Genomic DNA, 234,744 nt, shown 5'->3' with positions numbered 1-234,744 from the left:
GGCTGCAGTCCATGGGGTTGCAAAGAGTCAGACACAACTGAGTGACTAACACTTTCACTTTCAGGCTCCCAGTGCCTGGTGAGACTCCTGACTGGAGTCAAGCCAGTTTGATTAAACTCTACCCAACAGCCTCTTAGTTAGACTAAGTTAGTCTAAGATGGTTCTCCGGCCATCAGCTATTTGTGTCAACTTGAGTCAGCCAAATTCTCTGGGCTTCAGCTGTAAAATTAAAGTCTTATAGACTATGACTGTATTTATTTTTATTAGTTTCATTTAAAACATTTTTGTTTTTGTTGTGCAGTCGCTAAGCTGTGTCCAACTCTTTGTGACCCCATGAACTGCAGCACACCAGGTTTCCCTGTCCGTCACTATCTCCTGGAGTTTGCTCAAATTCAATTCTATCGAGTCGGTGATGCCATCCAATCATCTCATCCTCTGTCGTCCCCTTCTCTTCCTGCCCTCAATCTTTCCCAGCATCAGGGTCTTTTCCAATGAGTTGGCATTTCATATCAGGTGGCCAAAATATTGGAGCTTCAGCTTCAGCATCAGTTCTTCCAGTGAATATTTAGGGTTGATTCCTTTAGGATTGACTGGTTTGATCTCCTTGCTGTCCAATAAAACATTTTTATTGAAGTATAGCTGATTTTCTATATTGTGTTAATTTCTGCTGTACAGCAAAGTGACTCAGAGATATAGATATATATATATATTCTTTTCCATATTCTTTTCCATTATGCCTTTTCACAGGATATTGAATACCGTTCCCTGTGCTATACAGTAGGACTTTGTTTTTCTATCCATCCCGTATATAATCGTTTGTATCTGTTAATCCCAGACTCCAAGTTCTTCCCTCCCACCTCCCATCCTTTCAGCAACCACAAGTCTGCTCTCTATTATTTAGATTGAAAGTGAGGTTGCTCAGTCGTGTCCGACTCTTGTGACCCCATGGACTGTAGCCTACCAGGCTTCTCAGTCCATGGGATTTTCCAGGCTGGAAAAATTCCAGTACTGGAGTGGATAGCCATTTCCTTCTCCAGGGGATCTTTCTGACCCAGGGATCGAACCCAGGTCTCCCGCATTGTAGGCAGACATTTTACCCTCTGAGCTACCAGGAAATCATTATTTAGATTAGTGTCACCCATTTGGTATGGAGCAAAGGTAAGTCACTGTGGGATCCCTTGTCCTTTGCCATTAATAGATTTACACACATGAAACTTGATTAGAAATAACATCAAGAGCAACTTGGGTGATTAATTAAAGCTTCTAATACTAAAAGGGGAGGGAGCATCATGGTTGCCAGATGACTATCAGACATCCTTTTTGGCAGAGGGGTAGGACTGGCTTGGGGCTTTTTTTAGCTGCAGTTGGAAGAGCCATTCTGTGGCTTTCTTCCTTATCTTTGAATCCTGTGGAGCTCCACCCAAACCATCCTCTTGGGAGTGTAGAGACACTCCTACTTCCTCCCTAATCCCAAAGTTTTCAGACTAGAGCAATGGAACTAATTTCTTGTTCTATAAGAGCAGGCCTGGGATTTCCCTGGTCCAGTGGTTAAGAATCCACCTTCCAATGCAGGGGACTCAGGTTCGATCCCCAGTCCAGGAACTAAAATCCCATGTGCTATTGGGCTACTGAGCTCACATGCCTCAACTAAAGGACCCCTGGGCCATAACTACAGAGCTCATGTGCTCTGGAGCCTGGGCACCACAATTAAAGATCCTGTGTGCTGCAAGTAAGAGCCGTCACAGCCGAAAATAAATAAATAGATATTAAAAAGAAAGAAAAAGAGCAGCTCTAACCATCGTCTTATCATGTGTGTATATATGTGTCTGCTTACTGTTTGAAAGTATCAATTAATGCAGCCTTCCCCATGGTATGGAATTCTTCCCCATTTGCTGCTGAGAGCCTGTCCCTGCCCTGGGTAGAGACAGGCGTCAACGACTTCTGAAACAGCAAACCAAGATTGCAAATACTTAGTCATTAAGTCTACCTGTAAAACAGATTCAAATGCCTCTTTGTGCAGCAAGTTCCCTATCACTACTGTGGGCCTGTGGGCTTCGCTGGTGGCTCAGACAGTAAAGAATCTGGTAGACTCAGGTTCGATCCCTGGGTCGGGAAGGTCCCCTGGAGGAGGGCATGGCTACCCACTCGAGTATTCTTACCTGGAGAATTCCACAGAGAGAGGAGCCTGGCAGGCTACGTTGATGGGGTCACAAAGACTTGAACACAGCTGAGTGACTAACACTTTCACTTTATTTCACAGTGAAAATAAAGGCTCCCTGAAAAAGAGGAGGAGGGGCAAGGATAATGAGGACAGAAGATTGTAAGTCTGAGAAACGTCAGTCCTCTTCCAGAGGAAGCCTCACTGCTCACCAGCACCAGTGGGTGTCCAAGTCAGCGCCCGGTCGCCTTCCCTGAGCTCTTGCAGTTGTCAGTGATCAGCACACACCCACCCACCTTTCAGCCAGTGATGCTTGCCTCTTCCCTGACCGCCTCATGCGGACAACTCCCTCCCTGTTCAACAGCCCTGGACCCTTGTTGGCCACCCAGAAGCGGTACTTAGAGGTGAAGTGGGTCTCTGGATACGTCGAGGGATGGTGGGTTGAGAAGGCATTCAGTGGCCCCTGACCCAGGTGAGAAAATCTGGAACAGTTTGAAATCCTCCACTGAGGCAGCATAATGGTGGAACACGTGGTTCTTATTACACACACAGTTCCTTGGACTTTTCTCTATTTTCTTTGCCACCATCCTCATTCAATCTATCATCATTGTTTACAACTGGTCTCCCTGAGGCTACTGTTGTCTCCCTTCAACCCACAAAGCAGCTGGAGTGATTAAAACATTATCACAGACAGAGAAAACAAACTTATGGTTACCAAAAGGGAAAGGGCGGGGCGGGGGTGGAGAGGCGTGGAGAGGGGTAAATGAGGAATTTGAGATATACACTTCTATGTATAAAACTTCCCAGGTGGTGCTAGCGGTAAAGAATCTGCCTGCAAATGCAGGAGATGCAAGAGACACGGGTTTGATTCCTGAAGTCAGGAAGATCCCCCTGGAGAAGGAAATGGCACCCCACTCCAGTATTCGTGACTGGAGTCAAAAATCCCATGGACAGAGGAGCCTGGCAGGCTACAGTCCATGGGGTCACAGAGAGTCGGACACAACCGAGCAACTGACCACAGCACATGTCTAAAACATAACCAGCAAGGAGCTACTGTATAGCACAGGGAACTCTATTTAGTATCTTTTAAAAACCTATGATGGAAAAGAATCTGAAATGCTGAATCACTTTGCTGTACACCTAATTATAAATCAACTATATTTTAATTTTTAAAAAGTTTACAAAAACACCACATTATACCAATCATTTCTGTCTTTAATGGCTTCTCACTGCACTAAGACTAAAGCTCAAGAACCTTCCACTGCCTACAAGGCACCATGCGGTCTGGGCCCTGGCCTCCTCTTCAGCCTCACCTAAGCCCCATCCCCCTTGCTCATCTTGTCCTAGCCATATTGGGTCTATGAACCAGTTTAGAACAAGCTAAATTCTTTCCTTCCCCAGGACCTGGCACTAAGTGTTCTTACTAGCTGGAAAGTTCTTCTCCTGGATGTTTGCATGACTACTCATTCTCACTGGTCAGATCTCAGCTCAGTTGCTCCTTCTTGCTCTAAGATACTTGTTTCTTCTAGTCTCTATCTCCTCACTCTGTTCATTTCCTTCATCGCATTATCACAATCTAAAATCTTATGCATTTATTGATATTTATTATACATTTCTTTCTTCAGAACCCAAGCTCAGCAAGTTCAGGAGCAATCTATCTTGTTTTATCCAAGTGTCTAGCTCACTGCCTGGCACATATCAAATAGTCAATAAATATTTGTTGAATAAAAGATGTGCTAAAACAACACATTTACATGCATTTGCACACATAATATCACTCATACTGTGCTTAGCTTTGCAGGTGGCTCAGCGGTAAAGAACCCACTTGCCAATGCAGGAGACATGGCCTCAATCCTCAGTCATGAAGATCCCCTAAAAAAGGAAATAGCAATCCACTCCAGTATTCTTGGGAAATCCCATGGACAGAGGAGCCTGGTGGGTTACTGTCCAAAGAGTTGCAGAAGAGTTAGACACGACTTAGTGACTAAACAACAACAACATAAAATACAGTGCTTATTATACCCCAGGCATTGTTCTAAGAATGTTCTACCTGTTAACTCATTCAGTTCTCACATAACTCTGAATAGGTGTTATTATTATCTCCAGTTTACAGCAGAGTCAACAGGCTGATTACTGAAGTCCCCTAAGTTCACACATTGAGTTAGGTAAAGCTGGGATTGAAGCCTAGCAGACTTTCTCCAGAGTCTGTGCTTTTAACCCATATGCTGTAAAACCTCGGAACAAAGAATAACATATTTAGCACATTTTTAGTTTTCTCATGTGGAGACACTCTTAGCCGCCCACTCAATATCCACCACCACCTCCTGCACCCTTGACTCTTGCCAACAGAACCCCGCTTTAGTCCAGCAAGGCAGTATGGCCAGCCCCAGCACTAAGCCAGTCCTGGTAACTCCACTCCATTCGCTCTGTGCTCATGTACTCAGCCTCTTTTTGCATATGGGGGTGGCATGTGACCTGGTTCTGCCCAGTGAGAGACCAGGAGGAGTCGACTGGGGGACATCCTCTTATAAAAGAGACTGGTGGGAGCTAAGAACTTACAGACACCATTTTTCTTCTTGCTGAATATATGGATTTGTTTCCAGAGCTGCGGCTCCCATTTTGGGGCCATGAAACAATGAGCAAGAGGATCAGAGGCCAATGAGATCAGGACAGCAGACTTAAAGCACAGCAAGAGCATGAGTCTGATGACATCATGGAGCTGCTGGATAAAGCTGAGAATTACCTACTTCATACATCCAGTTATAAGAGATAATTAAATATCCGTAGGCAGCTGTTTTGCTTTTTTTTTTAAATAAACAGCTGTATTAAGGTATAATTTAATTTCAGCACCATACAATTCACCCATGTTAAGCATAATATTCTAGTTACACAGTTGTGCAACCACTACCGCAATCCAGCTTTAGAATGCTCCCATCACCCCCAGAAGATTCCTCGTGCCTGTCTACAGCCAATCTTCATTCTTACCCACAGTTCTGGGAAACCACTAGTTTGTTTTTTGGTCTCTATAGATTTGCCTTTTCTGGACATTTCATAAAATGACATATGGATGTACAGATGGTACAGAAACCCACACCCAGGTGACAGTAAAGTGAAGGAAAAAGGATGGACACCAATATGGTGTAATAGAAAGAGCCCTCAATATCAGGATGCCTCGTTCTGGCTCCAGCCCCTCTCCTAATCAAATATGTGCCTTGCGTAAGTTTTAAAATATCTCTGAGCTGCTTTTTCTCATCCATGAAATGAAGGGATTCCAGTGAGTGGTTTTTGAACTCTCTTCCAAATCTTAGTTTCTAAACTATTTTCTTGAGAAATGTAGTTGAATTATTTCAGATAAAGCTGTATCATTCAATAAAAACTGACAGCTCCACTCTTCTATGAATGAGTTAATCATGGTAAGTTCTATAAAAGTTAATCATGGTCAGGTGGATAATTCTGTAGCTGGGAGAACTGAAGGTGTTATGAAATATCTATCAAGAAAGAGATCTGTGTTGGGCAGGAATGTAATTGTATGCAGGAGGGAATGAGTGAATTGTTACAAAAGGATCATGTTGGATTGGACCACTTGTTGGAGAGAAGGGTGAAGGATGCTTAGAACATGTTCTATTCATGGTACATTTGAATGCCTAGAAATGAACGTTTCTATTGTAAAAGGGACATTGTGAATTAGAATGTTGTCTCTTAATTATAGATAAATAGGATCATGTTTATCTTTAAAAAAGTCTGTTTGTTACTGTTTTTAAAGAAGTGGTGGTGAGATTGTAGTTGTAGATAAAAAGCCTTCTGGGGTAATGGGACTCTTCTGTACCATAATTGTAATAATGGTAACACGAATCTACACAGGCATCAAAATTCATGGAAATATACACGCTGCAAAAAGGCAATTGTGCTGCGTGTTCATTTAAAGAGTAAAATTCAAAAGAGCCTTTACCTTTTAGAGATACATATTGAAGTATACAGTATCCAGTATTTGCTTGAAAATAATGTGGGAGGGAGGCGAGCGGTAAGCTACAGATAAAAGAAGATTGGCTGTGAGTTGATAATTTTTGAAACTAGGCGTATTGTACTCTCCAGGGGTTCAGTATGCTCTCTTCTCCCTTTCTGTGTCTGTTCAAAGATTTTCATCATAAAAAGTAAAAATAAAAAAGCATCGGTGAGCAAGAATAAATTTTCTTCCTGTTTGCATGTTTAAAATAAGCTAATTTTAATTTCCTGACTGATGACTCTCTCTAAGGGAAGATGTGGTCTATACAGGTAAAGTAGTGTCAAAAATATATCATCTCTTTATATAATCTATGCTCATTTCATGATGTGAGAATGGATATTTTTATGTATATGATCCAGCTGGGCTGAATACATTTAAAAAATTACCTTTATATTAAATCAGAATTAATAACTACCATTTATTGAGACTCTTGAGAGTCCCTTGGACAGCAAGGAGTTCAAACCCGGCAATCCTAAAGGAAATCAACCCTGAATATTCATTGGAAGGACTGATGCTGAAGCTGAAGTTCCAATGCTTTGGCCACCTGATGCAAAGAGCTGACTCATTGAAAATGACTCTGATGCTGGGAAAGATTGAAGGCAGGTGGAGAAGGGGATGACAGAGGATGAGATAGTTAGATGGTATCACTGACTCCACGGACATGAGTTTGAGCAAATTCTGGGAGATTGTGAAGGACAGGAAAGCCTGGTGTGCTGTGGTCCATGGGGCCACAGAGAGTTGGACATAACTTAACAACTGAACAACAACAATTTATTGAGCACCTGAACATCCCAGGTGGCACAGTGGTAAAGAACCCACCTGCCAATACAGGAGCCATAAGAGACGTGAGTTTGATTCCCGAGTTGGGAAGATCCCCTGGAGAAGGAAATGGCAACCCATTCCAGTATTCTAGCCTGGGAAATCCCATGGACAGAAGAGCCTGGCGAGCTACAGTCCATGGGGTGGTAAAGAGCTGGACATGACTGAGTGACTGAGCACACTTGCATGCAAGCATTGAATACCTGTCTATTATAGTCATCAAAATAATCTTCAAATAAAATACCTTGAATTTTTACTCCTCCCCCAGAAGATACTGTTCCCGCTTCATGAAGGAGAGAGCTAAAGTCTAGCAGGACTTGGTTGCATGTCTCGCAAGTGAGGTTGGGATGCAAATCCACATCTACTTCTAGAGAATGTGCTGACTTCCTGGGCAGTCAGATTTCCCGACTGGATGCTGTTCCAAGCAGGATGATTTGTACAGGTTCTGTGTGTCCATCCTCCACTTCTGCATGCTTCTGATCTAGCATCTCACATCTGGGACTTTCTTCAGAGAGTTTCAGACTCCCAAGGGTTTGCTCTGCTGAAGCCCAGAGAGCCAACAGTGTGCAGAGTTTATTACATCCCCATAAACTGGCCCAAAGGCAGCGATTCTGTGCACTGGAATACCAAAGTTCACCTTCCTTGCTTGGACGGAGACAAACTCCGAGGAATAATGAACATATCTGAGCTCCCCTGGGGATCAGGTGTGAGCAGAAGCATGGTCTGAAATCAGGTCCTTGCTCAGCATCTTCCACATCCCTGGCCCGCTTCCCCCACTCCCTCATTGGCCTCTTCCGAAAGGGTTTCCCTAGTAAATCACTTGTTCATGAACTGTTGTGTCAAGAGCTGTTTCTTGTGAACCCAACCAAGGACAACTTGTTTTTCCTATTTAGATGCAGAGTTTTTTGCTAATAATTTCACCTAGGAAACATTTATGAGACAATGATGTGTTTTCATAAGTTAGGTTCATAAAGTTAAGTTCTTTTGTTAGAAAAAAAGATAGTAAAACTATTTTTTATTTTTTAAAAAAATGTATTTATTTATTTAGCTGTTCTGGGTCTTAGTTGCTGCATGTGGGATCTAATTTCCTGACAAGGGATAGAACCCAAGCCCCCTGCATTGGGAGTGGAGTCGTAGCCACTGGACACCCAAGGAAGTTGCCATATATATATTTCTGTCTGCAGTTCCTGCAGTGACTAGAAATAGACAGGTCAAAGATAAAATATATTACCTGCTGTGAAGATCATGTGCATTCCTGTGCGCTGAGTCACTTCAGTCATGCCAGACTCTATTCGACTCCATGGACTGTAGCCCGCCAGGCTCCTCTGTCCCTGGGATTCTTCAGGCAAGAATACTGGAGTGGGTTGCCATGTTCTCCTCCAGGGGTTCTTCCTGACCAAGGGATCAAACCCATGTCTCTGATGTCTCCTGCATTGGCAAGGGTGTTCTTAACCACTTGTGCCATCTGTGAAGTCCTATGAAGATTGTTTTGACCCATAATGAGAGGCTAAAAATACGTGCTTTTTTTGCCGAAGCATCCACACAAGTGATCTAGCAGCACAGCCGAATCAGAATGGGCTTCTGGACGATCATCCAAATACCATCTGCTGAACCAGCACAGCTTTAGCCCCTAAAGTTGGGGTGAGGGTTGGGAAGAGGGCCTGTTAGTGTGGGTTGAAAAGAAAAGACAGAATGGTTTGAGTAGACTCAAAATTCCATCCTTGGGACTTCCCTAGGGGTCCGGTAGCTGTGACGCTATACTCCCAATGCTGAGGGCCCAGGTTCAATCCCTGGTCAGGGAACTAGATCCCACATGCGACAGCTAAGAGTTTGCATGCCTCAACTAAAGAACCCATATACCACAACTAATACCCAGCGCAGCCAAATATATGAATAAATATTTAAAACAAAATCAAAAACCTCATCCTCAAGACCTCCAAGTACAACAAGCACAATGCTTTCCAGTAAGCTCCTTGTTGGAAAGCAGGAACTGCATTTATGGAGAATAGAGCTCAGCTGAGTCCCATCTCCAATGAGAAGGGGCTTTCCATTGGTAAAAGAGTCTCCTGCTGTGGTGTGGTGCAGGAGCACACTGTGGCGATTAATAAGAATGTGATTTCGCATCTCAATTGTGTGAATTCATAGACTGGCTCCTTCACACCTTTGAGGCTCTGTTTCTTATTCTGTACAATGAGACAATAATAATAAAGACCTCATATTGCTGTTGAGGGAATTGTATTAGGTCCATAAGCCCCCAGAACGTGATGAGAGCTTAGTAAGTGATTCTTACATTGGCAGAGCTGCAAATGTTCTTCTTTGAGTGTCTTTATTGAAGACATTGTGGTTGGAGAGACTGCAATGCACACCCATGTATGCTGGGGGCAGGGACCATGGGCATCCTTTTAGAAAGAAATGCAGCAAATCAAGCACCTCCCAGACAAACTCCACCTGGGCTTCCACAGCAGTTTGTTCTTATCTATGTTACAGTGTTTGACTGCGGTATATTCTGATTTTTCTGTTAATGTGTCTCTCCATTACCAGGAAGAGAGGTTTTGGAGGGGTAGGCATCGTTTGCATCGCTGTGTCCCCAACATTTAGCAGCTGTAGCAGTAGGTGCTCAGTAAATATTTGTTGTTCAGTGAAAACAGAGCCTGATCCCAGTAACTGGGCTGTGGGTAGAATTATTCTGACTCAAACCAAAGAAGAAAAGAATTTATACAAAGATGTCCAATGTAAGAAAGGAAGGAAGGAAGAAAAAGAAAGAAAGGAAGGAAAAAATGAAGGAAGGAAAGAAGGAAAAAGGAAAGAAAGAAAAAGAAAATATGTGATTCCACGATAGGAATTTTTAAGCAATTTAAAGCATATCTAATCAATTCTGATATTATAATATATATATATATCCATTAAAACTTAGAAAGTCTCTGTAACAACATGGAAAAAATGATGAATTACGGGGTTTTTTTTTTTTCATTTTTTTTTTAGGGGCCATGTAGCATGAGGAGAAGGGGATGACAGAGGGCAAGATGGTTGGATGGCATCACCAACTCAGTGGACATGAGTTTGAGCAAGCTCCAGGAGATGGTGAAGGACAAGGAAGCCTGGTGTGCGGCAGTCCATGGGGTCACAAAGAGTCAGACATGACTGAATGAGCAAATGGGGCTCATGGGATCTTAGTTCCCCAACCAGGGATCGAACCCAGGCCATCTACAGTGGAGGCAAGGAGTCTTAACCACTGGACTGCCAAGTAAGTCCCTAATTATGATGAATTGTTCAGTAAAAAGAAAAACATGCTTTTATCTTAATGATGACATTAACTCTGTAAAAGTTACATAAATGCATACAGACAAGGACTGGCAGGGAAATATGTAGACATATGAAAACAGGCTATTTTATGGTCATGATGACATCATGGGTGAATTTTTAAATTTTTTAGTTTTTCATTAGTCTTCCTATAATATTTGTGTGTATGTGTGTGTGTGAGGTCAAATAATGTTCTTAAATAAAGAGAGTAGCTAATCTTTCACCGCAGAACTCTCAGTTTTCCCAGAACAGTGGCTTCTTCAGGTCTCTTTCAGGCCAGGAGTCTGGGATTTTCCAGCTCCTAGCTCTGCACTCTGAGACTCCCAGGACAGCTTCAGAAGCAATTGTTCGTACATATTGTCTGTGCTGTCAAAACCCTGTGGAAAAAGAGAGTTACAATAAGGCAGAATCAATACAAGTGGTGAAAGGGATGACCCCCACCTCTGAAGTACTCTCTAAATATTTCCTGAATATTTGCTAATATGCCCATCACTCCCCTAAGTGCTGGGGATACAAAGGATGAACAGAGAACAGGATGAAGTTCTTGTCTCAAAGGAGATCAAAGCCCAACAGGAAAGGGAGACAGCAAATAAACAGCTATAGTGTAATACGGTAATCTCTATGGCAGAGCGTGGACTAGGTGTGTGGGAAGTTTCCTTAGGGGAAAGCATAGGAATGGCTTCAGACTAGCTGAAATCAAGGAGGGCTCATGTAAGGATGCGGAGAAGGCAATGGCACCCCGCTCCAGTACTCTTGCCTGGAAAATCCCATGGATAGAGGAGCCTGGTAGGCTGCAGTCCATGGGGTTGCTAGAGTTGGACATGACTGAGCGACTTCACTTTCACTTTTCACTTTCACGCATTGGAGAAGGAAATGGCAACCCATTCCAGTGTTCTTGCCTGGAGAATCCCAGGGATGGCGGAGCCTGGTGGGCTGCCGTCTATGGGGTCACACGGAGTCGGACACGACTGAAGTGACTTAGCAGCAACAGCAGCAGCATGTAAAGATGTAGAGAAATGTCATGGACTCCAAGAAGGAAGTGTATCCTGGATCCTTAGGACTCAGGAAGCCCATTTTCTAGATCTGAAATACCTTAGGAACCAGAGCAGCTTGCAGTCTCGCCATTTCTTTCTCTTTCTCCATCTCTATCTCTTTCATTTCTTTGAGGATAATGGGGTCTTTTGTCTCCACTTCCCTTGGTGCATCTATTCCTTGCTCTGGACTCACCTCATTACTTGGTTTTCACAAGGTTCACCATGGATGACGCACATGTCTGACTCTTTGCGACCTCATGGACTGTAGCCTGCCAGCTTCTTCTGGTCCATGGGGATTCTCCAGGCCAGAATACTGGAGTGGGTTTCCATGCCCTCCTCCAGGGGATTTTTCCAACCCAGGGATCAAACCCAGGTCTCCCGCATTGCAGGAGGATTCTCTACCATCTGAGCCACCAGGGAACCCCGAAAATACTGGAGTGGGTAGCCTATTCCTTCTCCAGGGGATCTTCCTGCCCCCTGAACTGGGGTCTTGAACTGGGGTCTCCTGCATTGCAGGTGAACTCTTTACCAGCTGAGCTACCAGGGAAACCCCTATGGCTTCCCTCAAATGGTACCAAGCTCTAGACTTTGTGTGACCTTCAGATCTAACACTTACAGGTAATTAGAGTCATTGGACTCCAATTTCAAATTCCTAAGAAAAAGAATGTAGTAGGTGAATGTTGAATCAGGGCCAAATGCAGTAGAGGGCAGGGTCACGTAGCCTACTGTCTACTCAGGAAGGGCCACGGTCCCGCCTCGCTAGAAAGGGGTGTCTGGAAGCAAAGTGACCAATGCATATCTTTTGTTGGAAAGCAAGAGACCTAAGATTTAGACTAGGGATGCTGTCATCAAGAAGGTGTTTTTGAATTGAATTTTGGGGTGACAGTGAGGGGTTAAACTAGAGTAGGATGTAGATTTCAAATATAATTAGGAGGAAGAATCAATAAATGCAATTGGATGACAGAAGGAGGGTTGTAAGGTGAATCTCAGTCTATCTCATCATTGCTTTAGCTCATCCTATCTATTAAGGAAACTTTTCAACTTCACTGTCCTTGGGAATACCAGAATTTTTTCTATAGACAAAACCAGGGAACTTCCACCTACATCAGCAATAATACATTGTATTAACAACCAACTTCAACTGGAGAAGGACATGGCAACCCCCTCCAGTATTCTTGCCTGGGAAATCCCATGGACGGAGGAGCCTGGCAGGCTGCAGTCCATGGGGTCGCACAGAGGTGGACGTGACTGATTGACTGAGCACACAAGCACGTCAACTGCAATAAAAGCAGTTACAGGAAACGGCCTGATTCCTCAGAGGAACTGGAGAATTCCACCCATTGTCAAAGCTTTTTGCTGTATTCCAAATCCACACGCATGTGCACACACACATTAACATATATTCTAAACACATTCATGAAATGATGCAGAGCATCTTTGTCTGGCTATATTTGTTTTATTTGTTTTGCATAATGTATAGAATAAATTCACCACGCTATTTGTTGGAGAGAATTACAGCCAGCATATGTGGTATGTTATACTCTGTATATATGTAAATACAGCCCATTTATAAACACAATGATTGTGTGCATATGCATGTTTAAAATTAGATTTTTTTAAACAGAGGATCCATCAGTTTACAAACTATTATTTTGCACGTTGGTCCTTTCCATTCCCACTCTTGTCAGCCTAATTCAGGACATTCAGCTCATCCTAAGGTACTGCAGCAGCCCCAATGGACCATTCTATCCATGACCACCAGACTCAGCATCTTAAAGCATCACTTGCATGATAACACTCCTCGTTCACAGACCTTCCATGCTTCCCTGTTATGTACTAAAGTCCAAAGTCTACATCCTAGCACGAAACACCAAGGGAATTTAGTACTCGCCAACTGCCCAAGCTTCTCTGCTTCTCTCCCATGCATCAGCTAAATTGAACTACTTTACTATGAGATTCCTAAATACACATGAATCTTTTCGATCAGGATATAATTCTGCTTCGGCCTGGAGTGATTACTTTTCTTTCCTCTTCTCCAATGATCATGCTAATTCTATTTCTTCCACTGCATCTTTGCTAATAAACTCAGTAAGAAGTGATTGTAGGGATTTCCCTGGTGGTCCAGTGGTCAGGAATTCACCTTCCAAGGGCTTCCCTGGTGGTCCAGGGGTTGGGAGTCCACCTGCCAATGCAGGAGACACGGGTTCTATCCCTGATCGGGGAAGATCCCATTTGCTGCAGGGCAGCTAGGCCCGTGTACTGCAACTACTGAAGCCCTCGCCCCTAGAGCCTGTGTTCTGTAGCAAGAGAGGCCCCTACTTGATGCAGCTAGAGGAAGCCCACAGGCAACAACAAGGACCCAGTGCAGCCAAAATAATAATATCAATAATAATACTAAAATAAATTAACTTTAAAAAGGAACCCACCTTCCAAACCAGGGGACTCAGGTTTGAAACCTGATTGAGAAACCAAGATCCTATGTGCCAGGGCAGGGGGTTTGGGGGGATGTGGGGGAGTGTGGAGGTGGGGTGGGGTGATGGTGGTTGGAGCCCTAAGCCCACGTGCAACAACCAGAGAGAAGCCCACTCCTCACAGCAAAGACCTGATGCAGCCTAAATAACTAAATAATTGTTTTAAAAAGAAGTGATCGTGCCGTCTTCTGCATCTCCAAAATATTTCACATGGACGTTTTTCCCTACCACGGTTGTATCTGAGTAGATATCTCATCTCTCCTTCTAGAAGGTACTACCTGTGTTCTTTCTCCATCTCTGCACACACTGTGATTTACACCTATCTCCTCCACGCGCCCCCCCACACCTGGCACCCCGCCTGCCTAACCCTCACCTGTATCAGTCAGTTGCTTCAAACAACAGAACCCAAGCTTGGCTTTCCTTAAGGAATTTGTTGGCAGGGACTCATGGAATAACAGGAAGCTAGAGGACCAAGATTGGAATGCAGACATGCGCAGGGAACCAAGGAGGACCAAGGCCCAAAAGTACAGCTGTTTGGCTACAGGATTCTGCCATCGCGGCTGCTGGGCACTATTGCCATTAGCCAGCACAGTGGGTGCCATCGCCCACACTGGCTGCAGATGAGTTCTATCCAGTTTGCTCCTCTGCCACCAGATTCAATATTGTGGGCAGGGAGTCTAGCAGGCTGAACCCAGGGCTTGTGCTCCTGCCTCGGCTTCCAAGAAGGAAAGAAGTCTAAATGGAGCCTCTTACCTGGAGGAGACAAAGCTCTAAAGACCCAAAAGTGCACACACAATAAAGATTTTCTCTCAAATAAGAGAGCTAGGCAAGGTTATACCCCACAAAACACAAAGGTCAACCACAACTTCTATTTCCCCTTCAATCCATGACTTTGAAGTCACCCCCCTCTGTATAAACTTCTCTCTCCTCCTTCCAGGAGAGTCTAGGGACTCCCTCTCAGCTTGCAGAACACCCTGGAATTTCTCTATTACAGCGCCACATTGCACTTAATAAAGTTTTTTTTTTTTCTATTTGAAAATTCATTTCTTGAAAAAGTAAAAGTATAAAGCAAAAACAAAAGCTCACTCATCGTCTCATTCTTAACATTTTGGATTGAGTATTTTGATTTTTTCTTCTGTTATACACATATTTTACTTATCATTTACAGAGTTTGGATCACACTTGCCACATGACATATTTATGTTCATCTCTCACCTCTAGCGGATTGTGAAGTCCATGAAGGCAGAGATGATGGTGTTTCCTAGTAGTACCTAGACAGTGTTTGGCACCTGCTTGGCTAATGCTTGTTAAATAAACTGAAAAGTTTCTCAAGGACAGAAGCCATGACCTGTAAAACTTTATAATCACTATAAGACCTATTATACTATCTTGCACAGAGTGAATATTTTAACTTAATAGTTTTGAATTAAATCATTTTTCATATGTCAATCTTAAATTTAGAAATATATATATATATAAATATATATACATATGTATATTTTTTCCCCTTGGCTTTACAAATTTAGGAATAAGACCAAGCGTGTGAATTACAGTAGCAAGTAATGAAACCAGCCTTTGTCTCTTCTTCCTCCTCAGCAAATCACCAGGAATATTGAAGCCCCCAAATTTCTTTCTCCATCCTCCTGGTAGGACCAGACAACTGTGAAGTTCTACTTAAACAGCCATTTGTTCTGACATTCTATAGCTGGTCTTTCCCATGGTCCATGTAGGGCATTAAAGATGGCAGCAGGGACTTCCCTGGAGGTCCAGTGATTAAGACTCTGTGCTCCTAATGTAGGGGGCCCAGGTTCGATTCCTGGTCAGGGAATGAGATCCCACATGAGACAGCAAAGATCCTGTACTGTAACTAAGACCTGGTGTTGCCACGCACACACACACAAGGCAGGAAACTTACTATCACTCTGACACTGAAAAGTAGGAGCTATTTCTCTGCTGCTCTGTATGCTGGGCCAGGCTTGTGGCTGTTTTGACCAAAAGAATATAGCGGAAGTGACGCTGTCCCAGTTTCCTCTTGGAACCCAGCCTCCACATTGTGAGGGAGCCTGAGCTTGGACACTTGCCAAGGTCCTTCTGGAAGAGAACTGAGGCCCCTGGTGGCCAGCCCAGGCTGAGCGCTCTGCTGACAGTTAGCTATGGGAGGAGGCTGGCTTGAGAGTAACCCTCCTCCCAGTCAAGCCGTCCCAGCAGATGCTACATGGAGCAAGGATGAACTGTTCCAGCTTTAATTCTGTTACTGTCATTCAGTCACTCAGTTGTGTCTGGCTCTTTGTGATTCCGTGGACTGCAGCACACCAGGCTTCCCTGTCCTTCACTATCTCCCGGAGTTTGCTCAAACTCATGTCCACTGAGTCGGTGATGCCATTCAACCATCTCATCCTCTGTCGTCCCCTTCTCCTCCCACCTTCAGTCTTTCCCAGGATCAGGGTCTTTTCCAATCAGTCAGCTTTTTGATTTAGGGGGCCAAGTTTTGGAGCTTTAGCTTCAGCATCAGTCCTTCCAATAAATATTCAAGGTTAATTTTCTTTAGGATTGACTGGTTTGATCTACTTGCCATCCAAGTGACTCTGAAGAGTCTTCTCTAGCACCACAGTTCAAAAGCATCAATTCTTTGGCGCTCAACCTTCTTTATGGTCCAACTCTCGCATCCATACATGACTACTGGAAAAACCATAGCTTTGACTATGCTTAATCCTGACTTGATATCAAAATGGTGAGCAAATAAATGGTTCATGTTTTAAGCCACTAACTTCTGGAATAGTTTGTGACACAGCAACGTATAACTGATACAACCCCCACAGTTGATCCTGCTTCTCTCCTAGAGATAGAAGGGAGATCACTTGCCTCTGCGGCAACAGCAAGAAATTTGCTATTCCCATTTCTAATTCTTTCCTGAGTTGTATCAGGGAAATCAGAAGCTGAAGTGGCACTTTTAAGTATCTCGTTTTTTAAAAAACAATATTTATATATTTGGCTGTGTTGGGTCTTAGTTTCTGCATGTGGAATCTTTAGTTGTGTCATGCAAGCTCTTAGTGTGGTATGTGGGGTCTAGTCTCCTGACCAGGGATTGAACCCTGGGAGCCCAGCACTGGGAGTGTGGAGTCTTAGCCACTGGACCACCAGGAAAGTCCTTAAGTGTCTCATTGTGAAGAATTATTCAACAACTGACCAGTGCTTCAAGAGAAACCTAGGGCCCTCAGCTTTGCCTCCCCCAGAGTCATCTTGCTAAACCTCCAAGGCATTGCTCAAGAAAGCCAGAGTGGCCTTGATGACCCCTTCTTGTTTAGAAGTCCTCATTATGGTTTCTAGGAGCCCAACTAGCAGTCCTCCAGATCATCTCTGTTTTTTCTTCCAAAAGATTCATCTGTGAAATTCTCTGTGAAATTAGGATTCCACTTAGCCCTGGTAGATAGGCCCAGCCCCCTCTGATGTCCACACCTTAGTTATATTTGCATAACATCCAAAGTGCCTTACTAATCCCAAGCAAGCTACTCAAATTCTCAGTAGCTCATTGTAGAGACTCAGTATCTTTCTTTCCCTTGGTTTTTGTGATCCCCTATTTCAACTTCTTTTGCCTGATGCTTTGGCTGTCTGTGTTGGATGTCACTCCAGCATGTTAAATCCAGAGCTCTCTTCTGCTTCAGCAGCCCCCATGGTGTAATTTCCTCTTTTAATTCTGAAAGGCTGAGGTAGGATATCAGGGCATCCTGGGGTTGGGGAGAACCCCAGGGGAATGATTTCGATTACTCCTCTGCTTTCAGGTGGGATTAGACGCACAAATAATTCAGCACATAAAAATAACAGGAAGTATATATCTCATTACAAGATATCTGAGACTCTCTCGTAATCCACAATCTTTTACCCTAATCTAAAGCCTCCAGGGTTGGGACTGAAGCACTTATTAAAAAATGGACTGGGTCCTCTGCAAACTTGGGTCTCTACCAACACTAGGGGAGGCACACATTCATCTGAAATAGGGGAGGGAGGGCTTCCCTGGTGGTCCAGTGGTTGAGAACCCGCCTGCCTATGCAGGGGACGTGGGTTCCATCCCCGGTCCAGGAAGATTTCAGATGCCATGGGGCAAGTAAGCCCATGGACACAACTACTGAAGCTTGTGTGCCTAGAGCCCACGCTCTGCAACAAAAGAAGTCACCGCAATGAGAAGCCCAAGCACTGCAACTGGAGAGTAGAACCCACTCACAGCAGCTAGAGAAAGCCCGTACACAGCAACAAAGATCCAGCACAGCCAAAAATAAATAACTTTTTAAAAGAGTAAAATAGGGGAGCGGTGGTGTTAAGGGTCTTGCTTAAACTAGTTCCACTAAGAATCCTTTTAGGTAAAGCAATCAGTCATACAGATGGGGACATTTTTAAGAGTAAAAGGATTTGCTTTTGATAATTATGTCATGGCAACAGTTACAAACTGGGACTGTCCCAAACTCAGATGTATGGTCACCCTGTTTGGGAGGTCCTAAGAACATGTGGGACCGGAGGAGGAGTGAGGCAGGACAGATGTAAGAAGGAAAAAGTGTTCTAACACCCATCTTCCGTGTCCTTTGGAGTTTTTAGGCATTAAAATTGTCCAAGGAGCTTTAAAATAAAAAAAATCAAACCCCAGACTCCAGCCTAGACCAATTGAGCCAGAAACTGCTTGTGAAGACCAGGCATGAACAGGCCTTGAACATTCCCAGGTGATTTTAATGCACAGGCAAGCTTGAGAAGCCTGCTGGGGACCTTTGAGAAGAGCTTCAGTTCATACCTGTGAAGTTGACACAATGTTTGGGTTATGCTGAGTTGCAAAGAACAGAAGACCCCAGTAATCAATAAGGAGGTTGCTCATTTAAATAAAAGTCTAAGGTAGGTTGAATCTAGGCTTGGTTAAGTCAATGGCTCAATGATATCATCAAAGTCTTACATTCTTGAAACTTCGTGCATTTTGTCACTTAGTAATGTCTGGGAACAACAAGGGGAGGTTGGGGAAACGTGTTCATTGGGACACAGGTTCTTTGTGTCTTAGTGAACAGCAAGGTTTTGACTTAGCAGGCACCCAGCGATTGTTGATTGAATAAATGTTAGTTCTTCCCATTAAAAAAAAAATCTTATAACCTTCTGCCTTTTCCCCTCTGTCATCCTAATCTGTGGGTTTATTTCTGGGGTAGTTACCTGAAGTCATGAGATGGCTTCCACAGTCCTAGACATTAAACTCAGCCGTGGAGTCCTGAAGGACTGTTTCATCCCTGTGTCTTTCTAAGATCTAAAAGACTTTCCTAGAAGCTCCCCAGCAGACTCGTCCCCTGTTGCATTAGCTGACCTGGGTCATTTGCCCAAAAACAATCCCTGGCAAAGAGAATAAAGTCATCATGATTGGCTCGGATAGTTCAGGGCTTTTACCACTGAACTGGGGGAAAGTCTTCTTCCAGGGAGGGACACGGCAAAGCAGAGTTCTGCGGCAAGTAAGGAAGAGTGTACAGGAACCAATAGTGTCTGCAGCAGCTAACTGTGCCCCAAGTCAGAACAACTGCAGCAAACCCAGTCAAGTGGGCTCGTGGATAGGAACACCCACCCTCCTTGGAGGGTTTTGTGCATCACATTGAGATAGTGTAAGTTGAAGGGCTGTACATTATGTACTATTCTAAAAGCATGTATTTTTATTTTTTATTATTTTTAAATTGAAGTATAGCTGATTTACCATGTTGTGTTAGTTTCGGGTGTACAGCAAAGGGACTCAGTTATACATACATAATTATATATATTATATGTTCTTTTTCAATTCCCTTATAGGTTATTATAGAATACTGAATATAGTTCCCTGTGCTATGCAGTAGGTCCTTGTTGCTTACTTATTTTTTATCTGGTAGTGTCTATCTGTTAATCCCAGACTCCTAACTTATCCCTCTCCCCTCCTTTCCCTTTTGGTAATCACAAGTTTGTTTTCTATGCCTGTGCGTCTATTTCTGTTTTGTAACGAAGTTCATTTGCATCGTTTTTTTTAGATTCTACATATAAGTGATATGATTTTTTTCTAGAATTTCATTTTACAGAAGGAAAAATGAAAGTGTTAGTCGTTCCGTTGTGTCCGACTCCATGTAACTCTATGGACCGTAGCCCACCAGGCTCCTCTGTCCACGGCATTTCCCAGGCAAGAACACCGGAGTGGATTGCCGTTCCCTTCGCCAGGGGATCCTCCCAACTCAGGAATCGAACTTGGGTCTCCTGCACTGTAGGCAGGTTTTTTACCTCTTTACTGTTGGAGCCAGAAGGAAAATAAAGGCACAGGAAAATGGGATGCTCTCATCAAGCTTACCCAGGCAGTCGAAGCCATCTGAAGTGCTGGCTGGCGTGCTCCACAGGTGATGGTTCTGCCGGCACTTCCCACCATCCGGTTTCTTGTGGCTCAGCCAGGGAGTCTTCCAGGAAAGGGGTTAGAAGGAAAGTGAAGTCGCTCATGTGTGTCCGACTCTTTGTAACTCTGTGGACTGTAACCTACCAGGCTCCTCTGTCCATGGGATTTTCCAGGCAAGAGTACTGGAGTGGGTTGCCATTTCCTTCTCCAGGGTATCTTCCCGACCCAGGTATCGAACCCGGGTCTCCCATGTTTCAGGCAGACGCTTTACCATCTGAGCCACCAGTGATGTGGCTAAGAAGGAGGTATGATGTAAATATAAAGCAGAAATTGAGTGGACTCTTGCTGGAGGAATACTATTTATGATGTGTGGGGGAGAATGGAGGAAATACTTGGAATGGTCAGGAAACAAAGAAACACTTAAATGGGGGTGAAATATTATAAAAACCCAAATGGAGACCCAGAGAAGATGCATGATGCGGAAAGAAGCCCTGGCAGGAGACATTGGAGAAATTGAACGCTGTTGTTTAATGTCTGTCAGGCTTGCACAGCGTTCAGTGCTCGTGGTGCTACAAGATGGTTGGTTTGTTTTTTTTTTTTTTCTGTGATTCCTAGAAGTTGATCTGTCAAAACACAGATGTTGCATTAGGCTGCTTTGTCATTAGTAGGGCAGCCCAGCTGGCACTCCTGGTAAAGAAACTGCCTGCCAATGCAGGAGACATAAGAGACAGGGGTTCAATCCCTGGGTGGGGAAGATCCCCTGGAGGAGAGCATGGCAACCCACTCTAGTGTTCTTGCCTGGAGAATCCCATGGACAGAGGAGCCTGGCGGCCTACAGTCTATGGGGTCACAAAGAGTCAGACACGACTGAAGCGACTTAGCACACAGGCAAGCACACATGGTACCTTGTCTTAAAGACTTCACTTGCAGAGTCTTTGCAGAGGAGAGGAGACTGAGGTGTGCGTGAAATTGAGATTCTATTTTTCTCAGATCATTTTAGAAATACTTAACTTAGTTCTTTGAAAATGTGTGTATTGCTTCTCTTCCCCCAACTCCATGCCTTCTTTAAAAACTTTGCTCCAGCCTAAGTAGTTTCTTCATGTCCTTGGTGTGGGTGTAATAACATGTTTGAGAATTTTGAAATGCAGACCGTGAAACAAAATATTCTGTGGTTAAGCCACAGTGCCGGAGGGGTAGTGTCATTGAGAACATTGCTGACCAAATAACCTTATATACCAGTATTTACTTTCTGGTGGTATCTTGTTCTGCCACCTCTAGATGCTAATTTATATTTGGAATAGTAAACCAGGGCCAACAATACAGAGGAAATAGCCAAAGTTAAGGACCTTAATGCATTCTTGGTTAATATGTCCTAATAAGCAGGGCGACTCGAGTAAAATTACAAAGATGATCATGTCCTTTTGGGGGCTATCTAGCTTCTCTTCTGCGTGTCTCTGTTCCCCGCTGCCTTTCATTCCTACTGATGGAATAATAAGCGTTCTCCAACACTAGCCTCCCAGAATCCTCTGGGATGAATTCTTCCCACTGGTCTCCACTCCCCCAGCCCTCACTCTAGTTCATAAATTATCACAAGCACCGCCACCTCTCTCCTTGCAACTCTCAGGCTATTCCAGCTCAGCATGGTTTATCCACACTCGGTGTTAGGACGGGGTGGTTGGGTAAATCAATTTACTTCAAGGCATAAATGACCAAAGATATTTGCCGTTTATTTATTTATAATATTTATGTGGCTGCTCTGGGTCTTAGTCATAGCACATGGGATCTTTAGTTGAGGCTTGCTGGATCTAGTCCCTGACCAGAATTGAACTTGGACCCCCTACATTAGGAGTGCAGGGTCGTAGCCACTGGACCACCAGGGAAGTCCTGATGTTTACCTTTTCAATGAGATGCTTTTAACCCAAATGGATCTGTAATTGGTAAAACTCTAGGCAGTGACAAAGAGCAATGAAAGTGAAGACTTTGCAAACAGTGACAAAGGGTGGTGAAGGAAGTCTGGGGACATCTTTGCTGTCACCCACTTAGGCCACAACAAACAAGCTACTTAACTAATCAGCAAGAGGGTCGCACCTCCTCAGCTAGGAGAGAAGTAGAAGGGGAAACAGGAGATGTTCTTATCAAGCCATGGGATGCTTCCCCCTTTGCCTTGGGTGTTCCCTACCCTTTTTATGTCACTGGTCATGATTGTCTCTGGCCTACGTCCTTAGTCAATCCAGCTGGGCTTATAATTGTACAAACTGTGATAAAAGAAACACATATCCCAGGATACCTTTCCTTAAAAGCAGTTCTTCTAAGATATCAGACTTTGGACCAGTATGTTCACAAGGACCTATAAGCAGAATTTTCAAGGAAGCAAACCCACGAGACAATGATAACGCTATATGTATGGGCTCTCATTCTTTGGTCCCTGGGGATTCCCTCATACAAAGACTCCAAAAGAAATGTACAGATTCTTTAGTTAAGCCTGATGAACTTCTTGTGTTAAATGTCAAAAGCAGTTAAGGAATCAACCCTGAACAGAACAGTGAACTAGCAGGCTTTGCTACTGACCGTCCCTCTCATAATAGTGAGCTGGCCAAAAAGTTTACTTGGGTTTTTCCATAAGATTTCAAAGAAAAACCCAAGTGAAAATTTTGGCCAACCCAATATATGCATATAAACACTCCATTTCTTAGTTTTCCCACAAAAATAAAACTTTGTGCTTGATTGTCTGCAATAGCAAAAGGTTGGGGAAAAAAATCTAATGTCTATTAAAAAAGGAAGTTGTGAAATAAACAATAGAATGTCTACACAATGAGGTATTAGGCAGCTATCAAAAAGGACAAGGAGGCTATTTTCCAGCACCGGAATAACTCCCATAGAGATTGAACATATAAAGGTGTTACCCGCTGGGTAAGAAGGAGCCATACAGTGACATACTTCTTCATATTGTTGAATTTGCATAAATAAATCAGAATTAGACGGTTACTCAGACTTCCACTGTGGCTCAGTTGGTAAAGAACCTGCATGCAATGCAGGAGACGCAGGCTCAGTCCCCCGGTGGGGATGATCCCCTGGAGAAGGAAATGGCAGTCCACTCCAGTATTTTTGCCTGGAAAATCCCATGGACAGAGGAGCCTGATGGCCTATAGCCCATGGTGTTGCCAAGAGCTGGACACGACTCAGCAGCTAAACCACCTGATGGTTACTTGTACAGAGAAAATGGGAGGGGAATCGAAATAATGGGAACTGGGGTGACAGGCAGACTCTTCACCATTTTCTGTTGTTGGGATTTTTGAGCCATGAAACTGGATTACCTGTTCCAAAGCTTCTGTGATTAGAATCTGAATTATTTCCAAACTGGTTTGTTGAGAGCATTTGTTATACTATTCTCCAGAGAAGTAGGTTGAACTTGGACAATATTCTCCATTGGATGGAGGAGAAAACAGAGCCTCCAGGTGATCTGGCTAAGAGCCCTCCTCTGCCATTGTTTGATCTTGAGCCAACCGCTTAGCTTTTCTAACCGATCTATGACCTTGCAATAACAATAGAATTGAAATAGTGACCTAATTAAAATGAAAACTTCTGCACAACAAAGGAAACTATAAGCAAGGTGAAAAGACAGCCTACGGAATGGGAGAAAATAATAGCAAATGAAGCAACTGACAAACAACTAATTTCAAAAATATACAAGCAACTCCTGCAGCTCAATTCCAGAAAAATAAACGACCCAATCAAAAAATGGGCCAAAGAACTAAATAGACATTTCTCCAAAGAAGACATACAGATGGCTAACAAACACATGAAAAGATGCTCAACATCACTCATCATCAGAGAAATGCAAATCAAAACCACAATGAGGTACCATTTCACGCCAGTCAGAATGGCTGCGATCCAAAAGCCTACAAGCAATAAATGCTGGAGAGGGTGTGGAGAAAAGGGAACCCTCTTACACTGTTGGTGGGAATGCAAACTAGTACAGCCACTATGGAGAACAGTGTGGAGATTCCTTAAAAAACTGGAAATAGAACTGCCTTATGACCCAGCAATCCCACTGCTGGGCATACTAACCAAGGAAACCAGAATTGAAAGAGACACGTGTACCCCAATGTTCATCGCAGCACTGTTTATAATAGCCAGGACATGGAAGCAACCTAGATGCCCATCAGCAGACGAATGGATAAGAAAGCTGTGGTACATATATACAATGGACTGTAACTCAGCCATTAAAAAGAATACATTTGAATCAGTTCTAACGAGGTGGATGAAACTGGAGCCTATTATACAGAGTGAAGTAAGTCAGAAAGAAAAACACCAATACAGTATACTAACGCATATATATGGAATTTAGAAAGATGGTAACGATAACCCTGTATGCGAGACAGCAAAAGAGACACAGATGTATAGAACAGTCTTTTGGACTCTGTGGGAGAGGGAGAGGGTGGGATAATTGGGGAGAATGGCATTGAAACATGTATAATACCGTATAAGAAACGAATCGCCAGTCCAGGTTCGATGCAGGATACAGGATGCTTGGGGCTGGTGCACTGGGACAACCCAGGGGGATGGTATGGGTTCAGGAGGGGGAACATGTGTACACCCGTGTGGATTCATGTTGATGTATGGCAAAACCAATACAATATTTTAAAGTAATCAGCCTCCAATTAAAATAAATAAATTTAAATTAAAAAAAAAATGAAATGGTGAGTGTGGAGTGGCAGACAAGGCCTCAGTGAAAGTTAGCTGCTGTTCTATGGCTGGTCAGTGTCTGAGATCCTTGAACCCAGGTCTCCTGATTCCTAGTCCAGTGTGCACTTCACCAGAAGCTCTGTAGGAAAGTGGCTGCTCTTTTTCTCTTTTAAGATTTTAAAAAACATGGACCTTTTAAAAGTCTTTATTGAATTTGTCACAATATTGCTTCTGTTTTGATTTTTTTGGCCCTGAGGCACGTTGGATCTTAGCTCCCTGACCAGGCATAGAATCCACATACCCTACACTGGAAGGCCAAGTCCCAACCACTGGACCACTGGGGAAGTCCCCATGGCTGTTCTTTACTGTTCAAATATTTCAAGATTTCTTGGAAGGAAGGTATCTTCTAAGAGGTAAGAATCATTTGGTATTAATAAAGGAATGCCTCTGAAAAGGATAGATTTTTCCATCCTAAAAGTTGTTCTGTTTTCTGGTTGTTGTAATGCTTTAAGCATTGATGGATGAATTAATATGTCTGAGGTTTGATTAAAAACACTGTAGGGCTAGAGGAAGTAGGTGGGGAGCGTAGATGAAACAAACTGGCTGTAAGTTAAAAACTGTTGAAGCTAGATGATGTGTACATGGCGGTTTAGGTACTATTTTGCCTACTTTTAGATATGTTTAACATTTTCCGTAATAAAAGGTAAATATATATACATACACACACATATATAGTAGCAGAATAAAGATGGCTACAAATTCTCTGATACTGCCTCTTTTTGAGCGATGGGGTCTATGTCTCCTCCCCTTAAGCTGGTGGCTGTTTTAATCAACAGAATACAGTAGAAGGGACCCTCCCTGTTAGTTTACTGACTGTGGCTTTAAGACTGGCAGCTTCTAGCCACTGTCTCTTGGGACACAAGCCTGGCTCCTGGAATTGCCATGTACGATGTCTGACTTTCCTGCTGAGACACCACAAGGAGCGGTCTTGAGACCACATGGAGAGGGGAAGGGGCTCAGCTTTCCAACTGGTGCCACTGAGGAGCCCAGCTCCTTGGGAATGAAGCTATCTTTGTCCCCACCAGCCCAGCCCTGGGACCAATTGGATACCGCTGAGTGACTTAGTTCTTGCACCTCATAAAATGCACCTTTTTGCATTCTCATAAAGCAGGAGAATTGCCCAGTCAAACATGCTCAGTCAAAATTCCTGCCTCACAGAGAGTGAGCATAGTGGGATGACTGATGTTTTAAGCACCAAAATTTATGGTTGTTTGTTACCCAGCAGTAGAGGGACAACACACACATGGACATACCTACTTTTTTATATTATTATTTTTTATTGAAGTATAGCTGACTTGTTGTTGTTGTTGTTGAGCTGCTAACTCATGTCTGACTCTTTATGACCCTATGGACTGTAGCCCACCAGACTCCTCTGTCCATAGGATTTTCCAGGCAAGAATACTGGAGCAGGTTGCCAGTACCTTCTCCAGGGGATCTTCCCAACCCAGGAATCGAACCCGCATTTCCTGCATTGGCAGGGAGAGTCTTCACCACTGAGCCACCAAGGAAGCCTCAATATCATTCTATTTATTGCTATGCAGCAAAGTGATTCAGTTATTCTTTTTTTAATGTTCTTTTCTCAGACATACTTACTTTAAAAACTAAGTGCGAGACATTTAAACATCTGGCTACCTAAAATGTTGCATCATGATCAAACTAAGGTATAAAATTATGAAGAGCTTGGTTCTCAGTGTGACAAATTTATTTAAGTATTTGAAATTCAGGACGGTATTATAAAAGCAGACTGGGTCTTTTCAGTAAGTAAATTGTAATGAAAGGTTGTGAAAGACTTTCAGAGTCTGAGAAGTTCTACTAGTCTTCATTTGGTACCAGTTTTGCTGACAAAGGGACAAAAAATGTTCAAAAGTTCTTAGGAAAAAAAAACACAAACAGCTAACAGATAGATGCAGCCATATCTCAATTAAATGTGATTTAGTGGTCACTTTTCATAGTTTTCAGTGTCATCCTTTCATTTGGTAATATGCATGTTTCACCAAGTAGACAAATTAATCATAATCTTTTGAGCATCCATTGATTTTTAAATCCAGTTTATTCATCATCTGCTTGTGCAAATTGCACTTAGGTTGACTTAAGTGGTAATTTCAGTTGACGGAGACAGCTCCAATTTGTTCAGATTCATACATGACATAGAAACAACAAAACCAAAAAAAATAGAACTTCCTGTGTCCCAGTGCTTTCTATAGAGCTTTTTCCAGCTCTTGGATTGGGCAGATCAAACCCCAGCTTTTCAGGAACATCCCTCTCGCTTACCCTATTGCAGAACAGCATCCCAGGTTACTAACTGAGCCCTGGCTCTCTTTTACTGTGGTCACTCTGAGGGCATTATATTTTACATTGGACTGTTGCTGTCTTTCTCCCCCATGTACAAGACCCTTTGGACCTAAAACATTGATTGGCATCTAGTAGATATGTAACAAATATTTGTTTAAGTGAATATTTTTATCCCAATTGATTTATGGTGAGAAACCACCCAAATGTATCGAAATATGGGAACAATTACATAAGTTACATTGGGGTTGGCCAAAAAGTTCGTTCAGGTTTTTACTGTAAGCCGTTAAATCGGAACAAAGTTTTTGGCCAACCCAATAGTATAGCCATGTGTTAGAATAATGTGCGAATTATGATGTGGTGCTAAGTTCCGAAGCAGTACACCGTGGGAGGACTTCAAAATTATGCCAGGTCTGCAGGAGGAGACCACTGGCCTCCTGACATGCAGTTTCTCTTCTCTGGGAAGAATGATTAATAGTCATTAGCTTGCTCTGAAAGAAGGCAGTTAGGCACCTGCTGCCTGAGGGAAGGACAGAGTATTTTCTGTGGCTGAGCCAAGTTCGCTGTCGGGTTCTTCTTTGTGCAAATCATTCTCAGGAGGAAGTGCTCTTGTTTGCATGAGAAGCCCAGGACCTTCTGAGAGGAAGTGACCGTCCCTGAAACTCACAGTTAAACGAGTCTGTTGGGTCAGGCTGGAAGGGCCCTAAGGCTTGCAGTTGGCATAGGCAGAAGGTCTTTTGAGAAAATTACCTTGAGGGTAGAAAGAGATAGGACGGGTGTGTATCCTATTGTGTCCTGAGCTGGCACACGTCAGTGACCATTCTAGGCCCATGAACGTGAAAGTAAGGGAGTGTGCCAGGGCACAGGGTCTTGGAGGCAGGCCCGTGCCAAGGATGTGGTTCTGAGAATGCTGACCTCACCAAATGGTCCATCTAGTGGCCAACTTCTCAGCCATGCTTAACACTGCAATGTGGTTAAATACAGGCTGTAGTCTCTGGGACCCTAAGGAGATTCACTCTATCTCCCCTGGGCCCTGGATGACATCAGAGTCACCCCCACCTGACCCCAGTAAGCAGGAAGACACCCCTGGAGTGACAAGTGTGCGAGGAAGCCAGACTGGACTTCCTGTGAACCTTGGTAAGAAATTCAAGTACTTCTCTTTGGGAAACCAGGGGATGGAGGGATTGTGTTCCATCTTATACTATGAAGTCAGATATCTTCATTACAGGTTCTACTGGGTTAAAGGGTAGACCCCCCTCCCAACATTCGTGTCCACCTGAGACTGTGACTTTAAAGTCAGAATGTGACTTTATTTGGAAATAGGGTATTTGCAAAAGTAATTAGTTAGGATGAGGTCATATTGGACTATGTTGGAGCCTAAATCCAGTGACTGGTGTTCTTATAAGAAGGCCATGTGAACATACAAAGAGGCAGACATGCAAGGAAGAAGGCCATGTGAAGACAGAGGCAGGGTCTGGTACTTTGTTCCAACAATCCTAGGAAATTAATACACATGCATTTATAGAATGATCTTAATTTTGAAAAAAATGATAGATAAGTACCTGTATGTGTATTCACAGGGGAAGGCATACAAAAAAAGTGGGATCTTACACAAGGAACCTGTAGCAAAATGTTAGCTGTGGTTATTTTTAGTGGTATGAAAATGATCAACTTTTATTTCCTTCTTTTTTCTCCTTCAATTTTTCTATAACCAGCAGTTATTGCTTTAATAATCAGAACTAAATTAACTGCTCCTCTAATGGATGCTTCTGGCACATTAACACCCAAATCTGTAAATCGGATTGCTTTAAATCCCACTTTTAAAAGTACTTAGAGGGACTTCCCTGGTGGCCCAGTGGCCAAGGCTCTGTGCTCCCAATGCAGGAGCCTGGGGGTCACTCTCTGGTCAGGGGACTAGATCCTACACGCCACACAAAGATTGAAGACCCACATGCCAAGACCTGGTGCGCCCAACTAAGTAAATAAATAAATATTAAAAATAAAAAGTACTTATACTAGCTTAATCAGTATTGCCCTCCAAATGTATTTGTCTTTCTAAACACAGCTATGGTTTGCTTTTGTTTAGTTTTTTATTTCTTTGTTTTATTTTCTGTCAAAAGATAATCCTCTTCAAGTTACAAAACTCCACAGGCCTGTGAGGTTTATTTCTCAATTCTTCCTTCTAACCATGTTGATGTTTAAAATTAGCTGGTGTTTCTAGTCTCGTGAGGAATAAATGAAAGAACCTTGATAATGATAATGATCAGCCTGACTCTGTGCTGGGCATTATTCTGTGCGTTTACACATTGACCTGGGCTAGAACCCTCTTCATCTCCAAAATGGCCAGTGTGAATAACCAGTGATGCGATTACCCTATGAAGTCCTATTGTGTGTGCGGGTGTATGTGTGTGCGTGCGAGCACTCGGTCGCTTGTTGTGTCTGACTCTTTGCAACCCTATGGATTGTGGCCCGCCAGGCTTCTCTGTCCATGGGATTCTCCAGGCACGAATATGGGAGTGGATTGCCGTGCCCTCCTCCTAGGGGATCATCCCAAACCAGGGATCTACCCTGAGTCTCTTGCATTTCAGGCAGTTTCTTTACCACTGAACCACCGGGGAAGCCCCATGAAGTCCTATTACTATCCCCCATTTTACAAATGAGGAAACCAAGGCACAGAGCAATTCAAGAATCTGCCCAAGTTCACACAAGGAAGTGAGGGACAGAGCTGCGATCTGAACCCAAACTCCAGAATCCATGCTCGTCTAAATACTAAACAATACATTTGCACTACATCTGGTAGAAGAATATGGAAGAGTAGAGATACTATAAGTGAAGTACAACTTTTTGCTAAGTAATTAGGTGCCTTAGATGTTATTTTTTTAGAATTTGTCTTGATGTGGACCATTCTTTTTTTTTTAAGTCTTTATTGAATTTGTTACAATATTGCTTCTGTTTCATGTTTTGGTTTTGTGGCCATGAGGCATGTGGGATTTTACCTCCCCAGCCAGGGATCAGACCTGCACCCCTGCATTGGAAGACGAAGTCTTAAACCCTGAACTGCCAGGGAAGTGCCTTTTAGGTGTTATTTAAAATCTGTTTTATATCCTACAAATAAGCGCGATCCAGAGTAAAACAGATATAATATGTTCCCTTAAAGTCCTGGAAAAATGAGTCTGAAATTGAGCCGTTAGGCAAGGACATGGTTAGAAAATCAAAAGGCTGTGGAGACCAGCTGACCCCAGGGCACAGGGTAAACCGATCCCTGACTTAAAACTTTTCACGGCCTCTGTGCCCTCAGGGTCAAGTTTAACAGTCCTTTCCCAGACTCCAAGACTGTTCACCTTTCCAGTCTTACAGGTTTTCTTTCTGCTTCTGGGACATTCTTTTCTGCTACTTCCAAGTTTTTCTCTACACAAGCTGTTCCCTCTGCCTGAAGAGCCCTCCCTTCTTCCCCATGTTTGCCAAGAAAGTTCAAGGTTAAACTCCACTTTTCAGAGAGGTATTTCTTGACCCTGGTCCCCACCCCTCCACTCCACTCTACCACCCCTGCTCTGGACCCTCTGTGAGTTTTGGTCCCTCAGTTACACACACCAAGGGCTTGCTTTGCTCATGTTCGTAACACTCATGGCTCCAGTGCAACCTCTGTCTTCTCCATTCTGCTGGAGGGCCCTTATTCAGCTTGCTTAATGCCATGTCCCCAGCATCAACACACAGGGAGTCATCTGGAAATATTTGTAAACTGAATTCCTGACAATCACACAGACTAAAAGAAACAGAAGACTGCCCCCCACACACACATAAGCTTTGGGCTTGAAAAGTTTACCACTAATGAAAGCAATCGACAAGCATTCACAAGTGCGTGTGTGCTAAGTTGCTTCAGTTGTGTCCGACTCTTTGTGACCCTATGGACTATAGCCCTCCAGGCTCCTCTGTCCACGGGATTCTCTAGGCAAGATTATTGGAGTAGGTTGCCATGCCCTACTCAGGGGGATCTTCCTGACCCAAGGATCCATCCAGCGTCTCTTATGTTTCCTGCATTGGCGTGTGTGTTAGTTGCTCAGTCGTATCCTACTCTTTGCGACCCCATGGACTGCAGCCCTCCAAGGCTCCTCTGTCCATGGGATTTTCCAGGTTTTTTACCACTAGCACCACCTGGGAAGCTCACATCAATCATAAGACTGCAAAATTAACAGAATGGGGTTAAGGCCACGGCTGAGGTTGTCCTATTTATTTACCCCTAAAGCTGATGGTTAAATTCATCAAATAGGATTTTGAGAAGATGTCTTGCCTGTATTAAATTAACTATGCTATGTTCTAAATTGCACATAAGAATTTACATTTCTCAGATCTCATCTTGTACTGAAAGATCCAGCTTCCATCTGATACTAAGATATGCTCCACATTAGGAAGATAAATAAGCAGACCTGGAACTAACAAATGATTAGATATCATAAGGGGCTAATTTTTTTTTTCCTGCTGGAGAAATTAGTCATGACATATATAAATATTAACTATAGGTATTTATATCAGGAAACCGAAAGTGTTAGTCGCTCAGTTCAGTTCAGTTCAGTTGCTCAGTCATGTCCGACTCTTTGTGACCCCGTGAACCGCAGCACGCCAGGCTTCCCTGTCCATTACCAACTCCTGGAGTCCACCCAAACCCATGTCCATTGAGTCAGTGATGTCATCCAACCATCTCATCCTCTGTCGTCCCCTTCTCCTCCTGCCCTCGATCTTTCCCAGCATCAGGATCTTTTCAAATGAGTCAGCCCTTCGCATCAGGTGACCAAAGTACTGGAGTTTCAGCTTCAACATCAGTCCTTCCAGTGAACACCCAGGACTGATCTCCTTTAGGATGGATGGTTGGATCTCCTTGCAGTCCAAGGGACTCTCAAGAGTCTTCTCCAACCCCACAGTTCAAAAGCATCAATTCTTCTGCGCTCAGCTTTCTTTATAGTCCAACTTTCACATCCATACATGACGACAGGAAAAACCATAGCCTTGACTAGACAGATCTTTGTTGGCAAAGTAATGTCTCTGCTTTTGAATATGCTATCTAGGTTGGTCATAACTTTCCTTCCAAGGAGTAAGCATCTTTTAATTTCATGGCTGCAATCACCATTTGCACTGTTTTGGAGCCCCAAAAAATAAAGTCAGCCACTATTTCCATGGTTTCCCCATCTATTTGCCATAAAGTGATGGGACCATTTGCCATGATCTTTGTTTTCTGAATGTTGAGCTTTAAGCCAACTTTTTCACTCTCCTCTTTCACTTTCATCAAGAGGCTCTTGAGTTCTTCTTCACTTTCTGCCATAAGGATGGTGTCATCTGCATATCTGACGTTATTGATATGTCTCCCGGCAATCTTGATTCCAGCTCGTGCTTCATCCAGCCCAGCGTTTCTCATGACGTACTCTGCATAGAAGTTAAATAAGCAGGGTGACAATATACAGCCTTGACGTATTCCTATTCCTATTTGGAACCAATCTGTTGTTCCATGTCCAGTTCTAACTGTTGCTTCCTGACGCTCAGTCATATCCAACTCTTTGCAACCCCATGGACTATAGCCCACCAGGCTCCTCTGTCCATGAAATTCTCCAGGCAAGAATACTGGAGTAGGTAGTCATTCCTTTCTCCAGGAGATCCTCTTGATCCAGGCAGAGATCGAACCCAGGTCTTCTGCATTGCAGGCAGATTCATTACCATCTGAGTCACCAGAGAGAGGTAACCAAAAAGCAAGACAACTGATTTTTTATGATACTTATAAATTATTTTGTTAGTTTATATAACTCAGAGATCAGCTGCCTGGGTACACCCCAGATATTCCAGAATTGTGGGAGGTACTCTGTTAGATAATATTTAAATAAAAATTTTCAACTACATAGGGTATCAGATGGTGATGAGTTGCCAAATTCTATGGAGGAAGTTAAGCAGGAGAGAGGACTAGGGAGTGAGGGGACAGAGGAGTATTAAGGATCCTGGATAAAGCCTCCCCAAGAAGGTGGCTTTCGAGAAAAGACTTGAAGTTGGTGCGGGAAGGGTGGAGGTAGGACAGAGAGGGTGCAACCTTTCCAGCAAGTTCAAAGGCCCCCATGTCTGGTGAGTTCAGGAACCCAGAGGCTGATCTGCTTGGAGCAGAGCCAGCAAAGTGGAGAGAAGTAGAAGGTGGAGACTGAGCAGCTTGGGGTAGGAAATAAATGGTATGTAAGGTCTTGGCTTTTAACCTGATGAAGTGGGAAGACACTGGAGGGTGTGGCAAGAGGTGTCATATAATCTGACAACTTGTTGAGTAGAGATTGAAGGGTCAAGCGTGAAAGCTCAGTGAATAATCTGGAGGCTTCTACAGAAAAGCAGACCAGAGAAAATGGTGACCTGGATCAGGGAGCTGGCAGTGGGTGAAGAAAAGAGGTCAGCTTATAAATATATTTTGAAGATGGAACCACTTGTCTGATTACTTCCTTTTCAGTGTTGATACAACAGCCACATTTTTTTTCAGAAAACTTGTGCCAATTAGTACTTCCTACGGGCAATTTATAACTTCAGATATGCAGATGACACCATCCTTATGGCAGAAAGTGAAGAAGAACTCAAGAGCCTCTTGATGAAAGTGAAAGAGGAGAGTGAAAAGGTTGGCTTAAAGCTCAACATTCAGAAAACTAAGATCGTGGCAAATGGTCCCATCACTTCATGGCAAATAGATGGGGAAACCGTGGAAACAGTGTCAGACTTTATTTTTCTGGGCTCCAAAATCACTGCAGATGGTGATTGCAGCCATGAAATTAAAAGACGCTTACTCCTTGGAAGGAAAGTTGTGATCAACCTAGATAGCATATTCAAAAGCAGAGACATTACTTTGCCAACAAAGATCCATCTAGTCAAGGCTATGGTTTTTCCAGTGGTCGTGTATGGATGTGAAAGTTGGACTATAAAGAAAGCTGAGCGCAGAAGAATTGATGCTTTTGAACTGTGGTGTTGGAGAAGACTCTTGAGAGTCCCTTGGACTGCAAGGAGATCCAACCGTCCATCCTAAAGGAGATCAGTCCTGGGTGTTCACTGGAAGGACTGATATTGAAGCTGAAACTCCAGTACTTTGGTCACCTGATGCGAAGGGCTGACTCATTTGAAAAGACCCTGATGCTGGGGAAGATCGAGGGCAGGAGGAGAAGGGGACAGCAGAGGATGAGATGGTTGGATGGCATCACCAACTCAATGACATGAGTTTGGGTAAACTCTGGGAGTTGGTGATGAACAGGGAGGCCTGGCATGCTGTGGTTCATGGGGTCACAAAGAGTCGGACACGACTGAGCAACTGAACTGAACTGAGCTGAACTGATGGGCAATTTAATGGGATTCCTTCGTAGCTCAGTTGGTAAAGAATCTACCGACCATACAGGAAACTCAGGTTTGATTCCTGGGTCAGGAGATACTCGACATTCTTGCCAGGGAAACCCCATGGACAGAGGAACTGGCGAGCTTTAGTCTATGGGATCACAAGAGTTGGACACGGCTTAGCAACTAAACCACTTTCTCTATACCTTCACCAACAGTGAATTAATGTATTGCTTAAAATTTTAGAAGTGAAAGTTAATTCACATTATTTATTTTTGGAGGGAGTCAGTTATTTCATGAAATGACCAAACTACAAGAAATGCCTTGGAGTTGAGAACCCCTCCCTTAGTAGGCAAGAGCTGTGGGCTGTATACCTTCAGCCTATTGGGATGACTAAACTGCTGAGCTGACCTCGTGTTACACGCGGACCCATCTCTGCTCTCGCAAAGCACATTAGAAAAGCGACAAGGTCAAATCGCACAACCGGAAGTGGCTCACCATCTGGACGTTCTACTTTGCCCTCCCACAATGAAAGGACTCTAGCTTCTTGTCGATTTGCTGTTGCTGTTGACACTGAGAAATAGTTCTTTGTTTTACTTAGGATGAAATGATTCAAAGCACTTTTCTAAGGCTCAGTCTTTAAAGACTTGTTGAATTTCCCACATGACAGTCCAACCCGGTGACCAGCAGAGCCTGCGCCTAGCAACTGTCCTTCAGCCCTTGATTTCTGGGTTTGCACTCATCCACTCTGGGGTGTGCACATTGCCATTTCATTTCTCACTTTGTTCTGCTGCGATAATTGCACGTTTGGGAAAAGGCAGCTAAAATATCACCGAGAAAATAAGAGAAGAAAAAGGTGACTTGTTGGAGTGCTTCCGTTAATTTAAGGCTTTATTCTGGTTTGCTTTCTGTCTGGCTTCCTATTTTAGGTATTTACTCCTCAGGGCTGGAGTAATTGCATTTCTGGGCTTTCTTCTTCAGAGTTGGCTTAGTAAGATTTTTCCAACACCTCAAAGGTTTTGTTTTGTTCCAATATATTCGGTTCCTTTGGACTGTTTGCCCTGAATGTCTTTCATCACTTCTCTGTCCCCTCCACCCCTTTGCAGATTTTCTATTGTTCGCACACTAGTTTCTTCTTGCACCTGGAATTGTTTGCTGAGACATCTCCATCTGCAAGCAAATTGAAAAGAGGTTGTTTCAGTAGGAGTGTCGCCTGCTCTTTCTCAGCGTGTGCTTGCATTTCTGTGACAGTTTGGGCGATGAACTAATTTCCCAGTGTTTGGCAGTACACCAGGATTGTTGACGCATCCATCACCCACCCCCCCCAAACACATACACACCAGGAGAAAGGGTTCTGATTAAATCTCCCCCAAAGTCCCTCCCATTTGTCACTCACTTCCACCTGACTCTCCTGCTGCCCTTTGGTGGGAATTTTGGTTTTACATGAGAAAGAATTATTTTCTAGGTTAGATTTTTCCAAGGTAGCAACTTAACTGTGGTGGTTATCCTTTTTAAGAAGGGATGTCTTATTTTGGAACTGAGAAAGAAGCAGGGGGAATTCCATGAAAAATAACAGTGAAAGAAGAGAAGGTTGAAAATACACTGCCACCTAAATTTCCATTTAAACTGAGAAACAGTTCGCACGATACCATCAAAACGCGAGGCCTCCTTAGACGTGGGAGTCTGATCACCAGTTAGTCTTCCTCGTTGCTTGGTTGGAGTTTATCTTTGAACGCCTGGTTCTATGGAAGCAGTTGTCAAGGAAACCTGGACTTCAAGGCACTTCCTGAGTTCTTTCCGTGGGTCCCGCCTCTGAGAGCTCGGGTGTGCCGTGGGGGCTTCTGTCTGCAGCTTATTATAGTTTTATCTCGATTAATACAAACAATCACTTGGTGACTCAAGGCAATTTTTTTTGCATCTCTTGATGAGGCATTGAAAACAATGAAACTGTCATTTTGTTCACCAGCTGGATTTTAATGGATGTTCCACCTAACAGTTAGTCACTAATACTGTGTACAATGCACCATCCTCGAAGACTTTCATATGTGGATTTAGGATGGTGTCCTAATCAAAAGATGAGTCATGAAAACTACCCAGATTTTTAATTCTGTGAAGATGAAAATTGTGATCTAAACATTATTCATAGTCTCCATTTCCCTACTGATAGGGATATAAGACTCATGGATTAAGAGAATCTTCATCTGTTGATTGTGATTCTTGAAATGTTTCTTTCAGCACAGCTTTTAGATTTTCCTTTGCTTAAGCCCTTGTGCCATAATGTGAGGATTTTTAAATAGATAATTTTTTGTTTGTTTAGTTTAGGGAAAATCCATAATACTCTATTATTTGGCTCTATTCAGAACTTAGCTATTCCCTAAAGTCATCTTCTAAATGAAATGAGGAACTTGGAAAAATGATTTTGTTTCCAATATAGTAAGAAATCAGCAGATCATCTTTCCTAGCTGAGTCCATTGGGCTGCTATCACACAATAACTTACAAACGACAGGAATTTATTTCTTATATTTCTGGAGGCTAGAGGTCTGAGATCAGGCTACTCACAGGGTTGGGTGATGAGCTATCTCCCTGTGTCTTCACGTGTGGAAGGGACGAAGGAACCCATTCAAGAGGGCTCCAATCTCATGACTTAAGCACCTTCTAAAGGCCTCATCTCTTAATACTATATTAGTATTATAGTAATATAGTATACTATATGTGCTCAGTTGCTCAATCATGTCTGACTCCTTGCAACCCCATGGACTCAGCCCTCCAGGCTCCTCAACCTGGAGGAGCCCCAGCCCTCCAGGCTCCTCTGTCCATGGGATTTTTCAGGCAAGAATACTGGACTGGGTTGCCATTTTCTCCCCCAGGGCATCTTCCCAACTCAGGGATCAAACCCAGGTTTCCTGAATTGCAGGCAAATTATCATCTGAGCCATCCGGGAAGCCCCATACAATATATATATATATATATATATATTAGAATATATATACTATATGTAATATAGTATACTATGTGTGTGTATATAGTAGTATAGTATACTATAATATGAGCTTCTCTGAGGCTCAGAGGTAGAGAATCTGCCTTCCAATGTAGGAGATGTCGGTTTGATCCCTGATTCGGAAAGATCCCTTGGAGAAGGAAATGGCAACCCACTTCAGTATTTTTGCCTGCGTAATCCATAGGGTTGCAAAGAGTCAGACATGTCTTAGTGACTAAAAAGAACCCAAATATTATAAATAGTAATATAGTATATCATCTTTGAGGGTCAAGATGTCAAAATATGAATTTTGGAGGTGGAACAGAAATATTCAGACCATAGCACTAGCTCAGCAGCTTTGTACTATTCATAATACCTGTGATCTAGTAAGTTCGGGTCAAAATTAGATGGCTAATGTTCATTCATTCCCTCATTCATTCATTCATCTAGCCATCCAACATTTACTTTGAGGAAGCCTCTATAACTAACAGTGTAACTTCAGTGAAAGGCCATGTGGCATAGCAGATTGATGACTCATCTGAGCTAAGGCTGTGTATAGATGTACTATAACCAGGTCTCATATACAGTGATAAAGGGCTTGGGTTTTTTTCTTGTAGCAAATGAAAGCCATTGCAAGACTGCAATCAGAGGGATAATGAGTGGCTGACGGCAACATGGAGGATAAATCAGGCGGAAGAGTGGTGGCAGGTGAGATTTGAGGAGTGTGTTGAGTGGCCCAGGCAAGCCTGAGCTGATGATATGGGAGAAAACGAGCTCTAGAGATGTTTATGAGGAAGACTTGTAAAGATCTGATCGATTATCCCAGAGGCACTAGGTGGGGTGACTTTGACTCCCAAGCAGGAGAGGACGGATGTCAGAGGTAGGAAGATAGAATTGTGGGTTTGGGAGGTGCTGAGTGCGGGCTGCCTGAAGGGAAGTTCGAGAAAGCTCTGCAAAAGCTGAGCCAGGAGTTCAGGACACCTGAAGTACATCCTACTGCCAACAAAACATCCTCACTTTTGTTTTTGGGTCTCTTTGTTATTCTCACTTTTCCAAGCCCACTGTGACAATCTGTTAACAGCTCTTCTCCTGGCCTCAGCTCTGGTCTCTGCTCCATGAAATTCTCTCTTCATCCTGCCCCCAGAGGGATCCAAATGAAATGCTAATCCACCATTTCCTGATTAATTCCTTAAATGACATTTTCATGTCATTTCCTGATTAACGCTTTTCAGTGGCTCACTCCTCCCCACTGTGGGATGAAGCTCGAGCTCTTGGGCATAGCCCTCAAGCCCTCTCTGTGTGGCCCTTGCTGACATGATGAAGGATGTCCAACCTTGCACATTTTGCTCCAGCCCTACCAGCCCCTGGCAGTTCCCTGACCTCTCCCCGTGCTGTTTTATGCTCCTGCTATCATCTCTTGCTGGTAGGGTTGAAGAAGCAGGAGCAAATGGACTAATGAATGAGGCAAGAACCTGGAAGACATAGAAAACAAGTGATCAGAGACACAGGTAGACAGGCAGGAGAGCTCGCTGGGATTTCAGGAGAGGTTGTAGAAATTGTAGGGGATGTAGATGAAAGCGTGGGCGACCCAAGGGACTGGAAGTTGAGTGCAGGGGACACACTGGATCTGGGCTGCTTCTGCCAAACACAGAGTTCCTCTAATGGGCAATCTTGGCTCCGGGACTTTCCAGTGACCTGATGGAGATTTTCTCAGAACTGTGCTGCTGTCAGGACCTGCCTTCCCTGTCTCCTTTCACAGGTGTCACACTGGCATCATGGCTCAAAACCTCTCCTTGATGACTCCCACTCCCTTTATCTTTACAGGCATTTCCCTCAGTAAATCTCTAGTACATCTAATTCCATCTTTGTGTCTGGCTCGTCAAGGGTCCAAAATGATGTAACAGTTTGTAAGTTACCCAAATGCAGGGGCAGGGGCAGGGGATAAAAGGATCAAGGGAGGGACCTCGCTGGTTGTCCAGTGGTTAAGCCTTCACCTTCCAATGCAGGGGGTGCTGATCTCCAGCTAAGATCTCACATGCTTTGTGGCCAAAAATTCAAAACATAAAACAGAAGCAATATTGTAACAAATTCAATAAAGACTTTAAAAATGGTTCACATGAAAAAAAGTCTTAAAATAAATGGACCAAGGGACTTGATCTGATGTGGTGGAAGAATAGATGTGAGAGCATGGGGGTTGCCAGGGTAGACGGTAAGGATCAGAGAGGAGGGTGTGTGTGTGTGTGTGTGCACTCCATCTCTAAGTCATGTCCAACTCTTTTTGACCCCATGGATGGTAGCCCACCAGGCTCCTCTGTCCATAGGATTTCCCAGGCAAGAATAAGTGAATGGGTTGCCATTTCCTCCTCCAGGGGATCTTCCTGATCCGGGGACTGAACCCACATCTCCTGGGTCTCCGGCACTGGCAGGCAGACTCTTTACCACGGAACCACCTGGGAAGCCCAGAGAGGAGGATATGAAAACTTAGTCAATCAGGAGGCGAGGCGTAACAAAGTACCAAGAATGGGCATGAAGAATAGGGTGGGTGAAGTGGAGTAGAAGCGAAGGTCAATGATATTGGACAAAACTATAAGGCAAGAATATTAGTTTTCATTGATTTCACTCAAAACAGCTAAAAGACCGCCCTTCTCAACTTTCTCTGCAGTTGGCACAGCAAAGAATATATGTAAGCAGAAGTCCTCAGAGGGGAGGGGGACCTGGGAAAAACTGAAGTGAGCAGCCATCCGGAAGGTGCGCCCATTTGCCGTTTTGTTTCTCTTTTCTTCTTTTAGCCTTTCGGTCAGTTTGAACCCTGAGGCCACTTGAAGGATAGAAACCAAGGCTAAGAACAGAAAGACTGAGTCCCCAGTAACATGGATTCACCCTTCTCACCCTGTTCCACCTAATTTCTAGACTTGTTTTATGTGGACGAACTCCATATTATTTAAGCCACTTACTTGAGGATTTTAGGTACAGCTAAACTTATGCTTCCCAGATGGTGCTAGTGGTAAAGAACTTGCTTACCAATGCAGGAGACATAAGAGTCTTGGGTTCGATCCCTGGGTTGGGAAGATTCCCTGAAGAAGGGCATGGCAATCCACTCCAGTATTCTTGCCTGGAGAAACCCACTCCAGTATTCTTGACTGGAGTCTAGCAGCCTTCAGTCCATGGGGTTGCAAAGAGTTGGACATGACTGAAGTGACTTAGCGTGCACACAAACATATAGAGATGCTGTTCACACAGACATAATAGGAACTTCTGCTGAACATGGTGTAGAGAGAAAGTACGTAAATAAGATGGCAAAGCACTTTGTGTATAAGAGGGCGTGACTTGGAGGTCACAGATGAGAGGAGCAAGAGGGAGGTGGCAGTTATGAGAATGTGTGAATGTTGGGGGAATCAAGCGAGCAGAGTTTTTGCATGAGAGTGGAGAACTAATGGGTTGGAAACATCAGTGGAAGGCAGCCAGTGGGAGAATGTTTATGTCTCCTGCCTGGCCCCATTGATTGTGGGGTGAAGCAGAGGAATAGCTTCTAGGCTAGAAGGCTGAAGTGGAAGAGTTTGTTTCCAGTGGGAGTTTTGGAAAATAATTGAAATGGACAGGGGAGCTCTATCAAGTGAAGGGAAGAGTCAGAGGAAATAAATCAGAAAATGAGATTGAGGTAAAGAGAGAGAAGACGATGGGGGGAAGTGTGGAGTGCTGCCTCTGGGGGCAAAGTGTCCGAGGATTAGAAAGAATAGAAGCACAGAGAGAAAGGCTTGCAGTGTTTCAGCCACTGATTGAGGCTTAGTGGTTGATGGCAGCACGGCCCCATGAGCTAGAACTGGAGCCTGAAAAGGTTCTGCATTTTTGCTGCTGTTCGGGAACACATTTGTGCAGGTAGCAAGGATGAGTCTAGTCACAAATGTTGATTCTGACTCCAGTATCATATAGGTGGCGTGCTGTATGCTAAGTTGCTTTGATCATGTCTTACTCTTCGTGACCCCATGGACTGTAGCCTGCCAGCCTCCTCTGTCCATGGGATGCTCCAGGCAAGAATACTGGAGTGGGTTGCCATGCCCTCCTCCAGGGGATCTTCCCGACCCAGAGATGGAACCCACGTCTCTGATGTCTCCTGCGTTGGCAGGAAGGTTCTTTACCACTAGTGCCACCTGGGAAGCCCGTGCATGTGGAATCTCAGTCCAAAAACGGAGGCGAGATTCTCGGTGAAGCCAGGATTGGGAAGTTGCCTGAAGTTGAGGTATCTGAGAATTAGGGTTTTTACCAGGCTCTTTGGAGAGAGGTACAGTTTCTCCCTTACTTGGTATTTCCTTAGGCACCCCGGTAGTCAAAAGAAAATCAAGGAAAAATCACAAATCTAAGAATTTGGGGGTGGAGGCCACAAGCGGAGAACTACTTGGCTCCGTGTATTACATGAAGGAACCAATGTCGGATGTGATCAGCATTTCTGAAGTTCAAGAGTACTGCAGCCATATTTCCTCTTTCCTTGTCTCTTTTCCTCTCCTAAAAATGAGGCATGAACAATAGGACTAAATTTTCTGAACCCTAAAGACAACAAAAGCTCTGAACATAAGTGTATTTTTGTTAATAAGCCAGAATTCTTGAAATTAGACCTCCCCCCGACCCCCGCTTTAAATGTAGGCTCTCTAGGACATACTTGCTTTCTGGAAAAATATTTATTTATTTTTGGCTCCTCTGAGCACAGGCTTTCTTTAGTTGTGGAGAGTGGGATCTACTCTCTAGTTGCAGTCATGGGTTTCTCATGATGGTGGCTTCTCTTCCTGCAGAGCTTGGGCTTTAGGTAAACAGGCTTCAGTAACTGCAGCACATGGGCTCAGTATTTGTGGCATACGGGCTTAGTTGCCCCATGGCCTGTGGGATCTTCCAGACCAGGGATCGAACTGGTGTCCTCTGCATTGCAGGCAGATTCTTTTTATAAATTTATTTATTTTTTAATTAAAGGATAATTGCTTCACAGAATGTTGTTGTTTTCTGTCAAACCTCATGAATCAGCCATAGGTATACATATGTCCCCGCCCTCTGCAGAGCAGATCTTAACCGCTGGACCACCAGGGAAGCTCCCATATTCACGTTCTATAACTAAGTTAATTCTGTTTTTAGGATTTCGTGACACTCACCCCATCTGGAGAGAATTAGGAAATATGTGGAATGTTGCAAAGATAGGGCTAGGGGGTGACTAAGCCAGATATTGCCCCAAAGTGCCTTAGTCATCACAGGTCCTAACGCAATCCATGCACAACCTCCTCCCTGCAGAGAACACCCACTTCTTAACCTCCTCTCTTTATAGCACCTATCAGGCCCAGGATGTCCCAATAGGCCAGCTCCCAAGACGTAACATGTTTGGATTCCAGGGAAAATGAATAGACTTTGGAGGTTTCTGTTTTTGGCTTTCTGTCTTCAATGACTTTGGACGCTTTCTTCCAACTGGTTAAGATTATGAATGAATGTGAATGTGAAAGTCAGTCGTGTCGAACTCTGCAACCCCATGGACTGTATAGTCCACGGACTTCTCCAGGCCAGAATACTGGAGTGGGTGAAAGTGAAGCCACTCAGTCGTGTCCGACTGCAACTCCATGGACTGTAGCTTACCAGGCTCCTCTGACATGATATTCTCCAGGCAAGAATACTGGAGTGGGTTGCCATTTCCTTCTCCAGGAGATCTTCCCGATCCAGGGATTGAACCTGGGTCTCCTGTATTGTAGGCAGGTGCTTTACTGTCTGAGCTACCAGGGAACTTCAGGGAAGTTCCCTTCTCTAGGGGATCTTCCAAACCCAGGGATCGAACCCAGGTCTCCTGCACTGCAGGCAGATTCTTTACCAGCCGAGCCACAAGGGAAGGTTAAGATTAAATGTGCTTTTCTAAGGTTCTTTTAAGAAAAACCAGAAACCTGCACTTCCTATTCCTGTTGCTGCTGGTTCCCACATTCCAGGAGATTCTCCCTGTCTCTCCAGCTTGTTGTCTTGGGATGCTATTCCCAGGCCTGGAGGAGCCAGGATGGAAGCACAGCGGTGGATGATGAGGAAACGTGGTGGGGAAGCTGGGATGTGATGGAAACTGGGGCCTCACAGTGTCATTTCCCTTTGTCCACTGTCATGGGCAGGGCAGTCCTCGAAGCTCTCAGGGGCTTCTTCCCACCCCCGAGTCAGTTTGTGAACCCAGGGGAAACGCATTCAGTGAATACTAAGGGATGTCCATCGAGGGCCTGGGAGGGAAGAGGGGGTACAATCAAATAGGGTCATCTGAAGAGAGTGTGAAAACGATGGCGTAGCTGGATTCTCCAGGAAACAGATGCTAGGGTGGAGTTAGGGTGTAACTGACTTACGGGGGTAATGTCTGTGGAAGATGAAGGGGAAGGAAACAGGAATGGACAGGGAAACTCTGTGCTCTTTGATGCTGATCTGATCCCTGTGAAAGAACACAGAGGAGGAAGCAGGACTGGGCAGGGAAGCCTCAGAGCACCATTCAGATCTGACAGAGTCTTAACTGATTCAGCAGGGACGGTGAGCAAAGACTGCCAGTTAGTGGAGTCCCTCTTGTTGGGCAAAACGGCCAGGCTTACCCACGATGCTCAGTCACTGTCTGGGGCTGTTCAGGAAGATGGAAACAACAGCAACAATTCTGATCCCGAAGTCCTAGGGCTATTGGTTAGCTGCAGCCTTGCAGCTCAATGGCTAATTCTTTTTTTTTTGGCTGCACTGGGTCTTAGTTGCAGCACGTGGGATCTTTGATCTTCATTTCAGAATGCGGGATCTAGTTTCCCGACCAGGAATGGAACCTGGAACCCCGGCACTGAAAGTGCGCAATCTTAGCCACTCGACCACCAGGGAAGTCCTGGCAAATTCTTTCTTGAAAAAAGATTTAAGAGACACACCTCTATGGCTGTCATCCGGGCTACTCGAAAAAGCATGGGGCATGGGGTTGTTAAGCCACTGGAAGCAACAGTCGGAGCTAGTGAGATAGGGGCACCACTAGCCCCCTTAGCTCCGAGGACAGAGAGATGACCGTGACCATCAGTTCAAGGATGCAGCAAGGATGGAGGGAATTGGGGCACCGAAGCCTGGACCTCACTCACCGCCCCCTATCCTGCTGGTGCTCCCATTCTCCAGTCCCAGCCAGCTTGCTGATATCACGTGTGCCCGTCAGCCTCCTCAAGAAGAGAGCGGGGTGGAGGGGCCAAGTGCATCCAGCATCCAAGGACAACTTCCGAGGAGCAACTACAGAGGGAGAGGTAACCCAGCCTTGGAGAAGGCAGGAGTCAGGACGTGCTGTTGCCTTGCTGTGCTTCTGCCCACCTGTGTGCTTCCCGTGATAGCTGGCCAGGTTCTAGACCACGGGTCTCCAACCCTCAGCAGCTGCAGTTCCCAAAGCAAGGTCCTCAGTGGCAGATGACCGATTAATTCCTTGGGTGGTTGGATGGCATCATCGACTCAATGGACAGGAATTTGAGCAAACTCTGGGAGATGGTGAAGGACAGGGAAGCCTGGTGTGCTGCAGTCCACGGGGTCACAAAGAGTCAGACACGACTGATCAACTGAACAACAATTCCTTGGAAGTGGAGGAAGGAAGGGAGGGAGAGAGATAGAGACAGAGATAAAAGAGAGAGAGAGATGGGGAGAGAGAGAAGGAGGAGCAGGAGAAAGAGGATGGTGATGATCATAGTGTTGGGGAAGAGGAGGAAGAAGGGGAGGAAGACAGAGAGAGAGACTGAGAGCCGCCCTCTCACACACATCACACATCTTGTTCTATCAGGACTTTCCTGTATGAGGCATTGAGGGAACCAGAATCTGAAGTCAGTGACACGCCCTAGACTACTTATAAACCTGTGTCTGTGGTCCAGACTCCCCAAATCAGTCCATCTTTCAGAGGTCTGGCGGCTTCTAGGAGGACCCTGTGGCCATCAGCACATGCGTCCCCTTAGGTCTTATCAACTCCTACAGAGGGCTCCTCTCTGTTATCAGCTCACTCTCTCCAGCTGCCTGTAGGCATTTATTTTGTGATGTTATTTCACAGACATTCACAGCCACAGGAAACATTAGTTCTGCTTCCGAGGAGTGGACAATACTAGGCAAATTACTTTTGGCAGTGAGCAGTTAAGATAATTTTTTAATGATACAAACAGGCCTCAGCCAATGGTGTTTGACACAGGCCTGCTGGAGTTGAACCCGGAGTGGACAGATGGTTTCTCTCCTAACTTAGTTTGATTGAGTGAGACATTTGATTTGAGCTTCTATTAAAGGGAAATAATGTATTTAATTGTTTGATGATGCTTGGCCTATTTTCAGTGAAAGCATGTAACTCTTTTTGTCTATAATTCCAAGCACCTTCCCCCACCCCCATTTAATCATCAAGGGTCAAATCCTTAAGTGAAGGCTTAGGACTTCCTAAATTACTTTTTTTCCTACACATTTAGAAAAGTGATTGTGAAAGATATCCAAGCCAGTGACAGTATTGGGATCATGGGATGGGAGATGGGGAAGATTCCTCCTTTCCATAAGAACTTGTTTCCTTCTTGAGTCAGAAATAATTGGTGCAAGCTGTGTGGAGAACAATGTGGAGGTTCCTTTAAAAACTAAAAACAGAACTATCATATGACCCAGCAATCCTACTCCTGGACATATACTGGGAGAAAACCATGATTCCAAAAGATATATGCAGCCCAGTGTTCATTGCAGCACTATTTACAGTACTCTTGCCTGGAAAATCCCATGGACGGAGGAGCCTGGTGGGCTACAGTTCATGGGGTTGCTATGAGTCGGACACGACTGAGCGACTTCACTTTCACTTTCACTTTTCACTTTCATGCATTGGAGAAGGAAATGGCAACCCACGCCAGTGTTCTTGCCTGGAGAATCCCAGGGACGGGGGAGCCTGGTGGGCTGCCGTCTATGGGGTCACACAGAGTCGGACACGACTGAAGTGACTTAGCAGCAGCAGCAGCAGCAGCAGCAGGACATGGAAGCAACCTAAATATCCACTGACAAAGGGATGGATAAAGAAGATGGGGCATATATATATATATGGAATGGAATATATATATATATGTGCATATATACACACACACTGAAATATTATCTTCAGCCATAAAAAGGAATGAAATCGTACAATTTGCAGAGATGTGGACGGACCCAGAGGCTGTCATACAGTCTGAAGTAAGTCCAAAAGAGAAAAGCAAATATCTTAGGTTAACGGATATGTATAGACTCTAGACGGAGAAGGCAATGGCACCCCACTCCAGTACTCCTGCCTGGAAAATCCCATGGACGGAGGAGCCTGGTAGGCTGCAGTCCATGGGGTCGCTGAGGGTCGGACACGACTGAGCGACTTCACTTTCACTTTTCACTTTCACGCATTGGAGAAGGAAATAGCAACCCACTCCAGTGTTCTTGCCTGGAGAATCCCAGGGATGGGGGAGCCTGGTGGGCTGCCATCTATGGGGTCACACAGAGTCGGACACGACTGAAGTGACTTAGCAGCTGCAGCATAGACTCTAGAAAAAGTGGTACAAGAAAGTGAAAGAAAGAAAAGAAAGTGAAGTTGCTCAGTTGTGTCTGACTCTTTGAGAGCCCATGGACTCCTCAGGCTCCTCAGTCCATGGAATTTTCCAGGCAAGAGTACTGGAGTGGGTTGCCATTTCCTTCTCCAGGGGACCTTCCCGACCCAGGGATTGAACCCGGGTCTCCCGAATTGCAGGCAGACACTTTACCGTCTGAGCCACCAGGAAAGCCCTCTAAATTCCATATATATGCATTAATATACTGTATTGGTATTGAATGTATTTGCAAAGCAGAGAGATTGGGATGTAGAGGACAGACTTACAGACACCAAGAGGGCAAGGAGGGTGGGATGAATTGGGAGTTTGGGGTTGACATATATATATACACTACTATGAATTGTCTTCTAACTGATTTTGAGAAATGGACTATTTCCTGCCGTATTGGTGAACAAGGATGTCACAGTCACCAGCAATTGCAGCTACCACAGATGGTGAGCTGGTGCGCCCTGGGGGAAACTCAGGAAGGAAAGAATACCTGCCGTTTAGCAGCCATCAGACTACAGCCACTCCCCACAGTGAGCCCTGAGGAAGCTCAGGATGTGAAAACAGGATACTGCCCACCTCCCCCAGCATAGCTGAGGGGAACAAAGGAATGACTTCAGGGAGCCCAGGCTCCTGCATTTTCCCATACATAGAAAAGTGCTAAATTTCTTAAGTTGAGCTATCTGGTTTTCTTTCATTAATAATCTTTTGCTTTCAGACTTGAATAATCTTCGAGTATTAGTACTCGAATAAACTTCTATGTAACCTAGCTCATTCCTTCACCTCTTTTCTCTCAGGGTTACTTGAAATGCCATCTCTCCCAGGCTTGAAGTGCTAAAAATTCCCACTGAAGAAAACATAACTTTCTTGCCTGGGAAATCCCACAGACAGAGGAGCCTGGTGAGCTACACTCTTTGGGGTTGCAAACAGTCAGATACAACTTAGCAACTAAATAGCAACAGGAAGTGACCTAAATGCCCACTGACAGAGGAATGGATAAAGAAGACGTGGTTCTGCTAAGTCACTTCAGTCATGTCCAGCTCTGCGATGCTATGGACTGTAGCCTGACAGGCTTCTCTGTCCATCGGATTCTCCAGGCAGGAATACTGGAGTGAGTTGCCATTAATAGAATATTACTCAATAAAAAGAATGAAATAATGCCATTTGCAGCAACATGAATGGACCTAGAGACTGTCCCACTGAGTGAAGTAAGTCAGACAGAGAAGGAGAAATATCCTATGACGTCCTTTGTATGTGGAGTCTAAAAAGAAATGATACAAATGAAATTACTTACAAAACAGAAAGACACTCACAGACTTAAGGAATGAATTTATGGTTGCTGGGATGGAGGGAAGGATGAAGGGAAAGGAAAGTTCGGGATTGACATGTATACACTGCTGTATTTAAAATGGATAAACAAGAAGGACCTACTACATAGCACAGGCAACTCTGCTCAATGTTACGGCAGTCTGGATGGGGGAGGGGTGTTTGGGGGAGGATGGAAGCATGTATATGTGTGGCTGAGACCTTTCGCCGTACTCGAAACTATCACAGCATTGTCAACTGGCTATACCCCAATACAAAATAAAAAGTTTGAAAAGCAAAAAATAAAATATAAACTCTCAGCTTGGAGGTTGTGAATATTTTTTTAAGTCCACAGTTCACTTTTGTAGGTTGGATTGCTGCATCCCATCTGTATTCACAAACAGTGACAGCTGGACCAGCAATGTTGAGGTCTTGGTACATGGTAAGCTCTCTGCTGGGAGCTTAGGATACTGGTATGCACACCACAAACTTGAGATTGCTTGCCTGGGGTTTCACCTTTAACAAGGTAAAGAACGGAATGAGTTACAAACCTAAGAGCAATACTAAATAGATTCTTTCTGCTTTGCATTGCATTGCATGGCATGGCATGGCATTGCATTCATCCATTCATTCATCCAGTCATTCAGTAACATTTATGGAACTCCTCCCACCTCAGGCCCTGTTCTGTCTGCTGGGAAAACACTGGTGATTAAGTCTGGCATGATCTGCATGGTTCTTAAATGGGAGATGTGAATTCTTTGCCTATTATTTTACAGCCGCAGCTGTAATACATTCAGAAAACTGAGCCAAATGTGGTCAGAATTATGTGGAATTTGGGGAAATACATTTCTTTCTAATGAAGTTTTCCTCCTCCCTCCCCCCTCTTTTTCTGTCCATTGTTTTTTGAAAGGTGGTGTGCTGAGCAAAATTTCAGTAATCTGAGGTGTCATTTGCAGACTCGTTTGCTAAGATTTAGGGCTTCCCAGGTGAAGCCAATGGTAAAGAACTGGTCTGCCAATGCAGGAGACACAAGAGGCACGGGTTCCATCCCAGGGTCACGAAGATCCATCCCCTGGAGAAGGGAACAGCAACCTACTATAGTATTCTTGCCTATAGAATCCCGTGGACAGAGGAGCCTGGTGGGTTACAGTCCACAGACTTGCAAAGAGTTGGACACAACTAAAGCGACTTAACATGTAGCATGCACATTGCTAAGGTTCTATGGTACCTTGTGGTCTGTCATACCTGATGTTCTTCCCTTTGACTTTCTTTCTAATGCAAAAGAAATTTTAGAAATGCACTACAATCATTGGCCTAGAACTTGTAATAAAGGATATTCTTTTCAGTTAGAAATAACCCTTCAGTACTATATACCCACAAGCCAGAAACATTCTCCTATTTAGAGCTGAAAAGACAAGCAAAATGGGAGTAGCAAAAAAATAGATACATATGCATACTTTCAAAGAGTAATTATATTTTTACACCTCCTCAAGCTGTCCTATTTTCTCTCTCTCTCTCTGATGTGGCAGTGTTCAAGTTAAAGCAAATGGGAAAACAACAGACCGACTGTTACAACAGAAGACATTGTAAAAATCAGATTAACCAAGACAAGTTGGTTGGAAGGTTTAAACGATCTCTGAGCAGCCCCATTCTAACATGGAGTGGGGAGCTTTGGCAGCCAAATTCCCATGGCATACGATGGGTTGGTGACCTTATTCTGAAGCATGTTATTGTTTCCAAGTGTTGTAAAGCTGCAATTTCCTGGACACAGCAATGCTCATTTTAAGGGCATCTCTTCGATGGGAACTTCAAACAATTCAAAGGGAAACAAAGCCAAACAAAAAAACCCCAAGATGGTGCATAAATATCTAGCCATCGCAATGATGCCTCATGAATATCTCCATCAGCTGTTCACATGGGTTTGGAAAGAGGGTCGGTTTTCTGAGTGATGCTGTCTTTGAGACTTGTCCCTTCTTTCCTTTTTTAGGGATACACAACTAGGATGGCTTCTGGCCACATCTTCTGCTTGGGTAAAGCTGAACCGAGTACTTCCTAAGCTTGCTTGCAATCGATTCCGTAGTTTCTGGCCTAAGAACAGATGCAGCAATCATTATTCTATTAATAGCTCTTACATATTATGTATGGAGAAGCAGCGATTTTGCATATTTTTCCTTAGGCTGTTTGTCTCCCAGCTGACAATGCAGGCTTCCCTGGGTTGTATAAATGTAGGCCAAGGAGTCAAGTAATGTTTAAACAAAACCACATGAAAATGGCCTGTCCATTTCAGTGCCTTTAAATGGATTCAGGCCCCTGGCTTCAAAATGAGCAAGCAGGTGGTGGAAAAGGCTCCAAAGTATCCTTGTTTAAAAATCTCCCACATCAAGGCAAAAGCAAGGACTTCACTTTTTAAAAATATATTTGTTTATTTGACTGCACTGGGTCTTAGCTGTGGCACGTGGGATCTAGTTTCAGCAAGTGGGATCGAGCTCCCCAAGCAGGGATCAAACCCAGACCCCCTGCACTGGGAATGTGGATTCCTAGCCACTGAACCACCAGGGAAGTCCCAGGATCTTCACGTTTAGAATAGTGCTTTGAAACCATCCAGGCCAAAGTATATATAGGGCTTCCCTGGTGGCTTAGACAGTAAAGAATCTGCCTGCAATGCGGGAGAGCCGTGTTTGATTCCCTGGATCGGGAAGATCCCTTGGAGAAGGAAATGGCAACCCACTCCAGTATTCTTGCTTGGAAAATCCCATGGACAGAGGAGCGTGGTGGGCTACACATTCTATGGCATTGCAAAGAGTCAGAAAGGACTGAGCAACTAACACTAAAGACAAAGTATCCACTTGGAGATCATTTTTCCCGTCTCACCTCAGTTGAACATATTGTAACAAGGTGACTCTCAGAATTCTGATCCTGTGTGTTGCAAATGGCTCCCTCTAGCAGGAGGTGAAGAGAACAGTGCAAACAGCTGAGCTCCTCGCTCAGCACACCTGGAACAAACACTCTATGCCTTCAGGAGCGCTTAAGTGCCTTTTAGTCCACAGAAGGGATTTGAGGGAGCCCCTCTGGTTCTCAAGGAGCTGTGTGTGCGTTCAATGGACGGTTCCTCCGGGACCAGGAAGGAGCTGAAGTGGGTCTTCCCATCCTCCCCGTCAGGTGTGAGAAACCTGCTTACTGGAACCAGAACGTCATCACCCACATTGCTCATTCACTCTTGCTTTGAGACTCTGGATATCCCAGTGAGCAGCCCAGGTCATCTCCCACCAGTGATCACAAGGACCACACCGTGGGCCTGGTGTGGGCACCCACCCTCACACACGGTGTCGTCACATTGAGAAGGCTGGGACGTGGGGCCCCGTGCTGCAGTGCTGCCATGCTTGCTCCTGGACACACCTCTCCTCGAGCAACAAAATACAAAGAAACTGTATGGGACTGAAAATAACTGTATGCATGCATAGTTGGGGCAAATTTTGGCAAAGAGACCAAAAAACCTAACTGCTACCTTAGAGGAGCTTGGAGCAAAAACAGAGTTGTCAGGAGAAAAGCAAGTTATGGCACATTTCCCCTGCACACTGCATCACCCGAGTGGTAGGCAAACCACCTAAGCCACTCCTCCGCCAGACCCCTGGGCACATCCCTACCCTCACCCCATATAAGGAACAAGCTAGCCCCTCCTAGCGGGGAACGAGCAAGTCAGGGAACCTGTTGTTTGTTCTCCCAACCCTCCACTGCCCCCCCCACCCCCCTGCCACACACACTCACACTGCAGCAGGGCCCCAGTAAAGCCTTGCCTGAATTTCTTATCTGGCCTCTAGTCAATTTCCATTGATTAGGGAAGGTGAAGAACCCTGGTCCCAGGAGAGGAGTGCTGTCCACACGTAGCTCCTCTCTTTCCACAAGCTATGAGCACAGGCTTAAGCGAAATATGGTGTTAAAAACACAACTACACCCCATCCAGTGGGAACCGGTGGTTTTGGCCAAGGCCCGCAGGGTGGGGGTGTGGGGACGGAGGAGTGGTGCCCAGCAGTTGGCGCTTTTATTAGAAAAGCAACTTGGGAGATTTTCTTTCAGTGACGGGAAGGGAGGAAAGGGGGGTGGAGAGGGGATGCCGAGGTAGTGCACCCCGAGTTGTAGGGATCTGGACAGATGGTTGCAGGCAGAGTCTCTTTCCGCCTGTAACTGTGGTTCAGGAAGGGCCCTTCCTAGTCCGACTGGCCCTGTGAGGAAGGGCACGTTGTGGGGCCAAAGCCTGCACAGGCCAGCCAGCTCCGGTGCTGTCAGCCGCTCTTTTCATTTTGAATCCTGTGAGGAGGCAGGAGGCAGCTGGCTGATCCTCCGCATGGGGAGTCAGAGGTGTTGTGGTGGGGGTGGGGAATGGAAGTGGGGGTGAGGGGTGGAGGGTGGGGGAAGGGGGAGGAGAAGAAAAAGGCTGAGGTCGTGGAGCCCACAGGAAGCTGCTCACTGGCTTTGTGTCTCATGGGCATTCCAGGACGAGCACGTACCTTCCTCCTGTGATGGTGCAAACTTAGAACCAGGAACATTCATGGGGCGGTGGAGAGTGGGGGATGGGAAGGTGGATGCCACAGCTCCCCAGGGAGAACAAGAGGATTTCCCCCCAACCCCCAACATCGAGGATGGGTAAAGACAGGTCTGTGGGGCTCATACTCTGACCTAAAAATGGGGAAATTTTAAAAAGGATTATAAAGTTTCTTCCTTCCCTGTTTTTCACATGAGCAGCCACAGAGAACACATCTGGCTTTCAGTCTCCTGTGTAATTGGAGACAGGATTGAAATGGATAAATGAACCTCCCAGGTAATCCCCAAGCTCATTCTTTTCCATTAGCTTCAACCTCTCCCCTGCACAAATCTATCCCAGCTCCTGATGAGGAGAAAAATGAGCTACAGAAGCATAAAGGACATTGCAAGCCAGACCTGTCCTCTGATGGGAGTGTGAAGGCTCAGGAAGGAATGCAGAGGTGCAGAGAGAACTGCTTGGGGCTGGAGAGAGCCAGCCTGTGGGGCCTTCTGTCTGCAGAGAGGACAGACTTACAGAACTGGACAGGATAACCCATGGATAACCCAATCCCCCAATCCAGTTGGTTCCTATACAGTGGAGGGAGCAGGGTGGACACGGAAGTGCTGAGAGGTTAGAATTGCAGGGAAAGCAAAACTTTTCTTTTACCCTCTTACTGTCAGGGCAGAATTAGGTTGACATAAGACGGATTGCAGTGCTGGAGAAGACTCTTGAGAGTCCCTTGGACAGCAAGGAGGTCACACCAGTCAATCCTAAAGGAAATCGACCCTGAATGTTCATTGGAAGGACTGATGCGGAAGCTGAAGCTCCAATACTTTAGCCATGTGATGCAAAGGGCCAACTCATTGGAAAAGACCCTGATCCTGGGAAAGATTGAGGGCAAGAGGAGATGGGGCGACAGAGGATGAGATATTTGGATGGCATGCCATGATGGTATCTTCATGGACATGAACCGATGGACATGAATTTGAGCAAACTCTGGGAGATCGTGGAGGAAGAGTCTGGTGTGCAGCAGTTGGTGCGTGTGTGCTCCGTCGTGTTTGACCACCAGGTTACTCTGTCCAAGGGATTTTCCAGGCAAGAATCCTGGGGTGGGTTGCCGTTTCTTTCTCCAGGGGATATTCCTAACCCAGGAATCGAAGCTGTGTTTCTTGTGTCTCCTGCATTGGCAGGCAGATTCTTTACCAACTGTGCCACCTGGCCATGCCATGTGCTGCAATCCTTGGGGTCGCACAGAGTCAGACACGACTTAAACAACTGAACAAAAACAAAGATGGATTCGCAGGAGAAAAGCATACAGCTTTTTTATTGTTACATGGACTTGGGAGCTTTCACAGAAAAAATGAAGACCCCCCCCCCCCCGCCACCATTCTAAATGGATAAATAACAAGGTCCGGCTATATAGCACAGGGAGCTATATCCAATCACCTGGGATAGACATGATGGAAAAGATATTTAAAAAAGAATGTATATGTGTGTGGCTGTCACTATACTGTACAATGGAGATCCGCACATTGTAAATCAACTGTACTTACATAAATAAATTTAAAACAAGACCCCCAAAATGGTTGGGTCTAAGTGGTCATATACTGCTGCTGCTAAGTCGCTTCAGTCATGTCTGACTCTGTGCGATCCCATAGACAGCAGCCCATCAGGCTCTGCTATCCCTGGGATTCTCCAGGCAAGAACACTGGGGTGGGTTGCCATTTCCTTCTCCATTGCGTGAAAGTGAAAAGTGAAAGTGAAGTTGCTCAGTTGCGTCTTGACTGGTAGCGACCCCATGGACTGAAGCCTACCAGGCTCCTCCTCCATGCGATTTTCTAGGCAAGAGTACTGGAGTGGCTTGCCATTAGTTGAACTAATTTCCCTGGTGGCTCAGATGGTAAAGAATTCGCCTGTAATGCAGGAGACCTGGGTTCGATCCCTGGTTTGTGAAGATACCTTGGAGGAGGGCATGGCAACCCACTCCAGTATTCTTGCCTGGAAAATCCCCATGGACAGAGGAGCCTGGCGGGCTACGGTCCATGGGGTTACAAAGAGTCGGACACAACTGAGCGACTCAGCACAGCACTAGGTTGAACAAAGAGTAGTAACTGTGAAAAGGTAACTAAAATATATGGGGCTGCTCAAGGAAGATAAGGGCTGTTTGAACAAGGTTTGTCTGTACTGATTTCTCTTGGCACCTTCTCCCTGTCTGTGGAGATAAGAACGTTTCTTTCCTCTTGGTACAGAGAGGGCGTCTTGCACACTGGAGTTTTGTCTTCTGCTTTCAGGAAGGAAAAAGGAAGTCAGGGCGCCTTCTTGCATTTGCTGTTTTTAAAGTATCTCTAACTCAAAATAATCTTATGTCAAACTAGCTTGTTTGGGCATATTCTAGTACCTTTTACCATCCAGCTAGTTAGTAGCAAAACAAGAACTGGAAGTTGGTCCTCCTCACTTCTGGTCTGTGGTTATTTGCACATGTTTCCTCCTCACTACAAGCACTCACCAGGGTGACTGTTTCCTTGGTGGTCTAGGAAGCACCAGGCCCTATTCTCGAGGCCTCTGGGTTTTCTCTGATACATAGTATTACTCTTATTTTGTGGATGAGGACTCAGGTTCAGAGCGGCTCTGTGGATTAGTGAATGGCAACTTCATGTTTGTGTGTGCTAAATTGCTTCAGTCATGCCGGACTCTTCCTGACAGAGTTAATAACACTGTATCCAACCAGTCCATCCTAAAGGAAATCAGTCCTGAATATTCATTGGAAGGACTGATGCTGAAGCTGAAACTCCAATATTTTGGCCACCTGATGGAAAGAGCTGACTCATTTGAAAAGACCCTGATGCTGGGAAAGATTGAAGGCGGGAGGAGAAAGGGATGACAGAGGATGAGATGGTTGGATGGCATCACCAACTCAATGGACATGAGTTTGGGTAAACTCCGGGAGTAGGTGATGGACAGGGAGGCCTGGCGTGCTGGAGTCCATGGGGGTCACAAAGAGTCGGACACGACTGAGCAACAGAACTGACTGATTGTATATTTGAAAGTTTGTAAGAGGGGAGATCTTTAAAATTCTCATCACAGGAAATAAATTATTTAACTATGTGTGGTAATGGTTGTTAACTAGACTTACTATGGTGGTCATTCTGCAGTACATAAAAATATCAAATCACAGTGTTCTACACCTGAAACTAATATAATGTTATATGTCAGTTTCATCTCGGGAAAAAAAAAGTGAATTCAAGCTCAGGTCTCTGAAAGTGAAAGTCTTAGTCGCTTAGTCGTGTCTGACTCTTTGCAACTCCATGGCTTGTAGTCTGCTGGACTTCTCTTTCCATGGAATTCTCCAGCAAGAATACCGGAGTGGGTTGTCATTTCCTTCTCCAGGGGATCTTTCCGACCCAAGGATCGAACCTGGGTCTCCTGCATTACAGGCAGATTCTTTACCATCTAAGCCACTAGGGAATCCCACTTTCTGGTCTCTGAGTCCAGTGTTATTTCAACTACTCTACTAAGCTGGAGTCTTTGGCAGTACTTTCTTTTATTATTTTTCATGGGTTATACTTATTTTTACTGCTTCACTATGTGTTGGGAATAAGTGAGACACGTACACTTTTTTATTTTTACTGAGAACATTCTTTCCTTTTGGCCTCAGTCTGTGGTTTCCCACTCAGACTCAATTATTTCCCCTCAATTTTGACCTCCTAGGTTCTGGAAAGGCTTGAGAGGTGCTTGCAATCTGAACACAGGCATATTTCTGTCTCTGCTGCTGCTAGTGAATGTTAGGGCTGGGTGGGACCTGAGACAGAGTCTCATTTCATCCCTTCTCCTTACGGATGAGGAAACTGCATCCTTAGATGCTGCAGAGACCTGCAGGGAAGGTGAGTATGGAAGACTCTGGCGTGCTCTAACCTTCATCCACTCCATCAACAGTCCTTGGTGGAGGGGAGAAGGGGAGGGTGGGATGAATTGGGAGAGTAGAACTGACAGATATACACTGCTGCTGCTGCTGCTAAGTCGCTTCAGTCATGTCCGACTCTGTGTGACCCCATAGATGGCAGCCCACCAGGCTCCTCTGTCCCTGGGATTCTTCAGGCAAGAACACTGGAGTGGGTTGCCAATTCCTTCTCTAATATATATACTACCATGTGTAAAGTAGATAGCTAGTGGGAAGCTTCTGTATAGCATGGGGAACTCAGCTTGGTGCTCTATGATGACCAGAAGGGTGGGATGGGGGTAGGTGGGAGGGAGATTTAAGAGGGAGGGGCTATATGTATACATATAACTGATTCACTGCATAGTACAGCAGAAACTAACGCAAGGTTGTAAAGCAATTATCCTCTAATAAAAAAAAATAATAAAATGTGTAATTTGGGGTTGATTAAAAAAGAAAAAAAAAAAAACCATTGCAGTCCTTATCTCATTCCTGGGTAAAGATGTGGCACCCAGGACTTCCCCAGGGGTCCAGCAGGCAAGACTTCTCGATTCCAATACAGGGGCTGCAGTTCAATCCCTGGGTGGGGAACTAAGAAAGAGCCCACATTCCATGAAGCACAACCAAAATAGATTAAAAAAAGAAAAAAGAAAAAAAACGTGGCACTCAAGTTCGGAGGAGTGTAAATCCAGAGGTTCTGGATTTACTTGGATTAGCTGTGAAACAGCTTCCTTTTGTGAGAAGATTACAAAGATTCCAAGTGTAATCTTTTCTATTAATAGACAAGCAAATAAGTTTAGTACTTTGAGGGGTCAAAAGTTCACAGAAATATGGCCAATCAGGGTTATTTTAGTTCAGGTGGATATAGATTCGTCTTGGACTATATCTACATTCTACCAACACTGCATTCAAGGTCTTAGCAACATATCTTTAGGGTACAAAGCAGCTGAACAATGCCTCGTTAGAGTCCTTAGGAATGAAATCCAGTCTGGCCCCCACCGAGAGCTGGCCTCCCACTCAACTGCAGGCAGGCTAGGACGTTGACAGCTGATGGCCAGGGCACTGCTTTGGGGCAAAAGATGGGCAGAGAGTGAGGAGCATGGCATGGGGCAGAGCTGAGAGGCAGGGCTGGAGTGAGAGTTGAGTCCATCTGCCCGCCTCGGCAGGGCTGTGGGGAGGAAGGGATGCTTCATGATGTTTTGATGACATGTAGGAGTTGGGTTCCCACGTGTCAGCTCGAAGCAGTACAAGCAGAGGTGTTGGTGACTGTGAAGTGACACCACTGGGGCAGCAGGGGTCCCCAAACTCTGGGATCTAATGCCTGATGACCTGAGGTAGAGCTGATGCAATAAAGTGCACAATAATTGTAATGCATTTGAATCATTCCGAAACCACCCCCCCAAAAACACACACCACCCCCCAAGTCTGTGAAAAAACCGTCTTTCACAAAACCAGTCCCCGGTGCCAAAGGTTGGGGACTGCTGCTCTACAGTCCAAATAAAACCTGCTGATTTTCCCTCTGGTTATGCGTAAGACTGATGGGATAGGAGAGGTCCCGTCTTAGGGGCTGTTGTTAGCCCAGAGCCCAAATCAAATGTGCATTATGTGGTCGTCACAAAGCATAAGGCACCCTTGAGGGACATTCAAACTGGGTTTAAGTATCAGGTCAGGAACACCAACGAATTCATAATCATTTATTGTGAATCACTTATAGTTTACACATTATTAATGGCAAAAATAACACCGTTAAACACCTGCTGGATGAAGAACTTTATTATGACAATTCCTTACCGGCGTCACTTCTTTTCAAAAATGTAAATTTAAATCCTACATCTTCCCTATCTTTGCAGCACTATCTTCGAAGTGCTCTGATGCCAAACTATAAGGCTCTCTTTTGCTCTAACATCTAACACAAAGGGCACGCTGTCCCATTAATTCGACATGCTCTTTACAAGGCAACTTAACACACAGATTTTTTTAAAATCCAGAGGCTACATAATGATCACTTTATGTCTTGCTGCAAAATCAATGAAGGCCGCATGCAGGTGAAACATTTGTAGACACTGAGTTCTAGATAACTGTTGGTTATTCAGATCTGATGACCTGGTGTGGAAAATTAATATGCTTATTTAGCAGGAGTAGGTAAAGTACATGCACCAGTGGCTAGGATCAATTAGAATATAAATTAGGTGTCTAAACATTTAAATGAGAGCTTCCTTTGAGCTTCACTTGATGTCTGGCACTTCTGAGTTCTACACCTTAAACCGACAATAGCAAAGAGAACAAAATCAAACACTTAAAACAGGCACTGATTATAGGGTCAGCTGGACGGACAGCTCAGGACACAAAACTAGCTGAGCAGTGAACAGACCCCTTGAAGCAAAGAAAGCGGAACATTAACAAGCTGGAAACAGGGCAAAAAAATAAGAGAGCCATTTCCTGTATTCTCATTTTTTAACATTTTCAATTTTCTTACTTTAAAACAACAACACACACACACAATAATTACAAAGCAGAAACATTCTTTCCTTACTACTTAGACTCTCTCTCTTGTCTTCCACCCTGCCTCTCTGCTCCTTCAGATAGTCTGTTTAAAAATAAGGTTGGGTTTAAAACAGAAAACAAAGGCTCTCCTGAATCACACTGAAAGAATATGAAATTCCTTCATCCTGTCAGGGTTAACATCACGTACAAGTACCAGCACATGACGATGTATGTTTGAATGACATGTTGTAGCTACAGCGATTAAATCACATGTCCGCGTTCTAGTGTTAAAGCATAGTTACACTGACTTTTAAAAAATTCTTTTCATTGATAGTTTGTATCTTGACATTATTTTGAGACCAACGAAAAAAACCCCCAAACTGCGTGGATTCTGTTCTCTCCCCAGCTTGCGCCCCCTCCCACGATCCAATGAACAAGATAAGTGTAGTAACAAAGGCCATGAACGGAGGCGTCGTTGACAGCGGGCGAAGATGGAGGATCCAGAGTCAGGCGCTCCCGTCTCCAGTCCGGGCTTTCCGGGCTTCGATCATCTGCTTGGTTGCCCGTTTGCGGTCAGTGGCTAGCCCCAGCCAACACATGAAGTCAATGAACCAGGTGGTTGGGTTGAAATTTAAGCCAAATTCACTCGCAGAGTAGTCAAAGGGAAAGGTGTGATGGTAGTTATGGAAACCTTCACCTGGAAGACAAAGAAGGCTTGAAATAACACTATCGGCACCTCTCTGCAGAGCTTTGAAATGCCACGAGATTGCAAGACCCTGTGTTAGGCTCCATGGGGTACAAAAAACTTACGGAAGGTCCCCTATGTACAAACCTGCAAAGACGTGTTGTATGCCATCTGTTGTACTGTGCATGCATTTCAAGGTACTGGACTGTAAGATTAGAGATGCTTTATTTTTTGTTTGCTTTTTATGTATGTATTATCTATGTGAAAAGTATTAGAGACCTATTACAGTTCAGTATTATATAGCCAATTGTGTTAGATGGCTACCTAGGCTAACTTTGTTGGATTTCTGAACAAACCGGACTTCCGAACTTGGTCTCAGAATCGAACGTGTTCGTATGTAGGGGACTTACTGTACTTGCCGTCTGCCCTTAGGCAGCATTCACTGAATTGGCTAGACAAATGATAGGAACAGAAAAATAACAATAAAGTTATCAGCATAAAGTCTCAAGATGAATTTTCCCATGAACTGGTGACATGCTCCCATGACTTTAGAGCTGTACTTCGGAAGCTAAATGCCGAATAGCTGATAACAGATCATCATTTTGATGTATGTTCATGAAAGAAAAATAGCCTCTGTCGACTGAAGGGATTAAAGGAAGACTTCTTGGGAAAGCTCGGAAGAGATAAATGATAATCGTTCCCGTAAGTAAGTGAATTAAGGAGTTGGATCTTTAAATATCCAAAATCTGCCTATATATTACTCTTCCCTTCGCAGTGAGTAACTTTTCCTCCCTTACTGCCCCTCCCCCGGGGTGTTTTCAGGAGGAGTCTCACATCTTTTTTCATTTTTCTCAAACAGCTTTATTGAGATGTAATTCACCACACAATTCACCCATTTAAAGTATCCAAGTTAATGGCTCTCAGTATATTTGCAGAGTTGTGCAGGCATCCCCACAACGATCTTTACATCTTTACAACGTTTTCACTACCTAAAAAGAAACCCCACTCCCCAAGGATGGATGGATGTTGAGCCCCATCCATCCCCCCATCCTTCCAGTCCTACTTTCTTCCTCTGTGATGGTTAATTTTGCATGTTAACCTGACTGGCCAAGGAGTGCGCAGATTAACCCTTATTTCTGGGTGTCTGTGAAGGTGTTTCTGGATGAGATTAGCATTTGAAGCAATGGAGTCAGTAAAGTAGATGGTCCTCCTCCATGTGAGTTGGCATCAGCCAGTCCCTTAAGAAGGAAATGGCAATCCACTCCAGTATTATTGCCTGGAAAATCCCACGGCAGAGGAGCTTGGTAGGCTACAGTCCATGGGGTCGAAAAAAGTCGGACATGACTGAGCGAATTCACTTTCTTTCAGTCCCTTAAAGGCTTGGAGGAGGAATTGCCCCCTATTTTCCAGACACACTGATTGAATGTCTATTTCATCTTCTCCTACCCTCAGACTGGGATCTGCATCATCAGCTCCCCTAGTTCTCAGGCCTTTGTACTCAGATTTAATTATACCACTGGCTTTCCAGGGTCTCCCGCTTTCGGATGGCAGACAGTGGGACTCAGCCTCTGTAATCTCACCAGCCAGTTCCTCATCCTAAATCTCTCCTCCTTTCCCTGCCCTGTTCCCGTAAATACACACAGAAACAGAATATATCTACCTTTATATAGATTTAGAAATCCTACTGTTTCTATATGGATATATATTGGGTTGGCCAAAAAGTTCAGTCAGGTTTCCATATGATCTTACAGAATATACCCAATATATAGGTAGAGAGAGACTTATTATAAGCAATATTATATATATATATATGTGTGTATATACATATATATATAATTGCATATATATATTCCAGTATCCTTGCCTGGGAAATTCCACAGACAGAGGAGCTAAGAGTTGGAGACAACTTAGCAACTAAACTACCATGTGTGTATATATATATATATATAATCTCTGACTCTTTGTGACCCCAGGACCATAGCCCGCCAGGCTCCCCTGTCCATGGGATTTCCCAGGCAAGGATACTGGAGTGGGTTGCCATTTTCTTCTTATATATACACACACACATATATACTGTCACAAAGAGTCGGACTTGACTGAGCAAATTTTACGTTCACTTGCCTGGAGAATCTTTACTAATACAGTCTCCATAGATTGGCTTATTCTGAACATTTTATGTAAATGAAATCAAATAATATGCAGTCTTTTGCAACTAGCTTCTTTCACTCAGTATACTGTTTTCAAGGTTGTAGCAGGTATCAGTACTTCATCTGTTTTTATTGCTGAAGAGAATTCTATGGTATGGGATATACATACCACATTGCATTCATCCATTCATCAGGTGAGTGACATCTGGTATATTTCTACTGTATAGCTATCATGAATAATGCTGCTATGAACACTCATATACAAGTTTTTATGTGGACATACACTATCTTTTCTCTAGGGTATAAATTTAGGAGTGGAGTTGCTGTATCCTATAGTAACTATTTTTAACCATTTGAGGAACCACCAGATTCCTCCTTTACTTCTTAAGTGGCTACTGGTCATCATACAGTTCTTCTATTGACCACATTTGGAAGATTCTGCTGTATGATGAGTCCATCAGATGGATCAGTCTGTGGTCTGTGATTTTCTTTTTAATTTAGGTCTTTTCTACCCTGTCCCTCCACGCTCATCATTCTTGGACTAGAGTTGTAGAGTTTCCCCGTATTTTTCAGAAACAGGCACTGTTCAAAGAACTGTGAACATATTCCCCGGTCTCCCATATGGCTGATGTAATAAGAGTCTTCTAATGACCTTTATCAGGAAAGCTGACTGAGAGTTCAGTGTAGACCTTGAGAGCCTTCAAGCCAACACCCAGTTTTTCAGGACCTGTGTCATAGCCACATTCCTTGGTTTCCTGGCCCACCATCCCCTATGTAAGGTGGTAACAGATGCATGGTGCCCACTCTCGTCCACTGTCAGAGTCACCACTGGATGTGGCTTCCCTCACCACAATTCTTACTGAAGACAAAGAGTGAGATGAAGAGAAAACAATAGGAGGGATCAGGAAGCTCACACTTTTCTCTCTGCTTATCAAGTTATTCCCAAAGCTAAATCTGGTGTTTATTCAACTTACATTGCTCTTGTCAACACAAGATCCCTAGGGTCTTAATGAATGGGTGACCCTTACACCATGATGGCAGAAATTCATTGCAGAATGATGCAGAGACTGTTTATACTTAACAGCAGGAAACTTCCTTCCTGGGTTTGGTCTTGAGCTCAAGCTCAGCTTATACAGAAGCCCGAAATGCTTCTATCAAGACACAGCTGTGCTTAGTCGCTCAGTCATGTCCAACTCTTTGCAACGCCAAGGACTGCAGCCCGCCAGGCTCCTCTGTCCATGGGGATTCTCCAGGCAAGAATACTGGAGTGGTTTGCCATGCCCTCTTCCAGAGGATCTTCCCAACCCAGGGACCGAACCCAGGTCTCCCGCATTGCAGGCAGATTCTTTACAAACTGAGCCACCAGGGAAGCCCAAGAATACTCGAGTGGGTAGCCTACCCCTTCTCCAGGGGATCTTCCCAATCCAGGAATTGAACCCGGGTCTCCTGCATTGCAGGAGGATTCTTTACCAGCTAAGCTACCAGGGAAGTCCTGGTAACATTTATTAATCACTTATTGTGTGCCAATCACAGGGCTGCATTCTTCAAAGGGTTTTAATGCTTATAATCCTCACATCACTCAGCTAGCTGCTGTGATTAACCCTACTTTAAAATGAGGATGGAAGTGCACAGAAGGGACAAGTTACTTGCCTAAGACCATTAGGCTAGTAAGGAAAACAACATCCCTGAAGGTTTGTTTCCTGCTAAGCCCTGCTGCAAACACTAGGTAACCTAACCCTGTGGTGACCCCGGGTGAAGGTCAACGCTACTCTTATCTCCACTTTACAGATGAGAACACAAGGTGGGGAGGAGCCAGATAACTTGCCCAGAGATTGAGCAGAGGAACCAAGCCTCAACTAAGCCTGTCAGACTGACTCTTAACCATTTTGCGGACCCATGAGATTGTCAAGGTCCCGTTTCTCTCCATCCCTCTGTTTGAGGGCCTTTTTAAATGGTCAGCCAAATGCTGGACAGCTGAGGCTAAGAGTGGTCAGGCAGTTTGAGAGCGACATCAACTGCGACTCCTCCTTTAGTAGGGAAATGGCTAGCGTAAAAATAAATAGCTGCTAATTACTGATTACCTACTATGTGCCAGGTACCATACTAAGCAGATGACATACAGTATCTTATTTAATTCTCGTAACACCCTTGAAAGTGTGAGTCCCTCAGTCGGATCTGACTCTTTGCGACCCCATGGACTGTAGCCCCCCAAGCTCCTCTGTCTATGGGGATTCTCTAGGCAAGAACACTGGAGTGGGTTGCTATTTCCTTCCTTCTCCAGGACATCTTCCCAACCCAGGGATCAAACCCGTAACACCCTTATGAAGCAGGTATTCCTGTTTCCATTTCACAAATAATAAAGCTGTAAACCAGAGAGTAAGAGGCTTGTCCACGAGCCAGGATTCTAACGCCAAAGCCCAAGTTCATTCCAGTCCTCTCCACTCCCTTGCCTCTCCTGACACGTCCCACAAAACCCCCGAGAAGCCAAGAAGGTCTGAACACCCACTGTCCCCAGGGGTTCCCACCCGACACTCACCAATGGCACCCAGGGTGACGAGCGGGTTCTGCCGAGGGCTGATGTGCTTGTCATAGGGCCGGTTTCCGTACATGTGGGCAACACTGTTCACCAGCCAGGTGACGTTGAGTGAGATGGTGTAGCGGAGGATGGAGGCCAGGAAGTAGGAGTTCCACAGGCTTTCTCCCCAGATGTACCAGGGCACCAGCGTGGGGACTACGAAGCACATGAGCACCACGGTGATCTTGTAATACCTGGAAAGAGGAGGGGGTCACGCTGCCACGGGGCACCTGTTGACGGTGGTGGGGGGGAGTGAGCAAGCTGCAGGGGGAGTCAGGAATGATGCCAGGCTCTTGGAGCCTGATGTGTGTCTCTGTGTGGGGGTCACAAACCCATCCACCTACCAGGGCTAGGCAGGTAATACCAACTTGAGAATTAGGGAAGGCAGAAGTTATAGGAAGTGGTAGGACCTGCTGCAAACTTCAGAATTTCAAGTATTAAACAATTGGTACAGGTGAAACCCACGCATCTCAGAGCGTGTGTCCTACAAGCCACAGTTTGATGGCTTCTATTTCTTTCACCAGTCAGTCAACCCGACAAACAGTTGTGTTTTTTTCAACCATAATTTCAAGAAATATCTAATATTCTTTGAATACTTTGCAGGCATGTGAATCTGTTTTAATGTAGCTTGGGAAAAAGGTAAACAACCCTTCCTTAAATGTTCTTGAAAGGTCGTTGAATGAAAAAAGACGCCGGAATTCTTGGCCCCCAGAGGAGAATTCAATCTGGGGCCAGAGACGAGGCTTGATCGCTCAGAGCTTTTGAGTAATAAGGTTTTATTAAAGTATAAAGGAGGTAGAGAAAGCTTCTGACATAGGCATCAGAAGCGGGCAGAAAGAGTACCCCCCTGCTAGTCTTCAGCTGGATGTTATATAGTGACTAGCCGTCTGTTAATGTAAGAAAGGAATGCCTTAGAACTCAGAATGGCACCAGGCCCCTCAGCCATAAGATGCATTTTGGGATAATCTTGGCACCAAATGGTTCATCCTGGGCCATAAAATGATGAACTTGAATCTTGAAGAAGGGCAGATCACCATACAAATAGTTTCGTTTACATAGATTAGGGGAACACTATCTGAATATAACATACCGGTTTGTCAAGTAGGTTCTGAGCCAAGAGGCTGAACCGACTTGAAGACAGAGTCTGGGGTAAATGCATAGCACGTTAGCATAGCTTAAGACAAACATTTCCATAAGAGAAATGCATTGGTCATCTCTAGGTTTGAGAATAGTTAACTTCAGGTGAAACCAGGTGTCATTATGGCAACACAGTATTTTAAGAGAAACCTCCTTTTAAATTTGTATAGAGAAGGAAAAAATATCGCTAGTTTGTTTCCTCCTGCCGCTTAAGAGAGAGAAAAATGTCTGACACTTGCAGGCTATTTCCTCCTTTAGGAGACCCCTGGCCTTCCTGCCTGTTACCCTCTCACTCTCTGTCCATCCGCAATTACGTTCCAAACCAGCATAAAAATAAACAAATATATGAACAAACATGGCCACGTATAAAGCAAAGATTAAAAATAAACCATCAATAGTTTGCTTGCTGGACTTGAGTACCCAGCAAGTGTTTCCTGAGCACCTCCTGTATACCAGGCCCCAAGGGCTAGTGGTACCAAGACAAATTTGACAAGGGTCCCTGCTCCGGTCGTGTGAAACCTTTGGCTGTGTGGCACAGGCTCTTAGCAGGGGCATGAAGGGGCTGTGAAATGAAAATGTTCAAAGCTGCCTGTTTCAGAACTTCCCTGGATGTCCAGTGGTTAAGACTCCACGCTTCCACTGCAGGGGCCACAGGTTCGATCCTTGGTCAAGGAACTAAGATCCCACAGGCTGTGCAGTTTGGCTAAAAAATAAACCAACCCCTGCCCCACTCCAAAACAACAAAACAAAACAAAGCTGCCTGGTCACAGCCGTTTTCTCCTCGGTTTTCCTTCGGCTGACCCAGCTCGTGGGAGGCCTCTGTTAAAAGGCGCATGTATGAACCTGGATGGGGCGCAGCTTGAGGAAATGAGATGTGGGAGGTGAAGAAATCTGACGTGAGTCCAGGTCTGACTTCACGGAAAACAAGCCTCTCTTTGTTCTTCCAGTCTCTGTGTACACAGTGAGATGGTTCCCCAAACAGAGCATGAGGCAAGGGCTTATATGCGGGTAGTTCATTTGGGGAAGTGACCTCGAGTAACAGGAGTGGGCAGCTGGGAAGAGGGAAATGAAAGGAGGGGAGAGTCAAGCTGTGGGTGCCCACTGCTGCGGGACCTCCATGGGACACATGATAGCTCAGAATTCTCTCTAGGAATGAAAAGGGGACTATTTTCCCGTTGGCTCCAGTTCCTCTTTGGTCAAGGGGTCTACGTGGGATGTCAGCTCTCTCACACTTCCAGGTTTGCTTGGGTCTGAATGGCTGAGTGTAGTCACGGGCATCTCAGGTGGGGGCGGCAGAGAAGCCAGGGCAGGAAGTAGGCAGTATGGCTGGGCACGTTGCCGGTGAGTTACACTTGTGCCACAGGTAGCTACAGGAGTGAAAAGGTGGGCTGGGAGTGTGAGGTGGGCACAAGAGGTGTCCAACACAAGCAGGAATTACAATACCACATGCGGTTCTTGTGAGGAGCAAATACTAATGCCAGCATGGGGAGCTCAGCTCGGGGCTCTGTGATGACCTAGAGGGGTGGGATGGGAGTGAGATGGGAGGGAGGTTCAAGAGGGAGGGGATATATGTGTACACATAGCTGGTTCACTTTGCTGTATAGCAGAAACCAGTGTGAACACTCAGATGGGAGTTATCTGATAGGAAAAGAAAGGAGATAGGAGAAGCCTTCTAAAATCATCAAGGGAGAAAGAAAAAGAAAGGGGTGAAGAAAGAGAGAAGGGGCGGTATGAATCTGAGAATGACCCACAGAAGAGTAGCTCTCCTTTATAGATCCGAAACCAGAGACTCACACGTTTAAGCCAAAATCACAAAAGTCAAAGCACTCAGCTCACCTTACAGTAACTCGGGAGGCGTGTCCTGGAGCTTTAAGATGACAGCTTGTAAGTGTTCACAGAGAGACAGGGAGGAAGTCACTCACATTTCCAAGAAAAGACCAAACCTGTTAGACTGGCTGTTAATCTTAAATGTTGCCAAAAATGTAGCATATTTGGCAGCTCAGAGAATGACCTAGAAGCTTATGCTCAGATATCACTCATTAAACTGGAGGTAGGATGTAAGATATAGTTCGGGCCAAGGCAGAAAAGGAGAGACGACCTCAATGGAGGTAGGTTACCTGTATTCAGGCAAGGAGGGGCAACAGTCGACCTACCAACCAGGCTGAGCGTGCGAGGGATCAGGGAGGCTTCATATTTAAAGGGAGGTTTGTGGAAGCGATAAGGGAAGCGTTAGTCAGGCGGGGCATTTTGGGTAATCTTTAGTTGAGATGGCATTTGTAGTTGAACAGGGGGTGGGAGATTTTGGGCAGGGGGTGATAAGTCCCCTGGGCAGGGGGCAGTAATTCCCGGGCAGATGTAGGCGGTGGGAGGTTTCTGGGCAGGGGGTGATAAGTCCCAGGTAGATGCAACCGGCCCGGAGCATCAGGACAGGACTTAAAGTTCAGTTTTGTTTTCCCCAAAGTTAGATGATTCAGCAAGAGCCTTTGAGACCGTTGTTTTCTTTTCCAGGCCCACAATAGATGTTGGAAACCTTTCAGTTCCCATCTCACAGTTGCTCATGACACCACTATCAAAGTGGGGAGATGGTTTTCAGCATTTAGCCCAAGATATGCAGTCCACTGGGCTTTCCAGGTAGCGTTAGTGGTAAAAACAGCAACAACAAAAAACTCACCTGCCAATGCAGGAGGCTTTAAGAGGTGCAGTTTCGATCCCTGGGTGGGGCAGAACCCCTAGTGGAGGGCATGGCAACCCACTCCAGTATTCTTGCTTGGAGAATCCCACGGACAGAGGAGCCTGGTGGGCTACAGTCCATGGAGTTGCAGAGTCAGACACAACTGAAGTGACCAAGTACGCACGTGCAGTCCATTTTCACACATCAAATGCCATCACGCCACAACACTACCATCCAAGGAGGCTTTGATTACAGGACACAGATATTGACACAGGCCCTAACCTTTCAATGCTTTGAAGAATATCCTTATTCCAATAAACTGGATCACAATAAGAATTGAAACATTAAAGGCCTTGAGACCAAAAGTTTTTTCTATGGAGAAGAATCAGGGATTCTCATATATATATATATATCATATATATATATATATATATCATATATATATATATATATATATATGGGTGTGATAAACATCTTAAAACTCTCATTTTTCTTCAGATGAAAATGAAATTGCTGTTCTCTGCAAGCATTTCTTGTTCCTTGAGTAACTCTTGCACAGCAGTCCGGTGCTGCTGGGGTGTGAGATCTTGAGAGTGAAATCTATTAGAGCATGAAAGAAGGGGAAATGACCTGCTGACTTCCAAACAGAGTCAGCTCAGGAAATGTGAAAAGAAGCAAATATAATGGATGAGAGAGAAATTACAGTTCTCAAATATATCGTAATGATGAGGGATGAGCCGTCACTGGCATCTTGATTAAACATGTTTGCTTCTGTGATTCCACTTACGGCCAAGTCAGAAATTCATCTTCCCTGCAATTTTCACATCTTGTAGGGGACCAGGCAAAATCATCTGGGTGCTTACAACAAACATTTATTCTGAGGACAGATGTTCTGCCCTGGCAGCTGGTTAAATGAACGGACCATTCCCTCCTTCATCTCCTCTGTTATCGACCACCAGGAGGTGGAATATGTGATTGTTTGGAGGCAGATCTGAAGACAGAAGCCCATTGATGGGTTTCAGAAAATCTTCCAGACTCTCTGAATTAAGTTGAAAAGAGGCTTCACCGCTGTACCCTGGAGCCTGCTTCTCAGATGCTTCAGTGTCTTTAAATGAGAGTGTTTCATGATGGCTGCATTTGAAGTATTTTCAGAAAGTTTTAATCACTCCAGATTTGTTTTGACCCTCAGTTAGTCTTGACATCACTTTCTCTGTGCTACTTCACAATAAGCATTCCCTTAGAAGAAAACCTTTAACTAGACTCTTTCACTTTAGAAGAAAACCTTTAACTAGACTACCTAGATGCATAATTCCCATATTCTGGATAATTCCTCCCATGGAGGAACCAAAGACAGCAACCAGCCTCTCCACGAAAGCATCTCTGTTGGAAACTTGCAGCGTGTGGGAAAAAAGACATATTTTTATTTTCTCTCCGACTACAGCTTTATTTGCTTTTGAGGTCTGAATGTGGAGGCTAGTTGCATCCATCTACTTGATTTTAATTTGTCTTTGTACAAACAGCTTGCATGAGCTCACTAAGCAGCGTTTCAAAAGATAAACACCATCACTGCAGAATTTTAACACAAAAGAGCATTAACCCTACCTCATTAACAATGAAGGACTTGAAGAAAAATGCCCAGACATATTGATTGCTAAGACCATGGAAGGAAGGTTAAAAGGACTTTTCCCTTTTCAAAGCTTTGATTCCATCATAATGAGCGCAGGATGAATTCTTTGAGGTTAGGCTTTGTCTTGATCTAATTCACATCATTTGTAGTTCCTTGAACACAAAATGCTGGTTAACACAGCAGGTGCCCAATAAGTAGCTGAATTGTTGACTTGCATGACAGGAATCCACCTCTTTGGCCAAAAAAAATTAAGTCAGTTCACCCTCAGTTGTTTGATATTTAGGGTTTCTCCAGTCTCCTTTAGAAATTTAAGTTGATTAGACACTATGTCAATCTGTGTCTCTCTTGAGGATTTTTCGTCTCTGTCCTTCCTTCCCCCAACTCTACTCCCTCCCTTCCTAATTAGTTACCAATCATTCTCAATAAATTATAAGAATAACAGATTAACTCCTGATGGTAACAGAATACGATGACTAAGATGAACAATTACAATTATTTACAAAATAACTTTAAAACAAAGTCACTGCACATCTACTTTCTCTCTTAAGACTGCACCCTTAAAACTGCATTCCACCTCGACTCTTGCTATCTGAGATAAACTGAACATCACAGGGGAAGACATAACCATTTTCTTTAATCTGGGACCCATGAAATTATATGCAAACTTTTTTTTTGTATTCCCATGTTTCTGGGGTTCAAGGTCCACAGCTTTCATCAAATTCTCAAAGAGATATTCAATTCCCAAAAGAATGAAAGCCCAATATGTTAGGTTACTACTTTTTGCTTTGATCATGCTGTTGTTATTTAAGTCTTATTTTCTCTGTTTCCTTTAGGATCTGGCCTAAGATTTAAGTAAGAAAAATTTAATTCATTTTAAAGAGTGGTCCTTTGATGTATTAAAAAAATGTTTTTAAGAGTGGTCCTTTAAAATACGAGATTGTCCTCCCTTCTCTATTTAACAGTAAAATTTTTTATAGAATTGGTGACAGTAGATAGCACTCTGTGTGTGTGTGTGTGCTCACACGTGGATCTTGTGCTGAAAGGACAATAGCCAAGTTACAAGACTACAATCCTCTTGCCCCACCCAAGGGAGCAAGGTTGATTCCCAAACTCTATCAATGATAAGTTACTCACCAGTAGCTGGTTTCTGCACAAGAAAGAAGCCACTGGAGTAATTTTGGCTATTTGCATGATCAATATCAACTGCTACAGACGAACTGATTTAGGTGGGCTGACTAAGTTCCTTGTTGCGTGCAAAAAAGAACAGGCTGACAAAACACGGTTTTTTCCATTCCACATGGAAGAAGTATCACCCTTGCGCACAATGCATGCTTTCTAGCCCGCGGTTTCCATTCCTAAACTCAAGCTGAACCATCCTTCCAAAGGTCTCCGGGCCTTCAGAACTCAGCTGAAGTCTGATTTGCTGCAGAAAGCCTATCCTGGGACTTCCCTGGCGGTCCAGGGGTTAAGAGACCACCTTCCAGTGCAGGGAATGTCGGTTTGATCCCTGTTTGAGGAACTAAGATCCCACAAGCGGTGGGGTAACCAAGCCCGCTAGCCACAACTAAGACCCAATGCAGCCAAAAGTAAATAAATACAAAAAAGAAAGAAAGCCTATTCTGGTAAATCTCCTCCCAACTCTGCTGATTGCATTTTCCAATACCCCTCAGTACAATTGTGCTGTCAAGACTCAAGAAGACAACTACTTTAGACAGCTGAGTTTTCTTGCTAGCTGAAGGTATAAATGTTTAATTACCCCTACTTTCTTTTAAATTGTTTGTGGCAAAGGATAAGATGGAGTTCCATCAGATGGAATCTGAATCAAAATGGAAATTTCTACATGAAAGGGGCCAAAAGACACACATTTCCAGTTATAATTATTAAGTCCTGGGTCTATAATGTGCATGGTGACTATAGTTAATAAAACTGTGTTACATACCTGTGTTGTATGCTCGAAAGTACCTAGGGGAATGGATCTTAGAATTTCTCATCATGAGACAAAGATTTGTAACTATGTATGGTGAGGCATGTTAACTGGACTTACTGTGGTGATCATTCTGTAGTATCTACAAATACTGAAGCATGTTGTTGTTCACCTGAAACTAATATAATGTTATGTCAATTATACCTCATTAAAGATGGGTATTTCTGGACTTCCCTGGTGGCAGAGTGGATTAAAAATCCACCTGCCAATGCAGGGGACATGGGTTCGATCCCTGGTCCAGGAAGATTCCACATGCTGTGTTGTGGACAAACCCGTGGAGCACCTAAGCTCATGGAGAACCTGAGCCTGTGCACCATGACTGCTGAGCCTGAGCCCTAGAGCCCGTGCTCCAAAATGAGAGAAGCCACCTCAATGAGCAGCCAGAATACTGCAATGAAGAGTAACCCCCAGCCAGGACACAGAAGCAACCTAGATGTCCATCAGCAGACAAATGGATAAGAAAGCTGTGGTACATAGACACAATGGAGTATTACTCAGCCATTAAAAAGAATACATTTGAATCAGTTCTAATGAGGTGGATGAAACTGGAGCCTATTGTACAGAGTGAAGTAAGTCAGAAAGAAAAACACCAATACCGTATACTAACGCATATATATGGAATTTAGAAAGATGGTAATGATAACCCTATATGTGAGACAGCAAAAGAGACACAGATGTATAGAACAGTCTTTTGAACTCTGTGGGAGAAGGCGAAGGTGGGATGATCTGAGAGAATAGCACTGAAACATGTATATTATCATGTGTGAAAAAGACCGCCAGTTCAGGTTCGATGCATGAGACCAGGTGCTCAGGGCTGGTGCACTGGGATGACCCAGAGCGATGGGATGGGGACGGAGGCAGGAGGGAGGTTCAGAATGGGGAACACATGCACACCCATGGCTGATTCATGTCAATGTATGGCAAAAACCACTACAATATTGTAAAGTAATTAGCCTCCAATTAAAATAAATAAATTAAAAAAAAAGAGTAATCCCTGTTTGCCACAACTAGAGAAAGCCTGAGCAAAGCCACCAAGACCCAGTGCAACCAAAAATAAATTAAACAATAAAAAATTTTAATGGGAATTTCTATATGCCAAATAAATAGTATGTGGAAATCTGTGCCCATTTTTTGGTCCTTCTTAATCAATGAAAGTTGCTCAGTCATGTCTGACTCTTTGCGACCCCATGGACTGTAGCCCGCTAGGCTCCTCTGTCCATGGGATTCTCCAGGCAAGAATACTGGAGTGGGTAGCTGTTCCCTTCTCCAGGGGATCTTCCCAACCCAGGGATCGAACCTAGGTCTCCCTGAATGCAGGCAGGTTCTTTACCATCAATTTTTTGAAATAACTTGACCTTCTATGATGGTGATGAGTATTTTGGCCTGGGTTTCTCAAAAGGCAAGTCTTAAGCCAAAGCTTCTATGAATTACTCTATATGGAGAGCTCAGTCCCGGGAAGACAGAATGTGGGTGGCAGGGAAGGTCAGGGGGCTGACCTGAGCTGGCCACTGCTTGACCCCTCAACCTGGTGGCTGAGATGGGTGACGAGACTTGGAACAATCCCTCTGGGAGGAAGAGGGGGGAAGAGTGCATCTACCAGCTGCCCTACATTGCCCACATCCCCACTACCACCACACAGAAACTTCTGGATTGTCAACATGGGTGCTGAGAGGTGTCACGGGCTCCAGCACCAAGAGAGACGCCCCAGTGCAGGAGGCTCGGGCATAAGGATAGCGCTGTCAGGATGAACTTGCCGGAAACCAGCTGGAGCGCAGAGAACTGCCGAGAATGAGGGGCCTCAGCCTCAGGAAAGAGGAGGTCCAGACGTCTGTAATGTTGCCAAACAGGTGTCTCATACAATGAGCGTGAGCCTTAGACTCTGTTTTTCCCACAGGGTCTGTTAAGGTATGAAGAGCTCTTGGCCTCAAGTAACTGACTTACTATATGACTCAGTCATTATAAGAACTGAGTTCTTATATTGACTTATTAAATTTTGCTGATTCCACCTTTATTTTCAGGTACACTGAAAAGCTGCCATTTCCGTTTGTCAGTTTTCCTACCTGCAGCAGCTTCCCTGTCTCCTTCTAACTTGCTCCTCTTAATCTGCGAAGGGTCTGAAAACCCTAGAGAGTTGAAGTTGTATTTGCATGCAGATGGAGAACACACAGGCTCTGAGCCAGGGCCAAAGAGGGTAACTGGGGCTGAGACTGAAAATGCAGAATTACTAGGAGTGTGACATTTATTCAAAGATCTCTTTCTATGGGGGCAAAGAGGGGGACATGTATTTTGGAGGTTAGAGGATTCCGTGAAATATGGTGAATTGGTACTGAGCATCTACTGTGATGATTCTATTTATTCACAGGTTCTTGGTTTTATTCCAGTTAAATGAAATGATGGCATAGCTGAATTTCAGATAAATGAGACTCCACCATATTTAGTTTTCACTATATTGTGTGTATTTGAACTTAATGATATTGTTATACTGCCTGTGACTTACTTGAAGATACTTCAACATAAACAGTGTGAGACAGGGGTGTGTGTATGTGTGTGTGTGTGCACACTTTATTCTGCACCCTAGGGGATGTCCATTAACATCTGAAGTACCCTCATCAGGAACCCACACTTCATTAGTTAGCTTTTGACAAACTCTCATAGTTCATAAACCAGAGGTCTGTTCTAGAGTTCAACTACTGTTATCTCCAACCAGCCCTAAAGAGTTTGCAATTACGATAAGGAAAATAAATTTTCACTGATAAAATGAGTGGTCAAAACATGTGGGTCGGCTAGAAATACTAGATAGGTACCTCTCAGCAGGATCAGAGTGGTATCACCTAAGCTTTTGTTCCACCCTGTGTCCAGCCACTGACAGAATTCTGTTGCTGGATTCCAACAGGAAGAGGATACGACTGCATCATGGCTTCCATGCAAGGGGCTTGTTGTGGCATCCAAAAGGGCAGGAAGCAGGGTTAAAAAAATGAAATAAAGTCATTTGCAGCAACACGCATGGGTCTAGAGATTGTCATGCTGAGTGGAGCAAGCCAGAGAGAGGAGGGGAAATAGCAAAGGACATGCATTCTATGTAGACTCTGAAAAGAAATACAAATGAACTTACTCGCAAAACAGAAACAGACTCACAGACTTGGAGAATGAACTTATGGTTGCCCTGGGGGTGCGGGGGGAAGGATAGGGGAAAGGGATAGTTAAGGAGTTTGGGATGGACATCTACACACTGCTACATTTAAAATGGATAGCCAATAAGGACCTAGTGCATAGCATGGGGAACTCTGCTTATGTGGCAGCCTGGATGGGAGAGGAGTTTGCAGGGAGAATGGATACAGTATACGTATGGCTGCGTCCCTTTGCTGTTCACCTGAAACTATCACAACATTGTTAATCAGATACACTTCAATACAAAATTAAAAAAAATTTTTTTCAATGGTAGGGATCAGGGATTCATGAAGCTTGCAGATGTGGTATATGGCGGTTTTTGTCCCTAATAGCGGTAGAATTTAGTATGATGTGGGATTCTATTCCCATGGGCTTCTTCCTCCTCTCACACTGGAGTTGGCCAAAGTCAGTTCCCAGCATACATGGCCAAACGAGTCTCCTGTGGCACCATCTAGCCTTCCTCAGCGATCAATGCATAGAAATAGAGGAAAACAACAGAATGGGAAAGACTACAGATCTCTTCAAGAAAATTAGAGACACCAAGGGAACATTTCATGCAAAGATGGGCTCGATAAAGGACAGAAATGGTATGGACCTAACAGAAGCAGAAGATATCAAGAAGAGGTGGCAAGAATACACAGAAGAACTGTACAAAAAAGATCTTCATGACCCAGATAATCACTATGGTGTGATCACTGACCTAGAGCCAGACATCCTGGAATGTGAAGTCAAGTGGGCCTTAGAAAGCATCACTATGAACAAAGCTAGTGGAGGTGATGGAATTCCAGTTGAGCTATTCCAAATCCTGAAAGATGATGCTGTGAAAGTGCTGCACTCAATATGCCAGCACATTTGGAAAACTCAGCAGTGGCCACAGGACTGGAAAAGGTCAGTTTTCATTCCAATCCCAAAGAAAGGCAATGCCAAAGAATGCTCAAACTACCACACGATTGCACTCATCTCACATGCTAGTAAAGTAATGATCAAAATTCTGCAAGCCGGGCTTCAGCAATATGTGAACTGTGAACTACCTGATGTTCAAGCTGGTTTTAGAAAAGGCAGAGGAACCAGAGATCAAATTGCCAACATCCGCTGGATCATAGAAAAAGCAAGAGAGTTCCAGAAAAACATCTATTTCTGCTTTATTGACTATGCCAAAGCCTCTGACTGTGTGGATCACAATAAACTGTGGAAAATTCTTCAAGAGATGGGAATACCAGACCACCTGATCTGCCTCTTGAGAAATTTGTATGCAGGTCAGGAAGCAACAGTTAGAACTGGACATGGAACAACAGACTGGTTCCAAATAGGAAAAGGAGTTCGTCAAGGCTGTATATTGTCACCCTGCTTATTTAACTTATATGCAGAGTACATCATGAGAAACGCTGGACTGGAAGAAACACAAGCTGGAATCAAGATTGCCGGGAGAAATATCAATAACCTCAGATATGCAGATGACACCACCCTTATGGCAGAAAGTGAAGAGGAACTAAAAAGCCTCTTGATGAAAGTGAAAGAGGAGAGTGAAAAAGTTGGCTTAAGGCTCAATGTTCAGAAAATGAAGATCATGGCATCCGGTCCCATCACTTCATGAGAAATAGATGGGGAAACAGTAGAAACAGTGTCAGATTTTATTTTTCTGGGCTCCAAAATCACTGCAGATGGTGACTGCAGCCACGAAATTAAAAGATATTTACTCCTTGGAAGGAAAGTTATGACCAACCTAGATAGCATATTCAAAAGCAGAGACATTACTTTGCCAAGAAAGGTCCGTCTAGTCAAGGCTATGGTTTTTCCTGTGGTCATGTATGGATGTGAGAGTTGGACTGTGAAGAAGGCTGAGCGCAGAAGAATTGATGCTTTTGAACTGTGGTGTTGGAGAAGACTGTTGAGAGTCCCTTGGACTGCAAGAAGATCCAACCAGTCCATTCTGAAGGAGATCAGTCCTGGGATTTCTTTGGAAGGAATGATGGTAAAGCTGAAACTCCAGTACTTTGGCCACCTCATGCGAAGAGTTGACTCATTGCAAAAGATTCTGATGCTGGGAGGGATTGGGGGCAGGAGGAGAAGGGGACGACAGAGGATGAGATGGCTGGATGGCATCATTGACTCGATGGACATGAGTTTGAATGAACTCTGGGAGTTGGTGATGGACAGGGAGGCCTGGCGTGCTGCAATTCATGTGGTCGCAAAGAGTAAGACACGACTGAGCAACTGAACTGAGACTGAACTGAGTCCTCTCACTGTACTTTTACGGGTTAGAAAGCCACGGACACAGGGGAAGATGACTGCTGGTGTGATGATGCCAGGCACAAATGGGCGCTGCTGCTCATGGAACTCCCCTACCTCCCGCGGGAGGTGGGACTCCAGGCAGCTGAAACATGGAGCAGAGGACCCCCAGGGCTGGTGGTGATGTCCATGTGTCACTCACTTTAGCAACTGAGGGATAGAGCATCATATACAAATCATCACCCCTGAAGCCGATTCTTGGGTGTAGGCTGCCCAAGGCTCTCTCTATAAACTGGAGAGTAAACATACTCCTTAGTCCCCAGAGTATTCTGGGAGGATGCTCCATGTTTCTTTAGTCTCAATAAATAAGAGAGATGAATTGGTCATAGTCATAGTCCTCAAGGAGCTTAGGATCTAATGAGAGAACTATACAGGTGGGCCCCGCAAGAACACCGGAACCGGTTGCCCGGTAGCCATTTCCTTCTCCAGGGGATCATCCCTACTGAGGGATAGAACCCATATCTCTTTCGTCTCCTGCATTGGCAGGCAGATTCTTTACCACTGAGCCACTTGGGAAGCCCAATATTAACTATAAGGGAAATTAAAAATATCTCCTTGATTGAATCAATACTAAATGTTAATATTTATCAATAATACAAGATTGCTTATAAAGTAAATAAATGTGTTTGTTCATGTCATACAGGAATATTAAATTGATCAGTTCATTAAAATAACAATAAACCTATTACGTGTTAGCATAAATATGTTGATGAAAAATAACTATTTTCCAAAACAAAAAACGAGTTTCAGTGTGAAGAATGGCCTCATTTTACATAATTGCAACTCTCTTTAATGTCTGGCTTAATAGAGGCAGCTGGATTGACATATCTGTGCCTGCAGTCAGTCCGCTGTAATATACTGTTTTGTTTGACGTCTCTGAAGAAAAGCTGCCTTACATATCTCTGTGCTTAGTCACAGGAGAAGCTCACAGACACCGCCCCACTCCCCGCAAGAGGCAAGAGCTTATATGCTACATATAAAACTTGTACGCTTGGGGACCTCTCACCCAGACGGACCTTGAAAACTGACCTCAGCTCTCCAAAGGTAAGTTTTTGAAGAATAAGTGAGAGTTGTCAAGGTGAAAAACACGACAAGAACATTCTAGATCATGCGTGCGTGCTAAGTCGCTTCAGTCGTGTCCGACTCTGTGCGACCCCATGGACTGTAGCCCACCAGGCTCCTCTGTCCATGGGATTCTCCAGGCAAGAATACTGGAGTGGGCTGCCGTGCCCTCCTTCATTTCTAGGTCTGTGCTTCCCAAACAATCACTGCACATCCTAATCACCTGGGATCTGGGGGTGCGGCTGGAATTCTGCCTCTCTAACAAGCTCCCAAGTGATACTGATGGTCCCCAGAACTGCAGTTTGAGTAGCATAAATCTAAGCCAGAAAAAAAGCAGGAATCGAAGGCAAAGTGTCAGGGAGCAGGCTAAAGTGCGAGGGAATACCATGACTAGAGAGAAGAGTACAAGGAGGGCAGTTCCGGAGATGAGGGAAGCAGGCCTGGTCTCGGAGATGACAGTGGTAACTTTTTCCACGGGGAAGCCATGAAAAGGTCTTAGACAGGAGACAAGTCTGGCTCACACGAAGTATCAGGGATGAGATGGTTGAATGGCTTCACTGACTCAGTGGACCTGAGTTTGAACAAACTCCGGGAGATGGTGAAGGACAGGGAAGCCTGGCATGCTTCAGTCCATGGGGTCGCAACTTGGCAACTGAAGAACAACAACAAATAACTCAGAACTGAAATAAAACATACGAGCAAAGTAAGCACGACAAGGATGAAGTGGAAGAAGCTAATATTCTCCGTGGATATTATTACAACAGAGTTTATTGGGAAGAACATGTGCTTTGGATGAGGATTGAGTTTGTCTAAATTCCAACTTTGCCCTCTTCAAAACGTTACTGAATCGCTTCCCGGCCTTTCGGCTAAGATCAAAATGCTACCGAGTCAACATTTCAGAGCTTCAGATCCCATGCCGTGTAAAGAGATATGAATTATATGCACAGAGAAATGAGTCTGGTGCATAGTAGGTACTCAAAACACTGAAATGAATACAATAAAGAATGTTATAGAGATAATTTTAAAGATAAAAACTGGAAGTTATTGCTGTTATTTTAACATTAGATGAAAGCATGAAACAAGACAATGGAGCTTAAGGGTTTTGTTTTTTTCAAGAGCAAAAACATTCAGAATGAAGAACAGAGGGGAATCAGCTAAAAGTAAATGTTTTCCTACTGATATGCCAGGCAGTGTCAGCTCATAGTCATCCTTAGTAATGGAGGAGGGGGACTTCCCTGGTGGTCCAGGGGTTAAGAATCTGCTGGAGAGGGTGTGGAGAAAAGGGAAGCCTCTTACACTGTTGGTGGGAATGCAGACTAGTACAGCCACTAGGGAGACCAGTGTGGAGATTCCTTAAAAAACTGGAAATAGAACTGCCTTATGACCCAGCAATCCCACTGCTGGGCATACACAGTGAAGAAACCAGAATTGAAAGAGACACGTGTACCCAATGTTCATTGCAGCACTGTTTATAATAGCCAGGACATGGAAGCAACCTAGATGTCCATCAGCAGATGAATGGATAAGAAAGCTGTGGTACATAGACACAATGGAGTATTACTCAGCCATTAAAAAGAATACATTTGAATCAGTTCTAATGAGGTGGATGAAACTGGAGCCTATTATACAGAGTGAAGTAAGCCAGAAAGAAAAACACCAATACAGTATACTAATGCATATCTATGGAATTTAGAAAGATGGTAATGATAACCGTGTATGTGAGACAGCAAAAGAGACACAGACGTATAGAACCAGTCTTTTGGACTCTGTGGGAGAGGGAGAGGGAGAGGGTGGGATGATTTGGGAGAATGGCATTGAAACATGTATAATATCATATATGAAATGAGTTGCCAGTCCAGGTTCGATGCAGGATACAGGATGGTTGGGGCTGGTGCACTGGGATGACCCAGAGAGATGGTACAGGGAGGGAGGTGGAAGGGGGGTTCAGGATGGGGAGCACGTGTATACCTGTGGCTGATTCATGTTGATGTATGGCAAAACCAATACCATATTTTAAAGTAATTAGCCTCCAATTAAAATAAATAAATTTAAATTAAAAAAAAAAAAAAGAATCTGCGTTTCCACTGCAGGGGACATGGGTTCGATCCCTGATCTGGGAAGTTCTGCATGCCTCAAGATGTGGCTGAAAAAAAAAAATCAAATCAAATCAAAAATAATGGAAAAGGAGACAGACATTAGAGGCTGGTGGCAATCAGAAGAGAAGGGCCTCAGGCCTCAAGCTAATTCTTTTCTAATACAACTTGGACCCAAAGTTCCAATACAAAATTTGAAGGGTTTAAATCCTAGATTTTTTTCCCCCTTCTAGTTTCCTGGTGGTTATAAAGACCTAGAGCCAGACATCCTGGAATGTGAAGTCAAGAGGGCCTAGAAAGCATCACTACGAACAAAGTTAGTGGAGGTGATGGAATTCCAGTTGAGCTATTCCAAATCCTGAAAGATGATGCTGTGAAAGTGCTGCACTCAATATGCCAGCAAATTTGGAAAACTCAGCAGTGGCCACAGGACTGGAAAAGGTCAGTTTTCATTCCAATCCCAAAGAAAGGCAATGCCAAAGAATGCTCAAACTACCGCACAATTGCACTCATCTCACACGCTAGTAAAGTAATGCTCAAAATTCTCCAAGCCAGGCTTCAGCAATATGTGAACCGTGAACTTCCTGATGTTCAAGCTGGTTTTAGAAAAGGCAGAGGAACCAGAGATCAAATTGCCAACATCCGCTGGATCATAGAAAAAGCAAGAGAGTTCCAGAAAAACATCTATTTCTGCTTTATTGACTATGCCAAAGCCTTTCACTATGTGGATCACAATAAACTGTGGAAAATTCTTCAAGAGATGGGAATACCAGACCACCTGATCTGCCTCTTGAGAAATTTGTATGCAGGTCAGGAAGCAACAGTTAGAACTGGACATGGAACAACAGACTGGTTCCAAATAGGAAAAGGAGTTCGTCAAGGCTGTATATTGTCACCCTGCTTATTTAACTTATATGCAGAGTACATCATGAGAAACGCTGGACTGGAAAAAACACAAGCTGGAATCAAGATTGCCAGGAGAAATATCAATAACCTCAGATATGCAGATGACACCACCCTTATGGCAGAAACTGAAGAGGAACTCAAAAGCCTCTTGATGAAAGTGAAAGTGGAGAGTGAAAAAGTTGGCTTAAGGCTCAACATTCAGAAAATGAAGATCATGGCATCCGGTCCCACCATTTCATGGGAAATAGATGGGGAAACAGTGGAAACAGTGTCAGACTTTATTTTTCTGGGCTCCAAAATCACTACAGATGGTGACTGCAGCCATGAAATTAAAAGACACTTACTCCTTGGAAGGAAAGTTATGACCAACCTAGATAGCATATTCAAAAGCAGAGACATTACTTTGCCAACAAAGGTCCGTCTAGGCAAGGCAATGGTTTTTCCTGTGGTCATGTATGGATGTGAGAGTTGGACTGTGAAGAAGGCTGAGAGCCGAAGAATTGATGCTTTTGAACTGTGGTGTTGGAGAAGACTCTTGAGAGTCCCTTGGACTGCAAGGAGATCCAACCAGTCCACTCTGAAGGAGATCAGCCCTGGGATTTCTTTGGAAGGAATGATGGTAAAGCTGAAACTCCAGTACTTTGGCCACCTCATGCGAACAGTTGACTTATTGGAAAAGACACTGATGCTGGGAGGCATTGGGGGCAGGAGGAGAAGGGGACGACAGAGGATGAGATGGCTGGATGGCATCATTGACTCAATGGACATGAGTTTGAGTGAACTCTGGGAGTTGGTGATGGACAGAGAGGCCTGGCGTGCTGCGATTCATGGGGTAGCAAAGAGTTGGACACGACTGAGCGACTGATCTGATCTGATCTGATAATGGCAGATAATAATGGGCAAAGATACAAGGGCACAGAGGAAAAATTTATGGATGTGAAATACAGCCACCACAGGTTTAAAAGCTCTCTCTCTGCCTGAGCACTCACAGTAGGTCCTTCTAGTCCTCTTTCTCTTAACGCTTGGCTTGCAGGATCCAGAAATTCCCTTGGCACTACCTGGGATTCTGAGACTCTTAATACCTCATTCCTGGCTTGAAGTGTGAGTTATTGCAGTCACATACGATGTGTCGCCTTCTCACTCCATTAGAGCAACCATTGGCCGTCTGACCGTAAATGAAAGTTTTCATTACCCTAAAAACAGATTCTTAGTTTGGCAGAACTTGAAAGCATATTTATTTATCTTGAAGAAAAGACATATATGGGGTTGGTCTAAATCTCTTGATAGTTAGGACATCTGAGGAATTGTTTTTCTTTACTTTGAAAAGAAAGACAAGATAAGAGGAGGTTTATGAGAGAAAGCCAAATGTCAGAAGAGATAGCTCACTTCAGCTGAGTCGTCAATGAGCATGTCTGGACAAACCACATTATCCCTGCACTACGAGTCTTTGTATCTGTGTGACTGATTTCTTATTGTTTTATATGAAAATAGGCAGTGTGAGGAGAAATAAGTGACTTGGACAGGGAGACAGTTCAAAGCCGATTTCTGACAAGGCTTTCCTCAGCTAGGGGGCTGATGGTGATTTCCTGGGTCTTTCTAATCACTGGGAATTCATCTTTCTTAATCTTTGTAATTTCAGTTCTACGAGAAGAACTTGGCTCTTAGAACATCCTTGCCATAAGCTCTTAGAACTTCCCACAAAGGGAGAATTAGCCTGTGCTCTATTTTACTTTATTTATTTTATTATTTTAATACTTAATTATTTGGCTTCAACAGGTCTTATTTGTGGCAAGTGAGATATAGTTCCCTGACCAGGAATCGAACCTGGGCCCCCTGCATTTAGAACGCAGAGTCTTAGTCCCAGGACCACCAGGGAGGTCTCCATTCATTCAAGAATCTCTGAATCCACAAAAGCATCTCTTGAAAAAAAGCAAAGAGGGAAGGAGGTGAATTTTTAATTTCTAAAGCTGGGGAAGCTACCCTACCTGTCTTGATGGTGGTTCTGGGTTGGTGCCCTCTGCCTCTAGCCAGAGGGGCTTCCCAGGTGGCTCAGTGGTAAAGAATCAGCCTGCCAATGTATGAGATGCAAAAGACGCAGGTTCAATTGCTGGGTCGGGAAGATCCCCTGGAGAAGCAAATGGCAACCCACTCTAGTAATTTTGCCTGGGATGATCCCATGGACAGAGGAGGCTGGCAGGCTACAGTCCATGAGGCTGCAATGACTGAGCATGCACACATGCCTCCTGCCAGCACCCCTTGGGGCAACAACCTCCACATTCTCTACAGGTATGAGCCTCAGAGGTATTTTGTGAAAAGTCCGGGTAACTCACCATTTCCTAGTAACTCACCAGTTCCTGTCATTTACCTAAGATACCAAGGGCAATAAGCTAAGGTCTGGCCATCCACTCCCTGTCCCTGGGATACAAATTTAATGATGCTGTTAACAATAACAAAAATTATAGAATGCCTAGGAATGAACCAAATAAGAAACAAGGTCTATATTTAGAAAACTATGAACATTTACTGAAGGACAGTATGACAAAGGAATCAACTCTGTTCCTGGACAAAGAGACTCAGGAGAATGCCCTCACCCCACCAGGTATAAAGAACCATCACTTTCATGCAGACTTCAAGGACCCTGTTCTTTCTTCCCTACTTTATTCTGGATTTTCTCAGTTCATGATATAATCATCTACTAGTGTTACTTTCATACATGGACTTGGAGGTCTCTGGCGATTTCATGAGTGTTTTCTCAATTAAATGATTTTGTTGTTCAGTCACCAAGTCCTGTCCAACTCTTTGAGATTCCATGGACTGCAGTACACCAGGCTTCCCTGTCCTTCACTATCTCCCAAAGTTTGCTCAAACTCATGTCTGTTGAATCAGTGATACCATCTCATTTAACCATCTCATCCACTGTCGTCCCCTTCTCCTCCTGCACTCAAGTTTTCCCAGCATCAGGATCTTTTCTAATAAGTCAGCTCTTTACATCAGGTGGCCCAAGTATTAGAGTTTCAGCTTCAGCATGAGTCCTTCTAATGAATATTCGGGGTTGATTTTCTTTAAGATTGACTGGTTTGATCCTTGTTGTCCAAGGATTCTGAAGAGTCTTCTCTACTTAAATGATAAGATAAATAAAAACAAGGACTGTCTCTTTTCAGTTCAGTTCCATTCGGTTCAGTTCAGTCGTTCAGTCGTGTCCAAATCTTTGCAACCCCATGGACTGTAGCACACCCGAGCTTCCTGTCCATCACCAAGCCCTGGAATTTGCTCAAACTCATGTCTATCGAGTCGGTGATGCCATCCAACCATCTCATCCTCTGTTGTCCCCTTCTCCTCCTGCCTTCAATTTTTCCCAGTATCAGGGTCTTTTCCAACGAGTCGGCTGTTCGCATCAGGTGGCCAAAGTATTGGAGTTTCAGCTTCAGCATCAGTCTTTCCAATGAATATTCAGGACTGATTTCCTTTAGGATTGACTGGTTGGATCTCCTTGCAATCCAAGGGACTCTCAAGAGTCTTCTCCAATACCACAGTTCAAAAGCGTCAATTCTTTAGTGCTCAGTTTATAGTCCAATTCTCACATCCATACATGACTACTGGAAAAACTATAGCTTTGACTAGACGGACCTTTGTTGGCAAAGTAACGTCTCTTTTTAATATGCTGTCTAGGTTGGTCATAGCTTTTTCCCAAGGAGCAAGCGTCTTTTAATTTCATAGCTGTAGTCACCATCTACAGTGGTTTTGGAGCCCAAAAAATAAGGCCCACATCTGGGGGGAAAAGATCCTGATGTTGGGAAAGACTGAAGGCAGGAGGAGAAGGGGACGACAGAGGATGAGATGGTTGGATGGCATCACCAACTCAATGGACATGAGTCTGAGCAAGCTCTGGGAGGTCCACATCTGGGGGGTTATGTTGGATTGAATGCAAGAAAGAGAAGCGTACTCTGGTTTTAAAGCTTTGAAGGTGAAGGATCACTTATGTTTTTATTTATGGAGATATAAAACCTCAGTCGCTTTGGATTTATGCAAAAACTGGGCAAACGAAAAACCTAAGGTTTTGGACTTCCCTGATGGTCCAGTGGTTAAGAATCCCCTTGCTGCAGGGCAGCTCGCCCATGTGCCACAACTACTGAGCCCAAGTACTGCAAATGCTGAAGCCCATGTGCCTAGAGCCTGCACTCCACCGCAGTGAGAAGCCCATGCGCTGTAATAACAGTAGCCCCTACTCGCCGCAACCAGAGAAAGCTCATCTACAGCAGTGAAGACCCAGAGCAGCCAAAAAATAAATAAACAACAAAATAACTAGAATACTAAAAAACCCTAAGGTCTTCACAAACAGTATGGCTTTCATGGAGTGCTGGATGCATAATTAATTACACAAATGTTTACTGCATATATCCTCACATTTTCATATAAATTAATTTATTCACCCAATAACTTTGTCAGGTAGATATCACTATCATCATTTTATGGGTGTGGAAGAAACAGAATCTCAGAGAATGAAAAAGTCAGATCTTTTGATTCCAAGACTGTATTTAACCTCTCCAAAACTACCTCTTTGGGTCAACTAAATGAATGAATGAATGACCGAGTGCTAACACAGATCATAATTCTCTCTATCCTCCACACAGTTTTAAAAATGGCTTGGTTTCTGAATGCACGTCTATTGTTGTATATAATGTTATCAATACATGTAATATATACGCCACCAACGTTACATTATGTAATGCCACAAGTCCCATATTCTGTCTCTCTTCTGACCTTCAAATACCTCCAGGGATGTTAGAAGGGGCATGGGAGCGGGTATCGAGAAGCACCATTTGGAGTGGTTTCAAGAAATCCATAATAAAGCCATGAGGGTTACTTTTCAATATCCATCCTTGATGCAATTCACAGAGCACCTCGCAGTGCATCCTCATGGTTGAGAATCCTGATTTGTCTCTGGACATCCTTTGTACGGATAAAAAGAGAGACAACGGCTGAGAGTTCAACCCAAGTTTGTTCAGCAGGGGTTTCATTTCTCCAGTGCTCCTGTGTAAATTGTGTTAATAACAAAATCTCATATCTCTCTACCTAATCATTCTATGACACATTTAATAGGCTATAACATGGTGAGGCGGGGACTTAGGAATTAGAATAAACTGTGTCACAGGAAAAGCTCCCTGGTAGCTCTGACATGACAGACTCTCACGAGTAATCTAAACATTCATTTTGGGTAATGGAACAGCTACCAATAAATTTATCACTTAAGACAATATTTTCGCTTCAACTGTCAATGGACAAGGGGGCTCCATAATACATTACCAATCAGCAGTCTGCATCAATAAGAGAGCAAAACATACTTGAATTTCACAAATACGTAGGCATCACACTCTTTCGGTTTCAAAAACAGAGTCAGCCTCATTCAAAATTTTCACAAAACAGCTGTCACAATGACATAAACTTTGCAAATCATTTCACAGCAAGAACTATGGTTGTATGATAAGTAACGGATCTGTTTCTGGTTAACTAGTCTACTTCGCTAAGTGTATGCACTGGTGGTTTCAGATGCCTCTGTTTAAACATCTTCTTTGTCGCTCTCTTTCTAGCTTAGTAGTTCCCTCCAGATAGATGTGGAGAGGAGCTGGAACAGGAGAGAGTCTTGCAGGAAGAAAAACAGCACTAAAATGACTCATTACCTGTGTTAACATATCCCAGCTCAGACCACTGAAGTGGGATGAACAAGACATGTGTAACATACCCCATGGGTGAATTTGCCTATCTAGACATCAGATGCACTTGTGATTGTTCTACCTTCTTGTCCCATGACAGGCAGGATTCTGGATAAAAAAAAGTAGGCTTTGGAGAAGGAAGTGGCAACCAACTCCAGCAGTCTTGCCTGGGAAATTCCATGGACAGAGGAGCCTCAGGGGCTCCAGTCCATAGGGTTGCAAAGAATTGGACGTGACTGAGGAAGCAGCAGGTGCTCGCCAGAGGCCCCAGAGCTTTTGATGGCAGAGCCAGAACTGTGGCTGAAGACTCCCAGCTCCCAGGCCTCTTCATCCTGGCCTCTCTCACCAGATACGAGTGTGGAAAACTAGAATCTAAAATATTCCTGAGGGCTTTCCTGGTATCTCAGTGGTAAAGGATCCTTACCTTCCAATGCAGGAGATGTGAGTTCCATCCCGGGAAGATCCCACATGGCACGGAGCAGCTAAGCTCGTGCCACAACTACTGAGCCTGTGCTCTAGGACACGGGAGCTGCAACTCCTGAAGTCTGTGGGCACAAAGCCCGTGCTCTGCAACAAGAGAAGCCACCACAATGAGAAGCCTGTGCCCCCCAACCAGAGAGTGGCCCCTGCTTGCCACAACTAGAGAAAAGCCCAGGCAGCAATGAGGATCCTACACAGCCATGAATAAATAAAATCATTAAAAAAAAAAGTAGGCATTGTCACCTCACTTTCTCAGATCTCTCTCTTTAACAACAAAAACAAAGGAAGAGAGATGAAGAGACAGTATCTCTTTTTTAAAAAAACAAGATGAAATTCTTGCATTTGCAGTTTATTTACTTTTTGGCTCTGCTGGGTCTTCGCTGTGCCATGCAGACTTCTCTAGCTGTGGATTACCGGCTTAGTTCTCTAGCTGTTGGGCACAGGCTTAGTTCTCTAGCTGCGGATCATGGGCTTAGTTCTCTGGCTGTGGAGCATGGGCTTAGTTCTCTGACTGCAGATCATAGGCTTAGTTCTCTAGCTGTGGTGCACAGGCTTAGTTCTCTAGCTGCAGAGCATGGGCTTAGTTCTCTGGTTGTGGTGCATGGGCTCAGTTCTTTGGTTGTGGAGCACAGGCTTAGTTCTCTAGCTGTGGGTTACTGGCTTAGTTCTCTAGCTGCGGAGCACGGGCTTAGTTCTTTAGTTGTGGAGCATGGGCTTAGTTCTCTAGCTGTGGTGCACAGGCTTAGTTCTCTGGTTGTGGAGCATGGGCTTAGTTCTCTAGTTGCGGAGCATGGGCTTAGTTCTCTAGCTGCGGAGCACGGGCTTAGTTCTCTGGTTGTGGTGCATGGGCTCAGTTCTCTAGCTGTGGTGCACAGGCTTAGTTCTCTGGTTGTGGAGCATGGGCTTAGTTCTCTAGCTGTGGTGCACGGGTTTAGTTCTCTGGTTGTGGAGCATGGGCTTAGTTCTCTAGCTGTGGTGCATGGGCTTAGTTCTCTGGTTGTGGAGCATGGGCTTAGTTCTCTAGCTGCGGAGCATGGGCTTAGTTCTCTGGTTGTGGCGCATGGGCTCAGTTCTCTGGTTGTGGAGCATGGGCTTAGTTCTCTGGCTGTGGGTTACTAGCTTAGTTCTCTAGCTGTGGAGCACAGGCTTAGTTCTTTACTTGTGGAGCATGGGCTTAGTTCTCTAGCTGTGGTGCACGGGCTTAGTTCTCTGGTTGTGGAGCATGGGCTTAGTTCTCTAGCTGTGGTGCACGGGCTTAGTTCTTTAGTTGTGGAGCATGGGCTTAGTTCTCTAGCTGTGGTGCACGGGCTTAGTTCTCTGGTTGTGGAACATGGGCTTAGTTCTCTAGCTGTGGTGCACGGGCTTAGTTCTCTGGTTGTAGAGCACAGGCTTAGTTCTCTAGCTGTGGAGCATGGTGGGAATTTAAAAGGGTGGCAATCCCTCATTATTCATCAGAAATAATTACAATAGATCTTCACAATGAGATACTAAGCAGGGATTACAACTGGAAAGACTACCCCAATGTTCATCACAGCACTGTTTATAAGAGCCAGGACATGCAAGCAACCTAAACGTCCCCCAACAGAGGAACGATGAAGAAGATATGGTACACACACACAATGGAATATTACTCAGCCATAAAAAGAAACAAAATTTGGGTCATTTGTAGTGATGTGGATGACCCTAGAATCTGTCATACAAAGCAAAGTAAGTCAGAAAGAGAAAAACAAATATCACTTACTAACACATATATATGGAATCTAGAAAAATGGTACTGATGAAGTTATTTGCAGGGCATGAATAGAGATGCAGATGTAGAGACCAGACTTGTGGACACAGGGTGGGAAAGAGGGTGGAATGAAGGAAAGAACAGCATTAACATAAATACACTGTCATGTATTAAGTAGATAGCTAGTGAGAATCTGCTGTATAGCACAGGGAGCTCAACTCAGTGCTCTATGATGACCTAGAGCTGTGGGATGGGGGGTGGGAGGAAGGTCCAAGAGGGAGGGGATACATTCATGCTGTTGTACAGCAGAAACTGACAAAACATTGTAAAGCAATTATACTCCAATTTAAAAAATAAATTAAAAAAAATTAAAACTGGAAAGACTTCACAGTATTCTGTTAAGAGAAAACTGCAGATTATAAAGTAGGATGCTGAGTTCTGCTTCTATTTACAATGTGGAAAGTTCTAAGAAAATGTTGTTTCCATCTGAATGATGAGAAAAAGCTGAGTAATTTACAAAATAATAACTTCTCTCGAGCCCATCAGAGAGTTGAGGTCACAAGGCAACCAAGAAGAGAAGTCCATCCATGAACCGCCTCACTTTTGGCTGAGCACAAGCACAGGAGGTGGTCACCATGTAATTAGCTAAACATTCAACTTAAAGGCCCAGGGTGGGTTAGTGTGTCAATGTGGAATAGCTTAGAGTCTCTGACAAGAGGGAGCTCGCACTTACTCTCAAGCTCTTTTCTACAGACCGTCACTGGGTGTTCATAAGAAAGGTTAGAGGCAGAGGAGGAAACTGGCGCGGGGCCCCCTCCACTTCACAGACATGCAGGAGGTGACACAGACAAACAGCTGCTGGGAGACAAGCTAGCTTCATCTTCTTTCCCAGAGCCTTCTCTTGCAAAGCAAAAATCTCAAGCTCCTGTGGGGAGGGCAGAAAACCCTCTGGCCTCTAGGACCAGGCAGAAGTCCATTGCTTCTGGGAGAAGAATAAAAGCAAAACTTGCTTTTCTCTAAGGGAGGAGAAGGAGTCTCTCTCCCCCAGACGTAATCAAAGAGCCACTGCAGCTTAGCGAAGGGTGGAAGCAAAAATCTTCTGTCCATTGGCTTATGCACTGCTCCAAAGCAGGTGTCTCACTGCAGAGAAAGGCCGGAATGCTTAGAAAGCCTTAACCCCAAGGTTCAGGGCCCGGACAACAAAGAAACCCCATTACCTCTACAACAAGCCATGCCCAGAGAGACAAACAACAGAAGTGAGCGCTCCTCTCCTCCAATCACTGGGGTGAGGACAAGAGTACGAGAGAGATCTACTCTGTGTGCAGGTGTGCAGAGACAGCTGAACGCTGAGGGTAAAGAATAAATGCTTAGAAAACTCCTCTCGCACCCCAGGTTCCACTCCACACACACACAGTAACAGCAACCACCCATTGAAATCTGTGGTGCACTAACTGTAACCATAGCAACAACGAGACCCAAATCCAGCTCACCTCTTGATTCACTCACTCAGCCTCCACCCTCTGCCACACACCCCCAACACTGACAGCTTGAAAGAATAAGTATGCCCATTCTCAATAATAAATGGTATTTACCTCAGTCTCTCTGTTCTTCCAGGCATGATGTCTAGCATATAATTAAAAATTATGAATCACACAAAAGCACAAGGAAAAAAAATGATCAAGAGATAAGTAATAAATAGAACCAGACTCAAGGATGATCCAGATGTTGTATCAATCTGATAGGGACTTTAAGATAACTATAACTAACATGTTAAAGGGATCTAGTGGAAAAGATGGACAATATACATGAACAGATGGGAAATTTCAGCAAAGAGATAGAAAGTACAAAAGTGTCAAATGCAAATGTTGTACATAAAAAGCAGTATCAGAGATGAATTTCTTTGATGGGAGTATTGTTAGGGCATAGCTGAGAAAAGAATTGATGAACTTGAAGATATGTCAACAGAAATTATTCAAACTGAAATATAAAGATAAAAAGGAGTTGAATTAAACAGGACAGCACTTTCAAGAGTTGTGGAACATGAAACAGTAAGACATCCGTGTAATTAGAGTCCTAGAAAAAGACAAAGATAGAAAACAAGGTCAAAAATAATCTGAAGATATAATGACCAGGAATTTTAAAAAATTAATGAAATAATATACAAACAGCTCATACAACTCAACAACAACAAAAAACAACCCAAATGAAAAATGGACATAAAGAGACATTTCTCCAAAAGAAGAAATACAGGTGGCCAACAGGCACATGAAAAGATGCTCAACATCTTAAATTATTAGAGAAATGCAAATAAAAACTACAATGAGATACCACCTCACGCTGGTCAGAACAGATACCACCTCATGCTGGTCAGAACAGCCATCATTAATTAAGTCTAACAAATTCTGGAGAGGGCGTGGAAGAAAGGGAACCCTCCTACACAGTTGGTGGGAACGTAAATTGGTGCAGCCACTGTGGAAAACAGTATGGAGGTTCCTCAGAAAAAACTAAAAATAGAATTACCATATGATTCAGGAATCCCCCTGCTAGGCATACATCCAGACAATAATTCAAAAAGATACTTGCATCCCTATGTTCATAGCAACACTATTCACTGTAGCCAGGACATGGAAACAAATGGCCATCGACAGGGGACTGGATTAAGAAGATGTGGTACATTTCACATTCAGCCATAAGAAAGTAGAAAAATGATGCCATCTGCAGCAACACGGATGCAACTAGAGATTATCACACTAATGAAGTGAGTCAGAAAGAGAAAGACAAATACCAGACAGTATGACTTACATGTGGAATCTAAAATAGGACACAAACAAACCTATCTATGAAAATGAAACAGAATTAGGGGACGAGAGAGTAGTGGTTGCCAAGGGCTTGGGGGGATGAAAGAGGGTAGGAGTGGGAATCTGGGATTAGCAGATGCAAACTGGTATATCTGGAATGGATAAACAACAAGCTCCCACCACAGGAAACTATACTCAGTATCCTATAATAAACGGTATTGTGATTCAAATATATTTCAATAAAAAATGAATTAAAAAAAGTTAATGAAAGACAACAAGCCACAGTTCCAGGAAGCTCAAAGACTCTCAAGCAGGATAGCACTCTCCTGCTCTGCCCTTACTCAAAAAAATAGAACAAAACCAAACCTAGACACAGCAGAGTCAAAATGCTTAAACCAAAGACAAAAGAAATCTTGAAGGCAGCAAGAAAAACATTACATGAGGACCTGGGTCAGAAGGTAAAGAATTTGCCTGCAATACAGGAGACACGGATTTGATTCCTGGGTCGGGAAGATTCCCGGACAAGGAAATGGCAATCCACTCCAGAATTCTTGCCTGGAGAATTCAGTGGACAGAGGAGCCTGGAGGGCTAAAATCTATGGGATCACAAAAAGTCGCACACGACTGAGTGACTAACACTGGAGCTTGTTTATGGACCTCTGGTGGTCCAATGGCTAAGACTCTGCGCTCCCAGTGCAAGCGGCCCGGATCTAATCCTGGTCAGGGAGCTAGATCAGGAATAATGCTAAGAATTCCTGCAGACTTCTCAGATGCTGTACAAGGCAAGACTGACATCTTGTTGTTTGGAAAGTCTGCTTTAACATTGTGTTACTTCTGAGTTTTATGTTCAGTAAAAATATCTTTCAAAGATGGAATTAAAATAAAGACCTCTAGACAAACAAAAGTTGAGAATTTATTGCCAATAAAACTGCGCTACAAGAAATAGTAAAGAAAGTTCTTTGGGTAGAAGGATGATATCAAATGGAAATTAGGATACACACACAGTAAATAGGCTGGAAAGGAAATAATTAATGGAAATATTAAATATATTTTTCTTATTTTAATCACTTTTAAGTAGTATATAGAGTATGGATATATTTTGTAGAAAGAACAGCATAATGTGCTTTAAATAAACTTTAGAAGGCTATACAGCAAAATTTCAACTAAGTTTTTCTGAGTGGAAGGACTACATATTATTTTATTTTTTACAAAATGTATTTGCATTTTCTGAATTTTTTGCATTGAATTTATATTACATTTTGTGCTAAAAATATCTTTTAAAGACAATGTGCAGATTTTAAGAGCTCAGAAGTTGGAGAAATTTTCTAAGTTAACTGTTAGAAGAAATAATAACTAGGAAATGAATTTTCTGTTATGAAAAACTTTCCCCACTTTTTTCCCCCTACTATATGGGAAAGAAGAGGCAAAGAAAAGGCAAAAGGGCCTCTCTGATGCATAAGCCAATAGTAATAAAGTTAAGTTTCTAGATAATAAATAAGGATTAACTAGAAGCCTCTTAGAAAGGCTGTGGATGTTCTCTCTGCAGGCTGAAACTTTGGGACTGGAGCCATATACATGACTTGAAGCGTTGTTTATTCCAAGGAAATATTAAAAGACTAATCTCTACATGGTCTAGAAAGAGAGCCAGAAATTGATAATGTCTAAATATTAGTGAGAATGTTATCTACTTGCACCAAAATGTCTTTCATTTTGTCAATCTTTCAAATGTCATTCTAATTTTGCTTTGACATCTCTGTAATTATTCAAAACTTACATTTACATTTTGAAAACTAACTAAGACTTTTTAGTTTTGGTAGATTCCCAGGTGGTGCAGTGGTAAAAGATTCTGCCTGTCAATGCAAGAGATATAAGAGACATTGGGTTCAATCGCTAGGTTGGAGTGATCCCCTGGAGAAGGAAATGCCCACCCACTCCAGTATTCTTGCCTGGAAAATTCCATGGACAGAGGAGCCCGGTGGGCTACAGTCCATGAGGTTGCAGAGTCTGACATAACTGAGCATATTAATATTTTATTTGTGGTTCAGTCGCTAAGTCAAGTCCAACTCTTTGTGACCCTGTGGACTGAAGCATGCCAGGTTTCCCTGTCCCTCATCATCTCCCGGAGTTTGCTCAAACCCGTGTCCATCGAGTTCATGATGCCATCCAGCCATCTCATCCTCTGTCGTCCCCTTCTCCTCCTGCCCCCAATCCCTCCCAGCATCAGAGTCTTTCCCAATGAGTCAACTCTTCGCATGAGGTGGCCAAAGTACTGGAGTTTCAGCTTTAGCATCATTCCTTCCAAAGAACACCCAGGACTGATCTCCTTTAGAATGGACTGGTTGGATCTCCTTGCAGTCCAAGGGACTCTCATGAGCCTTCTCCAGCACCACAGTTCAAAAGCATCAGTTCTTTGGTGCTCAGCTTTCTTTATGGTCCAACTCTTACACCAGTACATAACTACTGGAAAATCTGTAAATTTGACTAGATGGACCTTTATCAGCAAAGTGATGTCTCTGCATTTTAATACACTGTCTAGGTTTGTCATAGTTTTTCTTCCAAGGAGCAAGCATCTTTTAATTTCATGGCTGCAGTCACCGTCCACAGTGATTTTGAAAGAATAATTTTGTGCAGATATATGGGCTGTTCTTCTTTACGTTCTTTTTATTTTGAAGAATTTTTACTGTGCTCTTCTTTTTCGACATGGTTAATCAAAGCCATGGGGAGCCTGAATCTTTAGAATTCAAGAACAGAATCCAGGTATCATCGTTTACATGACAGAGTTATTGAAAGGATCAGAAATAGACTGAACAACAATAACAAAGACATGATGTAAGTAGACAGTAGGCAGTTGGTGAAAGTGTTGGTTGCTCAGCTGTGTCCAACTCTTTTCGACCTCATGGACTGTAGCCCTCTGTCCATGGAATTCTCCAGGCTAGAATCCTGGAGTGGGTAACCATTCCCTTCTCCAGGGGATCTTCCAGACCCAAGGATTGAACCTGGGTCTCCTGCATTGCAGGCAGATCTTCACCATCTGAGCCACCAGGATAAACAGCAGCTATTATTGCCTACTGAACTGACTCAAAGATACAAGAAGATGCCTTATTGCCATCAGCAATGAAGCAAAGATAACACTTTACAAACAGCAGTTCAAAAATCCATTGACACCTACTGATTAATATGTCTAACATGCTCGTGACTGGAATATTCAGATGACGTTCGAGACACTGTCTCTTCATCTTGCAGGGGAATTTCACACATAGACATGGATGGTCAGTGTGGGGAAAGAAAAATGATACTAACGCGGTTGATGTGTGTATTCACACACACACACACACACACACACACACACACGCGCGCGCGCAAGTTCTCCCAAAGTTCTAGTAGGAAAAGTACCTCTTATAGAGGCAAACAAATAGACATTTTCACTTGGAAATTTTTAAAAAGTCAAAATGAGTTCTTGAACTATGGGCCACACGGTTTCTCCCCTGTCCAAATTTTTAGCCACTAAAACAGGGAAACTTTGTTGGTTCTGCCACATCAATATTGAATCATCTCTGTCCTGTATTCCAGAGTATCATCCAGGTGTTTGACCACAGCAGAGTCTCTTTAGAAAGGCCAAAAACAACATTGTAAGGCAACAATACCCCAATAAAAATGTTTTTAAAGGAAAGGCCAGAAGTTTGGCTTGGGATTGTTCCACCTCTTCCTTATTGACTTTTAACAAAAGGGATCTGACTGAATACAGCTCAAACTTCTTCCACTGATTTTTATCAAGTCCTTGGACCTCAGAAATTCAGAATTTTAACTCCCGTCAACGACAGCTGGATATAAAGAAAGTTATTCAAAGAAATAAATTATTTCATTCTTAAAAGTTTTACAGAGCCCGGATAAGATGCGACAGTTTTTTTTTTTTCTTTAACTTTATTGTTAAAAGCAATACAAGTTTGGCAAAAAATGATAAATTACATGGTTACTTAAAAAAAGGAATGAATGACATTCTTACCATCCAGTCATAAGCATTAGTGGCACATCCATACACAATCTCATAGGCATTTCAGATGCTCATCCCTGTCTCTAGAGTTAAAAACACTGGGTACCCTCAGGGACTGCCACTGAAAACCAAGATGCGACAGTTTTAAAGTGAGGACAGAGTGGGAGAGAAGATTCCAGGGCCCAAGCTGTTAACCAGAGACAGGCTGTCTCTCACAGGGCTTCCCAGGTGGCGCTAGTGGTAAAGAATTCACCTGCCCGTACAGGAAACCCAAAAGATGTGGGTTTGATCCCTGAGTTGGGAAGATTCCCTGGAGGAGGAAATGGCCACCCACTCTAGTATTCTTGCCAGGAAAATTCCATGGATGGAGGAGCCTGGTGGGCGACAGTCTGCGGGGTCAGAAGGAGTCGGACACGACTGAGCACTCAAGTGGAAGAAAAGATTCAAGGAGAAGGAACATTTACAGATACAAAGAATGTGTGAAAAGAATAAACCTGGGCAAGACAATGGAGCAAGGAGAGGTTACAAGAGGACAAAACCCTCGCACCATCAAAACAAAACGCCTGAGCAATAGGCTGAATGGCTTTTATTCTCTCAAGAGGCTGGAGGAGAGGAAAACATGGGGAACATCAAAAGAAGGGAGAATGCTGTGTGACAGAGGAGGGGAAAATGTCCTCGTGCAGAGAAGGGCACCAAGGAACAAAGCCCTCTGGCAGGGAAAGAGACAAAGACAGCCAAGATGGTAAGAGGCCCATCAACAAGATGGCATGAGCTGGAAACAGCTTCAGGAGACAGGACTGAGAAACAGAAGAGGTGGAACAGAGAGCAGCCAAGGCATCCATGGAGAGAGACACCCAGTCAGGCCACAGGTGGATGCCTGGTGAGGCTTCCTTTCTCACTTTCCCAAATCCAAATTGGGCTCTAGACAGAAAGAGCAAGTTCTGTCCAGAATCTGGTTCTCTTGTCCCTGTTCCATTGCCAGCATCTAGAGCAGAGCCTGGTATGCAGCAAATATTCAAAACACAGTGTTGAATGACAAGTGATGCACGTAGAAACGAAAAGGAGGCTGGATGCCCTAGCCATGTGTCTCACGTGGGTATCAGTCGCTTCAGTCGTGTCCAACTCTTTTCCACCGTATGAACTGCAGCCCGCCAGGCTCCTCTGTCCATGGGATTCTCCAGGCAAGAATACTGGAGTGGGTTGCCATTCCCTTCTCCAGGGGATCTTCCCAACCCAGGGATTGAACCCAGGTTCTCCAGAATTGCAGGCAGATTCTTTACCATCTGAGCCACGAGGGAAGCCCATGTGCCTCATGGCTTCCATTATTTTTTAACATATCTTTATTTGGCTGTGCCAGGTCTTAGCTGTGGCACTCGGGATCTTCAATCTTCCCTGAGGCATGGGGGATCTTTTAGTTGTGTTTGGACTCTTAGCTGCAGCATGCAGGATCTAGTTCTCTGACCTGGGATCAAACCTGGCCCCCCTGCATTGGGAGTGCGAAGTCTTAGCCACTGAACCACAGGGGACGTTCACAGACTTTCATGATTGAGATGTGAGTGGGCAGAGACGATGCCCAAGAGCTGGGCTCTGCATACAGCATGCCTGAGTGATGCTCACCCTGGGGACAGTTTGATTCTGCTCTTGCAAGACAATCAAGGACCCAAGTGAGACAGGCAGTGGTCAAACCACAAGTGACTGATGAGCAATGGAGCTACAGAGGGTGTTTATGCTTGAAAGGCTCTGTCCCCAACATCTCATCCACATGTTTGGATGTTTGAATGTCTCATTATTTAGAATCTCTCCTTTGGGGGTGATTTCTATAGAATTTTCCACAAGACACAATTAGCCAACCAATGTGCTCAGCCATTCAAAGTCACTAAATTCTAGACAAGAATTGTTGTCTCACTCTAGCAACAGTTAGAGTAGGGCCGCAAGGCAAAAGAACTCAGGGTGGAGAGAGACTCCCCAAGACCCAGCATGGAGCCAGAACCAAAGAGCAATGGATTTGGTCAACAGAGACGGAGCCAACTTGTTTGTAAATTCCCAGGTGATTCATCCCACCCACCTAGGGAATCCCCCAAGTGGAAGAGGAAGCTGCGACGATAGAGAAGTGAAGATGAGTCAATTGTAGACTCGTTGTTTGACTGCTCTGTCTTGGTTATGTGATGTTACCAACAGAGAAATACACTTGGGGTTTACACAGAAAGGACTAAAACAAAGTCATAAGAAGGAAGGTATCACCGAGAGATTTGGTGTCCTTAATAAAGGAAAAAAAAAAAGACAAACGATAACAAATTAGGAGACAAAGTGAGGTAAAATCGACCTCAAAACAATTCTAGCCATTCAAATGCCTTTCTTCCTGAAATGGCAAGATTTACACATTTTCATCTCTTCTAAGGGCTTCCCACGTGGCTCAGTGGTAAAGAACCCACTTGCCAATGCAGGAGACTACAAGAGATGCTGGTTTGATCCCTGGGTTGGAAAGATCTCCTGGAGGAGGAAATAGCAACCCACTCTAGTATTCTTGCCTGGAAAATCCCATGGATGGAGGAGCTTGATGGGCTACAGTTCATGGGGCCACAGAGAGTCAGGGACTGAGGGACTAAACACACACAGCAGAACCCCACCCCCCACCCCCAGCCCCCCGCCACCTTCCTTTGGGTGGAACGTTAGTGGTAACCTTGGACCATAGAATGAAACACGGAAAGTCATATGCTAAGGACGGAGCAGAAAGATGAAAGAATCCAGTCCTCTCCTGGCTCTGTATGGCTGCCATAACCTGGACCTGTACAATTCTTTCATATGTGAGAGAAATGAACTTCTATCCTAAGATAAACACAATTCCCACCTAATAGACCCACTGTCAACCTTATGAGTAGCCCCTTCTAGGCTCACTCCCAACATTTTCAGGGTCCAGGCCAAGAGAAGAGGTAGGGCCCCTTAGCTGTGGCCTAACCCCTTCTCTTCCCACGTCTGTCTTCTTTGTGTGGAAATCCAGGCCCAGGCGTCTAAGCTCCTCCCCACACCAACATGGCGACTCTTGGTCTAGGGCTCATGCACTTCCCTTCAGGAGGATAGAGCCTGGGAGAAGCTGGTGCAGACTCTGAAAGTGAGCTCAGAGACACTTGGGCAGGGCATTCCAGGATCCTAGGACCCTAAGGCAAGGTCTAGAAGTGGAAGGAGGTTCCAGGTGGCAAGCCTTTGTGCTCTGTGATCTTCTTGCCCTGCGAGGACAAACACAGCTCTTGAAGGCACAGGAGCCAGGCAGGGACCCGAACCGCCATGGTCTAAATGTGACACCACTGGCTTCTAGCCCTCTCATCTCCTAATGCCTGCCCTTTCAGCGTTCACAACTTAACAGAGCAAAACCTGAAGCTGTCCAGGTACCTGCTTGTAATCACCTTGGTAGAGTGACCTCTTAGAGGAAAAGTCTGGAACTAAAACTGAACTGTGCCACTTTCCTATTACCCTTAAGTGGAAGTCGCTCAGTCGTGTCTGACTCTTTGCGACCCCATGGACTATAGAGTCCATGGAATTGTCCAGGCAAGACTACCGGAGTGGGTAGCCTTTCCCTTCTCCAGGGGATCTTCCCAACCCAGGGATCGAACCCAGGTCTCCCACATTGCAGGCAGATTCTTTACCAGCTGAGTCACAAGGAAAGCCCTATTACCCTTAAGGCCACTATTTTCTCTCTTTTATTAGACTGTATAATGGAAAGCTGAGCAAGCTTGGCTGTCAGGCAAGCTTTTCTTTTGATGGGTTGTCATTAGGATGACCAAGCACAGTGGATCCATCAACTGTAATATTAGTGCTAGGGGACGTCCCTCGTGGTCCAGTGGTTAAGATGCCACATTTCCATTTCAGGAGGTATTGGTTCAATCCCTGGTTGGGGAACTAAGATTCCCACATGCCGCACACAGTGGCCAAAAAAATAAATAAAATGATCAGTGCTTGTGTTCTGATTGAAGGTGTCTGACTCTTTGGGACCACATGGACTGTAGCCCACCAGGCTCCTCTGTCCATGGGATTCTCCAGGCAAGAATAAGGAGTGGGTTGCCATTTCCTCCTCCAGGGAATCTTTCCAACCCAGGGACTGAATACGGGTCTCCTGCTCGACAGGTGGATTCTTTACTATTGTGCCACCTGGGCAACCTTCTGACTGAAGGAGGAGTCTCTAAATCCTGGGTCTCTCATTTACACAATTGCCTGTTTGAGAAAACTCTGGGTTTCTTTGCACAAACATTGCTCTCCGGGAGGTAGTGGAATCAGTGGCAAACCCCAGCCACTAAAAATGGAACAAGGACTGTTGTCCTCAGAGGACCACAGAGGGGATGGGAATTCCATCCAGGAGAGGGACTCTCTAAGGAGTGCTGCTGAAATGGCACAAGACTGGGCTCTGAGTGAGCATCTTCTTCTGTTTTTCAAGATGCCCCTCCCACTTGGCACAGAACAGCAAGGTCTGAGACCCGATGTGGCAGTGCCACCCGTGATGGGACCCACTGCTCCAGCTCCCGTCTCTATGAGCAAGGACTTGTTCCTTAAGGAATGTGCCTCCTCAATGGGGCCTGAATGACAGGATGGGTAAAGCTGGCTTCATGAATGTAGCTCTCTTCCTGTAGTTCAGTGATTCTTTTATTATTATTATTTATTTGAGAGGCTGCATCGGGTCTTAGGGCTTCCCTGGTGGTTCAGTGTTAAAGAGCCCGCTTGCATTGCAGGAGATGCGGGTTCAATCTCTGGGTCAGGAAGATGCCCTGGAGGAGGGCATGGCTACCCACTCCAGTACTCTTGCCTGGAGAATCCCATGGATAGAGGAGCCTGGCGGGCTTCAGTTCATGGGGTTGCAAAGAGTTGGACAAGACTGAGCGGCTGAACAACAAACTTCATATGTTGAAATCTAATCCTCAAGGTAATGAAGGGCTTCGGGAGGTGAGTAAGTCACAAAAGAGAAGCCCTCATGAAGAGAATTAGGGCTCTTATGAGGGAGACCCCAGAGAGCTCTCTTGCCCCTTCTGCCCTGTGAGAATACAAGAAGACAACTATCTAGGAACCAGGAAGCAGGCTCTCACCAGACACCAAATCTTCCAGTGCCTTGATCTTGGGCTTCCCAGCCTCCAAAACTGTGAGAAGTAAGTGTCTGTTGCGTAAGCCACCTGGTCATCAGTATTTTTGTTATAGTAGTGCAACAGACTGACAGTACTTCTATTCCCAACTTTCTATTTACATTTTGTTTATTTGTTTTCTCATAGGGAAAATGGAAGGCATGGGTTAACTGATTTGTAAAAAGCTCCCAAACTCAAGGGCTCGATAGATGTCTATGAAGTGACAGGCATAATAAATATTCTTGCCCCCATCCTTATCTAACTTTTCATCCTTCAGGTCGTGGCTTGGGAGTTAGTTCCTTCCAGCCTGCAGGGTGGGCTAGGAGACCCCTCTCTGTGTTCCCATGGTGCCTTACTCTACCCTATTATATATCAGTCTCCTCCCTGTAGAATATAATTATCTGTAAGTTAATTTGTGGGTTCCCTGCTAGTCTGCAAACTCTGGGGGAACTGAGACCAATCTTTAAGACTGTATCCTCGGCTCTGACTTCCAGCAGGAGCTCAATGATACATGAAATGATACTGTGAATGAATGATTTCTGATACTGCAATCCTTCGGTCACTGAACTGGTAATGATAGATGTTCTCAGACATCTATTCAGGGAACATGCTGAAACAGTCTTTGTTCTTCTGCCTGCCTTTAGAGATAGTCTTTGGACATATGTACCACGAGTATACACCTAATGAATCATATTACCACATTGTTTAAAAGGGAAAACTTGAAAAAAATTTTCTATTTTTATGCTCAGAGAAACCACACTATTATACTCGGCTTGCTTCTCATGAATAAAATAGAAGATCCTCTGCCTTCTCATCTGAGCTCTTCAAATTAATCTAAGGTCTGATTGTCCCAAAGCATTACTAATTGTATAGCAACATCATTTATATCACAAAATTGGAAACGACATACATATCCTGTCGCGGAGTGATGGTTAAATAAACTCTGACACTCAGTGAACCCATGCAGCCTTTGATAATGGTGCCTAACATAATCTGAAGTTAAAAGGCAAGACATAAAATTACATAAGCAGTATGACTTTCATCATGTAAAAATATGTCAAATGTATGCATAAATGTAGAAGATATTATAGAATCTAAACTGCGGTTGTGTTTACGTGTTAGAACGGTGGGTGATTTTCTTTCTACTTCTCCGAATTCTGCAGATTGTTCTATTTTACCCTCATGATAAAAAAATTAGAATCAAGAAGTCATTTAATTGCAAGCATCTTATTATTTTCTGCTATAAAACTTTTGGCTATCGATAACTTGTTGCATCCTCCTGAAAGAACTGTATGGAGGAGACAAAGAACAGCCTGTGATGAAGCCAACAGAAGCGAAGGTTCGCAGACTTCCCTGGTGGTCCTGTGATTAAGAATCCTCCTTCTAATGCTGGGGACAAAATGTCTGATCCCTGGTTGGGGAACTAAGGTCGTCCCACATGCTGGCAACTAATCTCAGGCATCACAATTCCTGAGCCCACCACAGCAAAGACCCAGTACACCTTAAAAAAAAGAAAGCAGGGGGTGGACTGGAGTAGCTCCTGCCTAGGGCGTGAGTCATCATGAATCTATACTATGTGCCAGGCATTTCCCATCCTTTTTGTTTTCATTATGTCCTCACAAAAGCTGTAAGAGACAGGTACTACTGTTACCCCCATCTTACAGCCAAAACTGAGCCCTGAGAGCAAACTCTTTTGCAAGGCTGTGGAGGTGCTCAAGTGCAGGCCTGTGCAATCTCTCTTCCACCCTCCCTTTTCTCACCACCATCTTCGATGTGAGAAGAGAGGCTAAGGATCAAAGGGGCACATTTCTAAGCCATACTTCCTCTCACGAAAGGAACTTTGCGTCAAAGGTACAGACTCCATTTCCATTATCAGGAGATTCTGTTTGAGAGAACGCTTCAAATGATTCCTGCCTGTCAGTGGAGATGGTATCCAGGGACCATTTGTCCACCATACCAACTCAAGGATCTCACTAGAATGCCGTCCTCAAATCATCTCTCTGTGCACATAAATCCATTGTTTTGGGGGCAAGGAATCTATTTATAAGTGCTCTCATCGTGGCCAACTCTGCTGATTTAAACCAACATGAGCTTCCCTGGTGGCTCAGATGGTAAAGAATCTGCCTACAGTGCCTGAGACCTGGGTTCGATCTCTGGGTCAGGTAGATCCCCTGGAGAGGGCAATGGCAACCCACTCCAGTATTCTGGAGAATCCCATGCACAGAGGAGCCTCGTGGGCTGCAGTCCACAGGGGCGCAGAGTCGGACATGACGGAGCAACTAACATGAACACATTGTTGCCAACTCTGCGGATCTCCAAGCCGGCTTCCTAGTGGAAATGTGAACCTTGGATGCTCCCCACTTGCCGCACAGTGACAGGCAGGCTATCACCGGCGGGTTGCTGAAAGGAGATTCACCCTGTAAACGCTGATGGGCTGAAACCGCTCAGCTGACACCATGCGTGCACACAAGCACTCTGAGGCTCTTTGTTACCCGGGCATGTTTTCTCTGCACAGAAACCTTCCGGTGTTACCATTTCCAGGAGTGGGGGAGGGGAGAATTCCCGGAGCACACAGCAGGGGACCTCGAGGGAGGCCAGTCCCGCTGGAGTCCAGTGTGTCACTAAAATAAAGCAAATCCTCTCTGCCCTCCTCGCCAGCCCAGGGAAACATGGACGAGCGAGTGAGGAAAACAACAGAAACATTCCATGAAATCAGTCACGCAGATGGGTCGGAAAGAAACGACAAGTGGGCTTACAGGAACTCCATTTCAAAATCAAGGTCAAATTCAAAACAAATGTGTGAACAGAGAAAAACATCATGATCAAAAGGGAATGAATCAACAGAGAGCGACCCTAAGAAGATCCAATCTGCAGGGGAACTGCCTGGGGATATTATTACACCCCACTGGGCTCTGACTCTGGGTCCTGTCCCTCAGGGACATCAATGGTGATTGCTCACTTACTTTCTCTGGAACCGGACCACAGGGTCAGCCAGCAAGTCGGTGACGTCAAGCTTCCTCCCCTTCTCAATGACGTCCCGATGCTTGCGGACAAACAGCCAGCCGATGTGGGAGAAGAAGAAGCCCCGGCGGGCATTGTGTGGGTCAGCGTCCGTCTCCGAGTACTTGTGATGGACTCGGTGGTCCCTCGACCACTCGAAGATGTCATTCTGCAGGGAGAAGGCAGACCTGAGTGAAGGGATCAAGCACCCCGGTGTTTCCTGAAAGTTCCCCAATTTCCCCCACCCCCTGCCTACTCCCACCCCCACTTCCATCCTCACCACTGGCAGACTTGCTCCCATCCTCAGCTCACAGTCTCTCAACCTCAAGTTCAATCCCCGGGGGTTGGTTTGGGGTGGTTTTCACCCAAACAGAAACACATCCTCACTTAGTAGGCATCTTAGCTCATCCTTGCATGTGTGCTAAGTCACTTCAGTCATGTTTAACTCTGTGAGACCTTATGGACTGCAGCCCGCCAGGCTCCTCTGTGCGTGGGATTCTCCAGGCAAGAATACTGGAGTGGGTTGCCATGCCCTCCTCCAGGGGATCTTCTCCACCCAGGGACTGAACCCAGGTTTCCTGCATTGCAGGCAGATTCTTTATTGACTGAGCCACGAGGGAATTAGGATGTGCCCACTGTAGGAGGTTCCGGCTTGTTGAGTGAACCAGTAAGGAAGCCAGAAGAAAGTTCTGGTGGGGACTACTGAAGCCCACTGGGAGATCATTCATGTCCAGAAAAGAGACATTCATCCTCAAGGAAAGGGGCAACCCTGAGTATAGAAGGGGATTAGTTCTTGGCCTGACTCTCTCTGTCCTTCGTCCTTCTCTTCAATGGGCTTCCTGCCCAACACACCAGAGAAGAGGAAGTCAGTAAGTAAAAACCCAAAGAGCTGCTTGACCAAATCTCTGCAAAATGCCAAGGCACAAATAATATTGTCTGAGGACTGCTCTAACAGTGTGTCACAGACAGGAAGGAGGGGACTTGGCTCTTTGAGGAATCTGGTCTGCTTGGCAGCATCCCATGTGGAGAGGCAGGCGGCACTCACTGGAATCCCAAGAGAGACTCTGGTGCCCAGAGAAGCAGACACGTCAGAGTCCAGCAGATTCTGCCAAACCCACAGATGGGGCGGGGCTCAGGCACACATGGGGGATCAGCTGTTGACCTCATGATGGGAGACAGTGTCAGGGTCCGGAGGTTGTAGGTGAGCTATCTGAGGAAGTATTTCAGCTGAAACTGTTAATGAAACAGCTATAGCCATGGGCCAGAGAGATCTATAAATTTTTTCAGCTTATACTCTGTTTTGCTTTTATTTGATAATGCTTTCAAAACTTTGAGAATGGCAAATTAAGTCAGGAAGTAGCATTTTTGATAGGAAAATTGCAGCTGACCCTCGAACAACATGGGTTTGAATTGCACAGGTCCACTTATACACAGATATCTTTCAATAGGAAATGCTATAGTACTTCATGGTTTGAGGTTGGTTGACTCTGAGGATGTAAAGGAACCACAGATAGGAAAAGGCAACGAAAAATTATAGGTGGCTTAACATCTGAGTTGTTCAGGGGTCAACTATAATCTGAAAATAAAAATAAATGTATATCGTGTATAAGCCTTTTAAAAAGAGGTAATAATGTTTTATACTGTATTATTCAGTACTGAGTCATGCTTTCATTAGGAATCTGTCATTGCACAGACATTGGTTTCTTCCTAATGATGAGAAGAGAGAGAACTGCTTTATTCTCAAAGTTTTAACAGTTCTTTTAATCAGAAAAGGATTTATGGAGTTTTGTATGTGTGTGTGTCTCTGGCTTACCCAGTGCTGGTGGAAGGTGATTCAATCTTGTTTAACTTATAACTTTAAAAATTTGCTTAACACTTTGGTAATGGGACAAAGAGGGAAAGTAGAAAGACCTTAAGAAGGATATGCTCAGCTTTGAATACAAATAGGAAAAAAAGGTGCTTAGAAGTCTGTGTAAGGTGAAAATTATAGCTTGGCTTACTGTGATAAGAAAGAGGTCTTTAAATTTTACCAGTGTGTTGAAACACAGTGGTTGGAAAGAGTGAAAGCATTCATTACTTATAATCACAGAATCGAGTCAGGAAGGAATTGCAAATGTCAAGATCACTGCAGCCTGGGGAATAATTTATTACTTTTTCATCCAATGTATTGCTTTTATTGCAAACCCATCTGAACATAGGAAGAAGGGGGAACACTCTGTCCCCAGTTCACAGATGGCAAAATTAAGGCTTAGAAGATATGTATTCAAGTTCATCTAGTAAGTTTAATCACGGAACAAAGATGGAGCTCTTACCGTTCTTAGTTCACATTCATTTCAACAAGATATTTCCCTTATCCTTCAAGTTCAGGGGAGAGGGAATCTTTGAAAGAGAAGTCTCATTTTTCTTGTTAAAAGGTTATGTTGACTCTTGAATTTATTAAAATGCAATTTTATAAAAACTAAGTGGAGAGCTCTAAAGGGCTAGAAACATTATTCTTATAAAATTAAGCATGATATAACAACAACAAAAGAGTGAAAATGAGGACAAGTTGCAGCAGAGATGTTTCTTTAATTTCTCTCACCTTGGAGACCTTCCCTACAGAAGCTACTCTGAGTGAAGCAATGGAATGAAGCAAGGATTTTGGCCACATTCCAAATAATTGAGCATACAATCGAGCCCAAATACTTTATGATGTACTTTGAAAAATCTTTTATTTATTTTTTACTCTAAAATTGAGTCCAATGAAAAAGTGACTCAAAGAACAAGACATAAGCCAACAATAGGACAGAAAGGAAGCAAGAGTCACACGCTAATCCCTAGGGTTTTTTTCTTCCTACTTCTCTGCATTTTGTTTCCACACTTCAGGTTGGGTGTGGAAGCCAATATGGGAACAGCATTCATGTTTGATGAAAAGGTGTGTGCACCAAGGGTGTGTCTGGTACAATTAATAAGTAAGGAAGTGAAAGCGGAGGGCTGATAAGAGATGGCAGCCTTCCGTCAATGAACTGTCCGTCAAGCCTGCATATTCCGTCTGCCCATTCTCTATGTGCACATTTCAGCAGAAACATGATGTTGACTCCAGCAGCAATTTCTGAAGTCGAAATACATACACTTTCTCACCAATCAATTAAAAATGATGCAACTTAGAGCTTGTACTCCTGGTCGGTTCTGGTAGATTACAGTCTTAGTACCCCATTACCTTCAAAAGTGGGCATTCACCACGTGTTTACTGATCATTCCTGACAGAGGAAAAGATTGAAGGCAGGAGGAGAGGGATGACAGAGGATGAGATGGTTGGATGGCATCACCGACTCGACGGACATGAGTTTTGAGCAAGCTCCGGGAGTTGGTTATGGACAGGAAAGCCTGGCATGCTGCAGTCCATGGGGTCGCCAAGAGTCGGATATGACTGAGCGACTGACCTGAACCCGACAGAGGATTGGTGGTGGTGAAGGGGGCTACATTAGTTCTAAGAGCGCTGGCTGTAACTGAGGCACAGGTGGGCGTAGGGCGGGAGGAGCGGGAGAGGAAGAGAGCCTATCAGGAGTGCATCCCTCGGTGGCGGGTTTATTATCTGAGGGTCTGTACGGGGTCCTACTCTGTGCTGTCCACGACACATACAGTGCAAGCCACACGTGTGACTTGCATTTCCCTAGTAACTGCACTAAAACAGTGAAATTAGACCAGTGAAATCAATTTTACTCATATATCTTTACTAAACAGACTACATCCAAAATGTCATTCAATATATTATTAGCATAAAATCATTAACGAAATATTTCCCAGGACTTTTTTCTGGACCAGTTCTTCGAAACTGGGTATTTTACACTTCCAGCATACCTCAGTTTGGACCATCCACATTTCTAGTGTTACACACTTCAGCTGCCACGTGTGGCTGGTGCTGACCATATTGGACAGGGCAGGTTTAACCCATGACTTGGGCTCTTTTCTATATGTGTTATACTTTTAAAGATTTTTAAAAAGTCAAAGTTGCTTATGGATGACAGTGAGAAACTGGCATAAATCAAATGAAAGGCAAATGCACTGCACATATCAGACGTACTAAAATGGTGCGATTTGTTTTCTGGAGTTTATCTCAGGGAAATAATCACGGCTGTGTGCAAATGCTTAATCACAAAGATGTTCACTGAACTTGGAAAAACCCTGATTTTCCACATAACAGGATTTTACTTACTACCTTGTGATACATTCATTAATTGAATACTATTTGTGTGTGTGTCCATAGAAATTTTCTGGAGAGAAACATGAAGTACACAGTCTTAGGGTTACAGGAAGGAAGGAAGACTGGAAGGTAGGAGAAATACTTTCTATTCTATACTCAGAAATTTTTAACAAGAGCATCTGTTGGTTTTGTATTTCAAACTAGCAAAAAGGGACTTCCCTGGTGGTCCAGTGGTTAAAACTTCACCTTCTAATGCAGGGGGTGTGGGTTTGATCCCTGGCAGGTGAACTAAGAATCCCCATGCCTCAGGGCCAAAAATAAAAACCCAAACATAAAATAGAAGCAATATTGTAACAAATTCAATAAAGACTTTAAAAATGGTCCACACCAAAAAAATCTTTTTAAAAAACTGACCAAAAAAAAAGGATACTGCAGTATTGACATGGAGAGGTGAGCTGGAAAGTAGTTAAGTGAAAGACAAAGTACGTGATAGAGTGATGAATGCATTGATTGGGCTTCCCTGGTGGCTCACAGGTAAAGAATCCACCTACCAGTGCAGGAGATGCAGGAGACACGGGTTTGGCCCCCAGGTCAGGAAGATCCCCTGCAGGAGGAAATGGTGCCCCACTCCAGTGTTCTTGCCTAGAGAATCCCATGGACAGAGGAGCCGGGTGGGCTGCAGTCCACAGGGTCGCAAAGAGTCAGACACGAAAGAGCATGAATGCAGGAATGAATGGATTCTTGATAAAAATATGTATTTAAGCGTAGAAAAACGTTAAAGTATATGTCAATCTATTTATAGCTGTTCTCCCTAGAAAGTGGGGCAGTGGATGACTTTTAACTTTTTTCTTTGTTTGTTGTATTTTCTACATTTTTAAAATAATCAAGTTTTTCTTCTGTAATATGAGGGTAACAAAGTATTTTTAAGTTTCTATATGCCTGAATCAAAACAATCAGCTTCTGCCACCAGCCCCATGTTAGGAAAAAATGATGAGGCAGTAATACTCATCTAGCAAGACAGTCAGTGATGCATCTTTATACCACGCTTCTTTGATCTCTATTCTTATGAGCACTGATCAACCTGTCCCAACTCAAGCACAGGGACAGTGCCCTCGCTGAAACCCACCCTGGGTCCTGTACCTTTATCACGTCACTCCATCATAGATAATGTCCCTAACCGGGTCCCTGCTGAGACTGTAGAAATGGAAATTGATCCTGTGATCAATTATGTGATATTAGTCCATAAGCTCAGCCTTTGCATGTTCTCTGGGACTTGAATAATCAATCTCAAAAGCTCCACTGAAGCAGATTAGGAAGAACCTGCTGAATCAGAACTACTTTTCTCCCAATCTCCTTTTATATTGAAAATAAATTCTTGAGTCTAATCCTCTAAATGGCAGTAGGGGAACCTGTCTTTTAAGGCCCACCTCATTTGCTCTGGGTAATAAGATGAAGGCCAAGTGTGAACAGCACTGGGCTTGGCCCAGTCAACAGATCTAAGACCAGAATCATTTTTTTTAACTTTTCATTTTGTATGGGAGTACAGTCGCTGAACAGTGCGATAGTTTCAGGTGGACAGCAAAGGGACTTAGCCATACATATACACGTATCCATTCTCCCCCAAACTCCACCACCCCCGCCATCCAGGTGGCCACATAACATTGAGCAGAGTTCCCTGCTGAGACTGGCATCACTGGCTGCACAGGAACTGCAGATGCTTGCTTCTGACTAGACACCCGTGTGGCTGTTCCGTCCCCTAATTTAATTGTGCGACTGCTTACAATTCCAAAAGGGAACGTCTACCAGGTGGTCTCAAAACACACCCCCAGGTAATTCCAACTTGTATTTGTAATACACCTTCATTTCCAGTCAGCAGTGAAAAAGAAACCAGGGCCAACATGTCAGCTTTGAACTGGCAAGTTTTAGATTAGAGTGTGTGTGTGTGTGAGTCTTTTGTGAGTAATGGCATCCTGTCTGAGAAAGGAGTCATTTTATCAAGGGGGTCAAACAGGGAAAGACGCTGTGGCCGCCACTCTTCAGGGACCCGAAGGCTCATTCGAAACAGACTTTATCTCTGTCTCCAAGTCTGAATCTCATCTCCCCCAGTTCAGATGACAACACTGCGCTATTCAAACAGTGAAGGACGTTCGGTGCTTTCCCCACAGTTGATACCGGGTCAGTATTGATTTCCCTCCAGATAACACTGACAATCTGTAAGAAGGGCCCAGAAAGTCCCCAAGAAGGCCTGGCATCAGCCTTCACCACCTGGCAAATGGCAGCTTTGACAGAACAAGTCCCCACCTGCCGTCTGGCCCTCACGTAAGCCTGGGGAAGTTTCAGAAGCCGGTGAACGTTGAAAAACCAGTTTTAGCATTTAAAAAGTGTTTGCTGACAAAGCGTAAAGACTGCAGGGGTGAGTCATGTTTTCTTTTATTCCTCCAGTACTTAAATTCTTACACAAAGAATATATTTGTGTAAGACATATTTTTAAGACACATTTTTAAGATGGCTTGGGCGGTCCTCTTGGTAGACTTCTCTGGTAGCTCAATGGTAAAGAACTCGCCTGCCATCAAGGTGACATAAGAGACGTGGGTTCCATCCCTGGGTTGGGAAGATCCCCTGGAGGAGGGCATGGAAACCCACTCCAGGATTCTTGGCTAGAGAATCCCATGGACAGAGAAGCCTGGTGGACTGCAGTCCATGCGGTCGCAAAGAGTCAGACTTAGCACCAGCACCTTGGTACACTCGTTTGCCTTCTGTGAATCTTTCCAGTTTGGGTTTTGGATGATTTTGGTCTGTGAGGTGACCACTGTTCAGTCTCCTAACCTAGATCTCTCTCACTCAATGAGTCAAAACTTCAGGGAAGAAAGGACCTGGAAAACAATGACAGTCCAGTCACCACAGATATACCTCACTCCCAGATCTTGGTTTTTAAATACATTCCCCAATGAAAAGGAATCAGAACTCTTCGGTGTAATGGCTGGTGCCAGGACAAAGGCAGGAAAAGCACAAGAGGAACTTGGTATATTTTGTTACAGGAGAAATTAAGGAATTGCTCCAAAATACGATGGGGACCTGTCAAAAGGACCCAGGAGCCCATCTGCAGTGCTCCCATTGAACACACTGGGGTACTCTGATGAATAATGTGGGTGCGTTAAGATGAATACTAACAGGAATGGATTAATAAAATAAGAACCCATGAACCCACAATAAATAATTAAGAAGTAAAATGTCAACCAACAAATGTAGAAAAAATAATGGAGCTAGAAAAATCACCATTTTGCAGGTGCCTTGGCAATAACTGATTCAGGCAAGACTCACCAAGGTGTGCTAAAATTACTAAAATCAAAAGGTTGATTAAAATAAAAAACATATTACATCGGCTCATAGGATCTCAGCATAAATTACTCATTAATTACCAATGGAAACATAGTAATCTTACCTTGGAGAAACAGGGTGGACACTACCTTAGCTAAGCGATTTATGTTCATACCATGAATAATATGACAAAGTGATATCATGGGCCTCTTGTCTGATGCTAGGACACAAGATCATTAATGTAGCATTCCTGCCCCAAGTGCCCAATCTGAGTGAAGTTATGAGGAAACTTGAGCAAACCAAAAATGAGGAGTATTCTGCAAAATAATTGGCCTGCATACTTCAAAAATGTCTACCTTCAAAGACCAAGGAACTATTCCAAATAAAAGGGACTAAAGGGACAGGTCAACTCACTGTTATGCAGGATCTTGAGCTGGTTCCTGGGCTAGGACCCTGGATACAGTACTGTATCAACATTAAATTCCCTGGCGTTGGTACAAGCATTGTGTCACTGTGAAATGTCTTTCCCATTAGGAAATGCACACTGAAGTGTTTAGGGATGAAGAGGCATGAAGTTGATAGCTTACTTGCAAAGGATTCATGAAAAAATAACACAAAAGAATGCATACTCTACACACAAAGAAAGAATAATAAAGCAAATGAAGCAACATATTAACAATGAGTGAATCTGGGTGACAGGTACACAGGAGTCCTTCATAATGTTTTTGCAACTTTTTTGTCAGTTTGAAATTATTTCAAAATAAAAAGTTAAACCTAAAAAGAAAAAATGTCAAGGGCATCTTTCTTAAAAACCTCAGTTTCCCCCGTTGACTCCATTCGTACTCCACCACCCTTGTTCCCACTTCCATCAGTTTACCTGGGCTCCTGGAAGGGCCCCCTGCCTCTAGTCCTTTCCCTTCCACAATACATCTGATAAACTGTGATCACACTTCACATACTCATTCTCCCCAAATATCTATCATTCTCTTGCTTCTGATCTGACAACTTCACCATATCACTTTTCTCATCAAGCCTAAACACTTCTTCTTAGCAATCAAATAGCTTCAACTGGCCTGATTATTATCTTTCCCACTTTCCCACTTGCTTTAGTTTGATAAATATTTACTGAATGTTGGTATGTGCTAGAAGATAAAGAAGGAACAAGACAATCAAGGCTGTGTCATCAAGGAGTTTACATTTTATGGAGGCATAAACATAAATCAAATCATTTCAGATTGGAATTAGTCCCATGAAGCAGATAAGTATGGGGAGATAAAAGGATGACATTGAGACAGGCAAAGGCTTTCTAATCAGATAATCTTGTTGTTGTTGTTCAGTCACCCAGTGGTGTCCGACTCTTTGCGACCCCATGGACTGCAGCTTGCCAGGCCTCCCTGTCCCTCACCATCTCCCAAAGTTTGCCCAAGTTCATGTCCATTGTACTGGACATATATTCTTAGGCTGGGGGAGATAGGGCAGGACTGAAACAGGGAAGAAGGAATTGTCTCAGGGAGAGGAAAGGAGTTGGCACAGTCCAGGAGTTAAGAGAAGACCAGCATGTCTGGTGGGTGGGGTGCAAGAGTGGTGTAAGATGAGATCTGAGAAGTATTGTGATACAATAAAGATATACCTGTCCCCAGTGGTTCCTGGCAGAGAGCTTCAAAATCTGTTGGAATTTCCTAAATGATAGAAGTGACTTTACTGCATTAATTAGATGACTCAGTACAGACCACTGGATAGCTTCAGGATTGGGGCTGGTCACCAGAAAGATCAAACATATGATTAGAGTGCTGGCACTTTGGGAGGAGAAGGGGACTGGAGATCGAGCTTGGTAACATGGCCAAGGATTTAATCAACCCAGCCTTTGTAATGAAACTCCAGTAAAAGCTCTGGATGCTGAGGTTCAGAGGAACTCCCTGGCTGGTAAACCCACAGATAGGCAGGCAAAGTGAGGCCCCTGACTTCATGGGGAGAGGCGAGGAAGCTCCGCATGAGGAATCCTCCCAGACCTCCCACTGTGTGTCTATTCCATTTGGTTGGTTCTGATTTGTACCCTTTATGATAAAACTGTAAGAGTAAGTATAGCGCTTTCTCTAGTTCTGTGAGTTGTTCTAGCAAATTATTAAACCTGAGGGAATTGTGGGAACTCCTGAATCTGTAGGTATGAGGGGCCTGGAGACTCCTGCTTGTGGCTGGCATATGAAGTAGGGGTGCCCATACGGAGGGGCTTTCCCTTGCGTTGTTTTTTGAATAAGTTACTAAGTCATGTCTGACCCTTTGTGACCCCACGGACTGCAGCACATCAGGCTTCCCTGTCCTTCACTATCTCCCAGAGTTTGCTCAAACTCACGTCCATTGAGTCAGTGATGCCATCCAACCATCTCATCCTCTGCCCCCGCTTCTCCTCCTGCCCTCGATCTTTCCCAGCATCAAGGTCTTTTCCAATGAGTCAGCTCTTTGCATCAGATGGCCAAAGTATTGGGGCTTCAGTTTTAGCATCAGTCCCTCCAATGAATACTCAGGATTGATTTTTTTAGGATTGACTGGTTTGATCCCCTTGCTGTTCAAGGGACTCTCAAGAGTCTTCTCCAGCACTACAATTCAAAAGCATCAACTCTTTGGTGCTCAGCCTTCTTTAAGGTCCAGCTCTCACCATACACGACTACTGGAAAAACCATAGCTTCGACTAGACGGACCTTTGCCAGCAAAGTGGTGTCTTTCCTTGTGTATCTGAAGCCAATGTGAGTGGTTAATTAGAATCATATTGAAGTGCACCCACATGGCGTGGAAAAAGCACTGGTATGTAATAGCCTGACCGTACCAGGCTATCTATGTCATGATAACAAGGTTGGATTTCACTTCAAAGGGACCGCTCAGTCACTCAAATATTTTCTTTTCTTGTTAGAGAGTGGTTTCATTTTCAGTAAGTTCTGTGTGGCTGTGGTATGGAGAAGGGCAACTGCTGGAGGAGGAAGACACGTGTGTGGGGTTTTTGCAGTAGTCCAGGCTGAGACTAGAGAGTGGCAAAAATGAGAAGCATGCAGATACAACTGTGCAGCAGAACCTAAAGAGATGGGCTAAAATATTGGGTGAGGGATGATTGGGGAGCTAGAGAAATCATGGAAGACATCCAGATTTCTGACGGGCAAAACTAGGAGAGAAGTGGTTTCGGGGAGAAGATGGAGTAACAACTTTGATTCAAGGCACACTGGTTTTAAGATGCCTCAGACACATCTGGTGAGAGATGCCATACAGTCCGGTGAGAGATGCCGTACATCTGCAACGCACCACGCCAGTTTTTTCTCCAATCAGACCGATGTTCTACTACTCAGGGACTCGACGCAGTATGTCACAATCATTTCTCTCTCTCAGTGCTATGCTGTGCTAGGTCACTTCTGTCATGTCAGACTCTGTGACACTTTGGTCAGCAGCCTGCCAGGCTCCTGAGTCCGTGGAAGTTTTCCAGGCAAAAATACTAGAGTGGGTTGCCATGCCCTTCTCCAGGGGATCTTCCCAAAGTGAGTGAAGTGAAAGTCTCTCAGTTGTGCCTGACTCTTTTCAATCCCATGGACAAGCCCATGGAATTCTCCAGGCCAGAATACTGGACTGGGTACCTTTCCCTTCTCCAGGGGATCTTCCCAACCCAGAGATTGAACCCAGGTCTCCCACATTGCAGGCAGATTCTTTACCAGCTGAGCCACAAGAGAAGCCCAACCCAGGGATCAAATCTACCTCTCTTATATCTCCCTTTGAAAGTTAGGTTCTTTACCACTAGCACCACCTGAGAAGTCCTTCTCTCTGCTGCTGCTGCTGCTGCTGCTGCTAGGTTGCTTCAATTGTGTCTGACCCTGTGTGACCCCACAGACGGCAGCCCACCAGGCTCTCCCGTCCCTGGGATTCTCCAGGCAAGAACACTGGAGTGGGTTGCCATTTCCTTCTCCAATGCATGAAAGTGAAAAGTGAAAGTGAAGTCACTCAGTCGTGTCCGACTCTTCGCAACCCCATGGACTACAGCCCACCAGGCTCCTCTGTCCACGGGATTTTCCAGGCAAGAGTACTGGAGTGGGGTGCCATTGTTGCTCAAATGTTTCCCTATCTTCCCCTTCTTCCTTGCCAATGCAAATCCTTTTCACCTTTTGAGTTTTCAGCTCAAAAATTTCCTTCTGCATTAGGCTTTATCCTAATACCCTAACCCATACTTCTATTTTTGCAGCCCTAAGAGTCAGTTTGAAGCTTTCAAGCAATTTAATGCCACATCATCTGGATAGAGTCCTTCTTCATTATACATGAATCTAGCCTGCTCTAGCAGATAATAAGTTTCTCATGACAAGGGCCATTTCATTTTCATAGCCTGTGTTCTTCACCAGCGCATAATGGTTTATGCACCTTTAAATTCAAAGAGAATTAACTAGCAGATTTACATAAAAAGCTCTAAAGAATAAATAGGAGAAGATAAAGGGTAATCAAATGTGTTTGCCTTGCAAAAGAGTTTTTAAAAGGTGAAAAATTTCCTCCGGCATATGAAACTATAAGTTTTACTGTTAATTAAAATTCTTGATTCAATGACTTCTGTAGCTATTGTACCTCTGGAGCTTAATAAAGCATATAAAACAGCATCCTTGAAACATTCCTGTGACAAGAGCTCTGGTTGGCACTGGAAGGAACTAGAACAGTATGATTGAAAAGCCTGAACTTTAATAAACAAGAACCAGAGATGAAAAACAGCTCAGAGTCTGTGGGGATCGGGTGGGGGATGCAGCTAAAGGAAGGCTCCAAAGTAGCTGTTAGCTCTAGCTTTATTTAGCATCTTCATTAATGACTAGGAACAAGCCGTACACATTTAATAACATTTTTGGTTGGTGCCAAATTAGGGGGTGCTGCAGACATCATTGACGGACAGAGAAATAACACAGATGGATCTAAAGAGGTTAGAAATAGGAAGAGAAATTATCACAATGAGATTTGATTTAGGCAAAATGCAAATGAAGGCAGCTGGGAGAGAAATCATCCAAAATGCAAAATAATCAGTGGGTTGGGAAACCTAGAAAGCAGCAACAGAAGAGCGTCTGGCAGGAGAGCAGTGGAGTGAAGACTGAGCGGTGACAACCTGCTGGCTCCACCCCAACGCTTGGTGGCAGGTACAGAGAGAAAAGGCTCGTAAGGGACTTGCACCATGACACAGTCTCCTTCAACGCCCACCAGCATTTTTTGGAGAAAATGTGGAAAAAATAAACAAAAATAAGCATGATATTTGGCCCTTCATTTTTCAGTTGTTGGAGGACATGGCAACCTACCCCAGTGTTCTTGCCTGGAGAATCCCCATGGACAGAGGAGCCTGACAGACGACCATCCACAGGGTTGCAAAGAGTCGGACACAACTGAGCGACTCAGCACTTTTCAGTTGTTAGAAAAGGGATAGGACTTAGTTTTTAATGTCCCTCAGCTTCAAACTTTTGTGGTTTCAGAAAAGACTGGCAGCGGGGGAGTGGAGGTGGGGAGAGAGGTGAAGAGAGGGTAGGGACAGAATACTCTTAAGATGCCTTGTCTCTGCACTTTTAAACATCTTAGGTGTGAAAAGAAGGGAGAAAGAAACATTTAGCTTGAAAATATGTTTCAAGACAGATTCCAAATGGACAGAACTGCATGTGAAATTCATCTTAAAATAGAGGTATTCATTTTAATATTCATCTTAAAATATCTTTCAATAGAGGTGTGGAGCCAAATTCACATGTATCAGTAAAAATCTGGTGGCTATTTGTTTGCAAAAATACCCTCAACTTTACCAAGTGTTTCTTTCAATAAAAACTCTCTGTATGCCTTGAAAGTCTGTCATTATTTGCTTACAAAATTTAATCACCTTGAAATGCTTAAGAATACATCTGTGGTACAAAGAGGGTAAGATTTTATAAAAAGCCTCTGCTATATTTGGGAAGAGTAACACGAGAGACCAGACTAGTCTTATTGGTTGGCATGTCCATCTACAGTTACTCTCTCTTCTCAGGCCACCTCAGTCGATCACCTTTTCCTTCCCTTGAGACAGTTTCCCTCACGTCACCTGTTTCCACTGACCTAGATCCATAACAAAGAAGGAGGTGAAGCATCTTAGGCAGGTAGAGTCATCTTAATCTCTACCTTAAATGGTACATTTTTCTTGGCAGGAAATATGTAGTTTATCCTACCAGAAGGAAGGACAATGCTGGGCCCTATGCAGTAGCCCTGGGAGAATTTCTTCTCTTTCCTGCCTCCCACCTCCTCCCCGTCATCTCTCGGAGTGTCTCTCAATCCTGATGGAGTCACAAAGCAGCATGTATATAACAATGCTTTGATGAATCCATATGTCACCAGAGACAATTGCCATTTCCTCCTCTAGGGGATCTTCCTGACCCAGGGATTGAACCCGCGTGTCCTGCTATTCCTGTATTGGCAGCCACCTGGGAAGCCCTATTTCTACTTGATACCAGAGGTGACCAGGAGGGCAAGATGCCCTTCAAGAAGGAGACGGTGTGAGGCAGGCATGCAAGTCATCTTCCAAAACCATATCAGGAAGTCTTCTCTGGGCACTGGGGTCAGGACCACTTCTGTGCTGGCTGTTGACACAGTGGGAGGAAACCAACCACATCCACCCATCTCAACAGAAGGAGAACATGTTTCTGCCATGTGGAAGAAAGGCTGTACATCTGAAACTAGGGTAGCTGTTAGGGAAGGTGGTAGAACCTGACAGAGGAGCTCTGCACTGAGAGTCAGGACCCAAGAACCAGGTAAGCTTCAGGATTCTTAAGCCTGTGGCATGTTCTAGGGTTTTCTTCTCCTTCTAACCAACGGTCACTCCATGCTGCTGCTAACACCCCAAGCTGTCCTCAAGGGCACTGCCTCACATGCAGTCTCCCTCCTTGAATGCACACCCCAGACAGACCCAGCCTTAGGGGGTGGGTCCCCGATCCTGAATCTGGTACAACATCTTTGGGGTCTCATGACGGTGGTCTGAGGTCTGAGGCTCATATGTGCCATCGAAATGCATGAGGCATGTCACTCCACTGCCTAAAATCTTGCAGTGCCTTCCTGGGGCTTTATTTTTATTTTTTGGCTACATCACATGGCAGGTAGCATCTAAGTTCCCCGACCAGGGATTGAACCCATGCCCCCTGCCTTGGAAGCACAGAGTCTCAGCTACTGGACCAACAGGGGAGTGCCCCCAGGGCTTTTAGAAGAATATCCAAACTCCCTGCCACTCCTGGCAGAGCCCTGCACCGGTGTGGCCCAGCCCTCCTCTCTGGCCTCTCTTATGACCACTTTCTCCCTCACTCACGTGGCCTAGTCACACGGGCCATCTTGCTCCTCCTTGAACCTGCCATACTTGTTCCCACTTCTGACTCCTCCTTCTATCTGGAATGCTCTTCGCCTACCTGTTCCTTCCCTCACGCCTCAGTTCTCAGGCCACGCCCTAAGTGACAATTTCTCTAACCATTCTCTCTAAAGGAATCGCCCTCCCTGGCATTTTTTATCATACACTGTGTTTCAATTCTTCAGCTCTTCTCTCTTTCTAAATAAACTTGTCTATTCATTACTTGTTGGGCTTTCCTTGTGGCTCAGCTGGTAAAGAATCCACCTGAAATGTGGGAGACCTGGGTTCGATCCCTGGGTTGGAAATATCCCCTGGAGAAGGGAAAGGCACTCCAGTATTCTGGCCTAGAGAATTCCATCTCTTTCTGAATAAGCTTATTTATTCACTTCTTGTTCATTTGCTTTCTCTCCCACTGGAATATACATGTTCATGAGAACAGAGACCTTGGCCTTTTCTTCTCCAGTGCTGGAAATGACGTTTGGCACATGTATCTGCCAAATGAAAGATAAACAGACACTTGAATGCTGGGAGAGGCATGAGGGCATTGCAATGAGAGGGTGACCTCTAGAGTTAAGGTGTCTGCATGTGCATTCCCCTTCTGTTACTTAAATCTGTATGTCCTTGGAAAGATTCAATGTTTTCATCTGTCAAACGAGGAAAAGAACAGTATCTTTGTACGGGTATTGTCAGATGACTAAAATACTAAATGAAGTGCTGGTATGTAGTCAGTGCTCAGTAACTGTTGTTCTTTTGTTGTTATATAATTGCCAAAGTTCATGGCCCATGACTCTGAGATTCACTTGACTGTATTTATGAATCACACTGCAACTTCCACTTTCTGGTCTGACATGTAAAGAGCTTGGAAGTATTTACTCTCGTCTTTTGGAAGAAGAAAGAAAAAAGCCCAGTAAACTGAAAATCAACAAGTCTTCTTAGATCTATCAGAGAATTGAGGTCACAGGGCAAATTGCTGCACCAAAAGCTAGAGAGACAGACAGACAGAATCACAGCCTAGATGGACAGACAGAATCACAGACCAGCAGGAGCAGAGGCCAGGAGGCAAAGCCTGCAGCTGGCAGTAGCGTGGCAGCAATACTCTAAGCTGTAATTGATGAATTGCTGGAGGTTTAGTGTGGGCGAGCGTGAGAGTGAAAAACTCTTAGGGGTCCAGTCCAGGCGCCCCCACACTTTCATGAATCTTCCCTCCAGGAGGCCTGCCAGGTTCTCGCGATGATCAACCAAGAAAAATCCCCTTGCTCTTCCAGCAGGAGGAGAAAAGTAAACATTTTGAAATACAAGACAGAGCTCTCTGTTCGCCTTAGCAAGGTCTGTTCTTAAGAGAAATTATTTCAGCAGAGCTTAATCAATGGGGATTTTACCAAAGCCTGACTAATATGGGGGCGGGGGAGGGAAATACTCAGCTCCAGGTCAATGGAAGACTGAGACCTAATCATGGGATGGAGGAGGCGCCCCTTCAAAGGATTTTGTACAACAGGGGATTCAACTGAAAGAACTGAAAGCCTTAACTCCTGTTTAAGAAGTCTCTAGGAAAAGCCAGCCACTCAGGGACAAAAAGAAGGTCACTGGATACTACACTACAGATACTGCACACAGTAACACAGCCTAATTCCTAGCCAGATAAACAAAAAAATCTCACACTAAAACCCTATTTCCTCAGTTCCTGTTACCCAGTACATCATGTCCACCTCTCAACAAAAAATTATGGAATATGTCAAAAAAGCAAAAAATACCATCTTAAAAGAAAAAGCAAGCATCAGAACCAGACTCAGATATGAGAGAGACGTTGGAGTTATCAGACTGGCTATTTAAAATAATTACAATTGATGTGCTAAGGACTTGAATAGAAAAAGTAAACAACATGCAAGAACATATGGATGTTATAAGCAGAGAGATGGGAAGTCTAAGAAAGAATGAGAAGAAACAGACGGAAGTCCGAAACACTGTAACAGATGAAGAATGCCTTTGATTGGCTCATCACTAGACTGGACATGGCTAAGGAAAGAATCACTGAACTTTAAGACATATTGATGGCAGTCTCCCCAAACTGAAATGTGAAAAGATTGCAACAGAGTATCTGGGAACTGTGGGACAATTATAAATGGTGTAAGTTGTGTGTAATGGGAATACCAAAAGGAGAAGGAAGGAAAAAAAGGAGGGAAGGCGGGAAAGAGCAAAAGAGGGTAGGCAGGAGAGAAGAAGGAACAAACAGTAGAAATATGTGAAGAAATAATGACTGAAAGAGATGTTTCTAAAATTAAAGACAGACACCCAACCACTGATCTAGGAAGTTCAGAGAGCAAGCACTAAGCAGGATAAATAGCAAAAAATCTATTGTTGAGCGTATCATATTCACCTGGAAAAAAATCAAAGACAAAACGAAAATCTTGAAAGCAACCAAAGAGTGAGGGGAAAAAAAAAAACCTTACCTGTAGAGAAGTGAGGATAAGAATTACACCAGGTATACGGGGTTTTCTCTTAAGAAACACATCAGCAAGAAGAAAGTGGAGTAAACTATCATAAATGTTGAAAGAAAAATCCACAGACTTGAATTCTGTACTCATGTAAAATATCATGTATGAAACGAGACGCCAGTCCAGGTTCGATGCACGATACTGGATGCTTGGGGCTAGGGCGCTGGGACGACCCAGAGGGATGGTATGGGGAGGGAGGAGGGAGGAGGGTTCAGGATGGGGAACACATGTATACCTGTGGCGGATTCATTTTGATATTTGGCAAAACTAATACAATTATGTAAAGTTTAAAAATAAAATAAAAAAAAAAAGTGAAGGGGAAATAAAGACTTTCTTAGACAAACAAAAATTGAAGAAATTTGTCACCGGTAGATCTGCCTGGCAAGAAATGACAGAAATGCTTTACAGAGAAGGAAAATGGCACAGGTTGGAAACTCAGATCTACACAAAGAAAGAATATTAGAGAATGAATAAATGAAGGTAAAATAAAACCTTCAACTTTTATTATTCCTAATTGATCTAATAGACAACAATTGACTTGCAATAATAATAGCAAAAATAAAATTGGTGATTATAGCTTATGGATGTATGAAATGAATGACAGTGATGTCATAAGGGACAAGGAGGAGTAAGTGGGAATATTAGCACAGTACCATGAAATAGTACAGTGTTATCTGAAAGTGGACTCAGATTACCTTTAAGTGTATTTTGCAAACTCTAGAGCAATGACTAAAAGAATTTGAAAAGAAGTATAATTGACATGTCAAGAGAGGAAAGAAAATACAATCTTGTAAAATGTTCAAATAAAATCAGGGAAGACAGAAAAATGACTGGAAAACAAAAGAAAGACACAAAGAACAGGGGCAATGAATAGCAAGCAGAAATACAGCAGATATTAACTCACACATATTAATAATCACTTTGAGTGTGAATGGTCTACATACACCAATCAAAAGACAGGGACTGTTGGGGTGGGTAAAAGAACAAGATCCAACTAAAAGTTGTTTACACGTCACACTGTTGAGCATCACAAAAGAACATCCGTGTGTAAGCCAAGGGTCAGGAGACTTGAGTTTCAGTCTGGTCTATCCACTAACTAGTTTGTGACCTTCAACAAGTCCCTGATATTCTTTAAGTTCAGTTCAGCTGCTCAGTCATGTCCGACTCTTTGCGACCCCATGGACTGCAGCAGGCCAGGCTTCCTGTCCATCACCAACTCCCAGAGCTTACTCAAACTCAGGTCCATTGACTTGGTGATGCCATCCAACCACCTCATCCTCTGTCATCGCCTTCTCCTCCTGCCTTCAATCTTTTCCAGCATCAGGGTCTTTTCCAAAGAGTCAGTTCTTCAAATCAGGTGGCCAAAGTATTGGAGCTTCAGCTTCAGCATCAGTCCTTCCAATGAATATTCAGGACTGATTTCCTTTAGGATTGACTGGTTTGATCTCCTTGCTGTCCAAGGCACTCTTCAGCATCACAGTTCAAAAGCATCAATTCTTTGGCACCCAGCTTTCTTTATGGTCCAGCTCTCACATCCAAACATGACTACTGGAAAAACCACAGCTTTAACTATAGCTTTTTTTTTTCCCCTACACAAAATGATGGAGAAGAAGGATGTGCGCTCATCTTCTCCTTTGAGAACTCCAAAATTGCAACTCACTGCTGAACAACCATCAACAGGAGAAAGTTGGATCCCACCAAAAAAAGAGACCCCACATCCAAGGGCAAAGGATAAGCCCCAACAAGACAGTGAAAGTGAAAGTCGCTCAGTCGTGTCTAACTCTTTGCGACCCCATGGACTTAGTCCAGGGAATTCTCCAGGCCAGAATAGTGGAGTGGGTACCTTTTCCCTTCTCCAGGGGATCTTCCCAACCCAGGGATAAAACCCAGGTCTCCCGCATTGCAGGCGGATTCTTTATTAGCTGAGCCACAAGGGAAGCCCAATAATACTGGACTGGGTAGCCCATCCCTTCTCCAGTGGATCTTCCCATCCCAGGAATCGAACCAGGGTCTCCTGCATTGCAGGCAGATTCTTTACCAACTGAGATATGGGGGAAGCGCATCAACAAGACAGTATGCAGGGCAAAATTGGGTTTAGAATCAAACCCCACACCCACTGCCTCTCTTTATCTTTCCGTAAAATAGGAGGACCTAGGCCAAATCCCTGTAGTTCCCTTACAGATTGAAATCCAGTGCCTCTCTACTAGGGTCTGATGAGTAAATGTGGACAGTAAGGGAGGGGACTAAAGCACCTACAGGTGCTTTTGGTTGGATTGAGGTCACAACAGACCCAGCTGCAGCCAGCAAGGGTGTGTGTGCATGAACACGACAGTCCAAATCCAAAGTTGTAGGTACTCTGTGAAAACCAAACTCTTGGAGACCACTGGATGGCAGGAATTCCTCACCCAGGTTCATAGTTGACTAGAGAAAATTATAAGACGTTCACAAGCAAACTTTTGAGTGACTTATATCCTACTGGTAAGGAAGGAGAGTCCCTTGGACTGCAAGGAGATCAAACCAGTGGGAAATGACTGAGCAACTGAACTGAAGGAAGGAGAACAAGCCAGAGAGGAATTCATGGGGTCTTTGCTGAATGCAAGGGTATGGACGGAACAGAGGATTATTACAGCTCCTTATCTGGCATTCCTTGCCCATCATCATCTTTTAAGACTCAGCTTTCCCACTACTGCCCTCTCCCCCATACCCAGATCCTCTGAAGCAGAAAGAGAAAAAGAAATTTTGAACGTTTCAGTCATATTTTTAAGATTGTTCTTAATGATCAAGATCTTGTTAGCAGCCTCTAGCAAAAGCCCTGTTTATCCTCAAACAGAGATAACCATGGCATGACTTGTCTATTTTGGCCAAAGGCATGACTATTCTTATGGAAAAAAGCAGAAGAGAACCTTTGAAATGATCTTTTAAAGTGCAAGGGGACATCAAAGGGAAACTGAATCAATGATGCTGCATTAAGTTAAAGTTGTAGGTCAATGCCCTAGACTGGCAGATCACAGTATACTTTTTTACTTTCCCAGGTGGTTCTCTTCCTAAGGTTAAGTGGCCTGAATCAACTGCATTCTTTCCTCTGACTCAGGCATTATATGGACCCTGGCCCTTTGCTGATCTTATGGAAGACACCGCTCATCTAGGTTGAAGTGCCATTGTTAAAAAACTGCAGACGCCAAAAACACCTACATTTCCCACTGGGAAACAGCTCATCAGCTGGAAGCCTACATAAAGGCAAGATTTGTAACTATGTTTGCAAATCACTGTAGCCAGTGTGACTAGTTCAGTGCCTGTCACATAGTGGGTGCCCAGTAAGTAGGTGCTGAATTAATGAAGAAATCCACTACAGATGCGGGCCTGGAAGAAGCATGCTTAGTTCAAATTTGATGATTTCTAAAAATACTTTGTTGCTGTTCAGTTGCTAAGTCGTGTCTGACTCTGCAACCCCGTGGACTGCAGCATGCCAGGATCCCCTGTCTTTCACTGTCTCCTGGAGTTTGCCCAAATTCATGTCCATTGAGTTGGTGATGCCATCCAACCATCTCATCCTCTGTCACCCCCTTCTCCTCCTGCCCTCAATCTTTCCCAGCATCAGAGTCAGCTCTTTGCATCAGGTGGCCAAAGTACTGGAGTTTTAGCTTCAGCATCAGTCTTTCCAATGAATATTCAGGACTGATTTCCTTTAGGATTTACTGACTTGACCACCATGTGTCCAAGGGACTCTCAAGAGTCTTCTGCAGCACCACAGTTCAAAAACATCAACTCTTCAGTGCTCAGCCTGCTTTATGGTCCAACTCTCATACCTGTACATGACTACTGGAAAAACCATAGCTTTGACTATATGGACCTTTGTCAGCAAAATGATGTCTCTGCTTTTTAACATGCTGTCTAGGTTTGTCATAGCTTTCCTTTTAAGGAGCAAGCATCTTTTAATTTCATGGCTGCAGCCACAATCTTCAGCGATTTTGGAGCCCAAGAAAATAAAATCTGTCCTTGCTTCCACTTTTCCCCTTCTATTTGCCATGAAGTGATGGGACTGGATGCCCTGATCTTAGTTTTTTGAATGTTGAGTTTTAAGCCAGCTTTTTCACTCTCCTCTTTTACCCTCATCTATTATTTAATTTAACAGTCACTGAGTATTTTCTGTGTGATAGGTACTAAAATACAGAAATGAGTAAGATGGTTGCCAATTCACAAAAAGAAGACGGGAACAATATTCACTGAGTGCTACTATAAGCTTGGCACTTATTATTCATTATTTCATCCTCCCAATAACTGTGTGAGGTAAATATCATTACACCCCTGACTCACCTTTTGCAGATGAAGGAACAGAGGCAGGAACCAAAGCCTACATCCAGCAAATGGCAAAGCCAAGAATTTTTTCAATGACCTGGATACTTCCTTTGACAATATATTTTCTCTTCAAAGTAAATTTAAAATCACAGTATGATGTTCTCTATGTGATGTTTTGTTAAGGAAACTTAAGTTTTAAAAAACTGAGTTACAAACAAGTTTTCCAAGTTTTATTTAGAAAAATAGGTTTAGGCTCTCAACTTCAAGTCATTTATGTTGGAAAACATTCCAGTAATAGGGGAGCTTTATGGCAATCCACTCCAGCACTCTTGCCTGGAAAATCCCATGGATGGAGGAGCCTGATAGTCTACAGTCCATGGGGTTGCAAAGAGTCGGACACGACTGAGCAATTTCACTTGACTTCATAACTACATGAAGGCTTCATGGAGTTGAAGGCTAAAAATAATAAATTGCTTGAACAAAATAAATGAAAATTACTGAGTTAAGTCCTGAATAGCATCTAAGACCTAAATCAGTGAGTTTCTAAATTATAATTATCGTAACTCATTGTTAGGGTAAACAAAGCACAATACTGAACTAAGATGGCTGAATTCAAACTGAAGGGCGGTATAGTTCCCACTGCCAACAGTGAACAAAAAGAACGTGAAACTGAGAAGCTGCCAGCTGCTCCTTTGTGCAAACAGCTTCCTCCCGGGACCCTGGTGCTTCTTCCCAACTGCACTTGAATTGTTCGGTAGATATTCATAATATGAACTGTGATCCCTAAGTGATGTATTGTGCTAGGTCCTTTTTGCTTTATGAATGCACAAACAGGAGGGAAGCCTGAACTGGGAAATGAATTCTTAAGACACAAGAGCAACTTAGAGAAATATTCAAGGTCAGGCTGTCTTGTAGGGATGGGATGCCCATTGTACAGGTGAGCCACCCAACCTGCACATCTGAGGGTCAGAAAGAGACTTCTGGGTCACCTGTCTCCCTGGGCCCTAAAGTAGTTTTGGGAATCCCCATTTCTTTCCAATAGGTTGAAAATACACAGGGCCTGGAATCATTTGTCCTCATAACATGGGCAGAAATTCTGAAAGCAAGTTATTCTCACCCACCCTGTTTGGATCAGATGAGGAACTGGGAAAACAGAGATTCATGATCAATCCAAAATTCCAGCAGCTCAGAAAGTGCCCGCGGTGGTGGGAAATGGTCTAGGATAGACAAATTCTTCAAGTATATGCCCAATCCTGGTGCAGTCATGACCTCTCCTACATTTGTGTCATGATTTCATAACGCCTCTGAAATTCAAGTCATACTCTTATATTTACAGATGAAGAAACTGGAGATGAATGAATCAAAGCTAGCAACCATGAGAGTTAGTCGCTCAGTCGTGTCTGACTCTTTTGCAGACATAGACTATAATCCACCAGCCTCCTCTGTCTATGGGATTTTCCAGGCAGGAATACTGGAGTGGGTTGCCATTTCCTTCTCCATGGGATCTTCCTGAACCTGGGTCTCTTGCATTATAGGCAGATTCTTTACCATCTGAGCCACAGGGGAAGCCCAGGGGCCATAAGGAATGGAGTGGAGTGGAGTGGAAATCGCTCAGTTGTGTCTGACTCTTTTGCAACCCCATGGACTGCAGCCTGTCAGGCTCCTCTGTCTATGGAATTCTCCAGGCAAGAATACTAGAGTGGGTAGCCATTCTCTTCTCCAGGGACTCTTCCCAACCCAGGGATCAAACCCGGGTCTCCTGCATTGCAGGTGGATTCTTTACCGTCTGAGCCACCAGGGAAGCCCAGCAACCATCAGAATAAGAATTAAATCTTGAGTCTTCCTAATCCACACTGAGTAATAGACTTTTCACCACAAACCTAAAGCATGACCTCAAGAATATGTGTTGTAGGAGCAACGACTTTGGAGTTAGACTTGCATTGGCCTATCTAGATGTACCATTTTTTAGCCATATAATTAGGAAAGTTCCTTAACATCATGAAGCCTTAGTTTCCTCATCTGTAAAATGGGGACATGCATCACACCTAGCTCGTGGGGTTATGGTGAGGATCAAAGGTGATATGCATTTGGCACACTCAGCATAGAACCTGACCCTCATTAGAGCCAGACAGATGTTGAGGGTTTCAGGGTCATGTTTAGAGCATGGACTCAGGATGAAGGAATCTCCTTTTCTCCTCTGTAGTTTAGCATGCCTTGGTGCTTAAAACCCCCAGGGAACATTTTGCGGTATCAAAAGCCACAAGAAGATAAAAACTTGACACAAGCAGAGAGTGCTTGGGCCTAGAATTGGTGTGAAGGATGTCCACTGTACAGGAAGTGCATCTGTGTCTCCTCCCACACTGCCGTCCGCGCTGAGTCCCTGAGAGTGAGGACCCTCCATTCCCACCTGGAAAGCCATGGAGTTGGCAGCAGCCAGAAATATCCTCAGGGGTAGCTTAGCCTTGTAGGACCTGTGGCTCCACAAACGATGGGCACCAGCTGTCACACCCAGAGCAGTCAGGAGGAAGCAGAAGTAGGCTGCAAGACACAAGCAGGGAGAGAGTCAGCAGGTGTCAGAGCTTTTAACCTTTCTCTCTTCCGAATAGGGACCCATGCGGAATGGTGTCAGAAGCATATGCAGTGTGAAGAATCAATAACTTGGGAAAAGGTAGGCATTTTTTATTGGTTTTTAGCTTTCCAGTATGAGAGAGACATAGAGAGAACTTTCCTTAAGAAACTGGGACCTTGGAACATTCACTTTTTCTATGTTAAACGAATGTATTTCTTGCCAGTCTTGATACAAAATCACAGCCCTATTAGTGTGCATTTGTATTCTTACGTGTCCACTCTTGGTGGAGCTGAAATAGATCTCTAATCTTGCTTCTTAATTGGCACCCATGCCAGGATGACTCTTTTAAATGGCAGTGCCCATTTTCAGGGCTCTTCTAAATGGTTTGAAGGAACTCAGGCCAGACCTAAAAGCAGCAAAGTCTGGCTCAGGGCCAGTAAGAATAAGACTAAAACTGACATCAAGGACAGCTGAGATTTGTCTTCTAGAGCTCCTCACTTCTACCATCACCGTCACTACGACAGGGTTGGTAGAGATGGCCAGGTGGGGATCTAGTTATTTTTTAAAAATTTTATTAGGATACAATTAAGTTACAGTGTTGTGTTAGTTTTAGGTATACAGGAAAGTGAATCTGTTATGTAAACACATAGATCAACCCTTTTTTAGATTCTTTCCCCACATAGGCAATTACAGAGAATTGAATAGAGTTTCTGTGGTATACAGTAGGTCCTTTTACTAGCTACCTATTTTATTTATAGAAGTGTGTATGTGTCAATCCCAATCTTCCCATTTATCCGCCCCCCTGCTTACCCCTCAGGAACCATAAGGTTATTTTCTATATCTGTAACTCTATTTTGGTTTTATAGATAGGTTCACTCATAGCCCTTTTTTTAGATTTCACATATAAGTGATATCATATGATATTTGTCTTTTTCTGTCTGACTTACTTCACTCAGTTTAAGAATCTCTAGTTCTATCCATGTTGCTGCAAAGCGTGTTGTTTTGGTCTTTTTTATGGCTGAGTAATATTCTATTGTATATATGTACCACATCTTCTTTATCCATTTCTCTGTTAATGGACATTTAGGTTGCTTCCACGTCCTGGTTATTGTAAACAGTGATGCAGTTTTTCTCCATGCTGGGTGGGAATTTTCTTAAAGTCAACCTACGGTGGAGCTTATTATCTGCCACACACTTAAATATATTATCTTTAGTCCTGTGTTAGCATCTCATTTTACAGCTGAGAAACTAAGTCTCTGAGTTAAATCCTTCATATAAACCAAAGTCAGCCTGGTTCTAAAGCCTCTGCCCAGAGACCCCACGCTGCCCCCACGTGGTGGTGGTGATTTGTTCTTTGTACAAGACTTGGGAAAGGTTGAGCGCATGGTAGAAAGGAGATCAAAAATCACAATTCCTGAGATTATTTTCTTCTAGTGGTTTTAAAGCAATGTTCCCACAAACTGCTAAATGTCTTATTTGAATTATCTTATTAAAACATAGCAAACAACCCTTATAGGTCTGTATTATTATTGAGTCAAAGGCTTAAAGAAGTTAACTAATTTCCCAGTATCACAAGGTTGCGGAGTGTCTTTGCTAAGAGTCAAACCCAAGTCTGTCTGAACCAAGAACAGAGTACTTGCCCTCTATACTCTCCTTTGCCTCCGGGAGATATCAGGTAAGTTTTATCTTCATTTCTCTACACCCTGGAAAAGGAAATGGCAACCCACTCCAGTGTTCTTGCCTGGAGAATCCCATGGACAGAGGAGTCTGGCAGTCCCTGGGGTTGCAAGAGTTGGACACGACTGAGCGACTAAACCACCACCACCACCTCTACACCCTACATCCTTAACGCATGCATGCTAAGTCACTTCATTCATGTCTGAGTCTTTGCGACTCCATAGACTATAGCCCGTCAGGGTCCTCTGTCCATGGAATTCTCCAGGCAAGAATACTGGAGGGGGTTGCCATTCCTTTCTTCAGGGGATCTTCCCCACCCAGGGATCGAACCTGGGTCTCCTGCACTGCAGGAGATTCTTTACTATCTGAGCCACCAGGGAAGCCCAACGTCCTTAATATTGGATCCAAATCTAAATTTAAAAATGAGCTGCTTCCTTACTAGAGGGGAGAGTCCTGAACTAGGTTATATGTAAGCAGGGTCAGGCAGATAGTCCTAGACAATTGTTTCTACCACTTAGCACATACAAGGCCCTCCATAAAGAAGTGTTAGAGATCAAGTGACCAGCTGTGAATAGATAAATGAGTAGTCATGAACAGTACCCAGGCCAAGTTCTTAGGAAGGCCCTTGTAGGACTTCTTTGGAAGTATTACTAGGGCAACTTCAGTGTCAATATATGTATTTAAAGGGAGCACAATATTATAGCTTCCAAAAGTCAAGTCTGACTGATCTTGACCCTGATATTTATATGGGTCTAAAAATAAGACTCACCCTTGGCACTAAGATTAATGAGTGAACTTGACATGAACTTGACAAATTATTCCTTCCTTGAAAGGTTAAAAACAAAAAGCAACAATCTGCCCATAAATCACAGAAAGTAGCAGTAAATAAAACACTCTGACCTCTTTTGTTATCATAATTTAACCTTGGTCATGAGTCCATGAAATGGACAGCTATTTCCTATGTCATCCCTGGCCTTCATGGCTCTGCCAATAATTTTTTTTCTAACTGTCAAGTGAAATCTATGATGGAAAAATTCAGTGTGACCCTATCTTGCCAGTGGGCTAAGACACTGAACCTTGAGTGCAATAAGATGAATTCCCCAGGCTCCATGATACATATTGGCCTAAAAGCAATCCCTCCAAACCATGGTTCTCAGGGCCTTGCCATGACTATGGCATTGTCTTGTCCTTTTCAAGATCTTCAATATTTCAGGAGTCATTTACCTTGTTGATCTGCTCATGTCTGGGCCCCTGACAATGGGTCTGAGTCAGAGCCTGCACGGGGCAGTTGTGGTTACTGGTTTCCCATGGTCCTTCTTTTGGCAACAAGAATGTAGCTGTTTGACCCAGGCCTTGGCCTTGCATTGTACCCCCATCTACCGTGTTCTGGGAATACAAACCTGACCCAAGCTTTCTCTCTTCTGGCTTAAAGACGAATGCGTGGTTGAAACAGTAAAGAATGAGGCCTGGAGAGCAAGATGTGAAGACGACAGAGAGAGCCAGCTCTACAAGAGACAGGACAGCTGTCTGCACTGAGCCACTGGCTGCAGGCCTTGGAGTTCTACAGTTGTTCTTTTCATCCTTTGAGCCTCCCCAGTATTCCTCCCAGTAATGTGAGCCAACAAATTCCCTTTTCTTGCTAGTTTGCACTAGATTTCTGATAACTAAAATTCTGCAGAACGTCTAGGAAAGAAAGCAATCTTTTGGTCATAGTCCAAATGAGGATAAACAGAAAAAATCTTGGGCTGGTTATGAGGCTTTATGGGATATTCCATTTAGCAGGTCTCAGTTTTCCTACTTTGATAGGGCTAGTTTGAGAAATTCTTAACCTCTCTTCTATGAGGTTTGTGGAGAGTAATATCCAAACAAGTTTCAATGAATGCTGGCTAGTTGGCTCTGAGGTAGTGAATAATCAGATACAGAATTGATGCCTTTGAAAAAAAAGGAGTAATGGGCAGTGTCAATAACTTTACCAAGTAATTCATACCTCATAGAGCAAAGTGCTAAAGTAATAGAAACTGGAATCACAAAATCACAGAACAGTAAGCAACACACGGATTGGTCTAACCAAATAAGAGTCACCAATTCTGGTTAGCTGAAGCCAAAAAGACATGTATTAAATAGATATTAAGTAGTCTGTGGAACTCACGAGGAGGTTGCAGGATAGGGTTTTGGTTCACAGCCTCCAAGATGGCGCCAGTGCTGCCTAACCCTTCAATTCACAGCCTTGCGTAGTCTTCTCCCCTTGAGTAATTTTCTTCTAACCAAAGGCTCATAGCAATATTGAGGGACTATCATTTCCATTATTTGGTTACAAAAGATATGACTTCTATTTTGTTAGCAGATTCTTTCTTCCCTTGGGTTTGGTGAAGTAAGCTGCCATACTGGGAAGGCTAGGCTGGCAAAGAACTCAGGGTGGCCTTCATCCAACAGTCAGTGAGGAAATGAGGCCCTCGGTTCAACAGTCCTCAAGGAACCAAGTCCCGCCAACAACAATGCAAGTGAGCTTGGCAGTAGATCCTTCCCCAGTCAGGCCTTCAGTTAAGACCACAGTCCTGGCCAGCACACTGCTGCCTCATGAGAGACCCTGAAGCAGACAGTCCAGCCTAGCTGAATCTGGATCCCTGCTCCATATAAACTATCAGAAAATGAACCTATGTTGTTTTAAACCGCTGACTTTGGGAGTACTTTGTTCTGCAGCTGAAAGTGATTAATATAAGACCTGAACAGGAATTTTTCCATGCGGGAAGGAAGGTACAGTCTAAATCCCAGTTTAAGAATGGTTTGCCATCTATAGGGATGGACAGTAGATTCAAGTTGCATGGGGTGGAGGGCAGGGAGGAGAAGCATTGGGTGACTGCTAATAGGTATAGGGTTTGGGGGCTAAAGAGTGATAAAAATGTTCTGAAATTGATTTTGGTGACTGTTACACAAACCTGTGAATATAATTAAAATTAATGAATTGCACATTTTGAATAGCTGAGTTGTATGGTATGAGTTATAGCTCAATAAAGTCATTACTAAAAAATGACCGAGCTTCTATTAGATTTTGTTATTATGTGTATTTTCTCAGTGTGAATAAAATAGACATGTCACAAAAGGACATAGGACAAAACAAAGAAAAATCAACCATTTGCCTAGGATGGACACTTGATATGTGGGCACACATATCACACCATGGACCCTTAAATCTTCCATAGCTGCCAAGAAGAGTGTCTGTTTGACCCTACACCTATGCATGAATCTATCTAGACCAAAGATTCCAAGGCAGAATCACCTACTTGCCAGTGTTCGGATCACAGTCCACGCTCTACCGACAAAAGAGAGAATCCATGGTCTCTTTGGCTTCCATGGTGGAAGGCAGAGTCTCTCACCGATCTGGATTCCTCCACTGGAGCAATGTGTGGAGAATAACTGAAGTGACCCTCTCTGGACCACAAAACCAGAGAACAGTCTGGGGGGGGGAAATGTATATATATACATATATATATATACATGCTGCTGCTGCTAAGTCACTTCAGTCACATCCGACTCTGTGTGAACCCATAGATGGCAGCCCACCAGGCTCCTCTGTCCATGGGATTTTCCAGGCAAGAGTACTGTAGTGGGTTGCCATTGCCTTCTCCGATATACATACATATGTGTGTGCTAAGTCACTTCAGCCATATCTGACTCTTTGTGACGCTATGGACTGTAGCCCACTAGGCTCCACTGGAATTCTCCAGGCAAGAATACTGGAGCAGGCTCCATTTCCTTCTCCAAGGGGTCCTCCTGACCCAGGGATCAACCTTGCATCTCCTGCATTGGCAGGCGGGTTCTTTACCACTAGAGCCACCAGGGTATGTATATATATATATTCATTATAGATTAATAATGCTATACAGTAGGTCCTTGCTCTCTGTTTATTTTATATATAGTAGTGTGTATAGTTTGGGCTTTCCTGGTTGCTCAGATGGTAAAAAATCTACCTGCAATGCAGGGGATGCAGGTTTGATCCCTGGGTGGGGAAGATCCTCTGGAGAAAGAAATGGCAACCCACTCCAGTATTTTTGCCTGGAGAATTCCATGGACAGAGGAGCCTGTCAGGCTACAGTCCATGGGATTGCAAAGAGTTGGACATGACTGAGTGACTCTTTTACTTTATTTTCAGTTCAGTGTGTATAGTACGTCTTAAAATAACCTCTTTTCATTCACCCTCAAATACTTTGCACGCATAAGATCATTGTAATCTCTATTACGGGAGCAGTAAAGATGAAAAAATCGGTATTTGGGGACAGAGTGTGCAAAAAGAAGTTGGTTTCTATAATTTCTTAAATGAGTGCACAGTAAAATTCCAATTAAAAAAAGAAAAATGCACTGCACTGCCTAACAGTGTCAGCAGGGAGGCTGGAGAAAGGGGTCTGCTCTCACTGCCTGCCTGCCATGGACCCGCACTTCACCAATATGTCTTTTATTGTTTTGTTTCTATGTGGTAGATATCTAATCCCCATTTCACAGATGTGTAAAATTGAAGGCCAGAGCCTAAATGCCTCGGGATTTCACAAGGACAGAGCTGGGGCCCCAAAACCAGCTCAGTCCAGCCCAAGCCCTCTCCCCTGGTGCCAGGGTCGCCAGCCCTGACTGCCCATTGCAGTCATCTGGGATCTTTAACATTTGAGAGATCCATCAATTCAGTTCAGTTCAGCCACTCAGTCGTGTCCGACTCTTTGCGACCCCATGAATTGCAGCATGCCAGGCCTCCCTGTCCATCACCAACTCCTGGAATTCACTCAAACTCATGTCCATTGAGTCAGTGATGCCATCCAGCCATCTCATCCTCTGTTGTCCCCTTCTCCTCCTGCCCCCAGTCCCTCCCAGCATCAGGGTCTTTTTCAATGAGTCAACTCTTCACATGAGGTGGCCAAAGTACTGGACTTGCACCTTTACCATCATTCCTTCCAAAGAACACCCAGGGCTGATCTCCTTTAGAGTAGACTGGTTGGATCTCCTTGCAGTCCAAGGGACTCTCAAGAGTCTTCTCCAACACCACAGTTCAAAAGCATCAATTCTTCGGTGCTCAGCTTTCTTCACAGTCCAACTCTCACATCCATACATGACCACTGGAAAAACCCTAGCCTTGACTAGACGGACCTTTGTTGGCAAAGTAATGTCTCTGCTTTTCAATATGCTATGTAGGTTGGTCATAACTTTTCTTCCAAGGAGTAAGCATCTTTTAATTTCATGGTTGCAGTCACCATCTGCAGTGATTTTGGAGCCCAGAAAAATAAAGTCTGACACTGTTTCCACTATTTCCCCATCTATTTCCCATGAAGAGATGGGACCAGATGCCATGATCTTCATTTTCTGAATGTTGAGCTTTAAGCCAACTTTTTCACTCTCCTCTTTCACTTTCATCGAGAGATCCATAGGGCCCAGTGAATCAGAGATGAGGGCCCACAGAGCAGGGATCTCTCTCCAGAGGGGACTGTGATGCACAACCGGGGCTGAGAAACCACTGCCCCGTAATGTACGTCCCCCCTTAGAGGCCATCTGGTCCCTTCCCCTGAACTTACAAATGGAGAAACCTAGACCCAGAGTGCACTGCACTCCCTCCAACCCCCCCACCCGCACCCCACGCTGACTCCCACGGGGCTTGGTAAATGCTCAGCAGTTTGGGAGCTGGAAACAGCAAGCTGTCCTTTCATGTGGACCCAGGCCGCCTGTACTCTTCTCCTGGCGGCTCCCTTTGATGGTGTGAGATGATCCCTGATCCCCTCACTGGAGGCTTTGATATCCACGCACTGGACTGGAAGGCGGGTATGCAGTGGGACCCAGGCGGGAGAACTCAAGCTTGCAGGGACTTGCCTTCCACCAGAGAAGCAGGGAGGTGAGGCAGAGGGCAGGAATCAGAGGGTGAAGGCTCCTGGCATCAGGGCCACATGTAGCGGGAGAGGCAGGGGTGGGGCAGAGCCTGCATGGGAGAAAACAAAGCACTTGGCTATCTGCCTTTTTGGCTCAAGTGTTTTGAAGGTCACTTTGGGGCTCTGGCCAACAAACGATTGTTTCTCTTCTCCAGTCTTTCCTAGATTTGGCAGATCAGTGGAGAAAAGTAGACACAGCCATAGATGAATCGAGAGATGCACACAGAGATACATATATACATATGAGTAAATAATGCGGACTTCCTAGTGGTAAAGAACCCATCTGCCAATGAAGCAAATGGGTCAGGAAGATCCGAAGGAGAAGAGAGTGGCTCCCCAGTCCAGTATTCTTGCCTGGAGAATTATATGGACAGAGGAGCCTGGCAGGCTACAGTCCACGGAATGGTGAAGAGTCAGACACGACTGAAGCGACTTAGCACGTATCCCTGGTGGTCCAGTAGTTAAGAATCCACCCGCCAATGCAGGGGACACCTGTTCGATCCCTGGTCTGGGAAGATCATACATGTGAGGAGGCACCTAAACCCGTGGGCTACAACTACTGCCCGCCTAAAGCCTGTGCTCTGCAGTAAGAGAAGCCACTGCAATGAGAAGCCTGTGCACCGGCAACCAGAGAGCAGCCCTCATTCACTGCAACTAGAGGAAGCCTGCGTTCAGCAAGGTGCTCAGCAAGGAAGACCCGAGGCAGCCAAAAGTAAGTAAGTTAACAGTAGAAAAGCAATCTTTCTCTGGGCTTTATATCTTTATCCCTAAAATGGAGAAAGTCTTTAAGTAATAAAGTAATAATAAGTAAGTATATAGCATTATGGTTAAGATGAACCTGGGCTGAATCCCTGGTATATCACCTTTCAGTGTGACTTTATCTCTAGACCTTGGTCTCTTCATCCATAAAATGGGAACACAGCCTGCCCTAGAGGCTTGCCGTAAGGACTGAACGCAGCAGTGAACCTACAGTGTGAGCCAGGCCTGGCAAGCAGCACTGGTAGGTGCTACTGCCCCAGTTGTGAACGCCAGCCCACTGCCTCTGAAACTAGCCCTTTCCCGGCTAACCCCCTGTGACGACACTCACGCTCTTTATCACTCTGAGCTGGAGATTCTCAAGAGGATGAGCAATCTTGCCTACTCCCTTTCCTGAGACCTTTAGCAAAGACTCCAGACACTGTTCGTTGTCACAAACCACAGCTGGAAGGGTGTTACTGGCATCTGGTGGGTAGAGGCAGGGATAGTGCTGAGTAGCCTGCAATGCCTGCAACAAAGAAGGACCGTGACCAAAATGTCAGGAGTGCCGAGGCAGAGAGTCCTGTTCTGATTTCTTGGGACAGTCCTTGAAACCTAGTGTGACTACGCTGGCCTTGCTTCCTCACACCTCTGATTTCATGGGGAGTTATGGGAGTAACTCATGTTTCACGTATACACATAATATAATGTAATGCAACATAGGCCAAAAAGTTTGTTCAGGTTTTCTGTAACATCATATGGAAGAACTCGAATGAACTTTTTGGCCGACCCAATGTAACATAACATATGATGAACAAGCTGAAAAGAAAGAACTAGGACAAAAAGCCAATAGTATTTTAGGCCATTGATTCTTGAACGTTAAAGGGCCAGGGGTCTTGCAAAATGCAGATGCCCAGCTCTACTCTCAGAGATTCAGTAGATCCGGGGAGAGATCCGGAACTTTTGCTACTAACAAGTCTGCAGGCGGCGCTGGTGCTGTTGGTTCAGGGTCTGAGTGTTTAGCCCACCCACCAGTGAGTGTTTGGCTGACCCACCAGATGTGAGAGAGAGGGGCTAATAAAGGGCTGGCCCTCTAGGGCCACTCACCTCATGAGACGCTGTAACAAAGAGTTGCAATTAGACCTTAGGTCTTCCAGTAAAAGGTTTGGATTTATAACATTTGAGATTCCAAGGCAAATTCCTCCTAGATACTATTTGAACACTTGACTCGAAATCAGAACATTTTTACAAGGTCACGAGAACTGTGGGCTTACAGGCAAAGGGCTTCTTTTGACTATTAAATCTTCCAAATTCTGTAATATTTTAAAAAATTGAGTTGATTTACAGTGTTGTCTTAGTAATTCCAGCATACGGCACAATAACCAACAGTCTTTGTGATCCCCGCCTCTTTCCTCTTCACCACCTTCTCCTCTGTGGCACATGGGCTGCAGGCGTCTTGAAGGAAGTGCCCACATCTTCTAGATTCAACAGAAAGGGAACAGAACAGAAGGGAGAAGATAGATTTCTTGCATTTCACAGGTACTGCCTATTTTCCTCCAGCATCCTTCCTGCCTTCAGTTAGTTTCACTTAGACCATTCTGAAGTCCTGGGCAAAGCCTCCTTTTCCTAGTTGATTTACAAAATATATGACAAGTAGTATAAAAGTCATAGCAGATCACTAACAACCAGTAATCTTGCCTGGAAAATCCTATGGATGGAGGAGCCTGGTAGGCTGCAGTCCATGGGGTCGCTAAGAGTCGGACACGACTGAGGGACTTCACTTCCACTTTTCACTTTCATGCACTGGAGAAGGAAATGGCAACCCACTCCAGTGTTCTTGCCTGGAGAATCCCAGGGACGGGGGAGCCTGGTGGGCTGCCGACTATGGGGTCGCACAGAGTTGGACATGACTGAAGTGACTTAGCAGCAGCAGCAGCAGCAACTGCAGAGTATAGCATAGCGTGTTTCCTCTCTGCTGTTGCACCCTGCTATCTATTCAGTTTAGTCGTTCAGTTGTGTTCGACTCTTTGTGACCCCATGGATTGCAGCATGCCAGGCTTCCCTGTCTATCACCAACTCCCAGAGCTTGCTCAAACTCATGTCCATTGAGTTGGTGATGCCATCCAACCATCTCATCCTCTGTTGTCCCCTTCTCCTCCTACGCTCAATCTTTCCCAGTATCAGGGTCTTTTCTAATGAGTCAGTTCTTCACATCAGGTGGCCAAAAGATTGGAGTTTCAGCTTCAGCATCAGTCCTTCCAATGAATATTTAGGATACGCTGGTTTGATCTCCTTGCAGTCCAAGGGACTCTCAAGAGCCTTCTCCAGAACCACAGTCTAAAAACATCAATTCTTCAGCGCTAAGCTTTCTTTATAGTCCAACTCTCACATCCATACCTGACTACTAGAAAAACCATAGCTTTGACTAGATGGACCTTTGTTGGTAAAGTAATGTCTCTGCTTTTGAATATGCTGTCTAGGTTGGTCATAGCTTTTCTTCCAAGGAGCAAGCGTCTTTTAATTTCATGGTTGCAGTCACCATCCACAGTGATTTTGGAGCCCCCCAAAATAAGTCTGTCACTGTTTCCATTGTTTCCCCATCTATTTGCCATGAAGTGATGGAACTGGATGCCATGACCTCAGTTTTTTGAATGTTGAGTTTTAAGCCATCTTTTTCACTCTTCTCTTTCACTTTCATAAACAAAAAAGAAGGTAAGCATTCGAGTCTTTTCCAGGACCTCATTCTGTATCCACAGGTGTCATTTCAGGTACTCAGGCTGAGCCAGGCATCCCTGTTAGATGCTCTCTGGCCCTCTGTGTTTTCCAACATGCAAATCATCATATTGTAATTATACAAGGAATTGTTCATCTAATACCATCTAAAAATAAACTCCAGGAGGGCAGGAATCTTGTCTGTCCTTACATATATTGTCAGCTGGTACTTGTGCAACTATTGTAATTATATAATGTATGTATATAATTGTATAACAACTCTTTGTGACCCCATAGACTATACAGTCCATGGAATACTCTTAGGTCGGAATACTCTAGGCCAGGATATTGGACTGGGTAGGCTTTCGCTTCTCCAGGGGATCTTCTCAACCTAGGGATTGAACCCAGGTCTCCTGCATTGCAGGCGGATTCTTTACCAGCTGAGCCACCAAGGAAGCCCAAGAATACTGGAGTGGGTAGCCTATCCCTTCTCCAGCGGATCTTTCCGACCTAGGAATTGAATTGAGGTCTCCTGAATTGCAGGCAGATTCTTTACCAACCGAGCTATCAGGAAAGCCATTATAATAACTTAGCTAGGGGAAAATATGCAACCATGCTGATTGGTTTCACTTTAAAATTCATAAACCATAACTATAGTTCAGCTTGCGTTATTACCCAGAAATCATATTACTTTCCCCTGGTCCATATGGGCTCCCTCCCTCCTAGACAACTGTTTCATACCTGTTTTGATCACCTTGCCCCCTCCCCAGTCTCCCTCCCCCACTTCATATGATAACGTTGCTTCTGTTGGAGGGCAGAACTTCCCCAGGCCCCACCACCTGTACCCCCTCACCCTTCAGCGCCCGAGCCTGTGCACCCTGCATTTCTCCATTCCTACAGATGGCCAGTGCACATATCCTTTAAGGCCGGTCCTTTCTTGGGCATCTTATCCACTCTGTCCTACTCAGTTGCTCTGCCATTTCCCCCTCTCTCTGTATCGAACACCCTCTTACTATTCCCATAGCCTACAATCAAGCTGTTATTTCTCTCATTTTAATAAACAAAATTTAAAAACCTCTGTTGACACTCTCCCCCCATCTAGAACCTACTCGCTTTCTCTGTTCCTCTTTACACAGAATTCACTGAATTACAGATCTTCACTTCCGATCCTAATCAAAACTACTCCTACCAGTCCAGCCAAGACAGACGTGGCCCCTTTCCTTGTGGGCAATCTCTACGTGTATGTTAAGAAAGTAAACATGTGGGTGATGAACACAGTGAAGGAGAGGCAGAAGTGCTACCGGAGTCCCCAAAGGAGGGACTGACGTTCCACGCAGAGGTGACATTGTGCGCAAAGGCACAGAGGCTCCTGGGAGGAGCCCTGCCAAGTGGCGGGGTCTGGCTCCTGGGAGGGGATGTGGAGTGAAACAAAATGCAAAAAACAGGCAGTGACCCGACCAGGAAGGTGCTTAACGTTATAGACTTAATCTTGAGGACAAGAGGGTTCCACTAAAGAATGTTACACGGTCAGGGAGTTCCCTGTGGTCCAGTGGTTGAGAATCTATCTGCCTTGCAGGGCGGGGGACGCGGGTCCTATCCCAGTTGGGAGAACTAAGGTCCCATATGCCACGGGCCAACTAAGCCCTCGCACGGCAACTAGAGAGCCTGCACGAGCCAGACCGCACGCTCCACACCTGGAGAAACTTGTGTGCCACAACCAGACGCAGAAAGCCTGCACGCCGAAATGGAGAGCCCTCTTGACCAAGAAATACACACAATTTTAAAATAGTGTTATATGATCACATTTAGAATGACAGATGTAAGCGTGCTATGGAAGATGGAATCTAGTAGGCTGAAACTATCCCTTGTGCTGAATACTCTCCACGAGCCCTTGCAGACACACACCTTCTCTTTTTTTTGCTGTTCTGTGCCCTAGGAGGCTGGCTTCTATCAGCTAGACCAAAGGGCTCCTTCTGGAGCTGGACTAGCTGCATCAGGATTACTTGAGGAGCTTTAAAATCTATACACATCTTCTAGATCCTTATGCCCACGAGGCTGGAGTACCTAACTCCAGATGGTCCAGTTATATAGCCAATTATAGGAGTGATGGACAAGGAGAGTGATGAACAAGGAGAGTGCTCCTTAAACTAATGTGCCCATCAATCACCTAGTGCACGCCTACTCAGTCCCTCAGTCGTGTCTGACTGTGCGACCCCATAGACTGAAGCTCATCAGGCTCTTCTGTCCATAGGATTCTCCAGGCAACAATACTGGAGTGGGTAGCCATTCCCTTTTCCAGGGGATCTTCCCAACCCAAGGATCAAACCCAGGTCTCTTGTGTCTCCTGCATTGCAGGAGGATTCTTTACCCACTGAGCCATCTGGGAAGCCCCATAAATCACCTAGGGGTTTCATTAAATTGCCGATACCTAATCCAGTAAGTCTGGACAGAGCTAGAGATTCTGCATTTCCAACAAACTCCCAGGTAATGCCACTGCTATTATCCCAGGGACCACACTTCAAGTTGCAAGACACTGGGTAACTCCTGCAGAGAATCTAGGACCAAGGAAACCCAGCTTCTCCTCTTAGTTTCTTATGCAAGCAAAAGTATGTTTAGGACAGAAGCCCAGGAGCGAGGTCTCATCTCCCTACCCACAACTGGTGCTCACTCTTCCTACCTTCTCTTCCTTGCCTTCTTTCTTTTCTCGAGTACAGAGTGAAAAAGTTTATTTCAGGTAGATTTAAATTTATTTTTTATTTATTATTTTTTCACTGCACCACGCAGCATGTGATTCTTAGTAGTTCCCTGACCAGGGATTGAACCCACGCACTCTGCAGGGGAAGCTCGAAGTTTTAACCACTGAACTGCCATGGAAATCCTTATTTCAGGTAGATTTTAAAATTTACAAGACGAGGAAAGGGCTGCCTTCAAAGCATCGCTAAAACAATTCCAAGACATAAAAACACAAGAATTGAACTGCTTAAAGAACAATGGCACTGCAATACCGTCAAGCCTTGGTGTGGAAGAGGTCTGATTAAAGAAAAAAGGTCCCTGGGTATGAATAAGATATTTGTTAAACCGAATCTTAAGAGCTCTTAATCATCACTGAATGGTGTTGACAGCCTTTCCCCTGAAGCAAAGTATGTAAAACATGTTGACCAAGCTGAATTGTTGGGGGAAGAGAGGAGAAGAGGAGTTTATTTTCTTTTGGTTCTTAAGAAAATGTCAGAAACTTAACATTGTTCCGCTTTCAGTTCATTTCTAAAAATATCTGGCATCTACTCCAAGTGGCCACATGTATAAGAAGAGCTATATTTGGAGCTGCCAATCATGTAACATTTTACTAGAAATGCAAAAAAAAACATAAAAATCAGGATTACTTTATGATTTTATGATTTATCGATATTTGTTCAGTACGACACCACCCTAATGGCAGAAAAGGAAGAGGAACTAATAAGCTTCTTGATGAAGGTAAAAGAGGAGCGTGAAAAAGTTGGCTTAAAACTCAACATTCAAAAAACAAAGATCATGACATCCAGTCCCATCATTTCATGGCAAACAGATGGGGAAACATTGGAAACAGTGACAGACTTTATTTTCTTGGCCTCTAAAATCACTGTGGATGGTGACTGCAGCCATGAAATTAAAAGATGCTTGCTCCTTGAAAGAAGAGCTATGACCAACCTAGCTGCTAAGTTGTTTCAGTCGTGTCCGACTCTGTGCGACCCCACAGACGACAGCCCACCAGGCTCCCCCGTCCCTGGGATTCTCCAGGCAAGAACACAGGAGTGGGTTGCCATTTCCTTCTCCAATGCAGGAAAGTGAAAAGTGAAAGTGAAGTTGCTCAGTCGTGTCCGACTCCTAGCGACCCCACGGACTGCAGCCTACCAGGCTCCTCCATCCATGGGATTTTCCAGGCAAGAGTACTGGAGTGGGGTGCCATTGCCTTCTCCGTGACCAACCTAGACAGGATATTAAAAAGCAGAGACATTACTTTGCCGACAGTGGTGTGTATAGTCAAAAGCTATGGTTTTTCCAATAGTCACACAGAGATGTGAGAGTTGGGCAATAAAAAAGGCTGAGCGCTGAAGAATTGATGCCTTCAAACTGTGGTGTTAGAGAAGACTCTTGAGAGTCCCTTGGACTGCAAGGAGATCCAACCAGTCCATCCTAAAGGAAATCAGTCCTGACTATTCATTGGAAGGACTGATGCTGAAGCTGAAGCTCCAATCCTTTGACCACCTGATGCAAAGAGCCAACTCATTAGAAAAGGCCCTGATGCTGGGGAAAATTGAAGGCAGGAGGAGAAGGGGGCAACAGAGATTGAGATGGTTAGACGGCATCACTGACTCAACAGACATGAGTTTGAGCAAACTTAGGAAAATAGTGAAGGACAGGGAAGCCTGATGTGCTGCAGTCTAAGGGGTCGCAAAGAGTCAGACATGACTGAGCGACTGAAAAACAACTCGACACCGAAGCAAGTCCTTGAGAGAGAACTATTTCAGAGCACAAACAAGTTCAGAATGGGATCTTTTCAGCGTGGTTTCCTGCTCCCTCTGTGCTTCTTACTTTCTTGTTCAAGACTTCTTCTTGTTATTATTTAGTCAGTAAATCATGTCCGATTCTTTGTGACCCCATGGACTGTAGCCCACCAGCCTCCTTTATCCATGGGATTTTCCAGGCAAGAATGCTGGAATGGGTTGTCAATTCCTCCTCCAGGGGATCTTCCTGGATCAGGGATCAAACCCACAGCTCCTACATTGGCAGACAGCTTCTTTACCACTAAGCCACCAGGGAAGCTCTCAAGACTTCTCCTCTCCCTCAAATAACACAAAGCTTCTTTGGGGTGGAGGGGATCATTTATTAGGTGTGGGAATCAGCTCATTGGAACAGCTCATGGAAAATGCTGGCTCTTTATATAGAGAAGTGCGGGGGTGCACAAATAAATCCGAGAATTCACAAGTGAATTGTCTGCCTATCTTTTCCTAGCTGGGGATGGGGGGATACCATCTTACTTTTTTTTTTAGTCTTAGTTCCCTTATCTATGAAACACACAAGCTAACAAAAGACTATCTCAGAAAGTTATCGTGAGACAAATAAAAAAAATATATAAGGTGGTTTTAACAAATAGTAATATCTTAATCAACATTACTGAAAACACCATTTATTCTTATTGCTAGGCAAAGATTTTCAGACAGAGGAAAGGAAGCAGGGTCTTCAGAGGAAAGAATGCCCCAAGTTTCAAAGCAACAATTCTCCTTACGCTGATTCTCAGCCCTCCCAGCTTCTTGGAGGTGAATTTGGCAAAAGCAAGCAGAGTTCATGATACAGAATAACTCCCATCATTCCCTCCCTCCCTCTAGCTCACTCTCTCACACACACACACACAGTCAAAATCGGGAGAAAACTATCAAAATTAGAATTAGAGATAACTGAATACAAAGAGAATAATGCACGGCACTATAGGCACACTGAATTTCCTTTTTCATTAATTATTCAGTTGTGATTTTTCTCCTGGGCAGTAACTACGTGTGTGTAAGGAGAGAGAGAGAGAGAGTGAGACAGAGTGGATTCATATACATCATATTGTTCTAAGTATGTGCACACTTATTAATGTCTTTAACCATAAATAGAAAACTTCAATATCTAGAATGTCAATCCCCCTGAAGGAAGGAAGACCAAAATTTAGAAACAGCCCCCAAACTGGTCATTTGAGGGAACTAGAAAAAAAGAATAATTTCGGCCCTTCTCATCTGTATTATCTGGGTACTTATGAGTTTTCATTCTCTCTCCCCACTAACAAGCTATTTATTTCCCTACAGGGATTAAGACAGCCAGGGGTTGAAGCCCGCGCCAGAGGCTTAGGCAGGCGTCAGCAGGCATTAGCGGCCATGAACCAGGAAGCCGTGCCAACCAGACCCTCAGAGGGCTGAGTGCTGGGCCTGGAGGGGTGTCTCGGAGGAAAGTTCTGACAGGAGAAGCCCAAGGCACCTCTGCTGCTTTGATGTTTGAGCCCTCTGAAGGGCAGGGAATTAAAGTGACGTGTAGGGAAGGCTTCTGGGAGCCACAGCTCTCTGTCTGTCTTCATTCCTCCCCGAGTATCTCCTCCCCATCTTCATTCACTCTTCTGATCAGGGAAGGGTCCTCCCCAGGGCTCCACGTGAATACAGTGGGCTTGGAACAAACCTCCCCACAGAGCAGCCACAGGACAGAGACAAAACCCATTTGGCGGTGGAAGTGCCTTGATGCCCCCAAAGGGAAAAATGATGAAACATAGTCCTTCCAACGTTATTTTACCACAATGTTTCTGCCTTAAAGAAAAGAGTTAAAATTTTCATAAGACAGCATTCTATCAAGACACCAAGAAATCCCCTTCGACTCTGATTGTCAACCACATCCTCAGGGCAGCCTGACCTAATTCACAAGCTCCGGTCTCAAGAGATTCCCTCACACATTTCTATTCCTGCCAAGTCTCCTTAAGTTATTGTGAATAACCCAAGGCGGGTTGGGTTTGTCTTTTCTTTGCAGCATAATCCAGGGCCTGCTTTTCTGATCGTCACAGGTTCTGAAGCAAAAAGTCCAGCCTGATTTTATAAGTTGCCTTAGCAAAATATTTGGTTCTTCCCTTCCTCGACAAGCACACACCAATGCCTTCCGTGTGCCCGGCTGTCTAGAAGGTACTCAGCACGGAAATGGTCAATAGCTGTCCCCCAGGAGACTGATGGCAGGACAGCTCCTCAAACTGGCAGCCCTCAGGCTACAATCCGCCCACAGATTTAAAAAAAACAAAAGTGAAAATTAAAAATACAGGATTTCAGGAAATTCCTGGGTGGTCCAGCGATTAGGACTCTCTGCTTCCCTTGCAGGAAGCATGGGTTCCATCCCTGATTGGGGAACTAAAATCCCACATGTCCAGTGATGTGGCCCCCCCCAAAAAAAAAAGATTTCAAATTTTATTTATTTATTTGTTGTTGTTGTTCAGTTGCTAAGTCGTGTCTGACTCTTTTGTCACCCCATGGCTGTAGCCTGGCAGGCTCCATGGGATTTCCCAGACAAGAATACTGGAGTGGGTTGCCATTCCCTTCTCCAGGGACTCTTCCTGGCCCAGGGATCGATCTGGTGTTTCCTGCATTGCAGGCAGATTCTTTACCAACGAACCACCTGGGAAGCCCATTTATTAGGATTATTTTTATTGAAGTATAGTTGATACACAATATTATATTAGTTTCAGGCGCTTCCGTGGTGGCTCAGAGTAAAGAGTCTGCCTGCAATGTGGGAGACCCAGGTTTGATCCCTAGGTTGGGAAGATCTCCTAGAGAAGGAAATGGCAACACACTCCAGTATCCTTGCCTGGAAAATCCCATGAATGAAAGAGCCTGGAGGGCTACAGTCCATGGGGTCACAAAGAGTCTGACACGACTGAGCGACTAACACACATCAGGCGTACAGCATAGTGATTAAAAAATTTAAAGGCTATATTCCATTTATACTTATCATAATACATTGGCTGTATTCCCCGTTGCTATACAATATATCCTTGTACCCTTGATCTTAGCCAAAAGGCCTAGAAGCAATATCCTTGTGGATTATTTTATATATAGTTTTTTTTAATCATAGGATTTTTTTTAATTGGAGGATAATTGCTTTACAATGTTGTGTTAGTTTCTGCTGATTCAAAATTTAAAATTTCAGTTTCTACCTTCTTCTGAAAAATAGAGAGAGCTGGAAACATCAGGAGCTAAATGGCCCTTCCCTTCTGATGCCGCCCCCACTAACCCCATACACAAGGACACTCTAGGGTCAACCCTCTTTGCTTATCACCCGCCCAGCCTCTGATCTGGAGCAGGGCCGAGGCCTTATCTATTAGGCACAGAAGATACAGCTCTGAAAGTCCACAGTATATTTTCTTCAGAAGGAAAACAAACATAACAGTAAATATATAATAACGAATCCAGCCTAGGTTATATGTGTCTTTATATAAATGGTTATAAAATATAATTTCTAATTTTCCTGATGGCAGAAGGGGCCCATAACAGCAAAAGTCATAACCAAGCCCAGTCCCTGATATACCCCCCCAATAAACAGATTTTGAGTCTGCATCTCAAAATCTGTTTCCCAAAGAACCCAAGCTGAGATCCCAATAAGTAATGGGTTCTGGCAAGAATCATCAATGGATGTTGTTATGAGTTGAACTTTGTCCTTCCAAAACTGATGTATTGAATTCCTAACTCCCAGATGCACCCAGAATGTAACCTTACATAGAGTCTTTACAGATGGAGTGTGTAGGACAGGATAGGCCCTGATCCAGTATGCTGCTGCTGCTGCTGCGTCGCTTCAGTCGTGTCCGACTCTGTGCGACCCCATAGACGGCAGCCCACCATGCTCCCCCGTCCCTGGGATTCTAAAGGCAAGAACACTGGAGTGGGTTGCCATTTCCTTCTCCATTGATCCAGTATACTGGTGTCCTTATAAGAAGAGGAAACCTGGACCCACACACACACAGAGGGAAGACAAATAAACCTGCAAGCCAAGGAGGGAAGCCTGGAACAGATCCTTCCCTTGGGGCCCTCAGGAGGAACGAACCCTGCCAACATCTTGATTTTAGGCTTCTGGCCTCCAGAACAGAGGAACAATATACTTCTGTTGCTTAAGCCACCCTGTCTATGGTTCTTTGTTATAGCAGCCGTAGCAAACTAATACAGATACTCAGATAATCAGATCAGAGGAGTGATGCAAAGCAGGATACTCTCCAGGTCTCAGAGAATCACCCCTGGGACTGCAGACTAATTGTGAAGCAGAAAATAAAAGTTTACAAAGGAGGAATCTGGCACCTAACCAAGAAATTTAGCATAGGGAATGCTGGAAGAACTTGACATTAGATGTCTTTTGACAGGATGAATATGAAGCACATTGCATCACCCTGGAGGAACTGCTGCCACCTAGGCTTAACTTTAATCTCCATATGCTTGTATTCTCAGCTCCTGGTATACAGAAAATAGGGAGAAAAGAAAACAATCAGACAACTCCAAATGTGGGACATTCTACAAAAAAAACTGTCCTGGTCTCTTCAAAACATTTATGTCAAAGTTGAGAGCCTTTTCTAAAGACAGAGAATAAATATCAAATGGGATGCAATAATCTTGATTAAATCTGGAGTCAAAAAATAAAATTAAAAAGATGTTTTGAGAACTGAGAAATTTGAATATAAATGAGATATATTATTATTAAGTTATGATAATATCCTTATTTTTCGGGGATGCATGTGGAATTATTACTCCTTGGAAGGAAAGTTATGACCAACCTAGATAGCATATTCAAAAGCAGAGACATTACTTTGCCAACAAAGGTCCGTCTAGGCAAGGCAATGGTTTTTCCTGTGGTCATGTATGGATGTGAGAGTTGGACTGTGAAGAAGGCTGAGAGCCGAAGAATTGATGCTTTTGAACTGTGGTGTTGGAGAAGACTCTTGAGAGTCCCTTGGACTGCAAGGAGATCCAACCAGTCCATTCTGAAGGAGATCAGCCCTGGGATTTCTTTGGAAGGAATGATGCTGAAGCTGAAACTCCAGTACTTTGGCCACCTCATGCGAAGAGTTGACTCATTGGAAAAGACTCTGATGCTGGGAGGGATTGGGGGCAGGAGGAGAAGGGGACGACAGAGGATGAGATGGCTGGATGGCATCACTGACTCGATGGACGTGAGTCTGAGTGAACTCCGGGAGTTGGTGTTGGACAGGGAGGCCTGGCGTGCTGCGATTCATGGGATCGCAAAGAGTCGGACACGACTGAGTGACTGAACTGAACTGAACTGAAAGGGCCACAACATGTGTAACTTAGTTTTAAAGCAGTGGTCCTCAACATTTTTGGCACCAGGGACTGGGGAAGACGATTTTCCCATGGGCCAGGGTGGTGGAGGTGGGAGGCAATGGTTTAGGGATGATTCAAGTGCGTTACATTTATCGTGCACTTTATTTCTATTATTATTACATCAGCTCCAGCTCAGATCATCAGAATTAGATCCCAGAGGTTTTAAATGACTGAGAAAAAAATTAAAGATAAAGCAACTGTGGCAAAATGTTAATAACTGTCGAATTTGGTAGCAGATGTGCTGGTGTTTACTGTACTATTCTTTAAAATTCTCTGTATTTGAAAACGTTCATATTAAAAGTTTGGAGGAAACAAATGTCACTGAGAGCCAACACAAAGACACTAAATGTCACCTTTCTTCTTTTGCTTCACACATTAACATACCAACCAGTTGAACACAGAGGGCCAGCATGTGGGAATATGGGTTAAACCTTGCTTTGTGCTGGCTTTATGATATTCAAGAAATTAAATATATTCATACTTAACAAATCCTCCTGCAATGTGGGAGACCCTGGTTCGATCCCTGGGTCAGGAAGATTCCCCTGGAGGAGGGCATGGCAACCCACTCCAGTATTCTTGCCTGGAGAATCCCATGGACAGAGGAGCCTGGAGGGCTACAGTCCATGGGGTCACAAAGAGTCAGACACGACTAAGTGACTACTGCACTTTTCTGCTCACAATTAAGCAGGCTCTAAGATAAGTGGGAAATGCAAAGTCAGATAACAAGAAATATTATAAAAAGATGTACAGGTGGGTATGTTTCTGTCTCCTCTGATCCTTTCTGAGTCTCAGTTTTCTCATCTGTGAAATGAGGAGAATAAAACAAGTCAGGAAGGCTTGTTCTCAGGATTAAAGATGAGGGATGCCCAATGGCTGACACAGAGTAGACAGCTGATAAATATCCTCTGAACTGCTGTTATTACTCTGACTGTGGGTGGTGGGGGCAGCCAGCAGCAGCAGAAAGGTAAAAACCTAGACATCCTGGCCAGAGCGCCTGTCCTCCAGGTGGTGCTGGGCCGTACTGCCTCTGAGAGAAACTGTGCGTGCATTTTCTTCTGATGAGCAGAACAAGGGTAACTACGAGGGCAGTTCACTCTCCTCCAGGCAGAGAAAAGTGGACACACATTCTGTCTACATTTCAGATGGCACACTCATATTTAGGATAATAATCAGGAAGAACTCAAGATTACTTTCTTTCTCTTTTTTCCATTGGAGTAGAGCTGCTTTACAGCGGTGTGTTAGTTTCTGCTGTACAGCAAAGTGCATCGCCTATACGGACACATATATTGCCTCTTCCTTGAATGTCTGTCCCATTTGGGTCACCGCAGAGCACTGAATAGAGTTCCCTGTGTTATGCAGTAGGTCCCTCAGCAGGTTCTCAATCTCAAATAGATTGTTATCTATTTTATACATAGTAGTGGCTTCCGGATGGCTTAGACGGTAAAGAATCCGCCTGCACTGCGGGAGACCTGGGTTCGATCCCTGAGTTGGGAAGATCCCCTGGAGGAAGGCATGGTAACCCAGTCCAGTATTCTTGCTGGAGAATTCCATGGACAGAGGAGCCCGGAGGGCTACAGTCACTGGGGTCGCAAAGATTTGGACATGACTAAACCAGGGACGGGGGAGCCTGGTGGGCCGCCGTCTATGGGATCACACAGAGTCTGACACGACTGAAGCGACTTAGCAGCAGCAAACCACTAACACTTTCCATGTGTATATGTCAATCCCAATCTCCCAATTCACCCCTCCCACTTTGAGGGGTTTCTCAAAGATCTGTTTTAACAAAAAAGAAAAGTCAGAATAGTTCCACAAGAAAGAGGCCAAAGTTTTCCTGTAATCTACATCAAGACCTTGTAATACTGTATTGCTTAAAAAAAAAAAAAAAAAAAACAACTTCCCTGAGCTTTAGAAGAGAAAGAAACCTTTCCACTTCACATGCAATGTAGATGACGTCAGGCTATTCTCGGAATGGAAGGAGCCGAAGGACAAAGGCTTTTGATGTTTCAAATAAAACCTTGAATGTGAATTTTCAACTCAAACCCCAAGAGAGCTGTCACTCCCCATCAGCCGACACTAATTTTCCGAAGGTAAAATCCAAATCCCAGTTTTCTTTTCATTTCACCATCAACTACTCAGAGTACCTCCATGGTACCTTTTCGTCTCGCCTAGCAAACACAAATGGCAGCTTTGGGGGCAGGGTTTTTTTTCTCCATTTGTTATTGTGACAGCTTTAGCTCATCCGTGAAAATTCTAAGACATGACGCCTGGTGAAGATAAAGCCCTATTCCAGAGGCATTTGATTTGGGTTCAAACCTAAGGGGAGCAGCATACAAGTGACAAGATGAGACACAGAAAAAAAAAAAAAGTGAGGAAAAGCCACCTGAAAGGTGGACGAACTTCTGAAGCTCCCAGGGGCCTGAACCAAAGGAGTGGAGACAGCGTCCTTCCCAAAGGCTCTTAGAGGCACAGGCAAAGTACTTTCTGCTGCCAGCGTGTCTCTTACTAAAAAATAGCCCTGAATTTTCACAGCAAGGCTAATAGAACTCTCCCAACCAGGCAAACCTGAATTACTCAGACCCTGAGTGGGGAAAAAATGGTTATTTTTATTCTGCTGTTCAAGGAGGCAGCTGTTTACTTATTTAATCGAGACTTGCAGTAAAATGTGTTACACACGGCAATGTCCAACAGACACAGGCAGAACTGAATCAGATTTTCAGAAAACAATCCTTGCGTGCCTGATTAGTTGTATCTGACTCTTAGTCGTGTCTGACCCCACGGACTGTAGCCCACCAGGCTCCTCTGTCCATGGAATTCTCTCCAGGCAAGGATACCGGAGTGGGTTCCGGTATCATTCCCTTCTCCAGGGATATTCTTGACCCAGGATTTGAACCTGCATCTCCTGTATCTCCTGCATTGGCAGGCGGATTCTTTACCAGCTGCGCCACCTGGGAAGCCCCCAAATAACCCTTACAATATGCAGTGCACTGATACTTTCTGTTTATTATTTTTAAAATGTTGGTCACGATTCAAACTAAAGTTTTAAAGCGTCTACTAGGTTACAATGTGCTGTTTGAAATACACTGGGCTGGATGAAGCCTGAGTCTCTTGGCACGGTCCTGTCACATCTTAGCCCTCCTCACCCAGTCCCTTTCCCTAGGAGCTGCCAGAAACCCATCTGGATTGGTCAAGAAAAACAAGACAGCTTTTCTTTTTCCTCTGCATTTCCAAACTCCTGAAGGGCATCCATCATGGAGGCTGACCCATGTCTAATGGGGGAGAGGGTGTCTATTTTCCCTTACAGGAATAATGAATGGTGAGTTACAGAAGGGGACTGAGACTCCTGGGTTCACATCTAAGTGAGGAGAGACTTCTCCACCAGAAGACCCATCAGATTCGCAACTCACATGTCCTCATCCTTGGATTCACAGGAAACCTGAGCTTGACTATAGGACGTAAGGATTTGGGTGCCACAGTGATAGGCAGTGGACGTGCTGCCCACTTGCAGAACGTACACCCTGCACTGTCTCTGGAATAGTCCATGGAGGGAGGCCAGCCTTCCCGATCACAGAGAGCGGTGCCCTGTGCACCCCGGCCCTGTGGCTGAACACTCAAGAGAGGCACTTGTCTCACCCTGTCTTTTCTTAGGGGGCATATGTGACATCTGGGCTGCCCTGGTGGCTCAGATAGTAAAGAATCTGTCGGCAATGTGGGAGACTCAGTTGGATCCCTGGGTTGGAAAGATCCCCTGGAGGAGGGCATGGCAACCCTCTCTTGCCTGGAGAATACCATAGACAGAGGAGCCTGGTAGGCTATAGTCTATGGGGTCGCACTTTCGCTTTTGCTTTTTTTCATGTAGGGTCTTAGTTCCCTGACTAGGAACTGAACCGTAGCCCCCTACATTGGAAGCATGGAGTCTTAATTACTGGACCGACAGGGACACCCCATATCCTCACCCTCTTTGAGTGTCCAGGCCCCACCTGAGGGCTCCTCAAGTCAGGGGTTATGACTCACATGCACCCCCAGCCTCTGTGAACGTCCCTCCTTTCATCTTCCAGGGAGAGGGTCTGCTCTAGGCTTCGGTTCCCTTTTGGTTGTTTTGAGAACTAATGGTCCTTCCTGTCTGCCCCCTTCAATTCAGTTCAGTTCAGTCACTCAGTCGTGTCCGACTCTTTGCGATCCCATGAATCGAAGCACGCCAGGCCTCCCTGTCCATCACCATCTCCCGGAGTTTACTCAAACTCACGTCCATCGAGTCAGTGATGCCATCCAGCCATCTCATCCTCTGTCGTCCCCTTCTCCTCCTGCCCCCAATCCCTCCCAGCATCTGCCCCCTTAGACATCCCCTAACAGTCAGACAAGACTGCTCTGACTCCACAGGTAAATCCCTCACCATATGGTGCTCCCCTGGGAGTGTCCCAGATGACTTTTCCCGGTCTGGGAAAGTCCAGCTGCTCTCAGTGTCTCCTCTTTGGCCTTGAGCTTTTTTGTGAGCAAGACTGTCTCTCATCTCCTCTGCACCGTTTGCCACCTTGCATTAGTCCAGAAGTTTAGGCCAGTTAAGAATCATCATTCTGAATTCACCTATGCAGATCCTGTTTTTGTCTCCTTGTCCCCTTTTTTTTCTGTAACATATTCTGAATTGTTGCTGTTCAGTTGCTCAGTTGTGTCCGACTCTTTGCAACCCCATGGACTGCAACATGCCAGGCTTCCCTGTCCATCACCAACTCCCAGAGTTTGCTCAAACTCATGTCCATTGAGTCGGTGATGCCATTCAACCATCTCATCCTCTGTCATCCCCTTCTCCTCCTGCCTTCTATCTTTCCCAGTATCAGGATCTTTTCCAAAGAGTGGGCTCCTCACATCATGTGGCCAAAGTATTGGAACTTCAACTTCAGCATCAGTCCTTCCAATGAGTATTCAGGGTTGATTTCCTTTAGGATGGACTGGTTGGATCTCCTTGCTGTCCAAGGGACCCTCAAGAGTCTTCTCCAGCACCACAGTTCAAAAACCTCAATTCTTAGGTGCTTTAGTTTTCACAATTCTGCCTGCCATTGTGTGTCCCCCAAGTTACCAATTAAAGATCTCCTGCCTGAAAAGAGTCAGCAGGCAGCCATCCAAACAGCTGTTTCCAACCTGGCGACTCACCAAGAGTCACCCGGGTGTTTTCGAACGTCTCTGGAGCCACAGATGCACCCCAACCAATTAAATCAGACCTCTGCGGGTGGAGCCCCACCTGGTATTTTTAAAGCTCCCCAGGTGATTACAAAGTGTAGGCAAGATTGGGAATCATTGTTTATTGTTCTCATTTACAGTGGGTTTTATGTTTTAAGATGCTTCTTCAGCCAGTAGGAGAGCAGATGCTCCAGTTTCCAGAGTGAAGACCATTACATCCTCATTGTCCAGGAAGGTCACTTGCAGAGGTTAGATCTCACGTCAAAAAACAGTCTTTTAAATAAAAATCAAGGGGACTGCCCTGGTCCTGTGGCTAATATTCTGGCCCTCCCAATGCAGAGGGCCCAGGTTTGATCCCTGGTCTGCCAATGCAGGAGACGCAAGAGATGGGGGTTTGATCTCTGGCTTGGGAAGTTCCCCTGGAGAAGGCAATAGCAAACCACTCCAGTATTTTTGCCTGGAGAATCTCATGGACAGAAGAGCTTGGAAGGCCACAGTCCGTAGGGTGGCAAAGAGTTGGACACAACTGAAGCAACTTACACACACACACACACACACACACACACGGAACCACAAGATGCACTAAAGATCCCGAGTGCCACAACTAAGACCTGGTGCAGCCTAATTAATTGATGAAAAAATTTAAAAGAATAAAAATAAAATCACTTAGCCCTAAAAATTAAAAAATAAATAAAAAATAAAATCAAGCCAGTTCTCAGCACAAGTATGTGGATCTCCAAAGGGACCCAACCAATGCTGTGGCCTCACCATAGATCACCAAACCCATGGAAAATGAGTAGGCTGTTGCTCAGAAGGGAGAAGGATGGGACTGGGCTGGAAGGGGAAGGCTGGGTTTCCCAATAGAGACAAGAAGCTGCACCTCAGGTGGTCATGGAACCATGGGGGCCATCAGGGGAGCACGGAGCCTGGGCCAGAGCTGGAGATTGGGTAGGTGGCTGCTGAACACCAGATTAGAGTTACTGTGTGTGTGTGTGTGTGTGCGTGCGCCTGCTCAGTCGTGTCTGACTCTTTTCGGCCCCATAGACTGCAGCCTGCCAGGCTCCTCCGTCCATGGAGTTTTCCAGGCAAGAATACTGCAGTGGGCTGCCACTTCCTTCTTCAGAGGATCTCCCCAACCCAGGGATCGAACCTACATCTCTTATGTCTCCTGCACTGGCAGGTAGGTTCTTTACTTCTAGCGCCCCCTGGGAAGCCGAGGATTACTGAAAGAAAGAAGAAAGTGAAGTCGCTCAGTCGCATCCGACTCTGTGACTCCATGGACTGTAGCCTACCAGGCTCCTCCATCCATGGAATTTTCCAAGCAAGAGTACTGCAGTGGGTTGCTATTTCCTTCTCCAAGGGATCTTCCTGACCCAGCAATCAAACCCCGGTCTCCTGCATTGCAGGCAGACACTTTACCACCTGAGCCACCAGGGAAGCCTGAGAATCCTGTAAAAAGTCAGTTACCTTTTCCTGTGTTTATACTTTATTTGATAGGCTCAACTGGAAGCTCTCTGACAGCAGCCATCACCCCACCTGCAAGAGTATGGGCACACAGCTCTGCATCCCATAAGTCTGAGCCAACAAGAGGTTGTCAATGGAATTGTAGATATTCTCGGAATTAATGGAAGCAGAGGGAGAAGTGGAAGGGATGTGTTTAGGAGGAAGCATTTTAAATACACCATCATCTTCTTGAACATAAAAAGCATACTCTTGAAAAACTGCTTCTTCTGAGGAAGGTTCCAGTCAAGAGCTGAGAGTCTCCAAATAAGCCAAGTTTCCTGTCTGTACAGAAGCCCCCCAGCCCCCCCACCCCCACCATGAGACCCATCAAAGACCAGATTGGCATGCTCCACCCGAGTAGGGTGCTTTAAGCACTTTTCTTTAAAATAGAAAAAAAAAATTTAATTGACATATCAGTGAATCAGTGTGTGTGCTCAGTCATGTCCAACTCTTTGCGACCTCGTGGACTGTAACCCGCCAGGCTCCTCTGTCCATGGGATTCTCCAGGCAAGAGTACTAGAGTGGGTTGCCATGCCCTCCTCCAGGAGATCTTCCCAACCCAGGGACTGAAGTTGCATCTCTTGCATCTCCTGCATTGGCAGGCAGATTCTTTACCACCAGTACTATCTGGGAAGTTGATTTACAATATCATGTAAATTTCAGGTGTACAGCACGGCAGTTTGGTTTTATATATATATATATATATATATATATATATTCTTTCTCAGCTCCTTTTCCTGTATAGGTCATTACATAATATTGAGTACAGTTTCCTGTATTATATAGTACGTCTTGATGGTTATCAGTTTTATACACAGTGTGTGCATATGTGTGTATATTAATCCCAGTCTCTTAATCTGTCCCTTCTTCTACACCCTCTTCCCCCTTTGGGAGCCAAAAGTTTCTTTTCTGGGTCTATGAGTTTTTATTTGTGTTTCAGAAATAAGTTCATTTGTATCATTTTCTCTTTTTACATTTCACATATAAGCAATATCATATATTTGCCCTTCTCTGTCTGGCTTACTTCACTGGTATGATAATCTTTAGGCCCAACCATGTTGTTGCAAATGGCATTATATCACTCTTTTTAAGGCTGAGTAATATTCCGTTGTATTTATATGCCTCATCTTCTTTATCTGTTCATCTGCTGATGGGCATTTAGGTGTTTTAGTGCTTTTCAGTTCCTTTCATTTCATTTTCACTCGCAACTCAGTGAGAGTTGACGACTGATGTGAAGTGGACCAGCCAGGTCTGCCATCAAGAGCAGAAAGCTGAGGATATGGAAGTGTGGAGGTACAGCAGACTCTGCTCAGCGCCTTCTCCTGGTAGTCAGCAGGTTGTAGCTGGGACTGAAAATTATTTTGTCTTCATCAGGAATCCAAGGTGCAGATCACTGCTGCTGGGCTGAGGCCTGGCACGTACCCAGCCTGGCTAGGACAGCTCCGAGCAGTCTGTAAGGGCGAGTGAGGGCAGAGCAGGCCACCCAGAGAGAGCACCAGTTCCCTCCCCCTCTCTCCTGCCAACGCAGAGGAACTTTCTCACAGCCATTGCTGTGAGTCAGTCCAGGACAGAGCCTGGGGCTGTGAGAAGCCTGGACACAGCAAGCATCGCCGCTGCAGCAGCTACAGTACAGGCCACATCCAGCTGTATGCGCGCAGTCTGGAAGTGGAGCCCTTCTTTCCAGAGCTCTGCATCCTGCAGAGAGCCTCTCCAGGTGCTGGGATGCAGGGGGGTTCCAGGGTCTGGAGCCTCGGGAGGGGAACCCCATCACACTCCACCTACTAAGACAGAGAGTGAGCTAGATAGAATCCAGACCATGTAAGGACTCTGAACAGGCCAACTCACTCCTCACTCCCCTTCCTCCCCAGAGGTAGGAAAATGACTGCAGTTTCCACTTTTTTCTTATTTATATTATCTCTCCTTTTACTTTGGAAAAGACAAGTTGTCATCTGCCTGGGTCAGACCAACTTTTGCCTCTTACAAGCCCCACAATTCCAACTATGAATGTTGTGATCAGGGTCCCTCCCCTCCTCTCCTGACTTTCCTTCATTGCTTGCATCTTTGATCAAAGGCCATTTTTTTTCAGGGGAGGAAAATTCTTTTCTCTCTTCTCCTATTACTTCTAAAATCGTCCAGTTTTTATCCATGGAGCTGCTCCTCCAGGAGTGTTTCTCTGCCTATTTCATGTTCCACATTTGCTAGCCCCCACCGACGTGAGTCTCCTCATGGCTGAAACTCACCACCTGTCAGATCCTGCTGAAACTCAGGCCCTGGCCAGGTTCTGAGATGGCATCTATCACTGGTCATTGACAGCCCTCCAGGCTGGGACACAGTCCCTGGGTCCCTTCACTCTAGAAAGCGAAAAGACTCCAACAGAGCTCATGGAAAGAAATAGAATGTGGGCTGTTAGGATAGCGAGAGCTCTGGATCCTCTTCCTCGGTGATCCTTGAAGTGTGGATCCCAGACTAGAGGCAGCAGGGGCCCGGAATGTGTTAGAAGTGCTATTTGCATCACCATCAGTCTAGGAGAAAGAGGCGGAGCGGTGGTCCCCAAGCACTGGCATGAATGATGGCAGGAGGATCATGGCTAACGTTGATTAAGCATAGGCGCCCTGTACCAGCCTCGGTTCTCAGAACTTTATAGCATATTTAATCATCACAACAACCCTCGGAGGAGTTAAGTACTATTCATAAATCCTGCAGTTTTACCCATGTGAAAACTGAGAAATGGAGAGGTTCAGCAACTTGGTTTAATCGTAGAGTACATGACAGAACAGCAGGTCAGGCTCTACACACGCAATCTCACACACACACACACACAACACCACTCTATTTCACTCCTCTCTCTGCCTTTGGTCTTTTTTCCCAGAGCATGGGCAAGGTAAGCTTGATTCACTGTCATGAGATGGTGAAGTTTAGTGGCTCCAAGCTTGCACTTAGGGCCAACTGCTTGGGTCTGAAGCTTGCTTCTACCACATCTTAACTTTGGACAAGTCACTTAGGTTTCTGGTGCCTATTTCCTCAGTTATAGAATGGGCAGAGGGGATTTAATGCCATCTCTACCAAATTACAGGATTTTTTCACAGAACTAGAAGAAATAATCCTAAAATGTATATGGAACCATAAAAGACCCAGAACTGCCAAAGCAATCGAGAAAAAAGGACACAGCTGGAGGCAAATGCTCCCAGACTTCAGACAATACTACATAGCTACAATAATCAAAACAGCATCATATTGGTACCAAAACAGACAAATGGGCCAAGGAAATAGAAAAGAGAGCCCAGAAGTAAACCCACACATCTATGATCAATTAATCTTCAACAAAGAAGGCAAGAATATACAATGGAGAAAAGACAGTCTCTTTAGCAAGTGGTGTTGGGAAAGATGGACAGCTGCGTGTAAAATAATGAAGTGAGAACTCACCCTTACACCATACACAAGAATAAACTCAAAATGGCTTAAAGACTTAAATATAAGACATGACACCATAAAACTCTTAGAGAGCATAGGCAAAGCATTCTCTGACACAAATTGCCATGATGTTTCCTTAGGTCCATCTCCCAAGGCAATAGAAATGAAAGCAAAACTAAACAAAGGGGGCCTCTGTCAAACTTACAAGTTTCTGCACAACAAAGGAAACCTGTTTATGAACACAGGGGTATATGTACCCTGTTTATAAAGCCTGTTTATGGTTTCCTTTGCTGTGCAGAAAGAAAATGAAAAGATAACATATGGACTGGGAGAAAATATTTGCACATGATGCAGTCAACCAGGGCTTAATTTCCAAAATATACAAATAGCTGATACAACAAACAACCCAATTAAAAAGTGGGCAGAAGACCTAAGTAAGCATTTCTCCAAAGAAGTACATACTGATGGCCAATAAGCATGTGAAAATATGCTCAACACTGCTAATTATTAGAGAAATGCAAATCAAAGCTACAACGACGTATCACCGCAAACCAGTCAGAATGGCCATCAGTAAAAAGTCCACAAGCAACAAATGCTGGAGGAGGTGTGAAGAAATGCTGTTGGTGGGAGGACAAATTGGTGCAGCCAGCATGGAAAACAGTGTATGTGCACGTGTGCTAAGTCACTTCAGTCGTGTCCAACTTCTTGCGACCCTGTGGACTAGAGCCCACTAGGCTCCTCTGTCCATGGGATTCTCCTGAATCTCTTAAGTCTCCTGTATTGGCAGGCAGGTTCTTTACCACTAGCACCACATGGAAAACAGTATGGAGGTTACTCAAAACATTAAAAATAGAGTTGTCATATGATCATGAAATCCCACTAATAGGCATAGAGAGAAAATTCTAATTCAGAAAGATACACATACCCCTTTGTTCACAGCGGTACTATTCACAATAGCCAAGACACAGAAACAACCTAAAAAATGGATAAAACGATGTGGTGCATATATACGATGGAGTATTACTCAGCCACAAAAGAAGGAAACAATGCCATCTGCAGCAGCATGAAAGGACCCAGAGATTAGCATATTAAGTGAAGTCAGAGAAAGAAAAGTATCATATGATATCACTTATATGTGGAATCTCAAATATGATACAAATGTGTGTCAGTCATTCAGTCATGTCTGACTCTTCGTGACCCCATGAACTACAGCCCTCTAGGCTCCTCTGTCCTTGGAATTCTCCAGGCAAGAACACTGGAGCGGGTAGCCATTCCCTTCTCCAGGGGATCTTCCCAACCCAGGGATCAAACCAGGTCTCCTGCATTACAGGCAGATTCTTTACCATCTGAGCCACCGGGAAAGCCACCTATGATACAAATGAACTTATTTAAAATAGAAACAGATTCACAGGCATAGAAAACTTATGGTTACCAAAGGGGATAACAGGGGTTGGCGGGACCTCTCAGTAAATTAAGATTCTGTGATTAGCCGATACATACTACTATATAGAAAATATTCAAATAACAAGGTCCTACCATACAGCACAGGGAACTATATTCAGCATCTTATAATAATCTAAATGGAAAAAAAATCTGAAAACAAATATGTGTATATATTCATACATATATTTGAATCACTTTGCCTTACACCAGAAACTAACACAGCATTGTAAATTAATTATACATTGATTAAACATATATATATATAAATAAATGAAATAAAAATAAAGAAAGAAACAGTGATACTAACTGTTCCCATCTACCTCATAGGGAAGATAAAATGGGTTATCTTCATATTCTGTGAAGCTAAAATGGGTTATTATGTGTCAGCATGCCTGATGCAGAGCATATACTTAGTAAGTGTTAGCTTATATCTCAAAGGCCTCTAATTGGAGGAGGAAAGAAAAAGGAAGAAAAATATGAGACAAGGAACAGAGGGGAGGAACAGAGGAATTGTTGGAAACCCTCCAGCAATTTCTCTGCTAAGAACTCATGGAGGGCCCTGCTGGTTCTCTCATCTGCCTGCAAAGCACAGGCTAGTGAAGCATCTTGTGCACATGTGAGGTGGGTCCACCCTGGGTCTCACGCGTGTGTTTAATCTTCCTGTGAAAGCAGATGGCGTTGAACAGGCCCGCCAGCCTCTGTCTCTGTAGAACTGCCTGATGCAAGCAGAATCCTGTGTCCAAGCACAGAGATTCAGGCATCTCTGCTGCTGCAAAGAGGCAACTGTGAGACAAACCGATGAAATGTAAGGCCTGCTTACACATAAGTGAGGATGAAAAGAAAAACGGCCTCTACTGAATAAAATGACGTCTCTGTCTCAACCTTCAGAGCATCTTGCGACTTTGACGAAATGTGTGACTATATTTTACTAGGATTACTGTTGCTGTCAGAGGTGGATGCAAGGAAAAATAAGAGGATGCCAAGCTTGAGGAACAAGAAGGATCAGACCAGAAGGAAAAAGAGACCTGTGACTGGGAAATGTGAGATTAGCTTAATTTAGGGGGAGATTCTTACAAGGAGAGAAAGGAGTTGATGCTCTGCCTCCAGCAACTCCCAAACAATCCAAGCATGAGATCCAAGGAGGTAAAGCTCTGGCATTAGATGAGCCAACTGGATAGTTAACCCGACCTGATTTTCTCCTGCAACCACTCCAGGGTCTTGGTAATCACATGTCCCCTGTCTGTACAATCAGCAGGGAATGCCACTGGAAAAGACCATGATGCTGGGAAGATTGGAGGCAAAAGGAGAAGGGGGCGGCAGAGGATGATATGGTTGGATATCATCACTAACTCAATGAACATGAATTTGAGCAAATTCCAGGTACCAGTGGAGGACAAAGGAGCCTGGGTGCTATAGTCCACGGGGTCGCAAAGAGTTGGACGCGACTGAGCGACAACAAGCGATGCCGTTTTGGTGTGATTCCAGCTTGTGTTTACAATCTGTGCAGCTGTCAAAAACCACAAGACGGAGATGGAAGGATTTACCTCTTTTCTGTCCTTGATAAATTACAATATACAGTGCAGCCTATAAAACCGTGTTTCTAACCAATTTTGTAATGACAGACGAAACACAAACACCAAAGCAAGAGAGACTCAAATTCACTTCTCACCCTGCGATGTAACAAAACCGAATTATCTCTTCTTAGCTTTATTGTTGTTGGGGAATTTTTTTTACATATCTATGACTCAGCTACTTCACTTTCACTTTTCACTTTCATGCATTGGAGAAGGAAATGGCAACCCACTCCAGTATTCTTGCCTGGAGAATCCCAGGGACAGAGGAGCCTGTTGGGCTGCCATCTATGGGGTCGCACAGAGTCGGACACGATTGACACGACTTAGCAGCAGCAGCAGCAGTCAATATTCAAAAAATTTGAGCTCAAGCTGTTTTTCACGTGGGCTTCCCTAATGGCTCAGATGGTAAAGAATTTGCCTGCAAGGCAAGAGATCCAGTGATCCATCCCTGGGTCAGGAGGATCCCCTGAAGAAGAAAATGGCAACTCACTCCAGTGTTCTTGCCTGAAGAATCACATGGAGATAGGAGCCTGTCCATGGAGTACAAAGCGGGGTACAGTTCATGGAGTCGCAAAGAGTCGGACACAACTGAGCGACAAAGCACACAGCACATTTTTCACTTAGCATTATTTTATATCAACTTTTCTATTTGCTTTCATGATAGACAAACTTACTATCCTTAATAGTAATATTAAATTTCATTTTTATACAACAGTTTGTTTTTATTTTAAATTTTTAGGTATTGCTTTTTCTTTCTGTTTTTTCCCCTTATTTTTTCTTCTTTTGAGTCATTTCTCCAGGATATGATTCCAAACACATGTTTACCAGGCCAAAGGATGTGATCGTCCATGGCTCAGTACACTTTGCCATGTTGCTTTCCAGAAATATTGTACTAATTGATGTCAGTATGAGAATGCAGCTTTCTCCAAAGCCTCGCCAGATTTTGATTTTGTAATTATAATGTACTTTTACCAGCTTTGCTGGCATTGTATAATTTTGTGTTTTAAGTTCCCACGATTACTAGGGAGGCTGCATCATTTTGCAAGGATTTGTTTTCTTGTGTGAATCATGCATTCTGATTTTCTTGACCATGAAAGTAGTAGAAATAATATTGCTCTCACAGATGTGGTTCCATTCCCTAGAGATTCTGAATGTTCCTTTCTTTTTTTTTCATCCTTTCTTTTTTTTAATCACAATTTCTCCCCTAAGTCACTTTGACTCAAGAAAGTTTTGCTTGGTGGACACAGGTCCCACTCAGGCGGAAGATCATCAATTCAGCTCAGATTCCCAGTGCTCTATTTACTGGTGGCTGCACACAGTAATCCCCTCATAAATTTTCCTGAAGGCAGCATGCTTTTTGAGTCCCCTAGCTCCCTAATGAACTGTATTCCCGATTTGTCAAATATAGCCAGCAATTATTCAATGTTGTATCATGTGCTACTGGAAAAAAGAAATCAAGGGTGCTATTTTCATGCTTGCCTTTCTGGCCATCCCTGACTAATGACTGTGCCTTTCCGCCAAGGTAGAGAAGGAAATGGCACCCCACTCCAGTGTTCTTGCCTGGAGAATCCCAGGGATGGGGGAACCTGGTGGGCTGCCATCTATGGGGTCGCACAGAGTCAGACACGACTGAAGCGACTTAGCAGCAGAAGCAGCAGCATTTACATACTGGGGTCTCCACGCATTCTACACCTACTGGGTCAGACTCTGAAAAGAGAAGAAGGAACCACAGTCAAGATGTCATCTCTGGTAGGAGGAGGGCTGGACAGGAAAACAAGGTTGTGGACAAGATGAAATGAAAGAAACAAAAACAGAACGTATTTGAGAGTTGGGATAGTAAACGGTTAATAATACCATCTTACGTATCTTTGAAAGTTGCTAAGAGAGTGGAAGTTCTCATCACAAGAAAACAAAACTGTAAGTATGTGGGGTGATGGGTGTTAACTAGACCTCCTTCGTGATCCTTTAGCTCTATGTATATCAATTCATTGACACAGTGGTAAAAAATCTGCCTGCCAATGCCGGAGACTCAAGAGATTCGGGTTCCATCCCTGGGTGAGGAAGAGTCCCTGGAGGAGGAAATGGCAACCTCCTCCAGTATTCTTGCCTGGAAAATTCCATGGACAGAGGAGCCTGGCAGGGCTACAGTCCATGGGGCTGCAAACAGTCAGACACGACTGAGCAATTGGGCACTCAGAACACATACATCAAATCATTATGTTGTATACCTAAAACTAATACAATGTTCTATGCTAATTATATCTCAATTGTTAAATTTTTTAAGTATTTGAAACACATTATAGAATGGACACAAGGTCAATTTAATTAGCTCAAAGAATACCCACTATCTAGAAATGCATCTCCCTTTTGTGGGCATCACTAAAGATGGTAAAACAAGAACAACAAAACCTAAGAGCTGTATGGTTTAGTCACTAGGTTGTGTCTGACTCTTATGACCCCACGGACGGTAGCCCACCAGGCTCCTCTGTCTGTATAAGCAACGCTAAACATTTATCAAATTACTTGATAAAAAAGGCCAAAAGATTTCTCTCTTTTTAAAAAAGTCACTTCTTTTTTAAAAAGTCATTTCTTGACTTTTTTCCCCTTGCTTATATGAAGGATCTCCAGTCGGGGAAGACTGCACCCGAGCACGTTTCTCACTCAATTCTTTCTGACTTACAAACGTCACTATAAAGCCACCCACTCATCACTTCCACCCCTCGACAGCCCCTCCCTCACCCTTGCCAACTCCCAGCCACTTTGGTCTGCGGAGATGCCCCAAGGAGATGACAGAGAAGCTACTCCAGCTACTGGAGACCTGTCTACCCAACTGGTGAGCGGCAGGAGCATTTCTCCACTGAATTAGCCACACTGAAGGTCCAAGTTACAGATGACAAAAAGATGCTCTTGTTATTATTATTGCTGCCGCAATAATTGTGTGCAATAATAGTTGTGCTACTGGCACAACAATAATTAGTGAGTGCCTAGAATGAGCCATGAGCTGAGATGAGCATTTATATGCCTATCTCACTGAATCTTCACCAACATTATTTTACCCATTTTACAGATGAGGCAAAGTGAAATTTACAAACTTAGCCAATATCACCCACTAAGTATTAGTAATAACAACTGGGAATAGACATTGTAACGTATCTCCTCTCAAGGTATTGTCACTTTTTGACGATTTGTAATCAATTGGAACTTTTCCCACACGTCTGTTAGGTTTGACTACCAAAAAGAAAAAAGAAAAAGCACTTTAACGTGATCCCTCCTACTTTCCAAATGACTGTTCCTATGAGGTCAAATGCAAAAGCCCCAGACTGATTTCCCAGGCCAACCACGGGAAGCACCTTGCCATCTTCTGTTCTTTTCTAATAGTTCCACACACAAGCCATCTTCCTCTCAACACTGCCAAGATCCCTGACATCACGTGAGGGGTTGGGGGTGAGAATGTGTGAAGGAGGAAGATGGAGGGTGGGAACCCCAGCACGGAAGGCAAGAGGCTTGTATTTCAGCCCTACTCCCACCACAAACTCACCTCTCTGGACCACAGGTTCCTCATGGCCAAAAGGAAACATCCCCGCTAGCATTAAATGTCTAACGATTTATGAAGCCTGGGAGTGTCATCGCGCTGGTGGTGCCCGGAGGTGTGGACACAGCACCCCCTACCGGTAGCCTCTGGGCAGTGAGGCCGTGGTCACACGCTCAGCCTGCTGGTCCTGCCTTGGAGCTGGGGGAGCTGGGAGGACCGTGGGAAAGGGCAGCAATGGGGAAAGTGGTTCAGACTCGCCCTCAGCTCATCCCCCCCTCTCTTCCTCACCTCTCTAAACTGTCCTGTGTTCCGATGAAACAAACGTGCTTGGAAATCAGATGGGCAAAGGTTTCAAAGGGGACAGATTACAGAATCATTTAGGCGGGAGTCAGTCGGTGGAGGGCCTCCCCAGTGGCTCAGCGGTAAAGAATCCACCTGCAATGCAGGAGACGTGGGTTCGATTCCTGGGCCGGGAAGATTCCCTGGGGAAAGGAATGGCAACCCACTCCAGTATTCTTGCCTGAAAAATCCCATGGACAGGGGAGCCTGGCTACAGTGCATGGGGTTGCAAAGGGTCGGACATGACTGCACAGCTGCAAGAGCAGATGGTGGAGGTGGGGCAGCTGGAAAGTCTTGTGCTCAGCCTTGTTGATAACAAAAAGCCACAAGTTACAAAACGTTTAAAAAAAAAAAGAAAGAAATATTCTCTCCAAGGCAGGTATACATCAGCACCCTGCACCCCTCTTTGTTGATGTTCACCTCCTCCTCCTGTGAGCACAAGATCAGAGGAGAGAAAGCGTGGAGTGGAGGCGAGGTTGCATCCAAGGGGGACAGGTGGAAGGAACAGGGTTTGGGCACCACAAAGCTGGTATCAAGATAGCATCCTATGGTGTCCACTCAGGCCAGGCCCCAAGGAGAACTCAATCTGTGCTGAAGTCCATTTCATAATAGGCTCCAGAAGGTCTTAGGTGGTGTTGTTTGTCTCTAAGTCCGACTCTTTGCGACCCCATGGACTATAGTCCGCCAGGCTCCTCTGTCCATGGGATTTCTCAGGTCCGAAGGTCTCATTTGCCCAATTCACAGAGATGTTGACCTGCTCTCATCTTCATGATTGGAAGTTTAGCCTTTTCTCCCAGTTCCCCACCTGTGGTCCATTCCCGCCATGAATGCTTGCCCAAAGTCAGCCACAGTGACTCTGCTTCTTCTCCCATCTCCTGGATCTTTTCTCTTCCTTTCTATTCTTCCAAAGGTAAGCTCACTAAAACCAATGTAAATTCATTTTTCTTCCTCCCCTAACTCCACATCTGCTCAGGAAAATGTTTAGAACCAGAGCTGGCAGAGGCGGGTTTTCTACAGTGAACTAGGGAGAGCCCCAAACTGGAAATGCTAAAGGTAGAGTCTTTTTCCCACCTCTTGAATCTAGACTAGCCTTGTAATTTTGCTTTGGCTTACAGAATGATGCTTTGTGACTTCCAGAGCCTAGGAGACTGTATAGTTTCTGCTTTGGTTCCCTGAAACATTGCCTGGATCACTCATGAAAGGAAGCTGGTTTAGCCTAACAAAGAATGAGAGGCCCTGAGAAAGAGATCCAAGGCATCCAGCCAGCACTCAGCGCCCAGCGCCCGCTGTGTGAGTGTGAGTGATGACTACCCATCCAGCCCAGGTGAGACCAACAGAGAAGCAGGCCAGCCACCCCAGAAGCAGGAGAAAGGACGCATTGCTCTTATTTAAAGCTGCTCAGTTTCGGGGTGTTTTGGCAGCAAGAAATAACTGAAATGTACACTTCTATTGTTTCTCTATGGTTTATGGAATAAGATATCAGAATGGGATTCTTTCTGCATTTCTTTTGCCCGAGACGCCAATATGATAGATATCAGATACGCATGTGAATGGGAAACAAACCCCTTATACAGAATTCACAAAGGACATTATCAAGACCTGGCTCCACCATTCCCGAACGCCCCATTCAGATGAAGAATAGCAAAGAGTTAGAAAGAAATGTGAATGAGCTGTGAGCTGAATACTCCCAAGGAAAGAGGGCAGAGAGCCGTGACTCCTTCATCTCAATCCCAGTGAAGTGGGCTTACATGGACCCCTTGGAGAAATTTGAAATTCAGTAAGTCTGCTTCATATGCAAGTTCCACGCCGAGAGCTCATTCATAAATCCAATTTGTTCATAAATCCGAAGTTAGCCTAGGTACCAAGTGAGACAGTAGGCCATGTAACACTGTACTGTAATAGGTTTATAATACTTTTCACAGAAATAATACATAAAAAACAAACACAAAAAATAAAATATTTTGAATCTTACAGTACAGTGCCTTGAAAAGTACAGTAGTCCAGTACAACAGCTGGCATACAGCGGCTGGCATCGAGTGAACAGACAAGGAGAGTTGCTGAGTGGAGGAGAGGGGGTGGGAGATGGTAGAGCTGAAGGATCGTCAGCAATAGGAGATGGAGGGCAAGCTGCAGTGTCACTCACGTCTGACGTCGATGGCACAGGTTTTGGTTCCTTGCTGGAATCAGATGCACGTTCACATCTTTGAAAGTTTGTAACTTGAAGGTTTGTGTGTGGGGAACTTACTGTAGAGCTGGCAAACAGCACACACGGTGGGCCTAGATTCATGCTTTCTGTACTAAGAGAGGGCTGTGGCCATAAGGTAGAGGTGTGTGGGGGGCTGGTATGCTCTTTCGGGGTTTCCTGGCTGACGTGTGTCTTGTGAACCAAATGTGATCACTCTGAAGAGAAAGCTGGGGTGGGATCAGCTTGGCTCCTGTCTCATAGGACCACCTACAGAGGCAGAAATATCTCAGCAGCAAGAAAGTGGGGATGTGCAGTGAACTGATAGGATCTTAGAAAGAAAACAAAAGAGATTTCCTGGAATATAGATGCACCTTCTTATGCCCAGAAACATCAACAACCTCAGATATACATCAACAAACATCTGCCTCATAACCACCTTATGGCAGAAAGCAAAGAGGAATTAAAGAGCTTCTTGATGAGGGTGAAAGAGGAGAGTGAAAAAGCTGGCTTAAAATTCAACATTCAAAAAACGAAGATCATGGCATCTGGTCCCATCACTTCGTGGCAAATAGATGGGGAAAAAGTTGAAACAGTGACAGACTTTATTTGCGGGGGCTCCAAAATCACTTCGAACAGTGACTGCAACCATGAAATTAAAAGACGCTTGCTCCTTGAAAGAAAAGCTATGACTTTTGTAGATGGCGTATTAAAAAGCAGAGACATCACTTTGCCAACAAAGGTTCACGTAGTCAAAGCTATGGTTTTTCCAGTAATCATGTACAGATGTGCGAGTTGGACCATAAAGAAGACTGAGTGCTGAAGAATTGATCCTTTCAAACTGTGGTGCTGAAGAAGACTCTTGACAGTCCCTTGGACAGCAAGGAGATCCAACCAGTCAATCCTTAAGGAACTCAACTCTGCATATTCATTGGAAGGACTGACGCTGAAGCTGAAGTTCCAATACTTCGCTCACCTGATGTGAAGAGTTGACTCATTCAAAAAGACCCTGATGCTGGGAAAGACTGAGGGCAGGAGGAGAAGGAGGCAGCAGAGGATGAGATGGTTGGGTGGCATCACCGACTCAATGGACATGAATTTGAGCAAATTTTGGGAGATAGGGACAGGGAAGCCAGGCGTGCTGCAGTCCATGGGGTCGCAAAGAGTCGGACGTGACTTACCGACTGAACAACAACAATGCCCAGAGGACTGTAGGAGAGAGATGGCCGATAATGTGGGTTTCTAAAGATCCCGCACAAGGCCCAACAAGGGAAAGAGTCCATCAAACACTGGCCTGGTTCAGAGAGTGGGAAACTGACCTTGCTGAGTCCTCTGTTCCTAACCTGCCCACCCGATCCTCAGGGACTCAAAAACTAGCTGGCAAACTGAAAACTACAGGGACGGGAAAGGCATGAGGTAGAGACCACAGATGACTGTCACCTATCCACCATCGCTCCCAGAGCAGGTTCCCAGCAGGCTCCAGAATAGAAAGCAAAAGAGGGTCAACATACACTCAAGTTTGAAGGTTTGATTCTCACCTTGGCCTGGACATCCTCATTTCTGAATTGAGACAGTGCAACGTAGAATGGCACGAGGACTGTTTCCTAAGAACGAGTTGAAAAGTCACAGGCCTGATGAGTGTTTACATCCACCTTCCTCTATTCAATAAAATGTAAAGGGCGACAAGCAGAAAAAGCAATATTTTGATGACACCACTAATTGTGTCTGTTGGGCGTGCTGGTTACATTTATTCTATTCACCATTTCTCCAGAATATACTTTTTTTTTTTTTTGCATCAACTTCTTTGAAAGTGAAAGTGTTAGTCAGTCAGTCGTGTCTGATTCTGCCACCCCATGGGCTATAGCCTGCCAGGCTCCTCTGTCCATGGAATTCTCCAGGCAAGAATACTGGAATGGGTAGCCATTTATATGTATTCATATATCCCTCCTTTTTGGATTTCCTTCCCATTTAGGTCACCACGGATCACTGAGTAGAGTTCTCTGTGTTATACAGTAAGTTATCATTAGTTACCTATTTTCTGCATAGTATCAGTAGTACATATATGTCGATCCCAAACTCCCAATTCCTCCCAACCCTACCCCTGCAGAACGTACTTTTCAAGACAAAAAACATCCTCTTTGTTCAATTCTCCTTTTCCCAAGACAGTTACTCATATTTCTCTTTGCTCACGTGATCCTTCCCTTCAGACAAACTCAGTTCAGTTGTCGCTCAGTTGTGTCCGACTCTTTGCAACCCCATGAATCACAGCATGCCAGGCCTCCCTGTCCATCACCAACTCCTGGAGTTCACTCAAACTCACGTCCATCGAGTCGGTGATGCCATCCAGCCATCTCATCCTCTGTTGTCCCCTTCTCCTCCTGCCCCCAATCCCTCCCAGCATCAGACAAACTAGGTGGGCTTATAACTTATCTCACTACATGATTACATTTGTCCAAATCCAGAAAGCCCCTCGCTGTTCACCATTTAGGATCTTCGAGCTACTGAGGCTATAAACTTGGAAGTTAAGTTCCCCAGGTGCTGAAGGTCTTGGTAAGCTTTGTCCCCATGACCGTGGAAAGAGGTCAGAACAGGTGTTGGCTTCAGGTCTGTCTGTCTCACTTGTCTGGAAATGCAGGACTTCATCTTGGCGACCCGCCTAGGAGCTTTCAAAGATTGAGATCTGTGGGTGAGGTTTTGGACTTCATGCCGGGAAGCTGAAATCTAATAGAGAAGATGGGTTGGCAGAACCTCTGGTTCTGAAATTCCAGCAGGTAAATTTTTATAAATAAAAGATGCCATCAATTATTTAGCATAACCAAACATGCTTGAAGAATTTAGGTATCACTTGCTAGTTCTCCAGAATTTAATGCATAATCATAGAGATGCATAATGCATGCAGACCTGGCCTCACCAGAGACCATCTTCCGAGAGAGAGATTGCTGGCGTGAGAGGAAAAAGGGGATCGCATTTCAATCAATTATTTGCAGGTTATGTGTTACATTTATTCATGCTGCATAATAAAGCTCAGGTGGGAAAGGAGCATCCATTTCTTTTCTGTGGAAAGCTATGTGAGTCAATGAGGATATATATTAGACGAGGAACAAGGGCGCAGAGCTCTGTTTCTGACTGTGGAACAAACGATGCTCAGCGCTGTGGAAACATAAATCATGCTCCTGCAGCCCCTCCTCAACGCTGGGAATCACCACCCCAGGAAGAAATCTTGCAGGCTGTCCTACGAAAGACATCTCAGGGTGGATCTTAAAGATTCTGACAAGGTCCAGGGTGCGGCCTTCAGCCTCCTGGGCACTGAAGTCTGATCTGATGACTCCATTTCTCAAAAAATCCATTTCCTGGGGACAGAGTCACATCTTCCAGCCTCAGAGCCTGAACCAGAGGGACAATCTATTAATTCACAGGGATACTTGAAGTCCATATAACATTAGTTCTTTCCCTGCAGGCAGACCTCTATGGGAGACCAAATTCTAAGCCCCGCATTGCTGGGTGAGTGTGGCTTCCGAACACGACACGATTGGAATGTTTCAGGCACTGGACTAAGGCAGCCTGGCAGGTCCTTTCCCAATACAGAGGGTCTGGCCAATGGTTTGCAAACTTCGTGCCAGTACCATTAGAGCTGTGAGATCATTTCTCAAGTCACACTGAGACACCATTAAATAATAATATTACATATTAACACATATATGTGGAATTCAGAAAAATGGTATAGATGGCCTTATTTGCAAAGCAAAAATAGAGACAGACATAGAGAACAAACATATGGTCAACAAGTGGGGAAAGGGGGCGGTGAGATGAATTAGGGGATTGGGATTGACATACATACACTACTGATGCTGTGTATAAAATAGATAACTAATGAGAACACATTGTATCACTCAGGGAACTCTGCTCAATGCTCGTGGTGACTTAAAGGGGAAGGAAATCCAAAAACGAGGGGAGGTATGTATACACATAAGTGAATCACTTTGCTGTACAGCAGAAACTAACACAACATTGTAAAGTATAATAAAATAAAAACAATTCAAATATGTAAAAAAAATATATATATACAGTAGAAAGTATCAAAGTGCACTGCATGTAATTAAAAGAGATAAGGGGCAGTAAAGAGGGGTGGTGAAAAGCACAGACACTCAAGGCAGGCTCCAGAGGATCACACGCTGGCTTGCCCAAATACCAGGTGTACAACCCTGAGTAAGTTATTGAATCTATACCTCAGTTTCTTTGTTTGCAAAAATGGGAATGTAATAGGACTTACCCCCAAGCTGGCTGTGAAAATTACATGCCTTAATGCCTCTAAAGGGCAGAGAACTATGCCTGGCTCCCAAAAAGGACTGTATAAGCTTCCATTGTTAGGAAAAATTGCTTTGTGGAACTATTGCCCACACCAGAGACACAGGAGTTGAGTTCCTATGACAACTGGAGTCAGACATGCTGAGAGGGACAGCAGTTTCCCTTGTATCTGAAGGGTGGTTTCCATTGTATTTGAATTAGAGAGTTATGGAAGCAGGACCAGGCTGCAGGAAAACAGGAAAGCGGAGGAAATTACCCAAAAGGACATCCCAGGTGACCCGGCTTGAGCCCTCAGAAGTTGAGGAATGCTTTTCAGTGAAGGAAGATGAAAGTAGAATTGACACATATACATTATTGATGGTATGTGTAAAATAGATAACTAATGGGAACACGCTGTATAGCACCAGGAACACTACTTAATGCACTGTGGTGACTTCTTTCCCAAATGGGAAAGGAATGCAAAAAAGAAGGGATATGTGTATATGAGTAGCTGATTCACTTTGCTGTACAGTAGAAACTAACACAACACTCCAAAGCAAGTAATTAAAAAAAAAAAAAAGATATTGTTTAAATGAGTTGCTGTAAATCTCTCTTTCCTGGAGAGAATTCTCATTCTCTGATGTACATTTTGCCTTTTTTCTTTCTTTTTGGCTTTCTTCTGAGACCATGATGACATATTTTGATGTGCTAGAATGGTTCATCAAGTTTAAACTTGAACTTATAAAATTCCTCTGTTCAGATCAGGCAGGTTCTTACCTCAATTTTGAATAGGATCAGCTATTATCAATTGACTATTCCATCCCATACAACAAGTCCTTCTTTCAAACATGTTACACGTTCCCTGAAAATCTGGACAAATAGAAGGTGACTGCAAGGAGATCCAACCAGTCCATTCTAAAGGACATCAGTCCTGCGTGTTCTTTGGAAGGAATGGATGCTAAAGCTGAAACTCCAGTACTTTGGCCACCTCATGCGAAGAGTTGACTCATTGGAAAAGACTCTGATGCTGGGAGGGATTGCGGGCAGGAGGAGAAAGGGATGACAGAGGATGAGATGGCTGGATGGCATCACCGACTCGATGGACGTGAGTTTGAGTGAACTCTGGGAGTTGGTGATGGACAGGGAGGCCTGGCGTGCTGCAATTCATGGGATCACAAAGAGTCAGACTCGACTGAGCGACTGAACTGAACTGATACGGTAAAGGCAAGAGACTAAATCATGTTTGCTAAACTAAAACATCTTCTCCAAAGAAATGATCAAGTAAATGGGAGAGATTTGATAATATCCAAACAGAAGTTAACATAATTATAACATTGACCATACACATAGACTGAATACTTACCATGCACCAGGCATAGTGCTAAGCACTTCATGATTTTCACAGAGCCTCTTACAGACAGATGACCTTAATTACAATGAAAAGTAAGGAAAGTGATACTTAGAAGATAAGGGTCTGGGACTTCCCTGGTGGTCCAGTGGTTGGGACTCTGTGCTCCCAATGCAAGTGTCCGAGTTCAACAAAGACCCGGCATAGCCAAAAAAAAAAAAAATTGTTTTTAAAGTGCATTTTCCATGGCACTGCACTCCTGCTCCTGGCATTAGGAGAAAACCAGACATCAGTGAGGGCAAAAGCATGGAGAAGGAGGGTAAAATAATGAAACCAGCACTCCTGAAAGGTTTTAGCTCAGGCCTATGGAGCTGGGAAGACAGAAAGGCAGAGCTGATGTTTGAGACCACAGCCGAATCAGTCTCAAGAAGGATGAATTCAATAAACTGCAGAAGGCAGGAAGAATTACTTGGGGATTTGAGTGGAGGCTTTGGCTCATTTTGCTGCATGAAGAGGTAACCCCACAGAAGAGCCGAGGATTTAGGGTTGGGAAGAATTTAATCCGTTTCCTGAGCCCTGTTCTAACCTCAAGGAGATGGATTTAATTTTCAAAGACTTAAATAGGAACCAGAATTTAGACAGAGCCAAACTAGGAGAAGGGAAAAAAGGTGAGGCGGGCCCATGCACTGTCCAGAAACCAGAAGGGAGAATTTACCTAATTAAACTCAAAAAGCTTTTGCACAGCAAAACAAAAAGACAATTTTCTCCCAGATTGGGAGAAAATATTTGCAAGTGATGTGACTGACAAGGGATTAGTCTCCAAAATTCAGTAATACAAACAGTTCATGAGGCTTGATATCATCAAAACAAACAACTCAATCAAAAAATGGGCAGAAGACCTAAATAAACCTTTCTCCAGAAGGGGGAATTTACCAGGCTCAGGTCTAAGAGTGAATTTAACTCAGTAAGCACAGGCCACAGCGGAGGGAGTCGGAGGAGGGAGAGACACAGGAGTGAACGGTTATTTCCACACACACAGACACACCTAGAAGAGGACATCAAATTCAGCTGTGTGTGCTTCTAATTGCCAGGCTAAAGATGCCAGGATTTTAAATTTAAATTGGAACAATTCATTGGGAGTGACATTTACTTTTAACACCTGCATGGCTGAGGATGACCACAACTGCCACAATCTCTGAGCTACAGAGGCAAAAAGCTTGCAAAGCATCTTTATCATTCCAACTAAGTGCAATTTTAAAATCTGTTACTGAGTCCACAGATGCTGGGATATAATATATAGTCTGGACCCTACTGTGTTATTGCTGTTTAGTCACTAAGTCGTGTCCAACTCTTTTGCAATCCATGGATTTATAGCCTGCCAGGCCCCTTGTCCATGGAATTTCCCAGGCAAGAATACGGGAGTGGGTTGCCATTTCCTTCTCCAAGGGATATTCCCAGACCAGAGACTGAACCTGACTCTTCTGCACTGGCAGGCGGATTCTTTACCACTGAGCCACCAGGGAAGCCCTGGACCCTACTGTAGCAGATTCCAAACAACTCTTGAGACCCAAGAAACAGTGCAAGTGAATTTACAGAGGTTAGGGAAGAAGAACACAAAATGGGAAGAAACAGAGGATTCAGCGCGCTCGGTTTATCATCAGATGCTGCAGAACTGGGTTGCGTTAGCAGGCAGCCAGTCACGGACTCAGAGAACAACACCCTTCAGTGGGAAAGGCCAGTGGGAGGAGACGGCAGTAGCTGCTGCTGTTAGAACCACCGTCAATAAGCACCATTCACCACAACGTGTGAGTCATTCAAGGACATTGTTGTCAAGAAGCTTAGGGTCTTATTTAAGGAAACAAAGTGTGTACATAAACAGAAAAAATAAAGAACGATACAAACTGGGTCAAATGGGAAATGTATCATCCTTGGAAACTGCTGAGTGTCTCCAGATTACAAAAACACATCCATCTTGCAGAAGCCACACCACAATTCTAGAAAGGAAGAGCCCTAAGTGCCAACACCATACAGTTTCACTCCAATTCATCCAACTACACCACGGACTCACATTTCAAGGAGACCTGTGAGACTGAGACATGAAGAATCACTGCCCGAGGAGTCGTTCAAAACACTGCCTTGGACTTCTTTGGTGCTCCAAGGGTTAAGAAAGTTTCTGCCAATACAGGGGACGTGGGTTTGATCCCTGGTCTGGGAAGATTCTACATGACTCAGGAAAATTACCGAAGCCCACATTCTCTAGAGCCCATGCTTCAAAACAAGAGAAGCCACCACCATGAGTAGCCCCTGCTCACCACGACTAGAGAAAAGCCTGTGCAGCAACGAAGACCCAGGGCAGTCAAAAATACATTAAAAAAAAATCGCCTTATGTCCTGTTTAAAATGGTCAGTTTTAGCCTCATGCTGATTTTGGAGTTATTTATCTGAAATGACTATAGGCTTTACACTCCTAACGATATTTTATATTTATTTGTGAGGGCAATATAAATTAGTAGCTAGGAGTAAGGACTATGGAACAGATTTCCTGGGTTCAAATACCATTTCTACACTTTTCAGCTGTGTAATTGAGGCAGGTTACTTAATTCTTCTAAGCCTTGGTTTTCTCATTTGTAAGTGAGAATAAAAGATTTGCCTCATATAATCATGGTGAGGAATACATAGTGATAAACTACTCAGCTCAGTGGACGGCACATAGTCCACAAAAATATCTGCTTTCATGACTATTTTCAACAAGGTGGCTAAGAGCCAGAGCTGGTGTGAGATGGCCATCGGCAGGGGCCAGGGCACTGCACAGCCAAGGGTCTCCTGCACTGGTGACTCGGAGACCCACCTCCCCATTCTCAGTGTGTAAAGGCAGGTGAGCGCACAGACTAGAGACAGGGAAGAGGCACGTAACAGTCTGCGCGAGCAACACGTGGGGAAATATCACATCCGATGTGTCTGCTTAAGAATTACTGGGCCAACAGAGAACAGACTGGTGGTAACTCCTACCAAGCGGGAGGAGTTGGGGGAGGGATGGAATGGGAAGTTGGGGTTAGCAGATGTAAGCTTTTATATATAGAGTAGATAAACCACAAGGTCCTACCATATAGCACAGAGAACCATGTTCAATATCTATGATAAACCATAATAATACTTTAAAAGAATACTTTAAGAAAGAATGTATATAAATATAACTGCATCACACTGTTGTACAGCAGAAATTAATACAATATTGTAAATCAACTATACTTCAATAAAAAATATTGATTAAAAAATGAATTATTGGTCCACACACGCAAGAGGTGATAAAAAGAAATCTGAAGTTAGAAATAAGCACACTTTGAAAAGAGTAAGACTGCGATGTATATGTGTGGCTGAATCACTTTGCTCTACACTAGAAACTAACATAAGATTGTAAATCAACTATACTCCAATAAAAAATTTTTAAAAACATTCAAAAATACTTAAATCCCACATTATAAAATTTTGATAAAAGAGGGTGATAGGGACAATGGATGAGAGGACGCTTCAAGGCTAATAAAACTGCTTCCAGAAAAATGTTCTTAAAGATTCAGGGAAGTTGTGAAGAGCCTTTTGAGTCTCAGAGAATACAGCTGTATTTCTGCCTGCAACCAGAGAGCTGCTGGTAGCAAAAAAAGAGTTGTGGGATCAAAAGGCAGGTAATTATGTCTGCTTTAAGAGAGGGTATTGAGAGGAAGAAGAGAAAGCTCTGATTAAAAGGTCTGAGGGTTGACCAGGAGGGGAGGGTTTGGAAGCCTATTTCACATGCAGTGTTATTTCTTTTTCTTCTCTGATTGCCATGGCAAGGACTTCCAAGGCTACGCTGAATAATAGTGGTGAGAATGGACACCCTTATCTTATTCTTGATTTTAGAGAAAATCAGTTTTTCTCCATTGAAAATAATGTTTGCTGTGGCTTTGTTGTGGGCTCCCCGGTGGCACGAGTGGTAAAGAACCCGCCTGCCTATGCAGGAGACGTAAGAGACGCTGGTTTGATCCCTGAGTTGAAAAGATCCCCTGGAAGAGGGCATGGCAACCCACACTAGTATTCGTGCCTGGAGAATCCCATGGACACAGGAGCCTGGCAGGCTACAGTCCATGGGGTTGCAAAGAGTTGGACACGACTGAAGTGACTTAGCATGCGTGTGCACACACACACACACACACACACACACGGGTTTGTTGTATATGGCCTTTATTATGTTGAAGTAGGCTCCCTCCATGCCGACTTTCTGGAGAGTTTTTTTAATCACAAATGGATGTTGAATTTTGTCAAAAGCTTTTTCTGCATCTATGGAGATGATCGTGTGGTTTTCATTCTTCAATTTGTTAATATAGTGTACCACATTGATTGATTTGCATATATTGAAGATCACATGTGTTAAGTTCATGTTTAAGGGTCAACTGGAAATTGTTTGCTGAGGGCTCTGTGTACAAAGTTCCTCTCAAATTCTGCAGCAAATCCCAAAGAATGTGCCTTCCCCAGAGGCCCTGGACTGGAGAAAAACAGTCTAAGTGGGAACCTCTGCTCTACGCTCAGAGACCTGTGTTCCTTCCTCACATCGCACACCTGCATTCTCCTCTATCTCTGCTTGTCTCTCTCACTACCTTCAGACTTCACGAGAACTTGGGCCAAGCCTGCTTTTGGTTTCTGCTGTATCTCAAGTGCTTAGCAAAGAGCTCTGTGAGCACAGCATCAAGTGAACACTGGGTCCACCATAAATATTTGTGGAATAAATGAACGAGCCACTGAACAAGTGCTGGAGAGCAGAGTCAGGAGGACCAGATAACTTGGTTCTTTGTTATATGGGCCATTGTTGGTACGACTTGAAACATTTTATGTTTCACTAAGCCTTTTGGTCTCAAATGACTGAGAAAACCCAGCCCCTGTGAACACCAAACTGGGCCGCTGCTGCTGCTAAATCACTTTAGTCGTGTCCGACTGTGCGACCCCATGGATGGCAACCCACCAGGCTCCCCTGTCCCTGGGATTCTCCAGGCAAGAACACTGGAGTGGGTTGCCATTTCCTTCTCCAATGCATGAAAGTGAAAAGTGAAAGTGAAGTCGCTCAGTCGTGTCCGACTCCCAGCGACCCCATGGACTGCAGCCCACCAGGCTCCTCCATCCATGGGATATTCCAGGCAAGAGTACTAGAGTGGGGTGCCATTGCCTTCTCTGCCAGTCTGGGCAGTAGCTTCCTAATACATGAAATTTTCAAGTTATTAATACAAATGTCTGTCTCAGAGCACATGGGTTAATCAAGTCAGTCTTTGTAATCTTTCCCTTTCTAAATGGAAATCAACTAGATGAGCCCTAAAAGTATCTTTCCAAACTATTTAACAGGCTGAAATGTTTTAAGCTATCTCATTAGCGAATAATAGCCATTTAAATTCTTTGTTATAATGAGGTTTCTTATTAATGAAAACTACAATGAAGTATGTGTAGCTATCTGTGTAATGTATGTGTACATGTACATGTAACTACATATGTGTGTGTGTGCACCATGTGTGCATGCTAAGTTGCTTCGGTCTTGTCCAACTCTTTTTGACCCTATGGACTGTAGCCCACCAGACTTCTCTGTTCATCGGATTCTTCAGGCAAGAATACTGGAGTGGGTAGCCATTTCCTCCTCCAGGGGATCGTCCCAACCCCAAATATGGAACCTTCATCTCCTGTGGCTCCTGCATTGGCAGGTGGGTTCTTTACCACTGTGCCACCTGGGAAGCCCCTTAAATGATGGACCACCAGGGAAGGCCCTAGCAACTACTTTTAACCTGTATAGAGCCTTTAACAAGGAGGGCAAATGCACAGGCCCTGTGGTCCCTGGCTGCTGCTGTAAGGCCACGTTAAGCACTGCTAATCCATGATGCACTTTCTCGCTGAGTCTAGGCACCACCTCTGAACTGTTTTCAATCCAGTCCCCCAGCCAGCCATGATGAATCAACTGAAGTTAGAAAACAAGAGGAAATATCTTAGCCTCCTTGACCTAGCAGTATACAGTCTAGTGTACTTCAAATTTTCTTTTCCATGAGCCTCAGTAAAACAAGGCATTCTGGGGACTTCCCTGGTGGTCCAATGGCTAAAACTCTACTCTCCCAATGACAGCAACCTCTCCCAACCTCTCCCAACCTCTCCCAACCTCTCCCAGGTTCAATCCTGGGCCCCCTAAGATCTGGTACAGCCAATAATAAAGGCATTTTGCATCAAGTATTAGCACAGGTTTCAGTAAAGAATACTAGTCCTTATTTGTGGGCTGTATTCTGATATTCTGGAGAAGGCAATGGCACCCCACTCCAATACTCTTGCCTGGAAAATCCCATGGACAGAGGAGCCTGGGAGGCTGCAGTCCATGGGGTCACTAAGAGTCGGACACGACTGAGCGACTTCACTTTCACTTTCCTGCATTGGAGAAGGAAATGGCAACCCACTCCAGTGTTCTTGCCTGGAGCATCCCAGGGACGGGGGAGCCTGGTGGGCTGCCGTCTATGGGGTCGCACAGAGTTGGACATGACTGAAGCGACTTAGCAGCAGCAGCAGCAGCATTCTGATATTCTATTCTCTTCTACTTCATTGTTTAAAATGCTGGTTGCAACCTATTGATTTTCTAACCTACATAACATGAAATATGGCTTGCAACCTGCAGTTTGAAAGGTCTTGCTATAAAGGATTACGTCTGCAAATTCCCAATTCGAAGGTCAGGGCCAATACTACGAGGAGCCTGCATGAGTTTTCTCAGTCGGACAGAGCACTGGACTAGTGGAACCATGGTCAAGGCCTCACTCCCTACCAAGGTCCATCAGTCCTGCTCTTCGAGCTACAAGTGGATGGCTAACTCCTGGCAGTGGGGCACATCCTTGGGAACGAGCAGATTCTTTATTCTTACAAAAAGAATAATTCAAAATACTCATTCTTCCACAAGGGGTCAGAAAATCACTCATACCATGTGAAAGACAAACTCAGCCCTGTGTGCATGCATGCTCCCTCAGTCATGTCTGGCTCTCTGTGACCCCATAAACTGTGGCCTGCCAGGTTCCTCTGTCCATAGGATTTCCCAGGCAAGAATACTGGAGTGGGTTGCCATTTCCTTCTCCAGGGCATCTTCGTGACCCAGGGATGGAACCCCAGTCTCCTGCATTGGCCAGCAGATTCTTTACCACTGAGCCACTGGGGAAGCCCCTAAACTCAATCCTAACCTTCAGGGAATCTTATTATTGATTGCTTGGTCCCCACAAGAACCATCGAAACTATTTTCAGTTTTCGGAAATCACGTGTTCTTTCACTTCCCTGTTCGTTCTGTCTGGCTAACTCTCACTTATCATTCTTCTCTGTAAGCCTTCCTCAAACACCCGGGCCCTCTACTCCCACCTCCTTCCATCCTCAGCCAGGCTGAGTTTAGGTGCCCCTTCTTTATAATCCAATCTGCTATCCTGTATTTAATATCCTGGTCACCTCCTTCTATGTCCTCCTTGAGGACAGAGGTGGTCTTTCAGCTCCATTCTGGGTGCCTGGCACAAGGCCGGTCTCATAAGTGCTTGGAGAATGTTTCTTGAATGACCTAACGACTGATCAAAGTGCCAAGGAGGCCAGGAGCTAATGCATTTGAGGCAGAGAAAGAAATAAGAATTGGAGGAAAGGAAGGGGGAGGAAAAGATGTGACTAATACTTGATGCCTTAGCCTTGCTTTCAGGACTTTTACTTCAGCTGATCCGCACAAGACGCAGGGTAGAACTGGTACTCCCATTAGACAGATGTGTAAAGTGAGGCTATGAGGAATCCTTCTTATGGAGGGGAGGGGATGAAAATGATGCCACGGAGAAAGAGAAATTGCCTTTTTAAAGACTGGAAAATATCTTTATCACAAAAACATTCTTCTCCCTTTAACCACAAGTTGGAGGAATCTCTGAAAATAGGACAGTGACAAAATCCTGAATTGTGAATTCTAGCAAGAAATACTGCTCTGCATGATACCTGTGCTAAAGCAAAACAGATCCTCATAATTATGTGGGCAGAACCACTATCACAAAGTCTGAAGTGTTTAATCTGAATTAAATATAATTTTAAACCGGGGGGAATTCATTCATGTATAGGAATCCGTACTTCTATCAAGATGAGGAAAAGCAGAAGGCAAAAATGCAGGCAACATCTCTAAGGCTGACCTTCACTTTAAAATATATATTTAATTGTGCATAAGTTGGACTAAGTCTTCACATTTCAAGACAGTGTCCGTGGCTCATGGTCAGGCTGAAGGGCTGGGGAGATACAAGGAGAGAGCCTTTTGAAAGCAGCCAGCTGAAATTTTCTGACCAAGAAAGGCACAATCTCACGTCTACTCCTAGGTTCAAATGATGGGAAGTTCTGATAAGCCCGAAGCTGTCCTTAGAATTTCAGGAATAAATTAAGCAAAGAGCTGCTTAGCACAGGGATGAGACAGTGCTGAGGAGATGGAGTCTCCTGCCCTCTGAACTGCTCTAGGAGCGAGAGCTCCACCTTCCATCCCAGCTGAATAAAACCTGCCCCTCTTCTCTAGTCTCCTCACCACAACTGGGCCTGGAGAAGCTACACATGCCCTTTGATCCCCTCTTAAAATTCATTTATTCAGAACATTCACCCTAGGAACACTCATACATTCACTCATTGCCCCCTTTCATTGTCTCTGTATTTCTCAGGCTTCCCAGATGGCTCAGTGGGATAGAATCCACCTTCCAATGCAGGAAACACAGGAGATGCGGTTCAATCCCTGGGTCAGGAAGATCCCCTGGAGAAGGAAATGGCAACCCGCTCCAGCATTCTTGACTTGGAAGATCCCATGGACAGAGAAGCCTGGCGGGCTACAGTCCATGGGGTTGCAAAGAGTCAGACACGACTGAACACACACATGCACGTATGCAAGTTCTATTTCTCTCTCTATATCACACACACACACACACACACACACATCCCAACACGCATGCACATACAGATGTATCTGTTTTCCTTTTTCTCCCTAATTAAACCGAGTTCAATATTGAAATCAGATACAAACTGAACCCTACCCGCCAAATACTGTCACATTTTCCCATAGACATCATTTCACTCCAGTGATGAACGGGAACTTACTCCCACTACAACATTAAAATAATGTCTCTTTCACTCACTTCCTGCCCTCTCCCTGCCAAGAAAATAATTAAGGAAGTGTAGAATATCAGAGCTGCAAAGATCTTGAAGACCATCCCTGCCTTTGCTGCTCAGAGCACAGTCTGAGGACCAGCCTTTCCAGAAGCCTGCTGGAAGGACAGAACCTCTGGCTCCCCAGGAACTTGCGGAAGTAGAGTCTGAAATTGAACAAGATCCATGTAATTCACATGCACACTCTGACCCTGAGCTGGGCAGAGCTTCTCAGCCTGGCTCCCCAGAAGCATCATCTGGGGAGGTTTATAAGCCACCAATGCCAGGCCTCCCTTACCTGAGAGCAAATTAACTAGGCATATTCCTAGATGCAGGGTGGTTAAAGGGTCCCCAGCAATTCTGTTCTGCAGCCAGTATTGAGTAGCACAGCTCCTGTCCAACCCTCCCATTTTCCAGATGAAGAAATGGAACTGCAGAAAGGCAAGTGACCTGACAAGGACTCAATGTAAAACAGGGGTCAGGCTGAATCCATCACTTGAACCCTAAGGCAAGTGATGCACCCTAGGGTTTCCTCCAGAGGGTGGGCTCCAGCCGTGGAAGGTCTATTCCCTGCGCCCTGGCTGAGAGAGAAGGCTATTCCTACAGCTGCTGCTGCTATTTAGTCTCTTAGCTGTGTCTGACTCTCTGCAGTCCCATGGACTGTAGCCCACCAGGCTCCTCTGTCCATGGGATTTTCCACACAAGAATACTGGAGAGGGTTGCCATTTCCTCCTCCAGGGGATCTTCCCAACCCAGGGATCGAACCTGCCTCTGTTGCATCAGCTGCATTGGCAGAAGGATTTTTCACCACCAGCACCACGTAGGAAGCCCCCTGTGTTCACAGAGGGTCCCCCCCAGTCACTCCTTTCGGAGCCCTCCTAGTCTACTCCCTAAGAAACCATATTCACTTTGGCCTGGATTACAGCTTTAGAAAACCAGGTACCCGTAACACTTCTGCTTGACCCACCATTTATGTGGTAAATGCATTCATAGCTGCCTGTTGCCCTCCTAGCTGTTTTTCTCTCCCCCTCTCCCCAACTCCTGTTTCGAAGAAAAACAACCAACACACACCAGCCCAACAGAAACCCCTGAGAAAATCCAATTCAGAAGGGTGAGAGACAAATCAGGATACGTGCCATTTCCTTGAAGCCCTGGAAAATGGTTACATCCGAGGCTGACTCGGGCGTTCCATTTTCCACCAGAAAAGCAACACTGATTCCAGCTGTGGGAAGGAAGGCCTGAGTTTGGGTTTTGAGATTGGCCGGGACGCTGCAGAGGTGGCTTATGGAAAGTCCAAAAGTCGAAGCAGCCTTCTCTTTGCGGTCCCCTAGCAGACACTGCAGTCCCTTGTCAAGCAGACTTGTCTGAGAAATGCAGAGGTGAAGATCTATTCAAAGACAGAACTGGGAGGTTGGGACTGATATATACGCCCTTTCAGGTGTAAAACAGATAGCTAGTGGGAACCTGCTGTATAGCACAGGGAGCTCACTTCGGTGCTCTGTGATGACCTAGAGGGGTGGGATGGTGGGGTGGGAGGGAGGCTCAAGAGGCAGGGGATACGTGTATACCTATGACTGATTCACGCTGTTGTACAGCAGAAACTAACACAACATTGTAAAGCAATTATACTCCAAAAACAAAAAAAAATTTTTTTTTAAGTGTTCGAGTCTCAGAGTTCCATGGCTCTTCATGTAGAGGAAAACTGATCTCCCAAGTTTTGCAGGAGTCGAAGGGCAAAATGGAATGAAGGTGAAACGACATCGGAGAGCAAATCAGACTAGAAGAGGAGAGAGAAAAAGAAGGAAACGAGAGGGCAGGAGGAGAGAAGCACACGTTATTAGCAATACATTAGAAGGCTCTGCTTTCGCCTCCTGCATCTTCACATCACAGAACAAGGCCAGAGGCCCCTGAGATCGTGCAAATGCAGGGACGAGGAAGAGCAGGCTGAGAGGGCAGGTCCTAGCAGCAACGGTGTGAGGCATCCCACTGCCCGGTCACGTGGCTGCGGCAGGAGCGCTGTGCTGGGTGGTTCTGGAGCAGAGGGATTCTGCCCAGGCTCCATCCCTGGACCCAGTCGCAGCTTCCGATCAGGCCACCCTCATATTTGGGAACGGAGTCTGCGAGGGAGACGATTCCAGCCCCTCTTCTATTTTCAGCTTCCCTCTCACACGAGCGGCCCTAGTGGTAAAGAACGCAAGTGCTGGGGCAGGAGACATAAGAGACTTGGATTCGATCCCTAGGTCGAGAAGATCCCAGGAGAAGGGAATGGCTACCCACTCCAGTATTCTTGCCTGGAGAATCCCATGGACAGAGGAGCCTGGAGGGCCACAGTCCATGGGGTCGCAGAGTCGGACATGACTGAAGCGACTTAGCATGTTTATACGGAGAGTAGCATCAGCCAAACTCCAAGAAGCAACCGAGAAAGGGGGCTGGTGGGAAGGGGGAAAAATCCATGTCCATCTACAAACCCGCATGGCCTGGGGAGGAAGCTTTCATTTTTAACACTGGGAGCTGTGAGGCCGACCTATATTTCGCTTCTAATATTGACAGGAATGACAAGCCTCGAAGGCCAGGACACAGACTGGCCCATACCCTCTGAAGACGTCACACGGAGGAGCAGTAGCCGTCAGACACCAGATCCCACTGTGGACAGAGACTCGAGGCTGAAACAGAAGGGGACGGAGGAGCTGGGTAAAGGGTGCACTCAGCTAGGATGGAAGGGGATAGCCAGATCTTAGCTTTTAACTTCAGAGCTTGGCAAGTAGTCCCCATCCAGACTGGACATGCAGCTGAAAAAAAAATATGGGGAGGGGGGCAGGGACTAAAAGCCCAAGAAAGGAGAAGATCAACAGGAGATGTACAGAGAATTAGGAGTGGTGAAAGAGGCGAAGAAGGTGGCCAGGACGAGGTGGTCAGGAGTGGCTGAATTTCCCAATATCAGTAGGATAACTTGCACAACACAGCAGAATTCTCTGGCCAAGCAGGCAAAAGAGGAATCGATATTAAACAAAGCTGTCAGACAGGACTGCTTAAAACCATTGGATATGCTTTTTTTTTTTCTTAATGCATTATCCCTACTCTTCTTTTATTCCACATTTTATTTTTCCTACTCATTTCTCAAAACCTAACCCTCTAAATCATATTTGTCTGGCCAGCCTTCTGATGACAAGGCTTCAGACATGTAAGACAACGTTAAATTTAATTTTATGCCTCAGACACTGAAGGTTGGCAGCACTTTGCTATTTTTTCATCAAGCCTTCACATTTTAATCTGCCAACCAGTCAGTGAACTGGAAACAGAGAGGAATCACTTCAGATTATGAGAGACTTTAGACTCGACACCACCAATTTTTTTTTTTTCTTATCTGGCTGTCATCTAAATGTAAAGCTGTGTAATGATTTAGTGGAGGCGTACAAGCCCCCGGGGCCTCCGTGACAAGAGGCTCTGAGAGGAAGGGACTGAGCTGAATGTCTCCAATGGGTGTTCCCCAAGCATCTCCCACTGAACACACATAAGTCAGAGCCCGGTATCTTCCTCTGCTGCCTTCTAAACCCTTGGTCAACGGCACCACCGTGCACCTGGTCATCAGCAAGGGCGACAGTGGTGAGGGGAGGAGGGGTCATCTAGATGCCGCCCCCCTGCTCCCTCCCCGCCCCCCGAGCTCACACAGGACAGATGCAGCAGGGTCACAAAGAGGGGAGGTGACAGCCAGACTTGAGTCTCTGCTTCATCCCTGGCTGGCCATGCGCCTGCCCTCGGGCCAAGTCACCTAGGTGCTTCAGCATCCTCACCCGTGAAACCTCGGAAAGCTGGGGGTGTTGTCATTGTTTTGTCGCTCAGTTGTGTCCGACTCTGTGCAACCCCATGGGCTGTAGCCTGCCAGGCTCCTCCATCCATGGGATTTCCCAGGCAAGAATACTGGAGTGGGCTGCCATTTCCTTCTCCAGGGGATCTTCCCGGATCAGGGATCGAACCTGCATCCCCTGCATTGGCAGGCGGATTCTTTAACCACGGAGCTCCCAGGGAAGCCCTGTTGTGGGAGTAAATGAATTAAAATAGGCCACTTAGAACCAGACCTGGTACACATCAAGCACTCAGTGTTAGTTTAGACTTCCGGGCCTTCAGCACCTCGTGGACTCAATTGTCAGGACCGGCCAATCTCAACATCCTCTCCATCTTCATCCTCTTTCCTCTCGTAGCCCTCACCACCTCCCACCTGGACTAACATCTTCCTCCCTGGTCTTATTGTCTGTACTCTTGTTCCCTCCAATCCATCCTCCATAGAACAATGGCACTGACGTATCTAAAACACAAAACCAGGGACTTCCTGGGGGTCCAGTGGCTAAGAGGGGGCCCAGTGGCTAAGAGGGGGCCCAAGTTCAATCCGCAGTCAGGGAACTAGATTCCACACACCACGACTAAGCATTTACATGATCACACATGCTGCAGCTAAGACCCAGTTGCACACAAATAAATATTTTTAAATAAATAAGTAAATCACAAAACCAAACATTCCACTCATTCTCAGAGCCCTTCAGCAGCACCCTGCTCTCCACAGGAAGGAATTTCCCAACTTCTTAGTGTATCAGACGGCGCCTTCCCCAGGCTGCCCTCCCCCTTCTCGCCATCTCCAATTCTGCCACCTCCTCTCTCTCCCCCTTTCCTCTCTGTGCCCCCGCTGCCCTGCTACTCTGAGCTGCTGTTCACCCCCCGTCTTGTGGAGTCCAGCCTCCAAGCCTTAGTTTGCCTGATTTCTCTATGGAAAAGTTCTCCAGCTCCCAATTTAGTCATCATCACCTTCAGAGAGCCTCCCAGAACTCCCTTGTGGCTCAGTGGTAAAGAACCCACCTGCCAACGCAGGAAACACAGGTTCAATTCCTGGTCCAGGAAGATCCCCTGGAGAAGGAAATAGTGACTTCAGTATTCTTGCCTGGAGAATCCTGTGGATAGAGGCGCCTGGATAGAACCCACCTGCCAACGCAGGAGACACAGGTTCAATTCCTGGTCCAGGAAGATCCCCTGGAGAAGGAAATGGTGACTCCAGTATTCTTGCCTGGAGAATCCCATGGATAGAGGTGCCTGGTAGCTAGGGGCTACAGTCCCTAGCGTCTCAAAGAGTCAAACACAACTGAGAGACTAACATTTTCACTTCCAGAATCCCAACCCTGGGCAAACTCTTCCTCTGGGTTCCCAAAGCTCCGTGTGTTTCTCCTGCTCCACATCCACCAAGTAAGACTGAAACTGGAGAGCGGGACTCATTCCAAGCACCTTTACAACTCTAATATATTCAAACCCAAACAGATGACCATGTGATGCAAGGGTTAAGGACATGGACTCTGGAATCCACGTGCTGGGCACGTATCCAGCATTTACTGGCTCTACGACCTTTATCGTGTCACTGACCTTGTGAAGCCCCATCTGTAAAACAGAGATGACTGCAGTACCTCCTTCACAGACGTATTGTGAAGAAACAACAAGGTTAATTTAACACAGAGTCTTTAGCCTGGTGCCTGGCACAGCCTAAGCTCATATATAAACTTCAAGGGTGTGGGGAAAATCGTGACAAATGAAAAATAGCAATAGAATGCAAATTAAAAAAAAAAAAGGATGGCCACTAGCTTTAGTTTTATAGGCAGAACTCACAAACGGCTATGCCAAGATAATCTTGGACATGATGTTCATTTGGCTGCTTCTGAGACTTCCAAAAAGTCAGCGAGAGAAGGGCTGAATCAGCAGGTGGAGTGATTACGCTCCATTCCCCAGAGACTGGGTTACTGAGAGCAGTCCCTGTGAGGAGCCAGGGAACACATCCTGGAGAGTTCCGGAGGACAACAGTGAGCCCAGAGCAAGCTGCTCACCCCCAGCAGGCGGTGGGCAACAGATCCCTGGACCCTCCTGCTAGTCTGTACAAGAGCAGATTAACTCTACAGAGCTAGAGTGTTACTCACTCAGTCATGTCCGACTCTTTACAATCCCATGGATTGCAGCCTGCCAGACTCCTCTGTCCCTGGGACTTCCCAGGTAAGAATACTGGAGTGGGTTCTTTTCCAGGGGATCTTCCTAACCCAGGGGTTGAACTCAGGTCTCCTGCGTTGCAGGCAGATTCTTAACTGTCGGAGCCACCAGGGAAGCCTTCCCCAGAGCTAAGCTTTGCCAAAACTCTAACAATGGGTAACAGATCCATACTTTGTCCAGAGGACCTTCTTAACCAATCTCTGTTTCCATAACTTCCTTACACCTCCAGCCCCAGCAGAGTCGGCGGCGGGTGAAGATGATCAGAAATGATTCCCTGGCCTTCATGCCAGGACCTGGAGTGGAAATACTCTCAGTTCATTAAAATGCTACATAACGGAGAAAATCTTGCCGAACGCCACCACAAGCATGTATGAAATTTTTTTCTTTGCTAAGTTGCCTACTCACAAATCTAACACCTGTCCAGCAGAGCATTTGCATAGGTTCTGCTGTATTTAGGCACTGGAGAAGACTCTTGAGAGCCTCTTGGACTGCAAGGTCAAACCAGTCAATCCTAAAGGAAATCAGCCCTGAAGAGTCGGATACGACTGTGCAACTGAGCAACAGCAACAATCCCGAAAAAATAAACAAGCAGGAAAGGCAGGCCCCTCACAGCTGCCAACAGCTTCTCTGAAGGAGCTGAGAGCCGGCCAGTCACAGCAAAACTTCTGACTGAGACTCTCCAAGCCCGTAAGGAAAACACGGATTTCCACAGTATGGGGAAGGGCCCTCAGGGACCATGTCACCGCGGTCTCGGGGCCCACAGGCTCCTGAGCGCCTGACTCTCTGTCTGAGTCTATGAGAGCAGCCATAGCAGGCCCCGCAGTCTGGGTGGCTGCACGACATTTCCTCTCACAGCTCTGGAGGCTGGAAGCCCGAAATCAAGGTGTGGGCAAGTAACCTTCCTGCTGAGAACCTGGAGGGAGGTTCATCGCCCGGCCGCTCCCCTCGAAACTGGTTTGTGGGCGACCTCTGATGTTCTTCAGTCTCAGCTCCCATCACTCCTCACCTCTGCCTTCATCTTCACCTGGCATCTCCCTGTGAGCACATCTACGCCCAGCTTTCCTCTTTATAAGGACATCAGTTCTACTTGAATAGGATCCACCCTTGTTGCTGTTTAGTCGCTTAGTTGTATCCGACTCTTTGCAACCTCATGGACTGCAGCAGGCCAGGCTTCCCTGTCTTTCACCACCTCCCAGAGCTTGCTCAAACTCATGTCCACTGAGCTGATGATGCCATCCAACCATCTCATTCTCTGTCGCCCCTTCTCCTTCTGCCTTCAGTCTTTCCCAGCATCAGGGTCTTTCCCAATGAGTCAGCTCTTCACATCAGGTGGCCAAAGTATTGGAGCTTCAGAGTCAGCAGCAATCCTTCCAATGAATATTTAGGGTTGATTTCCTTTAGGATTGACTGGTTTGATCTTCTTGCTGTCCAAGGGACTCTCACGAGTCTTCCCCAGCACCAGTTTAAAGGCATCAATTCTTCAGTGCTCAGCCAGTCCAACTCTCACATCCGTACATGGATGGAAAAACCATAGCTAATGACTTTATTTTAGTTTGATTACCTTGTAAAGACCTATCTCAAACACAGCCACCTTCTGAGGTTCAGAGGGTTAAGACTTTAACCTATAAATGGGAGGTGGGATTACAATTCAGCCCATAACATCCACTCTCCAGAGACCACTCTGTAACCAGGACATGAGCCTTGGGTCTTGTGACAGACGTTGGTGTCAGTGCCAGGGCTCCATGGACATGGAGCAGGTGAACACACTGCTCATGGGTGGTGGTGCACCGCCCTGGTGCACAAAACACCCAGGGCGTGCACGCCAGGCTCAGGGTGCCAGCCACAAAGGTGCCTTCTCAAAGGAACAAGCCTCTCATCTCACAATCAGGGGGCACATACAACACTGGACTTCATCCCTCAGAGCCACTTCATTCTCACCCCAACCCCAGCCCCTACAGACAGACGGCTGGCTCCAAGCGAGGTAAACGAAACCACTCGCCAGGTGGCCCTCACACCCTGACACTGCTGGTGATGGAGATGGTCTGCGAAGAATTCACTACTCCTTTTCTTTGCATCCTTGGCACTCCCCTTCAACCTGTCCTTTCTTACCTAGCCTAATTCTGCCTGTTGGTGAGAAAGTTCTTAACTAGCAGATGGCCTCTGTGAGAGGAGGAATCTGGTCCATTCTGTTCACTCCTGTGATCCAGTGCCCCCCGCAGCACATGGTTGGTTGTAGGTCTCTAAACAGACCTTTGAAGGATACAGTGAATGTTCCTCCCCGCACTGGACGGGCAGTTCCTCCACGGTGGGGAGCGAGCCTCACTCATCTCTTCATTCCTGCCCAAGGGCAGACTCACACAGAAGTCCCTCTGTAACAATGAATGGAACGAATGAATGCTTCCACTTAGATGTTCTGCTTCACCTCCAAGTCAACTCTGAAGTCACATCATATTTCTTCCTCAAATAAGCTGTCCCTCAGCATTCAGTTCAAGCGCATCTCTTATAAACCTCTTCCTGACAATCCGCCTCTTCCCCAGAATGGAGGACCACTCCTTCCTGTGAGGCCTTCCCTGGACTCTGCACATGCTTCTGTCCTGGCATCTCTAATCACAGTGGTCTCCTCGTACTTGGCTGTGAGTTACTTAAAGGCAAGAATTTTCCTCTTGTGTTTTTTGATTAACACAAGGTTTCATAAGCACCCTTTCTTTAAAGTTATGAACTGCTTTGCTACTCACCAAAGCTCAAACATTACAGTTCCCCTCACCTGTTCTGCTGTATCCAATCAGTTACAGTCTATTCCTTCTCAGTATCCCTGGGGTCCCTCCTTCCCATCCATTCAGTCCATCCATGCACCCAAGCATTCCTCTTTCCATTTCCTCAACCACCATCCAACCCTTCAATCAGTTTTCCATTCAACCTTTCTGGCTCTTTCTTCCCTCCTTCAATCCTATGCACAGCTACCAGATTAAGCACCCTACTACAGTATTACGGTTTTTGTTTGTTTTGCTCTAAAACCTTTGACAAACCATACTGCCTACAGGATAAAGTTTAAACTCCCTGCCATGCCCTTTGGAATCCCGACAACCAGAGCCCTTGACTTTGCCTTGTCACGTTTATTTTCCACCCTCCATGGAACAAACCATTCTCAAGTAAGTCTGCTCCTTCTCCTGAACAGCCACCCACACTGACTCCTGTCTCAGTACTTCTTTTCCTGCCATTCCCCTTGCTTGTTTCCAAGATCTTTTCTGTTACTCAAGTACTGCTCTTTATTCAAACCCAGTTCAAGTCCCACCCCTCCGTGAACTCCCTGATCACCCCAGCCCTGGAAGAAAGGCTGCCCTTTGGAATTCCTATGGCGCTTACTGTCTGCACCATGAATGTGGAGCATATACCACCTGATCCTGACACTTATTCTTGTCAGGAAAATGTTCATCATCCCATCCAGGTTGTAAGCATCCCATGAGCAGGAAATGTACCTGGTTGCATGCCTTTCTGTAACTTCAATAGCTAACACAGTGCCCCAAGCATCACAAGACTGTGGGTGAAAGGAAGCAAGTGGCTGTTTAGAGGATTTAAAATATTAGCCTTTATTTGCTGCAGATCTATCATAGGAGGGTGTAGGCAACCAGCATGCATCATGACGGGCATGCATTTCACCGTGTGATAGATGACTCTAGCAGAATTTAATGTGAGCCACTCTATAAATATTTCACTAAATGAACAAATTACGGGTTGGCCAGTGTCCTCTGGTTAACAAAGCCTAGAGGCAGGCAGGAAGGCGCCACAGCCTTTCCGCCCAAGAACTGCTGTCGCCATTCCCATAAGTCATTAGAGCAGGTGATTGCTCTCATCTCCCCTGGTGACGTGAGGCTTGACTCTTGGGAGACTTTTCCCAAAGCCCTAATATACACGTTGTACGTTAGTTTCTCAGTCGTGTCCCACTCTTTAAGACCCTATGGACTGTGGCCCACCAGGCATCTATGTCCATGGAATTCTCCAGGCAAGAATACTGAAGTGGGTAGCCATTCCCTTCTCCAGGGGATCTTCCCAACCCAGGGATCGAACCAGGGTCTCCTGCATTGCAGGCAGGTTCTTTACTGTCTGAGCTACCAGTGAAGCCCAAAAAGCCCTAGAAGCTAACCCAAATTTCTCCCTTCTAAGGTTAGTCCAATTTATTCTGTCCAGGGTCCTTTCCTCCAACTGACACCCAGACTCTGTCCACAGAGAGGGAAGAACACTTTAGAGCAACTGACAGAGTCAGCTAAGATGTTACCATGGAAACATAGTGGTGACTTCAGGAAATCCATCTGTTTTAAATTGCTCTACAGACCTGCTCTACCTTCTTTCACAGATCATGTAGCCCAGAGCCCCCAAAGCCTTCACTCCCACAGGACCTTCCTTCAGGACCTTCCTTCCCCTACATCTCTTCCAAATTTCAAGCCTCACCTAGAAACCCTGAACCTTAGGGGCTAAATTGATCAACTTGCTCCAGTCTCCCAACATTAACAAAGCGAAGCCAAAAGTAGCATCTCCACATGAATGTTGTCATGGCAACAAGAGGCAGCTGGTTGTGGGTGAGGAGAGTTGGTGGGCTTAGGGAAGGGTCAGCATTTTCAGTTGGTTCCTCTCTTCCACATCAGAAGAAACAACATTGCTTATTTGAAGCTTTTCTTTCATTATTCAAAAAGGAAAAATATATAGTAATACTTCAAGTAACAAAAAAGATGTATCTGAGAGGAATAATTTGTTGTCAGAAGGTTCAACATAAATAATAGCAGTCACACAAGATTCTGAGTGGACAGGGTTCCCTTCCTCCTCCTTCTATCTTCCTCCACAACCCTCTTGAGAGGTGAGCCACAGCCCTCCACCCTTGGGCCCTTCTCTCTCTTGGGCTGGTCCTTGCCTCATGGTCATCACAAGGAGGTCTCTGCCTGTTCCCAGACAATTACACCATACCCTGGAAGCAGGAGACACTGTTCTTGGGAGCACAGTGGTGATGAATAATCTCCCTTCCTGTTATGGGCTGAATTGCATCCCTTCCACTCCAATATTCGTATGTTGAGCCCTAACCCCCATTATGTGAGAATATGACTGCTTTGGGAGAGAGGGCCTTTAAAGGGCAATTAAGTTAAAGTGAGGCCGTGACTGTGGGCCCTACTCCAATATGACTGGTGTCCTCGTGAGAGAGAGACATGAGGGGTGCACGTGGACAGAGGGATGACCAGGTCAAGAGGCAGAGGGTGGCCATCTGCAAGCCAAGGAGAGAGGCCTCAGGACAAACCAACCCTGCTGATACCTTGATCTTGGACTTCCAGCCTCCAGAACTGTGAGAAAACAAATGTCCGGTTGTTGAAGCCACCAAGTCCATGGTATTTTGTTACAACAGCTCTAGCAAACTCACACACCATCCTTTCCTTGGCTGTCCCCACCAGCAACAGTGTAACACCAAGGATGACAAAACAAAATTTTTGTCCTCACGAGAGTTGTGATGTTCTCTTGGTGTTGACTTTGACATAAAAAGCTCAGCCTTTAATGTTTGCCTGATATATTTTTTTTTCCATCCTCTTACTTTTAATTTATTTAATGTCTGTAGATTTAAAGAGAGTTTCTGGACTTTCCTGGTGGTACTGTGGATAAAAATCCGCCTGCCAGTGCAGGGGACATGGGTTTGATCACTGGTCCGGGAAGATTTCACACGCTACAGAGCAACTAAGCTGATGAGCGGAAACTCCTGAAGCCCGTGCATCCTAGACTACGTGCTCCACAAGAGAAGCCCCGCTCACTGCAGCTAGAGAAAGCCCGCGCACAGCAATGCAGACCCAGCACAACCAAAGATACATTGATTAATTAATTATTGTAAAAGATGCTGTACCTTAAAAAAAACTAGTTTGTTTTGCCAGCATATAGATGGGTTTCACTCCTTATCCAATCTAACAATTTTTCGTTTTAATTTGGGTATTTTTAACTATGCTGCCCGATAGGGCCACCAGCCACATGTGTTTATTTTAACTTAAACTAACTAGAATTGGACAAAAGTTAAAATTCCCTCCACAGGCACTCTACAACCACATGTGACTGAGTAGTAAAGAAGACAGATAAAGAACATTTTCATCATCACAGACAGTTCTACTGGGTAACCTGCTTTAGATCATTTATATTTGGTGCTATTACGGCTGATTACCTCTACCAATTTGCTATGCGTTTTTTATTTGTCCAACTGTTACTTGTTCATTTTTTCACCTTTTTCTGTCTTCTTTGAATTACTTGAGCATTCTTCATGATTTCATTTAATGTCCTTTGTTGGTTTACTAGTGATAATTGTTTTGTTTCTTCAGTGGTTGTTTTAGCGTTAATAGTATGTATACATCTTTAGGTTATCATCATCTACCTTCAAGTAATAATTACAATACTTCACACATCATATAAGAATCTTATAATAATCTACTTTTTGGCCTTTGTGCAATTTCATATTTTACTTCTACATATTAATATGTGTTAAACTCCAAAATATATAGTTACCATTTTTGTTTAAAAAGTCATTATCTTTTAAAGATAAGAAAAAGTCTTTTATATTTTTTCATTATATTCACATTTTTGATGCTAAACAGAATCAGAAATAAATAGCATTCCTTTATGTTGATCAATTTTTCAAACTGGTAGATTTTCCATCTATTAATAACTAAAGGACTTCTTTTAACATTTCTTAGTGCAGGTTTCCTGGCAATGGATTCTCTGTTTTTGCATGTCTGTAAAAGTCAATAACCTCAGATATGCAGACGACAACACCCTTATGGCAGAAAGTGAAGAGGAACTAAAAAGCCTCTTGATGAAAGTGAAAGAGGAGACTGAAAAAGTTGGCTTAAAGCTCAACATTCAGAAAACGAAGATCATGGCATCTGGTCCCATCATTTCGTGGGAAATAGATGGGGAATCAGTGGAAACAGTGTCAGACTTTATTTTTCTGGGCTCCAAAATCACTGCAGATGGTGATTGCAGCCATGAAATTAAAAGACGCTTACTCCTTGGAAGAAAAGTTATGACCAACCTAGACAGCATATTGAAAAGCAGAGACATTACTTTGCCAACAAAGGTCCGTCTAGTCAAGGCTGTGGTTTTTCCTGTGGCCTTGTATGGATGTGAGAGTTGGACTGTGAAGAAGGCTCTGAGTGCTGAAGAATTGATGCTTTTGAACTGTGGTGTTGGAAAAGACTCTTGAGAGTCCCTTGGACTGCAAGGAGATCCAACCAGTCCATTCTGAAGGAGATCAGCCCTGGGATTTCTTTGGAAGAAATGATGCTAAAGCTGAAACTTCAGTACTTTGGCCATCTCATGTGAAGAGTTGACTCATTGGAAAAGACTGATGCCGGGAGGGATTAGGGGCAGGAGGAGAAGGGGACGACAGAGGATGAGAAGGCTGGGTGGCATCACTGACTCGATGGACGTGAGTCTGAGTGAACTCCTGGAGTTGGTGATGGACAGGGAGGCCTGGGGTGCTGCGATTCATGGGGTCGCAAAGAGTCGGACACGACTGAGCGACTGAACTGAACTGAAAAGTCATTTTAGCCTCTTATTTCAAAGATATCTTTGCTGGATACAAAGTGCTCAATTGACAGCTTTATTTTGTTTCTTGCAGTACTATAAAGATATTGCTCCACTGTCTTCTGTCTTGCCTTGTTCCGAGCAAGAAGTTTGCTCTCTTCCTTGTTTTTGTTGATCTGTCTGTAATGTGTATTTTTTCCCCCTCTGTATGCTTTTAAGGTTTTCTCATTATCACTGGTTTTAAGCAATTCCAATTTTTTTTTCATATTTCTTGTGCTTGGGTTTGTTGAACTTCTTGAACCAGTGGATTCTTCATTCTGATCAAATTTTTAAAATTTTGGCCAGTATTTCTTCAAATATTTTCTTCCCCATCCTTTCTTTGAGGAATTTAATTACACTTTATGTTAGGTCAGTTGAAACTGTTTCACAGCTCACTGATGCTGTTAGTTACACTTCTTTCAGCTTTTTTTTCTCTATGTGCTTTATTTTTAATCATTTCTATTGTGGTGTCTTCAAATTCACTAATCTTTTCTTCTGCAGTGTCTAGTCTGCCATAAGTCCAACCTAGTGTATTTTTTTAACCTCAGATTTTATATTTTCCACCTCTAAAAACTTGATTTTGGTCTTTTAAAATGTCATCCACCTCTTTACTTTTCATGTTCACTCTTTACTTTCTTGAACATATGGGATATAGTCTTAGTGTTCTTGTCTAATAATTCCATTATATAAGTGTCATTTGGGGATCTGTTTCTTTTGATTGACTTTTCTCCTCTTTATAGGCTGTCTTTTTCCTTCTTATTTGTCTTGTAATTTTTGATTGTATGTCAGACATTGTGAATATTTCCTTGTCTGGTGCTAGATATTTTTGTTTCTTTATAGAATATTATTATTATTCTATAAATTATATCCCATTATGTAAAATCATATCCTATAATTATACTCTTGAGCTGTATTCTAGGATGCAGTTACATTATCTATAAATAGTTTCATCATTTTGAGGCTTCTTTTTGTGTGTGGGCTGTATTATTTTTAATTGTAGTGAAATACACATAAAATTTACCGTCTTAACAACAGTTCAGTAGTGTTAAGTACATTCACACGGTTGTGCTACCAATCTCCAGAACTCTTTTCAACTTCTGAAACTGAATCTCTATACCTCAAGTTTTCTTTTTCAAACTTTGTCAGGTGGGACTAGAGCAATCTTTAGTCTAGGGCTAATTATACCCCCACTAACAAGGCAATATCTCTCTAAGTATTATACCCAACTCTGAATTGTGTGGCTTCCCACTGTGGATGGTGGGAAGACAAACTATTTCCAGCTCTGTGTGAGCTCTAGTGGAGAAAGCAATGGCACCCCACCCCAGTACTCTCGCCTGGAAAATCCCATGGACGGGGGAGCCTGGTGGGCTGCCGTCTATGGGGTCGCACAGTCGGACACGACTGAGTGCCTTCACTTTCACTTTTCACTTTCATGCATTGGAGAAGGAAATGGCATCCCACTCCAGTGTTCTTGCCTAGAGAATCCCAGGGACAGGGGAGCCTGGTTGGCTGCCGTCTATGGGGTCGCACAGAGTCAGACACGACTGAAGTGACTTAGCAGCAGCAGCAGCAGCAGTGAGCTCTAGGGATTGTTCCTTCCGCTCCTGTTGTGTGGCTTTCTTCCTGCCCTCAGGTAGTCTCCTCACATGCACTTAGCTGGAACACTTAGGGAGGACTCCCTGCACATCTCCAGAGCTCTTGTTCCCTTTGTGCAACTGTCTGCTGCTTGGTCCTCTTCTCTGTGAACTCTAGCCACACTGGCCTCCCTGAATTCCTAGCACCATATCCTCAACTCAAGGTTAGACGTCACCTGGGTTCCCCCTCCTTGCTCTGCTGCCTGAAAATTCTCTCTCCTTGTTCTTCTAAAAGTAGTCTTTTGTACGTTACCTTTGCCTCTTCATTCTTTGATTGGTACTAAAAACTAAAGGTACATGGAACGGAGTATCACTCTGAAAACCCACATCACAAGGCAATGATGGAATTTACCAGAAAGGATGTTAGCAGCAGTGATCAATGTGTTGAGTCCATATGCTGCATGGCCACAGAGAAACCCTGGTTTCATCACGTTACTCACCCCAGGCTACATACACATTCTCCATATGTTCACTTCTTGAAGGGAAAAGTAACCCCAGGTATATTATACGATTCATCACTACAAGGGAAAAAACACCCTGGATTTTCTCATTTATTTGGCTAACTGAGATTAACCAAAAATTGCTCTTATATAAAAACAGTAAGTGGGATGGTGGGGGAAGCTTAAGAGGAAGGGGATACGTACACATATGGCTGATTCACATTGTTGTACAGCAGAAACTAACACAACATTGTGAAGCAATTATACTCCAATAAAAAATAAAAATAGTAAATACTCATTACATATCACATACTCTTCAAAGTACTTCATATGAAGTACTTGTAGTATAATGTAGCATTGTAGTATAATGCAGCAATAAACTAAATAGTATAATTATTCTCATTTATAGATGAGGAAACGGAGACTTAAGATTAGCTTAGGGACATGCACTAGTTGGGTGAACTGGGAATAAGTCTGTTTGACACTAAACCCATCATAAATAGGAGAGGTCTGGCAAGTGAGAAACACTATGCCTGACTAAGGAAAAATAACATTGGCCTAAAATAACTATTAGAATAACAATTCAAATAAGGAACAATAGTCTTTATTAGATGAAAAGTCTGACCAATAATGAGGAAAAGTAAGGCAAGGAAAAACAAGCCATCACCTTTCATACAGCTAGTTGGTGAAAGGCGAAGGTAAGACTTCCGAAGGACGGTGGGTTTCACATTATAAATGAGAGTAGTAGTGATGTGACCGATCTGCAATGAAACGTATTATTATGAAAACACTGAGATCATCTGGGGGAGCAAGATTCATGTCCTGTCTTGAGAATCACGTCCTGGGAATCTTGGTCAGTGTCACAGTGAAGGTCCATGTGAGAGAGGAATGGATGGTAGGGAGACAGCTTTGGAGAAATGAAGTCATCCTTTGCTAAGAGGCATTCTTTTTTAAAATATTTTGCTCTTTGCTCCCCCAAGGCAAATATTTTCCTTTGAAAAGAAGCAGCAGAGCAAGATGGCTGAGAGGTGGCTCTGTAGTGTGGAGGTGGGCCAGGACATGCACTTAACAGGCAACCTGGCCCTGATATCCACTTGCTGGGTAGCACTGAGCCCAGATGGTAACGATGACCCTATATGCGAGACAGCAGAAGAGACACAGATGTAAAGAACAGACTTTTGGACTCTGTGGGAGAAGGCGAGGGTGGGATGATTTGAGAGCATAGCATTGAAACATGTATATTACCATATGCAAAATAGATCGCCAGTCCAGGTTCGCTGCATGAGACAGGGTGCTCAGGGCCAGTGCACTGGGATGACCCTGAGGGATGGGATGGGGGTTCAGGATGGGGGACACAGGTACACCCATGGCTGAGTCATGTGAATGTATGGCAAAAAATCACTACAATATTGTAAAGTAATTAGCCTCCAATTAAAATAAATACATTAATTTACAAAAAATAAATCTTATGTAGAAGCTAAATATGTAAAGCAAAAGAGGAACCAAGGCTCTCAGACGGCAGCTGGAGGCTGAGGTGTGGCTCTCCTCACTCATCATACCCCCTCTAGAGTCCAGTGGGTTCCCAGGAGCCTCACAGGCTCCCCTCACAGACACTAGACTGGTCTTCTCTGAAAGACTCCCAAATCTAGAGTTCAGATCTCTAGGCTCCAGTCCCAAGCACTGCCCTAAGACTGTTAGGGCTGTGTCTTTCTGGTCCCCAGTTTGCTTAATTGTAAAGAAGGCTGGAAGAGGGCTTCCCAGATGGTGCTAGTGGTAAAGAACCCACCTGACAATGCAAGAGACTTGAGTTCAATCCCTGGGTTGGGAAGACCCCCTGGAGCAGTGCATGGTAATCTACTCCAGTATTCTTGCCTGGAGAATCCCATGAACAGAAAAGTCTGACGGGCCACAGTCCATGGGGTCACAAACAGTCGGACACGACTGAAGTGACTTTGCATGCACACACATAGGGCTGGAAAAATCTCTAAGATCCCTTCCAGCTCTAGCACTGTCTCTTAATAGGATTCTGATGGTTAATAAATTAATAAAATACCATTTCAACTGAAGCAGGCTATTAAGGGAAAAGGATATTAGCCAAGGAGGCAGTGTTTTCCAAGGCCCATAAATGTTTCACCACTTTACAGAGGATTAGATTTCTTTTTTTTTTTTAAAGATTGAAATAAAATCAATAGAATTTGGAAGCTCTGTTGAGCCATAACCTGTGTTTCAGTATCTCACTGGTTAAAACTTGACAAGTGTGCCAAGTCAACCCATTTGGTAAATGATATCCTGTGGTAGGAGGGCTTCCCTGGTGGCTCAGATGGTAAAGAATCCACCTGCAGTGTAGGAGACACAGGTTTGATTCCTGAGTAGGGAAGATCCCCTGGAGAAGGAAATGGCAACCCACTCCAGTATTCTTGCCTGGAGAATCCCACAGACAGAAGAGGCTTGCGGGCTATAGTCCATGGGATCAAGAGAGTCAGCCATGACTTAGTGACTAAACCACCATCATGGTCGTATAAGAGAACATCCCCAAAACAAAACAAATGCTCAGAAAAATAACTCACTGAAATTTATTTTCCTCCCATACCCTTCCTGTAAACTTCCTGTCATATCCAAATATAAAAGAGAGTATTTGTGACATTTTTCTCCACATCATTTTCTCTTCCTGATCCCCTTTCTCCTCCCTGTATGTGTCTTCAGTGCCTGAAAGCACCAAAGGATGAAGAAGTGAGGCTGAGAGTCTACGTAACCAATGTTCATAGCTCTTCAGCTGCTCCTACTATACTTCCAGAACAAAGTACGGAAACCACTGAGTTTCTAGAGTGATCCAAAGCGATCCCATCCAAAGTGATCACAGGGCAGGGAGAACAGCCTCTCCTGGGACTGTGCCTGGGATGCTTGTGGAAGGGCAAGGAGGCCAGTGGAATGGACTAGAAATGAGCTCAAGGAGGTAACAGGGGGCAGGAGGGCACCACGCAGGAACAGCACATACACTGAGTGAGATGGGAGCCACAGGAGGGGTTTGAGCAGAGAAGAGGTGTGATCAGAGCACCATGAGATTCCCTGGTAGCTCAGCTGGTAAAGAATCTGTGTTTGATGCAGGAGACCCTGGGTTGGGAAGGTCCCCTGGAGGAGGGCATGGCTCCCAATTCCAGTTTTCTTGCCTGGAGAATCCCATGGACAGAGAATCCTGGTGGGCTACAGTCTATGGGGTCGCAAAAAGCCAGGGATGACTGAGCAACTAAGCACACGGTAGCACAGGGCTCTGTGTTAGTAGGACCACTCCGGATGCTGTGTTGAGGATGGACTAAAGAGGAAGAGCAGCAGTCGGGAGACACTGGAGGGGGAGAATCATGCAGGGGAGCTTGGACTGGGGTGGTGGTGGCACTAAAGGTGTTCTCTCTATTACCCCATTCACTTTTATATGTGATGGAAATATTGACAGTGATGAAAAGATGACTAAAGAAGACCCTGATTTTTTTTTAAGTTTCTTTTTTTTAAACTATGCCTCAATTTACCTTTTAACGCATATTTCATTTGTTGCTCAGTCGCTCAGTTGTGTCTGACTCTTTGCAAACCCCATGTGGTCACAGGTTTCTCTTTCTTCACTATCTCCCGGAGTTTATTCAAACTCATGTCCATTGAATCGGTGATGCCATCCAACCATCTCATCCTCTGTCTTCCCCTTCTCCTCCTGCCTTCAGTCCTTCCCAGCATCAGGGTCTTTTCCAAGGAGTTGGCTCTTCACATCAGGTGGCCAAAGTATTAGAGCTTCAGCATCAGTCCTTCCAATGAATATTCAGGGTTGATTTCCCTTAGGATTGACTGGTTTGATCTCCCTGCTGTCCAAGGGATGCTCAAGAGTCTTCTCCAACACTACAGCTCAAAAGCATCAATTCTTCAGCTCCCAGTCTTCTTTAGGGTCCAACTCTCACATCCATACAGGACTACTGGAAAACCCATAGCTTTGACTACACAGACCTGTGTTGGAAAAGTGATATCTCCACTTTTTAATATGCTGCCTAGGTTTGTCATGGCTTTTCTTCCAAGGAACAAGCGTCTTTTAAGCAGTCACAGTCCGCAGTGATTTTGGAGCCCAAGAAAATAAAGTCTGTCACTGTTTCCACTTTATTTATTTATTTGTCTGGCTGTAACAGGCTGAATGCAGGATATTAGTTTCCCAACTAAGGGATCAAACCCGTGTCCCCTGCAGTGGGAACTCAGAGTCTTAACCACTAGACTACCAGGAAAGTCCCCAACCTTGATTTTTGAAGGCATACCTAGTTCAATTGCACTCCTCCATAGAGGACCACACTGAAATGGCCTTGGGGAGACCAGAACCTTTTTTTACTTTCAAAGCCTTCCAGAGAAAAGTTTATATTCCTCTGCTTATGGCGAACTCCATCTGGTCCCTCCGTTCTTGACTTAGACATCACTTTGGCTGTGCTGGGTCTTCAGTGCCGGGCAGGCTTTTCTCTAGTTGTGGCGAGGTGGGACTTCTCTCTGGCTCCGGTGCACAGGCTTCTCACAGAGGTGGCTTCTCTTGTTGCGGAGCACAGGCTCTAGGGCATGCGGGTCTCAGTAGTGGTGGCACATGGGCTCAGTACTTGCAGCTCCCAGGCTCAGTAGTTGTGGCACACAGGCTTAGCTGCTCTGCAGCATGTGGCATCGCCCGAGATCAGGGATTGAACCCTGTCTCCTGCATTGGCAGGTGGATATTTTACCACGGAGCCACCAGGGAAGCCCTCTTTTTAACTGTTTAAATTGATTTTTTATTGATGTAACTTCTTTCACTTTCACTTTATTCTAGTTTATAACATTGTATGTTTCACCTGTGACAACTACACTACAGATTGCTTACCACCTTTCCATCCATCACCATACAGTTAACGCCCTTCACACATTTCCCTGTGCCCCTCCCCAGGCCCCTTCCCCTCTGGTAACCACTACTCTGGCCTCTGTATCTACCAAGACATCACGTCTTTCGAGAAGTTTCGCTGACACCAGGCCCCCTCCACCCACCTCCACGTCCCCATTAGGTAGAGTGTTCCCACCTAACGTATGTCCCTCTTCATGGCACACACACTGCCTGACACGTTGTTGAAGGGTCTGTGCTCCATGAGGACAGGGACTGTGTGTTATTCCCTGGGTTTCATGGGGCCTGGCATCTAAAGAAGCTCAGGAAATATTAATTATATGAATGGATGGCTATAGGGCTTCCCTGGTGGCTCCAACAGTAAAGAATCCACCTATACTACAGGAGACTCTGGTTTGATTCCTGGGTTGGAAGATCCCCTGGAGAAGGGATAGGCTACCCACTCCAGTATTCTTGCCTGGAGAATCCCATGGTTTACAGTCCATGGCATCACCAAGAGTTGGATACAACTGAGCAACCAACACTTTAACTTTTCACTTTCACTTGGGACAGCTAAAACATATTTCAAAGATGGATAAATGAAGTAGCCGATTTCCATTAGAGCCGTGGCTTTGCCTGAAAAGGAGGCTTTATGGATAGGATAACATTTCGGATTATCTCACAACCTCATAACATACAGCATGGGGAGCACTGATGTTTTCCATTCCCAATGGGTGGGCCCTGGCCAGCGCCCCAGGACACAGGACTTCTTGCTCCCCATGCCAGCTTCAGGGAGACAATAGAGGCTTTCTGATCACTCCCTGCTCCTGCACTCTGCAGTGGTGTGTGTTTTCCCTGCCTGGGTTCTCAGTGCCCGGAACTGGCCTTCAGGTCCCTAAAGAATACATACAATTATCTTTTCATTGCAACAAGGACGGCATTGTCCAGACAGCACCACCCCCTTCCCCATTCCTTCTCTCTCTGTGCCCCCTTCTCCTGTACCTCCTCCCGGGGCATCCTGCCCCTCTTTCTCTCCTGGATGCAAGGACAGGCTCCAAGTGGCTCACATTAGTCATTTCCCTTCTCCAAAACAGTGCGGGCACTCTGCAAGTGGCAGACAGGATGGGACTGGGTTGGTCTTAGTTGCATGCCAATTAAACTGAGTACCTTGACCTTGTTTTCCTTGGAGGCTTGCAAGCTCCAGTATCACAAATATTACCAAAACTAAAAATATCCATGTGTGTGTGATGGAATATTATCCAGCCATGAGACAGAAGGAGATCCGGCTGTTTGGGACAATCTGAATGAACACTGAGGGCATCACACTAAGTGAAGTAAGAGAAAGACGAATACTGCATGATCTCATATATGTGTGGAGGTTAAAAAAGTCAAACTCAGAGGTCCAGAGAGTAAAGGGCTGGTTACCAGGGGGAGATGGGAAGATGTTGGTCAAAGGTACAAACTTCCAGTTACAAGATTAACAAGCTCTGGGGATCTACCTACACTGGAAAGTTGTCAAGCGAGTAGAAGTTAAATGTTCTCACCATAAAAGAGAAATGGTAACTATGAGACAGGATGGAAGTGTTAGCTAATGCTATGGTGGCGATCATTTTGCAAAATATCAATAGATGAAATCAACACATTATACATCTTAAACTTAAACAATGTTATGTGTCAATGATATCTTAATAAAGCTCGGTGGAGAGAAGTGGAATTCATGTGTTCACAGCAGAGTTTCTCAACGTTGGTGCTCGTTAACATTCTGAACTTGATAATTCTTTGATGTGAGAGCTGTCCTGTAATTGCTGGATGTTTAGCAGCACCATGCTTCCTTACCACTAGATCCTGGCAGCAACCTCACCTCTAGCTGTGACAGACAAAAGTGTCTCTGAAAGTGCAAGTGTTAGTCACTCAGTCATGTCTGACTCTTCTGAGACCCCATGGATTGCAGCCCATCAGGCTCCTCTGTCCATGGAATTCTCCAGGAAAGAACACTGGAGTGGGCTGCCAAGCTCCCCTCCAGGGATCTTCCTGACCTGGGGATCCAACTCGGGTCTCCTGCATAGTCTCTATACATTGCCAAATGCCCCTTGCCAGGGAGCTGGAAAACCACTCATCTAAAGCTTTAAAAATGCCCACAGAAATGTATCCTATGGAGAGGGGGAGGGATAAATTAGGAATATGGGATGAACATATACAAACTACTATATATAAAGTAGATAAACAACAAAGATTTGTTGTATAGCACAGGGAACTATATTCAATGCCTTGTAATAACCTATAGTGGAAAAGAATCTGAAAATATACATACATATATATATGTGAATCACTCTGCGGTACATCTGAAACTAACACAATATTACAAATCAATTGTACTTCAATTAAAAAAAATAAGTTTAGAATGAAATATATATTATGGAAAGCTTATCAAAATATCTTCTGAGGAAACAATTAAGGACACATATGAAGATGAAGCTACCAGGACACAGTGCTGTTGACATGAGTAACAAGAGCAGGAAAAGGACCACCTAAATTTCCAACAAGAAGGGAATAAGCCCACCCAAACTTTGCAAAACCCCACTGCCATTTTAAAAATTCCACGATCCACATCTATGGGCATGAAATAAGTCTCTGATGTGGCAACAAGGGACAAAAGCTGATAACAAAACAGCACTGTAGTGTAAATGCAGAGAGTGAAATTTCGTTATGCACAGAGAAAAATGTCCAGAAGGACATAGCCCCAAATGTTAGCAATGTGGGCTTCCATGGTGGCTCAAACCGTAAAGAATCTGCCTGCAATGCAGGAGACACGAGTTCGATTCCTGGGTCTGGAAGATCCCCTACAGAAGGAAATGGCATCTCTCAGATGGGGAGATATTTTTTTTACTTTGGCACGCCTGCATTTTCCTAGGCTGTCTACAAGGAATAAGTATTTATAAGATATAAAATAAGGGAACCCTACTCAGTGTTCTGTGGTGACCTAAATGGGAAGGAAATCCAAAAGAGAGGGGATATACGTACATGTATGGCCAATTCACTTTGCTGTACAGCAGAAACTAACAACATTGAATGAAGCACAAGCTGGAATCAAGATTGCTGGGAGAGATATCAATAACCTCAGATATGCAGATAATACCACCCTTGTGGCAGAAAGCAAAGAGGAACTAAAGAGCTTCTTGATGAAGGTGAAAGAGGAGAGTGAAAAAGCTGGCTTAAAATTCAACATTCAAAAAACAAAGATCATGGCATCCGGTCCCGTCACTTCATGGGAAATAGATGGGGAAACAGTGAGATACTTTTATTTTCTTGGGCTCCAGAATCACTGAGGATGGTGACTGCAGCCATGAAATTAAAAGACCCCCTGCTCCTTGGAAGAAAAGCTATGACTAACCAAGACAGAGTATTAAAAAGCAGAGACATCACTTTGCCAACAAAGGTCCAGCTAGTCAAAGCTATGGTTTTCCCAGTTGTCATGTACGGAAGTGAGGGTTGAACCTTAAAGCAGACTGAGCACTGAAGAACTGATGCTTTCTAACTGAGGCATCAGAGAAGACTCTTGAGAGTCCCTTGGACAGCAAGATCAAACCAGTCAATCCTAAAGGAAATCAACCCTGACTATTCATAAAAAGGACTGATGCTAAAGCCAAAGCTCTAATACTTTGGCCACCTGATGCAAAGACTCGACTAATTAGAAAAGACCTTGATGCTGGGAAAGATTGAAGGCAGGAGAAGAAGGGGACAGCAGAGAACGAGAAGGCTGGATGGCATCACCAACTCAATGGACATGAATTTGAGTAAGCTCAAGGAGATGATGAAGGACAGGGAAGCCTGGCATGCTGCAGTCCATGGCATCGCAAAGAGCTGCACGTGACTTAGCGACTGAACAACAAAGAAACCAGGGTAACGCTGCAAAGCAACTATGCTCCAAGAAAAATTAATTTTAAACATAAATAAATAATAAAGTAAATATGTGTTAAAACAACAACAAAGATGTAAAATAAGATTCTTCAGAGAGAAAAAGAGCAGCCTCGGGTCTCCAGCCCCACCCCACTCCCACTCTTTGCTCCTCCTATTTGGTGAAAGGACTGTGTTGCTTGAAGAAAGCTGTTAACCAGATCCGAAGTCTTCCCCTTCTGCGTCTCTCCAACCGTGCTCACTGTTCCACCCACCCTGTCCTCCCAGGATGCCCCTTAAAAGCGAGGGTATCAGCTGGGAGAAGAGATGCACTGGCCACTCAACCACCAGGAGAGCTTCAGAGATGTACTAACTGCCCCAGCCAGGCCTGGCTGCCCCAGGCTCTCCACGGTCCACTCCCTGCAGCAGGGATATCTCCTTGGGCACATTCCAGATCCTCTAGGCACCCCCTCCCTTGTACAGCCTGCCTCTGCACGGCTGATTAGCCCCCCGGGCTCGGCCAGAGCCGGGTGGGTGGGGGAGACGACATACTAGCCTTTGCTTCTGCCTCTCCCAACAGTGCCCATGAACCAGCTGCTGGGAAAGATGCAGCAAGTGCTGGTGGGGATGAGTCTATGGAGATGAGTCTCCAGTCATCCCCCATTCATTGGACCACAACGGTCTCCTTCCTCCCTCGCGGTTTCCCTCCCCTGTCCATCCCGAGTCTTCCTCAGATATCTGCTTCAGGCTGGAAGGCTTCTGGGCAGGCTGGGGCTGGGGAAGCTCAGATCAGCAGCTCCCGGTCCTGCAGAGGAAAGCACCTCCACAGGTGTGGGGGTGTGGGTGTAGGTGTGCTGAGGGCAGGTAAAGGGGAGCAGGGGGACAAGCACATCAGGTCAGCCACACTGAATGAGGCTGGTCCTCAGGGACTGTGCCCACACTCATCTGCAGACTCTGTGGCCATTTGTTCTGGCCAGAGACCTGTTGGATGGGTGGGGGAGCTGGTGGCCCTACATGCCAGCCACAGTCCTGGCCCCTCTCAGAGCCCCTTAAACAACCAGCCTCATGAAGTCACTTTGGAGTCAGTAACCTTACAGACGAAGAACTGGGATGGGGAGAATCTCCGGTGCTTGTCCAAGGTCACGCTATCGGAACGGGAAGCTCCAAGCATCCCAAGTTTCTTCTCCTCACAGCCCTCTCCCTTCCTGCTCCTGGAATGTGGATTCCTGCCAAACAGAGCAAAGTGCCTGTCAAGTGGCATCATTATTCTATTTATCCAGTGCAACCAAGACAAGTTCTATGATCAGAAAGTAAGTCCTCAGGGCCAAGGCCCGTGGTCTTGGCAGTTCTCTGGGAAACAATCCTGAAACATCCCTTGTGATATCAGAGGGCGCCAAGGACACACACCATGAACGTTATCCTGGGCAGTGGCCTCTTCACGCTTCATGGTGTACGACCAGGGTGAGAACGCAATGCCGTAGAAGGGCCCCAAGTCTGGCTAAATACTCTGCCATCACCAAAAAGGGACATTTTTAAAAATTCATTTTTTAACTTTGCCATACCATGCCATATGGGGAATCTTAGTTCCCTAACCAGGAATCGAACCTGCGGCTTCCGCACTGGAAGTGCAGAGTCTTAACCGCTGGACCACCGGGGAAGTTCTGGGAATATACCCTTTGTTGTGATGGTGTGCAGTCCTGGCCCTGCAGGAAGCCCTGAGGCTGGGGACAGGGAAGGAAGGGAGAAGGTGACCAAGAAACTGTCCCAGTATCAGGACCAGCTACATGATTTACAGGACTGAGTGTACAATGAAATACAGGACTGAGTGTACAATGAAAATACAGGGCTTTTGTACAATAATTATTATGAGTTTCACGATGATTATGCTTGTTTTCAATAAGCAGAGATAAGCAGAGACTTTAATCCTGAATATTCATTGGAAGGACTGATGCTGAAGCTGAAGCTCCAATACTTGGGTCACCTGATGCGAAGGGCCAACTCATTGGAAAAGATCCTGATGCTGGGAAAGACTGAAGGCAGGAGGAGAAGGGGACGACAGAGGATGGTTGGATGGCATCACTGACTCGATGAACATGAGTTTGCGAAAACTCCGGAAGACGGTGAAAGACAGGGAAGCCTTCCTTCCGACTCTTCCTCCATGGGGTCGCAGAGTTGGACACAACTGAGTGACTGGACAACAGCAAATCAGCGGCAGGGAAAGGCCCCTGGAGGGACCATCGCTGCTTCCCTCATAATAAGAAGACCTGGCAAAACTGTGAAAGAAATAAGATGATGAAAAACACACTGTGTTCTTTGTTCTTGGCATGTGCCACAATGCAAGCGGACTCCTCATGGTGGTAGGGGTGGGAGAGGTGGGGTGCTCCACAAAGTGAAAGTGTTACTCGCTCAGTCGTGTCCGACTCTCTTTGACCCCATATGCTGTAGCCCACCAGGCTCCTCTGTCCATAGAATTCTCCAGACAAGAATACTGGAGTGGACTGCCATTCCCTTCCCCAGGCGATCTTCCCAACCCAGGGACTGAACCTAGGTCTCCCGCATTGCAGGCAGATTCTTTACCCTCTGAGCCACTAGGGAAGCCCATTTGGCAGGGGTCTGGTGTGTTCTATGAAGACCTGCCTGATAAAGACCTATGGAATCCAGAAGCGATCAGGTTTTCCCTTCAGCACGTGCTAGTGCTAATTCACTTCAGTCACGTCTGACTCTGCGCAACCCTATGGGCTCCTCTGTCCGTTGGATTCTCTAGGCAAGAATACTGGAGTCAGTTGCTGTGCCTTCCTCCAGGAGATCTTCCCTATTTAGGGATCAAACCCACCTCTCTTACATCTCCTGCATTGGCAGGAGGCTTCTTTACCACTAGCACCACCTGGGAAGCCCCCGCCCTTCAGCCTATCAAAACTTAATTACCCTGCCTACTAAATAAAGCATGAAAGTGGTCATATTGACTATAGATACAGGAGGCGATAATGGATGAGAGTATATAAATGAACACTCATTTACTGTTTATCCTTTTAGGAAACACTGACATGTTTAATGAGGCTCTTTCCAGTCCAGCAGCACTTAACCTTTTTAAAGTCACAGGCTCCGCTGAGAATCCAATAGAAGAAAAATGCCAACTCACACAAAACCTATTTCAGGGGCTCATGAAACCCCTGAAGCATGCAGTCTCAGTCCAGAATCCTTGCTTCAGTGGGTAGGAGAGCTGGGGAAGGTGATTTGAGGGCTGTTTCAGGCCTGTCCTGCGTCCCTAAAACCACTCCTCACCATTGGCTACGCCCTGTCTGAACACAAAGCTGATCCTGGGGTTGACCTACAAAACTCCGTAATTATTTGCAAGTACATCTTTCCCGCTGGTCGAAGAAACCTGAAGGGTAACAGACCGGAAGACAGTGATGGGAACAAAATGTGAGACGAACGGCGGAAAGGAGCAGTGAGAAAGAACCCAGGGTGGGGAAGTGGGCAGCTTTTGGACAGGGCAACAGCAGGTCTCGTGGGCAGAGAAGCATAGAAAACCCACTCCTCGTCGAACAGGACCTGACTACCACCAGAGTGAGGTGGCCAAGCCCAGACCAATGGGGGGAAACTGATACTCACATCCCCATCACAGCTGCCTGAGCACATCCATGGGCAATGCCACCTTAATCCGTCACCACTCCAGAGTCACCCAGGAGTCCGGTGACAAAACCACTGCAGTGTAAGTCGGAGCCTCTCAAGGTAGTGCCACCTGGGGTTACCCAGCAGGGTCCGGGAATCAGAAGGACGTTCCCGCCAGCCCTGACCGTCCCTTACAGCTCTGGATCTCAGGCAAATGAGTCTGCCCTGCATTCCGCCTTCTCAGATGCAAAATGCAGACGATGCCAGGACAAGTCCCCAGGCCCTCATCAAAACCCAATGGTTTGCTGTGCTTCAAGATTCAGAATTGTTCAGATCTGAGAAAGGTAATACAGTGCCTATCCATTACAGTAATACCCACAGTGGGTCCATCATCAGACACATCAATGGTGAGTGTGTATGCTCAGTCATGTCTGACTCTCTGTGGCCCCATGGACTGTGTAGCCCGCCATGGAATTTTCCAGGCAAAAATACTGGAGTGGGTTGCCATTTCCTCCTCTAGGGGATCTTCCCAACCCAGGGATCGAACCCACATCTGCTTGGCAGGCAGATTCTTTATCACTGCACCGCCTGGGAAGCCCTAAGTACATCCATATGACTATTCAGACTGTAAAGGAAAAATAGTTTAGGTCAGACTTTGCCACCAAATGGCTTCATGGGTTACACTTTCCCACTATTATTTAGTGGTGAAATAATTTTGTTTGCAAAGTTTTGCTATTGTTCAGAACTGCAGTGAAGATACGAACGCCCTGAAGGATTACTATTAAGTGGATTAAAAGCACTACCATGCCCACCTCCTCCGACCATCTGCATACCTCAGGCCCACTTCTGTCCTGGAGTTTATCACACTGAATTACAATTGTCCTCAGTCTGTTTCCCCTTCTAGATTTTGAGCATCTTGTGGGCAGGAATGACAGCTTGCTTATCTATGTATTCCCAGCAGCTGGCCCACACTAGGCTGGTGCTCCTGCTAAGTCACTTCAGTCGTGTCCAACTCTTTGCAACCCTATGGACTGTAGCCTACCAATCCTCTGTCCATGGGATTCTCCAGGCAAGAATACTGGAGTGGGTTGCCATGCCCTCCTCTGGGGAATCTTTCCCACCCAGGGATGGAACTCATGTCTCTTATATCTCCTGCACTGACAGACGAGCTCTTTGTCACCAGTGCCACCTGGGAATCTCAGGCACATGTTCACAAATGTGTGTGAAACAGAATTTAATTAGACATCTAAATCTTTCCACCTCTCTGTCTCCAAGAAGATGGAAAAGCGCATCCCAAAAGCGCTCCCTCACTTTTTCCTAGAACCCGAGCACACATCAAAAACCAATCTGCTTATTCAGCAACATCACCATGGTGCAGGGGAAACTCTTTTACACTTTAAAATACTTTAAGCTTTTTTTAAAAAAATAAGCTCAGAGGAGCACATTTTTATTTGTGTTTATCAGTTTGCGTGTTTATCTGGCCATGCTGTGTGGCTTGTGGGATCTTAGTTCCTCAACCAAGGATCAAACCCCTGCATTGGGAGTTCAGAGTTCTAACCACTGGATCACCAAGGAATTTCCTAAAGCATTTTTTGTCATAAACCCAATTAATGACCATTAGGAATGGCTCTGACCAGGGAGAGACTTGGAAGTTTGCTAACCAGCAAAAATTTATCTGAGTCCAAAGTCTTGCCTCCAACCTTTAGACTAAAGAAGCACCTGGCAGCCTCGGGGTGGGGGGAGCCTAGTGAGGCCTGCTTGTCTGTCCACCGCTCCGGGGGCCGCTCCCACACGCCCGGCTGCCTGGGCACAGGGCCAACAGGAGCTCTGCTTTCAGGGTTTTGCATTTCTCTCTCTCCGGGAAGACTCCAGGCCTGGCTGGGTTTAGAAGGCTCTTGGCCACCTCTTCACACACATCACTGTGAGAAATCCAGCCCAGCTGTCTACACAGGCGGCTGTCTACACAGGTGCCGGCTGCAGCCTGAGACGCACGGGTGCTAAAAGGGAAAAGGACGTGGAGAGAGCAGCAACTTGCCAGGAGAACGGAGGGGAAGGTTCCTCGGCAGGGGGGACTGAAGCAGCCGCGTGGATTACTGTCCTAGGTGAGGGTGGTCACCTCCGTCACATGGCCACGCTGACAGGATGCAGGTTAGATTAACCCACTGCCTCCCCCTGGATACACAGTGAACATCTAGAGCAGTGGTTCCCAACCTTTTTGGCACCAGGGACTGGTTTCATGGAAGACAATTTTTCCATGGACACGGTGTGGGGGGATTACATTTATTATTATTTATTTATTATTTATTGTGTGTTTATCTGGCCATGCTGTGTGGCTTGTGGGATCTCAGTTCCCCGACCAAGGATCAAACCCCTGCACTGGGAGCTCAGAGTTCTAACCACTGGACCACCAGGGAATTTATTTATTTATTTCATTATTATTACCTTGTGGTAGGCTTTCCTGGTGGCTCAGATGGTAAAGAATCTGCCTGCAATGTAAGAGACCTGAATTCCATCCCTGGATCGGGAAGATCCCCTGGAGGAGGAAATGGCAACCCCCTCCAGTATCCAGTATACTTGCCTGGGAAATCCCATGGACAGAAGAGCCTGGTGGGTTACAGTCCAGGGGGTCACAAACAGTCAGACACGAATGAGCAACTAACACATACACACATATAATGAAATAATTATACAACTCACCATAAAGCAGAATCAGATCATCAAGCATTAGATCCTCATAAGGAGCACCCAACCTAGATCCCTCGCCTTGGCAGTTCACAGTAGGGTTTGAGCTTCTATGAGAATCTAACACCACCACTGATCTGACAGGAGGCGGAGCTCAGGTGGTAATGTAACTGATGGGGAGCAGCTGTAAATACAGACAAAGCTTCTCTTGCTTGTCCGCCACTCACTTCCTGCTGTGTGGCTGGTTCCTAACATGCGGGTTGGGGACCCCTGATTTAGAGAGTCTTCCCAATGGTTGTCATCTGTTGATGAGTCAGAAACATTTCCAAGGGCCCTTATATTTCAGGTGGCCAAGGAGCCTGGGTCCAGGATGTCCCTAGAGGTGTCCTGTCCCAGGCAGAGCTGCACTGCATCCCCGTCTGCTTGATCCAAGCAGTATCTGCTGCTGCTGCTGCTGCTGCATCGCTTCAGCCGTGTCCGACTCTGTGTGACCCTGTAGATGGCAGCCCACCAGGCTCCTCCGTCCCTGGGATTCCCCAGGCAAGAATACTGGAGTGTGTTGCCATTTCCTTCTCCAATGCATGAAAGTGAAAAGTGAAAGTGAAGTCGCTCAGTCGTGTCAGACTCTGTGACCACATGGAGTGCAGCCTACCTGCTCCTCCTCAAATGAAGATGTCTGGAAAGTCACCCACCCTCACAGATGAAAGGGCCCAGAGAGCAGGGCTCCATCGACCTCCATATTTAGAAAAGACACATTTACTGAATGCACTCACATCTGTATAGCGGATTTCCAGCACCAAAGCGCATGTCTGGTCCTGGGAGCGCTAATAATGATGCCACCGCGACTCTACTGGGGCTGGTCGTTCCCTGAGGGCAAGCTGGGGGAGGGGAGGCGCTGAGGCTGCGCAGATGGACGCCGCACCTAACAGTCCTTAACGCTGTCCTAAGAAATGGTTTCAGAGCCCTCTTCCGAGAAGGTGGAGGTTTCTGCCTAGGGCTATTTGTTTGAGGTTTTCTCCTGAGCTTTTTTTTTTTTTTCTTCACCTCTTCTGAACAGCTTCCCCGCCACAGACTCAGGGATGAGCCAAGCATCTCTGCCCCCACCCCCTACCCCCAGAAAACAAGCTCACTCCACACGCAAAGCATTCCAGGACCACATCCCCGGGGCGTGGCAGTGGTGGCGGGGAGCGGTTCTCAATCTGCTTTAACGTCCTCTCTGTAGCGAGACAACCAGCCCTTCGCGATCAGCCCTGTGTGGAGGACCTCTGCAGCTCTTTCCATTCCCCCGAAGCTGCCTTTTATCAACCCGAAGGCATCTGGGGCCAGTGGGATTTCAGGCAAAGTGACAGTCCTGCATCTTTTCTGAGACAGGACAGGTCGGTGGGGACGTGATGTAAAACTGCCAGGGACACTGCATCACTCCCAGGCCACCTGCCCCCCAGGTCAGAGCACCTCCAACCCACAGGCTTGAAGAGCCACCCACGGCACCTGTTAAAATGCAGAGTCCGGGCAGCTCCGGGAGGAGTAACTCAGATGAGCCCCGTAACAGTCCACAGACTACCCTGGGGACCACTGCTTTGCTCATTACTTGTGCTGGCTTCTCAGGTTCTACCCTTTCTTGCTTCTGAAAACTGCCCCTCAAAGCTGTTTTTCCGCAAAGAGCAGGGGGCAGTTGGGGAAAAGCTGTTCCTCGAGGTTTTCTATGTGGACAGTGTAGCCAGAATTACCCCAACACAATGCCTATGTGTCTTAAGTCGATTCAGTCATGTCCGACTCTTCGCAACCCTATGGACTGTAGCCCAGCAGGCTCCTCTGTCCGTGGGATTCTCCAGGCAAGAATACTGAGTGGGTTGCTATGCTTTCCTCCAGGGGATCTTCCCCACCCAGAGTCAAACCTGCATGCCCTGTGTGTTTTGCATTGTAGGCAGATTGATTCTCTGCCCACTAAGCCATCAGGGAAGCCTGGATTAGATAATATCAAAGTTAAATTCCTGGTTTTGAACACTGTACAGTGGTTGCATGCTTTTTTAAAATATTTTATTTTTATTTATTTATTTTTAGCCTCCCTGCTTGTGGGATCTCATATCCCCACACTTGCCTCTGGCAGTGAAAATGTGGAGCCTTCACTTTCACTTTCCACTTTCATGCACTGGAGAAGGAAATGGCAACCCACTCCAGTGTTCTTGCCTGGAGAATCCCATGGACAGAAAAGCCTGGTAGGCTGCAGTTCATGGGTTGGACAGCACAGAGTCGGACACGACTGAAGCGATTTAGCAGCAGCAGCAACAGCAGCAGCAGCAACCATTTCTTAAATTGAAGAAAGTATGGAAAACCACTAGACCATTCAGGTATAACCTAAATCAAATCCCTTATGATTATACAGTGGAAGTGAGAAATAGATTTAAGGGCCTAGATCTGATAGAGTGCCTGATGAACTATGGAATGAGGTTCGTGACATTGTACAGGAGACAGGGATCAAGACCATCCCCATGGAAAAGAAATGCAAAAAAGCAAAATGGCTGTCTGGGGCGGCCTTACAAATAGCTGTGAAAAGAAGAGACGCGAAAAGCAAAGGAGAAAAGGAAAGATATAAGTATCTGAATGCAGAGTTCCAAAGAATAGCAAGAAGAGATAAGAAAGCCTTCTTCAGCGATCAATGCAAAGAAACAGAGGAAAACAACAGAATGGGAAAGACTAGAGATCTCTTCAAGAAAATTAGAGATAACAAGGGAACATTTCATGCAAAGATGGGCTCGATAAAGGACAGAAATGGTATGGACCTAACAGAAGCAGAAGATATCAAGAAGAGATGGCAAGAATACACAGAAAAACTGTACAAAAAAGATCTTCATGACCCAGATAATCACGATGATATGATCACTCATCTAGAGCCAGACATCCTGGAATGTGAAGTCAAGTGGGCCTTAGAAAGCATCACTACGAACAAAGCTAGTGGAGGTGATGGAATTCCAGTTGAGCTATTTCAAATCCTGAAAGATGATGCTGTGAAAGTGCTGCACTCAATATGCCAGCAAATTTGGAAAACTCAGCAGTGGCCACAGGACTGGAAAAGGTCAGTTTTCATTCCAATCCCAAAGAAAGGCAATGCCAAAGAATGCTCAAACTACCGCACAATTGCACTCATCTCACATGCTAGTAAAGTAATGCTCAAAATTCTCCAAGCCAGGCTTCAGCAATATGTGAACTGTGAACTTCCTGATGTTCAAGCTGGTTTTAGAAAAGGCAGAGGAACCAGAGATCAAATTGCCAACATCTGCTAGATCATGGAAAAAGCAAGAGAGTTCCAGAAAAACATCTATTTCTGCTTTATTGACTATGCCAAAGCCTTTGACTGTGTGGATCACAAGAAACTGTGGAAAATTCTGAAAGAGATGGGAATACCAGAACACCTGACCTGCCTCTTGAGAAATCTGTATGCCGGTCAGGAAGTAACAGTTAGAACTGGACATAGAACAACAGACTGGTTCCAAATAGGAAAAGGAGTACATCAAGGCTGTATATTGTCACCCTGCTTATTTAACTTCTATGCAGAGTACATCATGAGAAACGCTGGACTGGAAGAAATACAAGCTGGAATCAAGATTGCCGGGAGAAATATCAATAACCTCAGATATGCAGATGACACCACCCTTATGGCAGAAAGTGAAGAGGAACTAAAAAGCCTCTTGATGAAAGTGAAAGTGGAGAGTGAAAATGTTGGCTTAAAGCTCAACATTCAGAAAACGAAGATCATGGCATCCAGTCCCATCACTTCATGGGAAATAGATGGAGAAACAGTGGAAACAGTGTTGGGCTCCAAAATCACTGCAGATGGTGACTGCAGCCATGAAATTAAAAGACGCTTACTCCTTGGAAGGAAAGTTATGACCAACCTAGATAGCATATTCAAAAGCAGAGACATTACTTTGCCAACAAAGATTCGTCTAGTCAAGGCTATGGTTTTTCCTGTGGTCATGTATGGATGTGAGGGTTGGACTGTGAAGAAGGCTGAGTGCTGAAGAATTGATGCTTTTGAACTGTGGTGTTGGAGAAGACTCTTGAGAGTCCCTTGGACTGCAAGGAGATCCAACCAGTCCATTCTGAAGGAGATCAGCCCTGGGATTTCTTTGGAAGGAATGATGCTAAAGCTGAAACTCCAGTACTTTGGCCACCTCATGCGAAGAGTTGACTCATTGGAAAAGATTCTGATGCTGGGAGGGATTGGGGGCAGGAGGAGAAGGGGAAGACAGAGGATGAGAGGCTGGATGGCATCACTGACTCGATGGACGTGAGTCTGAGTGAACTCCGGGAGTTGGTGATGGACAGGGAGGCCTGGCGTGCTGCGATTCATGGGGTTGCAAAGAGTCAGACACGACTAAGTGACTGAACTGAACTGAACTGAACTGAACTGAACCATTGAACCACCAGAAAATTGCCTTTGGTTGTATTCTTACTGTTAGGAAATATATACTTAAGTGTTTTGAGATAAAAGGACAGATAGCTCTGATTTACTCTCAAATGGCTCAGAAAAAAATAGCACACACACCTATGTGTGCACATATGCATAGAGAATATGATAAAGCCAGTGGGATAAGTCTGCCTAGAGTATACGGGAGTTCCCTGTACTAACAGGGAACTTAACACTGGTTCTGTGTGTCTGAAATTATATATCTAAGTAAAAAGCTACAAGGAAAAACAAATCCCCAGATGAGCAGGGGCTGTGGAAGAATACAGAAACTGCGTTCTGTTTACTTTTGTGTATGTTTGGAATTTTGCATCAATAAGACAGTTCCCCGTACCGAGCCTTGCGGGGAGCGAGCTCCGCCCCTGGCAAAGGTCATGAGGAAGGAGGCTTGGCATACGCAAAGGCGGGATCAAGCCTCAGGAGTCTCCCTGGAAATTCTCGAGCAATCTACCCCCAAAACCAGAGTCTGCCTACTTTCTGCTTTGTGCTTTCACCTACACCTCTGACTTTACGGGGGGCTGTCCCCCACTACCTCTCTCTGAAAAAAGAGCTTACAGCTCCAGTTAATAATTCCTGGGTGTGACAGTGTTTCAACCTACAAACTCCCTTGGAAGTCCTCTAGCCTGCCTGAATAGGTTTTTCCGGCCACATGTGATTGCTCAGAGCCTCCCAACTGTGAGAGGCAGGAGATGTTCTAAACTGTCTAAATACAGATTCCTTTGAGCAGTTAAAAGATTGATTAGAAATTGTATTGGTGAAGGGATTTTCACTTGTTGGGCCAATGTTTGCTGCTAAGTCTCCATATCCCCTACCTGCTGTGTCCCTGGCAGTGTATTGATTAATATAATTGGTGTAAATAGTAGCTTTAATGTTTGTAACCTGGGACCCTTGAGTTAATTCTTTTTCTTGTTATAGCCCACCACACCTTTGCTCTGTAGGAATGCAACTTTATCTAATGCTTTTTGGAGGCTGGCGCCTGACTTTAGAATAATCACCTTTAGAGAAAAAGGCCTCCGGGCCAGAAGATGATGCAAATCACCTAAACTTTTGCATATGATAAGTTTGCAGGAAGAAAGCCTGGCTTACTGCATGACTCTACCCCTTCCCCCATTATCCTCTATGCATAACTTAAGGTATAAAAACTACTTTGGAAAATAAAGTGCGGGCCTTGTTTACTGAAACTTGGTCTCACCATGTCGTTCTTTCTCTTACCTTCTGGCTGAATTATTCAGCCTCTTTTCTACACTGAATTTCCTCATTGAGCTATCCTTATTTCAGCCTCTTTTCTCCACTGAATTTCCTCACTGAGCTATCCTCATTCTATTACTCTTTATATCCTTAATTAACGTTTAATTAAGCAGTTGTTTCCTGATCCTCGCCGACGCCGTCCCCGCTTCGAATTCCCTGGATCCACCGGGGCTGGACCCCGGCAGAGCCTCAGGTATGGTTTCAGTGGCAGGAATCCTGGGCTGCTGGGTGCCCAGATACCATCTACTACGTCATGAGCAATGACCTGTGAGCTAGGAGTACCACCTGGATGAGCGGCAAGGTCCTCCAGTTCTGCGCTCCCCTCTCCTGACACCTAGAGATAAACCTTTACAACCTTATTTTTACAATGTCATTTTTTTCTGATAATAAAATTAGTATCAAATCTCTCTGAGGGAAACCTTACCTAAAGGCAATTATAAATTAGAAAATAAAAATCACCTTTTAGATACACACTGCTTCTATCACAAAAGAAGTTTTTATTAGGAAAGGTGAGTTACTTTCAACCCCAGAATTTTAATTGGGTACTAGTACCTTTCCTTACACGGTTTAAAATATAAATTTCAGCGAGAATGATCAACTGATTTTTTTTTTTTTAGAGTTCTCATTCAATTAGACAAGGATATAAAGTAACGATTATTCGGATCATATGATAACAAGAAAATGCACATGCAGAGATGACATAAAAATATTTGAATAAAGCATAGAGAACTATATTCAATATCATAATAACTTGCAATAGAAAAGAACAGAAAAAAGAATATATACATATATATGTATTATGTATCTCCAAATCACTTTGCTATAACACTTGAAACTAACACAATATAGCATATCAACTGTACTTCAATTAAAAAAGAAATTAACAACCCACAAGGGCACCACCCAATCAAAACCAATCAGAACAGATTTAGTTTCAGATTTAAGCTTTGCCGCTCTGGTTCTTGGATTGCTGGGAATTGCAGGAGTACCAGGGAAGGCACTGCTGTTGACTGATTTTAACCACTGGGCACATGCTGACTGAACACCAGCTCCGTGCATGAAGGAATATTAGCACTAATAACTGTGGTTTATCCCAACCCTCGTGGGAGCTCGGCTAAGTTTAGGCTCATATCCAGTCTATACTCAGAGGGGTAGTGACAGATCTCCCCAGAGCTCCACATTAGAGTCGAGAGAGTCTAGAGTAATTCCAGTAGAGCTCAAAGATGCTAATACTTGTCCACTTGTCAAGAGCCAGGGAGCCAAACACAATGGGTTTGGGGGTGGGTGATGGGAGGGGGACAGATGTGGGTATTATTCACACTTGCTAATAAATATCTTCCTTTGCTTATAGAGACTCTAGGGCAAAACTACTTGCTTTTGGGGACACGCCAGTGACTCACAGGCTGGGAATATGAACGATCTTCATCGTAACCATCTGTAAAAGCTTCTTATGAACATATTTATTAGAAGAGTAAATTAACTACTCCAGGGAACAGTTACATTTAGGGATTCATTTCTAATTTCATGCATGGAACTTTTACATTAAATTGTATATACTACTTAGGGAAAATCACAGCTGTTCCTCTGAGTTATAAAAGGAGGGTAGAGACCAACTGGACATGAAACAACAGACTGGTTCCAAATCGGGAAAGGAATACATCAAGGCTGTATATTGTCACCCTGCTTATTTAACTTATGTGCAGAGTACATCATGCAAAATGCCAGGCTGGATGAAGCACAAGCTAGAATATAGATTTCCTGGAGAAATATCAATAACCTCAGATACGAAGATGATACCACCCTTATGGCAGAAAGCGAAGAACTAAAGAGCCTCTTGATGAAAATGAAAGAGGAGAGTGAAAAAGTTGGCTTAAAACTTAACATTCAGAAAACTAAGATCATGGCATCCGGTCCCATTACTTCATGCAAATAGATGGGGAAACAATGGAAACAGTGAGAGACTTTATTTTGGGGGGGCTCCAAAATCACTGCAGATGGTGCCTGCAGCCATCAAATTAAAAGACACTTGCTCCTTGGAAGAAAAGCTATGACCAATCTAAACAGCATATTAAAAAGCAGAGACATTACTTTACCAACAAAGGTCCGTCTAGTCAAAGCTATGGTTTTTCCAATAGTCATGTATGGATGTGAGAGTTGGACTATAAAGAAAGCTGAGCGCAGAAGAATTGATGCTTTTGAACTGTGGTGTTGGAGAAGACTCTTGAGAGTCTCTTGGACTGCAAGGAGATCCAACCAGTCCATCCTAAAGAAAATCAGTCCTGAATATTCATTGGAAGGACTGATGCTGAAACTGAAACTCCAATACTTTGGCCACCTGATAACGAAGAACCAACTCCTTGGAAAAGACCCTGATGCCGGGAAAGACTGAAGGCGGGAGGAGAAGGGGATGACAGAGGATGAGATGGTTGGATGGCATCACTGACGCGATGGACATGAGTTTGAGTAGGCTCCGGGACTTGGTGATAGACAGGGAAGCCTGGTGTGCTGCAGTCCATGGGGTCGCAGAGTCAGACACGACTGAGTGACTTAACTGATTGAGAGGCTAGCTTGCTCTCTCTCTCTCTTTCTTAACATAGTGCCTGACTTAAGACTATAGGAAATTAATTGCTTGCTTGATAATAAGGTGAAGGATGCTTTGCGAGATGGCCTTGCTCATTTAGGTCACAGGTTGCATTTACAATCATTGTCTCTTTAAGGAACCAGGCTAAAACCAATACAGGCAGGGACTTCCCCAGTGGTCGAGTGGTTAAGACTCCAGGTTCCCAATGCAGGGGGGCCTGGGTTTGATCTCTGGTCAGGGAACTAGATCCCACATGCTACAACTAAGACCTGGCACAGCCAAATAAATATTCTTCTTAAAAATTAAAAAAGTCAAACTATGACAGTCAAATTGTAAGTGCATGATGGTATTCATACAACAGACAGAGATACAGAAATGAAACTATGTTAAACCTGAGTTCTAAACACTATTCTTATACCTCTTCATTTCTGAGTCCACTGGTATTTGATTTTTTTTCCCCCACATTTCAAAGGCAACCTCAGGATACTTCTACAATCCCCAAAGACCTTAATGACCACATCAATGTCACCTATGTGTATGGAAAGTAATGACCTGCTCCTAACAAGCCACCCAGCAACCACCTAGAGACGATTAAGCACTGACCTTAACTCGGCACCCTGCATGCAGCCTTTGACTCAAAGGTTTACACAGCAGCTACACTACCACCTGCTTGACACATTTCCCCCATGTCTCATCTTTAAAATGCACTTTGCCATACTCTCCAGACAAAAGCTAGTGTTTTGTTTCTCTGATCACAGAGTTAGCCCTTTCCTCCAAAGTAATGGATGCTTCATTTCTAGCTTGTTTGTGCAGATAAAAAGTACTTGCTGGGTGAGGTGACATGGGACAGAAATCTGGCTGTGATGCCATCACTGACATCTTACATCACTGTGTCACCTGAAAGATGGAAGACAAGGATCAGCCAAGAAAACCACTCACTGATCTAGGGAAAGTGTGTCACCATGGAAAGCGCTAGGGAAGAACACATTCTAAGCCACTCACTCTCCATCTTTTTCTTCTTAATCTCATTTTCCCACAAGGCATTTAACAATTCTCTGTGCCCAGAGCAACCTTCCCCAGCCCCGTTTTGCCCCATAAAAAACCCAGAAGAGTGACAGAGAATTCTGCAAGCTCCTTACTGAAGTCCGGGTGACTCCCGGGTAGACATGGATGCAGAGGAGCATGCAGAATCCTGGGGCACTAAGAATGACCTCTCTCTCCCCAGTCCATCCTCCAAAATCACATGGAAAGTTCTCTTACAGGAGAAAAAAAAAAACACTTCTAAAGCTGGGACAAAACGAAAACTTTCCTTAGCAATAAAGGCCACACAAATGTAGAAAAATGGTACAGATGAACCTACTTGAAGAGCGGGAATGGACGTAGAAAAAGGACATGTGGACATTGTGGGGGGGAGAAGAAAGTGAAAGTGAAAGTCACTCGGTCCTGTCCGACTCTTTGCGACCCCATGGACTATGCTGTCCATGGAATTCTCCAGGCCAGAATACTGGAGTGGGTAGCCTTTCCCTTCTCCAGGGGATCTTCCCAAACGAGGGATTGAATCCAGGTCTCCTGCCTGGCTGGATTCTTTACCAGCTGAGCCACAAGGGAAGCCCAGGGGAAGGAGAGGGTGGGATGAATTGGGAGATTGGGATGGACATATACACACTGCTATGTGTACAACAGACAGCTAGTGGGAACCTGCTGAACAGCACAGGGAGTTCAACTCTGTGCTCCGCGCTGAGCTAGAGGAGTGGGATAGGGGAGGTGGGAGTGGGAAGGAGGTCCAAGAGGGAGGGGATATATGCATACATGTAGCTGATTCACTTCCTTGTACAGCAGAAATGAACAACAACCTTGTAAGGCAACTGTATTCCAATTTTTAAAAAAGAAAGGCCACAGAGACATCAAACTCATTCATTCAAGTCTTCCTTCATCCACCCTCCCAGCACCATGTCTATGAAGCAGAGGCCATGTGTTGGGGCCTAGGGAGGCAGATATGCCAGGAAAGAGCTCAGAGCCTCATGGAAAAGGCAGACACTGACAACTCACTGTGATGACAGCAGGAGTGGGGACAAGCCAAACGGGTAGGGAGTAGAGGGAAAGAGCATGTGAAACATGAATCCGGGGCCTTCCCATGGCATGGAGGTGACACCGATGAGGGAAGGTCAGGAGAGGGAGTGAAGGCAGGCCCTGCAGCAGAGGTGCTGGCTGTCCCAGCAGCCAGGCCCTTTCCTCCCTTCCCCCAGAGCCTGGGTTTTCTCCCTTCCCCCAGAGCCTGGGTTTTGTTTGGTTCTTAAACCCCAACTCATGTGACACGTGGCTCAGAGGCCAACCCTGATTAGCTTGAATCCCTTGTCAATGATGGCTTAACAAGGGACTTGGGACCCAGTCCTGTTGATGATCCTGAGCAGACAACAGCTGTGAGACAACCAGGAGAGAGTTTCTCTGGTGAAACTTCAGGAAGGGGGAGTCTCTCTCTTCCTCTGTAGGACATCGTTGTAACTGCTGGAAATCTGGCAGCCATTCTGCAACCATGTAGAAAACTAAATTCCACGGGACCACCACAGCAGAAATGAAATCTGCTCTTTGATGTCATTTCTGAGTCATTCGACAAGTGCCCTACCTTAGGATTACTTTTCTGTGAAATTAGAAATTTTCCTTGTCTTTTATGGCATACTGAGTTTTGTGCTGCTGCTGCTGCTACTGCTAAACCGCTTCAGTTGTGTCCGACTCTGTGCGACCCCATGGACTGCAGCCTACCAGGCTTCTCCGTCCACGGGATTCTCCAGGCAAGAACACTGGAGGGGGTTGCCATTTCCTTCTCCAGAGTTTTGTGCTCCTTGCAGCCAAAAGCATCCTTTGTGGAAGGTGGCCCTTTCCCCAGGCCTCCTCACCTTTACCAGTTCATCTGTTAAAGAGACAAGCTGAGTTCCCAATGACCATGCACTGAGCCTCCCTGTTATTTTTCCCCAGCTCTACTCATGAAAATAAAAATAATTTTCTAGCCCATGAATTAAACATCACGGCTGCCGGCTGAAAGATTTTAGCAACAGCCTTTTGCTGGCAAGAGAAGCAGGATCCCGACATGTTCTAAAATAAGCTACAAGGAGGCAGGAGGGGAGGAGGGGACACCAAGGGGAAGAGGCCATTAGAAGGATGACGAAAGAGTTGACAAATCCCACTTGTCCAGTTTCTCTGACCCGTCAGCCAATGGCCCAACTTGACGGAGTGTTTTCTCTAAGTTCAACCCAGACGGGTCACCCGGAGGCCTTATCAAAAGGCAGGTATTGATTCAATAGGTCAGGGATGGATCTGAGAGTCTTTCTAACACACTCCCAGGTGATGCTGCCGCAGCTGGTTGGTGGACCACAGTCTGCTGGCACTTGGAGAGCCCTTCAGCCTTTAACTGGCTTCCCAGGTGGCGCTATCGGTAACCTGTCTGCTAACGCAGGCAACATAAGAGACTCGGGTTGGATCCCTGGGTTGGGAAGATCCCCTGGAGGAGAGCACTGCATCTCACTCCAGTATTCTTGCCTGGAGAATCCCATGGACAGAGAAGCCTGGTGGGCTACAGTCCATAGGGATGCAAAAAATGGAATATGACAGAAAGGATTTAGCATGTAAGCATCAGCTTTTAACAGTAGGCTGCAGAAATGGTAGGAAGGAGGATAATGAGAACTAGCTGTTTAAACTCAGGTTCCAGGGAGGAAGGGAGGTCAGATGAACCCCACACACACCTGTACCTTTGAGAAAAAGAGGAAAGAGAGCAGACGAGCACAAGAGTGCCCTGGGTCTGGTATGCCAGGGCTATTATACCCTTGGGGGCACACTAGTAATCCAGTCCTGGGACAATACCCCCGAGTCTGTGAGATCAAAGGCCCAGCTGAGACATTATTCCTAGCTCTTCCTGAACTCTGGCCAGCCTGAGGGGGAGGCACCCAGCCCCACGGCACACTCGCTCTAAGGTGTCTGCCCTAGGGTCTTTCCTGAAAACCTTTGGGCTCACTCATCCCACCAGCATGTGTCTGGTCTAGAAATTATGTGCTCAGAACCACTGGCATGTGTGATGGGTGAGCAGAGGTGAGAGGCAAGTAGAGAATGAAGGGCAGCCGCTCCGCAAGCCTGATCTCCTCCCAGTCCCGCTGGTCCTACTGACTGCCCGCCCTGGATCTGGGCCCTGATCACCTTCAACCCCTCTGAATCTTCAGGTCCTCGACTGGCCCTGCTCCAGCTCTTCTCTTTCCCCTGGGGACCTCTGTCCTGTGGCTGCAATGCCATCTCACCCGAACCCCTCAGCCGGGGTCTCCAGCCACGCTCAGTTCAGCCACCTCCTCCTCTTGCTTGTTGTTTAGTCGCTAAGTCATGTCCAGCTCTTTTGCAACTCCATGGACTGTAGCCCACCAGGCTCCTCTGTCCATGGGATTGCCCAGGCAAGTATTACGCAGTGGGTTGCCAGTTCTTTCTCCAGGGTTCAAACCTGCATCTCCTGCATTGGCAGGTGGGTTCTTTACCACTGAGCCCCCTGTGAAGTCCCCTCCTCTAGGGCATCTCCCTGACTCCCCCAGGCTGGTGCTCTGCAGCTAAGGCTGCCTTGGTGATTCTCACCTCTCTGTCTCCCCAACTGGCCTTACGTGCCATGAAGTCAGGAAGGGATGGCGCAGATGCCTGGCAAGTCATGGGTGATAATAAGCATAACTGAATATGGAGCAGGGAATTAAATACACCAGCTGTGCCTCAGAAACACCCAAATGCCTTAAAATAATAATAATAAAGTAGTCAGGGCCTCCCTCCTAGAGATTCCAATTCATTATGTCCAGGTGGGGGCCCAGGCTTCTGAACACTGTAAAGGACATCCAAGTGATTCTGATGTTTTGACAACAGTTGAAATGGAAAAGGAAAAAAAAAATGAATGAATTCATGGGTGAATGAGTACATGACTGCATGTGCAACTGTGAGGATCTCTCCCATGGCTTGCTCACACTCAGAGTGAACAAACCACGGGCATTTACAAGGGAGAAGAATGGGTCCCTGCTGTGGTGGCCACCAGCCCATTGCGAGGGGAAACAAAGTCAGAAACCAAATGCTTTATCTGTGACCAGGGCTTTCTGACAACCAGGGTTGGGGGTGGGGGTTGGTGTGGCGGCTGGAACAAGTCCTAGCCACCAAGGAAGAGCTGAAGGAAGGGAAGGAGTGAAGGGAAGTAGCAAGGGTCAAGTTCTTTACTGACTTGTTTCATTTCACTCCAGCTGCGAAGTGACGCTGGCTGAGCTGTCATTCTCACTGGGCAACTGGGGACGCCGAAGCTGGAGAGGGCGATTGATCTGCCCAAGGCTGTACCTGGGGGGCTAGGCTTTGAATCCAGACACTCAGACTCCAACGCCCATACTCTCAACCCCAGGATGGTGCCACTTCCACAGAAACGGGTCACGACACAGCAGAGGGATGGGGAGACTGACACCGGAGAAGACAGGACATCAAAATAGATGCTCAACAGAAGAATGCCGGCCAAAGATAATGGTGCCTTTTATAGAAAATTTCTGGTGGCTCAGATGGTAAATAATCTGCCTGTAATGCAGGAGCCCGGGGTTCAACCCCTGAGTTGGGAAGATCCCTGGGGGAAGGGAATGGCTACCCACACCAGTATTCTTGCCTGGAGAATTTCATGGACAGAGGAGCCTGGTGGGCAACAGTCCATGGGGTCACAAAGAGTCAGACACAACTGAGCAACTAATACTTTCACATTGTGTCACCGTTGTGTAAATTTATCACCGGCTTTTTAAAGCAAATATTATAATTTTCTACAATACACAAGTCAGGACAAGATGAGAACTAAATGTTACACAAGAAAGGTCATGATGTTTTATTCGGATTTAAACATTGTGTGTGCATTATATTGGAGCCCCAAGAACTCCAGGTCCCAGACAGACACTGAAGCCCTGTGAGTTTCCTGATGCCGCCCCCGCGGTGGGGGTTAGAAGCAGTAGAGAGAACTCTACCCTGCGGCTCCACTTTGACATTTGCCCTGATGCTTAAAGGAGCTTCCAGCTCAGTATTATCATCCCTGTTTCAGAGACCAGGAGCCCAAGGCTCTCACACTGGAAAGAGACTTGCCTGAAGCTGAACCAAGAGGCAAGGCTGGGATCTCAGCCCTGGTTCCTACTCTGCAGGACTTTACATTTTAGGATCACAGTGCAGTTGGCAGTGACCTTGACCAGTTTTAGAAGAAAAAAAGAACCAAGTTAATAATGTTAATCTCAACCTATATTTATACTTGTTGAGACTATGAAGCCGCGCTCCATTCTCCCGGGTTTCTCTGTACTCCACCCAGCCGGGGCGTGGCCCTTAGTGCTTGCCCGGTTATTAAAAATGGAGGAGTTGCAACAATGGGCTGGGAATTACAGACTTTAAAGAAAAGTCTCATTGATGTTTTTCAGTTTTTTTAGTAGTTTGAACATTAAAGTTTTGTTTTTTTTAAAAGATGACTCAAGAAGACAAATGCGGGAAAAATTCAACACTGAGAACCTAAGACATTTAGAGAAATGATTAAGCCCTGTTTTAACAGCGACTGCAACTGGCTCCGCTCAAAAAACCCCAAAGAAAACACTAGAGACCAGGTGAGTTGTCCAGCTGAACAAAAAGATACTTATTTACAAAATAGTGACTTTTTAGAGGAAAAGGGGAGGAAGAGAGGATGAAAGAGAAGGGGATGGGGGAGGGAGGAGGAACAGGGCTATTTGTGTTCATTTCTCTTTGGAGACTTTGAGAAAGAACCCTTGTTTCCCAAACCAAAGCAATCTTTTCCATGCAAGAGGCAACGATGCCACGTTGTATGCCAGCTTTGTAGAACTGATTGTGCTGCAAGAGGGCCTTTTTTCCTTCTACTAAAGAAAACAAAGCCAGTATCAGGACCAGGAATAATGAGAGCAGCTAACAATTATTGGACATCAGCCAAGGGCCAGCTACTGTGCCAAGTAATTTACACCTATTATCGAATTTATTTCTCACAACCTCATGAGCAAGAAGTACGGATCTATCCATTTTACAGGTGAGAAAGTTGAGGTCTGGAGATGTTTATTTGTCCCATCAGGCTATGCAGTTGGTGAACACGTAGAAGAGCAGGGATTCACATTGAGAGCTGTTTCTCTTTTGAGCTGTGGGCTTCCCTGGTGGCTCAGAGGGTAAAGTGTCTGCCTGCAATGTGGGAGACCCTGGTTCGATCCCTGGGTTGGGAAGATCCCCTGGAGAAGGAAATGGCAACCCACTCCAGTACTCTTGCCTGGAAAATCCTGTGGATGGAGAACCCTGTAGGCTACAGTCTATGGTAGGCTACAGTCTAGGGGGTCGCAAGGAGTCAGACACGACTGAGCGATTTCACTTTCACTTTCACCCTAAAAAACCCGGAGGTGAAACAGAAGTCCATGGCCACGCATTCTTGGAGCTCCTCAACAATATTAGGGATTTGACAGAAAAAAAGAAGCACAACTCAACAAAGACGTTAGGACCATCGAAGGTGTGGATTCAGGCTACCCAGTGTCTGACAGAAAATAGCTCATCCTTGGGCAGCTCACAGGATTGGACAGAATTTGACTGGTGGACCAGCAGGTTCCAAACCCTGCCTCTCCTGACCCAAGCTCCTGCCAGACTGCCTTATCCACCTCTGCCACGTCTCAGCTTCCTCCCATAGGCTGGGTTCTAGCCACCAAAAGAGCACCAGAGAATCCTGTATCTACTTCAGCAATGGACACATTTGGCCTGGGGCAAGATGGAAGGCTGAGAACTGATGTTTTCAAACTGTGATCCTGGTGAAGACTTTTGAGAGTCCCATGGACTGCAAGGAGATCAAACCAGACAATCCTAAAGGAAATCAACCCCAAATATTCATTGGAAGAACTGATGCCGCAGCTGAAGTTCCAATACTTAGGCTACCTGATGCGAAGAGCCAACTCATTGGAAAAGACCCTGATGCTGGGAAAGATTGAAGGCAGGAGAAGGGGGCAGCAGAGGATGAGATGGTTGGATGGCACCACCGACTCAATGGACATGAATTTGAGCAAACTCTGGGAGATGGTGGAGGACAGAAGAGCCTGGAGTGCTGCAATCCATGGGGTCGAAAAGAATTGGACACGACTTAGCAACTGAACAACAAGAACTGCAAGATGCAAAGGAGCAGGGCAGATGACTTGTTTCACATGCCTGATCCTCTCATTGAGGTGGTCATGATGTCACCAAGGCATATTTAGGGGACTTGAATGACATTTCAAAGGAAACCAGAAAAGTTCCTCATGTTTCTGGAAATCAAGGGCCAGAATGCCTAGCCATAGGGCAAAGCTTGCTGGGAAAAAGCACTAGGACTTTGGCCTTGAATCATGACTGCTGCTCCTCACTCCCTTATTCTACTCATCTTGGGAGTCAGGGCATGAACTAACTGCCCCTTTGGTCAAAAATCCTCAGAGCACACCCATTTGTGAGCTTGAACCTTCAGGTGAAGATTTTTCCTCCAGTTGGAGTTCACATTCTGTCCTTGAAACTCATAAACTCATCCCTTAGGACCTGTGGGCACCAAGAGCGTTCCATTCTGACAGCCTGCCCACTCAGAAAACTGCAAGGATAAGAAGAGTAAACAACTTGCTCTGGCCCCAAGGAGAGTCATAAAAAGGCGGGGGATGAGGCAGTGGAGGAGGTTTGGACTGAACAACTTGATGAGATCTTTCATGGATGACATTTCACTGCCAAGCAAATTACTCTCTGCACACTGCACACCTAACACATCCTTTGCTGGGTACGCTGCATGGATGCCTCCTGTTTCCAGGGCAACCATACCTGGGGTGGAGGGTGGCAAGCAATGGATGGGCTGGCTAAGCCTTATTGCCTTGACAACCCAGGTCCCTGAAGTGGATGAACAACCCACTGGTGCATGAGCTCAGCCCTAACACTAGGCAGAGCCAGTGGGAGTGAGGATGGAAAAGGCATCCAGTGGGGAGAAATCTGTAGCTCAAGGCACCAGGGTTTTCAACAAAAATAATCCTGATCAACAGTCCTCCAGGAGACCTTAGCCATCAGCACACCGATCTTGGCTGTCTCTCTCCCTCACTTCTTCTCTCACAAGATATCCATTAGATAACATTCACTTATTTGGAATGTTTCTAAGTCACAAGTTTGGATGTTGAAGCTACAACATCCACCATTGTCTGCTCTTTTGGGGGGAGGGTGCAGGGGGAGGGAGCAGAGGTGGGAAGAGCAACGAAGCCCAGGTGGGGAGAGAATCAAGATTCGGGGAATGGAACTGATGAAAAGTAGCTAAAGCATAAGACTCTGCAGGGAGGCAGAAGGATGGGCCTGGCAGCATCACCCATAACGTGGATCCCAGACTCCTGCAGTGTGTTGACTTCTCCAGGGAGCCAGAGGAGTCTGGGGCCAGGATGCTATCTTCTGGCCAAGGTCTTTCAGAACAAAGATTCTGCCTCCACCACCATGAGTGGCCGGGAAAGGGCAGAGGTGACTTGGCGAACCTGGAGAGGAGGCCTTGTCCTTGTGGCTCCTGGGGGGAGGCCAAAACCAGGGGGTGCGTGGCTGTAACGGGTGGAGCCTGTGGGCCTGTGGAGCTCCGGGCATGTAAGACAATATTTTAAGTGCTCACTTGTCCCTGAGCTCTCTCTGACACTGCAGCTATTAAGACTAAGCCCTAATCTCCTGGTGCCAGGAGGGCTCTAAAGTCCAAAGGCACAGTCCTGCCCCTGGGGGGGTGGGGGAGAGGAGGGGTGCAGAGGGATCCGTTCTAGGGGATACAGGGCAATAAGAGCTTTGGTTGGCTGGTGGAGGAAGTGTGTCTAGGAAGCAATGGCTGAGCATCTTACGATCTAATCATCTAGAGGTAAAGGAAGAAGGAAGATAGGAGAATGAAATCAATACATAACAAAAAAGATGGAGAAAAGAACACTGAATTGAGGAAGTGTACTGACGTTGGGAGAGGTTACTCAAAGCTTTCAGGGGACTTTCAAAGGCTTTACAGATTCCCAAAGACCCCTGCCCCTCCCAACATTCCTCAACTCTGCTCAGCCACACACCCTCCCCAAGAGGCACCCATCTTCTGGAAGGGTCTGCTTCCAAGAGCAGAGACTGCAGAGTTTCAAGGGAAAGCTTAAAACTGAGTGGCCCCATTCTGAACCCCGGCACTTGGAGGTGGCACTATGCCAAGTCGGAAGCTTTGCCGAAAGAGGTCTTCATATTTTCTTCCTTCCTCTTCCCCTCTGGAAATAAAAGGAGGTTATGTTTCTCCTGCTACCCTGTTCCTTGCCGATTTCGGACAGGAGACCTGAAAGGGCTTTTTGGATTACTTTGCCAGTTCTCAACCCAGGATAGCAAAGCCCCGGGCAGGAGCCTTTTCGTCCCGGCTAAGGTGGCCACTATAGTGACTGAGGCCAAAACCAGTTACTAGAGAAGGGGGTTTGGAAGTAGTTCTGAGTCAGCAACTGGAGTCATGCAGGGCAGGCTCTGAAGCCCCCCGGCCCCAGGAGCTGTGGGAGGGGGGGGGGGTTGGAGGGGGAGTGGGCACCCGGGTTCCCTCCCATGCTGGCAGGGGTGGGGGTGCTAGGAAAGTGGGTGGCGCGAGGGAGCGCTACAGGTGCGGTGACAGACTGGCACCTGGTCAGAAGGGGACAGGCCTGGAAGGGTCTATACAGCCACCTCGGAGCTTTGTGCTGGGCCAGAGCTCGCCGAGAAACTTCTGGGACCGGAAAACTCCAACTGGGCACAAGAGATCCCTGAGAGGGCAGGGACAGGGGCCTTACAGGCGCAGGAAGAGAACTGGCTTCTTCCATCTCCTGCGCGAAAATCAACGCTGAACCGGTGCCGGTGGTCTCTCCAACCCCCGCTACAACTCCCTTTCTAGTCCTTCACTCGGCCTCAAGGTCCGTGGCCCACGGAGGAGACTGAGACGCGGAAAGGCGGCCGATAGCAGCGCCCCTGGGACGCGCAGGGGCTATACAGTCACCGCGTTGGTCTCCCCGCCCTGGAGCCCGGGCTTAACATCCCCCTTCGCGCGCCTCTGCGCACGGCGCTGGCGCCGCAGGACCCCGAGTCCCTCTCACTCTCCACCCAGGGGTCGCCAAAGGCGCCTACTCAAGGAGATAGCGGAGGGGGCAGAAGTTGAAAATACCTGGATAGAAATACCTTCCCGTCCCAAAGGCCGGACAACTACAGGCCTGGGGGCGGGGGGCGGGGGGGAGGAGAGGGGGGAGCAGGAGAGAAGGCGAACCGAGAGCCGCGGAGGCTCCGCACGGCCCGCAGCCAGCGGCGACCCGCGATCTCGCGCGCCCCGGCGCCGCCGGCCTTGCCGCGCCTCGCGCCTCGGTGCCCGGGGGCGCAGGGGGGCGCGGGCAGACTACTCACCCCAGAGCAGAGTGAGCGGCTGGGCTTTGGGGATGAGCACCAGGGAGTACACGGCCGCCAAGTGGAGCAGGCTCATCAGGAACACGTTCCTCCAGACGATGTCCTGCCGGTGCCCGCGCGCGCCGGGCCTCTCCCGGCCGCCGCCGCCGCCGCCGCCCTCCGAGCCCTCGACCCCTACCCCCGCACGGATCTCCTCCTTGGCGCTGCGGAAGGGGACCTTCTCCGCGTCCACGGCCGGGCCTGGCATGGCTGGGGAGACCTGGGCGCCCGCGGCAGTGGCAGCGAGCCGGCGATCTCCGAGGAGCGGAGCTCTCCGGTGGGGGCGGCGGCTTCTGCCTTTTTTTGAGGGGATTGGGTGGGGGGGATCTCCGGCACCTCCTGTCCCCGCCTTCCCGGCCCTGCTCTGCTTCCTTCTCGCTTCTTCAGGCGTTCAGCGTGGCCTAAGGATGCCAATCTTGGTGCCCGGCATCTGTTGCTGGCGCATCACCCGCTCGGCTGCCGGAGAAGAACTCGGCGGCGGCGAGGAAGAGGGGGCGAGCGCGCGGGGAGGGAGGGGGCGCCGGGGGAGGGGAGGGGGTGTGGAAAGAGCCGAGAGCGCGGCGGGGGAGGGACTGCTCGGAGGGAGCGGGGAAGAAAGACCTGCATAGCTACAGCCAATCAGGGTCGCCCTTGAGGCTCTTAAAGAGAAAGGCGCCCCCTTGGCCTCGGCTGCCCGGGCTCCCCGGGGCCGGACGGGGCAGTCCGCAGGGCAGTGGGCAGCCTCCGCCGGGGGCGGAGCGCGGGGGAGTGGGTCGAGGAGGCTGTGGCTGCAAAGTCAGGGAGCCCGCAGAGCCTCCAAACCACTTGTGCTGCTGCTGCGGTGGTTTCT

At 45.1% G+C, this 234,744-nt stretch overlaps 1 protein-coding gene and 2 long non-coding RNA genes across 4 annotated transcripts; 2 read left to right on the top strand and 1 right to left on the bottom strand.

Annotated features, from left to right (window-relative positions):
- Nucleotides 1-58,480: 58,480 nt before the first annotated feature.
- Nucleotides 58,481-234,376, bottom strand: SCD5 (stearoyl-CoA desaturase 5). Of its 2 annotated transcripts, none has more exons than XM_086405120.1 (5): nt 233,877-234,376; nt 128,478-128,608; nt 104,403-104,608; nt 64,653-64,885; nt 58,481-59,981 (listed from the first exon to the last, which is right to left on the bottom strand). In XM_086405120.1, exons 1-5 carry the CDS (start codon nt 234,121-234,123, stop codon nt 59,791-59,793), a joined length of 1,008 nt encoding a protein of 335 aa, XP_086261246.1. In that variant the 5' UTR covers nt 234,124-234,376; the 3' UTR covers nt 58,481-59,790. The 2 variants fall into 2 exon arrangements, with proteins under 2 accessions (XP_086261246.1, XP_086261247.1); XM_086405121.1 differs by lacking the exon at nt 233,877-234,376 and adding an exon at nt 166,171-166,400.
- Nucleotides 136,370-187,253, top strand: LOC147370377 (uncharacterized). The gene is made up of 2 exons (XR_015165237.1): nt 136,370-136,928; nt 186,032-187,253. It is a non-coding gene; the product is annotated as an uncharacterized LOC147370377 (long non-coding RNA).
- On the top strand, nt 154,842-156,625 carry LOC147370378 (uncharacterized). Its single transcript, XR_015165236.1, has 3 exons — nt 154,842-154,949; nt 155,746-155,881; nt 156,199-156,625. It is a non-coding gene; the product is annotated as an uncharacterized LOC147370378 (long non-coding RNA).
- Nucleotides 234,377-234,744: the final 368 nt, after the last annotated feature.

This window comes from Bos grunniens, chromosome 6 (assembly GCF_055505025.1).
Source record: "Bos grunniens cultivar Pamir isolate PY7600 chromosome 6, Bosgru_T2T1.0, whole genome shotgun sequence".
NCBI lineage: Eukaryota > Metazoa > Chordata > Mammalia > Artiodactyla > Bovidae > Bos > Bos grunniens.
Note: the sequence above shows the minus strand (reverse complement) of the source record. Positions and strands in the feature narration are given on the sequence as shown.

Excerpts from the sequence above, each read along its gene's own strand:
- SCD5 (XM_086405120.1), bottom strand. The coding sequence starts at position 234,123 with ATGCCAGGCCCGGCCGTGGACGCGGAGAAGGTCCCCTTCCGCAGCGCC. Across the intron at positions 104,609-128,477 it reads CCAACTCCATGGCTTTCCAG|AATGACATCTTCGAGTGGTC; the intron begins GTGGGAATGGAG and ends TTCTCCCTGCAG. Across the intron at positions 59,982-64,652 it reads CGTCACCCTGGGTGCCATTG|GTGAAGGTTTCCATAACTAC; the intron begins GTGAGTGTCGGG and ends TTTGTCTTCCAG.